Source organism: Homalodisca vitripennis, chromosome 8, assembly GCF_021130785.1.
Source record: "Homalodisca vitripennis isolate AUS2020 chromosome 8, UT_GWSS_2.1, whole genome shotgun sequence".
Classification (NCBI taxonomy): domain Eukaryota; kingdom Metazoa; phylum Arthropoda; class Insecta; order Hemiptera; family Cicadellidae; genus Homalodisca; species Homalodisca vitripennis.
The window spans coordinates 57821375-58109732 of record NC_060214.1 but is presented as its reverse complement, the minus strand read 5'-3'; the positions used below and the strand labels follow the sequence as shown (position 1 = coordinate 58109732).

The 288358-nt window shown below is 33.9% G+C and overlaps 2 protein-coding genes across 4 annotated transcripts; one reads left to right on the top strand and one right to left on the bottom strand.

Annotated features, from left to right (window-relative positions):
• Positions 1-113247: 113247 nt before the first annotated feature.
• LOC124367624 (atrial natriuretic peptide-converting enzyme) lies at positions 113248-254454 on the top strand. Of its 3 annotated transcripts, none has more exons than XM_046824594.1 (13): positions 113248-113407; positions 161645-161671; positions 181243-181429; positions 213366-213579; positions 215512-215874; positions 221886-222130; positions 224332-224538; positions 231063-231264; positions 235464-235612; positions 236152-236323; positions 238970-239211; positions 240287-240405; positions 251598-254454. In XM_046824594.1, exons 1-13 carry the CDS (start codon positions 113366-113368, stop codon positions 251778-251780), a joined length of 2352 nt encoding a protein of 783 aa, XP_046680550.1. In that variant the 5' UTR covers positions 113248-113365; the 3' UTR covers positions 251781-254454. The 3 variants fall into 3 exon arrangements, with proteins under 3 accessions (XP_046680550.1, XP_046680551.1, XP_046680552.1); XM_046824596.1 differs by lacking the exons at positions 113248-113407; positions 161645-161671 and adding exons at positions 174711-174714; positions 174856-174857; XM_046824595.1 differs by lacking the exon at positions 161645-161671 and having other exon boundaries at positions 113249-113407.
• A 13225-nt stretch (positions 254455-267679) lies between these two features.
• Positions 267680-286873, bottom strand: LOC124367623 (pyridoxine/pyridoxamine 5'-phosphate oxidase-like). The gene is made up of 6 exons (XM_046824592.1): positions 286723-286873; positions 280128-280315; positions 278980-279079; positions 277522-277593; positions 273943-274145; positions 267680-268064 (listed from the first exon to the last, which is right to left on the bottom strand). Exons 1-6 carry the CDS (start codon positions 286723-286725, stop codon positions 267932-267934), a joined length of 699 nt encoding a protein of 232 aa, XP_046680548.1. The 5' UTR covers positions 286726-286873; the 3' UTR covers positions 267680-267931.
• Positions 286874-288358: the final 1485 nt, after the last annotated feature.

Genomic DNA, 288358 nt, shown 5'->3' with positions numbered 1-288358 from the left:
GAATGTTATAAAATCAACCTTAGTTGTTTTTTTTTTGACAGAAGTATCAGGAATGTGGTACATACCTTCATAATGCGCCCAAGAAGCTCACGAAGGAACGACTATCAATTATCTCAGCAATGTTTAGAATGTGATAGAAAATGAATAAGTGAATATAGTGTACTGTTTTCAACGGGAAATTGCGTGCGAAGCCGCGGGAAACTTATTGAAATGCGCAGCGAAGCGCGCCGGGTCCGCTAGTCTATATATATAAAAATGAAACTGTTCGTGTGTAACAGCATCACTCACAAACGGCTGGACGGATTCGCCTATTTTTTTTTTTTTAATTTGTTCGTCTTGATCTGTAGAAGGTTATAGGATACTTTTTATCCCTTTCCCGATTCAGGATTCCGCCCCACTGGTTACAGAAATACCCGTAAGAAATGCATTGCAGCAAACATATGTTATTAAGTGAAAGAGTCTTTTCAAATTTTTAATCAGCTGTTCTTTGTAAACATATATTACACTTATAGTTTTAAAGCATAGAGTAAGCTTAAGAGAAACGACAAATTTTGTTTAAACTGTTTCTGCAATCACTGTTAAACATAGACTTTACTATCCAGATAATACAATTCAAATTTGACGTAAAAATTCACCTTTAACTGCAATATTTATTTAATATAAACCATGCTCATGCTTGATCAGAAGAGCAATGCAGATATCATAATTACTATCTTACGTTGGCTACAAATATAAAGAATGTTATAAAATCAACCTTAGTTGTTTTTTTTTTTGACAGAAGTATCAGGAATGTGGTACATACCTTCATAATGCGCCCAAGAAGCTCACGAAGGAACGACTATCAATTATCTCAGCAATGTTTAGAATGTGATAGAAAATGAATAAGTGAATATAGTGTACTGTTTTCAACGGGAAATTGCGTGCGAAGCCGCGGGAAACTTATTGAAATGCGCAGCGAAGCGCGCCGGGTCCCGCTAGTCTATATATATAAAAATGAAACTGTTCGTGTGTAACAGCATCACTCACAAACGGCTGGACGGATTCGCCTATTTTTTTTTTTTTTAATTTGTTCGTCTTGATCTGTAGAAGGTTATAGGATACTTTTTACCCCTTTCCCGATTCAGGATTCCGCCCCACTGGTTACAGAAATACCCGTAAGAAATGCATTGCAGCAAACATATGTTATTAAGTGAAAGAGTCTTTTCAAATTTTTAATCAGCTGTTCTTTTATTTTTACCAAAACGCATTAAAATAAACAAAAAACTTTTATAATAGATTTTATGATATGCTACGATGTATTAGTAGAGCAATAAATTAATTGGAAAAACGTATAATAAAATTAGTATTTCTTTTCGATGCTTGATTGATGTAGCCCTCTCTACTGCCACTCGAGCGGAGCCGCGGGTTTAGGCTAGTTATTTATAACCTTCGGTTACATATACAAAACCCTAACTCTTCAATCAACTTGACACATTCAAAAAATATTTCAACCGTTACACTTTGGTCGAATTTCCAATTAATACTTAGGCTTCTAATAATAATTACTTGAACACTTACATGTGGCCCTCTAAACATGTCTTGAGCGGCGTCGTAGTAAACATCGGATTTTACCTTCATCTCGTCAAAGCACATAACAACGTCTTTGTGAAAATCATCGCTCAAAACTGCCGATTGTCCTTTGAGTAAATTTTAACTTATATCTAAAAATCCAGGAGGAGTAGAGAACTGTGACAACCGTGTTCGTATAGTAGCCTCGCTTGGTAAGGGGTATTTTAAAGTATCTTTAACATACGCAAAGGCTTTTATTGAAATATGCCTAATCGCGACAGCTTGTAACATGTCATTTTACGGGGGGTTTAAATAAGGCATTTTTTTGAGAGGAGAATATTTTTTTTAGTTAATGACATGTTATGATTTTTATTTCTTCCACCTACAATTATACTCCAGTAGCTCAACACCATCGCGGGAGACGTCAGCTGGCGGGGTCCGACTCGACCGGGTAAGACGCGGAGTTTCAGGATACATCCGCCGGAGTTCGCTTCAAGGGCTAAAGCGCCTTACATCGGACAACTCCAGTACTACAGTACGTAAGTACGCTGTGCCTGGCTTCCTCGCTCTCTCGGTCGCTGTCTCTCGGTCGATGTCTCTCGGTCGCTGTCTTTCGGTCGGTGTCTAGCAGTCGGAGTCGTCGAGTCGGAGTCGCCGCCCCCACACACGCCACGATAAGGTGCAAGTAAGTAGGTACTTATTTACCTGCCAAAACACGCTTTTACCTGAACTTGCCTAGTCACTAACGATAGGATAAGTACATGACATTACGTACTTAAGCTGCTAAAAGAATATAATTATAGATATAAAGTTTAGCAAGAAAATAGATCAGTACGAATAGGATTAGATTCTATTACTAGTAAAGAAGAGTCTGAATTTAGTTTTACTTAATTTATCGTTTCTTTTCGAGGCCACTGGGTTGCTTGACGTACGTTGGCACCAGTGTTCCTGAGCTTCGGGCTAGGCGTAATTTAATTTAGTTTTACTTAGTTTATCGTTTCTTTTCGAGGCCGCTGGGTCGCTTGACGTACGTTGGCACCAGCGTTCCTTAGTTTCGAGCTCTAGGCGAGCTAGGCGCGATTTCGAGCGAGCCAGTGTTTACATTTAGTTTTTATTTAGTTTACCGTTTCTTTTCGAGGCCGCTGGGTCGCTTGACGTACGTTGGCATCAGCGTTCCTTAGTTTCGAGCTCGAGTCGAGCTAGGCGTGAATTTGAGTGAATTAGTGTTCGCATTTAGTTTTTATTTAGTTCATCGATTCTTTTCGAGGCCGCTGGGTCGCTTGACGTACGTTGGCACCAGCGTTCCTTAATTTCGAGCACTTGTCGAGCTATGTGTGATTTCGAGCGAACTAGTGTTCGCATTTAGATTTATTTAGCTATCATTTCTTTTTTTTGGCCGCTGGGTCGCTTGACGTAAGTTGGCTCCAGCGTTCATTGTTTTCGAGCTTCAGTTGAAGTAACAACTTTCGTATTAGGGGTCGTTTAGGTGGTGGAACAGTCATCCTAAAGCAAATGCTGACGCCTTCCCTTTATTCCCTTTCGTTTCCGAGTCTGCGATGATGAAAGCATGTTGATCCGTTGATCATCGGTGCTGTATTTGCTTCGGCTTTTGGTTTTACATTAATTCGGTTCTGAGCTGAACTTGGAAACTACCTCTTCCTTTCGAACCCTGGATTTTACCCCTCTCGACTGTTCTATCCGGTGTCTTAGGGTTATATAATTTTATAAACTATCCCTGACCCGATTAAACGTTATAAGCTTTTGCAACATCTTCACTAGACCAATTTGTACATTTTGCTTTTAAAAGTTTTTGTTGTTGACTTTTAGAAAATAGCTGTTCATATTTCATTAAATCATGTTTTAATTTAGTTATAACTTGTTTGGGCACATTTTAGTTGTTCTGTTTAAAAAAATGATTTTTTCTTTTAGTTCTTTGTTTTCGTTTATTAATTGGATGTTCTGCACGTCATTATTACAATAAATGTTGATTTTCAGACTCTACAGTACTGTAGTTCGTCCAAGGCTTCTGTAATTTCGCTGCTTCTTTCTTCTGTCAAATTTTCTATTAACGATTTTACAGTTTTCTTGCAATTACGTTTATCTGCACGAATTTGTCTTTCAATGGATCCCAAAGTTTCGGTTGAAGTTGGAACTGTTCGTATTTCTTGTGTTGGTACAGAGGATTATTTCAGTTTACGTCTGGTTGGTAGGTCTAATAATTCCGATTTCAAATCTCTTTCATAATCACTTTCCAAGAAATGTTCCGAGCAAATTCGGGCTGTTTTACTGTTGAATTCATCTTTTTGTTTGCAAAAATGCTGCTATTGTTTGTGAAGATCTTTGTCCTTTGGAAAACGTGAAATAACATTTTCAGTTTCTTCGCATTATCCGAATGGTTTGTACAACCGGCAATGGCACAACACAGCATTTTAAAGAGAGATAAATACTCAGTCTATCAATAATACTCAGTAAAAACAGTCCGAAACAACAAACACAACCGTCGTGGCGAAAGACCGCACTACAAACAACTAACAACACTAGAGCGTTGTGTCTAGTGCAGGGCGCTCGGTCCGCGTGACGTCATCTGCCCGGCGATCCACTGCGCATCCACCTCGTGAGCGCTATCGTCTTGTTCTAGTTACCGTGGTTATTGATTAGGTAAAAATGTACCAGTACGAATTCAAAAGTTTTAAATTAAGTATTTAAAATTAAGTATAACACATTTTTAGTTTGTTCCATTAGTTAGCTGACACCTTCAGTCCAAAGGAAGAATAAAATACCAAAACCTCATTGAAAAATCTATTTACAGCTCAATCTGACAGCCAGGTATAGTATTAACACTAACCTACCATAAAACTAATTTTAGATTTTCTTCCTTTACTCCGTTTAGATAGAAAACAATACATTTATATTTATATTTTTATATTTTAGTAAAGTATGACTGTGAGGCTATGTTGAGTATAAGCCATCATGAATTAACTCAATTTATTTTAATTACAACATGACGTATCTGATTTATATATCATAGTATTTATATTACTGAGGGAACTGTAATAAGAAAACCGCATTTCCAGAAAATCGTTTGAGTTTTATAATAAACCTCGTATATGACCCTAAAATATATAGACATACATTAACTTAATTGAATTTAAAAACTCAATATGTTTTCATTCAATACATATGCATCTTTGGGTTGTAAAAAGCTTAAATGTGTTAAGAATCTTGCAAACTGCTTTATAATCCACTGAAATGATTTTTAATTAATCATGTATAAGGCAAATCTAACTAACAAAATGACTCAAGCTGCATCATTTTTACAATAATAGAGCAGTCACATAGATTGTTTGAAGGTTATTTTTGACGATTGAAGGATTGTAAAGAAAACAGGATTTTCTTTTTGTATTCTGTAGTTTAGTTTTAATGATTAGTATTGTGTATAGTTTTTTATTAAGTGCATGTTATTAGAGTTAGTGAAGTTGACAAACACCGTGGTTGTGATTCCTGACAGGCGTGCCACAACGATTTGGTATGATTTGTTTATTTTAAACTAGTTTGTAATTATGTATTAGGTTAGTTCTTTACCTGAAGAAGAGTTCAGATTGCAGATCTCGAAACGTAGTGTTACTGATTTCTTGTTTCACTGAACGAAGGCAAATGTCCGGAAAAATCCTGTTATTTTCATTGTGCCTATAAGTCCTTTACTCAATTCCGATTTAATTTTGAGATATTTACACACAGTTATTCTTTCTGTCACCTAAAATAGTTCGAAACCCAAGTTATTTTTAAACTAAATTTTTTCCGTTTTTATTAATTTTGTATCGTAACTAATACATGGTTATTTTGAACATCTGGCATAAATCAGATGCATATTAAAATATATTGAAAACATACTTAGTTTTAATAATTGTAGAAAATGCAAATGATATCTTAGACCATAATTGAAATTTAACATAGACATACTAGACATGCCTTGAGTGTAGCCTCTGCGAAATATAAAGCTTAGTGTGCGATAGCTATTTGAATAGTATCAATACTTGCAATGTTGCCGAGACACATCTGGCAGTGCGAGCACAGTCCATAACATTTTACGAACTTGGCAATGTCAGCTAATACCATTGTCTGCCATAAAGCGGAAATTCGATCTAATTCAGACGTAGTGTTCTAATAAAGAGATCGGGCTAGTTTTTATTGTTCACAAATAAATGTTTGTAATGAAATTGGTCCTAATGGAACAAACTGTTATAACGAGTTTCATATCATATGGTACTAGTATGTAGTTAAACGTTATGGGATTGGGGGGGGGGCGGCTCAAAATAAAATATAAAGATCCATTAAGTAACTTATTAAGTTACAACTTATTTTAGAGTTGTTGATAAAATAAGAATAACAGTAGAAACTAAAGCTTTTTATCTCAACCCAGTACATAATGGGAGTTAATTTCACTTAATGGATCTGTACATTTAAAAATTTTGAGTTGTCCTCCAAAATGCCATTTTTGCGAAACCGGCCAAGTGTAATAGTGCTTGAAAAGTTCACTTCTGTTAAGGTGTCTAGAGCTTCTTTACAACTTATCATTATTTTATGTATTATATTGTTTCAAAACTTCACATTGTATGATTGGCAATAATTTAAATTATTTACCAAGAACCTTGTTGTTTATTTGTGAGTGCAAATATATGAGTGCAAACATGTTTTTTCGTACACTGTGTAATGGACGTTGTTTGTATAAGTCTACATAAGGTGTTATTGTACCAAAAACATTCATTTTAGTATTTAAATAACCAGCGATATAAACTCTATTTAACTATTAACTCAGTAAGAGTGCAGGCCCTGATCAGGTTCCTCCTGCTATACTCCAACACTGCGTACCCATTCTTGCTGCACACTTGTCAATATTCTTCAACGCACTCTTGGCTGCTGGGAATTTCCCTGCTTGTTTGAAAAGTAGATATGTAGTCCCAAATTTTAAAAAAGGGTGACCGTACTGTTATAAGTATTTATAGACCTAGAGTCATTCAGTCTGCATTGTCAAAGATCTTCGAGGCACAGGTTCTCGATCAACTACTCTTTTACCTGAAATCGTTTATAAATGAGAGTCAGCATTATTTTCTCCACGGCCGCTCTACTATCTAAAACCTCCTACTGTTTCTGGAGTTTGTTATGTCTTCTTTCCTTAAATAGTGCCAGGTTGACTTCATATACTTGGAGTATTCTAAGGCATTTCACATAGTAAACCATTACTTGCTGGATAAGGAGTGGATGGCCAGCTTTTAAAATTGTTGGTGAGCTACATTGGCGACCGTAATCTGTCTGTAAAGTGTAATGGATTTGTCTCAGCATCTTTCCCTGTACTGGCTCGAGTCCCTCGGGGCTCCCATTTAGGACCTATATTGTTTATCGCATATATATATCAATGATATTTCTAAAACTATATCAGTGAACTTTCTTCTGTTTGTGGATGATATGAAGATTTATACTAGGGTCCTCTCATCATTTGATCGGGAGAATCTTCAGAGGTCGCTCTCCAACATTGTGGATTGGTGTGAGGCAAATGCCATGATCCTGACATTTCAAAATGCCAAGCAATTTCTTTCTCACGTGCTGTCTTGCATTTCAACTTTAATTATCGTGTTGGAGTTGTGATCCTTGACAGAGTCGATCAGATGAGGGTTATAGGGGTTTGATATGACCAGTAATTTAAGTCATACTGATCATATTGCTTGTATCACTTCCAAGGCATATTCCCTGATGGGCTTTATAGGAAGGTCAACAAGAGGCTTTAGCTCCCCTCAATATTTGCTTGTCCTGTACAATTCATTGGTGCGTCCCTTGCTTGAGTATGGTAGTGTGGTTAGGTCTCCTTACCAATTGGGCAATATAGAAGAATTGAACAGAGTACATGCTCGCTTTGTTAGGATGCTTGGGGTTCGGCTGGGTTTCACCGTCGTGGAAACAACAATACCACAACTGGAGCAGCTCTTTTTTCTTCAACCTCTCCATCAGCGACGTGTCATTTGTGATATGGTTTTTCTGTTCAAACTGATTAGTGGACTGGTGGATTTCCCCGATCTCCTAGCAGAGATAGACTTGAATGTTCCAAGGGGTACGAGATCCCATTCAGTCTTCAGTCGAAGATTCTTTCCAACATCCTATGCCTACAACTGTGGAATGGCAAGACTTCAGAGGCTTGGGAGCGTGGTGTCCGGGAGTGTTGACTCTTTCTTGGGACTGTTCCTTCCTTCAGACGGAATGTGAAGCAGCTTAACTACCTGTTATAAAAAGCCTTTTTTTAATAAATTTTGTTATGGTTTGTGCATTTGCTGTTAGCTCGTAACAATAAATTATTGTTTGTTATTGTTGATCTTTACCATTCTTTAAAGTTTATTGCTGCTATTGTTACCTTTTGCATGGTGGTTTATTGCCATAATTTGTAGTTTTTGTTACTTTATTTTATAGATTTATACGTGCAACTTAGTCATTCATTTAGTTCACGCATTGCACCTAAGTTGTTTTGTTGTTATTTATAAAGTATATTTAAGTATTGTTATTTGTTAGTGTTAATGTTAAATTTAGAGTTTTAGAATTTATATTTATATTTTGTCGTTGTTATACTGTTATTACAGTTTGTTACTTATCTTTGTTGTATTCATATGTATTTTATATGCAACGTAGTCTTTCAAAATTTCATTCAGTTTACCTATATTATTAGTTGTCGTACTATTTAAATTATTTTATTGTAGGTTTTTGGTGCTATGAGACCTAGAGTATTTATTTTCATTTTTCATTAATTGTTGTTGCAGTTGTTACTTTTTTGTTTTTGTTTTGTAAACTGTTACTCTTCAGCTTTAAACATATTTATCAGCTTTGTATGTCCCTATACGCTACTGTTGCCATCTAATTTTCACCTTATTGTAAAATGGTCTGTACCGTTGGAATAAATAAATAAATAACACGCATAAACATCTACCGGAACAAGTGCTGAAATAATAATTCTTCTTGGGAAATTATCCAAATATTTAAATTAAAGTGTAAAACAAACTCCTTGGAAATATTGATTACTGTCAAATGAATGTGCTCTTTTAAATGTCTTTTAAATGCAGTTCTCAGAGCCAGATGTTTGAGACGAATTATAGGGAATTCTTTAGCAACACTCTTCCACAAATAAAGTTTTGTTCCGTATTAGTGCGTGTGTTTCAATACTCTAATTGTAATATCCATAGCCTTTCCATGAAATCGTGTATCATAGTGATTAAGGAAAGAAAGTAGGTGTGTTAAAATAATAAATTCCATAATTCTGCCAAAAGCCTCATAATATTTTTGGAAAATGTCTTGGTGAGCAATTGATGGTCATTTAAAATTCTTGTAATTAAATGGTTCTGGCGTGATTTTACATCCATTATAGCAAGTTAAAAATGGCCCAATTGGAACGTAATCGCTGGGAAAATCCGGTTCTATTCTATATTTTAATTCCCGTCTGCAATTTAACATTAATCACACTAAAATCCCCCTCATTCTCCAAAATTAGTTACAAAAAAATATGAAAGGAATTTTTCAATGGTTTAAACATAATTCTAACCTAAATTCCTAATTTCTTATCATCCCATCAGGCTTATAGCGACAAGATAGGAATAGATGCTGAGAATCATCTCGTAGGCAGTGGAATGGTAATCAATAACAGCTCTTGTAGAGGACACATACAACAAAACTCAATTCAGCACAAATAGGAAGGGGTGATTCTAATCATAACGTAGACACTGGAAGTGTGCTAAATAACAGCTCTTGTGGAGGACACATACTACAAAACTCAATTCAGCACAAATAGGAAGGGGTGATTCCAATCATAACGTAGACACTGGAAGTGTGCTAAATAACAGCTATTGTGGAGGACACATACTACAAAAACTCAATTCAGCACAAATAGTAAGGGGTGCTTCCAATCATAACGTAGACACTGGAAGTGTGCTAAATAACAGCTATTGTGGAGGTCACATACTACAAAACTCAATTCAGCACAAATAGGAAGGGGTGATTACAAAAGCCGCAAAGTCACCATAATTCTTACGAATTCCATATTTGAGTTTGTATCAACTTGTAAAGTTAATAACCATATGTCATTCAGTCAGTGGCATCTCACAGGTTTATAGCTCAAAACGGTTGTTAGTAGCTAGGTTGTATAGGTTTATACGGAGCGGGAATGTTTACAATACAACCGAGAGAGCTGAAACTGGAGTAATATTCCCTGAGGAAGACTAAAGTCCCGTGCTCAGGGCGGTGTTTATCGTCCTGCCCTTAGTTTACGGGCGTGACCCCCGGGGACCTCTCATGGCCTGACTGTACTTCTACCCTCCATCACTCTATTGACTCTCAAGTACCCTGAATAAAATCTAAATATATATATATATATATATATATATATATATATATAAAATTTCATCATAAATATATTTATATATTATCATATGATTTTATTATATGTTAAAAAAAATTATACACTTTTTTATATAGAAGGGAATTAGAGCAAAACACTGCAATCGCAATACAAACATTTACATTAAATTAGTGACTAAATTCATATTTAATATCGACACAATACACTTTTATTTTCCTCATTTTAAAAACATAAACAACCAATGTTTCTAGATTAATAGATTTTTTATAACTTCAAAAAAGAAGATATGAAACAAAAAAATTGTTTCTAGGTTCATTTTTTTATATAATTCAACTGATTTTTTCGTAAACTACTGAGTCGTTAAGTATACTGTCTTAAGTAAAGATGTCTTATTTTACCAAGCGAAATCCTTATCATATCCGTAAAATCCCTCGAGAAAGATGTAGTCTTTAAATCTTGTGTCTAAATAGACAAGAATCTCCATCTTAAGATTTGGGTAAGCAAAGTAAAGGTTATTTTACCAGGCGAGGTTAGGGCTAAGAATTCCTTTATAACACAACCTGGAGACCAACGGCTTAAAGGTGACCTCCGAACCATCACCAATGGCCGGGCAGGCAGGTTGCTTGCAAGGACAGGATCGCTTAGCGGTCTCCTATCCAAGCAGTAGCCACGCTCGAAGTTTCTTGATCTGGTTATCTGGCGATAAACCGTTCTATCCGCTACACCACGACATTCGTACATACTAATCATCAGAGTGACATTCTTATTTGAAGCAATGTGAAGTCTGTTTTAGAACAGTAAGGTAGGAGAGAGTCCAGAAGTAACGCTTTTCAAATAAATATACCTTACCCCACAGACGCTTGAAAAATATTTCTATTTATATCAGGATACCTCCAAGAGGTATTTTAGTCGTGAAAAAGAGTAACGAGACGTATTTTTCTGGTTATTACTATAATTTGCCACATGGACGCCAAGAAATATTGCATATATATTCCGTACAATTTAATAATTGGGATAAGTCAAGGTTTCTAGCTTTGAATTATAATGCCCCATTAAAAATTGACACGTTCACGTATAAAAACAAAACTACTGCATGGATTTACCAGATGTTCCGTTGTAGCCCCTGAACATTTGTATTGATCTTTCTCTCTTCAAAGAATTAGAAGATAGAATATAAACATTTTCCATAAAGTTTAAAAGATAATACAATTTGTAAATGAAAATAAACTACTTGTACTTCAATAGTTAATTTTAAATAGTCAAAACGCAAGTGGTCAAAAGCAGTACCGCACAATTTTTTAAGAATGCGCCAGATTATTTACAAAAAAAAATAGTTATGTAACTGGGTCATGTGCAACAAGAGTTAAAGGGTATAGATTTCTTGGAAACGTGGTCTTATGAACAAATTATTGGTAATATGTATATGAATATTGTTATTGGATTCTTTTGTTGATAAAGAGAATTTAATTCATGTACTTATGTAATGGGAAAGGAAATAAAGGACACGAAACAGCCCCCAGAGGGTCACGACCTGCCAGCTGAGGTTACGATAAACACCACTCATGGCTCCGAACTTTTATCGTCCTTCGGGACCATTTACTCCTGAGTTAGACCACTTGTACAACATTCAGAACATTATTCCTGTCTCACGTATTGTCACAAAAATATGTTCATGTCTTACCTTCTAAATATGTAATTTTTAGATACAATTGATAGAATAATACATTTTCCCCAGTATAATAGTTATTCAGTTGAAATATCCTAGCTCGGTTACTCAGTGTAAACTAAAAATGTGTGTGATATTTAGACTAGCTGAAAACAAAATCCTCTTTCTCACTATTTTTAATACTTATTTTTTTTACATTTTATTTCATTGACTGAGCACTATTAAAACTTATAACTCAGAAGTTTGGAAAAATGTCATGTCCTCCTTTCAGCACTAAAGCTCGAGTACGAACAGAGCTATAGAGTTGAAATTTTGCTGGAAGCGTCATTACTATATACGCAACATCGAGCTTGGTGGTGGTGCAGGTCACTCCATTAAATTTGGTCGACGGTCGGTGAATATGTTTACATTGGTCGTTTGGTTAACCATGATTGCAAAGGGAGAGTCGTATAATAATACATTAAACAAACTGAGTTCAATAATATGACGTTTTAACTTTGTAATGAGGTAACCTTTCTTAGTTCGTCGGTAAGACTTTCATTACGTTTTTTGGATCCTACCTTGTACGAATTACGAGAAGAACTAAAAATAGAAGATAGAGAGACAGTTCAATAATGGTGAACGTTTCTCCTTGGGATTCGGATGAGCGTTATCAAAACACAAGTCAGGGTGATACCTGGAGAAATAATTGAGTTATGAACTTGAAATTTCCTATATATTCCTTAGATATCAGGTCTACATATGTAAACTTCGTTTCTATATACGCAAGCATGAGTTTGATTATTTTCTATTTCTATCCATGAGTTTGGTTTGGCAGAATGAAATAGGAGCCTATCACTTAGAGTTACAAAGTTTCTCTTCTGTCTACCAAAATATTTCTTTTCTGTTGGAGTTTTCTGCCTGTTCGCAGGAACATTCGAGTGCAGAAGCTCTCTCTCTCTCTCTCTCTATATATATATATATATATATATATATATAATATATATATATATATATATATATATATATATATGTAATGTGGTGTAATGGTAGCACATTCACCCGGCAAGTGAGAGATCCGGGTTCGACTCCCGGCGGAGCAAGTACTTTTTTTTATTCAATGTTTATTGAAATTAAATAAGGCTATTGCCATTTATACAATTTAACGTAAATAAAAGTCGTTTGACAGGTGTTTGGTCTTCCGATCATATGTTAGTTTTTGCTTATTTAAACGCATATGTGACTGATACGGCCAAAGTCCTGTGAGGTTGGTAGTCCTGACAATAAACAGTCAACTGTACAATAATTTTGTTCCGTACAAATATATCATTTTGTGACAGTTATAATACGTGAACACAAATTTAAAGTTCGCGGCACTATAATATCAGTGTTCATCATTTCCGGGAAAGCATCCTCAGTGCTACACTTAAGTGAGTTTTCCGCCTAAATAACTCTTAGTCGAGTCAAAGTTTCTATAAATAGACATTGATAACGCTGCCTGAGGTGATCCGTTCGCCGTGGTTGAAGTTGGCGCATGCGCACTAGCCATTACAGGTGTGCCACACGGCAGGGACAGGGTGTGTCCCGCATCTCCCCGCTCCCGCTGCCGCCGCGCCGTCGCCGCTGCACGGCTGAAATGCTGCAATGAATTATTTGTAGCGCCTTCCGTTCTGCTTATGCAATTTAACGCCACTGCGTGTATTGCGTTTGTAGCGGCGGAGAGAATTGAAGGAACACTTACAACGTAAAGTTTAATGTTATTTATTAAATCATTTTATGAGGCCAGTTATTTATTATCATGACGCTATCAATCGAGCAAACAAAACAAAGGCAAACCCTGCTTATTGATTGGAAAGTTTAGTACAGAGAGGCTTATGTTGCAAAGAATGGTGACGTCACTTGGCGGTGCCTTGCTAAACGGTGTGGTGCGTCAGTTAAGACCGATGGTGATAGGGACTCGAGTCATCGGCCGTGACGACGTCCACACTGGCGGCCATCCCTTCACGATGCGAAACTGTCTCGCTTTCTTCAACGCCATCTCGCATCTCCTCGCCATCTGCTTCGCCAACGGAGTCCGGGGACTTCCACTGTCCCCACTGGTTTCGCAAACTAATGTCCAGGAAAGATACTCGTAATGCTTCTACGGAAACTGACGCATTGTTCCTTAACACCAAGGACGAACTTGTAAGTAAGGGTTCAGAAGTTGACTGGAGTGCAGTCATCATTGGTCGACAAGATCCAATCGTTGACACTTTTGCTTAGTCGACTTGGGGGGGGGGGGGGGTGGGGGGGGGGGGGGGTGGGGGGGGGGGGGGGTGGGGGGGGGGGGGGGTGGGGGGGGGGGGGGGTGGGGGGGGGGGGGGGTGGACTTTAATGATTCTACAGTTATACATCACCAGTTTAAGGAGTACTTATAAAACCTTAAGCTAATAAAAATTATCTAACAAAATCACAAATCTTTAATAATACCTGAGGGTTAGAAAATTCACTCTATAAGAGTTCTGAGTCTCACATTCTCCTGTCATTCCTACAATACCAGTTATAATTACGATGCTTGCATATTTATCGGAAATATTTCGCCCGTATCTCGCTCAACTTCATAAATAAAACATTCCGGGCCTTCGTTTTATTTGGCGTAATCGTGTGTGAAACGAATCCATTCGTACAAGGCAATAAGAAGATACGCAAGCTTTTTATATAACGGGTAAAAGTTTTCTATCTTTACTACCAGTGTTTTGTAAGCAATGTTCGATCTCTATACAATACGATGGAAGTTTTTTGTATGTCCTGTATCTGGAAACATTAAGTGTTTCCTTTTTCACTTAGGACAAGAAGTGGGAAAATTACTGTATTTAGTCCTAAAAGGAACTTTGCAATTATTGCCGGCAGTAACAGGATGGTTAAGAAACCCCCCCTGTCAAGATCCCATGATTCCCATACAGGAAATTAATTTGAATCAGTTCGTAATAAGTACAGTTATCCTATTTAATTGTATTGCTGAGTATATAAATTTTATACTTCCTAAACTATACAGGTCCGTAGCTTGAAAATTCACGACAATATGGAAAAAAGTACATTAAAATTTCCTGTTTTTCTCTGAGCAACCATTTTGAAAATGTTAAAGATGATAAAGAAAAGTAGCAATTATAAAAATTGTTTATATTGCTGGAAGTAAAAATAATGGTTTATGTTAACTGTTTTTTTTCAATGGACTTAAATTAGCTGCATGTAAAATTTAAAAAATAATTGCTGTGCTTTAAATTACTTAAATTCGCACCTGTTGGTAAGAAAAAACAGTATATTTTGAGTACAGTTTAATTAACTAATAAAGATCCTATTATAGATCCCTGAGGAACACCACTAGGAAACAGTTCACCAGTCAACCTCACAGTTACAATAATCCACTGGTTTCTAGTAATTCCCAATTATGGAAGTTTAGCTCAAGTATGTTCCGTAAGTTTTAACTCTAAAGACAATTGCAATAGGTTGATTATGTAAATATTAGCTACCAATAAAAGATTTAAAATTATTAAAAAAATTAGAATTTGTTGATGTGGTTAATATAAACTCACGGTAAAATGTAAAAGTGTGAATGTGCATGAGTAATGAAACAATAAAATTTTAATGTTCATCTTCAATGAATACAACTAAACATGAGATGAATCTAGTGACGGTAAACATGATATGTTTTATATACATTATGAACATTACTTTATAGGTGGATAGCAATTTATAAAAAGTATACATAATTATTTAAAAGTATTCTTTTCGGTGATTTTAATATAATCATAAGGTATCACACTATGCGCAGCGTAGGAGGTTGCTCGAAAAATTAAAATCTATGGCTAAGTGTGTTATTTTGGTCACATGGTATAATTTCATATTATTGTACTTAGTATTTCACACATTTATTTGGCCCTGCGATTATATCTTTTCCATCACGTTTACCCATTAAGACCAACTAAAAATGTTCGCTAACGCTCAACCCCCCCCCCATTGACCATAACGCTCAACCGTATCCTATGGAGTGACATGAACTATCACTAAATTCATAAATAAAGCTCTATGCGAAAAATTCAAGTCTTAAGATAAGTTCATACTGGAAAAACTTATATAAATGTTTTACTTAATTTTATGTTACATATTATACACTGACAACGGAACCCATTAACCATACATGTTAGAAAGTAGAGATTATTTTTGTTTTACAATTAAAGTAGAATTTAAGCTCCATGAATAAATTATAGTGTATAGGTCTGTTTGCTTCCCTTCGAACAGGATGTCAGATATATTGCGGAAAAAACATACAGTCAGGAATAAACATTTTTTGTTAGTTTTACTCAAGAACCTCTCAATATCACACCTGAAACCAAAGGTAATGCAGTATTTACTTGATGAGTTGTATTTATTTATCGAACCAACGACATGAATTAAGATCATAAGGCATTTAGTATAAGGAATTAGTCAAGTCAAAGGAGAACAAAGCGAGCTTTACCCTCTAGTAGTCTCAGTACACTGCCTCTGAACATTGTTGATTATCGGTAAAATTAACTCTTACGTATTTCTCTCTATATTTGGTTACCTTTCAAGAGGGAGAAGATCATACTTTCATTATTTTTTTACTCGAATAATATATGTTTTGCTGATCTCTGAGTCCTTAAGTCATTTTAAGTGTTAATTTCAATGAACAGTATTCATTTAATGTAATGTTCTGAGAATTTAATCTTTAGACCTTTAGGAAGCAACCAGGCTTTTTACTTTCTCAAGATAACTCATCTTTTTGAAGTATGTTATTAATGTCTTTGGGTTAAACCCCAAAAATAAAAAAGGACCTTATTAGGTATTACAAAGTTTGACATTTATTCCTCATTTGTTTCACTTATGCACAAAGAAAATAATTTAAAAATAATAAAACCATCACATAATAAATATTTAAGTAAATCGTGGTGTTGTTTAATAATAAAATTTCAAAATCTGTTGGTGAACAAATTAAAAGGACACAAGTTGATATCAACCTATGTTAGTATTAACATGATAAAATAACAATATTTTATCAAAATTATAGAACTCAATTGTTTACTCAGGATCATGTGAACAAAATCCTCAATACTATTCTGCATCTCTGTTTATATGACTAAAGCATTTCCTATAATTATAAGCATTATAATTCTTTTAACATTTGTAATTATATGAAAAATTTTAAAACTAAATTAAATTTGAATGATCAAAAAATAGTAAAATATATCTTCGTTTTAATACAATCTTGTTATAATTTGAGACTTTTTTTCAGATAAATTGGTTTAAGCGTGCTAGGCCAAGAAAAATATGATTTAAAGTACACTGACCTAAACCTCTATGACGTAAATACATCTTTATGAAAAAGGCAGGAAAATAAAGTACACATCTTTAAAAATGGATATAGACAATAAGGTATATGTAAAAGAATACCTTTTCGACAGTTAATTAATTACGATTAAAACCAAAATTATAAACAAAATTTATAAATACTGAATAATTTTATTTTGAACACTTAATACAATAAAATGGCCTTACATGCCTTAAATATATATCGTTTTACATTTTTGAAAGGTGTGTATATATAATAAGATGCATATTTGTTATATATATATACTCGCCTTCGGCTCGCTGCCCCTAAGTGGGATGTTAGCAAATTCGGGGATAAGCGGAAGTCGGGGACAGGTTAAGTCTGATTATTACATTATGGATCTGGTGGTTAAAGTATACATATCTTATTGATTTTTCCAAAGTGCATTTTGTGGCTAAGCCGTTAGAGATGCAAGAAAAAGTGACTGGACCTCTCTTATCGAAAATTTAATTTCGTGTTTAGATTCAACCCTCGGATTTAAGCTATGACCTATTGCATAGGCAGTACAGAGCTTAGGAGAAAAGACTGCACTGGTATATTGTTTAGTGTAAATATAATAAAAACCGACTATAAGTCAGTATTTTTAAGCTTTGTAGGGGATTTAATTTGCTCAGGAATTTATCTAGTCATGCCAGGAAATTCCCTTGGGGGGCTTAACCCTTTAAGGACCAACCGTCTGATTTATCGCTGGCGGCGTACTATGCGAAAAGGACCAGTCGTCTGATTTATCGCCGGCGGCGTACTATGCGAAAAAGGACCAGCCGTCTGATTTATCGCCGGCGGACTTTTCATATTTTTTAAGAGATATTTTAATCTTCTATATGGAATAAATATATACTATTTTTCTATTCCCTGTATGTTTCTTTCTATGATATTCAAATTTTAAACGTCTTTGGAATCATCAGCTTGGTGAAAAAAAATATTTTACAGCCATGTTGCATCTTTAATGTTTGTCAGGGTACTTTGGGATTATACCGGACCACACCCAGACATGAATCGTTATTTGACATTTTTGCTTCTTACTTATTACTAGATTAGCGCAGAACAATATTTCGTCAATAATAAAACAGGAATTGTCTTATTGCAAAACCCCTCCCCATCCTCAGACAGAGGTCAAAGTCGACCGGTCTAGTAGATTAACGTTATTGCAGGGTCTCGCCGCCGCCCGTTCAGCTGTGCGTCGCTCGCTTTGTTGTACTTACGTGTTTTTACCCCTACATTTCTACAAACACAAAAATTCAACAAAAAAAAATTATGGTTGCCTGTAAGGTTTTACGGGCGAAGATTTTACGTGACAACGTCTTTTTTCTCGGTAGAATATTTATTGATATGCATATTATTAAATTGCACAATAGGAACAAGGAATTGAATGAAAATAAGAATTGCACAAATTTTAACTATAGAAATATATTTTGTTTTACTAAAACATTGTACATAATTTGAAATTAAATTAAAATTTGTTATTGTAAAATGGTAAAGTTCAATAAAACATTTACTAAAATTGGAATTTGAAATTCTTGCTAAACAACAGTTAAATTCTAACTCCGCGCGTGGTGATTGGTCGGTTTAGTTCGTTTGTTTTGGTCGCAACTGTTATGACAGGTTAAAGGTTATAATTTGTTATTTTAAATGTTTGACTAGCAATACGCGCTGTTTCTTTTTCAATCGACTGAATTACGAATTGATTGCAGAGTGATTTAAACTAATAATTTACTTAACACTATCAACATTTGTCAAATAGTATGACATAACCTATAAAACTCAGTTTCTCAACTTTTGTGTCAATCTAACAATTCAATCAGTCCAATCATAGTTTACGATAATGAAATATCAGTGTACAATTATTTACCTTTTATTGTTGTAGTTGTTGTAAATGACGAATCTAAGCACTCCACATTTTTCACGAATAAACATAGTTATCTGCTTTATCCCGTGCGGCGGAAAACCACAGTTATCTGCTTTATCCCGTGCGGATACCCGTGCGGCGGACCCACTGGACGGGCATCGTAACGTTACCGGGGCGTTACACTTTTTCATGAGTGACTCCGAGCCGCAACCTAATTTAAGACGTTGTTCACGTCAAAAAACAAACATTACCAAACAAAAACTAAACTCTTTATTGAAAAAAACACAAAAAACTTGTTTTTTATGTACCGTGCAAAAAACTTAAATAATCATGTTATGACGCGGCGGCCTGCCGTAATCGGGATTCTCGAGGAAAGATAAAGATAACAGCGACAACAATACCGATCACAATACCTGGAAATGCTTGTTGAATTGATGGAATGTTTAGTTATGTTACTCAACTACATCGTTTTATAAACGTTTCTAAGTTCATTGAAAAAAGTTTAAGCTTTGGGGGCATATAACGGAATCTGACCCCATTAACAATAATTAATAATAATTATTCGTTGTAAGTTTGTAATTTTTCTAATTAAAGAGTTTGTGTTTTTCGTTCTATAATGTTTGTTTCTATAAAATGTATATTTTTGTGTTCTTCATAATGGTTGTGGTCGGTATAAATCCCAAAGTACCGAATAATATCCTTACTAGCCTGTAAGGTTTTGTATGTCTAGGCTAATGCTGAAAAGTGTGTTTTAAACCAGTGTTACAGAAAAAAATTTAATTCATTTACAAAATTTTTTATTTTTTAATTCCAGGGCTTTCAAATGTTGTACAGTTATAGAGAATTATATGTAAAACTAATAAAATACCATTTCCCACGGATAATTTATTCTTATACTTGGTAGTTATTGAAGATCAAACTCAATTTTTTAAATTTTTTTGCTTTTTGTTTTTTTTTTGCTATATAATGAATTAAATTTATTTTTTAACAATGAACAATTTATTTAAAAATATTTTAAGCCTAAAAACAAATCTGTACAGTAATTAGTTCTCAAGATATGATTTTTCTCTCAAACCCTTGAAATAAAAAATAGCCTATTCACGATAAACATTTTGCCATTGAGAGCGTTTATCGGGATTATGCAAGTAACTATATACGAAAAAAAGTGTTTGACCTATTTTGGAGATCTAATCATTGATTAGTTACAAAACATTTAATTTTTAAGTTACAACCAATGGTTAGACCGATACCGCCTCCAAAAACAGAAAATCTCATGTAAAAATTACAATATATTTGCTTTTAAACGCGTTTTGCAGCCAAACCGTTGACGATACGGCAAAAAGTAACTGAAGCTTTTTTGTAGATCACGTGATTTCCTAATTCTAATCCTGCATCTATTTTGGGCTACGATCAACGGTCGAGCCCGAAAACTAACTTTTCACGTGAAAATTACAAAAATGTTGTACATAATAACATTTTACGACTGAACCAATAGAGATAGGGCCAAAAGGCACTAGAATTTTTTTAGATCACGTAATTTTATAAATTGCACTTTTGTTTTGTTTTGAGCTATGACCTACCGTTAGGCCGTCATAGGGCCCGAAATATAATTTTTCACCTGAAAATTACACAAATTTTGCACAGTATCGTGTATTGCGGTCATACCAATGGACATAGGGCAAAAAGTAACCAGACCTGTCCTGTAGATCGCATAATTTTCTAATTTTATCGGTCAATAAGATTTGAGCTACAACTTTCCTTTCGGCCGCTATCGGGCTCCAAACATTGTTTTCAGCGAAAAATCTCTGGAATGTCAAATATTCCCGCGTTATCGCTTAACCACGAGAGACAGGGCAACAAGTCATTGGACCTTTTTTGTAGTTCACTTCATTCGTGACTAATGATATTCCGTCAGATACGAGCTATCTCCAACGGTTCTCCCGCTATCGAGCTTACAAAAAATGTCTGCAAGGGTAAAAAATGCGTGATTTTATGGGAATTTCTTTTAAAAGGTTTAGAAGTATAAGTTCCCGGTTTTCAGAATTTTCCTGTGGGTCATATTGCGAAAGGTACCTGCATACCAAATTTCAAGTTTCCAGCACTTCTAGAAGTATGTTAGAATTTGTATCTATATATCAGTGAGTGAGTGGTCAGTCAGTTTCACATGCGGGCTGTATATTTATAGGGATATATATATATATATTTTTTTTTTTTACATTTTTGTAAGATATAGGCGACTGCCTTCAATGTATATAACTTACACCGTTATAAAGTTGGTAGGAAATAACTTGTACATCTTAAAAAATATACATATATATATATTTACGATTCGTAGGTCTTACATTAGTGTAACGTGTTTTGCTGGTTGCTTTGGAAAAGAGTTTGTCTTAGTCAGACTTACTATGGTCACGCAAGGCAGTTTAGACTTTATTTAAGCCATCCAGTAAAACCCGCTATCTAAGGTCTGAAAATTTAACAAGATTGGCATTATTGTTATAAAATAGAATAAATTATTGTAGAGGCAAAAATATGAATACAGTTGACTCACACCCCTGAGTTCTGGAGCAACTTAGAATATGTCTACAAAAGACAACGTGTCTTCCTAATTCAAACCATCCAACAATGAAATTATAAGAAAGCACTCTACTACTTTCAAATGAAAGATTTTTAATTTGTGTCTACCCGTTTGGATACCATAAGCTTATTTAATACCAATTTTTCACTTTGGAAATCTCTAACGGTATATCATGACAACTGAACATGATAATTTCACCTTTTTACTTTTACAAGAATCTCTCCTATTTTGTGAAAACTATTAAAAAGTCAAATTAAATACGTGGTTACAGTAAGTAAAAGTTTCTAAATTCGAACAGGAATAATAATTCTAATAGTGCTATATTATTGATTGAGTTATTTGTTTTAATTCAATAAAAACAATAAACAGTTTGAATCCACACTAATCTTTTGGAGTTTATTCATAATAAACAATATTTAAGGGAAGTCGGAAGCTTTTACCATAGCGGTTACGTCATTCCAACAGAACAATCTGGTCACGTTGCCGCTTAGATAATCTTGTTGTGGCGGGAACTAATCAGCTGTTGCGGCGCTTAGGCGGGAATTGTGTTTGAACAGGTGTTAGTACTTCTACCAGAAGCCACATCATGGTAGAAACGTCCCATAGTCATGACAATTATATATTTTCCTAAAATTTGATTGGTTCAAGGCATTGCCAAAAGTGAATAACATAATGCAATTTATTTATAATAATTTATTTATTAATTCAATATGATTAATAGCCAGTCATGGTTGATAAAATAAAGCTTCAATTTAAACAAATTGTATTACAGAAAAGATTATTTTGACTGTAATTTTAAAATCAACGAGTATCGAAAACTTTACTCACTGTAGTATTATAAATATTAAATGAAGAATGTGAATAATTTATAGGAAAAATTAAAGTTTAACTAAGGCCGTTTTTACAGTTACTTTTGCAAAGTGGTACCAACCAAACGGAAATCCTGATGTGTCTCATAATGATTGGGAAAAATACCATTCTCCACTCTCAATCCTGTCCAATTACTGTAGGATAGCTATTTTTTTAACCTCCAACACTGACGTCTCTCGGACAGTTACAATGAAACATGATATGTTCCGTACCACCTGTGAGGTAAGTTTATGGTCATTGGGAGGAAAGAACATTTCAGAATGTCATTTCGTATCGTTAATTAAGTATATAATGTAAAATAATAAAATTAATTTATGCCATGAAGGTATTGACCAAAGGTGTCTCAATGTCACACTAGGGTTGGTAAGTAGAACCATTCATTCATAATATGGTAGTGGCGCAAGATCACGTTAATGGTAAATCCTAGTTCTGGCCGTAGGATTGCGTTGTAAACTGTATTCCAGTGAAACTTTGAGCTATTGTATGGCTGTGGTATTGGCACTTCTAAAAAAAGGATTACCACGAGAAAAAAGGATTGATGGAAAGGCACCGATTTTTGAAGAAACTTATATCAAAGTGAGAGGTACTTATGTTTTTTTGGAGGAGTAGGCTACATATATCGGTAGAAAGGACATTGATGATGGACAATAAGAGTACTTTTATCGAAAGAAAGGGCATCGATATCCAGAGGAGGAGTATCTCTTACAGATTTTTTTATAGGTTTGTTTACAATTAAACAACTGTGTTGCAATAAGAGCTCGAACTTGTGTCTCTGTAAACTGCGCAACTAGATCCCTCGCAGCTCTTATGGTCATTTTGCCATCCAAATACAGAATTTCATATTTGTATACGTCTCAGAGAACCCTCTTATACAAGGAAGACAACTAAGTATACCTTACATTTAGTTTGGTTATATATGTTAGTAAATTGCGCTATTCACAAGTGTAGCTTATCCCGTCGCTGTCATGTTTGTAGGAGACGAGTGTGGGAAAAGTGGCTTTCACTTCTGGAACAACCAATTCTTTAAATGCTTTCATGAATTCATTGATTACGCATTTTAAGTTATAAAAAATTTTATTCGGTATATTTTTTAGCAGTTTCCATTACTAAAGTGTTTCAAATCTTAGGGAGAAATTTATTCAAAATCCTTAGAAACACAATTTTGGTCAAGCTTATAGGTTTATGAAATATGTGTGAGCACGAAATATATTATTTTTGTGTTTTGTTGCTTTATTAAAAAGAAAAAAAATAACTAATTTAGTAAAGTTAAGACTGCCATTGATTATCATATAACACGTTTTTAAAATACATCAACATAATTACCAAAACTTGTTTTAACAAAATACATCTTACATTTTATGTTAAAACAGTACTGGAGATTTACAATGTAAATATTGGGAAACATATTAACTGTCACTAATTTTTATCTATGTAATTCTAAATCTGAAGAACAATACAATATTTGTAATATTATCACAATAAGAAAACTTCACTATGCCTTCATTAAGAATCAAGAAGGCTCTGGTGGAATATGTACATTTCTGAAATACAAGCTCTGATATGGCGGAGGAGCCATTGAAAGCCGTGTAATTACTATAGCTCAGTGTATAATATCTGGTGCGTGTTGTCTGTAACAGTTATTGTTAAGCGAGATAACATTGCGGCTAGGGCACGTTAGCAGTGTTGTGCTGCATACTACAAATAGTTTATTATAGCATTCCACTACAACCACACTAGAACTCTGCTTATCTCTTACACGTTGAAATCCAAGATTGTATTATTGCTTATGCCTCAGTAGTAGAATAAATTTAGAAAGGTCTTACAAGTTATAGATACACTTCAACACTCAACATCGCCTTCTTATAATCGTACCGTAGTCCCTCTATCCTTCCGATAAATCTTGATACGAGTATTTTAAACTTTGTTCATAGATTTCTCGTGGCCCAAGGAAGAATCAAGAAGGTTAAAGGAAAACCCATCCTGCTCGTCCCAAAAAGAGCTCTTCTGATTTTAGGATCAAAAATTAAAATTCCTTTCGTCTTTGTCCTACCTCTTTCGTTAGATTCTGTCGGCTCCTTCAATACTCAGCTGGATCGGTTTGTCGCCGAATTCAATGGTAACGTTTGCATTCGTACTGAGCTATTTTTATCCTTGAAAAAAACAAACGATACATGCCACTATCGAATACTATACGACTAGTATATTGAACATTTTCATCTATATAAAGTAGGAGGAGGCACCTAAATTATTACTAGTTAGAATTTCTTTTATACCCTTAAAATTCAGTTATACGAGTGTGATAATCAATAAAAAAATGCATAAGGTATACACTTGAACTGTAATATTGAAGCTAGGCTAACAAATATTTGTTAAATTTATTTATCCATTTTATTGTTAAGTATACACAATTTATCACGATGGAAGTCTTGCGGGTTGAATAATGGCCTGTCAGCCCAAGACTAATGAGAAAACAACATCACGAGGCTACTGTGGTCAGTTCTATTTTTCATTAAGTAGTCGAGGAAAACAACTGAGGTAATTAATAGTCTTAGCTCTGAACATTTTTAATGACATATCAAATCCTTACATCACTGATGAAAACTGAAAATAGTGCTTTCTTCTTTGTTTAAAGTTTGCTTAGACGATGGATGGATTATGACGATAACAGGATTATTTTATATCGTTCAGTGGTACAAGCAGTTAGTTACACAAATGATCCTACGACATGATTACTTATTTTATTGCTGATATTTGAAATAAATTAAATGATTTCCACCACTTATCTCTTGCTGAGAAACACATACAGTAGGTCAGCTTTGACTTTGACTTGTAAATAACGGAGAAGTAAAATACAGGGATAAAGTTCGTTGTTTAAAGTTTGTCAATAATGGAAGATTTGAAAGGATAACAGGTTTTATGCACACTTGTTATATCTTACAAAAGTTATAACACAACGTTTCGAGGACCTAAGAGTTTCTTAGAGTTCAGTTCCGACGTTGTCACTGCACAGTATTTAAGTCCCGAGCACCAGTCACGAGTACGAGAATTACACTCACCCATCACGATAGCACGGGGCGAAAATTGTATACTACCAAGAAAATTTATGTTGGCTCTTTATTCGGTATCGCTTAGTTATCTGAAACAATTTTACAGCAGGGCTATGGTCAGGGGGGGAGGGGTAAAAGCAAGCCGCTTTCGATCCTATGGTTTGGTCCTGGACCTTAGTGTCATGGTGTGTGTACGCTACAGAAATAGTCTTTGGTTTTTCTTGTTTCTGTAAAAAAATGTTTTCTGTTTTAAGGAAATCGAGTAATTACAGAAAATTGAATATATACATTATTAACATAAATTTACCCTAAATTTAGACCATTTGAGAAACAAAAATGTTATGGAAAGAAAATAAAGGGCACGAAAGAGCCCCCAGAGTGTCACGTCCTGCCAGTTGAGGTTACGACTAAAAACACCACTCATGGCTCCGAACTTTATCGTCCCTCGGGACCATTTACTCCTGAGTTAGACTACTTGTACAACATTCAGAACATTAAATTTGTTTCCTCCCGTTTAACGTATTGGTGCAAAATTATTTTTATTATTAATACTCTAATAACGAAGTTTTTAGATAAATACAATATCTCCCTCTCATGAATATTTATTCACTAGGTTGACCATCGCTTGTTACTCAGCGTAAATTAAAATGTGCCTGATTTTGGACCAGCTGAAAATGAGACCCTCACACTGTTTAATTATTAATCACTTTCATTTAATTATCTGAGCGCACCAGTGAGGCGCTGAACAAATTCAATTCTCTTTGTCTTTCCTTACGTTATCTTGATGTCATGTAGATTTATGATTATTCACCAGGAAGCTTCATTTCTATATAAGAAGCACAGAGTTTTATGAGGGTTCATGTCACTCCAAGGGACAAACCCATGAGACGGTCGGATGACCGTCAGTGGACATTTCTACGGTAACGGGAAATTCGTATTAGAGTAAATAAATTTGCAAACACATTGAGTACAACTATGTGACATTTTAACAAATAACATATCAACATATGTAATGAGGTTACTTTGTTTAATTGGTCTACAAGACTTTCATTACGTGTTGTTTAGGCCTTCAATACCCGTTTGTACGGACTACTGTATGTGAAAGATATATAGACAGTTGAGTGTCATTGCAGCCTATCACTAACTAGACTTAGAACAAAATGTTCTTTTTGTCCACCTGGGGGTTAAAGAATTTTCAGCATGAGAATCGTAATACAAGGCAGGAGTTTGCCAGACTACTTACGTAACAGGGTTAAGTGAAATTGCATTAAAATTAAAGCTTATACCTCATTTCATTCGCAAAATATCCCGCAGACAGACAGACAATCAGATTGAAGACATTTGTTCTTGACCCCAGGCATTCAGAAGAGAAACTAGGCGTCACAATGACGCTAAACTAAATCTCATGGACTACACGCACCATCATCGAAACTGTCTCTGTAAGGTTAAATGGAATTGTAAATCCATACATAAATTTGTTCTTGAGATGTTCGGTGGAAACAAAACACATGAATACAACCTAGTATAAAAGGAGCCAAAAGAGAGAAATGTAAGTCTTACAGACCTGACAAACTAGGTACTTTCATTACCCTATGTCGCATTTAAACACTTTAAATGCTTGAATTCCGTTTTTTGACATATTTGTTACTTTGTTTTTCGTTACTATCATGGTCACTCATAATACAAGTTTTTACTTATTTTTTATAATTCATATATTGTTATCTTATATCTTTGACCTTATATATTTCAAATATAATACGAGTATATAACTCGTGTAAGCTCAGAAGAATCAAAATTATGTGATTATTGGAGAGTTTGAAAACTATTAGTTGTTTTAAAGACTGATCAATCAATTCCTTGCTGTGCCAGAAATCTAATAAGTAATAATGCATTGTGGCTGACTAAAAAAAGAAAGAGTGGTTCACTTGATATAGTGTTATTACATGTATTAGAAATTATAAAATGTATTACTAAATCCTCTCATTCTCTCATGACACATTTTAATCCTGATTTATTCACTTGTAATAAAAAAATTCCTTTAAATTTTTACTTCGTTCTTGCTATCATAAATAGTCAAATAGCGAAATAAAAAGTGTAGTAGAGGCAGATAATTGCAGTATTTATTATTAAATTACTTAAATCTGTTTCTATTCTTTCCCACAAGGAATCACCTGACTACAACGTAACTATATTTCAAGTTGGGATCAACCCCATGACAACAAATGCATAGTTAATAGGAGTATGGCTGTAAATGTATAATGGTAGTTAAACTGTCTCAATATATCTACAATGAAGCAGTAAACCTATACTGCAATGTAAGGCTTATAGAAGTAACTCTTGTCATAATCTAAAATAGTTTAAAAACACAAATAATTTGTAAACTAGATTTTTTTGGTTTTATCAATATTGTATCACAACTAATAAATGGTTATTTTTTAATATTTCGCATAAAATAGACCTATATAAAAATGATGTTGAAAAACATACTTAATTTTAAAATTTTAGAAAATGTAAATAATTTCATAGATCATAATTAAGTTTATTTAACATAGGCATCCGAGACATGTTTTGTGTGTAGCCTCTGCGAAATACAAAACTCAGCGTGTGAAAGGGAAATACCGAAAGCGGGTTGAATCGTGTCGATAGTTACAATGTTGCCGAGACACATCTGGCAGTGCGAGCACAAAAGTAAAAATACCTCAGGTTTTTTCTGTCAGCCAAATCCCACGTACACGTACTGTCATCGAATTCCATGTCAGGTATACAAGCAGAAAATGTTGTTTGTCAGGTATACAAGCAGAAAATGTTGCTTGTCAGGTATACAATCAGAAAATGTTGTTTGTCAGGTATACAAGCAGAAAATGTTGCTTGTCAGGTATACAATCAGAAAATGTTTTTTGTCAGGTATACAAGCATAAAATGTTGTTTGTCAGGTATACAAGCATAAAATGTTGTTTGTCAGGTATACAAGCAGAAAATGTTGCTTGCCAGGTATACAATCAGAAAATGTTGTTTGTCAGGTATACAAGCAGAAAATGGTATGTTTATACGTGTATTCAGTCTCAAGATACCGTTTGGAAATTCAGAAATTCTTTTGTCATCACCTAGATTGAAAAGATTTTGCTAGCGCTCTGAAAAATATATTTATTTCTAATATCAAGTAGAAAGTAATAAATTAAGAACATTCTAACGTTGAAATTATATTATGTAGTGCATATTCAACAAAACACATGGCAAAGAAAATATATTCAAACCACAAAAGCTCTGAGGAATGCTAAGTCAATTTACGGCATCATATTTTCTTAAACGATAACTCGGCGGGAATTTTATGATGTACAGAACTACGGCATTTACTGTATGGTAGTGTTTTAATGTGGACACTGGACACGGCATAACATCTTTCATCTCGCCAGACTCTTATTGCTGGTAATATCTTGGACTTTAAAAAACCAAAAGGTGAAATAAAAATCGTAATAATGAAAATCAAACAAACTTAATTTTAAAATGGTTTATTTTAATGAACTGCTATCTATCACAAAGGTGATGTGCATTGAAAATATCTTTGAGTTATGAACATTACATTAGGTACAGGTGCTACCATTTGATACCAACCTCTAATTTAATTGTAATAGAAATATTTATGGTAATTTAACTTTGGGTTCAGAAAATTTAAAAAAGAAAAACTTTGTATGACTCTAATTCTTATGATCAATTTTAATTTTATCGCAGGACATATGTTGGAATTTTCTTTATTTATTTCTGCCTTGTTGCCACGACTAAGAAAATATACATACATACACAGGTGTGAGGAGCCTACTACTGTCAAAAGATAAGTAAGTTGGGTTTTATGACAGTATTTAAATTTTTAGTAAAAGTTAGACAGTAATTCCATAATACATCTTATTCTGCATTTTAGTACTGACCAAACACTACATACTTGATATATTCCAAGCATAAAGTTAAACGTATGATATTTCTATTTAAATTCAACTTTCAATTTCCTTATCTAGACATTTTCTTACTCTGTGCTCAGCAAGGGTTGCAGAACAGGTTTAATGGAGAAATGTTAATACTATTAAACTAGTCTATTAAACTATAAAACTTGAAGACTATAGTTTATATTCAAGACTATAAGTTTAAACAAATTGGATATAGTGGTTAATTAATTAACCATTTAGTTTTATTGTCCTAAAACTATGTTTACAAAGAACAGTTGATCAAATTTAATACGATTTTCAATTAATAATATTTGCTTAGTGTAATGGAAGTTTTTCCACCAAGATGGGATTTTCAGCAACTTTAAAAAAACCAGTAGTCCGGAAAAAATAAGAATACGCATATAAGTTAAACAGGTACTCTAAGCATGAGCATGTTAAATTTAAGTATGATGGATAGAGTAGTTTTTTACATGATTGAGTAACACACACAAACACACATACAGATAGACGTTTTATAATAGTATACATTTTGGTGTGCCAACATCAAAATACTGAATGTGTTAATATTCGCAATTAATTAACGAAAGTTATGACTAGTATTGGGAAATGTAAATGCAAATACGTAATACAATTTATTTTATTTATATGTCAAGTAAATCGTCCTGTGTATCGTATTGTACTGTAATAAGTGAAGTTATATTGTACATTGGTTACAACTGTGTAAGGAGAATAATGGACAATGAGACAAGGCAAGAATAATGATGCCGCAGCTTCACGAGACGAGATGTGACCAGTTCGATATTTCATTACATAGTTTGGAAAATCAACAAAAGTAATTGATATAAAATATTTATTTTTATTTTTCAACGTAACTGGTTGTTTGCCTATAACCACAAACACATAGTTATATCCAATAAACTGTCAGTCATTCGGATTCTCATTGAAATTTCTCATCTTCTTTGCTACTCTGACAAAAAAAAAGTTCTTTTTTAAAGGTGAACAAGAAAATCTAAGAATATTAGCTTAAATTACGTTTTTAATCTCCAAATTCAATAAAATATTTTCATTCTAAAGTTTTTAAGTAAGTAAATAATATACTTCCTAGCTATAAAAGTGTAGATCGGGAAAGATAACATGAAATAATTTAAGAATATTAAAATCATGGAAATAAAGGAGGGAGCTAGAGACACACATCCTGTAAACTATGGTTATGATAATAAATACTAGATTGGTAACTGTAAAATATATACAGAGGAATAAGCCGTCTAGATTCAGCCTATTCATGACATATTATAATACTGAACAGTAAAATAGAACAGAAAATACAACAGATTAAGAACAAAGAGGTTTTACGAACGTGACGTTCAACCATTGGTGGGAAATTTAATATAGAACAAATGAATATGAAACAACGTGGGTACAATAAATAAACATAAATACATTATATAGTCCTCAAATATGTTGCAATGTACGTAGGAAAAAATTGTGGTCCATCATATTTCAAGAAAAGAAAGAGTTTTTAACACCTAGTCATTACAGTCAAAAGCTTATACGAGATATATTGTAAATGTGAAAGATTGTAAAGATGTTTGGATGTTTGGTACTCATCATAGATTTCATCGACATTTGGCATGTACATTATTTAGATATGTTATTAAAATATAAGCATATTTTATTCTGAAATTTCAATCAAAGAAACCTTTAAAGTAATATAAATAAAATATATATGTACTTTATATATACGGAACGTCACATTTATTTGTAAATGCAGGAATACATATGAAGTGACGTTATGTTATGCTCGTAGTAACAAAACATAGTGCTATCAAACGAGTTTTACCTAGAAAGGCGTGTTTAAAATAGCATAAATTGTGTATAGATGGGTTGTAAACATGAGAAAATAACAATAACAGTAGTCACTACTTGTGTAACACATTCATACAGTTGGTGGTAAACTAGAAATGATAGCATGTCAATAATTTTATAGGCAGAATCGCAAATGGAATAATACCAAAAGTATTACAACATTAATAAGAGTTAACTATTTGTAAATATGAACCATTGGTTTTTAGTTTCTACAAAAAGGGAAAATGGTGGTTTTAATATGTAAATTCGATGTGATGGTAGTACAGTACATGAATAATCTAGAAACTCTAAACCTGTGCAACATTTAACTTTGCGTATCTGTGATATGTTCATTCTCTGTACGTTATGGGAAATGTAAAGTATTTCTCTGTTGGGTATGCTAAACTAGTAATATTTTCAAAATCTAGTAATTTGTCTCTGATTACCACTATGTACCAACGGATTCATAACTGTGATAAATATTTACAAATTATTAAATATTTGTTAAATATATGAAGATAATTTGTTGATTATTAATTAAAATTACAAACCCACAAATTACAACCCCTTTTTTGACAGACCTAAATAAAGTTTGTAAATTAAATTTAACGATAGTATAATTTGACAGTCAAATTGGCTTTAACTAGATTAGAAGACAGGTAGTTATGCTGATTTATAGATAAAATTGACCCATTGAATTGTCCTCATGGTGTGAATTTCGGCAAATTTCTATATAACTTCATTAAACATGGCTCTAGAAGCCTAAACTACTTCCTCATGTATTGTCTCGATTGCGCTCATGAGGAGACAATAAAACACCTCCACATTTAGATTTCACAGAATGGCTAATGGGTAAACCACACTTAGCTTTTTTGCACTGAAGGTGTATCTGATTTCAGCATGATATAAAGAGTTCTTTTGAACGCCTTCGTATTTTTTAATTTTTTTTTTTTTTTTGCAGACAGTCATAGACCCCAGATTTCCAGATTTTTTACAATGTCAAATTTCAAACACTGCACTGAGCGGAAAGTGGAATGGAGCTAAACTCAACTATTTTATTATCATACGTCTTGAGTAAAAATAGCATTGATCCACCATTTACGTTTCTTCTTGCAAAAGACAATAAGCTACGAGTACAGCACACCACGTGTTACGTAACAGGCATCGCAGCTTGAAGTTCATGCAAAATTTAAAGTCATTAGCTCTTATCATTAGGCTATGCCACATGGTTACGTATCATATAATTGTACTCAGTTAAACATTAAGTTAACTGTAAACATTTTCGTTAACGATCAACCAAGTGTGCCATCTTAGTCGCAATTAGTTAAATTAGTTAACTCTAGTGACCAGTAGACACCATTTACAATGATGTAAGGCTGGCCGGGTAAATGGTGGTCTGCCAGACATTACAAGACTAATGATAAAGCGGGACTTGTGGCCGGTCTTGTTCTTGCCTTATTTCTCATTAATAACTGAAAGAAACTAAGTACATATTAGTATTTAGTTCTGTAGCTAATACAATTTACTATTCATTCCTAGTTCAGTTACAAAGATAATTTTAATATGAAATAGTTTGGTAATTGACAAATTTAAAACTAAACAAACAAAAAAACAAGTATGTAAATATTGTAAATTGTTGTCAAACCGTTTGTACCCAAATAAGTAGGCTAATTAAAATACTTTTAAAAATTTTAGTTTAAGTTCACATTAATAATTTGAATGTGATTTCGTCTTCATACATAAAAACTGTTACTCAATACATTTAAAACGTGTAAAAATTTAATTTAGTTCAATTTTATCATACCATCGTCATAACCAAATGAAATCAACGAAATCCGTAAGATTAAGTTATTTACAAAATATGACATAATTTGATTTGATATATACATTTGCTATATAGAAAGACAAATGCTTTGTTTTTGTTTTAAATAATTTAAAAAATGCTTAACACTATTATGTGAATTCATAAATCAAACCAAAGGATAGAAGTAATTTTTTGATTTCAACGTTTTTGAAAATGATTAGTTACCATTATTTTGTCAGCTAATTTCATGAAATAAATTAATATTATACTGAAAAATACGAACAGTACCGGTATATAAGTTGTATGCTAGAAAAGACAATATGGTGTTCAGATGGCTTTAAATGATGATCTACGACTAAATAATTTAGGTTAGCGTTCACCATTTTTCTGTAAAAGAGTCACTGGCAAAACTGAAAACTGGAAAGTATTACACAATGTTATGCATTACATTGTACTGCTTCTTAGGATAATACTCGTAGTTGTAACATTTTCTTATTACATGCATGAACTAAACCTTGCTTGTCTTTAAAAATACTGAAATGAACATTTACGGGTTAGACATCAAATAATAATTCCTGGACTACTTTAAAATAAAATTGTGTAATGTAATTTTAGTGGTTTGTACTATAATACATTCCTAGTATAATAAAACGAAAAACTATATCTATTATATATTTTATTCTAAATAGTAGAGTATATTTTTAATTTTTACGCATTATGTACAGACAGAATGGTATTAATCCATGCATCGATGTCCACACTTCACTATTATTAAAACCTATAAACTGTTTACAATCAGTAATTTTTCTGTTTATTCACAATAAGTACTTTCAATCTTAAATAATGATATGAACATAAAGCTTTATTATATGCTCTTGTGGTTAACATAGTTTGTATTAATGCTGACGACTTTGACTTATATCCAGTACTTACATTTGAACAATGATTAAAAATTGAAGAGGGATGTGTAATAAAAACTACGCGTAAAATATGAAGCATACAAAGACGTCAGATGTTATTGAGGCTACGTGAGAGCCAATAGAGAGATGGAGGGTACAAGTACAGTCAGGGTTATGAGAGGTCCCCGAGGGTTAGGCCCGTAAACTGAGGGCAGGACGATAAACACCGTCCTGAGCACGGGACTTTAGTCTTCCTCAGGGAATATTACTCCAGTGTTAGCCCTCTCGGGTATATTGTAAACATTTACATTCCTACTTCCTATAAACCTCTAGACTCTAGTTACTAAATCCTGATCCTCTACTAGACTCTCGTTCGCCCGATCCTTGAGTATGGTTCAGTGATCTGGTCCCCTCATCTTATAAACCCATATCGACTACTTGGACCGAGTTCAACTTCGTTTTTTGAGGGTGTTGGGCGTTGGAATGAGCTATGGCTAAATGACAACTCCAATTGAAGAATTGGAGCTGAGATTAAACCTGCATCCTCTTCACACTAGACGTCAATTGCAAGATCTTCAGCTTCTTTTACAAGTTGGTTAATGGCAAGTTGGATTGTCCTGACCTCCTTCGTCAAGTAAAATTCTACATTCCTAGAGGAACTAGATCAAAGGCAGTGTTTGGAAGAATATACCGGCCAACTAGTTATGCTAGCAACTGTGGTTTGGCGAGGATGCAGCGTACTGGGGGATTGGTCTGCGATGGGTTTGGATATCTTCCAGGGGTCTTGGTTGTCCTTGGAGGTGCTCCAGGGTGTTGACATTAGTTCGTCAGTGCACGAACTCATGCTTGTTATTATTCTTATGTTGTTTTTCCTTAATTTATAATTTGTTTTACCTCGTAATGTATAATTGTATATTATATCCCTACATATTATAGTTCTGTTTTATATATATATATATATATATATATATATATATATATATAATATATATATATATATATTATCCTCTATATATTATAGTTCTGTTATTATTTTATATTCTATTATCATGTTGATTTTCAAGTGGTTCGTTTTGTCTGATAGTTTATTGCAATGGTTACCTTATATTTGATTGTTATCTTTGTTATTCTTGACCTATTTATTATTGATACTTGTTATTGATTTGTTACATTCCTGCTATAAATGTTAAATCATTTGGCGTCAAACTATTGTTGTTACTGCTTTGCCTTATGATTATCTGTTATGCTGATTGCTGTGTTGTTGTTGTGTGTACAATGTGATATTCTATTTTTCTAGCTTTATTTTAATATTGTCATCTTAGAAGTCTGTAATTTTTTGTAAATATGTTAAATGGCGTTGTACCGTTGGAAGTAATAATAATAATAAATTACAATCTTTTATTACAAAGCTAATCGATGCCACTTACTGAATGACAGATATGTCCATTAACTGTACAAAGTAATATTTAACATTTGAATAATTTAGAACTGTGGTGACTAAGAGGTTATCATAATCATCTCTTCTCATTTGCGATGCACTAATCCTTTTAGTAGGTTGCCTCCAAAAAAGCTGTCATAGAGCACTTTTCACTTCTTACGAGATACTTCTCAGCATTCCTTCATATCTTGCCGCTATGGGCCGAAGGTGATAAGAAAATTATAACCTTTCCTATTTTTACAATCAATTTAGGAAAAAGAGAGCGTTTGTGTAACTAATGGAAAATTGAAGCTATGCATTGAAGATACAAGAAAGAGCTTGCACAGCGGATTGAGTCCCAATTAGATCGTTTCCAAATTCATCAAGTGTCCTATAAAGGCTTCAAAAGCTCACCAGATTCATTCAACAGCCATCATGTCTAACAATTCCAATTCAACGTCAACTAGTTAATCAAAAATATACCAAAGCACATTGTGGAGCCTTTGACAGTTATATTACATTTGTAACTGTACTACTTCTATTAATTTGTAGCAATTGACAAAAAATCTCATGGAAATGCTATGGATGTCACACCCAGAGTGCTGAAACAAATGATCTAACACAGACAAATTATATTTGTGGAAGAGTGTTATGAAATGAACTCGTCATAATTCGCCTAATTTCCTTAGTTATTTAGCATAAAGAATACAAACCTGAACAAACACCTGCAAAGATAACTGAATATGAACAAATATAATTTATTTAGCTGAAATCAAGTTATCTCATGGAGTTCACTTCATTGTGCTTGTTTTATTGCTGTCGTGTTAACATTATCAACCTATATCATGTTATATATTGTTACTTGTTAATATTGAGGTAGTTTATAAATATTCTTTGGTATTTTACTGTTTTCACGGTGGTAATAGACGAAAAGCCTAATGGCCGGAAAAGGAAAACATATAGGGTAGGAATATAATAATCGGAAAGCGGCTAGTACGCATTTTACTGGTCATTTTGCTTTGCTTGGGCAAGTTTGGCCTTGGATGATTGAAAATACCACATGATCCCTAACCTATGGTGATCATCTTGTTTTATCTAGAATAATAAATAAGTAGGGTGGTCGAAAATATCTGACAGTTTTTTAAATGAAATAACACTACAAGCAATAACGCCTAAAATTTATTAAAACAGTCAAAGCATGTGCATAGTTTCCCATTTTAATTTTTGGAATATAACGTAAATGTTACTTACCAACATCCAAAAATTTCTGTAATCTTTTCTGAAAATTTTCTATAACTCGGTGTACAATGGAAATATTGCAGCAACCTCATTTCTTATACAGTTCTTTGAACCGGCGATGGTTTGAGGTTTTGCAATAAAAACCTTGCCCCATAACCAAAAATCACAATCAGTGAGATCCGAAGGACAGACAGGCCATGCGACATTGCCAAAACCTGAAATGAGATGTCCCTGGAACAGGACGTAATATAGTCATTGAGACATCTGACGTGTAAGCAGTTTCTCTATCTTGCTGGTAACTTTATGAGTCCATTTCAATTTACCCATATATCCAAACTTTAATGCAGAAACACAATTTCTGACATTGTTCACCCACCTTTAAAGGTATTCCTACAAGGAACAGCTCAAATTCTCATTATTTAAAAACGAAAGCTTCAATAGCAAAAGCTCGATGTTGAGCTGTCCACTGCTCCATGATTACTGAAATTGCATCATTTGTGTTTTTAATTTTTTTAACAATCAAGACTCTAAACATAAGAATAGCAGAGAACCAGCCGTTTAAAAAGTGTCAGGTTTTTATTGGACTACCCATTACTTACCTGAAAGATACCTGTGTTGATTATTCAAAGATAATTTAGTGGCTATTCCCATGAAATACCGAAACTTGAGCCCCTGCCTCCTATTTTGCTGCACTGGGCTTGGAGTTGGTATTTTGAAAAAACTGTCATTGTGCATCTTCTAAATTACTACAAGATGATTCTAAACATCACTTCCTATTTTGCAGCACTGGGCCTGATAGTTTGTGGTTCTACAACAGCTCCTATTGTGCACTTTCAAACTGTGTACAAAAGGTTTTAAGCTTCCCTTCTGTCGTGCTACATTGGACATAATAGTTTGTGGCCTCTACAATAGCTGCTATTGTGCCCTTTTATACTGACAGATAGACAGTTATAAGCATCAGTTTTAAATCTTGCTGTAATGGAACTAGCAATTAGCGTTTCCTCTAAATAAAAAGCTATAATTGTGCAAATTGACTTCTCGCTATTTCCTAATCCGTGTATTACATGTATCATATGCAGGTTAAACTATAAAATGCATGTTTAACAGTTTAATTCCATTTGGGTTAGTGTCATTAAGCTTTTATTTTAGAAACAATACTGACTAGCTCGACCTCTGTTATGTTCTAATAAACATTACGTCTGAATTAGATCGAATTCCCGCTTTATGGTAGACAATGGTATTAGCTGACATTGCCAAGTTCGTAAAATGTTATGGACTGTGCACGCACTGCCAGATGTGTCTCGGTAACATTGCAACACTATCGATACGATTCAATAGCTTTGGGGATTTCCATTTCATATGCTAAGCTTTGTATTTCACTTAGACTATAAATAAAAACTATCTTTTACAAAATATATTGCGGTTTATGGTTTTTTATTACTTTTTTTTAAAATTAAATATGCTAAGAGATATTTTTATGTAGATCTAGTTTATGAAATTTTGTTCCACGTGTCTATGATAAAAACTCAAGTGAAAATAACACAATTAGATTCTATAAGCATATGTTTTTAAATTATGTAAAGAATTTTAGGAACTATTATTGAAAGATTGACTACTTATTAGGCGTTATGTATTAAAATTAGGGCACCAATTAAGTCGAAATAGAAATACACTCAAGAGATTATAAATTATACCTTAATGCCCTTTTTTCTATATAAAGTGATGTATAACAATTATATTGAGAGCGAAATAACATTTTATCAACGTATTGACTAAAACTAAATCCCTTGCAAATTTTTAAAAAGATATATATTTTTAAGAAAGTTTTGGGAGGGATATTTAATTAATTTTGCTCAGTTTTAATCACAATAATCTGGGCCGTGAGAGACAAGAGACTATATGAATAAATTTTAAAAATTTAATAAATTAGGGTATACAGTGATACGACCAAAAGTTAAATAAATAACTTGTAGAGAGGTAGACTACATAATTTAACTTTTTAAATAACATTTAAAAACTTCGTGGCTAGGAGAGAAAGACATTTACATATGGTGAAAAGGTTGAAATAAAAGAGTGATGCCAAACTCATCGAAGTTTGTCTTAATTCTTCAGACACAACTCGACACAGTCCAGTGTTGTTTTATCCTCCCACTTTATAGATGAGAGCAGAGAGGGAGTACAAGCACAGTTCACTGAGTCTCTTGCTATCGACGGGAATAATGGCTAGGGAATTACCAAATCTAACATTTAAAACTGATCAAGAATGTTTTGGAAAGCATGACACTTTGTGTATGAATAAACTTACATAATCGTAAATAAGGGAAAGGGTAACGGCGATGTGTACTAGGCCCCAAGATGAAGCTACAACGATCGAGATCCATGCCGGAGAAAATCGATGCCATCTGACACCACATTATGTCAGTACCAACGAGATTAATATGACTAAGTGCGCTGACCAATAAAAGGGTAAACACCTGATTGTTACTCAATCAGTTGCGCTTCTATCTGGCTAGTTTCTGTGCAGCATATTAAGTATTATAAAAATAAAAGTGTAAAATAACTTAAGATTGAAGGTTATACCTAATAAAGAGACAGAGGTTTTAAATATAAAATATACATATACACAATTGATTACATTACGAGTAAAATTCTCTTCATGAAGAATTATTAAAACTAAATTTTACTGAGTAGAATAGGCGGACAACGGCAAGGTGTTATTTTTTGGCTCCTACAGTAATATTTATGTTATGATAGTTAATCGATAGTTACTCTAATAAATAAATTTTCATACGAGTTATATTTCTAAGAATAAAATTTATATATATATATATATATATATATATATATATATATATATATATATATAGCAATTAAAATTAAAAGTATAAAAATATTAATTATAGTTTATCCTCAATAAAGACTGCTAGTCTTACTAAAATGGTTACTTCCCAAATCAGAATTGAAATTCATTGTTTTCTGTATTGATCTGAACAAAGTAACGCAGGATCGTTCAACGTCAGTCTTGTGATAGTTCCCTTCAGTGATAACACTATACCTGGCTGTCAGTTTGCGCTGTAAACCAGTTGTTTCAATAAACCTGTATTTTATTTTTCCTGACTGATGGTGGCTTCTAAATAATGTAACAAGGTTTTGAAGAAGAAGCTTATTAAAATAGAAATACAAAGAAAATATCCATTAAGTTATATTGGGAAAGTTCAAGAGTAATAATTAGAATCATATCAACTGTTCATTGCATAAAACAAAGAGTAATAAAATATTAAAATCTATAAATTTATGAAGGCAGATTAGCTACATTGATGTACAGAGCAGTCTAGATTTATTACTACATTCTAGATATGCTGAGGTAGTTTCAGTTAACTACCCTTAAACATTGACGGTCTTACCGTATTAACTAGCATTTGCATGCCATGGGGTTTGACCCAACTTTATAATATGTCTTCTTTGCAGAGAAGTGATTATTGTCTTGTATATAAGCAGTTTTAAGAAATATAGTAAAAATAAAATTAATTGAATTATTTTCAATATACTTATGTTTTATACTGCAAAATATATCCTCCTACTACACTTAATATTATATTATGTGAATATTTAAGATGAAAGGCACAAAAGCGTACATTTTAAAAAATATGTAAAAAAGGAAGATAGGATTTATTACGAGATTGTATAATATATGCAATAACACCAATTCTAGTGAACCGGCCTTTCTCTGTTTAGTCAACTACACATCTATTACTCATTAGTTTTCTTTAGCAACTGTCACAGCAATGAACATTAATTTATAATACATGTAATTACACCATATCAGGTGAACCTACCTTTCTCTGTTTATCAGCCATGATACGTTATTACTACTTAGTTTTATTTAGCAACTGCCACAGCAATGAAAACTGCCAGTCACTAAAACCACTAACCCATTGCTAAATGTTATGAAAATCGTACTTTACTCACATAGTATTTATTATTCTGATATTACATGGGTAATAATTTTACTTATAAAAGATAAAACATAAGAAAATGAAACTATGTCTAAAAATGGAATGTATGTTTCTTTAAAGGACTAGCACCTCAACACAACTCATTGCGATGTAAACGTAAGTTTTGAAAAAATACTTCATAGTTTGCTATTGATAGAGTTTTACATGATTGCAACTATTTCTCTATTAAATTTATTCATGGTAAGATGCCATGTCATCAAAAGAAGAAAAAGCGATACACAATACTATATATAATACACCCTTGACTCATTTACTAAAATAACATTCTAGCCTCACACTCTGGCCTCATTCCTTAACATCATATCCTAGCCTCGTACTCTAACATAAAATCCTATTCTCGCACCCTAGCCATATGCCCTAATATCATATCCTAGCATTACACCCTAGTCCCATATCCTAACACTACAGCATAGCCTCAAACCCTAGACTCCTACCCTAACATCACATCTTAGCCTCCTAATTTAATATCATATCGTAGCCTCACACCCTAGTCTTATACCCTAACATCACATCATAGCCTCATACCCTAACATCACATCCTAGCCTTATATCCTAACATCAAAACTTAGCCTCACTCCCTCTCAACATCAGAATTTTAAGTAGTTGACACTAACAGGTCACAATTTTCAGTGAATTTGCGTGTAATACGTGTTTGTATTTCTAATCTAAAAATCAAATACCGTAAAATTGTATGTGTAAATGAATTGTATTACATCAATAATACAAAATCTCTTTGGGTGAGACGAAAGATGTATGCACGGAGGTGTTTCATTCATAGCCTAAGATCTCTGTTTATATATTTACTTACGACAACAATTTCAAATTATATTTTGTATTATTAATTTGTTTTTTCTTCATTTATTTATTAACTAGTTCCTTGACCTTGCTTAACTAGCTATTGATATAAATAAATAAACATTTGATTTACAATTATTATTCAGTTTATTTGTCACATACAGGGTTTCGTGAATTATACTCCCATGGGCACATAAAAAAACTATATCCAACATAGAAAAGGTTTTGGTGCAGGTTAGGTTTGAATTTTGAAAGATTTGGAATCATAAATTGGGTAAATCTTACTTTAGTCCAAGTCCAGTTTTACTTTGTGTGTTCCATTGACATTTATTCATCTTCCACTTATCCTTGTCGGTTTAGTATGGATTTAGTACTGGCAATGTTGATCCTTGACGTTTTGAGATTTCTGGTTATCATCCAATATTCAACTGGTCATCATCTAGTAAATGTCTATTCTGTTCTTTTACAAAAATATTTTAAGTCATAATTTAAAAGAATAAATTCCATTATTGTAAAGTCACTAGCTGATCTAAATTCACTTTATAACTCCAGGTGTTGTAAACGTAATTTGCAACATTTTAAAATGAATATGAAGTTTTAGGATATTTTTCTCTAACCGAGCGAGCGTTGTTGAGTACATCAATCAATTATTGAGGTATAAAATAGAGGCTGATAAAGATTTAATTTACATATAGTAATAACATATTTAAATTTGAAATCAAGACCTCATTGCTGCAGTTTGTTTCAAACATAGGATGTAAAATACATTGAAATGAAATGAAACGTTTATTCTCTCTTCACAATTAATTAATTGTAACAAAAACAACAACAATATTATACTTCTATACTTAGTGTTTGATCAAATAACGTGTTAACTAATTAGGATGTGTTTTTTCTATTATTGAAAATAAATGTTATAATAGAAATTATTAAACAAAACAGAAATATAAGTTGATGCAGAACTGCTGAGAGAATAAATACACACGCAAGAGAAAGATAAACTCTTCTGATTTTGCGTGGGAGTTACCAGTATTTTATATTTTCAATTTGGAATTTTTACTGTTGTCTCCTGTTAACCAAACACACACACACACACACACACACACACACACACACACACACACACACACACACACACACACAAAACACACATATCCACACATCCAATATGAAAAACATAAGCTATCACATGCAATATCATTACTGTATCTATTATCTGTCTTGAGGCAACTACTGTACATTTGAGGCAAAAATAATTTACCCAAAAGTAAATTTGTTTATAACTTTATTTTTTTAAATAGATTTTTTACTTATTCTTTAGAGGGACATATTATCTTACCTGTTTGGTTTATTATAGTATTGTTTAAGAAAAGTGTAGTTATTAACTAGTTTAATATAGCAAACAATTGTTCCAATTGATTAGTATCATGATTCAAGAGCCAATCCTTGACACGGATTTTTAAGGTATTCATTGTGGGTGAGTTTTTAATATAAACAGGTAAACTGTTGTAAAACTTGGGTCCGAGGTATATAAAAGACTTCTGTAGCAAAGAGCTATTAACTCTCGGTGGCCTGATCATGCCGATCTGCCTGGTAATATAAACCTCCAAGAGTTGTTTGCAGATCAACAGTGACTCCTGGATTACCACTAATTTGGAAAAAATAACCATAGCACTTTAAAAACATATAGATGCCGCAGTGGAAGTATTCTTAGCCTAAAAAACAATGGAAAAGCATGTTCACATCTATTTTTCCGAAAAAATAATTCTAATGAATGATTTTTGAATACTTGTAATTTTTCTTTAAATGTGATTTAAATCTACTGCCCCAGCATGACAGACCATAGTTTAATTTAGAATGAACAAATGCAAAATACATTTTTATTAATACATTGTCATGAGAAAGTTGTCTAATAAAATAAAACTTTCTAAGAAATACAAGTAAATATGTTCTAATTGTTTTTATATGTACTTTCCAAAGAAGGTTTTCATCAATGTGGAGTCCCAAGTACTTCACAGTGTTGCCCTGAGTAAGGGTGACACAATCACATTGATTCTGTTGACAACTCAAATTATGGTACTTCAAAGGTTCATCATAATTGAAAGTTTAAGTTAATGAAAAATTTATATATAGTGATTTCTGAGCATTTAATGCAAGTCCATTGTTACTAAACCATAATCGAAGATAGTATAGATCTTGTTGTATATAATTCCATAGAAGTAGTTCAGTTGGGGCACTATAAGATAAAGCTGTATCATCAGCGAACCCAGTTAGTTTCACCATAAAAGGGGCCTCTATAAAGATCATTAATAAAAATTAAAAATAATATGGGACCCAAAACAGATCCTTGTGGCACACCGCACATAATTGTGCTAGTCGAGCTTTCATAGCCACCAATATAAACAAACTGTTTCCGCTCACGGAGGTATGATCTGAACCACTCATGGGCTACACCACGCACTCCCGCCCTATCCAGCTTTTTTATTAACAGCTCATGGTTGACTGTGTCAAAGGCCTTGCTGATATCCAAAAAACAAACCCGATGCTTTGGAACTTTTTGGATTATTCAAATTTAATTGAATTTGCGATATAAAATTTTGTAGAGCCATTTCCGTGTTCATTCCCTCTCTAAAACCAAATTGTGTTGAAGCTATAAAGTTATAATGGTCTAAAAATGGCATAAGTCTTGATTTAACGATTTTTTCTAATAATTTTGAGAAAAACTGAAAGTAATGAAATTGGCCTATAGTTTTCGATGGACGTACTTTGTCCTTTCTTAAACACAGGCACAATTTTGGCAATTTTTAGTTTTTCAGGAAACACCCCCCTCACTCAAACTCTTATTAAAAATATATGTTAGAACTGGAACTATATGTGATGAGATATTTTTTACTATGAAACTAGAGATAGAATCAGCACCAGGCGCCTTATTTCCAGATATCGAGTTTATCAATTTTACTAATTCATTTTCTGCTACAGGAAGCCAAAAAATGGAATGAGGAGGCGAGTAAGTCCTGAACAACCTCTCATGATCAAGTCTTTGGTGCTCATTTGGTTGCTCAAGTGAGGCAGCTAGATCAATAGGTCCACTAATAAAAAATTTGTTAAATTCATCCACAATTTGTTGCTGATTACTCGTCAATTCATTGCCTATCTCTAGTGTTAATGTTTTGTCAACACATTTCATCGCTGGGACAAGACCACTCAATTTATTAATTATATTCCACTGCTGACGTGGGTTATTTGAACATTTATCAAACAACCCCTCGTAATATCGCTTTTTAGCGTCTTTGATCCACTTTTCAATTTTCCTTCTAACAATGTCAAATTTAATTTTTAATCGCTCATTGGTTGGCTGGCGTTTTAATAATTTAAGCAGTCTATCCCGATTAGCCATAGCTCTGAGAAGACCATTTGTCACCCATGGTTTCAATTTTTTAGATTTATTTACGATGAATTTATTTTTTTATCTCAATTTTTAGAGAGGGCGATCGCCTCGTTTATAATATCAATAAACTTATTAAACGAGCTGTTTACAACACTGCTCATAAATACACTATCCCAAGATTCAAGCTCTAACAGATTGTTTAGCAGTTTTAAGTCAGTGGAATATCTACGCTTATTAAGCAAATTATTTTTTTCAGTATTGTCTACACATACAGACAGGCAGATAGTGCGATGATCCGTAATTAACGAGTCTATGACAGCAGGAATAGCCACGGTAGGCCGCTGAGTTCTAAACAGGACGTGATCTATACAGCTAGTGGTAGTGTCAGTAACTCTAGTATCGACGTCAATTAACTGCTCAAACCCGAAACTACTCACAATCTCTACATAGTTATCAATATGATTGTTATCAAGTTTAGTATTAATGTTCATATCTCCCAGACAAAAAACATTACTTCCGCCTATTTTCATCCAAACATATCTTAAAATGTTCTAAAAAATCAGATATTGACATTTCATGCCACCTATAGATTGCTAAGATAAAAAATGTATAATTATTACTAAGGGTAAAACTTGCCAACAACGAATCAGCTCCTCGCAAACTAACTTCTCGGCGCTGACATCTTATGTTAGATTTATAATAAACTATTATTCCGCCACATCTGTTTGTACTGCCAACAGCTATCATATTGTATCCGTCAAGTGAAAACACTGAGGCGTCATTCTCAGTGGATAGCCATGGCTTCAGTCAATATAATGATATCAGGCTGGACAGTAAACCCATTGGCGACCGCCGCAAACAAATCAAAGTTCTTTCTTACACTTCTAATGTTCTGATGAAGCACGAATAAATTTTGTTGTTGATTAAAGTCGGCATTAAATGATTCAACACTAGAGTAAACTTTTGTTTTTTGAGACATGGCATTGAGGTAAGATTCAACGTTATTCTGATTTAAAAGGTTAATTGCTTGTCAATGTCAATACACTATCCCCTATCAACACTCAATTAATTACCTGCTAGTTAATAAATTTTCTCATCTAATGTTTGCTTATAAATTTAGAACTTAGCGCCTAATTTCTAAAATATCAAAATAATCATGACAAACAGTTAATAAAACACGGCCAATAAGAGATGATCGAGAAAATAACTAATGTGAATAAACTAAACTGAAACATTTACACAGAGCACCCAGACAATCAGACACAAAACATAACAGGAAAAAAAAACAAGAATTCATACACATGAGACAACCAAGATGGTCATATATAATGGATAATTAGTTTGTTTTTGTATCCAATATGTTTTACCTTCTTTTAGCATTGTAAAAAATTTAAATCTGAATATTCCAGCTAATCTATTATTAATATTAAAGAAGTTGTGTTTTAATATCTGCCAACTCACATAATTTAGTCGTTATACAGATTTTATATTTCTCAGCATTTCTCTTACATAAATGAACAGATCCAACACTGTAACAAAAACATGTATATTACAGTAATCTAAATATGTTGACGTACTTCAGTGGGTGATATAAAACTAACAAAAAACAATTATGAGTATAGATTTCTAAACATTACTGATGAAAACTAATATTTACTACTCCCAGAATACTAAAAAAATGTAGTAACAGATCCTTCACACTCAAAAATAACAATAACAAAAGTTTAATCCATTTATCAATATATATTTACAATGGCTGTACATTTATTAAACACATACAGACAGACGCATATCTACACATGCGTATGAATGTGTCATATTCTGCCACACGTACCAGACTAGTATTAATTAAAAGTCTGAGATTAACTATTATAATGTTTTATATAATAATATTTACTATATTTACTAATATTTTACTCTTGTAATAATACCAAATATATGTTAGGCTATTACGATACCCAAAAGTAATAAAACAGTTCCACTGGCATTTAACTTTTGCCTGAATATAAAATAAAACATTCATTCTTCGAAAAAGTTGACAAGGAAAATAAAATTTATAAAATAAACACCAAATTATTCCACCAAGAGTATTATAACTAATCAATCTATCACAATATACCCACGGATATTTTATTGTTTTATGGTTTCCCATTATTAAATAAAACTCTGAGCCGGTTCAATACCTATATCTCCCCGGCTCATGTGTGTTTTATATAGTGTATGTGTGTGTGGTTTATTGGCTGCAGAGCCCCACTGACCTTTTGAAGGCGTTTGGCCTTTCCGGTAGAGTGGTAGAGACTCCGAGCCGTGGTGTACAAGTTAGGAGTAGCTCCAATTTAAAATTTTGTTTAACTAAGTGTTTATTTTGTTTTTGCTGAGCTGTTCTCCTTCTGACATGTGCGGCTAAGTTTACGGCCCCTCACTGATGAGTAAGTTTTGCTTTCTTTTAAATTTTAGTGATTATTTTTATTTTTTCAAACTGTGAAGGTTAAGAGCACATGGTTTTCCAAATTGTAGTTTTGCCTTTTATTAAATTTTAGTACTTCTGGCTGTTAACTAACTTTTAAATTGGCTTTCAAATTAATTCTCTTACACTTTTATTAGTTTTCACCCTTTCTATTCGACTTAAATTATTTTTCTGTCTCTCAGTGAGGACCAGTCCTAGGCTATATGTTACAGTTCTTTTTTATTCTGCAGCCAATATTGTTTGTAATGTGTCACTTGTTATGTAGTTTTTGTAAACAAACCCAGAGAGACTGCTGAAGGTTCATTTTACTAAATTTTTAAGCCTTTCTGAGAGATGTAACGTTCTTCGGGTCTTTTAGCCCATAACTCCCCCCTTATAGCCTACTTGGTTAATTTAAGGCCTTCTGCCATCAAATTTTAAATTTAGATTCCTGTTAATAAGGCTGCTACTTTTGGCCATCAGTTTTTTTTCTAATAATTAATTTTTTTTTTTCACCAAGAGTAAAACGCTTAAATTTTGTTCTGTGACAGAGGGGATTTTTCATACTAACTTTCTTTGGGGTTTTTGTTTTGAGTTGGGAATTTTATTTTAAATGCAGGATGCCCTTCCCCTGCTTTTCACCAATTTTGAGCAAATTCTGTCAATAAATGCCTGTTTTAAAAATGTTTTAACCAAATTGTTACGTATGGTAGGCTACTGCGTATACCTCGAATAAATTTCTTTATAACTTATTGTTTTAGTCTTTTAAATGGAATATCTTGTTTATTTATTGTTTTTCTAATGTTACCAGCTTCTATATTAAGGTTTATTTTAATTTTTATCAGTAATTGATTGGTCTGTGATATTTTGAAATTTTGGTAATTTAACTTAACTTAAAATTCTTGGTAGATAACCTTTTGGCAACTTTACTTTTATTAAAATCTATATTGTTTGGCAACTATTTATTAATTATTATTAACTTTAAAAGGGTACTAGGCTGAAACCTGGTTTCAGGGTCCAAGAGATGAGCTGTTTTTCTCCTGTCATCTCTCCATCATGCGTGGTCGCAGAGAACCTTCTCTTTTGCGCTCTGCTGAAGGACGGCCACCATGATGGACATTACTGCTAGTCAACATCTGTGATACCCTGCTCATATTCTTTATTTATTTGTTATTGTTATTGTTGCCATTTATATAGTTTATATTTTGTTATTTAATTTTAAGTTAGTTTTAGATATTATTTAGTTATTTCTTGGATTTCATTAGGAGCCCGCCCTTAGCCGAAGGATACCGGGTGGAATTGGCATTTCTTGTTTCAAATTATGGCGTTTCCAATTTTTGTATGCAGGTGCACCTGACAAGAATTGTTCGAGGTATATACAACTGCAGGCACTTTTATTTATTTATTTTTTTTTATTTATAGTATAATTATATACCTTTTTATTTTGACTGGATAGGCCTATGTTATGTTGTCTTAGTGAATGAACCTGAGTATACTGACCACGGTGTTCTTATTTTCACCTAGTTAGTTTTGATCCGGCATCCCGTTCGCCACCATGGGCGCGCGCTTCCCTGATGGTTTGCTGTGGGTGTGCGAGCGGCGATGTTAGATTTCAATGGTAGCAGAGCGTGGTTAGCTGCTCTCTCAGCTGTCTCTCAGTTCTGGTTTTGTTTGTTGGTGTAGGTTAGTGTTAGGTAGGGGGAGGTCAGAGTACACAACTTTTTTTTATTAGGAGCTCGCCCTAGCACAGGATACCCGGTGGAATTGGTTTAGTGTCTTGCTTCCTGCAGACTTACCCTTTGCAGGGAGCAAGGGACTCTAAATTGCTTAACCGCTAAATTTATCTAACTGTACTCTACTTCTCCCCTATCAATGTGTTGTTTTGTTATATTTATTGCTTCTGTGTTTGTAGGTTGTGGTTAGTGTATATTTGCAGGGTATCCTTCTATTAGGTGGCAGGTATTAAGTTCTTCACTTGGACCTCGTCAGTGTAAGCCCTTTGTGAGTTGAGTCCACTTAGGTTACTAAGTAATTGTTGCGTACGCTTTGTTGTATTTATTTTGTCTTAATTGTTTGGTATGGCGTTTTCCCTGGTGCCTGAACATCTGCGCAAGCCCGAGTTGGTTTTTGAGGTCCTTGGCGAGAGGACAGAAGCCCGAGGGAGATGTGAGGGCATTAAGAGCTCAAGTACGGGCTTGTATAGCGTTGGACCGCAGCTGGAATGCAGAGTTCCAAATTAATACTGAATTTGAGTTTTGTAAAACCCGAATGGAAGAGTTAGAAGACGACATTAATTTTGAGTCACTTCCCATGTCCGGGTCAGCAAAGGCTAGATTGGCATCTCAGCTTTTTACATTGGCGTGACAGAATAGTTTTACTTATGTCAGCTCCTAGTTTAGACTCTGATATTAAAAGTTGGGGCTTTTTCGGCCAGTAAACAAATTAAAACAAGCCTTAGATGGTTTGAGTGAGGTGCGCTCGGTGAAAGAGAAAGGGGTACTATTTACCGCTGTCACTCCCACGGAGGTTCCCACTACCATTACTTTTGCTAACCATCCACCGGCTCTTTCTTTCGAGCCTCCCAGAGTTACTATGTCTCCGATGGGTAGTGGCCCTCCTGAAGCGGCTGGTGAGGCATCATCTATAGTTGTGCCTTCTTTTTCCAGCTTTGGCAAACTGCCCCATCCTTTGGGGAGTGTTTTACAACACTTCCCCAGAGTTGATGGGCTTGACACTAATTTACTTATCCATTTCCTTCTGGAAGTTTTTAAGCTAAAAGAATTTCCTGGTATGACAGATGCCATGCTTATGCAGATTTTAGCGCAGTTTTCCTTAAGGCCGCTTTTTGATCGCCTTCTAGACTGCCTTAAGAGAGGTGCCACTTTTGACCAGTTCCACGCCGAGATCTTGGAGTTCTTTGTACCTGCTCGGGTTAGGGAGCGCTTGCGGGTGGAAAACGCGTTTTACCGTCCTCAGGCACCAGACGAGACGTTGAGCCATTTTGTCGGGGAGATACGGGATGTAGCCCGGGTGTTGCGCTTTGAGCTTGAGCGAAACAGAGTTGGTGAGCCTTATTTTGGAGGGCATTAAACCTGAAGAACGCTCCCGTTTGATTTTTTGTAGCCGTCCCGCATCTTTTGCGGATTTGGACCGCCTCTCCATCATCTCTAGAGGGGTTCAGGATGCGGATGATCAAAGGGAGGCCATGTCGAGGCATCTTCCTCACTTGCCTCCGGGGCCGGTCCATGCTCCGGTGCAGTCTGAGCCAGCAGCTGCTCCTTCCCGTAGGCAGCCTCCTACCTGTTATGGCTGCAAGCAAGTGGGACATATTAGACCGTTTTGTCCACTTAATAAAAAAAACTAGTAAGCTTGCGGACGAGTAAGCCCGACTCGTGCCGTAAAGGTAATTTTGAGGGCAAAAATGTACCTAATTTTGATGGTAAAAGGGTAGCTGGTTTAATACAGAACAGAAAGAAAACAGAAAGAAATAGACTTGGGGACAGTTATCATCGTTGGCCGAGAGGGGAGGTTGCTGCTCTGGCTGCGCAGGGAGTAAGGGCTGCCCCGCTCAACCTGCCCACAACTGGATGTGCTTGTGGGGAATGTGGTGCAGAAGGCCCTGGTTGATTCTGGGTCAGCACGCAGCCTGATTTCTTTGTCGTTTTTTGAAGATCTAAAATCCTCTGGGCTAATACGGCAGGTTGAGCCTAGTTCACTTATCTGCTGGACTGCTTCACGCACACCTTTACCTATTATCTGTAGTGCCCAGATTCACATCAAAATTAATTATTTCTCTTGGGATTGGAGCTTTTTGGTGGCTAAGGACCTGACTTTTCCTTTCATCTTGGGAGCAGATTTTATCGGAAAAACTGGCATGATTTTGGATTTGGCCTCCAGTCATGTTTTCTTTGCTTTCGCCAAGCGGGTGCTCGTTCCCTTTTCAGATGTTGAGTCTCGTGGGACTGCTGCCTTAGAGATGGAAGATAAGAGCTTGACTCCTCCTGACCAACTAGGACATCTTACGCCGAAGGAGGCTGAGGACATAAGGCAGATTTGTTCCAGTTTTCCTGAAGTCCTAACTGACAAACTGGGCACGACCAATCTCTTGGAATACGAGATTCGTCTTACAGACACCCGTCCTGTACGTTCCCATCCATATAAGCTTGCTCCGCCCAAGATGGAAATTCTGAGAAATATGATTGATGATTTACTTAAGAGTGGGGTAATCGAGCCGTCTTGCTCAAATGTTTCCAGTCCAGCGTTTCTAGTGCCGAAACCTAATGGGAAGTCCAGATTGGTCCTGGATTATCGAAAGCTCAATGCTCAGATAGAAATTGACTCCGTGCCTCTCCCCGATTTGCATTCTGCTTTCGACTGGTTTGGTAAGGCCAAGTATTTCTCCATTTTTGATCTTAATCAGGCATACCATCAGATTCCTCTAAAACACGAGTCTCGACCTCTCACTGCCTTTTGTGTGCCTTGGAATTTGTACCAGTTCACCCGAGTGCCAATGGGCTTGGCTGTGGGGGCCCAAACACTCACCAGACTCCTGGATTCTATCTTTCATGATGTCAAATTTAAGTTCGTGTTCAACTATCTGGATGACCTGCTTGTGTACAGTGAGAGTTATGAGGAGCACTTGACTCATCTAGAGGAAGTTCTAATTAGGCTGCGAGAGTCTGGCCTTACCGTCAATCCTGAAAAGGTGAGTTTTGCTCAGCCTGAAATATCGTTTCTGGGTCATCTTGTCTCTTCTCGAGGTGTTTGTATTGATCCAGAGAGAACCCAGGCAATCAGGGAGTTTCCTCCTCCTAAGGATGCCAAGGGGATTGCCCGTTTTGTAGGAATGATAAATTTTTATCGTCGTTTAATCCCCAATGTTGCTGAAGTGGCGGCCCCTCTGAACTCTCTTAGGAAAAAGGGTGCCAAGTTTGAGTGGGGTGAAGCGCAACAGACTGCTTTTGAGCAGCTGAAAAGAGGCAGTGATGCAGCCTCCAGTCTTGGCTATGCCTGATTTCAGTCGTAAGTTCGTCTTGCAAACTGATGCTTCCTCCTTAGCCGTTGCTGCTGTTTTATCGCAAGAAGTAGATGGTATCCGGCAGCCCATAGCTTATGCTTCATGCACGTTAACCCCTTGTGAGAAGAAGAGTTGTTCTGTTTATGAGCTGGAATGTTTGGCTGTCGTGTTTGGAATTAACAAGTTCAGGCGTTTACCTAGAACATAAAGAATTTTTGTTGGAAACCGACAACCAGGCACTTTCTTGGCTCCTTGCCCACCCCCGTCAGCTCGGAAAGATTGGTCGCTGGGTAGTCCAAATTTCTGCCCTTAAGTTCACAGTGCAGCACGTGCGAGGCACCCAAAATATCATAGCGGACACTCTGTCACGCATGTATCACTTACCCAACGACCACCAGAATTTATCAGAGCCGCCATGTTGTGGCGTGCTCCTAGACTTTCCTGTGGCATTTTCGGACATTGTTTCCACACCAACTTAAGGATCCCGAGCTGACTGCTATCATCAATGAGCTTAAAAACGGAGGTGCCCACCATCCTTATTTTCTGTACCGAGGTGCTCTATGCTGCCGTGACAAGCAGCGGAGAAAACCTAAGTTAGTGCTGCCAAGCTTTCTTGTACCGATGGTCTTTCAGTATTTTCATTCTTCTCCTGTGGGCGGACATCTAGGAATTCATAAGACCATCGCGAAGATTAGGGATCAGTTCATCTGGAAAGGTATGGACCGGGATATTGCAAGCTCGAGTACGTTCTTGTGAACTGTGCTCGCTAAGCAAACCCGCTCAAAATACCAAGTTGGGTCTTTTGTCATCTGAGGTGGCGGAAAAACCTTTGGAGAAGGTTTTCATTGACTATGTTGGGCCTCTCCCGCGTAGCAAGTCCGGAAATAAGTTCCTACTTGTTTGTGTGGATGCCTTCTCCAAGTTTGTTTGGTTGTTCCCATTGCGGAGTGCTACCGCGCAGCTCACGGTGCAAGCACTTCGTAACCATTTTTTTCAACACTTTGGAATCCCCGCCACCTTAGTTTCTGATAATGGTTCACAGTTTGTCTCCAATATCTTTAAAAGAATGTGCTTTGAACACGGAATCCGCCATGTGACTACTTCCCCTTTCTATCCTCAGCCTTCTCACGCCGAACGGTTTAATCGCAATCTTCGATCTGCTCTCATTGCCTTTCATGCGGAAAATCAGACCACCTGGGATCAACAACTACCTTGGATCCAATTTGCCTTTAATACGGCCCAGCATGAAAGTCACAAGGCGGTACCTTTCGAGTTATTATTTGGCTTTCCGCCAAACAACCCTTTGGCGAACCTTTGGAAAATTAGCGATCTTCTGCCACCTCCTGGTACTCCCGATATGAAAGCCACTTGGGAGGCAGCCAGGCGGAATCTCATTCGGGCTAGGGAGTTAGTAAGGAGGAAGTACAACCGAGGTCGTATTGCCAATCCCTTCCAGGTGGGGGATCTAGTTTACTGCAAGGCTCACCCAGTCAGTTCGGCTGTGGATAAAAGAGCTGCTAAACTTTGCTACAGGTGGACTGGTCCCCTCCGCATCTTGAAGTTTCTGACTCCGGTGACTGCCCGACTGGGAGATCCTCAGTCCGAGAAGATTTTCAGGAAGGCGCACATATCCCATCTGAAGCCTTGCCGGAGTCATCCGTGATTTCTCTTTAGTCTGTGCGGGAGGGTTTTAGGTCCAGAGTCCCTGATCACCTCTGCTCTTTCTTCCTGATCAAGGTTCCTGTTTTCTTCTTTGTACCCACGCAACTCTTGGAGTGATTTTCTTGCCTCCAACTGGATTTTCTTGGTTTTCCCTTCTGCAGACTTCAGGGTTTCCGGTTTATATTTCTTCAACCTTTGGGGGGGAGAGGCATTTCGTTTGGTTCTTCATTTTGAAGAAATTAACAGAGGGGAGTTCCTCCTTTTGGGGGGGGAGTCTGAGCCGGTTCAATACCTATATCTCCCCGGCTCATGTGTGTTTTATATAGTGTATGTGTGTGTGGTTTATTGGCTGCAGAGCCCACTGACCTTTTGAAGGCGTTTGGCCTTTCCGGTAGAGTGGTAGAGACTCCGAGCCGTGGTGTACAAGTTAGGAGTAGCTCCAATTTAAAATTTTGTTTAACTAAGTGTTTATTTTGTTTTTGCTGAGCTGTTCTCCTTCTGACATGTGCGGCTAAGTTTACGGCCCCTCACTGATGAGTAAGTTTTGCTTTCTTTTAAATTTTAGTGATTTATTTTTATTTTTCAAACTGTGAAGGGTTAAGAGCACATGGTTTTCCAAATTGTAGTTTTGCCTTTTATTAAATTTTAGTACTTCTGGCTGTTAACTAACTTTTAAATTGGCTTTCAAAATTAATTTCTCTTACACTTTTATTAGTTTTCACCCTTTCTATTCGACTTAAATTATTTTTCTGTCTCTCAGTGAGGACCAGTCCTAGGCTATATGTTACAGTTCTTTTTTATTCTGCAGCCAATATTGTTTGTAATGTGTCACTTTGTTATGTAGTTTTTGTTAAACAAACCCAGAGAGACTGCTGAAGGTTCATTTTACTAAATTTTTAAGCCTTTCTGAGAGATGTAAACGTTCTTCTTCGGGTCTTTTAGCCCATAACTCCCCCTTATAGCCTACTTGGTTAATTTAAGGCCTTCTGCCATCAAATTTTAAATTTAGATTCCTGTTAATAGGCTGCTACTTTTGGCCATCAGTTTTTTTTCTAATAATTAATTTTTTTTTTTTTCACCAAGAGTAAAAACGCTTAAATTTTGTTCTGTGACAGAGGGGATTTTCATACTAACTTTCTTTGGGGTTTTTGTTTTTGAGTTGGGAATTTTATTTTAAATGCAGGATGCCCTTCCCCTGCTTTTCACCAATTTTTGAGCAACATTCTGTCAATAAATGCCTGTTTTTAAAAATGTTTTAACCAAATTGTTACGTTATGGTAGGCTACTGCGTATACCTCGAATAAGTTTCTTTATAACTTATTGTTTTAGTCTTTTAAAATGGAATATCTTGTTTATTTATTGTTTTCTAATGTTACCAGCTTCTATATTAAGGTTTATTTAAATTTTTATCAGTAATTGATTGGTCTGTGATATTTTGAAATTTTGGTAATTTAACTTAACTTAAAATTCTTGGTAGATAACCTTTTGGCAAACTTTACTTTTATTAAAATCTATATTGTTTGGCAACTATTTATTAATTATTATTAACTTTAAAAGGGTTACTAGGCTGAAACCTGGTTTTCAGGGTCCAAGAGATGAGCTGTTTTTCTCCTGTCATCTCTCCATCATGCGTGGTCGCAGAGAACCTTCTCTTTTGCGCTCTGCTGAAGGACGGCCACCATGATGGACATTACTGCTAGTCAACATCTGTGATACCCTGCTCATATTCTTTATTTATTTGTTATTGTTATTGTTGCCATTTATATAGTTTATATTTTGTTATTTAATTTTAAGTTAGTTTTAGATATTATTTAGTTATTTCTTGGATTTCATTAGGAGCCCGCCCTTAGCCGAAGGATACCGGGTGGAATTGGCATTTCTTGTTTCAAATTATGGCGTTTCCAATTTTTTGTATGCAGGTGCACCTGACAAGAATTGTTCGAGGTATATATACAACTGCAGGCACTTTTTATTTATTTATTTTTTTTATTTATAGTATAATTATATACCTTTTTATTTTGACTGGCATAGGCCTATGTTATGTGTTGTCTTAGTGAATGAACCTGAGTATACTGACCACGGTGTTCTTATTTTCACCTAGTTAGTTTTGATCCGGCATCCCGTTCGCCACCATGGGCGCGCGCTTCCCTGGATGGTTTTGCTGTGGGTGTGCGAGCGGCGATGTTAGGTTTCAACTCTCCCACTGATACTTTTACGTTTAACTGATTATAAAAAAAACAAATACAAATTTCTTTAAAACAGTTAATATAGAAAATTAAAGTAAAATACATTAAGCATAACTTACAGTTCATTGTTTAGGGTCATACAGAGGTCCTCAAATCAGCAAAAAAGAGGAAAAAAACTACTTCAGTTCTCAATTTGCGTATGCTGAAGTACAGTTTTGGGGTCTGCTGCTGCTCCTCTTCCTTCGACAGCTGGCTGGGCGGAGACGTTGATCTCTGTCCTTCCGATGTGTTACTGCCAAGTCTATGAAGGTCCTCGTACGATTCGATGTTGAGTACCTGGGCTTTTTCATGCTTCCTGACGAAAATGCGTCCATTTCTTACCCATACAAACTGGTATTGTGTTTATCTGGCAAAACGTTTTGTCTCCCACAAAAGTCCCTTGAAGAAAGGCGAGAGATTTTCAGAGATAAAAATTTTTTGTTTGACATCCTCCCCCACGATGTCCCTTGGACAGGATGGAAGTCCTCTTCTTTCGCGCCGCCTCCAGCAGTGTCATTGCAGTACTCCTGCTCTTGTACTGGACGATTATCATGTTCGGCCGGCCATTACGACCCGTCGGCACACGATGCGCAGCCTCTATATCATTCTGAGAAAAACTTACAACCCAATATGTCCGTCACCTTTCCAAATCAGATCCTCAATGTTCTCCCCTCTTGTTTCTTCAATACCATGAATTTCAATATTTTGTTTCCGTCCGTATTGTTCCAAAGTGTTAAAGCGGCGAGACAGTCCCATCAAATCTTTTCTAGTACCACTTTCATTATTTTTGACACAAACAAGTTCTCTTTTTAGTTCTTTATTTTCCTCGCGCAATTTTATTTACTTCCTTTATCATGTCATCGTAATGTTGAGAATGAAAAATCACGGCCTTTTCCTAATTCATCCACTTGTTTTTTTAAATCATCCAAAACATTCATTTTAGAATTTAACTTCATCCAACACGTTAAGTTTTTTATTTATGGCACGAAACATGTTCTTCCACCGATTCTTCATCATCTACGTTAGAGTCCGTGTCACTACTCTCAATTGTGTTTCCAAGTACTGTACCGGCTTCAACTTTACACGATGCAACAGACCCACTTCCTTTTTCTTTCTAGAGTCATATTATTCCATTTTTTTGCCCGCACGCTACAATCGATATGAAAAGACTTTTTACAACCTATCAGCACGTTGCTGTCAAATTTTCATTGTCAATATTCGCTCTACACACTGCGCAGCAAACCATTTTTCACTCATATATCGACGGAACAAAAAAAAAAATAAATAAAAAATCAGACGAATAATCAATTACAATAAATTAAGTATTCAATTAAAGTACGTTAATTAAAGCGTACATCACTCGCACACAATCAAACACGATGTATCACGCAATCAACAGGCTTACTCGTTATCACAGGGCACAGTCCAAACGTCCTTCTTCTATCCGAGTCTAACTGATAACATTCACAAAGTATTTTTTGTAATAACAAAGACTGCATCACAGACAAGCTCTACGATTCCTCCTAATTCAGCCTCTGGTGTATCTTGTCATTTTACCATGATGATGTCCAGTCTAAAGCTTCTTATTTCGTGCTCTCTCTACTCTTTATATCAACAAATTATTCTAGTTTTTTTCAAAGACGCGTTGTTTAATGATCGGATATGACCTCCTTTTAGCTGATTTAAGAAATTTGTTAAAAAATACTCCAGGAGCTCAAATACATTGCTTTGTTGACTTTTAGAAAATCAATTATTCATTCATCAAATCTATAGCCAAACCAAACTAAGTGTACACAAAATATTTATTTAGATGTAAGCCAGAAGCAAAATTGAGCTATTTACCAAGATGAAACTATATAAATTTTATTATTGGCTGAGCTTTGCGAAACCTTTCCAATAATTGGACTGAAGTATTTCATTTTTGTTTGTTTATCTGAATATATTTCGTGAACGAAACTGATATTTTGAGTTGGAAATGTTATGAGGCCTCATTTCTGTCCTAACCAGGGCAACATAGAGTGTGAATGTGGTGATTGTCATTCCATGGGATTTTTTCTAAGTGTTAGTAATATCAATTTTACATTAGTAATTATTTATAGGTAACCAATGGATGGTGAGAAGAAGATTGCAGGGCAAATAAATTAGTAAACGCACTGTATCCTACCATATGTTATTTATACGTGACTCGACAACACATGTTAGCCTAATGAAATGAAAAATAATTGAAATGTTGCATAAACCTTCGTGAAGCCTGGTACGAAAAAACTAACTATTGGTGTAGTACTGCTTTAATCCTTACATAAACCTGTCTTACGAATATGTAGAGAGGTTCAAGTAAAATATATTCATAATCGAAGTGTATTAAAGATTAAAACATTTTATAATAATAGAAACAATCTACAGCATTTTAATCCTTTATTGAAAAATGAACAGATTTTCACAAGAAAAAAATTTAATGAATTTTTCGATTTAAAAATTTACTGAACTTTTTATTTTGTCGTTTTATATTTTCAGTACTTACTGTTTTGTTTTTTAATGTTGGACTCTTTATCACTCAGTTGTATGTTAGTTCAACGAAGTGAATAGCGTCCAGGTAAAGGGATACGAATTATGAGTATGAAGTAAAACATTATAAACAACCTCGACAGTTATAACTTTTACCTCTATTATGGCTACCAAGTACTCTTATTTAAGAAACAAACCACTTTTGCTATTTACTTTCACAATATTTACTGCTCAGTAAGTGTAATAAATTTACAGTAAAGACACAGTGAATCTTGAACCCCCAAGTATTGGACATCCCAACAAACTAGTGAAAAATCATTAACCAGCGAAAGTTTGCTTGCACCCTCCCTGTGGGCAATATACACTATGGAAATCTTAACACCCTCACGAGCAGTAGATAGATCTGCAAGTTTCACAAAACTCTTTTACATATTCTTTTTGATTAGTTTAACTGCACTTAATTGTCTAGTTTTAATAATTAATTATATTATATTATTTAGGATAGATAGACAAGAGAAAAACTTTCTCAAATGCAAACAAGCAATTCATTAATTTGAACTTAAAGTAACAATCTTATACAACTACTTTTGTTTGTTAAAAGTTTTCTCAAGACTCTTTTTTCTTCCTTCAAATAAAATAAACTAAATTAAAGTTAACTTCTTTGCTTCAGAACTAAAATCGAACTAAGCATTTAACTTTCTTATAACACTGAAATAAAATAAAGATTTTCTCTATTACAAACGAAGCTAAATGAAACCATCTAAAAACTTCCAGAAAATTCTTCGTACCACTTATGTCACAACCTGTTTCTGATGGTACAGACTCAAAGTTCAAACTGTAACTTAGCTATGTTTCACCTCAAAATCTTGGTTTAAATGCTTTACAACTTTATGGATAAAATTTATTTTTGACTATTGAATACTGAATAGCTATTACCCGTAGCCTTGAAGTAATATTAAAATTGAAAAAACTTTACTCTGAACTATACTTGCAACGACATGGACTTTCTTGTAAAACTTCCGTTAATTATAAAGTAAATTGCAATATTCTTATTTCCATTTTGTATAAACAGTGTTATGAATAAGATCAGTCCCAAAAATATGATGGACCAAGTAACGCAGAAATGAAACATGTAGCGTTGTGTAAAACTTCATAATAAAACACGTTGACATAACTTTTATTCACCATGTTTTAAAAAAACAACACAATAACAAATGGTCCGTACGTGATATATGATGTTATATCAGGTACGAATATATCAAAATACTCACATACTTGTATTAAATTAGTTATAATCCACAATGAATGTGTTTACAGCTACAAAGCTACCTCAAAGCTACTTGTTCTTGGTGTTAATTTTAGAGACAGGGTCGAGGAGATGAAGGCCTTCGTAACGATCCACTTATAACTTAGTGTAAATATGCAATGCAGCTCCATCTCTCAAACAATGTTTTGTATGGAGTTTGAGGTTACTGTTGCGTAAAAGTATAATCAGCAAGTACAACAGGACACTTGCTTTTGTAACTTAAACTCAAAACATTGTTTTACACAAAGAAAATGTGTATTTCTATCTTCAATCTTTAGGGCATAATTTTAAGACCTCGGTACTCCCACAAATTTGGAGGCTTTTTTAGTGCCCGACCTCGATAAATTTTTACAGTAAGTAGAAGAGTGATAACATCACGGTCATCTTTTAAAATTATCCTTTGTCCATAATTAATTTCAAACAAAACACGCATTTGTGCTTAATTTATAGATTTTATCTAACGCAGTAAACTAATATACTGAAAAATGTAAATTTTGAAACTATTGATATAATTTACGGTTCTATTAAAATATTTTTCTCAAATGTATATGTGCGGTGTGTGTCCAAAAAGTATCCGACCTTAAAGTCTGGCATGAACTCATATAAACCATATGCTTAGAAGCTTCCCTACTAGAATATTAACTAAATAATTGTTGCTTGAAATCACATGCGGTGTAAGGCCCATCATGGCTTACGTCATTAAAATAGATTGTATAGAAAAATGTCCTAACCCCCCCCCCCCCCCCGTTACAAACGACTCCAAAGACACATATTGAGATATTTACATAGCTTAAAGGAATAAATACATATACATAACCTAAAACTGAAAATCGTGGTTCTTCAGGTTCAAATCTGTTATATTCTAAAAACACTTGATATTTATAATAGATGATCTAATTTGGATTTTCTCTGAAATAATTCTGCTTTGTGTGTATAATACAATGAAATCAATATCACACAGGATATCGTTTAAGGTTTTCGGTTTACACCTCATTGTAAACACAATACAATTCTTGATATATTTACGACCTTGCTACGGAAAGCAAATTTAAACCGAAACTGCCAATAATAAATGTCCGCTTGTGCAATTGATTTCAAAGAGGGCAGAGCTGAATCATCAGTAAAAAACATGATCGAATATTGCCTTCATTTCTCAAGATGCGACGTTCAGTTTCTTGTCTTGAGTCAATAATCTAATTTTTTTGCTATGTGGTATACGAAAATAATTTGCTGTTCGTTGATTAGAGTTATGAACTAATATTCATATCGATATATAAGAGATAAAGTAACGCTTATCACACCACTTCATCACGTGTATGACTACTTATTTTGTAACTGCTATGGCTCGTTGATCTACATTTGCTAACACCAATAATTATGCATAAATTTATTGACCACTGTTTTTTCAATTGGTTAAAAAGCAAAATATTTCATGATTGAAAACTAACACTACTGTTTGTGAACTCACCTTTTCTACAGATAACATTATTCTACACAAGATTTTGAAATTATATCAACAACTAACAAGTCCTTAAATATACGAATACTTTAAAAGGATTTCATCAATCGGAAATGAATTACTCTATAAGGAATTGAGTTGGGTATTCATCAATCCATGAATAATAAAGATTCCAAATGGTCTACACACACGAATATTTTGTATAAGTGGTTGAGGCCCAGTTCTTATTTGAACTCATGAAAAATAAAACTAAAAATATTATATTAGGATAAAACTGTAAAGCATACATATGAAATAGTTCTTTGTTTAATGTTTTATACTGTCAATGATCAGTGGTTTAGTTAAGTTTAAGACACACTTCTGTGATAAACTATAATCTCTAATCTCTGTCCAACAAACTTTCCAGTTTTCGCTAGCATATTGATGTACCCTTTACACATCAGGAGACAGTTTTAAATCAGTTGATTTTACTATCCTTGCTAATAATATTGGATTTTTGTAAGTAACTTTTTTTAGTTGAACTTAATATCATATTTTTAGCCATTCTTGGCTCCAACTGATTTACACATTGTACGTGCCGAATGTTTTCAAACATATACACACACACACATATATTTGTTTTTTGTTTTTCCTAATCCAGAATGAGTAAAAATTAAAAACATTGTATTATTGCTTGTAGTTTGTACGCATTTTTATCAGTAACTTCTTGGAACTTAGAGGAGCTGGCTATATATACTGTATATATATGACTTTTTCATTTATAGTGGATCTAATTTTTAATATGTATTAAATAATTTGTTTCATAAAGGCACTATTACTGTGTGTTATCTTGTGTACCACAACCCTGTAATGTTTTATACGTCACAATGCCCTCTCATCTGTATTCCAGGTAAGGCTAATCTAGTGAACGGCCTGAAAAAATATGTCTAATGTATGTTATTAATCACCCACATTACAGGGTTATCTTTAGCCATTATAATAATGGTTATAGTAGTAGGTTATGTTATATACTTTCTGTCTTAAAACGGCTGTTTATGTATTCTCAATATTTATGTTTACTGTTTTACTTTCTGTAAATCCATTTATCTAAATGATGCTTTGTTTTAAGCTGAATAAAACCATTTCAGATTACCCCAAACTTTAATCCATTTCATAACAAATTTATTCAAAATAATTATACTAATAATATCACAAGGTAATTTTCATATTAATTAAATTGAGTAAGCAATGGAAAGGTTTTTTTACCAGAACGCTTATGCCTAGACTCAAATGAAAAATCATACTGATCACCAATGGAATAACTGGAAAAAAACATTTGAAAACTTTACTGAAGAAATATGCGCTGCTGAGGAAGACAAGTTAAAGCTTCTTATAAACTTTGTCAACGTCAGCATCCATGAAGTGCTATCAGGAGCTGATTCGTATTTTGAAGGCATAATTATCCTCGACAAACTTTTTATAAAACCAACTAATTAGATATACTCTCGTCAACCAGTTGGCTACTAGAAGGCAAGAACCTGGTGAAATTATTGACCAGTATCTGCAGAAACAAAAATATAACTCTGCAAAGTAATGTAAATTTAAGGCAGTCACAGCTGGTGAAAACAAAAAAACTAATATATTCGAGACGCTTTTGTTAGAGAATTAACTTCGAAATCTATCCAGCAAATATTGTTGGAAAACGAAAACATCACACAACCCTAAACCCTCGATGAAGCATATAATCAAGCAGTTACTTTGGAGACGATTGAAAATCAAACTCTTTCTCAAAGCTCAATACGCTGCAGTTTTCTCACTCAATCGTCAACTGAAAAGGTTGGAATCACCGATGATGAATGTGAATCAGTGACTTATTCTTCTTCTCATGAGGTCTCCTCACTCAAGAAGAATTAATGTTATTTCTGTGGACGATCTAGAAAGCCGGCATTTTTCAGCATTTTCAGTGCTGGCTGAATTAAAAAAAGTGGAGGCCTAAAGTCTATAAAAATCCTTCTTTTGAAATAAACTTCTAGGGCATAAGAAAACCCTATGTACCAAATTTATGTCTGTATTTCCATGCTTTTTGCTATAAATCAGTCTCTCAGAAAGAACATCTCCTTTATATATAGATTTAAAATTTTCCATTTAGTTTAGACAGGAACATGTGGGGAACAAGTTATTTGATAATTTTATTGAAAGCAAGTATTAAAACCATCTCTTAAACTGTTCCCAGCACTGGCTTGTGGATGTCTAAAAAAATAATTTATTTCTAGTTTCCGTTTTTTTTTGAACGGTGAGGACAAACTATCTGTACTGTAGTTATTTCATGACTTTCCAAAAAGTATAATTTACAACGAGCAGTATTGTGTATCACATCGAATTTGAAAATAAACGTAAGATATTCTTATGTAGCCCTTTAGAGTTCTTTTATTATTTTACTAAACATTTTTGGATCTGCGATCAGCAGAATTAGGTAAAAAAGACAGCAGGAAAACTATTCCCCTATGATTCTTTCTTTCTTCCTTATTTTTTGGTTTCTGTAAAATATAGCCAAGAGTTGAGTGATCTTCGACTTGTTGAATCATAAGTAAACGGATAGAGTTGCAAGTGAAATATTTAACTATTATCGGAGAAGAGAGATTTACAAGTACCAGAGATAGGGCAGGTGGTGGTGGATTCCATTGAATTTTACATCAGAAGTGATAGGGGGTTTATCATCAGAGGTGGAGTAGGGAAAAATCTATTATTTTCTTTTCTATCCCAACCTTCTTCCAGATGCTATAAAAGTGAAATTTTAATGTATATTAGCCATCTAATATAAGATTTCTAGATTCTGATTTGTACTTTTGTGTTATAATTTTTACTAAATCCTAGCCGCTGTCAAACGTTAATCTCATGGGGGGTGGGGGGGGGGGGGGGTGGGGGGGGGGGGGGGTGGGGGGGGGGGGGGGTGGGGGGGGGGGGGGGTGGGGGGGGGGGGGGGTGGGGGGGGGGGGATAACTTCACCGTACCTTAGGCTGCGGATCTCTAACCGAGAGGTCACTGGTTCGATTCTTGGGAGTTAATAAAAATGTACATGGGTTTTAACCACTAACACTTAAAACACCTTAGTAGACTATAGTCAATTTACAATTACTCTGTTGTATATAAAACCCTCTTTGATTTCCAGGTAATTTTGAGGAGCAGTTTTCGTGACAATTTTCTTATATTTGTTATGATAATAATATTTTTTGAAATTCGAAACAAAAAAGTAAAATACATTCACCTTGAATGATAGGAATCATAATGCTTCAACAGGACTTGTTCTGTAATTTATTATTTATCTTCTATTCAACTTAAAAGTTACTGTGAAGGGGTTCATATTTGGGACCTTCACTTTCATTTTCCATTATTTTCTCTAATGTTTCTCCCCCAGTTTTAACCACCTACTATGGTTGAATATAGGTGTGAGCCATGCAGTACTATCCAAACACACTCAATATAAAATATTAGCCCATTCATAAACATTTTGTATCCCAATTAATCGTGAAGCCTGAATAGAATAGACTTAAGATTAAAACAACATTTCTCTACGTTTGTGCGTAGATGAAGAAATTGTTACACAAGACACTTCATCAAGACCACCTTCAAAGGTCTGTGTTTACCTCCAAAGGGACTTAATTAAAAATAAGAAAGCTTTGAAGAACCGTGCAATCTGTTCCAGCCTTTTGAAGAGAATTCTAAATTAAACCCTAAATTTAAACATGATCGTGTATTTTAAAAACTTATGCAGCATTAAATTCTAAAACCTTAAATTAGTATGAGATTATTACCGTGTAGAAACTTCCATAAACCATTAATGAAGACTCAGTTATCTAAGCGGATAGCCACATAATGCTAATCAACTAGTTAAGGCTATTTATACATTATCAATTTGAGATTTTTATAGAAACAAGTTCTTTAACTTAAAACTTTATAAAATTTACAAACAAATTTCGTCACGTTCCATCCACTAATTACTTGCAATCAGCACAAGATTAACAAATAAACCGTAAAAAGACATAGAACTCAAATGCAGAACTCCAAACACGAGTCGAAGTGAAAATTGCGTCAAAGTGTTGAGAATGCTGTTGACAGTTAATCTAGTGGAAATATTCATGCAACTAAGTTAAGAAGAGCTTTGGGTCGAAACCAAAGTTTCGAATTCAGATGTCTATATTTAAACGTATATATTGTTTGTTTAACTCACGAGTGAGAAAACTTAAACATAATTGAGATGTTAACAATTCTCAGCATAAGTTACGATAAAACAAAACTATAATTTTCTGTGGCTGTAGCAAAGCATATCACTACAGAGGCTGGGAAACTTCTATTTTTGTCTCTGACTGTCTGTCTACACGATATGTCTAAAACGAAATTACCTACATAAGTTAAATTATGAATAAGGCTTGATTCTACGAGTATGCGAGCAAGATTATGTTATATGATGGTGCATGCAACTAAATTGGATTTGGCTGAGCGTTATCATATACATTTACATAGTTCTTATGGGTAACCATGATGGCAACGAGAAATTGGATAATCAATAAATTAGTAAGAAGCAAACTGCGTACAATCATGTGTGTTTTAACTATGTGACATAATTATTCATAAATAAGATATTGAAAAGTCAAACGACAAAATTTAATTTTAGCGCACTCTAGCACACCGAAACATTTATTATTTTATCTTTGCTATGAATCCTAACTTTCTAGATTAAAATTTGAATGTATCATGTGTAAAGATATCTGAAGAAGATTATTTATCCTTACATTTGAAATTTTGAAAGAATCTCTATTCCAACAATACACAAGAAAGTTTTATATGTCCAACTATGAAATTTCGTTCAGGGTTTTTTTTGAGTCAATGTATGGTTTTCTATATGACAGTCCATCTGCGTGCAGGACGTTTCCAGAATTAAATGTGTTATAGATTAGAAATTTTTTACGCATCTCCAGTGAAGCATGTTACAAGATACGATTTGCGGTCGAACGTGATTATATAAACCGATTCCCTAAACAAGAAACACGACTATATATAGTGCTAGTGTATACATTTTAATAAAATCACTATATTAAAATCCCTGCAACCAAAAACAATCTTGTAAAGTGATGTGTGTGAGTGGTGTTGATTGAGTTGTTGACCGGAACTTCATATCTTTTAAATGTCACAGTCTAGACAATTGTGACATGAAGTTTATCCAATAAAAATAAATTAAATTAAATTCATTAATAACAACAAAATTTAATTGGGGGAAATCTATGTATTTAATTAACTTCTATAAACTCTTTAAACTAGTTCAGTAGTCCTTAAACGTGTCTATGCAGCTAACATTGCGCCTTCATTATAGATCTGGCATATTCTATACTTTAAAATAAGACAAAATGCATTGAAATAAGTAAGGCGTTACTGATAACTGACTTATGCGACCAAACCAAAGAAGCGAATACGATAACAGAGCCAAATAGTAATAAATAAATAAAAAATATTAGACTCCTGTCAGGAGATCGTCCCATTATTGACTCCTTAAAATCTGTGTTCTACAGACAAAGCCTGGTCTTCTTTAAGGACCTGTCAAGGCTTTAAAATCGTGTCTTTATCAGTTCATCTGTCCGTCTGTGCTACCATATGGGCGATAGTACAAAGGTACCTCTTGATACAAATGTCATAAAGACAGGAAGAACTTCTCCTCTTAGTAAAAGGAAGAATCATGTTAACTTGGAGGTCAAAAGTCTTTCTATTTGTCTGCCCATCTGTGCCATAACATTTGATGGAACGGTTCACAAATAGGCTTTGCTGAAGTTATAAGCGAAATTTCAAGTCCATATATTATTTCACTCTCAAGATTTCCTGCAGACAAACAGACGATCAGACAGAAAATAAATGTTTTAAACTCTCAGGAAGACACAAGAAGAAATCTACCAGCCTACTGTATGATAAGTCTTCATTAACGCTCTGTCAAATCCTATGGATAGAATTGCATCTTACTCAAAGTAGTTCTTGTCTATGTAGAAAATTAATACATTTTTTTCCAGAACCATTAGTGATAGCTAAGCAAATTATACACACTTTAAATTTCTTCATTCAACCTTAGCTACTATCTTTGCTAACATCGGCCAAATTTCATATAGAGACATGCACCATCGTGAAACTATCTTTATCTATATATAAACATACAAATAAACAGATAGAAGAGAGTATCGAAGGACGCAATTGAATATTCGTCATATTCAAACGACCAATAACCAAATTTCAAAAAATATTATATGCTAAAATTATTTATTTTATAATTTTCTCGTTGCCCTTTTGGTTATCCATACGACTAAAGTAAAAAGGTTTGCCAACGCTCGAAGGAACATGAACCATGATCAAAATCGATGTTTTCATATATAAATAAAGCGTCATGCAAACTATAAAGCCTATAGATCACTTCTTTATTAAGATATCGTGTGAGCAGACAGACAGATACAAAGTTTATCAAGCGCTCCAGTGACCGCCTTCGCTAACGCTCTGCAAATAATATTTATTGTTTTTTTTTCTTATTTTAAAGCTTTCAGCATTTCGCTAATTTTTCTAAAGTGTATCATGTATTGCTATTGCATATAATATAGACAGCACAGTGAAAAAGCTTTTCCTTGAAACTTCAACTGTGGGAGACAAACCAAACCTAGATTTTTATTCCCTTTCCCACTTTTATCCAGAAACGGTTGTCTGTTAAGCCGTTAACACTCCAAACAGAACCTAACACAAATACATCGTCTCTGCTCCGTAAGCCTCTTATCATGAGTAACACATATTTTTCTGAGAAAATATCTGAATTTATTTGTATCAAGTCAGATTTTGTAATAACTTTATTATTAGAGAACCTAATGTTTGAAATGTTCATATATGGGTTTCAAGTACTTGCTCCTTAGCTTTTGAAAACTAGACTAAGGGGATATTTAAATATAAACTTTCCTCAATGAAAGAGTGGGGCGTTCATATTCATTACATCTTCAGAAAATGAAAAATTCTCAATAGAAAGTGACGCTTGACAGCTCATGTAGTACATAAGTCATCAATACCAACACTATTTATATACAACTAGCTGTTTCCCGCGGCTTCACACGCTTTTCTTAAGCTTTACCCGTGTATGATCACTTCTGGGCCCACTGAATTATATTATATTATTTCCAACGTTGATGTAGAATTTACCTTGTTGTCACGATCAAGAAAATCTGTGGAAATTGTATGTTTATAGCCATTGTTCACGTACATGTACATTATTGTAGTGTTCTAGCACTCAAGCTTTAAGTTCAACCATAAATTTATTTTAAAGACAAATATACATCAAAACATTGAGCCTTCAAATGGTGTTTGGTTATTTAATATACGTAACTGTATCGTAATTGCAGTTTATTATGCGCAGGCGCTTTGATAACTTTTATATTTTTGCAGCACCGACAGGTGGTGACTTACATCAATGGGCATAGCACACAAACCTTTTACGTGGAAAAATACATATACATACAAATTTTCAAAATGATTGGTCAAATAGTTTCTGAGTCTATAAAGGACATACACACAAACATTCATTTATATATACATAATGTATATATATATATATATATAATATATATATATATATATATATATATATATATATATAGATTTCAGAAACTATGTTCATAGTGAAATATCATGGGTATGGTCTATTATGTAACTTTATAGCTGTTTATAGCTTTGTTTTAGGTTCATTTTTTCTAAAGAACCTGGAAACCATTATGTATTTTTATTTATTTTATAAAACTAAATAAAATTAGTAATACATTAGATATCTTAGATTCTTATATTTATTATAGTACCACACTTTACCAGTCCTTCCACTTTTTAACAAAATAACTTTTATTTAGTAGTCATACTTTTTTACGGTTTTTACGGTAGTAGTCATAATTCTGATACCATAATTATCTGTACATTCGTTTGAAAAAATTAATGTATTACATATATATTTATAGTAAAAATGTATTATTTACTGTACGTTTAAAGGATGCAAAACGTGAAAGAATAGTCTAACATCTGAGGAAAATCTACCGCCAGTCCCAAGTACCCTCTCACGTGACCCCCTCTAATGAGGGAAATTCTCAAAACCATAAACACAAATACCTTAAGGGCATAATGTAAAACGTTTAAACAGTGGAAAAGTGTGACCTGTCCTTCCTTAGCCTACCATTATTCGACTTATTTTATTTCAGTAATAAATATCAAATTGATATCTGTTACATTTGCGCCACCCCAACATCTAATGTCATAATGTAACTTTTTACATTCGTGTAATAAATTATTATGAGAACATTATAGGACATATACTTCTCAAATAGTAAAATGTTCTTAAAGAAGGCAACACATATTTATTTATGTGTGGTTTATACTCCACCAGCAACAATTTATATCTATATAAATACCAAAACATTTAATGCTGTTTACATGTTCTTTGTATAAAAGTACTATCTAGATATCAAGTGCATTATTTTAAACACAATGTTCAATTCAAAACTTCAACTTCCAATGCGAATTAACAAATTTCCGGAAAATCCAGACATTGTGAGTTAATATGTAGATTGGTGACATCCGGTGTTACGGACTCCGGCAATTTATGCAAAGGTTTTTAACATCCGGGAAACTGAGCGTTAACAGTGAAAGCGATAAAATTTTATCGGAGTTTCTCTCTAAGTACTTTTCAGGTTTTAATTACTGTTTTAAAAGATTTACATTATTTTGTGTTTGCTCTAAAATCCAAATTTTAAGAGATTTCCAGTCTAAAACTTTTTTATCTGATATAAACATTTGATACTTCAAATTTGTTTAATGTGTCTTTTCTTTAACTTAACGGTTCACTAAGCGAGAGGTCACCGGTTTGATTCCTGGAAGGTTATACAGGTATGTAAGAGGGTTTTGATTATTTTGTGGACTATGATAAATAAACAATTCCTCTTGTTTATATAGTACCACCGTAAAATTTTCAATTTCCAAAAGAACATTCGTGAATTTTATTACATTTTTGGAAATTTCGAACAAATACGTAAACCACCTTACCAAGAATATTAAAAAGGATAAAGTTTTAACTGCATTTGTGTAATAATTGATTTGGTTTTGGAAATTCATTTATCTTCTATTTACCTTTAAAGTACCCTGGATAGGCACGTATTTGGGGCCCATTACTTTAGCTTTCGATTATTTTCAATAATTTCCCTGATTTTATTTAAAGTAAAGTTATATGGATAAATATGTTTGTGCAATACACGGTTGCGAATATTTCACATAGTGCAATATGAAGCGATTCATCAACATTTTGTGACCCAAATTAAGGTGGAGTATAAAAAGTATCACCACAACTTTAACACATTTTTACACAAGTTGCTTTAAAGGAACGTATTGATTAAAAATATTAACCCTTTGAAGAATTGTGAGATGTATTTAGCTCTTTTGAGGATAGTTCTAAATTAATCCATAAATATACACATTATCGTATATTATAATCATATCTAGGATTAAACCATAAAATATTAAATGACCTTTAGGTTTCTACTTTATATAAATATCCAATTAATTATCAGTACTAATAAATTCAGGTAACTAAGCTGATAGTAATTCTATACTACTAAATAATATCATTTACAAATTATCAATTTTCAATATTTTAACAAACACTTTGAAGTTTTAATGAAAAACTAAAAGAGTTATTGTAACTAATTTACTAATTATTTTTTGACAGCACAAGATTGATAAATGAAAGTTAATATGACGTAGATATCAAGTACAGAAAGGTCACCACGAGTTAAAGTAAAAAAAATGTCTAAAGTGTTGAGAATGCCGACAGCTAATCTACGGGCAATATTAATGCACCAAAATTCGTAAGAGCTTTGGTTCGAAACCAAAGTTTCAAATTGAAATTTCTCGGTTTAAACGTATTTACTTAGGGGCTAAACAATGTTTTTATTTTATGGTTTATATCTTATTAATTATCAAGTACAAATTATTTAGAACATATATACTAATCACTAACTAACTAACCAACTTTAAGTAACCCAAGTAGCCTCTTTATTATTACAGAACTATTAATAAAAGTTAGGTCAGAGTGGTAAATTCAATTTTAAAATTGCTACCTATTAAGTTATTTAAACTATTATATCTTACAAATCACTAATTTTCCAAGAATTTTATGGAAGTAATTGTAAATTGTTGTTAATTGTAACTATAACAACACATCCAAAGGGGCTTAAACGTTGAAATCGGATAAAATATAATTGACTGCTAGTTTTGTCTGACCATGCACGTTTAAATTTCTTTACGATAAGGTAACAATTTGGCAATGAAACAAAATAACAGATATAATATTATGTTGAACGCAATATATATGTACACTGTGTATGTACATAGTAATTCTTAATAGAAATGACACTTAATACATTTTCCTCTTGTTTAAATGAAGGATCCTACTTATTTTGATGTTAAAGGTTGAAAGAGCAGAATTTCTACCTGTCTGCTCATCTGTGCAATAACATCATCGAACGGTCGTAGAGATATGCAATTTGGTACTTGTGTTCCTCTTCACTAATAATGAATTTTACACCACAATTTCAGTAAGAGGAACAAGAAGAGCTATTGGAGGAACTGCCAATGCTTTCTTCAATCATTATTCAAAACTTGATTGCAAGGCTTTATTCAATGAGGAACAACCGAATGTCAATGGAGCAACATATGAATCAATAATGTGCAATACGTGCATTTCTTTTACCTGACCTATAAAAACTAGTTGTCTACAAAACTTCGTTAAAAAACATGCCAATAATCTAACTCTGTGCGTAATACCTGAGAGAGAGAGGAAAGCTGTTTGATTTTCATTGTATTTTTAAAAAACGACATGATATTTATTGCAGTTGCCTCAGTAAATGATTCAGATGCCATTATCAGTTGTTCCCTACTTTTGAAGTAACTGCTTTCTTTTTGCCGGCTATGGATGTATGTTTAATGGATTAAAAACTAATTGATTAGATCGTTTCTATCAAACAAAGCCGTAATTTAATTTAATCCTCGAAGAAAATTAGTCTTTCTATTGATTATAACTATAACCTATACTCAATTATATTGGGGCCTACCTTACATTCACTTAAATTAAATTAAATTAAATTTAACAATCCCATACGATAAAAAACATAAGAACAACGAGACATGGAACAACAATAGATGATTTTATTCCACAATTCCTATTTCTTATTTCAATTATCTTAAACCCATAATTTTATTTTTACAATGTAGATGAAGTAATAATTTCAGAAATATAACACTGTAGTGAAAACGATACTGACCAAATTATAAAAAATAAAATGTACGAAAAGAATGAAAATGTTCAAATATTTGTTACTCTAATATTTAGAAGTTAGTAATTTATACTGTAATACAAAAAATGTATAACAATAAATATAATTAAAATTAATAGTAAGCTGTTTTATGTCCAATAATTTAGTGTCTCATATTATTTTAAAGTATGCAAAATATCCATTTAATAATTAGGAAACGTACTTTTTTAATATATATATTCACAGCTAGTTATAAGAAGTGGTCACTTTTGTCGGTCAACCTTGCGACTGTCTTCCATTTTTTATGAGATTTATATAGTAGTTCAAGCCTTTTTTATGTAAACGGCTAGTGACTTTACTTCGTGACAAGGTAGGAGTAGGCCATACCACGTGTTATGTAACAGGCCTCGGTGGAGTTGGATGCAAAATGTCATTATATAATTTCACTCTCGAGATGGTCAGCGGAAGAGCAGATGGTCAGGCAGAAAATAAATGTGTACAGCCTCCAGACATACAGAGGATAAAATATATTAACCTTCTGAGTAACAGTCTTCAACGACGGTCAGTTAAATTCCATCCATAATCATGCACCTTCATAAAACTAAATCTTGTTTATATTGAAATGAAGTATCATGAAATCTTTTAAATTTACAGATGAATTGTTCTTGAGATATCTGCGCATGAGATATTTGGTTATGCAAGGACTCAGCCAAATCGCATAACGGGACATCCCCATCATCCCTTCATCAAACACGGCGTTGCCTGTGTCTAAATTATATCACATGCTAAATTTCAAATACATAATTCAATTAATTTTTGAGATATGGATTTGTCAGGAGAAAAAACAAAATGGCAGATATATAGAGACCAAAATTATATTTTATATGAGACATAATTTTAGTTTCTTCCTTTCATTTAATAGTGCCAACTTAAAAAAGTATTTCTAATTTTAATCAACAATAAGAAATTACCTCAACACTCAGAAAGTGACGCATATAGGTAAAAGCTTGACTGTCTATTACAACTAATAAGTACTACTGTACAAAATACAATTGCTTTAAAGTTTTATACATTTCAACCCAATATATTTCATTCATTTAAAATTGTTCATATTTAAGAAAAAGTTTGTTTTCAAATAGAATCTTAATATAGATTTTATGTTCATTGATGAGCATAGTCAAGCCAACGTAAACCTATTCTTAACAATTATAACTCTCATTTCTGACAACTTTGGGTGAAACCTTAAGGAATTAAGGTTATTGTACAAGAAGAGACGTTCAAAGAAAGTTGTTAATTAAGGAAAATTATGGCCTGTGAAAAAACTCGTGAATTAAGTAAGTGTCGTGGGAGGGACATAATTTAAAACTTAGTGCTGATGTTTTATGTAAAGAAGTTTTACCCTTCTGAACCTATGTAAATTTATGACTACATTTTCTTGACATAACTGAACACTATCACTTTAAACAACAGCAAATTCTACACCACTTATTTGGCCTCTGAAAAAAGTCGCTTTTTCCTCAAATACCACTTGGATAATGACCACCTCTAATCTCTGTGAGAAAAGACCACTAATGCCGCAGCAATCACCTTAACCCAATAATTGGATCACCTCTCCTTGAGTTCCACCCAGGGCCGTAGTTAGGTGAATGAGAGCCCTGCGGCTATTACTAGTAAGTAGAATTCACCTTAGAAGGGCTCTATCTCTGAAATGTGCATGCAACAACAATTTGGTTATTATTACCTCAGCACTTGCAAAGTCAAGAATCAAGAATAATTTGTTTTCCTCAAATGTAGGTATAAACAATACATTGCTTATAATAAATCCATTCTAAGCCAAAAATTAACCCACACAAAGGGAAAACAATAGGGCTTCAAAGGTAAGCCTGTTATGAGGTTCCTTCATATTTAATAGCATAACCTGCTGTCATCAGAATTAAATAATGGTACTATACTCTTTAGATATAATCAGTGCAGTCTTAAATAACAATTTGTCTTTGTAAAACTCAAACTAGACACAAATAGATAAATACAATTTACAAAACAATACAATACAGTCTCTCACTAAAGGGGCTGGACAAATTTCGTTTCTGTCTGTCTGTATATCTCTATGTTTATACGCTTAAAGGCTTCCAGGAAGCTTCATCTCCATATAGGGAACCTCTGAGTTCGCCGATGCAGTGTGCTACTACATCGGACTTTATTGAGAGTTAGCAAATATTTTTACATTAATCTTATGTGTATCAATGATGGTAAGAAGTAAATATATATATGTAAAACCATTTAGTAAAATCACATGATATTTTACATGTGATATTTGATAGATTGGTAGATAATATTTTCGTTACATTCTAAGAGGTCTTTTGATACTCCTTTGCATCATTTTATTTGTATAGGTTAGATAGAGTTCGATGATGGCCCATGTTGGGAATTTGCTGAGCGTGCGTTACCAAAGTATATAACTCGATGTGAGAGCTTGAGAATGAGTTGAGCGATCAACTTATTAAATTGTTACGCGACAAGTGGCGAGCGTACACCGAACTTATTTGTAAATAATTAATATTGAGTCATAGGTATTCTATATACAAGCGTGTTTACTCAATACAGCAAATATGTTTTTGCTATTTTGAATACTTTTTTACTGTGTTTAAATATTATATTAAATTGCAAATGAACTTACTAATACTGTTTAAATGTGGAAAACAAATGTTAATTATTATGTAAGAGAAGGCAAATCTGATTTTATAAAGTTGTTGAATATTCATAGGTATCCACTTTAGATAATTATTCTTAAAAGCTGCTAGTGATCTTGTAACTCATGTGAGAAAATCACTTAAATTAATTAATGAAGTGCCATTATCATAGTTTAAAAATAATTTCTGAATTATATTAAATTTGAAAGGATGAATTAGTTTAGAAATATATACAAACGTATTAATATTATTATAAAAAATAGAAACAAATCTCCTTTAAGTCTTATTCTATCCGTCTTAATCTATGGGCCGAAGATTTTATCAATTAGAATAAGGGGGAGAGTCAATGTATTACAAGGTCGGTGGTATTGATACCAACCGTTGGCAATTCAGATCGAAGATCACTAAATTCTCAATCAACTGTAAGTTTTTTCTTTAATGTTCAGTCCAAATTTGACGGATTTCAATTGGTATTGTAGCGAACATTTACAATGGTGTCTCAGAAATAACAGAATCTTAACTTTTAAAACCATAGAATCTGAGCTCTTCGTCGTGTAAGCAGGAGATTATAAATCTATAAAGGTTACGTTTTTTCGTTGGCAAACATCCGTTATCACGTATTGATGTTAAGCACGAAGGTAGATTATGCAGGATTCAATAGATGGTAAAAAAATCTCTAAACCACACATTCAACTGCAAGCAACATGCTGAGTCCTTAAACCACGAAATATATTACAAGTAATTTATTTTTACTAAGACCGTAAACCACAAACAACTAAGTTAATAAGATACTCAGTTTTTAGTTTTTGGAGATACTATGATATAACTTTAAATGTTTTTTTTACTACTTAGAGTATAAAACACACTTCTTTTAATGATAGTCATTAACAATTCTAGATGAATTCTCTTAATTCTTAATATTATAATTGTAATTATACATTTGTAATTATTACATTATTATATTACACATATAATTACATTTATATATATACATAATTATACAATATAATTAATATACTTATATAATATAATTTATGTAATATTTATATATATAATATATATATATATTAAATATATTACATAAATTATATTATATAATACTCGTATATTAATTATATTGTACCGATTGTATTAAATTATAATTCTGGGTTAACTGGATTACCGGTGGAAGGAGTAGGCCCAGAAGAATGATAAGTACTGGACTGTACAAAAGAGGCTGCTATCGGCGAGGCGCGCATCGCAGATGGCAGTGTTTGATAACGAAATTGAGAGGTGGGGTGAGGTAGACGTGCCGTACTCAGTGCTTAGAGTTAATCGTCTGATAGTGCATAGAGTAAATATTTTGCTAATCATCATCGAACCTGCGGGTAAGTGAACTTTTTAACTACAGTCCAGTCAATATACATTCTTAGTTGTTTTGGAATAATTTTTGGGAAAGAAATATTGTAAAAATTAAATTTAATGGGAATTTAAGAACTTGTCCTTTTGATCTGTGCAATATAAAACTTGTTGGTGCAGTGAGCACATGTATATAAAATTTTATGTAAAAATACTAAAATAGTTTTGTGGTTGTTACAGATGCTTTGAGCAATTTTTGATTTTAAATCTCTAACACTGAAGAATAATTTTTAAAGTAAAGTAAAGAAAATTAGTAACAAAATAAAAACTTAATTTTGAAGATAAATTAAAGTGAAGGATTGCCAATCAGATTAGAGTTTGAAATTTTGAAAATTGAATAAAAGACAAGCTGTAAGAACTTTGTACTTTTTTTGGAAGTGAAGAATATATAACAAGTTTGAATTTAAAATTCATCAAGAAGTTTTTATTTTAATTTTAATTCCAATTATTATTTTTAAGAATAAGTTCTATTTTTGTTTGAACTTTATTTATTTCAGAAGATTTACTTTTATTTTTAAACCTTCACAAAAGTTTATTTTAAATTTCAAAGCTATCCCCTCATGTGCCAGTAAAACGGTACAATATTAATTACATATAATATACATTACATTATTATATTATACATATAATTTAATTTTACTATTACAATGAGTTTTAAATGAATATTTATCAATATTCTTAAACCTTTAAATAATTATGATGAAAAGGTACTATGATTCACACAGTTTTCCAAATCCGCTGACTCAGGCTCAGTTACGTACAATAAATAATAATATGTTCCAAAGAACAACAGAGGACATGTCAAAAAATTAAATTGTTTAGAACAACTACACTGGGGAATTTGCTGCAATTTTAAGCAACGCCACGAAGAAATGAAAGAATAATGTAAAAGTTCCTTATATTTTATGTTAAAGTACGAAAGTTAGTGTTAGAAGAGGTTAGGTAAAAAATATTTCTTGTAATAAAATCTAGTGCCCTGATGCACCCTAGGTACACTCTTACACCACTTTTCCAGAACCAAGACACGGCAATGGTTGTAACAATCCATCACGGTCTGTTACGACATTTAGACACTAAACGCCGTGTTTTACACAAACAGTCGCTGCCTTTCCCGACTTTTACTTTTACAGCCTCGAGTCTCAGCGTTGGAATTTGCAGGAAACAGAATTTTTTGCATAGTAAAAATAATCTCTTGCAAATTCTCTCTTGCAAACTATAATGTGAGGAATATTAAAGCAATCTTCTAAATTACTAAATGACTTATAAGTGCTTTTACTGACTGATTTTGAAAATTGCGTTTGAAACTGCGGTAAGAGATAGTATCATTCTAAATTTCTTTATATTTTATAGTCTCAAAGCACATAATAATCTTGATAGCAACAAAACTCCTTATTTAATCTTTTCTGGAATGTTCTCTTTAACACAGAGTTAATCCGGATAGGAAAGTTTTAGAAAAAATAAATACTTTTAACTGTACGTTTTAGTAAATATTTAGCTGATAGCTAGAAGTTTTCCTTAAAATCTAAAGATATTATTGATAACAATTGACATAACATGCCGTATGCCATAATATGCTTCCTTCCGTCTCTAAACTACGTAGAGCCCCATCGTTTATTATATTGTAAGTGTGTTAACTTACAATCCTGAAAAGATTCATTGACACTGGCCTTTAATAGCTCAATTATTACTGAAATCATTTGAGATATTCAATAAAATATTATCGAGTATTGGAAAAAATTTGAGTAATTACTCGGGAACTTATAAATACTGTTTCACTCTCTGAGCTCGGGATTCCAAAACAATCCATTACATTTATATCTAAAATAAATCAGGATATTGGTATATCGCTCATTTCTGGAGTGTTTAGAATGTCATTTAAACAGAATATAAGCTACCGTTGGTGGTGGATGTTTTTAACATAGAATTTTTTACGAAGCCACGTATAAATTCATACGGAATAATTTCAGAAACCTCAGTTAATTCCAAACAACTTTTAAGAATACAGTAATAAGCTACGTTTAGATCACTTAAATAATCAGTTTTATTTGAGAAAAATAAATGGAAAAAAATCGGAATATATGGTATTAATAAAACCCATCTCAGTTGAATTTTGACACATCTCAGGTCTGAGTATGTATATATTTTCTTGATCGTGAACACGGGGCACAATTACTTAAGCTCAAAAATTCTATGAGCAGAATAAATTAAAATGGCAATAAATATAAATGTTTTTCTCATATTTCCTTAATGAGGGAAACAAGGCAAACTCAACAGCTGAGTCGGAAATACAATTTATCCATATACATGCAATGCGTACGATAGTGGGAGTGGGTTCGAGGCGGCGGGAAACTGCTAGTAATAAATAATAACATTTGGTGTCCAGTAAAATTCTGTATATATGAGACTACACAGGTTAACACAATTTTCGCCACATATTATTTGGCTTGTCACCTTTTATAAGGGGTTCTAGAATTTGATGGGTAAAAAACCACAGTATAAACATTCATTCACAGCAAACAAATATCCTGGAATTTCAGTAACAAACTTTCTTTACGGTCACACACTTTCCCAGTAACAACTGGTCAAACCACACAATTTACCAAACAGTCTTGTTTGATCTTTTTGCGACGCACTGAATGAAGAAGGGAAGATGACCTAGTGGTGTGCTGCCTTGCCACACAACGGTAGCCGTTAGTTCCGTCCCTAATATGCCATTACATTTACCCGTTAGCGTGGTAAACCATTAGTTTCTGTTAGTAACAGTAATAACGTGCCAATTACACCTAACTGGAGTAGCTTTCTTGTTAATCCTCTTCGTGATAAGAAAGCCGGTTAGTTAGTCTGACCAAGATTTTCTACAAATATGTCAAAGAATTGTAGATTTTTTTTGTACAACCATTCATTAATATTGGTTTAAATAGTATAATTGTGCCTTGCTTATTTCAAAGAGCATAGACTCGATTGCCGTGAAACCTAAAAATAGAAATGCAACGCTCGAAATATACTACATTGACAGTCTTCTTGCATTCCTCAACCAAAATATAAAATATAATAAAACTATTGATTTTATATCGATTTATTGAGATATTTTATAGCTATAATTCGATGTAACAATATCCATCAGATAACTTGTGGTTTCGCGGGTACTTCAAAACTATGGACATTAATCTATACACACGTTTATAAAATTGTTTTATTTAAAATTTCAAAACCTTTATAGTCTTTTCCAAAATTCAAAATACGTAATCAGCTTATGAAATATTACCTAATTATATTAAGGTTCAGAATAAATCCTCTTTCTGCTAATCTTTTTAATCAAAACCTGTAGTATATCTCTGTAAAACCTATTGCACTTTTTTATACTGTTATTAAGTATCTCGTATTTGCAAAGTGGGTATATCGAGATAAAACGAGATTTTTCAGATATCAACCCACACATTTTGGCTCTTCAGATCAGGAAACACGAAACCCAGTATCCTTTACCAAATAATTATTGCCCACACGAATTATATTGTTTAAACTCGCAAACTATTTATATAAGTTATTATTTTGTATTTATTATATACACGAAATATATTGTTTTTTCAATTATTACTAAGACAACGTGACCATTTATTCTCGAATTCACCAAGACTAGCACCCGAGGGCCAATGTACACTGTATAGCAACACAACTAGGTGTTTTATGAAATAACACCAGCACCTTCTAGCCCATTCCAGAATTTTCTATTCTTATCACAAGCACACACATTTACATGTTCATTATTTATACACTAGTTTTCTAATTAAATTGTTTGCTACTCTCATTACTATATGATTTTACACAGACGTTTTTTATTAATTTTGTCTTTGACTTTGTTAAATTGTGATAGTTTATTCATTTTTTGTTGTTAATTGTAAATTTTGAAAAGTTTATTGGTAATTATTGTAATACTTCGTTTGCATATTGTTACAGTATTCAAGCGTTATTTACTGTTGTTGCTTTCTTATTACAACTCACAGTTCACTTTTCATGTTGTTAAGTATTAACTATTTTATTTGTTATATACATAATAGTGTTTCTTAGTTCTAGTATAGTTAGTTTAAGTTCATTTTCGCATTGCATACAAAGTTTTATAAAAAGGCATTGCCGTTGGTCGAATAAATAAATCAACCAAAGAATTGGTGACGTAAATGAAATTGATATTCAGCCACACTAGTTTTGATGGAGGACGATGTAGGAGGGTATCGAAAGGATTAAAAATATGGGAAGATAATTTTTTTCTACTTGAAACACGATCAGAAAACCAAATAAAGAGACTGAAAATTGGCGCTTCTAGGGCCTGTATATGGTTAGCTGACACTGATTTATTATTCAGTTGGTTTCGAGTGTGGTTTCAAAAAATACATCATTTGAAGAAAAATTATCGTTTTATATTTTAACCCTTTTGATACCCTATCATTTCGACCGCCACAAAAATTAGCGTATCTGACGATTGATATATTTTTTTATAGGGAACATTTCTGTACTTATTTGGTTTTGTACTTATATTACTCAAATTATATATCAGCTGTTGGACTAACTAATTAAATTCAATGTCAGTGGATTGGTTGTAACTTGAATTAGGAGTGAAAATCTGTCAACGATCGTTAGCATGAAAGGGAACAGATTTGCTACATATCACTTATTTATAAACCGGTCCTGGGACGGCCCCCCGGTGCTACCGATACAGGATTCCAGTAGAACTAAGTAATGATCTTAATAAATTGAAGGTAAGCTGTTTGTGACCATATATGTGTAACCCGTAGGAGTGTTTACGATGTAATTTATAATGAATAAAAGTACATTCCTTCTTACAAGTTATGCTTTGAAACTATTTTATATAATTATTATATATATATATATATATATATATATATATATATATATAATATTATGAACTCCACATTATAGGGTTATCTTTATGTTAGAATAATAAAATTTCTTGACATAAGCATTTCTAATCTTAATGGAAACCACTCATTTGAAATTTATAGAAAAACAACCCAAACAGATCTTCTAATACCATCAACCTCTAACCATCCATGGAAACACAAATTAGCAGCATTTCACTCAATGATAAACAGAATGTTAAATATACCAATGAGTGATGAAAATAAAACTAAGGAAATGGAAATCATAAAATATCTAGCTGTAAAAAATGGATATCAACCCCATATTGTAGACAAAATGATTCAGAAAAAAACAAGAAAAATCAATAAAACCAATACAATACGGCCTAATCCTAATAATAATGAAATTCAGAAATATATATGTGTACCTTTCAATACTAAAATAAACAAAGCTGTTCGAAAAACCTTTCAAAATTCAAAATTTTCCATCAGTTACCAAACAAGAAATAATACGTTTAAACTAATTGAAAACAAAATAAGACAAAAAGATGACAAACAAGATTTATACAAACAATGTGGAGTATACAAAATTAACTGTAGTGACTGTGAAAGCTACTATATTGGACAAACTGGCAGAAATTTTAATAAAAGGTTTAAAGAACATATACAAGCTTTGAAAACAAACAACATGTCTACAATAAAATCAAATTTCGCTGAACATTTATTAGAAACTGGACATAACTACAAAAATATTGAAAAGAACATGGAAATTTTGGATATCGAAAGGAAAGGAGAAAAATTAAACACTAAAGAAGAATGACACATTTATCTAAATTATAAAAAAAGATCCTCACAACATATTAAATAGCAATTTAAAAAATAAAACAAATCCTATCTTTGAAAAAATATCAAACACAGAATCTTAATCAAAATTACAACTGTGTCATATAAGTTTAACATCTGTTTAAATGGTCGACAGGTGTATATTTAATTTGTTTTGTTTATAATTTAATTAGAGGTTAATGTTCACACTGAAGATGGTTTATACCGAAACACGTGTCTGAAATAAAAGAATTTAAAAGGGTTTTAGTTATATATAAACTCCTAAACACAAAGCCTCTGCAAAGGGGAGCCACTTTACTATCAGTCTCAATTCGTAAATAAAAGTTTTTTAATAGGTCGTTTACTGTTTAGGCTTGTCGCTTTTGAAACGCTCTCCTTGATGATATTAGAAGTATTCAGGGTCGTGCGTGCTTCGGGGCGAGGGTCAGTGACTTGCTACTGGGGTACTGTGGGGTGACGGGCGGTGGTGCTTTCTGTGTGTAAGGTCAGACAGTGTGTTTGGTGCGGTTGAATGTGTTATTTTTCTTTGTATTTTCTCTTTTACATTGTTAGCTTCTTTATCTTTTGTTAAGAATTCTATTATTAAGTTCATGAGTAGTTGTATGTGAATTAGTCAATGTGGTTCTTTTACATTGTAAGCTTCTGTTCTTTATCTGTTATTAAGAATTATATTATTACATTTAAATATTTTTCTATGCAATTAGTGCAAATTTACTATATATTATATGAGGTTGAGTGGCATTTATATTAAATTTTACAAAAGTAAAAAACCTGTAACTAAAAAAATAAAGTAATAATAATTTTATTAGGTTTTTGAGCAATGACATATACAGTTTTGACAAGATGACAACTTTAATTTAAATACATAAAATTATCACTGTTCATTATGCATTGAACTAAAAGTGAATATAAAGCAATATTTAAACTCAACGAAACCCTGTATAGTACTGAGTTACACAACCATGCAAAATATTATTATTCTGTATTTACACATTTGAAAATGTTGACATTTTAACACTTTTAAAATAAATATTTCAAATCTAAAAGTTCCAAAAAAATTTGTATATTTGTGATATGTATAATATGTATTCCATGCAAATTTAAATCCAAAGGTGTATCATATTTTATCATAGTCAAGGAATACTTGAAAAGTAATAGGCGGTTTGTTCCATTAAGTCACATTTATTAATGGAAAAGACATTTTTTCTACTTCCACATTAAATTTATTTAAATTTAAACAAATATAATATAATATAATATATAATAAATATATATATATATAATATATTTATTTAAATTTAAATAAATTTAATGTGGAAGTAGAAAAAATGTCTTTTCATTAATACCTACACACTTCCACCAAGAATACAAAGCAGAAAATGAAAAAGTCACATTTATATTTATTAAAACAAATAACCGTTTTAAGTTTTCACAATATGCTATTCTTTTATCAAACGGGCTTGCTGAGATTATTGACTAACGCACCCTTCCAATAATTTTTTTTAATGAACAAGGAAGATAACTGTTAGAAACAAATAATTTTATCAATTATCAGGAGGATTTAGAAGCCTAAACAAAACTTCGCTAACACTCAGCCAAAAATTTTAGAAGAGGGAAAATATGTCAGTATAGGGGGGAGTAAATTTCCATACCACCAATGGCTACACCTTGTGTGGTCAACTTCTCTCTTGTTATGAAAAACCGATTATCTATACACACATAATTAGTCTATTAGCCGAAAACGAGTTTTTATAATCCATAATTTCACGTTAGACCCTATAATATAAATGGTTAAGTACTTATTAGTCTGTAATCTTCCAAAACATGGCATTCAGGAAATTAAGATTTCAGGCTCTTGAGGATAAATTTTCTTAAATTGGCTATTTTAAGATATCTTGCTTGTAGGAAATATAAATAGAATTAAACGCAGAATACAGAGAACAATATGGCAGACATTTCCTGTCTCCCGTAGTCTACATACCAGACATTTTAGTTCACGTGTGTAACTCTGCTAAATAGTTCTGGATAGTACACTGTAGTTTAAAACATTGTTTCGGTATCTAATGTTTTAACTGTAAATCAGTATGAAATATTCTTTTAAATTGGAGTTTCAATTAAGTGGGTATTCTACAACTTTATTATAATACGGTTTGGAATAGTTTTAAAAATTTGATTTTCATTCAAAGTCACAACAAAGGTGATTTTGTTGGATTTTAAATATAAATATGAATACGTTTTTGTATAAGCTATAAATATTAGGTATTAAGATCTATTTTGTAGTTATCCTAAAAAGAAGTGACTGATGTCCTTTTAGCTCTTATTCTGCCCTCCTCATGGGTAACTGGCCTGTGCGAGGACTTATCAAACGTCTATCTTATCAAAAAGAAAAAGGAGGGGAGTCGATACAATTCAAGGTCGATGGTACTGATAAAAAGTACAGGATTTGAACCTGCGCTACTGCCAATTTAAATCCAACGTCGACATCTTGGATAGTGTAGTATCTTCCTTTTCATGTTAAATTATGTATATTAAATTTCTTTAAAATCAGTTAAACCTCTTTTGTATTAATTTACTATTGAAACTTACTTAAAATTTTAATTAGAATTTATATAATTAAAATGAGAATTTTTAGAGGGAAATATGCGTTCCACTTTGCTAACCATCTAATGGGCTTCATATATACATAGTGCATTAAAAAAAAACGTTAATCGTTTAATTTTATCCCAAAAAATTAAGGAAACAAATTCATCTAGGTACCTATATGCCACATTTTATCAAAGTCACTATGATTGCTTACTTTAAGACATCTTATCAAAAACATTGCCTGAGACTGCCCCAAGACGAATATTCCCGTCAAACACAAAAATTCTATATTCTTGACCTGCTTAGTTTTGTCTTTCGTATGGTGACATGAAGGAGGAGGTAAAACAATTCCTTGTCACTAAACTTGTGACTCACTGTTTGAAAGAAAGGAGGTGTTTTGTGACCCAAATGAGGACAGTTACGCAGCGGGGTTCCCGGATGACGAAGTTTTCAGCCATAAACATGAGTGTCATTGTTGACCATAGCTTGACCGATGGTTGCGCCCAGTAAGGGGGCCGCACGGTTGTGACCGGATGACCTCACACGAGTCTTCGGACCCGCATCCAATCGTCTTGCGGACCGTACGGATCGGGCAGATCTATCGGGGATCGATTCGTCTTGCACTTCTTGCATTTGCCTGTCTTATACGACTTAGACAGACGTAGTCGCTTTTAAACTTAACTTATTTTAGATAAGAAGGTACCTTTCCTCACGTTTCACTTAACAGGCTTCGCTGAGGTTGCATTCAACATTTCTTATGTTCCTTGTGTTACTATGTTGCATATTAAAATGTTACATGTTCATACTCAGTTTATTTGCAAATTTCTAGTTAATTATGAGTTTTTCTCGTTGCCATCATAGTTACCCAGAAGACCGATGTAAAAAGTCCCATAGAGTGATATTCACTATCATAGAATTCAATTTTGCCTATACAAATGAAGCTTCAATCATTGCAAGTCTATGGTCAGTTCGTTCATATGTAATGGTGCAGACACAAATAAAATAGTTCTAATCTCTTGAGAAATAGGCCTTCAATACGGCATTAATCAATACTGCTTTATAATGTTCTCACAAGATTTAGTTACATTATAAACAGCCTCGAGTGCAATTCTGGTCCAATTGAATTATATATCTGACACCGAGTTTTTCTTGTTGCCATAATCAAGAATATATGTAAAAAGGTTTATATTTATGGCCATTGTAATTTACTCCGGTTTTACTAACTTTTTGGTATCATAATTTATTTTTCCTTCTTTCCCGAACAAGAAAATATAAATGGATGCACAAGTTTGAGAAGGCTACTTCTGTCAAAATAAAACTAAGATGGATTTTATCATAGTCTTTTAATCTATAATAAACGTTAGATAGTATATTTGTCCTATGTATCTCCATTGCAATACCGACTAAGCACTGCGTACTTAATATGTGCTAAAGATGTACAGTTAAAAGTATCTTTTTACAACAAGTTTTCATTGTCTTATCTAATCATTTTGGTACTATGTGCTCAACAGAGGTTGCAGGAAAGGTTGAAATAAGAAGTTCGTTACTATCAAGCATAATGTATGCTTTCACACTTTAATCGAAACCAATTTAAAATGGTAATTAATTTTATTAAAAATATGGCTGTGCTGCCATAAAATAATGCTTGCACAGAACAGTTTATTATGTTTAATAGGCCTTCTTAATTAATAATATTTGTTTGTTGTAATGCAGCTTAAGAGACCCAGATTCAATTTTTCGCAACACTACTGCTTTAACCCTCCAGCTGTTGACTATTTCACTTTAAAATGATAAGGCATTTTCAAGACATTTGCATGGTTTGCTTAAAAAATTATAAAAAAATAGAAAACAGTGAAAAATTATATAAAATTAATTATAAGTTTTGTACATAAAATTATTTGTAAGAATATATTATACAAGCTGGTAACAAAAATAACAACTTACCTTTTTTCCAATTTTTTTTTTCTTTTTTACCCGGGCATAATGATAAAAAAAATTAAAATTTCAACTTTGAGGTAATATATATGTACACTAACTTGTTGTATTCTAAATTCTAAAATAAACTAAATGTTCCAAATTTAATGCTGAGTTGAAAACATATCACATGACTTAATGAAAATAAAAACACTAACACTAAGAACTTAAAAATAAAAAAATGGTACGTAGGTCAATTTTGACTATTGTTGCAATACTTCAAACTTTCATTGTTTTTTTTCTCAATAAACCACTCATAAATTTTGTTATTTTGGTTCAAATACAATCCTAAAAATATCTAATGTATAACAAAATTAAACCATGAGAAAAAAACATATAACTCTTTATATACATATTTATATAACCCAAAATACATTTACATATTCCGATTCAGATCCTGACTCCTCTGCTCTTCTCCTCCTCTCACTAACAATCATCTAAGCGTCACTAATCTCTTCATCTACACAGTGCCTAATCGCACTAGAACGGCTAAGTTCACTCATAATAAAACATAAACTAGTATTGCAAACGATTTACAACGGGCAAGACAGTAAACAAACATGTGCCGAGAACAATAACAGCAAACCAAAGCAAGAGCTGAATGCAACAGTAAAGGCGCGGGCGCGGTGCAAATCAGCTGATTGTTACATCCCACTACATTCCAAAGACCACCAAATATCGATTCCAGTAATACAGGTGGAAAGGGCATTTCTTCCTCTTTCGTACTATATAAATAACCAGCTTATCGCATATCTCGTTATAGTTGTTATATGACGCTAACTAAGGATCGCACTGTGCGACTCTATAGTCTGATTTAAACTGCTTCAGTACTGGGAGGCGTTTGACGTAGGCTACCTGCGAATTGGCTAGGCCCAATTACCGGGGGTAGTCTGCCGCGGTGTTGCCAAATTTAGTGAAAGTTTACAAGGGCTGTTCAGTGTCTCTTGAATAGCCGCGCCGTCAACAACATGCCTACAAGCTCCTGTGTCCGTTTAAACTTTAAGAGTGGTTGAGTTATTTATTTACTAAACTGTGCAATTAAGTTAATAAAAAACTTCAATTTTTAGCAACCAATTCAGTGATGTTTAGCTTTATTAAGTAAAAGTTTAGTGAATTATTTTTAGAACTTATAAGCAGAATTTCATCTTTTATTATTTATTTACTGTAAAGTTTTTGATGGATGTGCAAGAAGAACCGCGGAAAGAAGAGAGGGCGTCCTAGAAATACATGAAAAACACAGTACTCCCTACAAGAAAGTTGGACAAGGAGCTCCTTTAAGAAGCCAAGCTCGTGAGTTAGTCTTTAATGTAAGACAGTACTTTAATTTCTGAAAAAGAAAAAAAGGGTCCCTTACTGCCTCTTAAATAAAGCAGTGGATAGAGCCGCAGCTGCACTGTGCATAAACAAAAACACTGTAGTCAGTATTTGCAAGGAAAAGGCAAGTAAAATCAGCGAAGGAGTATGTGTAAAAATTAGGGACTCCTAATAAAAAAAGAAATATTGCTAGGAGAGTGGCCAGAATTGATACTTTCCAACAAGATGCAATCCGACGGTATATTTATAATTACTATGCCAGAAAAGAACACCCTACTTTAAACAAGCTACATATCTCTCTGAGGGATGCAGACTTTATTTCGTGGCAGCAGATCTTCATTACGAACGCTTCTCAGTGAAATTGGTTTTAAATATGAAGAAATCAATAAAAGAAGAATCTTACTGGAGAGAAATGACATTGTAGCTAAGCGTTGCCAGTTTCCTTCGAAAAATCAAGAAAGAAAATTTTGAAAGTATTGTATGGATTGATGAGACATGGGTAAATGCGGGCCACTGCCCAACAAAAGGCTGGTCTGATGGTTCCACAACGGGAAACGATGTCTGCACCTATAGGCAAGGGAGAAAGGCTGATCCTCCTCCATGCCGGGAGTTGCAAATGTATTTATCCCGGGATGTTGCTTACTATTTAAATCTGGGGGTACTGGAGACTACCACTAAGAAATGGACGGTGTCACTTTTCAAGCCTGGTTCAAGGGACACGCTGCTTCCACAACTCAGTACTCCATCTACAATTTATTGTAATGGACAATGCGTCCTACCACTCGCAACTATTGGATAAAGTCCGAATAAATCATCAAAAAAGGCTGAGATGCAGGAATGGCTTCAGCGACATCACGTTACTTTCGAAGAAGAGATGACAAAGGCGGAGCTTTTAGAGCTAATAATTCAAAATAAACCCCCAAATCCCACTTACATAATTGATGATTTAGCTCGAAAAGCTGGTCCACAAGGTTGTTCGACTGCCACCCTACCACTGTCATTTCAATAGCATTGAATTAATCTGGCTCAGGTTAAGGGTACGTCGCGAGGAACAATAAATTGTTCACCATTACAGAAACAAAAAGGTTAACTATATGGAGGCAATCGAAAATGTTACCTCTGCTGAATGGAAGAAAGTCGTGGAGCACACTAAGAAAGTCATTGATGAATCATGGAACAAAGAAGGCATCATCGAGCAGGATGTAGAACAGATGATAATCTCTATCACCGAAGCCGATGAAGACGACGAGGACAGCGACGAGGAGTCAGAAAACAATGACGGAGCCTGCTTCGTAGACGACATCACCCCCAGGAGTTTGAGTTATTGGAAGAAGGTGATATGGACATATCGTTAGAGCGGAGTTTTTCCGCTTTCTCCTATTGAAGAAAATGTATTGAACTTTTCAGAATATTGAAATTTAAGATTACCGTTTGCAATAAGTGTGATGTAGTGGTATGTTGGTATCCAATAAAGTACACAAGTACATTTATATTTAACAAAAAGTGCGTTTTTTGTTTTCACCTATATTATTATACTTCCACTACTATTTTAAATTGATTGAAAATATTAATTCATTTCCATAAAAACTATTTTCTTATAGAATTCCAACAGTTTTTTAAACTGGGATTTTTACTAAATTACGGAGGCCAAGATTTTAAGTTTAAAGTATTAAGATTAAAGTTATAGTTATAAACCCATTTTCATTCATGTAATTGGTTTTAAATAGTTTTTTATCAGCGATGTACGGCCAAATAAAACCTTGTAATGCCTATGTTAAGTTTTGTACATTTGTAAGACAATTTTCAGTATTAGGCTAAAACAGTATTTCTCAAGAATAATTAATTTTTGTCTCAATTTTCACCAACTTTTGTATTGTTTATATTTTTCGTATCTAAATGCAGAAGACAAGACAGCTGTACATACAATTTCTCATATTTAGCATAGGCCTATATGAGCAAAATGAATACCCAATAAATAATGTGACGATCATTATATATGTTTTAATAAATTCCCATTCATCTTCTTATGCGAAGAAGGAGCGTAAACCATTCATGAGTGGCGAGGGACAAATCAGCTGTTTACTGTTTATAAGTGGCGTGGTAGGTTTTCGTTTCTCGGCGGCAACAATTTGGCAACACTGTCAGCCCCACCATCCCCACTGCCCGACCGTCCCAATACTAAAGCAGTTTTAAACAGACTATATCAGTACGGACGGGTGTAATTGAGTCGCACCATGCGATCTTATCAGATGGAGGGTTAAGGAATTTTCGAAATAAAAATAAAAATTACCATGTTAATTTTCATTATAATCGGTTGAATAGTTTTCGCGCCAAAGCATGAAAAAATTCACTTTTGTACTTATTAGTGAGGATTGAATTGCTCCCAGAATGTAAATAAATAAAGAGTATGTGGTTTTTTTTTCCCCAGTTCCGGAGAAGGCTCTGCGCTAGAGACGGTTGACCCACAGAAAAGTAACGGGACGCGGCTTGTAGCGAGCCTGTGACCCAGTGCCTGGCAGCGACAGGGAGAGTGGTAGAGAGGAGGTTGAGCAGGCACGAGATTCTGGACCTTAACTTTTAATTCTACCGTCTCGTTTGACACATTTTTGGTCGGATTTGAGAGTTAAACGAGATGACTTTTACAGACAACCCAACTGTACCTAACTAGAGGAACACCTAAATATAAAAACAAAATTTCCCACTGATGATTTTGTATTTTGTTCATACAGTACTAAAAAACATATTTCATAAAATAGGACTTAGGGTAGCTAGATGAATAACAATATACAGCATTATATCGTATAATAATAACATATAAATGCATTAATTGCCATTGATAGATTTGTATTTTGTTAATATAATATTCTAAAAAGAGTGCTTTTAAAAATACAACTGTAGCCTACTAGAGGAACACCAAAATAGAAATACAATAGTAGTCACTGATAGTTCAGTATATTATCATGTAATATTCTAAAAAGAGTGCTTTGTCAAAATACAACTGTACCTATCTAGAGGAATATTAAAATAGAAGTACAATAGTTGCCACTGATAGTTTTGTATTTTGTTCTATGTGATATTCAAAAAGAAGTGATTTAACAAAATACAACTGTAGGTACCTGACTGATAAATACCAAAATACCAAATTATAAATACAATAGTTGCCACTGATAGTTTTGTATCCATATGATACCCTAAAAAGAGTGCTTTGACAAAATACAACTGTAGCTAACAAGAGGAATACCAAAATATAAATACAATAGTTGCCACTGATAGTTTTGTATCCATATGATACCCTAAAAAGAGTGCTTTGACAAAATACAACTGTAGCTAACAAGAGGAATACTAAAATATAAATACAATAATTGTAATTGATAGTTTAGTATTTTTCCATGTGATATTCTAAAAAGAGCGCTTTAACGAAATACAACTTGCAATATCGCATTAGTATGCAATACAAAATATCTTTCAACTTGATACCTGCGAGTTTTTAATGGATAATCATGAATGTTTATTTTTTTATTCCTTACAAAAATAGTTTTTCACAAACATTTTTAACAGAACTTTCAGGTCAGTGCATAGCAGATATGCCCGGTGATTCGTTCCATCTACCTAGTATTCCAGGAATACACGCGTAGTAAAAAGTTTATAATAATGATTCTAGAACCAAATACTTATATATTCTTTTCCTGTTTTTAAAATTTTACCTCCACAAATCTAACAGAAACCCTCTTGAACACCCATATTGTAGCGTTTTATATTCACTCAGAATAAAAATCCACAAACATAAATACTCTTTTACGTATATTTAATATTTTTAACAATATATCATTGAAACGTGTTTTGTGGGACTCCATTAGTGGAATTTGGCTCGAAAACATTAAAAGAACTTGCTGATTCGGGTTATTATATAAAAAATCTTGTTTTAAATGTGAATAAAGCATAGACGATTTACAATACTTAATAATAATAATCTCTTTATTGCATTTTGGCAATGTAATATATTGTTCACAAACGTAGACATTTGGTATGAAATATCGCAATACTCTACACGTTCACACATTAGTCAGGTTTACATTTCATACAGTCATTCGCAATCGCAGTCCTTGGAACCGGTTTACTTTTATATCCCAGCGGCTCATATGAAATTATCTACAGAGTAAAAGACACTTGGCACCAAAAGGAGTATGAGGTGAGGGTTGAATTGATATTTACTTTTTTATATTATCAGGGAGTTTATTTATTAGAGAGACGTAGACTTTTTGCTGTAAATTCTGAGATACAGTTAGTCTATGGTTACGACAACTGGACTCGAAAACTGTCTTTAGTCTCATATTAACGAAGGTCGATGCCGCGAACTAGATCGGACTTTGAAAGGCAGCATAGGATCACCTCAAACGCATAGTCAGGTTTGTATAAACAATACAAACTCCCTAAAAAAATCTCTACACGACCCTCTGTAACCTAAACTTGCAATGATTTTAACAATCTGTTAGCAGCCTTTAAAACCATTTTCAATTTTGTGTTGTGTTGTGTACAGGCTCCATCCAATAGACTTAATTCATAAACGAAATTTTGAGTATATGAGGCCAACGTATTTCATCAATCTTAAAAGGATCATAACTTTGCTAGGCTCTACATGGCAAATATGCCAGATAACGTATATACGTTGTCCACATGATCGTCTCAGATCGGACCTCGATCAATTTACATTCTCAGGAACTTAATGGAGTCAGTTTCCTCTTAAGGACAATGTTGAGGAATTCCAAGAAACAATCCAAACTTCTTGAACTTATGTAACAAAGACCTTTAAATTTTTTCTCTCGACCCCAAACTTTTTCATTCGACTTGAACATCATCTCAAGTCTTTCAAAATATTGTTAGGAACTATATGGTATTTTTTAGAAATAAATGCAGAATCCATAGTACCAACTAAAGGAAATTGCAACATAATAATGTTACATTACTAATTTCTACAGGTGTGAATCAATTCTTTTTAAATTTTGACAGTAAAAACAAGCAAAGTTAGTTTTTTTGATCAGTGTCAGCAATGAGATGGAAATGAAAGGCGACATTTTCGTTTTAGATCGGGGCCGAGTAAAACAGAATATTACTAAACGTCCTCTTGTGGACGTTTCGAGGTTTACAGTGGTAAATACCTTAATTTTAATTACGAAAAAGGAGGAATAAACTTCGTAACAAAATAAGTATCATGCAAGTTTGTATTAACATGAATATAAATAAAAATTTACCTGTTCGAACATTGAATAAAAACTTTGTTAAATACATCGTGCTGATTTTGTGTGACTTCGTATCCAGGGATTACATAAATTATTTGACTCTTTAGCAGTAAAAATCTATTTTCTCACAATCCAAAGACAACGTAAAAAAATTAATAAATTGCGTGGGATTCCATTGTTTGTATTATGAGAAAACAAGAGGTTGGAAACGTACCAATTTTGGAACATCCAGATATTATTTGTATAAGAGATTTTATTAAACGTACACAGTGAAGCCTATTCTAAGAGATAAAGCTCCATCATATTTTGACATACATTCCTTCTTTAGCATGAATTGCTTTTTTCTACCTAACGCACAAGAGTAGGTAACAGTAATAACTTATCTTAGTGCAAAATATGTTTAGAAGCCGTTATGACTTGACAAAGATATACACTATGTGCAGAGTTATTAATACTCCAGAAATCAGGCAGAAATCCATAAACATTAGTCCAATCAAGTTTAGTTTATCAGAAATAAAAATACAACAACACGACTTTGATACTAACTTTATTTTCCTTGTAGATAACCTTTGCGAAGTAATATCAGACTATAGGTTTATGAATACTATGATTAAATGGGTGGCGTTTTTCGTCGACAAACATTCTCATAGATACGGCGTCGCGGCCGCACCCAAGGTCAATGCTTCAATGTTATGTACCGCACTCTGTCTATTGTTATAAGTTACAAAAATAATAATACAACGTTTCGAGGATTAGAATCCTCTTTTTTAGGCGGTGGGCAGGGTTATGAATACATAAAAAAATAAAGTATGTATAATGCAAATATTGTAAATACTGGGCTTAGGACTTGCATCTTGTGCAGTGACAAAGCCTGAACTGGACTCCAAGCACCTTTCAGATAGATTTGAACTCTTTTCTTTCCCTTCTTTTCTTCTTTCTTTCCTTTATTTTTGTATGTATTGATACCCTCATTCCACTTACCTAAGAACATACATTCCAATTCTCGAAAAGTAATGTTATCCTTTTTGTAACATATAACGATGGTAAATGTCCGAAATCCGGTCATACTTTCTCGCTTTCCATCTCAATAGCGAACTTTAAACAAAAAAACTTTATGTGTATCATTAAAATAATTCATCGATTTTCGCACGGCGTATTTAGGTATCTGAAACTAAATAAAATGTAGCTATAGCGTAAAGTGCCAATGTTAATCTTTTGAGTTTTTTACATTAGATTACAACAAACTTACATGTGTTGGTCTGGCAGGTAGATTCAATCTATTTACCCATTTAATATCGGCTGACAGTTATCACATCCCCTGACCAAATTAATATCCGCTTATTTCTTTATTATGATTTGTACTCGTCTTCTCTAAAAAGTAATTTTTCTGGTAATATCTACAAGTTTCTCGTTTTAATTTTATTCTGTCCATAACATTCTAAAACATCCTAGTATACTAAGTTATGAAACTTTAAACATTATATTGCATTATAATAGTTTAGAAAATAAACATATATTTTACATATATTTTTATTATTTCATATTTATTATGTATAACTATCTCAGTGCAAGCATTTCCAATTATTCTTTTACTTGCAAAAAAAAATTATAAATCCTACGCTTTTAGGGAGGATTTTCAGCTTGAGTGAAACGCGATTTTGGCCACATGCGGTGAGAGCCGAAAGAGATTAAATACTGTTTCTTCATACGAACACGAATTCAATTTAAACGGATTAATTCTTGGCGGAGTGGTGATGTATCGAGCAGTAGACAGATTTGTCCATGATGCTGCTCAAAATCTTTTTTTATTCCCGCTCCTTATGTTTTATTTCAGGACATAGCTGTTGCTTTTCTGTTTAAATCAGAAAATCTGTCTCACTTCTAAAAGTATTTCTAACACCAATTACAATAGAGGTGATACTTTTGAAACATCTTAACTATTATCTTTATTATTTACTGCATAGGCGTTTTTCACTTAGAATAAGAAAAAGAGGTCTTCTTCTGCTAGAAACGAGTTGAGGCTCAGCCTTTAGCACGTGGGATTCGTCAAGCGGCGTCAAGGCGCCGCCCACCGATCCCCAGAAGAGAAATGTGTCTGGCGATTCTGGGCGGAAATTGCGTGCCCCTGAAGAAACCCCTCATTGCGCTTGGCTCTTTCCTTTCGGAGTGGGAAAATTGGAAATGGGGACTCCTTCTGCCAAGGGTATCTCAGTATGTGGAAAGGGAGAGGTTAGCTCTGTTCAGTCTCTTCCATTAAAAGTATGCTGGAGAAGAGATACTCCCTTGTGCGTAGGCTTTAAAAAATCCAAAAGTCATCTTCCAAAGTAAATTAATCCTATCGAAAAGCTCAATTTAACCAGTATCTCGACATTTGCGGTTAATAATGTTCTGCTCTTGGACATCTATCGGGTTGGCCAAATTTAAGTAACACATCTGTTTTTGCTGTACTTAGAAGGGTTCTACTGGTAATTATAAACCAAACAGGAGGAACCCTTTTTGGGGACCGAGCGTTATCGATGTATTACACTCAGAGGGCTGAAACAATTTATCTTCTCTTAAAGAAGACATAAGGTGTTCGTATGTCTGTCCGTAGGATATCTCAAGAATTAATGAACTCTAGACTTTAAATTTCGCTTGTGAGGATTTTCGCTGTATCTAGATTTTAATATTTAGATAGTTATACAAGATTAAGTTTCATGATCACGCATATTGTTTCATGCGATTTGGCGGAGCGTTGGCGAAGTTTGACACACCAGGTCTATACCTCAAGAATGAATTCCGTCGAAGAACTGTTGTTTGACTTAGTTATCATTCATAATTTTGTAAGCTACGCCCATTTTGTCGTATTTATTTTTTTGTTTTTAATTGAGACTAATATTTAAAACACATCCTATCTACGTAAAGATCTCAGTAATACACATAGAAGTGACGGCTTGCATGTTTATGTATGCTACTCAAAATAATTTTGATTGTGTACCTATCGAGGCAACCCATACAATTTCATACGTATGAAATTTTTTAAATTTCAAAATGTAATTATATAAAAATATAAAATGAGGATGGTAAATAACCTCACCAGTGCACTGATTCAAATAACTAGAGCTAAAATATCTGCTAAATTATAAGATATAGATTTGGCTCTTGCTATTTTTAGTACCAAAATAAGTACTGAAAGAAAATTTCTAATTCTATCCTCAAGGGGGCTTCTCGTAGGCATGATAACATTTAAGGTAACCCTATGCACTTATACAATTTTCTAAAATATATTTTCCTGGCTTTAATAGAACAAAAGGGACAAAATAATTAGTTTTTCTTCACATATCATAAAAAATAACATTACTCCAATATCCAACTCTTTTAGCATACTTTGTTAAAACAAACACGCTTCCTTATACTCCCATGGTTACACTTACTTTAGAATTAAAAGTATGTTGCCAAATTGAAAATTAAAACTTTCTCTTTCCATGTTTCTCATTTATTTAGTCTAAAATAAATAAAACAGGTTTTAAGGTTTTCATCAGAGTTGTTCCATAGCCTGTCTCTGGCCTTAAATTCTGGGTATACCTTTAGAAGGATTAACATTAACCAGAAGTTTATATCCGTATTGTTGAAATGAAATTTTACATCCTATTCGTAATAAGACCAATTTTATCTGCACGATAATAATCCTTCCCTCAGGTTTTCTTCACTTATATAAAAACTACATATTTCTTTTCTTTTATTGAAGAAAATGTACCAAGCTTCATTATGGACTACTTGCGTTTTCCTTATGCACATAATTATCAGCTTGTAGTCCCCTGGCTACCTCTTTTACTGTCGGTTCCTTCTTTGTCTCCGTGGTGATTAACAAAGACTAATAATATTATTACAACACTGGAGCTGGGTCTTTGTTAAGAATGTTAAGCTTGTTAAAATATAGAATAATATTAAATTACTAATATCAAATACGTAACTCGGTAAAAAATATTCTTTAAGGAGCGAGCGAAATAATACAATCATAAATCGTAATCGTACTTAGAGTACCATACATCAATGCCAGGCACGTTTGGCTAATCTTTGTTAGATGCGACAAGGAAAAGTATGTGTCCTGTTTGTGTTTATATGTGTATTCAAATGTAGGTAGTATAATTTGGAATGTGAAATCCAATCTTATTAGTAGAATAAAAAATATATTAAAACAAATTTTAACGTTTCTATTTTAAAGTATAGTTCTAATTTACCGTTCTTTTATATTCCATAACTTGTTTCTTTAGATGAACTGGTTTCTTCACTTCCACATTGTCTGGTTTAACCATTAAAAAAAACTAACTTATATGCGTCTTTAGATTTTTACGTCATTTCATCGTTTATGGAGAAAATAAAGAATAAAATATATATGAAATGGATATGAATAATATAGTAATGAAGATATTAAAAACTATTAAAATTTTCTGATTGGCTAGTGAATCTTGTTAATAGTCGTTTTTCCGTTAGATCAATATAACTATAGATGCTACGCGTAACTCAGCATAAAATTCTGCACGATATACAATATACTTTTTTTTACTTTTGTCTAAGATAATATCAACATAGCTATGAAAGGAGAGATTTCGGATACTTACCATCGGCATATGTTACAAAATGTATAACACAACGTTTCGAGGATTTAAATTTCGCGAATAAAGAAAGAAAGAAAAGATTAAAGAAAGAAAAGGTGCACATACTGTACCCGAACCATGTTTGATCCTTTTTCTTTCTCTTCCCTTTTCTTTCTTTTTTTGTGAACTAAGTATATCCTCACTTGATGAAGAGGATAGATTTCAAACCTTGAAACGTTGCGTTTATACATTCTGTAACATATACCGATAGCAAATGTCCGAAATCCTATTATTTTTCAAATCTACTATCTCAAATAACAAACGTTAAATAAAAAACATAATATATTAGGTACAAGTAGATGTACAGACAGATGGGATAAGGACGCTATGATCAGTATTCTAGAACATGCTGCACACCGCAACGGTTCACAGAAGCGGCCAGTTCAGGTGTCCTTATGTCCACTCACTGTGTCGTCCAGCCCGAGTAACTGTAGCACAATTTTGTAGCACCTTCAAACAGTGCGAGGTAATATTTAAACAACCAAGGTACAAGTAGATGTACAGACTGATGGGATAAGGACGCTATGATCAGTATTCTAGAACATGCTGCACACCGCAACGGTTCACAGAAGCGGCCAGTTCAGGTGTCCTTATGTCCACTCACTGTGTCGTCCAGTCCGAGTAACTGTAGCACAATTTTGTAGCACCTTCAAACAGTACGATGTAATATGTAAAACACCAAGGTACAAGTAGATGTACAGACAGATGGGATAAGGACGCTATGATCAGTATTCTAGAACATGCTGCACACCGCAACGGTTCACAGAAGCGGCCAGTTCAGGTGTCTTTATGTCCACTCACTGTGTCGTCCAGTCCGAGTAACTGTAGCACAATTTTGTAGCACCTTAAAACAGTAAGTGGTAATATGTAAACACCAAGGTACAAGTTGATGTACAGACAGATGGGATAAGGGACGCTATGATCAGTATTCTAGAACATGCTGCACACCGGCAACGGTTCACAGAAGCGGCCAGTTCAGGTGTCCTTATGTCCACTCTCTGTGTCGTCCAGTCCCGAGTAACTGTAGCACAATTTTGTAGCACCTTCAAACAGTGCGATGTAATATTTAAACACCAAGGTACAAGTAGATGTACTGACAGATGGGGTAACGGACGCTTTGATCAGTATTCTAGAACATGCTGCACACCGCAACGGTTCACAGAAACGGTCGGCTCAGAGTCCTCGTCCACATCACAGTGTCTTCCAGCATGAGTATTAATAGTTAGCCTTGGGGAACTTTTTTCAACAAAGAAGTATTTCGCAAGAAATATTATGAAGGAAATAGATAATTAGGGATAACTTACTAACGTATTGATTTTTGTATACTGTAAAGAAAAGTTTTATCATTGCACGATCCAGTAGCAACGTACTTAAGGAGGTACCTGAATACTTGCAAAACCCTCATTAATTTGTTATATATTTTATAATTGTTATTGCTCTCATGCCTTACTTTCACTGTAAATAGTTTTCTTAAATAATACTGTAAACGTTGCTTTTAAAATATCTATATTAGCTTTTTAAAATGTATACGAATTAGTAATAATATTTTAATAACTTACAGTCAAATAACCAGGATATATTTTCTCAGGAAAGTTAAATTCTTGTTGGTTTATACTTTCGAGTTGAACATACAGAAATACCGAAGTGTCACTTACGCTATTGATGCTTTGAAGTAGCACATCCCTAACTGCAGATTTTGAAATACTGGGGTGCAACGTTATATCGTACAACTATAGGCATTCATCTAATTATTCATCATTGGCATTATAGGCATTCATAATTGTATATACTCGTATTTCTTACAAAATTAAGCTAGTTAATATAAATAGTTTTTTTTTATTTTCCGAGAAATACATCCAGTAACAACATTTATTAGCTGAAAAATTAACAACGATGACATAATGGATAAAGGTTAAAAATTCGCTAATTTTTTACTCTCATTGGAGTTCAAAGTAAGCAAACGGGAAAGATTTTGGCTAACAAAGTTTTTATCGTGGAGAAGAGGATTTTCGTTTGAATTCGAGTAAAAGCTACAACACTTTTTATATCCATTTATTCCAAATATTTTTATATTTATTATTGTTTAAATCTAAAAATAAAAATCAATCATCATTTAAACCTATTTTCTTGTTATGTCAGCTATGGATTTAAAGTAAACTTAATCTATACCTAGAATATACGAGTAACTCAGACACGTTTTAAGGACTAACAATTTGTAACAACTCACAAATAATACAAATTTATTCCAACCCAAAATTCTTTCCAAAACTTTGAACTGTGTTTATTTTAAAGGCTTTCTATTTCCTTCGAAATACATGGGATTTAGTAAAAGCTGAAGTGGTATTTTGCCCAAGTTTTAGTGATGACTATTTTAAGTGGTTCTTAATGTGCAGTATTCCCTTTTCTCTCACCAAATCACGTGTATAAATGTGTGGAATTTCATAATGGATATATATGAGTTCACGGTCTTCTCAGAAATATTTTTAGAATTCTTTTACGCAAATATAGATATTCATTCTTTACATGCCCATCACATGAATGCCGTAACACATATTCCTACAGTAAATCATTTTTAAAATTAGTCAAATCAACTTTTATTGTGTTTTGAACATTAATTCCATTTGCTGAGCTTTAGCGGTATCACTATCGTTACATCTATATCACTTGTGAGGCTACAAACATTTTATTTCTGTCTGTCTGTTTTATATGACTGTCTAGATGATGAAAAATAAACTGACCTATAGACATATAATTTTGTAGAAAGTTTCATTTATATATGAGGAATACTAAATTCGATGATGTTGTATGTTACTCCCATGAGATATGGCAAATGTTTACTTTGGTCTTATATGTAATTTTGGAGGAGAAAATTTCTGAAGAAATAAGTTTGAATCCATAGAGTAAAAAGCAAATATAATATACTGGAGCCAATGTTAAAAGTTACTTTTAATTTTACATGAAATTCCATTTCTACATAGAAAAAAATGAGTTCTAAGATGGTGAGTGTTCAACAGTGGAATTAGGATGAGCGTCATTGATGCCTATCTCTCAGTAGGCTAACACAATTTATTTTCTCTCTTTCGGGAGGACATAAACATTTCTTTTATGGATGGTCGTATGTCTTATCTGCCAGGAGGACGGATATATGAAGTGAACTATATAGATTTGAAATTTAGCATACGACCTTAGTAGAGCCAGTTACGTAAAACCTACACCCTCATTATTGGCCTAGTGTTACATTCTTCATCAAGTTATGTTCGTTGGACTATAACTATTACATGGACTATAAAAGTTTTATTGAACCCGATACGGGTTGTACTACGGTGTTCAGTTCGCCTCGAATATCCGGTTTTAGGTTATGTAAAAGTGGACGTCCCCGGGCAATACCATTGTGTAACCACCAGAATGAGGTTTATTAAGAATTCCGGGACGGAAGAGGCTCTAAATCTTGGCGAAGAACCGCGCCACACCCTTGAGCCCAGAGAGAGTGAGACCCGGCAGGCTTGATGGGTATTGAAAAGAGATTTATGCTTTTCACCTTTGGGGTTCAGACCCGAATTTAAACCGCCTATAGACCTACATTACAATTTATGCCTTCTCGGTTGATCTAAAACTCAAACTCAAATAAATTTTATTTTCAAAAACAAAAACAAATTTCCAACACTTGTACATGTTAATGCATGAAAATAATGCATTAACATGTACATGTTGTTTAAAAGCTCAAAAACTGTAAGTAATATGATTATAAATGATACACCTATCTGCGCAGGCATATTAACACAATTGATACAATATTTCTAAAATGTCTTCTAATTACTTTAAAAAAATACATATTATAATAAGGCTCTTACCCAATAATTACAAAAACGCCGCACTCAGTATATCTTGAAGAGAGTAAAAAGTCTTTTCAGCCAAGTAACATTTTAGTATACACTTGAAAGATGTAGTATATTGTAAAAGTTTAGGTTTGCATGAAGGCTATTAAGGTTTTAAAACTGTCTGTTGAAATTTGAAGTGTTTCGTATGTTGATTTTTTAAAACTAAGTTCATAGTGTGATAGACCAGAAATCTGACGAGTATTATTATGCCACTAGACAAAAACCGCTCCTTACAACCATCCCGTTTCACAAAATTTCTTCAAAGTTTTGGAGGAAGAATGAACTAAGGGAATCAGAGGTCACTGTCACGCTGTAAAGATGATTACAAAAAGAACGTAACAGAAATACCAGGCAATTTTAAAACAAGGCAAATTTAGAACAACGTAACATGGAAAGACGATAATGTAGTGAATGTCGTTGGCTATATTCAAAGACAACATGATTATCGTCTTTTTATCGATATTCATCCGGTTCTCATGGACTACTTCTCTGTGCGAGGATCTCATCAAACCGAATGAGGAGCGATGGAAAAAAGATGTTGAGGAGCAGTATTGAGGTGGGGTTGGTCCGATAGGACCGAATCCGCGAAGGTAAAAGATATTTTAGTCCGGTAGCGCCAAAAATTAAATCGTCCGATAGCACCAAACATATTCCACCAGGGTTGAAAATTATATGTTCCGCAAACACCGAATTGTAAATCAAATATTCCTATGATGCAGAATATTTATACGTAGAGTCCACAAGTGTCAAGACAAAAAAACTTTCCATCAGATCGGATGGTATGATTTTCCGTTAGCACTGTATCCTACAGGGTCGAAGGCAGTTAAGATTGGGTAAGGTCAAAAAATCGTCAAATACCACCAAAACTAAATTATTCCTCAGGTTTCGAACTATTGAAGACCAATTTTATAACTTCAGTTTGTTTACATCACATTATACCAATTTTTTTACAGGAGGTTTTTGGGGAAAATTAAAATGTACGGCGTTTGCAAGCCACGTCCAAATCCCACACCTCTGCAGTGTGCCTATCAGTTCGCAATCTGAAACAATTATATAATTGAGGAGTAATTATGACTGCGCTAAGAGAAAGAGAAGGGTGAACTGAAGCTACCCTCAACATTCAAAATGTTGGTTTTTATTTAAATCGATGGATGAGTTTCTCCTGAGAAGGAAGTATATCATCAGCCTCGGTAATTTTGGTGGAGTTGGAAATGGGAGGGTATCAAAAAGATAAAAAAATTCAAATTATATTTTTTAATTCAACTATAACATAGTGTCAAACGATTGGTTTTGAGAATGTCAAGCTTGGAAAAAATATGATCTGAGAAAACATATTGTTTCCTATTTTTAAACCTCTGATCCCTTCCATTATGCTCTTTCGTGAAAATCAGCGTGGATTATAACTTATTTAAATTTCTGGAAACGTTTCTCAGTCGATTGCAAGAAACCCCTAGCCGTGTGCTTATACAATGCAAATCGGCTCTCGGTTTATAAACCGTACGTTTAATAAGGTATCTTAGTCTATGTAGAAAGGCATTGTTTCCTTTTTGAGGGTAAAAAATTAAAAATTCTTGACTAGTAGGATTTCTAAAGAGATTTGAGGACAGCGGATGATAAATCTAAGCCCTTACTCAACATGTTATATTTAATCCGGGTTGATTACGATGACGACATTGCTCCCCCCTTCCACAAACCCAAATTATAAGACATGCCTCATTGATTTTACAATTCAATTTTAACATCTGTTGACCAAATATATCTTCTCACAGCATCGATCCAAAATTGCAACATTAAGGTAGTAATTTTATGCATTGTGTACTAAAATAAAATTTAAAAGAAAAAACTTTAATTTGTATAAACTTTGATAAGCCTTGCTGAAACAGTTTTCATGAAAACATGTGAGACCAGCGGATAAAAATAATAAATTTCTTTCTGTGTTAAACCATTCACGTTTATACCAATTGCTGATTGGTTGAGCTCTAGCTAGTCATAGATGGCTCCACCCCTTCCACACATGTCTATAAGCGGATGTGCATCACTGGTTTGATTGATCAGTTTTACTTTCTTGAATTTCTCTCGATTCAAGCTACCTAGATACAGCATACTTTTCAGGATTGTAATTGTGTTGTTTCACTTCAAATTAATTTTAAACATTTACAGTTTACGGAGGTTGTGTTGGCTACTGTTAACTTAATTACATTTAAAACACATAAACCAATAAATATAATTAAGTTAAATTTACAGTTTTAAGTTCATATTTTGTAATGAAACATTTATAATTCACGTGTTAGTTAACCTAATAATTGATCATTTACATATTGCATAGACACATATATAAAATAAAATTGTAACATTTTTTATATAAAACTGTAGTTTTTTGATAAAAATGGTTAGAAAAAAGAATCCGATTTATATAAACTCTTTGAATTTATAAAGGGCAATACCTGATCCTGAGGTCCCTCCAGAGGTCAAAATTAATCTCTTTAAACATTTTAGTATGAATACCTCCTTCATATCCCTCGTTTAGTTCCGCATTGGTAAACAACTCTTAGCGTTACTCTTTACTAATAGGAAAATTAACAGAATTTTTCAAAACGTAAGCAATTCAGAAAAATGCCTACATTCTACCAAGGTGTAACGTTTTTACTTAGAGATGTGATAATATTACAATACAACTAAGCAGAAAAGAACAAGTGTATTACTAAGTTATACAATTAAAAACATTATGAATTGAATATTCATTTGCATATACAAAACTATGACCTTGAAAGCCATTATTTAGTCTTGTTTCATAACAAATTGTGGACGAGTAAACTGATGAAAATTACACTGAATAAAACATCGAGGGAAGGATTCTCGGAAAATCCCCCCCGGTAATGAACGCCGGCCTAACTCATCCATATGGGAGCTTACAAACTCGTTGCCGCCCAATTAATTAACCCTAATTAGTTCCGGTTCCCATCAACGCACTTTTAAGGTTTATATTCGTTTAATTAGGATTATCCAAGTAATTAAGAGCTTTGTCTTTTGCACATTGAAAGTCAATTAATATTAAACCCCTGGGGTAAGGAGTGCTTCACCTTGAAGTCGTTTTTAATTTTATTTTCAGGTTATTTGTCTGAACCTACCCTAGGTTCTTAATATAACTTGAATCATTGGCCTCTCACAATATAAAATCTTCTTTATTAATTTTTAAGCATTTTTTGTGTATAATTTACATATTTTACATGCTTATGACTCGTTGGAATTTATATGATAAAAAGTGAATCGACTTTAATACTCAATTTTGTAAAAGGTGTTGATACAGTTGGAAACTTTAATTACCTAGGTACAGTATAGGGCTTCTTGATTGTTATTTTCATTTACGCAAAAGATATGCACAAAGCTGTCGATTATAAATCACCGCATTTGGAAAGAAACTATCCTTTAAATTCACTATGGTTATGTGTACAATATATTAAATACGCTATTGGATTCTGTGAAAATTTACGAGTATTTACACTCAAAAAGAGAATGTCTGGAGCTGGTCATCGAGTCTTTATCGGCAACTGAGTTTCCTCGCTCCCCAAATATCTAAGTACTTGAAGATTTAATTTTTTTCATAAATAATCCTATATTTCCGTGGAAAATCAACAACCTTTAATGAACAGTACAGTGTCCGCCACACGGGTGAAACTTTGAAAATCGCATGCACTATAATGCGCTGCCTCGGCACCTGAAAAATATATCCAGCTCTAAACATTTTGTAAAAATTTTAAAACATGTTTATGTAAATTTTGACTTTATCTCCATTTTACCTTCCGCTTATTGCAGCATTTCAAGTCTGGTACTGTTGCATACTTGTCTCCTGCAAATGTAAAACAATTTTGCTTGTAGGATGTCCGTATTCTACAAAACATTTACTGTCAGATCAAACCAATAAGTGACACATACTACGTGACCTTTAGTGGTGTTATTATTTTTTTATAATTATTTTTTTTATTGTGTGGTCTTGCAGGGTTTTATTATCACTGAAAAGAATAAATTCTGTTTCAGATTCTACAATATTACTGCACAATTTTGTAACTATAATTTTGCTCTTTAAAAAAATTTCAACCAGATATATATATTGTTTTCTCTTAGGACTGAAAAATTACGCTTAGTGCTAAAAAGATCGATGAGGCAAGATTTGTGAGCAATATTCTCAGAAATGTATCTTAGGAAAAAGGGACAGCACTTTACCAGCCTATCTAAAGCAGACAGGGGGTGGCACTCCCTTATGTCTAGGCTAGCAACAGGCCTTAACAGTTAGAGATCCCCACCAACTCTAACAGTCATCTGCCATAGTAGTCTAGACCTATCGATCTATTCTTGCACCCCAATATCTTGAAATTTGTTATTAGTAATCTGCCACTCCTGTATATCCATGAGGTTGCCCAGATTTAAGTAACACGTCGATTTTTGCTGTACTCAATGTTATAACAAGAAGATATAAACCAGACAGAAATTAACCTTCTGGGAAATCAAGATTTAATAGTAAAATATTTCTTATTTTTACAGAACACCGTAATCACGAACCAATCTACTCCAGTTTGCCAATCAAATAACAGACCTTTACCAAAGATAAAAATATAAACACTCGGACAACACAAGGGCGTTTCTCGCTGACAGATACGTCAAATGGTACAATCACAAGTTACAAACGTTTATTTTAAATCCAAAGTATAAATTCTCTTTGATGTTCACTCGCTGAATGTTTTATCGCTCATGTTTTCTTGCTCACCTTCGGGCTGTTTTACAAAGTTGGTTTATTCACTTTGCTCTGTTTTAGCTAGCAAATAAAACGTTTCACCAAACTTATTTTTATTCGAGGAATGGAAAATTAGAATAGTTTTGAATTAATACTATAAAAATAGTGTTGGGTGATTTTTTTATAATATCTAAAGTTATATATAATTCAAATGATTTTCCACCTTCCGCCAAGGTAAAAAAACTAAATAAATGATAAAATTACTATACAGATTATTTTTTATGTAACGTATACAAAATTTAAACATGATTTTTCGAAAGTTTATTCTGTTATGTTCTTCAGGTGAAATTTGAACACTTTATAAAGCTAAGCTATAAATAAAAAATGTTTACGTTTCATGAAATATATTTTGTGAAAAGGCCATCTTGTGCAAATGTTTCTGTAATTTTCATAATCGGTGATTAGTCAAATCTCCCTTCTAAGTAGTTTCTTAGAGTAAGTATTTGTTTTGAAAGTGATAAGTTTGGCGAAAGATTCACCAAACCGTTGCCCAGAGTAGGGTTTTCAGAGGTAAGATAGTGAAATCATATTGGATTTATAAAATATTTTAAAATTAAATACATAGCTGTGCTGTTTAAGATAACTTCACTTATTAAATAAAAATGGAAACTTGTTAAATACGGGAAATTACACACATTGAAATTTAAAAATTAGGTATTTTGTAGTGATGTCTCAACCCCAGAATTGATCAAAATTATGTTAAATTTGATATTATTTTATTAACTTAGGATATTGTTACTAAGAAATAAATTTAATAGTTCTAGTGATTACTTTGCTTATTTTATTTTATAATTTAAACATTTATATTTTAAGATGTTTCTTTGTTTTATTTAGTGATGAAAACGTATTAAATTTAATTGGATCTATATTAATAATTTATAATTCACATGGAATATATGTATTTTTTTAATATATTAATTTATTACCGTATTCAAGTTTAAATTTCACGAAAGTCAAAATATTTTAAACACATACGTTGCAATGTTAAACGTAAAATTCCATATATATAAAGGAGTAATGTCATTAGTTTCATCAATTATTCAGATAACCGATATACTAACGGTTTATGTCATCGGAATTTAGATCTCAGTTAGAGATGGCGTAGGTTCAAATCCTCTCTATGACAAAGACACTTTATATGGGTACCTTCGACTTGGTACTGCACGGACTCTCCCCCTCATTCTGTTTGATAAGAAGGTCAGCATCCCATGAGCCTTCATGAGGAATAAGGCTAAAAATAGGGTCAGACTCTTTATGTCTAAAAAAAAATAATCGATTTTTTTATATTTCTTTCATCGAGGGCTAAAGAATACCACCTTGTTCTTATCGATCTATGGCTCTTTGGTGGTATCGAGCCCTTTGATCTTTGGCTCTTAACTACTTAGTACTTACTGTAGTACTTAGTTTTATACGTTAACCCTTAATATTCCCTGTAGTCGGATTAAAAAAAATAGCACTAACGGAGTAGTAATCCATCTATAGTACTGAATAGAGAAACAGGAGCGAGGAGTTCAAATCACATACCGGAAACTCCACTCGTTTGCTGCGCTCGCAACTGGGCTAGCAATCGAACGCTGATTCTCTTATTTCCTGCCGAGAAAGCGCCAAGTGTTCTAGAAATGCAAACTTCGCCCATTACACATCGTGCGAGTTGTTTGTGTTCCTCGGTTATGAGCCTCCGTTACATTTGTGTCTTCTTATTTTCATGCCGATGAATATTCCTTTTTATGATTTTAGAACAGTTTTGACGTGATGCAACGCGATATTCTGTAACGTAAAAGAAGATCTCTAGAAAAATGTATCAGTAATAAATATTTCTCTTTATTAAGGTAATAGGATAATTACTTTCACACTTCTCCAACTATACATGACTTATCTTATCGTATAAACCTTTCAACCTGATAATCTTTCTTCACGTCAACAACCGAAAGGTTCCCAAGGTCGTCAAAATAACGAATTGTGAGAATCCGCTCGGACATAAATCTTCCATTAGTACAAAAAGTGGAAACCCTTCCACTGACACTTTCCACCAAACCTTTCTCCCCAAGCACTTTCGATCCAACACAGTCTCCTACATCGGCACTACATTCACGTGTGACGCCAGGACGATTGTGCTGTGACAAGGACATGGACCGGAGCGGATCCGCAGTGGGAGAGTGGAGTGGCCAAGGTCAGGGCATCTTAGAAAGCGAATTCTGCTATCCGTCCATCTGTTGTTGCAGGAGAAACCCTGAGTAACAAGTCAAGTCCCTGAACAGGGGAAAGTTCAAATCCAGCAGCTTCCTAGTACAACTAGTTCTTGCAGATGACACTCTTACCGAGCTTAACAGCTTTCCATGGACATCAGCGCTCTCTGTAATCACGATGCGAGAGCCATTGATTATCTCGCAAACGATGATCTGTTCCACACCTACAGAGGAAGATGGAAAGCTCCAATGACCGGGTTATAATTAGTGTTAATTATTTTGCAAGCATCTCTCAACCAGGAACCTCTTTGACCGGTGTAAAAAACAAACTCTGGAATTTTAATCGTGCATTACTATTGTTTTATAGCTAAATAGCCAAATTATACTTCATATTAATAACCACAGCAATGGTTTTTATAAATATTAAACATTTCGAAACAGTTATTACAGTATTATTATTATTATAGTTACTTTTATTTTGTTGTTTGTCATTCATAAACAACATTCTATCTATCCGATCATTTCAACTTTATCTCTGATAAGAAGGGGAGCCACATTACTATCAATTCCAATTCATCGTTCAACAATTTTTAATAAGTCCTTTACTGTTCAGGTTTTTCGCCTTTGGAACGCTATCCCCGATGATATCAGATGTATTGAGGACCGCTTCGGGGCGGGGGTTAGGGGCTTGCTGCAGGGGGGCCTGTGGGGGTGACGGTTGGTGCTGCTTGTTGCGGTCATGTGGTCAATCGGTGTGTTAGAGTGATTGAATGTTCCTTGCTCTTCATGTTGTATTTATCATAATATATATAAGGTTGTTCTTTTGTATTTTAAGTATTCATTTAAATATATAGATTTTTACATTAAGATAATGTATTTTTGTACAGGTTAAGCATTTTTGTTTCTTCTATTTAAAGAATAATTTAGTAATTTACCACAATTATATAAACTATTATAAATTTTCTGTATACAAATATGAGGTAGAGTGGTAGAGAGGGCTTAATAGCCTTAACTCCGCCTCTTTAATAAAGGCATTTTTCATTTCATTTCATTCAATTCTTAGTACCTCCCAACCTTCCATTTATATACCACGGAGAAATGTATTTTTTAGTTTTTGCCAAAGTAATTCTTACTTTGCGCTCTTGAATTACCACTTATCTTCGCTAAACTATTCACTTACGAATTACTTCTAGAATAAATTCAACAATTTTAAAACCATGAGCTCTGTAACACTGCCTAGTATTGTTGACGACTGTTATGGAATATTTCAAACATCGAATACTGCGTCTGTCTCCTCGTTAAATTCTTAATCCCAAGATTGTCATTGGGTAGTGGACTTCCTGCTTCCCGTCCCCTACCTCGACTCCAGGGCCCCGTTATCCCGGTACACGGATGGCTGGATACCGTCCGGCGGAAGACGACGCCCAGTGAGTCCCTGGAGTTTTAATTGTACTTTCACAACAAAGTCAATCAAAACGCCTCGTCTTTCAACTTTCCTCCGACAGTAAAAGGTAACGGTCTGTGCCGTCTACCAGTTGGCAGAAACGATTAAATTTAATATAAAACGAGGCGATGCTGCTGGGTTGTAAACATTTTACTACACTTAATACAGTAGCATGATAACAGTTTTGTGAAGAAGAAGAGTTTGAAATCTTTAGTAATATTACTATCTACTATTGATTATTACTTGAAATAACAGATTAAAATCTATTTTACAGTAGTTTCGTTTATACTTTTGCAGCGGTCATACTCATTAACGCTGTGTTATACTATACAGATACAACGATAAAGAATCTAGAACTGTATAAAAGCGTTTTCATTAATTGAAATGCTCTAAATTGTTTTATAATATGCTACTGAAACGATTCCACTACGACTTCATAACCATCATCACTTTTGATTTCCCATAATGGATATAAACTCATTAAGAAGAGAACACATCACAAATCAAGAGGTTTTGAAACTGATCTGGGTTTTCAGAATTATTTATTATTTGATGGAGATAATAAGCTGCTATGAAGACATTTTGTTAAAGGACTTGATGTTTTTAACATTTTTTATAGAAGGTTGTACCTTCTTGGGTTCTGTTAGTGAAGAATGTCCCTGCCGCAACTCACAACGCATCTTGACCAGGTGATATACCTGTACTTCCAAGATAGAGACAGCGCAGAGTCTGCAATCTAACCCGTTAATTTAAAAGATCTCCTTTAGGACAACCATTTATCTTTCAGTTCTGTAATCCACTATCTGAGACAGAAAACAACTTTTATTGATCCAATTTAGTGCCTTATAAAATTACCTTCTAACTGAAACAAAGTTTGTAGATTTAATTAAAACGAAATGGCTAGTTCTTAAATTAGCCAATTTAAAAATAAACCGAATGTCTAGAAATTACACCAAAACAGCATAATTTTCTCCAACGCACGTCTCCAATTGGTTCAGCACGCATTGCATTAGCATTGGAGGACCACACGGTATTATCCTGATGTCTTTCTCGGTGCAGGACTGCCTCCAAGACAGGTGTCAATATCAGATTTAATAGTTCTCATTATTAATGCTTTTGTGTTAAGCCCTCAATTACTTTTTTAAGATAGTTTCCGTTATCTTACCTCCATCTGGCTTGCCTAAATATCTGACTATTTGCTCTTCTAGGCTACAGGATTGCGGTTTAAAAACCCGTCCCTGAGTAAATATATCCCGTTATCAATGAGATAGTTTACACTACAAGAATACTATCTCATGGGATTTTGATCTACCCACACAATGCTCTCCCTGTAAGAAATTTACGCTAAACTAATCGTTTCAGCAGTTCCTAGAATGGACTCTCTAGAATTTCCGTATTACAGTAATGTAGAAGTGATTGTTACAAACAATTCACCTCACTTAACAGTGGTCTTATTCTCTAATCACTCATATAATGATATTTCTACTAGCAATTCTATAATTATACGAATAAAACACTCAAAATTTAAAAAATAAGCTAATTAATTTTCAAATAATATTGATCGATTTCTTAATTTCGTCATTTAATATTACTAGACAATGTTGCCTATCCATTGGCTAATTTTAAATTGCCTGGGAATAATGAGGAAGTTATATTCTTTAATAAGGGTAAAGTACTTTTCTCTCAATTTTAAGAATGAAGTTGAGAAAGTTAAGCTCGGAATGTAGCCTGGACGAGTGTGTAGAGAGTTTCCGGTATTGAAGTCACCCGCCGAGATACTGCGGCTCACTTCAAGTGAGCACCTTGAGGATCATGCCACAGGTTATCCATTAGAAGCAATCAACCATAATCTCTTGTAAGTCAAATCGTATCAAATAAGTCAAACTGCAACGTTTAGGAGCTTCTGAATTCCATCTCTTCAACTCCAAGATACACTTTTGGCAAAATTGGTGGTTAAATTATTTCCTTTTTACGATTACTTTGGATAAGAAGCTGAGAAACCTCACATTGCATAGTCATAAAAGGACCTTTGCACTTGGTTACGAAGTAACAGGATAACAGGATGGGTAAGGTGGGGGAAGGGACGCCCCATATCGAGATCCTATGAGGAGGGACAACAAGTACTATCTGTCATGTCACCTTGGAAGAAGGAGACATGATTCTCTGTTTCAGCATCTTCCAGTTAGGATGGGTAGGGGACAGAATTCCCACATGTCCAGGCTTGTAGCAGTTTTTACCACTCACTAAGAGAGCTCCAACCACTCCAATATTCATCCTCCAGACCTATCGATCCATCCTTGCACCCTAATATAGTATGTCGACATTTGCGGTTAGTGATGTCCCACTCCTGAACATCCATAGGGTTTCCCAGATGTAAAGAACCCATCGGTTTTTGCTGTATCCGGTGTAGTTCAACTTCGTATTAGCGAGACATAAGTGAACCTATCTTCTAGAGAAAGTTTATTTCTTTTGGTACGTAATAAAATATACAGTCGTGAGATGATTAATAGCTCCTAAAGCACAAGGACTCAGATATAAGTGTAAAACAATCCTGAGTATTTGTTACAAAGGAAGGTTTCGTATTTAGTCTTTTTTATTCTAAAATTTTACAATGGTACTAAAAAAGTAATTGTTTCCAAACTACTCGTTTCTTGAAAACCTCTCATCTCGTGGACGGCTCTTTTACACATTTTACATACGCATTTTGGAGTGAAGAGAAAGCTCAACTAACGACCAAGGCATGCCTTTGGATATCACTGGAGCATTCGCGGCTCTGCTACCGCTAGACTCCGCCGAGGAAGAGGGGAGGGGAGACCGCGTGTCGACGGACGGACGGACAGAAGTGGCCGGGATAGCTCGGCGCGCAGTCGTTTGTGTGTGCGCGTGTGTCAGTGAGATGAGCGCTACAACACAACAACATGGATAACAATAACAAACGCAAGGGATCATGGGACTCCAAAGTAAGTAATTGTTTTATATAAAAAAATAGTAATACTGTACTGCTTTTATCGTGTTATACAAATTCCTATTTTTTATATTTTTTTTTATTTTATTACAATATTTTGTAAATTTGTATTGATATGCTTGGTAACAGATTTCTAAAAAAAATTATTCATTATAAAATGTAGTACTTTTTAATTTAGTTTCTATTTGGCGTTTTCCACCAGTGCACAGTTTTACTCTGTGTTACATTTATGCAGGTACGAGTTTTTGAATTTTAAAATTTAATGTATACATTTATTTTACACCATTACTGTTGAATTAATGGATTTAAGTGTTATCAATTTTTATCTTTAATTTTTTAGAGAGTTTGTGTGTCCAGAATACAACAATATTTAGCGTAGCAAAATACAACAGTTTTTATTGAATGCAGAGATAATATGGAAGTGATAAACATTTTTACAATATTGAAAATAACATGTCTATGTATCTCGTAAATTATAGAAAGCCATGACTACTTTTAAGTTCATTTCTAACTAAAGATAATGAGAAATACGTCATAACTAAAAAATGTAAACATTACATTGATTGGTGGAAACTAATTTCCAACAAAAAATATCTTTACTATGAAGTAAAAATTGTTTGAAAGTTATTTATTATTTTTTAGGTTTCATTTAGTTTTAATTAAGTACAAGAATTACTAATTGTAACGAAGGACACGCCAATGGTTCCCATATTTAGGTGTGCATTGTTATTTTTCAGTTAATTTTAGTTTTACACTTCAAATTTTACACGACAATGGAGCTATTACGCTCTAATTGTTAAATTACTAACTGAAGTACACGTTTTACAGAGGCGAATTATTTTTGTTGCTGCATTTAATTTGACACTGCTACATTTTCCAACTATTTTTTTTTTCAAACAATTTTTAAACCAAAATCTAACATTAAATGTGTATTAAACGGCTCTATTACTTAACTTGTAAACCAATACTGGTTTTAGTATACACACAATACCCTGAATTACAGGTATATGAAAGCACAGATTATAAACTGTTGAACTATAAATTATTTTCTTTTTATAAATCTTATAAACCACAATCGTATTAACCATAGACTATTCAGAATCAGTGTACATGAAGTTTTCAATTAAAACGCTTTTAGTGAAACAATTTAGAAACATTGGACATAAGAATTATGAAGATCAAGTTAAGCCTTTAGGTCTTGAATTTCCTAGTAAATGGAAGGTTTCAGAAATCACTTGTGTAAATACCGTTATATTTTGCAAATACGTGTTACTTTGTTGCTCATTAAGAAATGGCCTTTTCTCTATAATCGGACTCCATTTGCCTATCAATTAAAACAATACCACTACTCAATAATGGAATGAAATGGTATTACACTTTAAAAATTATTGATAAATAAATATTTTCGGTTGTTTTTCACTGTACAACACTATTTCACATGACATTGATTTAAATTAATTAAAACTGTCATACTTAACGAGTGGCAAAAGTACATGTGGATTCAAAAAGTGCTCACTTCTGAAAATATTTTTCAAAGCTTTAAGAGACACCATAGAGGCTAAAGCAAGCTTTAAAAGCTTGTTCTAAAAGGTTTTTTTCACTATTAACACAGTCTGATTTAATCAAAATTTCTTATTGAAAAAAATTGGCAAAACTTTTAAATTTCATTGAAGTTATCAAATTTTGATATTGATAATGAATTTCAGAGCTTTACTGTATAGGTCGTGTGAGACTTATTTTCCTGGGTCAATTTGTTCGAAACTTGTTGATAGAATCGTAGGTTGATAATGTTTTGATCTATTACTATTTTGGTATAGAGCTCCAAACTTTATAATTATGTTTGATTTTCCGTACCTTCAAATTTCCATTGGAAGTCAATACATTTATAGTTTCACCTCTATTTTTCTCTTTAACTATTACCTCTAACTTACCTATATCATAACTATTTTGTGAAGTGCAATTTTAATTGGAGTTTTTATTAGACTCTATTAATTTCCTAGAGCAGTGAAATACAACAATTGAAGGGATTCAATGATGCAGCTTCTTATAATAATTACCATCATTAATCACTTGATGCTTAAGGTCATCTTATTATTAATTTAAGAGTAATAGAGGACGTCCTGTTAAAGCCACTGCAAACGGAAAAGCACATATTCTCTATAGGTTGTACAGTGGTTCTTACAAACACAAAATTAATCCACACCTTAATCCAAATCCAACAATGTTATAATATCAACTCGCCTTCGGCTCGCTGGGGGCTACGCCCCCAGGCCCCCATTTGGGTGTTGGCTAAATTCGGGGATAAGCGTAGTTCGGTGATTGGTTAAATTCAGACGTGAAGTTTCCAAATTTTATGTATCCGTTCTCGAGAATCTTACGGGTCGTAATGCTTCGCAAACGCTCAGCCAAAAGATGTGTGGTGTATAATATTAATCAATTGATGTGGTAGAAGAGTTAAGTTATGTGTTCGTGAAATTTGGAGACAAGAAGAATTTGGTTTTAACCAAAGTCAGAGGACGTATGTATACCATAGTTTAATTTTCCGGATTTACCCAAACTTTTGACTTTGAGGGCGTTTTGCGGCTTAACCGTTAGAGATACGACAAAAAGTGACTGAACCTTTCTTGTCGGAAATTTAATTTTGTCTATTGATTGTGCCCTCAGATTTGATCTACGACCTATGGTTTAGTCGGTACAACGCTTGGAATAAATGTCTGCACTGGTGGGGAAAAGAGAGATTTGGTGATTGGTAAAATTCGGACATGAGGTCATGCCAGGAAATTCCCTGGGGGGGTTTAATGTTACCGGGGGGGTTAACATTTCAGGAGGTTTAATGTACTCAGGAGCTTATCTGGTCATACCAGGAAATCCCGGGGGGGGTAATGTTACCGGGGGTTAAGACACCAGGGGGTTTAATTTACTCAGGAGGTTATCTGGTCATACTGGGAAATTCCAGAGGGGGGGTTTATTGTTACTGGGTGTTAACACACACGTGGTTCTCTTTTAGAGGTTGTTGTGTGTGTTAAAATAAATACATTCTCTATGTCACTATCTACTATTGGCGTTTAGCTAACGCTCAGCCAATTCCCTGGGGGGGGGGGTTGTAATCACTCGGTAACGTAGTAATAATTGTTAAATCCGGAACCAGAATGAATTGAACAAATCATAGTAGCAAAAAATCTAAAACAACCAAAATGTGCATTTTGTAAAAAAAACACGATAAATATTTTACCATTGAAAGCGATTTACAGGCTTACTAAAGGATATAAGACAAAAGGCTACTGGACCTTTTTTATAGATCTCATAGTTTTCTAGTTACTGAATGATAAAGATTTAAACTCCAATCAACGGATCGGCTGATACCGACTCCAGAAACAAGATTTATACGTATCAATCACAAAATAATTGCATTTAAACGCGTTTTGCGGTCGAACCATTGTAGATAGGTCAAAAAGTCACTGGACCTCTTTTGTAGATCACTTCATTTGCTAAATCAAACCCTTGTTTTATTTTGACTTCCGACCAACGGTTTTGCCGCTATCGACACCAAAAACAAAATGTTCACGTGAAAATTACATAAATTTTGCACATAATCACGTATTGCGGTCATACCGATAGAGATAGGGCAAAAAGTCACTGGACCTTTTCTGTAGATCACGTAATTTGCTAATTTAATGGGTCAATCAGATTTGAGCTACGACCTACCGTTCGGCCGCTATCGGGCTCGAAACATTATTTTTATCGAAAAAAATCTCTGGAATTTCAAATGTTCGAGCGTTTTGTCGCTTAACCATGGAAGATAGAGCAAAAAGTCATTAGACCTTTTTTGTAGTTCACTTCATTCCTGACCATGAAGTTTCCGTCAGATCCGAGCTAGCTCCAACGGTTCGCCCGCTATCGGGCTTACAAAAAATGCCTGCAGGGGTGAAGAATGCGCGATTTTTTGGGAATTTTTTTGAGGGGTTGAAAATGAAAAATTCTCACTTTTCGGGATTTTCCTGGTGGTTACACGTGGAAAGCTATCTGTGTACCAAATTTCAAGTCTCTAACTCATCTGGAAGTAGGTTAGAATTAGTATACGTGAGTGAGTGAGTGAGTCAGTCAGTCAGTCAGTTACACATGCGGTTGTATATATATTAGATTTCCACCACGGAATGTGAGAGTAACAAGCCGATTTTTGCACGATATGCGTACATTAGGATGTTCCGCGTAGTTACACCGAGAGCATAATCTGAGCCCACCAGGCGAAGAAAGCAGCGAGCGCAGCCAGTCGATTTTAGATAAGCAAATGATGCTGCCGACCTGCACCAGACACTTCTGTTGTTCCTGAGGCCCTTCGCCTTAGATTTTCCTCTACATCTTGAGACTTCCTAATGAAATTTAAATTCGTCGAGTTCATCAAAGTAACGTTTCGAAGATGAAGATATTTTCCAAAAACAATTCATCTTAAAATGCTTGTGGTACAGTTCGAGGACTTTAGCTGTGCGCGTGACCTGGAGTGTGGTGATGGGCGGGAGGGGTGGGTGGCGGGGTAGCATTATGCGCTGCGTCCCGAAAAACATTTCCTGTTGACTCATGGGTAAAACCCTCCTTTCAGGAATCGTATTGGCCCAAATAACTCATCGCACTCGCCATAATCAGTCTGTTTTGTGACAGTGCTGAGTGTAGCTTGTGCTTCGCTTTTTACCGATAATGTCTGTTGAGTTAAAGTCAAAAGCCCATTCATAGTCAGGCTCGCGAAATTGTGAGTAATGTTTATACATTTATGAAGGAAGAGGCAGACCATCAAACTGTTAAAATTCCGTTGTCAAAGGCTCGCCAAAGAACTGCCGCAGCAACTGGAGTGTCAGAGCGAGTTGTGACTAAAACAGTTAACTTAACAAGTTGAAGGTTAGTAACATGTGTGAGGCAAGTTTTACTACACCAAACAAAAAACTGTCAACGACGTAGAATAGTTGACCAATTTCCATGTTGAAGAACATCGAATACCGACTGCAAACTTTTGAGGGAGGCGCTAAGGGACAAAATATATTTCCAGGGTTGTGAGAAACGTTTTAGGTGGGTATTAAAGGACTGGAATTTACTTGGAGAAGGACGAAAAACAATAGGAAATTATTAATTGAAAAGCCAGAAATCCGAGAGAAGAGGATAACATACTTGAGAGCGTTGAAAAATTACAGGGAGTAAGGGTGCCCCATAATTTATTTAGACGAATCTTATATACTATCGTCTCACGTATCTAACCAAACTTGGTCAAATGGCTCAAATGAAGGGTTACACGTGCCGATTTCCAAGGGCGAGAGACTAATAATTATCCATGCGGATGGAGAGAAAGGGTTCTTGCCCAATGCTTTTACATGTTGGAAAGCAAGCAACCATAGTGGAGACTACCACGACAATGTGAATGGGGACATTTTTATGAAGTGGATAAAGGAAAAAGTGTTACCGAATTTAGAACCAAATTCAGTACTGGTAGTCGATAATGCACCCTACCATAACATACAAATTGATAAAGCTCCTACTTCAAAAAGTAGGAAGCAAGATTATGAAGTTGTGGCTTTCAAAAAACGGGGAATACCATTCTGCGACGATATCCTTTTATCCTGAACTCTACAAAACTTGTGCAGCTATATATAAACCAAGGCATGTCCGGTACGCCTTGGACGAAACTGTTCAACTACAGGGTCATGACATCTTACGACTTCCAACCTACCACCCAGACCTCAATCCCATTGAGTTAATTTGGGCCGAAGTCAACATCATGTGGTTATGAGAAATACATCTTTCACTATGTATCAAGCTAAAGGCTCCATGCGTAGACAAGATATCAAGTATGGGCGCAGAAGAGTGGTCAGTAAAGTGCAAGCACGTAGAGAAAATCGAAAGGGACTATGCAGCCGCAGAACCCCAGATTAAACAATATTATAGAATCCCTTATTATATCAGTTGGTTCGGATACAGACAGCAGTGACAGTGGCCCAGAAGAGGAGGGCAACTTGAGTGGAATTGAAGAACTCCAATGAAAAAAACAATCATTGTAAGTTACATTTGTTATTAGAAAATTATATTCTAGCATTTAAACTAATTAAATATTATTGAAGTGATTGTAAATTAAATAATAAGAGAATACCAAATAATAACAATAATAGGACTTATCCTTGTTTTTCAGTTGTTGTATTGTTGTTTGACGTGTTTTTGAAAATAACGTATGTGTGAATAATAATCGGCAAATCGAAATCGTGAGTTTAAAGTCGTTAAGAGATTCTTGCGCCTTCATTCTCAGCGGCTAGCACGTAAACGCAACCCGCCCACACAGGTAGAGTTCGTTTTTTGAAAGGGTAGTATTAGGGCTGCACGAGCACAGCTAAATTCCTCCAACTGTACAGAGTTGAAAAGGGTGTTTTACCCTGCGTGTAATTCCCTAAAAAGTGACATTAAACTATCTGTAAGGCTTCATTCTAAATTGATGCTATCTCTCTCAGACACCAATATACTATTTCTAGATACCATTTTAAGATCCGAAAAATCTCCAAAGCCTATCATTCTTGATATGGTAAAATGGCAAGGCCCCTTGTGCGCACTTTTCTCAAAATATTACTAGTTCATTATTGTACGAAAAAGCCTGTTTCGTTTAGAAGCAGGCTCTTTCAAACTGTAGACATTGAAATTTGAATCAAATAATTTAAAACAATAATCACTTAAATTTCATGATAATAAATTGTAGGTACTTATTCTTTGAAATACTGAATATAAAGCTTTTAATAATTCAAAAGCTTCGAAATAAGGCGCAACCTTGTTTTAATTGGCTTTTATTATATATTTTGTAAATTATGATGTAGCTCTAATGTAGCTCTTTAATTTAATAATTTAAAATTATTTATTTTATTAACTAAAATGTATAAACTCCCATTTTTAACTAACCGCCACTTTCATAGAAACATAATAACAGATTTTTATTATGACGTTGGATTTCTTGCTTGTAGTATTTAACGTGGCGGGGTACAAGATGGAGATTACCATTTGATAAGTTTGAGTTACCATATTGCAATTTTTAGTTCAAATTACCAAAAACAAATATATAAAAATTACGAAAATCTTACAGCCTTATTCACGTTTACATTTTATGAAACAAGAAAGAGTTGTCTTATTGCGTGAATCAGAGAGTGCCCGAATGCAATGTATTCATGTAAAACCTCATCAGTTTCAGTTTGTTTTGGAGTCGAACTTTTACTCCAATGGACACTCTTGCCTTCTATTAGTATGACGTAAATTCTTCTTTTTAAAACTGCACTCCCTTACTAGTTTGTTTATTAGTTGCAATTATATGTGCAAATCTAAATAGCCAAAGTCTGTAGCCTGTACATTTTCTTCTGCTTGGAAAAAATATTAAATATTTTTTTTTTAGTTCTGTAATTTTATTTAGCATGACTTCTGCCCAAAGTAGTATATCCTTTCCCAGAAAAATTCAAGACATTTGCAGATGATAAGTTATGGCGAAGATGAGTTATGTCTCATGAAAGAGGGAAATATGGAAAAAAGAGTGAAGGTAGCGAGATGACTTCATAAAATGTTGCGTAAAGAATATGAAGTGGCTGCCTAGTATACAGATGACTATGGATAGTGGAAGCGACTGCCTTGTTCTTGATCGCAATATTCCTACAAATTTACCGCTACGCCGAAACTCAGTAGCCTACAAAATATGCATTACAAACAAATTTAAGATACGTTCTTTTAACATTCATATTATGACTGTTAAAATAGGCCTATATTTTCACATTGGCTGAGCGTCGGTGAAGCCTATCACTAGGTGGTGATAAAGTTTTAATCCTCTCGGTTCGTCGGAATGGAAGCCATCGAGTGATGGACTTCTCTAACGCTCAGCCAATAGATTTATCGCATGAAATTGAAAAATAGCGACCATGACCATACCTTGGAATTAAGGCCAAGATGTAGTTTCATACACAAAAATACCTTCAGCTAGCATTTGTTAAATGTACTAAAACAATATTTTGGTCTTAGTAAGAAACATTTGTGTGTTATGTAATTTTTTATGCCTCTATCTCTTAAGATTATGTTTTCTAATCGATGTCCACAGTAAAAAGTCATATTTTATAATATGAAATACGATAATACTCTTACGATTCTTCCCGTCACAGCCTGAGTTAACACATAAAACAATAAAATATTATAAAATCTCAAATTATAATACTGCCTAATACCTCTTTATATCTACAAATAAATACTTTAATTCATCGTTGAACCTATATAATTTGTGATTCCAAAACTCTATAGTTTATTATTGAGGGTGGATGGTTCCAATGGATCATTTTCGAACCTTTTCAATCGTTATTTGTTACAACAAAAAAACACTAGGTTTAGTAGATTGTAATCTATCCTTCTTCTCAGGTGTCAATAAACAAACCGTGAGGTTAGCAAGGACAAATCAATAAATATGGCGATGAACCGGTCAAACTCAATTCTGGAAAAGGAACAAATTGTGAGTCAAAAATTCGAAGCACTAGAGAAGTTTTGTTTGGTACCGAAAAAAATGGATTACAATCTTTACTATGCTCGGTATATTTTAGAAAACACAAGATCCCTTGATGAAACTAATGTAAAAAAAACTATATTAATTTATATCATAGACACACAAAATATGATAATAAAGTAAAACTTTATTCTTAACTACCAAAATGAATTCATAATTCATAAAAGTTGATACCTCTAATATCTGCAACAAAACTGAGTTATTGACTACCGGATGGTTTTCATCCTTATTGCGTTCAAATAAATGCATCCAAACTTTAACTGGAAACAAGAAAAGTTTTACCTCAGTCAAACAGATTTAATTAATACGTTTCACCCAGTCTTCATTGTTTTCTTGCAGCGGGGAAATTAAAGTATTATGAATTCTCTAAGGGAGAAACATTTTTCTTTCAAACATAGTAAAATTTCTGGATAAAGCTGGGTTTCGTCGTCAGCGAGGTAGAAAAAGTCTTGTGAAATTGCTACCGAACCTGTTATACCCTGCGACATCTCAATTTTCCAGTCGTTAACCAGCGAGATTTCACGCGATTGTTGCTATTGTAATATTTTATGGAAACTTCCGACACAAGAATCTACTGAGCAAGATTTTAAATATGCAAAGGTCTGCTTGTTTTGACTATTTAACAATATCACTATTTAGTAATATAATTGTTTTAAAATATTTCTCATGTGCGTGAAATGATAGTTTTTAATTCTAATAAAATATATCCGAATAATATCATATATGAAAAAGTGACTTTGTTTTTTATTTTGGTTTCACGCATTGTACTATTCAGCCGATTGTACTGAAATATTACATGGACATTTGGTATGAATAGGTATATTCTTATTTCGAAAATACTTCTGGACCACATACCAGTTGTCTCTAAAACTGTGAAATATTAATTGTAAGAACCTTTAAAACGGTTCTGTGTGAACCTTTCCTTATAATATCTCAACTATATTTTTATTAATTAATGTAACCACTATTTTCTAATTTATAGTCTGAAAGCATAGAGCAACATTGATAATAACAACAATTTTTATTTCAATGTTTTCTACAACCTCTGTAAAGAACAGAGTAAGAAAATATCAAGATAAGCAAATTAAAAGTTTTGGTAAAAATACTTTTAGCAGTAAATGTTTAGCAATTATTAAGTATTAGATATAAAGACAAAGTTAATATCTAAGTTTTGCTATAAATTTAAAAACTGTTACAAAACCATCTTAGTTGTTTTTGACAGAAGTTGGCTTCTCAAATCTTCGTATGTGTATATATTTTCTTGATCTGGAAACAAGGTAAAATCAAAAAGTAATAAAAAAATCCAGAGTAAATTACAATGGCCATAATATACACTTTTTGATAGATTTTCTTAGTCGTGGCACAAGGGAAAGTTAAGATTGACGGGTGAAATATAATTCATTCGAACCACTAGTTCTGGTGCATGTGCGAAGCCTATGAGATTGCAAAAAAAGGCACGGGTCAATAATTACTAATCACATGTCAATAATTCCTTTTTTCCTCAAAAAATGTTAAAATTTTTATTATTTAACGAATTATACAATTGACTTTGACAATGAGGTATTTTTTGCGAGAGATTGAAGTATGTTTTGGTTAGTAACATCATGTCTAACTGGAAGCGTACCATTAGATCCTACCTTCGTTCCCTTACTTTTTTGTGCGTTAAATATATAGACGCCGTATTGACAAACACAGTTAACGTTTATCATGACGATCTCTACGTATTGGTTAAATGTAATGTATAACATTTATTGAACAATCGAAAATGTTATCTGAATCATTCAGATGACAATATATAAAACCGGAAAGATCCGACAAAGCAAAACCTATAATAGTTTCCTATTGTGGTTTTTATAATGTTGATTTAAACCAAGAGCAAGAGTTATTAGTAGTGTATGACTTTTATGTCATATTATTATAGTGCGAGAGCCTTGGGTTTGTCTATTAATATGTTGATCCAAATGATGCATGTAACTGTGAAAAGGTATCTGCATCAGTTAACTTACGATAAAGAAAATGCAATTATTTTTCATCTACCATATGAAACTCGTTATTGTTAAAATCATTCTATTTTCCTCACTTCGTCTACTACTGTTCCATGATTAAAAATACTAATTTCCATGAATAAAATATTGAAATTGTTGTTTACTTTTCTGTTAAATTTAGTACGAAACTATCATGTCGTGTCCTATTTTGTAAAACTGACAATAGATTGATATGAAATGTGACTTTGTTATTTTTATTTGATTTCCAACATTTTTTGGGTGGTTTGTGACTTAATGCTATGGAAGAAAATGGAAAATATGCCGTGAGCATAACAACCTTAATCAATAAATAGTTTTCATATTGGCTCGCAGTATTTTGAATTCCTCTCAGCGTCCACAAAATGAGCAGGGATTGGTTTAAGTTAGTCAATAGAGTTAGAGCTTGAAGCAGATAGCTTCGATCGTGGGACCCGAGAGTGTGCAGGATTGTTAGTAGCAGGAGGAATGTATGCGTGAGCGAATGAATATGGCCGTTCTTCTCGCTTTCGTTCACTTAACTCTTTTATTTATTTATCTGTCGTTTATATTTTGTAACTATAAATATTACAAGCATTTTTTTTTTCAAACAAGCGTGTTTTCTTAGTTCTAATAGAGTCCGATCCCCTTTTAAGCCTCTTTCTGTCTGCCCTCAGGGCCACTGTCCTGTGTGAGGATCCTATCAAGCGGAATAAGGGGGAAAGTCGATGTAGTACAAGGTCGATGGTACTGATAAAAAGTGCTATGGGCACAAACAATATTTGAAACTAAGCTATCTCTAACTAAAATCGGAAGGCCGACGTCAGGATCTCATGGCAATCGGCTCCCATAGAGATGGTGCTATTTAATTATTGTTATAGTATTAAAAGTAAGTAGTATTATAAGTTTTGTTATTGTTATGATGATGTTAGTTATCGAAATCTATTGGCTTATATACATTTTTTGTGTAACCGAAAGGTCCTTAAAAATAAATTTGCTTTTTATGGATTTATTTATAAATATATCCGACTACAGGGGCTTCAGAGTTACAATACTAATCTTAAAAGAGTATTTTTACTTGCTTTGTAACAAATATTTTTAAATCTATTTTTTTCTTATTTCGCAGTATGGTGTACACTTCCGTTTAAAAATAAATAATTTGTTTTAATATACATGCTTAAACATTTTTTCTATAAATAATGCTATTTTATGTGTAACATATTTATAAGGATAAATTCCTGTCATTTTTCAAACTAAGTTCAAGGTAAGTAAGAAAGGGCCTTAATTTCGCATGAAAAGGCTAGATCTTATTCATTTATTCATGAATTCTGTGGTTACAGCTGCCGTTCTCTCTAGACGAACGTATTTCTAGAGACATCTACTTTGAATTACAGCCTCAATAGAGTTTCATAACCAGCAAGTTTGTTAATCATGACATTAGACCTTCACAATAAGATGACGTCAACGAAGGAATTGGAGCAAGAATGAAAATCTTCCAATGTTACCACGATATTGACCGCTTCCGGTTCACACGACTTTTTGCGTGTGTACCACTTCCTCTTTCCAAACACCTACAGCCTCTTCAGTCTTCTGGTACATTCCTAATGATGACCCATGGTTACCGCGGCAACCCTATGGAGATTCCCCTAATCGCTAGAGATGTAAGACATGTTGGGCCTGGCTTGACCCCTACGCTAAGAAATCATACAGGAGTAAAGACAACTTTGATTGACTTCAAATTCTTTTTTTACTCAGAGCAAGGACCCCCCCCCCCCCCAGCTATCATAGTATCTGAGGCCACCCACATGGCTCATAAGATTTTAATTAGCAATTCTATCCCGGTGTTCATTCATATATCTCTTAAGTCTATTCCTCATTTTTTCCATCCAACATTTAAAAATTGACACAAATAAACAGAGACATTGGAGAATCCAAGAACCCTACAGGACGTAACGTAGTCTTATGACACGAAGCTGAGAAACCTCTCTTTACAAACAGACTTAAAAATAAATCAGTTATATAAAGACCTCTGCATTTGCTTCCAGAGTGACAGGATATTCAGGATGGATAAGGTTGGAGTTAGGGCCCGCCTCGTGTTAAGTACCCCAGAAAGGTCACCTAGGAAGAGGGAGGGCTATATCTGCACCAGCTTCTCTAAGCTGGCAGGAGTAGTAATTTTCTTTAAACCTCGCATTCTGGAAAAGGCCTAACATATATCCCGATCACCAATACGGTGACTGCAGAATGCCTTTAAAACTTAGGGAGCACCACAAACTCCAAAAGTGCAAACGTGATACTTTGCAGTAGACTAGACCTATTGATCCATCTTTCAACCCTGAACTTCGACTTTTTCGATTAATGACTAACATTCATAAAGTTCCTCAAATTTCAGTAACACATTATTTTTGCTGTATCCAGAGTAGGCTCAACTAATTGGAAGTTATAAACCAATCAGAAGTGAGTTTATGCCACACACTTTGTTATAAGGCATTGTACAATGTGTTTTCATAAAACACATTGTACAATTCATTGTCAGATTCATATCTGTTGTGAATACAACAGTATTCATTTCGTAAAGAAATTTGATTATTCTGCTATTTTCTTGTTGCCACCTTTCTTTCCTACAAAATTAATGTAGAAATGTTCGAAGTATTTGTACTTTAAATTTTCAAATTTTTATCTCAAAATCAATGGATTTTTCTCTTGGACAGAGGTGGAACCTAAATGTCAAAGTTCATCTGTTCCATCTGAATTACCGGACGGTTGGACAGATAGACAGATGGGCGAAAATTGACATGATTGTCGCATTAAGAATCTGTCCAGCATTTAATAAAAAATACTACATTTTATAATCCAACCATAAGTATTATCAGAATTGCAGCGGATAAAACTGACCATCTTCTATTGATTCATTTAAGTACCAGTTTAAGCTTACTTGTGAGACGAATAAGCGGAACATCTGGTAAGAAAGTCGAAAAGAAGAAAAGTCAGAGAGATCTGAAAAATTATCAGTTTTCCGTTAGTAATTGACTTCGGTTGAACAGTTGAGGTTTAATTTACGGTTGGCTGGACAGTTGCGATCAGAAGTACTTCTTATCAAAACCGATCTCAATGAAAGTTCTGCAGTCCTGCTTTTCTTCAGTGATGAGTAGACAAACGTTCCATGGTAATTAATTGTCAAGGTGAGCGTTACTCCAGTACAGTTCTTCAATTGCTTCTTTACAAGCAACGTTAACTGTGTTTTGTTCAACGTAACGGATTAGTCGCACTTTCCGCTGGTCGGTGAAAGATTCAAATCATCCTTCAGAAGAACAATGGAAAAAATATATATTTATTTCATGTGATTGCTGACTAAATCTAAAACGTTTGATGCATTTTCTAAGTTAAAAATATGAAGTTCATTCTGGTTTATAGAACTTAACATTGCACTGCTTAATTTAACTAAGCATTTATGTTTTTTGGGGGTAACTCAATCTTAATCCACACCCAATATCTGCCAATACCGCAGTCTAATTGGTAAGGCAGTTATCACATGATAACCGAGTCAAGCAACGTCGAGCGTGGCTGCTCTTTGGATGGGTGACTGACTGTCCAGCAGCTCAGGCCTTGTCAGTAGCCCGCCTGGACAGGTGGTTCAATTGGTCTCCAATTTAAATGTTGGTGGATGTTTCTTAGTTCTTAATCGTCTGGTAATATTAAACGTATTTTACCTCTTTTTTACCTTCTCGTGTGGCATAGTACTATACCAGTTGTGTCAAGACCATCTCCATCCGGATAACGATATTATTCCTAGTAATATCTAAGATTATCTCAACATCTCAATCCATCTCTAAGGGTATAAGACGATTGGTCACTATAAGTATTCCTGAAATCTTTACGGCCATTATAGGGATATCCATCCCTCCACTGTACTCCCTGGGGTAGGAAATATTACACACGCCAATTTTATATAACGCTGAACCACAATCAATTTGCACAACAATTTTTTTTTAATATTAACAGTTTAAATGCATTTTCCACATTTACAAGTTTTAAAAAATCAGCTTTGCATATTAAGGTAAATGTTAACAAAAGGCATTAGATTTAACACAATACAAAGTTATTGTCGGCCATTTAATGAACGATTTCCAAAATAATTTTAACTAAATTAAATTTTAGTGTTTCTGTATAAATCTCTAGTAGTTATGTGTAAAACATAGATGTACAGCCAATTTATAAGCAAGAAATCTTGGATAATACTTACTTTAATTTTTTTTTGTAACATTGGAGAGTTTAAAAAAATTTAAATTTTGTATTTAGAATATAATCCTATAAATACCCTCAAGCTTATCTTTTTACCATTCCTTTACACCCATTACGAAAATTCGTGGAAAACTGTGATTGCAATCAACTTATCTCTAAATCTCTGTAAGTATTAGGTACTGAGGTTTGTAACTAGTACCCGAGGCCACAAATGGTGTCTAAGAAGTAGTTTAAAAATTGCGTAATCAAACTGTTGAGCGTTGCGGAAAACTACACAAATCTTCACAACGGAGTTCGTCACATTGACGGGTTTTAGTATTAAAAAAAGAATTACACTGCCTAGTGTGTTTACTACGCCATGAATTTGTAAGATTGATTACAACAATACACGGAATTGTTTTAAGTCTAAGTTTGTCATCTTATAAACTACTGAATGCACTAAACTACTGAACTAATGAAATGTTACCTCACGTGCGGCAATGAAACTGGTTCACTCTCTGCCCTCAAGGTTCTATCCCAGCTGGCCATGAAAGTGTTAATAAGCTAGTAAATGTCAGAATTTACTCAAATAAACACCCTGAACGTTTGCAAGAACATTCATGTTTATTTTATGTTACTAATAACATCCTACAATTTGTACTCAATTCACTACATCCTAAAACTGTTCAAACGTAACCACAGTTTTACAAATTACTAACAATGGTATTTTGTAATATATTTCTGTTTTACAAGTGTTTTGCTCTTCCATATCGTATCTGTCAGTTTTTCCATAGCCTTTAACCCATTTACTGCTAATTTATACTGAGTGAGCCTGAGATGTTACAGTTATTTCGGAAAGTACTAGAAGAAATGCAATAGAATTCGCCAAAAATGTTAATGACTTTCATCGTTAGCACTCTGGCCTTTAAGTTAGAAGGTGTAAAATTTGTGGGACTTCCTAGATGCTCTATAAACAGTTTTACTTTCCGAATTCAGGCCTTAAACAATCAGGACATTAATTTTTTTTAACCGGTGATTTCAAAGATGATGTGTATAAGCATACGTTGTGTATTTTATTAGGATGATTGTGTATTTTATTCATGACATTTACTATTGCCTTAGAATACATTTTGGAAAGGATAATGTTTTATAAAATTAAACATGTTTTTAATAGTGTTTAGTACAAAAACACAAAGTTTTCATTCCCTGCCGACGATTTTTAAATACGAGTATATGTTATTGATATAAGGTATCGTTTGGAAATGATATTTGCCAACTTTTTCAGAATGTTTTATTATTTTTTATATTTAAAATAATTTATTTAGGTGCTCAAATTAATCTTGTTGTAGCATGGTTCTGTTAAGCTCTATAATTTTAAAATGTATGAAAAATTCTCAAAAATATTTATTTACGTAAATAAATGTTTGTTTCTTTAATCTATGTGTTCACCATTAAAATAATATGGAGTATCCAAAATAACAGAGTTTCAAAGGGTCTGACTAAACATAACGAAATTAAAAAGGCTACTTTGCGGTCCTTTCACCTTTTAACCCAAAAATCACTAGAGTTCCTCCTTGGGACAAGAGAAGATTAAAGATACTTTCTCTCAGGATTTATCGCAGAGACGAACAGACACCGACGCGATTTTAAAAAGGTCTGTCGAGTCCCTAATGATTCTTCGATTGATAAACTACAAGAAGTTTCTTGTTGGCTATGGAATAGTTGCAAGGTTCCGCTTTTAATTGGGTTGTTGCTGAGTTCTGACAGTAACTCCGATGACCTTCTCATGAACGCTGGCCTTTCGTCAACCGTGGGATCCTCCATCGGCGAGGTAGAGAGTGCACATTTGTACATGGACTAAATGGCAATTACTAATGGCAGGAGTCGAGCGAGGCTGGCTACTTTCTTTCACCTCGGGTATCATTGTACGGTCTAATGATAAACCAAGGATCATTTACAATGATAAATGGGCTCTTTTTGTCGAGATGAATTGCCGTGTCGTATTCAGTGTTAGATCTTTAGTGCCCAGCGCTGATTTATTTTTCATTTCCTTGCTTTTTATGCGAAGCTTCATAAAGAGTAAATAAGAGCAACAGTAATGAGAGTAATACCAATAAATACACTGATATTATAAATAGTACTGCACGTTTATTAAAGTTTCTAAAGTTAATAGCTAAGTCACTTTATATAGAAATTGATTACGGATTTGTTAATTTACATTACAGATTAAAACAACAAGAAATCCAGTGTTAAGGCTTTGGTAATCTGTTATGAATTATTTTAATCTGACACCATTTGGTTGAATTTTATTTATAAAGATCTGTATTAAAAATTATATCAAACATCATTTTAACCCCGAATGGAATATTTTTCCGAATTAAATATTAAATGAAACTTCACATTTGTGGGCATGGGACTAAAGCAAACACATACCTTTCCCAATGGTTGCCAATTATGGTTTTTTTTTACAATGTAACTTTTATAATAAAACTCAATGAGGAAAGTAATTTTATAAACGCAATTATTGCAGATTAGCATAGATCTTATCCTAGCATTTCTATTTTTAAACGCCTTTTTTATTACCGACGATCTAGTTCCCATTGCATTTTTTAAAGTATAGGGTAATATAATATGGTAAATTGAATAATAAGAAATAAATTATGTAATCACAAATACTGTCCAGAAGGATCATTAAAAACTTAAATTTAGCTTCAAAATACAATGATAAATTGAACTACGCAAGAAAGCAGTCAAAACTACAGAATGTTTTAAGAACGAACACCTTACTCCATAATATTTAAAGTAGACTAGTACTCATACGTTGTGGGCGTAGACATATTGAACCTCTACGCGGAACCGGGGCGAGGAAAGCTTTGCATTCTAATGGTTCAACATTCTGGATCCAAGGCTAACCCAGAAGCCTTGACCTTGAACTGTGACCTTGATCCGCGACCTAAATAATGACCCGAGCAGTCGCCGGTGCAGAGACAACGATTATAGCCAATCCTTCATCCTCCATTGTATTCTGTGACTATAAAGTTCAAGGGGCATAGAAGTAATAGGTCCAGAGATACCTGAGAAAATGTATTGGTGCAACCTAATTCATTATGCGCTTGACGCTCCAGCAATGGAATTCACCGATAAGATGATACCTACTTCGATTCGGATATATAAAAAAACGCGTAGGAAAATCACGTGATCAAAGCTCTTTAATTGATTTATGCTCTTATTCTAAGTATTCGTTTATGCCTCTAATTTTTTTACATCCCATTGTTTGTAGTATATTTTTTTAGCCGTCAATATACAATCAATCAAAGAAACAGAAATTAAAAATTTTCAAACTCTGCTAACGAAACTTTTCTGTTACGAAGAGTACTTAAGCGTATTTGTCACAACATTTAAGTTTGTAAAAATAAAAAATTACATTCGTGTTGCGTACAACTCAGTATTTCAACTAAGTCAAACAGCAAACTCTCAATATGTTGGGTCGCAGAAGGCTGCTTCGCCCTCATTGTAAAATACCCTCAACTGGGCTTGTCGAAACAACAGCACATTTGTTTCCGTCAACTGTTTTTCTACAAAATTCAAAGACGAGAGCATGTGCGCAGGGGGCAGATGCGGTTCCTATTCACTGGTTTGGAACTAGGGGAGTAGAGTTACAGGCGTTACATCCTGCACCGGCTGACATTGCGAGGTCGGAATGTTCCTGCATACTTCGACTGAGTATCAGTATGCACTTGGTTCCATCAGGCACGATTGGTCTAAAACAATGCTCTAGTTTGTATATTATTCAGGAAATACATTTTGATGTTACAGTTCAATGTCAATACTAACACACTGGATGTTTAAACGGGTGGAAATTTTGAGTTAAATTCGATAGTGTATAGTTAGTTTGTATCACTATCAACATGGTATTTTGAAGCTGCCGGGATGATTGGTTCGGCGTTGTTTGTGTTCTCTCTATTATGAAGGTAAGTAGGAGTACACCAGACCACTTATCGTAAAACAGGCTTCACTGAAGTTCTAAGCAAAGTTTTTCAGATCTGCATACTATTTTCTACCCCAAGATATTCTGCGGATAGTCAGACAGACAGAGAGACCAATTTTACCAGATCGATGAGGGATAGGCTTCGCAGATGATCAGTCAAATTCTAGGACGTTTGATGGTTGTCATCATCATCAAACTGTATATTTTCTAAGTATAAATTAAGTTTCATTCGTTGTTTTAAGTCTATAACGCATTTTGTTCTTGAGATATCTTGCGGAAGACATGCAAACAAAGGTGTGAGGAATTTTGCCAACCCTCCTGAGTGATAGCAAAATATGCAAATTTCAAGTCATAGCTCAATCTGTTATGTGGAAGATGTGGCCAAGATCACTAAATATGAATTTGGTTTGCATTGGTATGGTTTAAAGCATGTGTAGCCAAACTCTTGATTACTTAATCATATCGAGTTTTATTACAGTATAAAAACTGGAGAGATCGTATTTTATGAATGAATGAATCTAGTATTTCTAAAAAGAAGTGCACATCACAGTGCACAAAGATTGCCTTGAATGAAAGAATTATTTTGGCATCTCCCTTCTTCCCCTCTTCGGGTGACCGCGAACTTGAGTCCGAGACCAGATGGAACGTGTCGTCTACAGACCGCACCGAGGCGAGTTGCGCCACCTCCTTCTGTACTTCCCGGGAACGGAACCAAGAACCCGAGCTGCCTCTGAATGGTCAGTGAAGCGAGACGAGAGCTGTTGTAACGGAAGCTTGTCCCGCTACAGTCGTCTTGACCTGTCGATGACTCATTTGCAACAAGTGAGTGATCTTGTCTCCGCGACACAGTGCTAAGAGAGCTCGAACATGATCGTGAACGAACTTACCGTCAGTAATGACTTGTTAGCACTATTAGCAGCCAACGCTCTGGTCAGTGCTGTGTAGCAAAACTAAGCTTTACCAGATTTAATCTCATATGATTACAAGTAACCCTAGTATGGCATTCAATATCTAGTCAAAACGCTCAAATCAGTTTGAAAGTTATTTCTTTTTCTATGAACATTAACATTTCATGTTTGATCAAAGTAAAGTTTACTGAAATTAAGAAGCTCACTCAGTATTTTATGAGAAAATTGCAAAAAACCTGTTCAAGCAGTAATTCGTTTCATATTATTTTGCATATATATTCTGTAAATTATACAATTGTTATTTTACAAAATTTCAGTATTTTGTAATTTAGCAAACTTTATCTTATTTACTTTTGTCTGAGACTTTTGCCGAAGCATCACTCGTCAGTTGCTGAAGACAGATTCCAATTTATTTATGTCTGTACGCACGACAGCTGCCGTACGAGTTACCCTGGAGGGTTCCAAATCTAATTCTGCAACCTCTACATCGGAACAGAAAATTATAGATACCAATTCTTGAGATGAGTTGCTCTTCGAGAATTTGTCCGAAGTGACTGGGAACGAATCCCTCCCTCGTTTATCCGACATCTTGAGTGCGTTTAGCCTTGTATTAGTTAGCGTGTCTTGTTTTAGTTATATACCTTTAATGTTTTTATGTTGTAATCTCAATAGATTTTACCTAATTTCCTGGTAACCACAGAATAACAATGTTTGGAGAGCAGACGGGTACGCAGATCATCAGGTTTGGGATAAAATTGTGTGGGTTTGATCCTACCTTCATCAAAATAAACTACACTTCCTTCTCATTTTGCAACGATCCTCACTGTTAAACTCAAAGCATAGCCTACCAATATTTGGCTGACATTAGCAAAGCGCTGGACACATTCATTGCTGTCTGTCAGTACTGTTTATAATAAATGAAAGGAGAAGAAACTTATATTTTACTAGCTGTTTCCCGATGATTCACACGCTTTTTCGTAAGCTTTGCACGTGCATGAGCACTTGTGGTTCCAGTGTATTGCATTTCCAATGCCAATGTAGAGTTTGCCTTGTTGCCACGATCAAGTAAATCTGTCAAAAGTGTATGTTTATAGCATTTTATACGTACATGTACTTTGATGTAAAGTCAAATAGTTTCTGAATCTATTAATGTCATATATACAAACATCCTATGTTATATAAACATCATATTTATACAACAATATTCAGTTCATGGTATTTTCAGAAGGTAATTCAGTTTCAATGACTTAATTACAAACTATGCAATGAAAATTTAACAAATCTTGATTACTTGTCTCAAATTTTATATCTGAATGCTTAAAACTAAAACTTTGCTAACTTTTTAAGCTCCAGGGGAAATCATTAAGTTATTGGACCGAATAAGAGATTTCTGCCAACCTCAAGGTTCAATTTCATTAGTGAAGCTGTTGGTCCGTGAACCTTAATGACCGTTGCTGTGTTGGAGACCTCATTCTATGCTGCAATCTCTCTCTCGTCTCCTAATACATAAAGCCATTACAGTTCGTGTAGTTGCCTAATACACAGTTTCTATTAAGTATGTTATCGCCACCTATAAAAGAAAACGTAATCGAAATATAAACGAGAAAACACCAAAAATAGTCACAGTGTTAAACATAATCCAACACTTCTATAAACAAAATCCCACTCTGTGGTAAAGATAGCGGATCCTGGGAACAGGTGGCCAATATTCGTAGCAGCGCAGCTGTCACATAGTAACACCTGCTAGTAACTTCCTTCACCGACGTGAATTGAATTATGGAATATATTATCCATCATTTTAACGTATAGAACGTGATTTTAATCAGGATACCTCAATTAAACACTCAAAATCATTAAAATATATTCAAATTAAATGATTCAAGAGTCTCTCAGTAGCCTGTAGTCTACATTAGCTAATGCCTTCCTTACTAATCGTATAAAATCATATTTTACTCAAGATGCACAGGTTCATTTTTAATATCAAGAAGAACTTTGAATTGGTAATTCTCAATTAAATCTCAACTTAAACTACCTTCTTACTTCTAATAACACTGTGGATGCACTGCATTGTACGATACTCTACACTGAAACATCCGTATCTCCTCAACTTCCGCAATCCTGGAGACACTTTACCAGCAGGAGACAGGAAGAACCAAGAGGCGGATTCTCCTGGAGTGTCCAGCCTCCAGACTCCGGCGGCCACTTTCTCCAGCTAATCGATGTCGCAGTTTCGCCTGCATTGGTCACGCTGTCCTCACGTCCGGCGAGGCGACGCCGACTGTCGTTTTCTCACACGTCCCAACCGTCTTATTTTTAATACGAATAACTGCTCAACTCTAGTTAAATGGAAATTGGACTTTCCCAACGAAATTGGAACGGCCTAAGGAGGCGTGTAATTCACAGTATGGTCTTATAGATGGGCTTGCTTATTTACTACAGCTTTCTTACTGTTTATTTTGAACATGGAGCAATTTATATAATTCTTGGAACTTTACAGAATACAAGTATGCTTCTCGTCAAATACATTTCTTTTTGCTTTAATAATTCTGCTTTAAAACTCTTGTTCGAAGAAGCTTAGCTTAAGAAGCCTCATTTCACATAATCCTAGCAGAACATTTTACTTTGATCCTGGAGTGACAAGATATTCAGGACAAGTAAGGTTGAAGGTAGGGGCTGCCTCTTATCGAAATTCCCCTTGTCCATTGGTACATCCATTATGAGGAGTTATAGCGGCCACTATATCTCAGTTATGTCACATTTAAAGGAGGGAACGGCAATCCTTTTTAGGCCTCTTCTTGTCAAAGCTGGTAGTAGACAGAATTTCCTCATGTTTGGGCTTATAAGAAACTTTAAAACTAAACGTGACTTCACGTGAATAAACGTGACCTCACGTGAATAAACGTGAGCTTCACCCATCCCAATAGTCATCTTCTACATTTAAACTAGACTTATCGATCAAATTTTTTACTCAAAATTCAATATTTGCGGTTAGTGACGAGTTATTCCTGAACATCTTTTGCTTTACCCTGATGTGACACATCTGTTTTTGTTGTACCCAGCACATGTTCGACTAGAAGGTATTACAAGCTAGAAGTTTATGAAATATGCATTGATATAATAAATTAATAATTATTTTAAATACACAAAGCAGAGTTATATATTATATAACTCACCATATTATATCACCGAATACGTTTTTTACTACGTTTCTTTAATCTATCGTACTATTACTGAGATACTTAAAGCAGCTATGTTAGGAAGTGCTGATTCGATGTGAATTTTAAATTTAGCTCCAGTTAACCGGATGAATAATGAGCTCTTCACCTAGATTGCACTGTTTTTTTGTAGTCTGGGTGTCTCTGATGTCGAAACGATGAAACGTTCGTTTTTAACGCCTTCATTCTTTTTCATCAAATTTCTTTAACTGGTAAATTCGTTTCTTTATCATCTACTATTTTTGGATCCCTTCCGACGAACATGACTCCATATTTCAGGAGTCAAGTCTGCAAAATCATCAGATTTCGGATGCCGCACATAAGAGAAAGGTGAACTGGAAATCAATTCAACATTCATATTACTTACATGTTTTTTCTGTAAAATAAAAATCAAGCTTTCTATAATAAGGAATTTTTCATATAACCTTTTGTCATAGAGATAATACATTATTGTATATTTTTAAATGCTATGATATTATGCAGACTCATATAAGTCTAGTAAGAGTACTAACTATAAATACTGTGTTATTAACACTAACCTCATAGTACTCAGAGCCATTAGGTATAATGTATTAAACCTAGCTTTCACAATTATGGCAACTTCCTGAAATACATTAGTTATATTTTATTAATTTTTATGACTGGGATTAATTATCAAATCCTATTAACTTTAAATATACTGTAAAGTGAATATTTCTCACAAATAAAATACTTTCTAAATCTCAAATGTTGAAGAATCAGGATTGCCAATACTTCGGTAAAATAAAGTGATGAAGAACAGTTTGCGGCAAAGTATCTCGTGCCCTCCTTCATCAGGATGTCATCATCGGCCGTTTGCGTGCCTCAGCCCGGCATATCGTTTGCGATGAACGATTGTATGATTCTTTCTTCCACCTGTCCGCCCAATATACTGTAATCCTTCCTTCTGCCTTGACCATTACAGAGTAATATAACAGTTATAGTGGCAACATATTTTTCCAAAATATCTTTTCGTATAATTTGTATACGTATTAAAGCCAGTTACGAAGGCTCCCGCTCAATCGATCATGACGGGGCCTAACCTAACCTAAAAGTCAATAAACAACTAACTTCAAAAAGATGAAAACTATTACCAGATTATAACTGATTATTATACTTATATTTACAAAAAAAGCATTTACATACCCGCATTAGATGGAACTAACTGTTTCTGCAATATAGTAAATCCGGTAACAAAACACTTACACATTTAAATACAGAGATATATGAGGCGAATTATTGCCGTTTTTCGACGGACCTTTGCGTCGTGTTGTTTCCGCGGCGGAAGTCAAGTCTAATCACCCGTCGTCGGTTGATCCGAGGTTGATTGATCAGAGGTCGGTTAATCCGAAGGCGGTGATCCGTTCGGTGAATCCGAGGGTAGGTGATCCGAGATTGGTTAATCCAAGGGTGGTTAATCGGAAATCGGTTAATCCGAGAGTAGTCGATGCGAGAATCATTAATCGGGGGACGGTGATCCGAGGCCGGTTAATCGAGGGCGGTGATCCGAGTTCGATTAATCCAAAGGTAGTCGATCCGAGGTCCGTTAATCGAGAGCGGTGATCCCAGGTCGGTTAATCGAGGGCGGTGATCCGAGTTCGATTAATCCAAAGGTAGTCGATCCGAGGTTTTAGCGGTGATCGATCCGAGAGTTCGATTAATCCAAAGGTAGTCGATCCGAGGTCCGTTAATCGAGAGCAGTGATCAAGCGGTAGTCCATCCGAGGTCAGAGATCGGTGATCAGGTCGGTTAATCGAGGGCGGTGATCCGAGGTAGTCGATCCGAGTTAATCGAATGGTGATCCGAGTTCGATTAATCCAAAGGTGGTCGATCCGAGGTCCGTTAATCGAGAGCGGTGATCCCAGGTTGGTTAATCGTGGGCGGTGATCCCAGTTCGATTAATCCAAAGGTAGTCGATCCGTGGTCCGTTAATCGAGAGCAGTGATCCCAGGTCGGTTAATCGAGGGCGGTGATCCGAGTTCGATTAATCCAAATGTAGTCCATCCGAGGTCCGTAAATCGAGATCGGTGATCACAGGTCGGTTAATCGAGGGCGGTGATCCGAGTTCGATTAATCCAAAGGTTACTCGATCCGAGGTCCGTTAAGCGAGAGTGGTGATACCAGGTCGGTTAATCGAGGGCGGAGATCCGAGTTCGTATAATCCAAAGGTGGTCGGTCCGAGTTCCATTAATCGAGAGCGGTGATCCGAGAGCGGTTAATACGAGGATGGTTAAGAGGGAGCTAACTGTGTAATGTGTTTTATTTTACACAATACAACATTATATATATATATATATATATATATATATATATATATATATATATATATATATATATATACATACACACAGTTGACAGACATTGGTGTATTACGATAAATAAAGTTGGTTTGCAATGTTTCCGATTATATATCAATTTATATATTGATACAGAGGATTGCAATGTTTGCGGCAGTTTTCTTAAGAGATAGAAATTAATTTCGGCCTTGTCAGTTATTCTGCACAGTAATACCAAAACCTGGATGAATCTGAACCTCACTAAACTCTATAGTTTATGTAAACTACTTTACCATACCTAAATTATCTATCAGATTAAAACCCTCCTATGTACACCTGAAGAACGTCAGAACGTCGCCGATAAAAGGTCTGGATGTTTTAAAAAGAGAACTTGGCTTTATAAAATATTAGAAATTTAAATCAACAATAGTTTAAAATCGTTTGGAACTAAGCAGCTCTAATAAATTAATTATACCACCCTTTCTCTGCTAGAACTCCAAGTCAGCTGATTCTAACGTTTGTGCATTGTTAGCCACCTGATAATTGGCACCATTGAGTAACGGCCACTGCTCCCAGTTGGTCTTGAGCTGTCAGAACAGTGTTACCAACTTCTGAGAGTTGTTGGCAGTTGGTAGACATGGTAGTGGTGGACCCTATAGGTGATAAGGTAAGCAATAAATAAAATGTTCTTCATTTTATTGGAATCAAAAATTTGCAAAAGTTTTTTCAGCATCTTTTCAACACGTATATTGCCATCGGAACAACTTTGCGTACAATTGTGTGCAATATTACAGTATGTAATAACTTAATGCCCAATTATCACCTTAATCAATAAGTTTCGGCATATTTTCATCACGTTTATTTCAATCAGTACAATTTTGCTTACAATTGACGTAGTACCCAATAACTTAATTCAAATTACAACCTTAATCAATAATCTGGTATCACAAACTGTATTAGAAGCGCCCACATGCGAGATGGTCTCATATACAACTTAACTAACAATTTGGCACAATCTTATTAGTATAGCCTAAAATTATATTTTATACATAATATGTGTAATCAATAAAAATAATTTCAAGTTTTGTTTTCTATTCATGCAATGCATATGGGATTATAATTGGTTTTTCTGTTATGCAGACAAAATGCTTTTATAGAACCATTATTAATTTCTCTATTAACTAACATTAATACACGCTTAACCACTACACCAATATTATTTAATTTTAGTTTGGATATTTAAGTTGCTAATAAGTTATGTTTTCACCTTTATTGGTTTATATGTACAACTTCGTTTTATAACAATATCAAAACGTTTTCGAAATGGTAAAACAGGTTTCATTGTTTATTATACGTAATTGACTGTTGTCAATGAAACTACATTTCGTTAAAAATTTGTATTTAATAGTAATAAAGTACTGAATTTGAATTTTATTTGGATAAATGCACAACATATTTAGTGATAACATAATACAGATAGTGTAAGCAATTTAATTTTGTTTGGAGGTTTTTTATCTGGTGGAATTTATAAATGCCCCAAGAAAAAGTTTCATTTAGAATATTTTAAGACCTATCACAAAAACAACAAATAAAAATAAGTGATTTTACCAAAATAATGTTCATATGTCAAATAGCATAATTTATATAATATTCGCACTATGTTTGTTACATTTGAATAATTCCTCATATATTATACGGTTTAAGAATTGGCAACAATATTATGTTAAATGAATTTTAATTCAGTACTCGGTAAAATCGAAATGACGCTTCCAGTCAATCTAGGATTAGCAACGGTAACAAAAACGGCAAAATTCAAAAAGTACTATCTAAATTACGCAACATTATGGCTCCGCTTGTCTATGTTAAGTGTAATGTATCATTGATGGAAATATTTGCGCGAAAACAATTTAAGTGCAAAACTTAGTAAAACTTAACAACAAATGAAGTTTTGTTGAATAATCGTCATAGATTACGACGCATTTAAATTTTCTACTTCGGTGAATTTAGTTATATTATTACAAATTAATTTAATATTTAATACCCTTCATTATACAGTAAAAAATATTATATTAAACTTCGCCATCACTACATACATTATACCTAAGATTTGGAAGTTCTAATGAAATTTTCTAAGGAAATTATGATACGTAGTATTTATTTTCAATACACTTTATTGTAATTTACTTTTGATTATATTAAATGCAATATATAGATATAAGGTTTCATCACAAATTATTGCAAATTGATTCACATGTGTTACTTACTCCACAAGTTTTAATTTGTGTTGCAGCATTATATCAAATGCAAAACTAGTTGCATTTAACTATGCAATTAATTGAATGTCGCTTGCAGCGTGTGGGTCTGTTACTTTTAATTGGTTTTTAAATTATATTGGAAATCCGCTAGTAATATCCAAGTTGTTGATATTACACTCATCTCTCAATAAAGTTCTGTAATTTTCATTAAAACATGTGTTTTGTATTTTTTTAATACTTTTTTTAACTACTTATTGAGAAAAATTAAATATAATTTGCGTCCGGCACTCTTAATTTAGCTTATAATTTCAAACTCGTATTAAAAGTAGTACTATAAACCGCATAGACCAATTATTCCTCCCGTAACAAATTGAGCGTTTTAGGTTTTGGTGACAACAGGAATATTGAGACTTGCGTTATATTTCTATCAAATTTTTTCAATGCCAAAGTAATTTTTAAACAAATTTCAATTATCGTTATATGCCGCATACTTACATTTTCGTTTCTCGAGCTTGTAATTGATGGAGGTCTCATTAATGAGAGCAATACTTTGATAGCGGCATAGTATACGGATGTGTGTATTGTGGTATAGGAATAGGTATAACCGCAAATTTCTATATATTGGTGTGCAAGGGTAGACTGACAGGCCTACTCTACTGCGAAGTTTAAATGTAGGAGTTGGTGGGGCTCCCTGAGTTCAATTCAGTTGCTAGCCTGGATATTAAAGCATGCTACCCCTGCATGCTTTGACTGGAAAGGCTAGTACAGAGCTGGACTCCCCTTCCTCCAACGTGACATGAAAGAAATGTTGAGCCCGTAATCCCTCTTCATTGATCTCGGCAGTCCCTACCATCAACCGCGCCCATCCTGAATCAAGCACAAAGGTCATTTTGGGACTATCTGCAATGAGAGGTCTGTCAGCTTTTTGTTCTAAGAAAGAAAACAAAAATAAAATCCAAAACGCATGTGAATAGGATTATGGATGGGATAAATTGAGTGTTTTCAACATTACAAAGATGGCCAAGAATCTAGAGAACCAGTCATTAAGTCTGGCTTTCTGTCTACAAATATGATATATTGCAAGATTAATTTCTTTTCCTTCTCTTTTTGTAGAGATTATTTGACAACCTAAATAACCAGCAAGTTTGGGGAAAGGTGTAGCGTAGGTTTGGTACGTCAATTAAAAGGAGAGGTCAAACCGGACAAACTTGCGGTAAAAGTTTCTCTTTCTGCGACCCAGACGAGATTGTTAATCTTTGACCCGAACTTTCCGGATACTTTGCCGTACATCCTGTCACTCGTAGAATCTATTCTATACTTTATATTGTACTCTTCTTCTTTATCTGGTTGGATCTAATGAGATATTCTCCCTTACCACCATAAGAAAATAAAATATAATGAACTATTTTGAACACATTTGATTTGAATGATGTGATAAATGTAAATATTTATACTTACCCTCAGTACACTTATACTTCCCCTAACTTGTGTTTAGTAGTTGCTGAGATTTTGGTACGGAATTACAAAAAAATTCATTTATATATATATATATATATATATATATATATATATATATATATATATATATATATATACATTATGAACAAAAATCAGAATAATTATAACTGGTAAATGAGTTGTGACCTTATGATCAGTTACTTTTATTAGGTGCGTAAATAATTGATTTCAATAATTATTGGCTGGCAAAAAGTCTTTGTTTAGTTAGTTTACCAAATTTGTTTAGTTTTAATAACAGACTAGACTAAACTGTTTTAAACTTTAATAATAATCTTAACAAGACTCTAAATCAAACAATCGATCGTTCTGATTGTGAAGTGATTCAAAAAGGATACCAAACATAAAATCCGTCTCTAGTTAAACGACCTCGAGTTTTTCCCCTTAAAAACATTATCATTCTCTTTTACGCGCGTGTTTTTGAACGTAGCATTTCACAATAGCATTTTACATTTACATTATTACAAACGTAGCATTTTAAACGCGTTTAAATTTTTATTGTAGAGTTTATACTTTTTATTAATCATGAAGCACAAAAAAGTTTGAATTTTTTTATGAACAGCGAATAAAAATATCAAAAAAGTACAAAAGTTTTTAATGCGATAATTCTATGACTAAAAACGAGATTGTAAAAATGCAAGATATATATCATTATATTTTTAGTGTTAAATTCAAGATGGTCACCAGTATAGCCAGTTTTTAAACCGCAGATTCTTACAGTACCAGCCTCTAACATCCAGTTCCATCCTAACTTCTCAGTATTGTGTGTCGAGTAAGAAAGTGCAATTGTGTTAGTTTTTGTTCTGGATTGTCCTTTACAGGCTTACTCAGAATGTACTCGTGCGTTAAAACTAATATACCATTCTTAAGAATACGGCTCATATCAAATAAATTATTACTCATCTAAAGTATTATTTGTTTATCAAGTTGTAACACTTTCCATTCGTCTTTACAAACCGTGAGAACTAAGCATTAAATCCGAGCTAAGTCACGATCTATATGAGTCATGAGTCCTATCCATTCATATTTCCTCAACCCATGAAATGACAAGTGTGCGCGTAGCAAGAGAGGGCTGATGGAACTAGCGCGTACCCACGTACTATACAGCGTAGCGCATCTTTTCCCACACGTCCAAGATCATTTACCTACGATAGCCTGTAAATCATCCCTCCAGTTGGAGGAACTTGCAAAACATTTCATCTTTGCCTAACGAGAAAGCTTGTGTTACATGTTGCTATTTTTAGTGTATAATTCTGAGCACTATTTTTTGCTACAGCAGTTCTTCTGTTAATCAAAAGAAAAGTTCATCTGATTTCAAAATGTACAAAATTAATCTTTCAATTCGTAAGTTTTATGTTATTTTATCTATTGGTAAGCGGGAATAGGAGAATTATTCGTGTTAAGAGCGATCTTATTCATTAAAACTGTCCTTCTTTAATTTAAACCTTTCTAGCTACTAGACAGCTTTGATTATAAAAGAACATAAATGTATCACTAAACATTTAAAAGTACCTTAAAACTAATGGGAAATTCCCAAAATTAAGATGCTAGAATATTCAAATGGACGAACTATAAAAAGAAATGTTTTCTCAGTGTTAAACTCCATATTTAATCTAAGCAACTTGAGCTCTTGCATGTCCGTTATTAATGAAAATATAAAAAGTTCTAAGAATGAAACCATATTAAATTTCGTTTTTTATCGATAATAATTAATAAATACAGAATTTTCAATAAAAATCTAAGATGTCCGCCATATTGGAACATGATGACAGGGTTTAAAAGTTTGAAATATGTATGTATAAGTTATAAATGTGTCTAAAAACGTGGGAAAATTCCCAATTGAAAGTTTTCTGTAAAATTTACAGATTCTAAGATCCTAGTAGTGGTGCATTTCAAAACAAGACACTCTGTATTTTTGAATACAGAAATATTTTCTTCAAAAGAATACGTAAAGGTGGATGGAAACATTATGAAGCATATGTTTAATATTTTTTACCGAAATAATATTCCTGAAATAACAAACTTAGGGCTATGTATACTATAAACTAAAAATACTAATTATATATAAAGAATTTTCCTTTTAGATTTTTTTTTTTTTTCAGAATAAAAAACAAAGATGACCACCATATTGGAACATAACGACAGTGTTTTAAAGTTTGACATATGTATTTATAATTATGTCCAAAAACGAGGAAAGATTCCCCGTTTAAAGTTTGCTGTCAAATTTATAGTTTCAAAGATTCAAATGGTCACTCATTTCAAAACAAGACATTCTGCATTGTTGAGTATGCATATTTTCTTCAAAAAGTATGTAAAGATTGACGGAAAACATTATCAAGCATATGTTTAATATTTTTAAATATTTTTATATCCAAAATAATATTTCTTACATATCAAACTTAAAACTTTCTTTTCGTTCTAATGTTTTTATAACATTAAAAAAAAATATTTTAAAATACATCACGACGAGCATTTTAACTTTGTTTTTACGTTTTAAAATTGTCCGTTATTAGTGAAAATATAAAAAAGTTCTAAGAAACCATATTAAATATCGTTTTAATAATACATCACGACGAGCATTTTAACTTTGTTTTTACGTTTTAAAATTGTATGGCCACTTTAAATCGATAGAACCATATTACTTTTTACGACACTAGTTAAATACTTTACCTTATTTATTGACAGATACAAGTACTTGTGTTAGAGAGTGAGCAAGTCTGTGTAAAGCCGGGCAAGGAGCTCCCGGTGTGCAGTATGCTAAGTCGGTGATCTAGTGAAGCTCTCTCCAGTAGCCTATGGTAATGTGACGGACTAACATTAGACGTCCTAACAGCGGCTTGCGCTACTTCCAGAGTCCGCCTCTCTGACCTAGATGACTTCACTTTGGAGAAAACAGGGAAATTCACCTTCAAGATACTTTGTTCTTTACTTTCTTGCTAATGATAGCTCACTGCTCTTACACTGTATCCGTTACCCGTTATACTTTGACTTACCCGGATAACACCTGGACTTACTATACTTTAATAAATAAGATCGCGAGGTCACTTTAGTCATTGATATAAAAATAATTAGGTACATCTAGAAGAATTACTGATATAATTATATACACTTATGCAACTCAGGGTGCATAAATCTGGAAAGATATTTTTTTTTTACCTCCTGGATTTTTCAAGATTCAAGAGAGAGGAAAAACTAAACATAATGGTTATAAAATAATTTATAATAGTGACCAAAATTATTAATAGTGGTTCGTGAAATTAAGATAACTAACCAAAGTGATTTCCTTTACGATTTGGAATTATTAATCCTTTTTTAATCTGCCATCAGATTTAAACAAAGTATGTTATGTTGCTAAATATTATGTAATTTACAATATTGGAGATATTATGATTTATAATTTAACTAAAAAGTGATGTATAATTATTTAAATATGATGTATAAACCATCATTATTTCTGTGAAATATAAAATGTCATTTACAATAGTATCGGTAGTAGTTAAAATAACTCGAGTTCCACGCAGGCTGCTAGCACATGTAGGCTCATTTCCAAATTATGCTTATACTTAAGAACTATTAATTGTACTTTGATTTATTAGTGCGTATTTTTTTTTTTTTTTTTTTTTTTTTTTTTTTTAATAGACATTTTATAATTTTTTTCTTAATAAAACAATATCATTTCATTTCACTTAACAAGCATTATTTAATAGGAACACTATAGTCATTATGTTTTATTAAATTTCAATTATTTTTACCTTCATATTAAATATGGCAGAGATGAGTCATTGAGAGTTGTATGATTCAATGATAGCAATAAACGAAAAAGTTTCAATAATGTTTCCAGCTATCATGAACTATATAAATTTAGGGTGAATAGAGATATTTGGAGTATTACATTGTATTTCAGTAAAGGAGTCACTTAACTTGGACATTTCATGTAAGCTACAAAGACCTCTAAACATTTAAGTTTGGCAGCAGAAATGTAACAAATTTAGGTACTTTTCTGTTCTTATTCTTTGATAACTCCACTAATACCATCTGAGCAAATACTGCAAATGCTGTGAGGTCTCTCGTGGCTCCAATGAACCGAGCATCGAAAATGAAGAGTATCCGCCTTTCCAACAGTGTTCACAGAGTTGCACTCCAGGCAGAAGAACGGATAGGTTTACTCGCCAGCCATGCAGGAAATGGAAAGTGGACTCTTGCCTGCGTGAGTGAGGTGAGGCGAGAAAAAGAGGCAAGTGGTTCAGCGGGTTTGGGCGGTGGCGGATGCGGAGTGCGAACTGTGGAGCCGGGCCAAGTGGAGCGATAGGCGGCCTTCATACCCGGGACTGAGACATGGGACTGTGCACCGTACAGCACGGGGCGGTGCCGGAGTCCAAGGTAGACCAGCGGGTGCCTGGCAATGCGGGATAAAACAAAAACGTTCCATTAGGCTATCACAAGAAAAAAGGACCTACTTTTGAAAAAGCATTTGGAAGAGATTGATGTACCAGTTTCATAGAACGAATCATTTGCAACTCTTATTATCTGATAACTTTTTGATTCTTGATTCTTCTTGATTCTTTCTTTATTCTTTATACTCGATTCTCGATTCTTTATTCTTTGTTCTTTATTCTTTATTCTTCATTCTTTAGTCTTTATACTTAATTCTTTATTTTCTATTCTTTATTCTTTATTTTCTATTCTCTATTCTTTATTATTTACTCTTGATTCTTAATTCTTGATACTCGAGTATTGCATATTTAATCATATTTTTTTAACAAACTTCACATTTTTTTTCAAATAAAATAAAATAAAAGCTCGCCAAGGTTCATTGTGCAAAGTTTTCAATAATGTCCATCATTTTTAAGAACTTACGATAGTAGAAGATTATATAAAGCTTTCTATTTGTGATACGTTCCATCAGGCCATCACAAGAAAAAAGGACCTACTTTTGAAAAAGCATTTGGAAGAGATTGATGTGCCAGTTTCATACGAAGGATGTAGCATTTGCAACATTTATTCCCTGATATCTCTGTATGATGCAAGATCCAGATATTTCGTTTTTGAGTTCATGATAGTATGTTTAATCATACTTTTTAATAAACTTCAACTTTGTTCAAATTCAAATTATAAAAATTGTGAGTAAAAGCTCGCCAAGTTGAGCCCCCTTCGTTTTTAAGAACTTTCGATAATAGAGAATTATATAAAGCTATCTATTTGTGATACGTGATACCAGACACCTTCATCTAAATATTTCTTTATACCTTGCTAGAGCTTTATTTTTGCCAATTCCAGAAAAAATTAATAATAATAATAATAAATCCTTATTGTGTTCACAATTTAAGCAAATTGTATACAATCGTCAATATACATGTATTAAAATTAATTAAACTTTATAAATCAATTTAAAAGCTTGTCATTTCATTCGTTAAAAAGTTTTCAGCTATACTGATTACAATTTAGAACAGAACTAAAGGACTTGACCAATTTATTTCAATTAACTTCAAGTTTAATCCCAGCGACTCATCATAAACTCTTCAACAGAGTAGAACACCCTCGGCACCAATAGGATTCTCAATCGAGTTTTGAATTTTTTAGGATCATTTATATTTTTTATCTCATCAGGGAGCTTATTTATGAACCTTACGGCAACCTCGGATGATAGACGTTCGAACGTGGCAGTTCTGTGATGTTGAATACGGAAGTTGTCCCGTCCTCTAATTCCGTATTGGTGAACGTCACTGCCTTGGACCAACTCACACTTGAATCGGCAGTACAGAGCAACCTCAAGGATATAGAGACAGGGTAAAGTCAACAATTCAAGCTCCCTGAAGGAATTTTTACATGAATCCCTGAATTTCAATTTTGAAATTATTCGGACCGTTTTTTTTTTTTATTCTAAATACTCTTTCAAATTTGTATTAAGAACAGCTGCCCCACAGTCTCAGCCCATATGTTATATGAGGATATACAAGGACCAAAACTTGGAGAGATTTTGTAAAGCATAAATGCCCGAAGAAACCTTTGAACAGATGCTTTGTATTTGATCGTCCCATGTCAGGCCTCGATCAAGGCACATCCCTAGAAACTTGGTAGAATCATTTTTCTCAAGGAGGACATCATCCACCATCACAAAAACGCAATCCTCGGGCTCATATTGCCGAAGGCAAAAATTTAACATATTTGATTTGGAACTGTTCGCTCTCAGGTTCAATGTTGAGAAATACTGAATGCATGAATTCAGTTCCAAAAAAGTATTGATTTCTAGTTGGTTCTTTGTTTTAGCTTTGAAACAGAGCGTTGTATCATCAGCGTATTGAACCTTTTTTTTTTTTTTTTTTTTTTTTTTTTTTTTTTTAAATTGGCGTGACTTTCGCTGTTTTCAGGGTGGAAGGAAAAATGCCTTGAGCGAAAGAAATGCTGATCACATTTTTCAGTGGAGTCAAAATGTGCTTAACGTTTGAGCACATAGACATGCCTTTAATGTCACATGAATGTTTTGGTTTGCATCTCTGTATCAGACGGGACACCCCCTCCTCACACACTGGAGACAGTGCCATGGAAGAGACCGATCCCATCAATGACACTTGGTTGGAGCATTTGAAAGATGGATTGGATAACGCAACCGACGAAAAAAAGCGTTGAGTTCACCTGCTACTTTTAATGGATCTGTAATTAATTCATTCTCTATTATGAGTTTTGGAATTTTAAAAAATTGAAATGAATTGAAAATTGATTCATTGGGCTGTGTCGTTAAATTTTTTATGATGCTCCAAGCAGTTTTGGAAAAATTTTCAAAACTTGATAGCTTCTTTTCGATTTTACGTGCTTTTGCTGTTTTTATTGCTTTTCGATAATTGGTCTCAAAATTTCTATAAAAAGCTTTGAATTGTTCGTTCTTTGTTTGCACGTAGATGGAATTGTAAAATTTCAAACGTTCACGTAATTTCAAGATATCTTGAGTCATCCACGAATTCTATTGTTTCTTTTTTAGCTCTCTAAGGTGTTTAAACGTGCAAGCTATGTTCAAAAGAAAAACAAAACGTTCGTGGAACGCGGTAAAAGCTTTATCAACATTTTCAATTTTATCTAAAAACGCCCATGATTCATTTTTTTTAAATGAATTCATAAGAGCGATGTTTTCCGAACTCAAGTCCCTTTTCATTTTAGATGAATGAGTTATAATTTTGGGCCTGAAATTACGAACATTACGAAGTGAGTAAAATTATGGAAATTTATTATTTATGGATTAGTACTATAAAACTGCAATCATTGATCTCATAAGCCGTTAGTAGGCTCTGAAATATAGGTGTGCAAATGTATCTTGTATTTGTTTGTGGACTTGTGTTTTAATATCATAACCAATTCATGGTTCTAGAAATGGGCCATTTTCAGTTTGATTTTAAATTATTGTAATGGTCGACTAAAACAGTCCATGCCTAAACAATCAAGATACAGTTTTTATATTTTAGGTTGAGTAAAAATTCAAAAAGGGGACTTATTATTATTTATTTATTTATATATACGACAAAGAGATACTGTCTCTAATGCTATTTTATTTGTAGTGTCAAAACTAAATATTTATTCAACCGGTTATCATATTTTAAAATAGTTTTATAATTTAGAAAAAGATCAATTTACTTTGCAGACCTTTTGTCTACTGAAGAACAAAATTAATATATTTACCTTGTAGAGAAATATAGTTCGGTCCATATGTTTAATAATTCGATTAATTATTACATATATGTGTTAACAAGGTGAAAATTAGTACTTATTCCTGTATTACGACCCAAGAATGTATTGCAATTTATGAAGAATATAAAGTTATTCCAATCCGGCAACATGTCTCGATTCAATCTCCGGTTTTCGTTTCTCTAGAATTGAGTAAAGTTGCACGCTGAACTGATTATTCTGACATTAAACTTCTGGCGTTAAAGCGGCTTTTTGTGTAATTTGAAAACGGATAATTCAAAAATTAATTAAAAGTATTTCAATTAAAAAAAGATTCGTCTGTGACAGAACTGTTATGTTATTATTTCTCCAGATAGTGTTTGAAAATCACACCACGATATTTTATTAGGTTACCTCCTAAAATCATAATGAAAGCAAATAACTTGCGAATGGTGAGAGGAAATTGAAAATTAGTTGAGCATTTATGAAGCCTATAACTCAAAATGCTGGACATATTTCAAGTCACTCTGTCTGTCATTTTGCATGAAATCTCGAGAACAAAGTTATCTATAGACTTCAAATTTTGTTGACCATGAAGTTTAATTATTTATATAGGTGACACCGAGTGTTGATGTTGTGAGTCACTCTAGGATTTGGCTGAACATTTTTAAATTTGTGATATTGGTAACCCTGAAAGCAACTTGAAATTTGTAAACAAAATGGGCCCATATGGCATGTAACATAGTAAAACATGTAGTCTAATGAAAAGAGCTACACGCTTCCTCAGCACAGCCTGTTATACGTGGTGTAGCGTATTCCTACCTGTTATAAAAGTGAAGATGTGCGATAAAAAATGTGCAACGTCGTAAAAATTGCATTGCGCGCAACCAACCCCTGAACATTACGATTAGGATAGAAACAAAGCAGTCGATTAATCAGTCAGCTGGTTGCGACAGAAGACCGAGCCAGGAGAATGTAGCAGGTGTGTCATGTGAGTGAGAGAGCGGTAGACGGTACGCTGGAGAACGGTACGCTAAGGGACGTCGTAAATATATAGCATTGTGCGCAACCAAACCCTGGACACTACGAACAGGATAGGAACAAAGCAGACGGTTAGTCAGTCAGCTGGTTGCGACAGAAGACAGAGCCAGGAGAATGTAGCAGGTGTGTCATGTGAGTGAGAGAGCGGTAGACGGTACGCTGGAGGACGGCTGACCCACTTCCAAGTCCTTGTCACGAAATTGCGTCTCTCAGCTATGCGCTACCTGCTTATAATGGAGTGGGCCAGGTTGAGTGGGCATGGCCTTGAGGTAGGAGACGGTGTTTTAGAATAGATCTCCATACGCTGAGGCCTGCACCAACTACTGGTGGACTTTAAACTTCCTCGAACTAGTTAGGCTGGCAGTGAAGGGTAAGAGGATATCGATTGGAAATAAAATACCAAATCCTCGCAAACAAAGCCCACCTAAAGTTCCTATTTCCAATTTGGTTTGTTCGAAAATTGTCAAACGTAAGGTGTCAAAAAATAAAATTAATTGACGTTTTCCATTTCATAAAAAAATTACTTTTTTCACCAGAACAGCTATTTTATATAGTAAAACTACAGTTAAAGATAAATAAAGTCATGTATAGATAATTAATACATGAAATTTGTCTCACAAAATTTAAGTTTGAACATTTCAACACAATGTTTTGTTGAATATATTTGAATTTATCTAGTCTCTTGAATGTTATACATTGATTGGATAATTAGAATTTTTAAAGAAGTAATAGACTTTTTAGCGTAATCCCTCCATCCATAATCTCTACTGTTCCTTAAGAACCGTAAAAATGTATAACAGTATAGTATAGCAGAAAAATTAAAACTATGGGTTGTTTGTAAAGCCCAGTGATTTTTAAAAGACAAGTTGGTAATAAAAAAAGAAATACTGTTAGTACCCCTTACTTAAAATACCAATCAGTTCGGAAATTTTGTTTCAAAAATGGTTGATTTACTCAATTTGTAACATGCCAAGCCAGAAACCACAACTTTCTATTTTAGAGCAGTGTGTAACTAAATTTTAAATACTCATTTAATTTCAATGAAATTGTCCTTGGTGCATCGTACCACAAAAGAATTAGCTTTTTGAATAGCTAACGATTTAACCCAGTAATCGTAGAAAACAATTCTAAAGAAAAGTGAACTCTCCTACGAATATATTTTTAAAATAATATAAAATTATATCTATTGAGAGAACATACAAACAAACTGTTACATCGAGTAAAAGAGATATCATTTGCGGTTTGGTTTAGTAGCACGGCTGTTGGAAGAACAAGTGGTACTATTATGGACAATATGTCTTCCAGAAACCGTGAAAGTTCGCGAAAGATTATCACAAAACATAAATTAGGTGGGTCGTGTCGGAATCCCTGCTGGGAGGTCAAGCAAAAATTACCCACCACTTTCGGAGTAAGAAATTATATTTATTTAACATAACATATTCTGGACTAGGACAGAACGTGCTGTCAATCTGACTTGCTCAGCGCATTGTCCTGGAGCCGAGAACCAAATGCATTGTACAAGTACACGACCTGGCTTTTCTTTAAATATATTAAAAAAAACCCCTAGGTATATTTTCTAATTTTTTAAAGGGAGAAATTTAACCTTAAAAATAAATCGATTTTCATTCGTCCTAATTTCAGTGATATCGAAAGGGTAAATTATATGAAAAAATTTTTTTGACTAGTTATATAACTAGTATCTCTAGTATAATATAACATTATTATTATGTATGTAACTAGTATACTTTATTATACTACTCTCAAATGCTTTGTTGTAAAAGTATGTTTGTTCGTTTTCAAGATCAATTACAAACATACATTCTCTGTGCTTGCTTGAAAGTAGTGGTGTAACTAGAACTAGGATTTGGGGGGATGAATATTATTGAAGAACATACCACAAGGGGTATGGAATAAATCTGAATTTGAATAGAGACCTTATTCAAATCAAAACATTTTCTCTCTCTCTCTCTCTCTCTCTCTCTCTCTCTCTCTCTCTCTCTCTCTCTCTCTCTCTCTCTCTCTCTCCCTCTCTCCCCTCCCTATATCCACCTCTCTCTCCCTCCTCCCTCTCTCTCGCTCATTCTCTATCTCCCTCTCTCCATCTCTCTCTCTCAATTTACAATCGAGTATTCATGGTCCATTGCACTAGGTTCGTGCTAGTTTGTCGTCCTTGACACTCTAAGCTGTTACTTTGACTTATTTATGTAACAATACTGATTTACAATTTGGAGATAGTTCAACTATCAAAAGTACTATTTTTGCTGCAAATACAAAGTTTTAACCATGAAACGCATCGTACGTAAATTTAACAGCGTTTGTTGGCGATGTTTTATTGTGATGGATTGTAAGTTATTTTACTTTACTAACTATGACGTAATGGGTTAGATTGTAAAACCTAGAGATAACTTTTATGTTCTTAACCCGTGGATATTTCCGTTATATATTTCTTCATTTCTTAAATATTTTCACCATTTTTGACGAATAGCCCTGAATTAATATAGATGGTTCGGTGACTAGGTACATTCTGGCCTTAAATCATAATTTATAAAATAACCACATTGATAAGAATAAAAAATAATATAATAACAGTAGAATAATTTACAGCGCAAAGTACAATGCATTTAACATTAACAACATAACGTAACAATTAAATAACGACTAACAAATAATTTTTGATGTATTACTTTATTTACTCTGTTTCAATTTTATACTGTATCTTATTTGGGGGGGAAAACCTGACGAAACTTGCTGTTAAGTCGTGTATTTGTTATCCGACTTAAACACGCAAATAATTTGTCTTTTTGATCAATTATATACAATAGGTTACTTTTTGTTACTTCTTTGTAGTGATATTACTTATTAATTTATTTTAGTTTAAATTGTCTCCATTTTAAAATTTAAGATTCAAATTTGAATAAACTTTTTTATTAACAGATTCGTTCTAGGTAAAACATTTGCTAAAGTTTGTTAAAAGTTTGCTAATTAATTATTTTTTTAAGAAAAACACGCAGACATACCTGTACAGATGTTAAACGAAAGGACCATTCAATGCGTTTAGTTTATTTGTCCTCCTTATCCATGGAACAATATCTAAGTTTTGGTAGTGTCGATCGCCAAGAGGTCTGAGACGTCGGACTTTGGATCTGAGATAGCGCAGGATCAAACAAACCATATCTGTACCTTAACACTGCTATCAGTGCCATCGTCCTTCTAATGTACCGAGTCTGTCTCTTATTCTGCTTGATAAGAACCTCGCACATGGCAGCAGGCCCATGGAGATTGGTAAAATAAGGCTTAAAAGAAATCGCCCTTTGTTTAAAATAAATTATTAAAACACTGTAGTAAACGAAATGGCATGGACAACATTAAAACATTATTTACCAATTAAGGGCTTGAACTGTTTTGTCTGTTTGTTGCAGAAGCAAAGCTTATTCTCAGGAACTACACTTTTTCAGTATTTGGTGATCTCTACCATCAGCTACATGTAAACCTGAGGCTGTAACCTGCCAGTCTCAATTCCACAATCGTGCTTGTGGTGCGCTGAGCACGGTGCCGCAGCCTCACTGAGGCCGTATCCTTGGAGTCACGACAATGTGCTGTATTTACCGTTAATGTGGTGCGCATGAGTGGGCTGAGTGGTAATGTCACTGGGCCACCTTCACACCGACGAAAGGAATTCAGCAGACACCAGGAAGATCAGATCTTGGCGTTTGTTGCAACTCATTGACTGTCCAATCAGGAAAAACCTTGCCCTTGGCGATCGACAAGTTCTCCGAGTGTAATAATAATAGGCTAGTTTGTTCACAATAGAAATGCCTTTTCTTGTGTCTCCTTTAAATATAGCTCACACTAAATATCGAGAGAGTCTGGCATCAATTCGATGTATTAGTGAATATTTAGGAGCCACAGCAACTTCTTCTGAAACCTTATACACGCTTGGGTATTTCCAAGCAACCAATACAACATGGTAAACCTCATAATAAATGTCATGTTAAGGTCCTCGAAAATGTAATATATTTTAGTATACGTAAGGCGTATAGGGACGATTAGAATACGATAAAAAATAAGACCGGAATCACGATTTAACTAAGGTAAACATTTATCTTGCAAGAGATTTTCATGCTGAAGAGTGGAAATCATCGCAGACCGCACTGAAAGTTCTAATGCTACAAAGAATATCGCTAACAACGAAATTTTGAACATTTGCTTCGATGTGTGCTACGATAAAAGAACATTACTTTTCGAGAATTGGAATAAGCCCTCTTCTTTAGGTGCCAACAAATCTTTAAGCGTAAGACTAAACAAGCAAAATATTTAAAAATAATCAACTGACTAAAATATAACTTACAACAAAACAGATTGCACAACAATCATGTATATATTATATAACTGTATATCCAGAGCAGTCAGCATAATCATTCCAATGCGATTACACAACACTCGTGCACTGACACTCACTATCGCACGCACCAGAGTAGTTGAGAGCCTGATATACTTTAAGTACAACTTATTATGTTATCAGTAAAGTTGGAATTTGTCAATTTCATCGCTATACTTGTCTGCTTTACCATTATTTCTTAAGGACTTAGAAACATAAATTAGAGAATAGATTCCAATAGTTAAAACGTAGTTTTATAATTTTGTACTACAACACACACTATTGGAAAAATTTCCAATATCTTGATATGCTTTGAAAACATCCATCGTTAATAATAAAATGTGATCACAGTATTAATTACGGGTTTCATGCAGTAACATCTCGATTGAGAAGGACGGCTTGTATGTAAAACTTTAGTTCAAATACAATAGTGGAGTGTTTGTAGTATACAGAAGTAAAATAAAAACACGGATATGTCATGCTCTAATTAGAGGAATTAAGGCTATCGTGGAAATATGCATGTAATGAATAAATAAGGCTTAATAACTTTACTAGTTAAATCGTTTGAATCTTAACACTCAATTATAAAATGGCAAGCAATGCTTTAATGCTTTCAAGTTGAGTCCGAAAACGGTGAGTGAGTTCTCTAGTGTCCTCATAAATTGTAGTGTTCTAGAATTCAATTTACAATGCAGTTCTCTCGCATCACTACTCATGGAAATCGTTACACGCATCATGAACTAAAGATAATATATAAACAGAGACAGCTGATTGATACTAGTTCCAAAACTAATCGGAACCTTGGGCATTCGCAATTAACACCGTAAAAATAAAGGAAGTGACCATACTAATTTACTGATATAATTTTTTTTTTTTTTAACTCTGTTAAAATTGATTTTTACAAAAAAAAAAACAGTTAAAAAACAAAAAACTATTTAAAAATCAATTTGTGATTTTGTATCATTCATACTGAACCAAAGTCTTCTAGTTTAATTATGGGAAAACGATTAATTTTGTTTATTTTGTTACTCGTTTTAACATTATTTTTTTTAAGATGATGTCATGCCAAACCCCTTTTTAGAAATGTTCTTATTTCATGAGCTTATGGGCTGTGGACAGCTCGGGGATCTATTAAACAGAACAAGGAGGAGAGTCGGTTCAGTAGAAAGGTCGATTGTACTGGTAAAAGCGCAATGACACAGATAGTATTTGAATTTGCGCACTATTAATGACGCAGATCAAAGTCCGACGCCTGCGTAGTGCGTCATTGTTAGAAAATATCGTAGTGCGTTTGTACGATATTTTCTAAGGCACTCTCCCTTTTGGTGATGAGCAGTTTCCACCAGCTTAAATATTCATGGTCACTTCTGTTAGAATCATCAAAGATCAGATAAAAGTTTTAAGAAAATACAACTTTTTATATCAACACTGTTATCTTAGAAATGACCATTTCCTTTCTTCCACCATAAATAGTGTTCTCGGATAAACCTGTTAATGAACTATAAGTGCAGATGACCGACTCAAATCAGTAGAGATACCGACGAGCTACTGTTACCAGGAACTAGAATCGTACCATTTCTTTCGACTTCCTCGACCATTACCAGAAGAACTTCCCGTTACTGTAAAAGCGGCGACATAACGCGCGTTAGGCAACTATCTCCATGTTCCATAGTCCAGTGGTTCCTGGAGCTCCGTGACCGGTGCCGCTCCAGTAGTCTTGGCCCGCGATTGTTCCAGCTCCAGCGATCTTCACTGGATAACTGTGATTTACTTTGCTCACTTCACGCCTCGTGCTGGGCTCAGACGTGACAGAGTTGTGACACTCCGCTCCTTTCAGTAATAAGTCAAAACAAGATCTAATCATCTCCAAAGCCTTTTCTTCTGGAGAAGCTATTATCCGTTTTTCTTAGAACTCGTCTCCTTTTTATTTGCCCAAGCCACAACCCTATTGATAATTTAGGTATTCGAGTTGTTTTCAATGTATAGACCTCCCTCCATTCATCAAAGCTTGCGCTGAGCTGTTGTCATTGGTTCAAAATTCACGGATCACAATTTTTAGAGCATTCATTGGCAATGGTTTATTAGCACTTAAAAGTGGATGCCATGTTTATTTTTTTTAAGCAATATAAATAGTTTTACTGTCATAAAATCATGGATTCGAGAAGATTTTTTTTCCCACCACTGGTGAATTATATTTCCATCTCGTAACTCCACTTCCTATCATGTTCACCGACCATTACAGCTGCTCATGGTGGACTACCGTTTTATATGACCACCTGAGAACAATTCATTGCTGCGATACCTTGTGTTGTGATCAGTTATTTGTCTTCAGCGTGTCCTTTTTTATTTAATAGTTATTATTATTCATTGGTTTTAAGTTATTTTTTAACTAAATGCAAGCTCCGTTCCTTTTTCAAAACATGCTGTGCTGTAGGTTTTAGAGTGTTCTTTAGCATTTATATTCCAAATTTAAACAAATCCAGATTCAAAGTATTATTTTTAAATCTTTTATGATAGGTCAGCCAACCATCGAGGTTTATACCAGTGTCAAAAATAGGATTGGAATTTCTGAGGATATTCTTTTCCAAAATACTACTATTAAAATGGTTTGTTGTAGGTCATAATTTAATTGCGTAAGGGTAGTCTTACTTATCAAAAGAAAAGTAAAGTAAAGAAGTCTTATTTACCAGGCGAAGTTAGAGCTAAGAAGCCCTCTCTAACACTTAACCTGGGGATCAAGGATATAAAGGGGACTCCCGAACCACCACCAACAGCCGGGCAGGCGGGCTGCTTAAAAGGACCGGATCGCTCAGCGGTCACCCATCCAAGCCACAGCCACGCTCGACGTTGCTTGATCCGGTTATCTTGCAACGGATCTGGTGAAATGATGATTGAATAGTATGTTATTTTACACAAATAATTTGACTTTTTCTCGTCAGTCATGGACTAAACATTTACAAAATACTTCGATTTCTTGGCCAAAGTAAGTGCCTACAACTGCAATTTAGGAATGATAAACATGTATTTACGCTCTTTTAATACATGTCTTGAACATGTAAGATTTACAAGATATAGAAGAGTAGTTAATTTGAGTATAAATATATTCATTATTCGAAAAGTATCGTCCATTCAAATATTCGGATTTTTGAACAATCATTCAAATACTTTATTAAATTGTGTTTTTATTCCAAATAATAATAGAGATGTTAAACAAATTATTTTATTCAAAATCTAATTGTGACATGCGGGTTACCTTAAGAAGAAAGAAAATGTACAATTATCTCTTGTTGGTTTAGTTTAATAAATCTAGTTAATACATTCCTAATGTACTTCACGAATCATACATCATTGTATCATTGTAATTTATATTGAATGGTTATTTGTAACTCCAAGACAAATATTTGAATTAACTATGGATGAGCTGTAATCGTTCGAATGATTTTTCGGTTGAGGCAGTTTTGTGGTAAGTTCAATTTAATTAATGAAACTTACAAGCACCACTTTTTAGTTCGTAAATTAAATGTATGCCTTGCCACGTTGCTGTCAATTAGAGTACAAGAACTAAAAAATATATATCTGATGGTTGGGCCTAAAATATCCAATGTTCTATGGAATGAGGCCTACGATATTTTTACTTTATAAAACTTTAAGATTTTACTTCCCTTCGCAATATGTAGACTCACAAACCCGGGCGTCGGCGTCTTGGCACGAGACATTGAAGCTGTAGTCTAAGAAGGGTTATTTCTAGTCGGTAATTACTAGAAGAGGAGTAGAAGTTATGAAAGTGGTAGCCATCTACTCAAATAATACGTGAGCTCGCCTAAAACAAATTCGCGACGGTATTAGCCATTTAATGAGACAAACAACTTATCAGAAGGACGAACGCCACAACTTGTATCCATCTCAATCAAGCAAATGAAAGATCTTCAAGGGTAAGTTCCTTTACTATTTACAACTTTACTTTACGTTACATTCATTTTTATATGTTTGGCATCAAAGGGATAATTTAATAATACGAAAATATAAATTTTACTTACGGACATAGCGCGCGAGGTGAAATCGGTCACGTAGTTGGGCTGCTACGAAGGGTTACAATAAAAATATTCATACGCGTGCCAATTAGGTAGTTTAGTCCGTCGATAATTTAGTTCCGGAACATTGGATAAAAAAAAAAAATTATTAAGTTGTGCTGGCTAACTAGGATGTGAAATGTTGCATTTTAATGAAATTATTCGAATGCGATAAACACTCGTTATTTGAATTATACAATATATTTCATTATCTCAGCACTATCGCGCTGTTGTTTTGGGTGTCGGTCCGTATTGGTTACCACGTAGTGATCTTTGTGTTGAACTATGTCCTAAACACGAGGTACAGAAATACCGTCGCCTCAATAATCTCGTATGGCATAATCCGACCATGCTCTGCCAATCCAACCAGAAGACTGAAGATCAATGCTCCACTAGAATTATGCTTGAATGGTTGCTTTAAATTATCATATATAAGTAATTCAATATTCATTCCTATTGTGGCTATTTATCTAGGAGCCCAGTGCCTGCTTTTTTTTCTATATGTGTATTTTTTCAGCTATATGGAATCGATTGTCAGCGGCACTAGTTTTTGGGGTAGGTTCAAATGGGAGGGTAAAGTAAAAAATCTCAAAACATATTTTTATTAGCTTTTAAAAACCAACTATTCAACTCACCAATAACAGTTATATCCACTTTCGGGTAATTCGATAACGAAAACAGAAAGTCTCCACTTTAAGGGTCTGTGTATGGTTAGCTGAGGCTGATGTAACATTCATTTACATGTTTAACGATTTTAAGAGTGTGTTTAAGAGTAATAAAAATATATTCTAATAATAAATTTATCGTTTTTTTATTTTTAACCCTTTTAATGCCACCCCTTTTTGACCTCCTCCAAAATTAGTGCGGTTGACTATCGATTTTGTTTTCTAGCAAATTCACTATAGATTTCATGTATAACCAGGTTGTGTTGTTATAATAATGTATAAATTAATTATGAATTCACATGTTTCTTTTTTATCTTTGACGGTCAAGTCATCGTGCGAACAAAAACAAAGTATGATATTTCAACCCTTGTAGATTATTTTGCATGTGTTTCAGGGGGATTAAAGACCAACACTAATCTAGTTGCTCTGTAAGCTATTAAATGCCGAGAATAATTTTAAATACTTTCCTTTGAATTAATAAAAGCCTAGATGAGTACTAGTGAAATTTTCGATTATCATTCAATCTGGTTTATGTATTTAAAATCCTGAAATACTTGCCGCCTTTCATGTGCTTGAATATTTCTTGTATAGTGTAATTTCTATAAACCTCGTCTGTAGGATATTGATGCTGCAAAATCAAAAAATTATTATAATAATATTAGTAATTGGTGAAAATTAAAAACATCAGGAATGAGTTAGTGAAAAACAGAGTAATCTGGCTTTTGTGTCAACTGTATCTTGATATTTTCAATTTTTTCTGCTTTCTGACATCGCTTAGAAAATAGTTAACGACACTATTTAAAGATTTTTGTTTCTAATTTGTGATTCGTGGCGTACAATCCAAAGTCTGATAGTCAATGTTTCATATACGTGACCACTTTTTGTGAAATTCACAGTGAAATTTCTCCTAAGAAGGGAAATCGACTCGTCAGCCGTATTAATTTTATTGTGGGTTGAAATGGAAGGGTAATGAAAGATTGAATAAACAAAACAAATTTTTCAGATCACATTTTTAGCTTGCTGTACTTAAAAACAAACGTTCGTACATGTAAATAAATGTTCACGTATATCATAGTAATTCAATGACATAAAGAGACTTGTTGAATGTTGAAAAAGAGGGTCACCGTTTTTAATCAAATTTTCATATAATTGTCAATGTGATTTTAATTTTTATTTCATTTTCTGACGGTTGTTTTGAGAGCGTCATCTAAAATATAAAATTTATCGTTTGAAATTTTATCCCTTTCAATACCCTATAACTTTGAAACCCTCATAAAAACTACCGCGGCTGACGATTAAGTTTATCCTTCAAGAAATCCTTCCATCGATTTACCAATTATCTAAATTGTGTGTATAAAAATGTAAAATCGGCTCTAGGTTCCCGCACTAAAAATTTGTATTATGGTTATATTGTAAAAAATATATAATTTAACTTAGTATGTTTAGTGTATATTCTTAATAGTTGCTCCATTTTGTTACAGACATCAAAACTAACCGAGTGCTTCCGGGTATGTGTATATATTGATTATTTTTTTAACGCTTTGGTAACACTGTTTAACTATGTATTGCATAACTATGAAAACAAGTATATAAAGCCATAAAAAATAACTTTATAAACCCTAATTTTATCACTGTTATAGATTTAACATAAATTAAAAAGTTTATTATAATTATTAATATTTCAAACTAAATAACTTAAACTCAAAGACTTTTCCTTAACTAACACAACCTTGCTTATACAATTGCTTTTGAAAGAATTAATTGCTTACTAATGTGTTGAAATGGAACTAACACTAACAATTTTACGCTTTTAATTAATCATAAAAAGCTATGAAAGGTATAGAGATTTAATAATTTTGTTGCTCAGAATAAACATTCTTAAACAACTAAAATAAATTTAAAACATTACCATATTCTCTTTGATTACTATACTGTTTTATAATTACACTTACAAATGAGCAACGTTTAATTAACACAATTTTAACATAGTAAGTTTAATGTGAATCCTGTTAATGTTCTGATATTAAAGTTTGAATACTTTAAACAAAACTAAAAATATGACTTTTGCTTGAAAAGTTTATTTTACGAATACAGGGAAAAAGACTAAAATATCTGTAAAATATTCTTTTAAACGGGCTTCCAATATTTTAATAGGCCCATTGCCCGAAAACAAATTAATAACATGAGTTTTTGTAACATTTGGCTGTTATTATGTAAAGTCCCACACTTTCGTTCTTCGTGCTTCTTTTTGGAAAAGTAAAAAACAAGATAGGAGTACGCCATGCATATCGGGTAGCGTGCTTCGCTTTTTTCATTCTCGAGTGGTCCTGGGAGCAGAAGAAATGTTTACTGCTCTTCCTCGGCAGACAAAAAAGAAATTGTGTCAACCTACTCTGTGATAGTTTTCGATTGGGATCAGGCATTTGCATATTTTCCTTGACTGGACATAGATCATAATAGAACTCATTCTTGTCTAAGAAGAAGTGAAGTTTCAGGCAAAATGTAAGGCCTAAAGATGAAATATTTCACGAGATATATTGTGGATAGTTAGTTTGACGAAACATCATAAATCTTTATCGCCATGGTCACCCGTAGGCCTAATGTAAATATTTTTGCTAATGCTCAGCCAAATCCCATTAAATAGCATACACCATCATCTAACTTGATGTTGCCCATATAGAAATAAAAATTTGTCTAACATTTCAAACCTGTAATCCAATTTTTTCTCGAGATATCGTGCGGACAGACAGACAGGTATAAAGACAGACAAACAAATTTTCCAATCCAAGTTCGCTAACGCTCAGGCTACATAAATACAACCACTTTTTAAAATATCATCGTTCAAACAAGGCTTCGACTACTAAGAGAACATTATACAATTTATAGTTTTTGCTGAAATTTAGATAACGATGAAAGTCGGTTATTACGGCATGTTAAAACGCATCCAATCTATTATAATCCCTCATACGATTACGGGATGAAAACCACTCAACAGCATTAATGCCGCGGGACCAAATAGCCGCATATGAATTGCCACATTCTCCCCTATCCACCGCAAATTGAGTGCTCAATGCCTCATTGAATTCTTAATGCCTCACTGATCACAATCGATTATCGATATTTGCTCCACATCTCGCGGCTGACATACGGACCACATTGTTCCTGTTATTGACCAACCGACCAGCTGCCACTCAACCAACCGGTTGCAGAGAAAGTCGCAGTTCAGCTGCACCGTACAGGTCTGGTCGCGAGCGGCTAAGATAGTATCAGGTCTCGCGGTATCGCGGCTCCGCCTTATATAACCCTTGTATACGACTTCCTACCTTAGAATCGTGCTGAAAGTGTATCACATGTGAACACTTCGTACAGAGTGGTGGAGGTGAGCTGCACTGTACAAGTCTGGTCGCGAGCGGCTAAGATATTATCAAGTTTCGCGGTATCACGGCCCCGCCTTATATAACCCTTGTATACGACTTCCTACCTTAGAATCGTGCTGAAAGTGTATCACATGTGAACACTTCGTACAGAGATGGTGGAGGTGAGCTGCACTGTACAAGTCTGGTCGCGAGCGGCTAAGATATTATCAAGTTTCGCGGTATCACGGCCCCGCCTTATATAACCCTTGTATACGACTTCCTACCTTAGAATCGTGCTGAAAGTGTATCACATGTGAACACTTCGTACAGAGATTGGTGGAGGTGAGCTGCACTGTACAAGTCTGGTCGCGAGCGGCTAAGATAGTATCAAGGTCTCGCGGTATCACGGCCCCGCCTTATATAACCCTTGTATACGACTTCCTACCTTAGAATCGTGCTGAAAGTGTATCACATGTGAACACTTCGTATAGAATTGGCACATGTGAGCTGCACTGTACAGTTCTAGTCATGAGCGATTCAGATAATATCAGGTCTCGCGGTATCACGGCCCCGCCTTATATAACCCTTGTATACGACTTCCTACCTTAGAATCGTGCTGAAAGTGTATCACATGTGAACACTTCGTACAGAGTTGGTGGAGGTGAGCTGCACTGTACAAGTCTGGTCGCGAGCGGCTAAGATAGTATCAAGTCTCGCGGTATCACGGCCCCGCCTTATATAACCCTTGTATACGACTTCCTACCTTAGAATCGTGCTGAAAGTGTATCACATGTGAACACTTCGTACAGAGATGGTGGAGGTGAGCTGCACTGTACAAGTCTGGTCGCGAGCGGCTAAGATAATATCAGCAAGTTCGTGCTGACACATGTGAACACTTCGTACAGAATTGGCACATGTGAGCTGCACTGTACAGCCCGATTCAGATAATATCAGGTCTCGCGGTATCATTATATAACCCTTGTATACGACTTCCTACCTTAGAATAGTGCTGACACATGTGAACACTTCGTACAGAGTTGGTGGAGGTGAGCTGCACTGTACAAGTCAGCGGCTAAGATAGTAGCGGTATCACGTATTGTATACGACTTCCTACCTTAGAATCGTGCTGAAAGTGTATCACATGTGAACACTTCGTACAGAATTGGCACATGTGAGCTGCACTGTACAGTTCTAGTCATGAGCGATTCAGATAATATCAGGTCTCGCGGTATCACGGCCCCGCCTTATATAACCCTTGTATACGACTTCCTACCTTAGAATAGTGCTGAAAGTGTATCACATGTGAACACTTCGTACAGAGTTGGTGGAGGTGAGCTGCACTGTACAAGTCTGGTCGCGAGCGGCTAAGATAGTATCAGGTCTCGCGGTATCATGGCCCCGCCTTATATAACCCTTGTATACGACTTCCTACCTTAGAATCGTGCTGAAAGTGTATCACATGTGAACACTTCGTACAGAGTTGGTGGCACATGTGAGCTGCACTGTACAGTCTGGTCGCGAGCGGCTATTCAGATAGTATCAGGTCTCGCGGTATCACGGCCCCGCCTTATATAACCCTTGTATACGACTTCCTACCTTAGAATCGTGCTGAAAGTGTATCACATGTGAACACTTCGTACAGAGTTGGTGGAGGTGAGCTGCACTGTACAAGTCTGGTCGCGAGCGGCTAAGATAGTATCAGGTCTCGCGGTATCACGGCCCCGCCTTATATAACCCTTGTGTACGACTACGACTTCCTACCTTAGTCTCGTGCAGAAAGTGTATCACATGTGAACACTTCGTACAAAGATGGTGCATGTGAGCTGCAGCGTACAGTTCTAGTTATGAGCAGCTCTCAGGTATTATCAGGTCTCGTGTATCACGGCCCCACCTTATATAACTCAGATATACGACTTCTCACCTACCTCAGAGTCGAGGTGGAACTGTATCGAATGTGAAGGGGTAATCCTTAACACATATTGTTGGTAGCGTATCATTAGCGTATTCTTACGTTTTGGAATGAACACCTGTGATTATTTAAAAATCAATATTGTATTATATCACTACCTTAAACAATTCCCGATTTAGAGTACTATTCATACATCCATTCAACACTAAAATAATTACTTATTTTAAGATTTTCTATTCATAGATATTACACAAAGCAGTAAATGTTAGTCATGATCGTAAAATTTCGTATTTTTATACCGCATTTTACGGCGTGGGATCCAAACTTATAAATTACGTATAATTGCCTAACCAGCACTTTAGGGCTTAGTGATGAACTATGATTTAAATCTTACTGTAACTAAAGAATTAAGTGGTATTAAAGTCTCAACACAAAAAGCAGTGTGTGTTTAAGTGGTGCTTTATATTTCAAAACTGATCAACACAACGGCTACCATATTATAAATCTAATGCATTATAGATAAAAGCTCTTGTTATCTTCGTCTGATTTACATACATTTAATCCACGGAATTTATATAATATCTTATTGATGACATAAAATGAAATATATAATCTTAGATCTTTTAATAAATATCGTATACATACTATAGCACCCACTCATATATATACTACATTATTCGATGGCTGACCAGATCAAAATTATTATCGTTAATCAACAACCACTAAAAGTAGTAACAATCTAATCATTCCAGAAGCAGAATTTGAGTAGAAGGTCCAAGTATATCTCTTGAGGTTCAATGGCTCTCAGATTCATTGAATACTCTGAAGAACAATAGAAGAAGCCATTAAAGGAAACATATTCCAAGTGCCGGTCCTGAACAATGAACGATCACAACAAGAGGCACTTCTCGACCAGTTCCCACATTATACACTCCTTCTATGGCCACTCAGACTGGGGATGATCCACTAGAAACGTTGCTAATTGTCCCAAGTTATCTCTAGATATAGAGAGAGCTGAACTAGTGAGTGTAATTGTTCCGCAACTCTTCAACCGGAACCGACTCACCTGTTGACCTTCTTTACTTGCCCCATTACCTAGACGGCGTCTGTATATGTGTCAGATGCTCCAAAGGCTTATATTAAGGATACCGATCTCGCGATTTCTATATGGGTCAAGTGGTGTAAAATTCAGTCCTCTAAGGATTCTAACGTAACATATGTTTGTTTTACCTTAAACTGTTCTTAGGATATCTTGACGAGATGCCAATATTCGGTTTCAATAAAGGTTAGAAAAACAGTGCCAAGGAATTAAGAAGAACGTGAGTTAATAAGATCCGGTCTCACCCTTAATTCACTTCCATGTCTTCCAAGATCGTTTGGCGTTCCCTATACGGCTTCCCATATTGGCTTAGTTGACTGAAATCTCAGTTGGATCAGAAGTCCAACATGAGGAGGGTTTCACTTCCATTTTTTCCAAGATTCCTTTTATAAGAATGGTTGATTTTTTTAACTTAAAGACAAGCATCAAAACGACTCTTGTTTTCATTGTAATTTCGGTTGTAATTTCCTTGATAGTACGGGATGACTTTTTCTTTCATTCTATGTTAATTCATGTACGTTATTTATCCTTATTTTCATACAATACCTGCCAAAATTCTATTTTGAGACTTACCCAATTAAAAGGGGGTTATTTTGGGATCTTATCCAAAATAGATATATTATGTAACAAGTGACTGCCCTGTGTTGTTTATGGCATTTATATTGTTGTTTGGTAGAAAAATGATACTTTACTTGGTCATATGTGGACACTCATGGTTTTAGGTCTTTAACATATAATGTAATTTTCCATTTTTACGTTCCATAAACGTTATTTAACTACATTACAGGTGTTTTACTATATTACGATTTTATCTCCTGTATCATTCTAGATCAGTCTACTATCATTTTTCATTTAGTGTTTACTTAATCGGCCCAACCCTCACTCTTCTATTTCATTTTAGAGTGGATATCCAGAGTGAGGGACCGAAGCATAAATATGTAGGTATCAGCACAATCCGTCTAGTTTAGCCAACTTCATTCAGTCTTTTGGGGTAGGACAGACTAAGTTTCAAAAACGTTCACTTCTTCTTTTTAAAGTACTCAAACAAATTATATGTTCGATACTTTGATATTTACATATTAATTAACTCAATAGTGGTATTATCTGAACTACAGTGCAAAACTATACGTAATACTCAATACTTTCTATAGTAAGTCTTATAGTATTGATGTTTTTGCATCAAACAGAAAGGCGCTACGTACGTCGCATATTACTGCCAGTTCATTTGTTAAGGTCGTATAATTGTATCGTCTGTCAGTAGACAGGAGTAGTCCCTCTTTGCGATAACTCTTAATAAAATACTTTTGATTGTACGTGGATACTTTTTAATCCAAGGAAGAACTCTATTGACTATGGAGTTAGAGGGTCAAATGGAAGCAAGATACAGTAAATTTAGGTTTTTACTCACTTAGGACAAGAAAATGAAGACAATCCTTATTGAAATTAGTCCTAAAAGGAACTAAGCCCTTCTTCCAGAGTGACCGGATATTCAGGACGGGTAAGATTTGGATTTGGGCCGCCTCCTCTCAAGATCCCATTAGGAGAGATAGCGTGCACTATCTCAATCATGTCTTTAACATGAAGGGAGCTCCACCAACCCCAACAGTCTCCTCCACATTACAATAGACCTATTGACCAGTTCTTTTTAGCCAGCGTGTACATCGACTTTACAATCGGTTTTAGTTCTTTCCAGTATAGGTTCTACCTGCAGGTATAAACTAACCAAATGTGTACTCTCTTGGTGTACAGAAGTTAGGTTGGTCAGGGCATATAACCACAACAACCTCATAAGTTCTTATGTTCCTTTCATGAATACAACCTAATACGTTCCACAAATTATAACCACAGGTAAAAATCACAGGTAATCTTTTAAAATATTATCTGATATTTCATACTCTGGTAATTATTCTTCCATAAGGAAACGTAACATTATTTTATAATTCATTTTGGTGTCAAAATCAGCTATTTGAACATAGAAGTATCAAAAAAGTAATGGGATCGCACTGATGTGTTCAAATTACTTATACAGGAAAATACATATTTACGTAGGGAAATATTTGTTTGCATAGGGAAATTTATTTCTGGAGAGGAAAAATCAGCTGACTAACCTACAAGTCAAACGATGACTTTCGCAGACCTCAGCTATAGAAAAGGAAATTGAGGTTGTCATCATCAATTTTCGCTAATCCAAGAAAAAATTACAGTTCGGTAAAGACTTTCATTGCATTCAGTCGGTTCCTTCGATACCCATTGTATCGTTATTTATACTGCGTTGATACATTTATTGTGATTGAGAATGCCTTCAAATTTGGACGATTACAACTTTTTCTTCTAGCTTAGGTCATCGGTTACAAAGAATTCACACTAGGGGGTTGGAAAGTTAAGTGAACACCCAAAAAAGGAAGAGTTAGTGGTCTCTAACGCTATGATACCCCGTTGTATCGTTATTAGTTCTGCGTTGATACATTTATTGTGATTGAGAATGCCTTCAAATTTAACGATTCCAACTTTTTCTTCTAGCTTAGGTCATCGGTTGCAAAGAATTCACACTAGGTGGTTGAAAAGTTAAGTGAACACCCAAAAAAGGAAGAGTTAGTGGTCTCTAACGCTATGATACCCCGTTGTATCGTTATTAGTTCTGCGTTGATACATTTATTGTGATTCTGTATGCCTTTCAAATTTGACGATTCCAACTTTTGCTTCTAGTTTAGGTCATCTGTTACAAAGAATTCACACTAGGTGGTTGGAAAGTTAAGTGAACGCCCAAATAAAAGGAAGAGTTAGGGGTCTCGAACGCTTTGATGTCTCGTTAGCCTGTTTGCCCACCGGAGCCGAGTTCTGACGGTGGCTTTAATTAAACTTGACACTAGTGAGAACCTTGAACCCAGACCTCACGGACTGCCGGTAGACCATGACCGAGGCCGGCCACTGGTCTCTGGAGCCAGCGGGGCTTATCGCGAACCAGAAGATTACCGGGAGCTCTCGAGTAAACATCTTATTTACCTTAATACTGTTAAATTTGCTCATTACTCGTGGAGCGGAACAAACTCACTTTTGTCTGCACGATGTCTATTGACTTTTTTTAAATTTTTATTTCTATGCAGATAACACAGAGTCAACAATGGTAAATGCCACTAAACTGGGATTTGTCTGAGCGTTTGCGAAAACATTTAGATTGGTCGTATGGCTCCCGATTATGGCTAAGAGATAGTTGCAGAATAAATTAATTTGTAAACATGACATTTTAAAATGTGACATAGTGTAATTACATGTTGCATAGCTATCCGCAAAAGATATCATGATAATTTCTTGAGACTTTAAACTGTGCATGATTTTACTTTAAACTTCATTAGTATATATGGAAGAACGAGATTTGTCTGAGCGGTTGCGAAAATATTTAGATTGCTCGTGTGATTACCGATGATGGCTAAGAGATAGTTGCAGAATAAATTAATTTGTAAACATGACAATTTTAACATATGACATGATGCAGTGACGTACGTTGCGTAACTGCCCGCAAAATATTTTACGAATAATTTTTGGAGCCTTTAAACTGGCCATAAGACTTCATTTGTATATAGGCAAGAACTAATTCTGTTTTGGACGCTGTCTTTCCATAGAATTTGCAAATCGTTATTGAAGCCAATGTCTCAGTAAGCTGCTACAGCTTCTCTTTCGTCTACCGGAGGGATTTAAAAATGCCTTTTCTGAATTATCTGTCTGTACAATGATACATAAAAGAGTACACCGATATCTAAACGTACCTTTCACTTGTTTTAAGCTATAACAGTTGTATTCAATAAATTTAATTACCAGGGTAATCTATGTTTTTGTGAATTTGGCAAATTAAATATTAGTGTGCTTATTAGTCTTAATTCATATTCTTTAGCAAACGTAGCAAACTTGACTATTATTAGAGAATAAATATCAGAATTGTTTAATATTTATCAAAATCTTAATCCTTATTACAATGTGTGTTTGTGTAATATGTGTTCATGTATTTCCTTAAGGTAGGTTTTGACACAATTTACGTCTCTCTTTGACTTAATGCCCTACTTATTGTTTGAATTATGTGCAGTGATCGATCTTATGACGAACTAGTTGTACTAAAGGGCTGAAATCTAACTATGTGTACACCCTCCATAATATATAGTCCATTAATCATTATCCTCCCAAAATTTGTTCTCTTAATGCCAACGTTAATTTAGTTGAATAATTATTGTTTCAACATTTCTCAGAAGTCTTTGGAGGCTTTCAAACAACTCCCAGTGAACAAACGTGGAATCTACGATAGCTGAAAAGTGGTTTAAAAATACATCGTAAAAATGTATCATAATGTAGATGTTAGTATTGTTCAAAGAACACAATTTTATCGCCGTCCGTTCTTACTCTTGCAGCAAATGATAATCTTCCAGTTTTTGGGGCCTTCATTAAAATCCCGTTGCTGTGTAATTCAGTCTCAGGCGGGCGGCGGCGTCAACGGTCGTGTGCCGCAGATGTGCCGTGACGTCTTGATTGTCCGTCTGTCTGACTGTCTGTCAATTTCATTGTCTCGCTTCTTACCTTGGAGCAATCTCTCAATTTTCCACGCCGGGTGCTCTTTGAATGTGACTACTCTTCACTCAGCGAGCAATGCTACGTGCTACTGGTATACAGAAGAAATAGAGCCCCAGAACCAGAATGGTGTTGATGACTGAGAGATTGGAAAGTCGATGGCCGCATTGTCCACTAAGTTTATTTTGAATTTTAGATAGCTAAAATAAATAAACCATAGTTATTATTCGAGTATTTTTTCACTTTTTGCTTTGCTTGCTCCGTGGAGGTACACAGTTCTTGGAAGAGTACATCTTACGAAACTTTTTGGCTGCGTCTTAAAAGGTATGCATTCTTTTTCCATCTTTTATAATTTTGCTCTTTCCTCTTTCCCTCTATCTTATATCTCTCCATTAGATCTTCCTCACCTAAATCTTCTTCCCCTGCTTCCCTTAAATTTTCGTTTTATCACATATCCATTTTATAATTGGGAGAAGTTGGTGAACTGGATTGGGTGGTAAAAAGGTGAATATTCTTCACTGATTGAACTTACAACTTTATATATTTCTATCGACATTTTAATTTTTAGATATTTACTGTTAATATAAGAAACCTAAAAAACGTAGTGTTTTAGTTTATCTTGACATTTTTATGTGGTTTGAACTCATAATAATTGTTGCTAAAATCTTGCTAACAAATATTTGTCACATGTTAAAATTGTGATTACAATTATTCACAGCATGTGAGTTCCCTTAAGTCTGATGTTCTTTCTACATTTAGCTTTCTTATCATTGCCAACGTCGTAGCAATAAACCCAGTGTTCCCTTTTTCTGATTTATTATTACTAAAAGTATGATTCTTGAGTTAAAGGATCATTTCAGTCGATTCCTAAGATAAAATTCTAACATTGTTAGCAAACACCTCCCATATCGCTATACTGTATTTTTTTATTTATCTGGTTTTCAAGTTTATTTTCTTAATGTAAATTGTACGCATTTGTGCATTTAAAAATTCATCCAAATACTAGTTTTTCTCTAAATCTGAAATATGCTCATTTTATCAATAATGTATTGTTAAAACAACAACCTAGTCTGTTCACGTATTGAATCCCATGCTGTTTGATTAAGAAGAACTTATTTTAAATACTCCTCCCCGTGTTTTAATTTGAAATACTACAATTTTTTTTAATGGAAGGGATGCTGAAGGGAGTGACGAATAAAGCCCTTAGGTTAGTTCAGAATAGATATTGTGATTAAAACAAAGTACGTTTTAAGTTTGTTAAGGAAACGGAGTGGTTCCCTATAGTTTTCAACAATAATAATAATACCTTGTATATCAGTTTTTGTAATAAAAAAACTGTATGGCACAACTTGATAGTAATATAGTTATAATTGATATGCAAATAAACTATATTTACTCAGTGATGTTGATCTCCCTCATATCATATCAACGCTTTGTAGAAATAAACTGTTTAGCATATCGGTGCACCGCAGTGTTTATAGTAACATCATTTACATAAACAGTGTTTATTTGCCGGTACTGATATGCAGATTGGTTTGTGAACTACAGAAACAATATAAAGAGCTAATGGTATATAATGATTGTATGGTTTACCCCTATTAATGGTTAATCCAACATTATATCGACTTATCAATCTACATTGTACAGGTATTGTATGGTTTGTATATTCGATGCATTAATGTAGCCGGTATTACTAGAAAATTGGATAACTTCCATAGACTGATTTCGATAATGAAATGATGATGTGGTTCTCTTGTGATTGGTTTGGTCTCTACCACAAATTCTATCTCTGTATCGCTTTATTATGTCTCTCTTCTCGCTCTCTCAGCCTCTACGTCCCTTCCCCCTCTATTTTTGCACATTCTTCCTCAAGTTTATTTATTAATTATTGTTTTTTCAGCATTATGAATACTTATTTTATGATCATGATCTGGAAAAATAAGTTCTTCAATAATTTTGCCCTTTTACTCTCATCCTCACTAGTTTATTTCCCTCTCTACTTCTATTTCTTCCTATCTTCTCACTTCCACTCTCCTTCTAAATTATTAATTAAGGATGGAAACGTGTAACAATATGTTCTTCCATGCGTTGTGTACTTTTAACCCTTTTACTCTCATGCTCTCTATTTATTTTTCTCTCCCTCCTATTTTCCTGTTAGGGGTATCCCACAAGTACCCTATCATCACAGAGTCGTTTAAAGATAGTCCACAAGTAACTCGTCTTGACAGAAGTACTACACAAGTACTTCGCCCTCACAAATTCAGATGGAGGTAACCCACAAGTACCTTGTACTTGCTAGGTCAGTTATAGGTAGTCCACAAGTACCTTGTACTTACTAGGTCTTATATATTTAATCCACACGTCCTTAAAAGGACTGTTAGAGGTAACCCAAAAATACCTCGCACTTACTAAGTCAGTTATAGTTAGTCCACAAGTACCTTCTACTTACTAGGTCTTATATAGTTAATCCACACGTCCTTAAAAGAACTGTTAGAGGTAACTCAAAAGTACCTCGCACTTACTAAGTCAGTTATAGGTATTCCACAAGTACCTCGTACTTACTAAGTCAGTTATAGTTAGTCCACAAGTACCTTCTACTTACTAGGTCTTATATAGTTAATCCACACGTCCTTAAAAGGACTGTTAGAGGCAACCCAAAAGTACCTCGCACTTACTAAGTCAGTTATAGTTAGTCCACAAGTACCTTCTACTTACTAGGTCTTATATATTTAATCCACACGTCCTTAAAAGGACTGTTAGAGGCAACCCAAAAGTACCTCGCACTTACTAAGTCAGTTATAGTTAGTCCACAAGTACCTTCTACTTACTAGGTCTTATATAGTTAATCCACACGTCCTTAAAAGAACTGTTAGAGGTAACTCAAAAGTACCTCGCACTTACTAAGTCAGTTATAGGTATTCCACAAGTACCTCGTACTTACTAAGTCAGTTATAGTTAGTCCACAAGTACCTTCTACTTACTAGGTCTTATATAGTTAATCCACACGTCCTTAAAAGGACTGTTAGAGGCAACCCAAAAGTACCTCGCACTTACTAAGTCAGTTATAGTTAGTCCACAAGACCTTCTACTTACTAGGTCTTATATAGTTAATCCACACGTCCTTAAAAGGACTGTTAGAGGTAACTCAAAAGTACCTCGCACTTACTAAGTCAGTTATAGGTATTCCACAAGTACCTCGTACTTACTAAGTGAGTTATAGGTAATCCACAAGTACCTATTCCTTACCAAATCTGTTATATGTGGTCCACAAGTACCTCGTACTTATTAAGTCAGTTAGAGGTGGTCTACAAGAACCGCATACTGACTATGTGAGTTGTGGAGGTAGCCCACAAGGAAGAATTTAGTACTGTACCATTACAGTGTCTGGAAGGCTCCATTAACCTTTCCAGCCCCATGTGGAGCGCCGGGCACTGGAGCGATCCAAAACCCCGTCACTTTCTCCAGTCAAATATCACACCACGCCCGGCGACCCGTGAGCAACGTGACGAAACGGTCGGAAGGCGCCAGCGGCGTGGCGGCCAGTTTTACCGACAATGCGCGGTCCACGGCACGGCGGATTTGTTAATCGTATGGGAACAGTTTGTGACAATGGTTACGCCGCGTGGGACTCCAGTAACCGGTGTTCCGCGGTTCTCACCACTCCACATACTCCATGTAATTATTCAGATCGTGTAGGCTGCTGCAATGTGTAATCAGACGAGGTGAATTAAGTCTACACTAATACGTCTACCAATTAGGTAATCTGTTTGGGAGAAGTGGTCACGATTGTTTACCTCCGCTACCATTGTTGACGAACAAAGAGAATAATCTATTACTCTTTGGTGGTGTCCCATTTAGCTGTGTTTGTTTGTTGACATTTTTGTTGTATTGGAATTAATGTCGCCTTATTATAAAAGTGTTTAAGGCAGCTTCAATTTTTTTTTTTTAGACAAGCTTTTTGCTACTTTCTATTGTTATTACGTTCAACGTAATAATCGTTTAATTCTCAAATATGAATTGAAATGACCAATTTGTACATTTCACACTTTCAAATGTGTAAAGGGGAATGTTATTGGCTGAGGGTTCGCGAAATCGACAATTCGAATTTTTGAGGGTAGCACCATTAAATAATTTAAATTGCGTTGGAAATAAGGATAAAGAACATTCAAAATACAGGAAGTGGAAGAAAATTAAAAAAATCAGATTCAGTGGCGTAGCAAAAGGGGGCGGCGGGGCGGGCCGCACCGGGTGTCACCTTTTTTGGGGTGACACCCACCCGGTCTCTCAACTTTAAGAACAATGTACAACAACAACAAAATAAATCGCTAGCACAAAAATTTCTTTTTCAGGAATTCCTCTACTAGCACTAGCTCAGCTCTATGTATAATTCGGGGATTCCCGTAAAAGAGCCTGACTCTGTCGTAGGGGATACCCCGCCCCATACTCGCGATCTTTGACGTTTCAGTTGCAACATTTCTCATTTGTTTCGTGAATTGTGTTGTGTTTAGTTGGCTTGATTTGTTAAACGTGTATTATTCTATGGTGATAGGTAATAAAAAGAAAAAATATATTATATCCATAACCTTTATCATATAAAATGTATTGCTTTTTACTTTCAATGGGGTGACACCATCAACTTCCGCACCGGGTGCCACGCAAGGTAGCTACGCCACTGATCAGATTCATTAGTAATTTTTAAAAAGAATTATTTTTCCAGTGGTATTTTAATGTATTACATTTAAAATATTTAAGAACAATAAACCCAAATCATGTGTAACTTTTTATAACTTTCCGGGCATAGAACCTGTGACCCATACGCTACGGTGAATGCTTCTCAAAATACCGTAACCTGTTACTAACAAGTATTTGTCTTGTATATTTGCCATTTTGCAGTTAATATTTTATGGTGTATAGGAAAATAGTACGTTAGCGTTCTATTAATATGAACTTTAATATTTTAATACAATATTATTTCCAATAAGGAACAATTTGTAGTCGAAACATGTAAAACGTAGTAAGAGAGAGAAATCAGAATTTAGATGTCAAGCGCGTTTCGGTGGCACGGTACAACATTACTGTGAAACCCGGGTAATTCAAAGTTCGGAGAACAAAAATACTCGAATAATCCAAGATTTCGAACAGTGCAGACTTTATTAGCGATGTATCGAATCTGAAGGAAACAGGAGAAACTTTCCAATTGTGCAATATTTAGAATTAGAAATAACTGAACTATCCAAGTTCTATTGGGAATATGATAAATTGATTTAAAATGTTATTTTACGGTATGAAACGTTTATTTGGCCAACTAACGTGTAATATACAATTTGTGCAAACATCACTAATATTACATTAATTATAACAAATACACAGTACTCAGTAAACTACCTCCCGCTCTTTCTCTCCTCCAACTGATATAAGAGTACTGTGTTGAGAGCCTGCTGTAATGAAACTATCTTTTAATGAGTTTTTCACCATAAAAACAATCCCTTTAAGGCCACATTTTTCATTGCAGTGTTAAGGGAGATGTATCATTTCAAAATATAATTAATACCCTAATATAATCCGAGCGCTTTTGAAAATTGCACCTTTTTATTTTGTAAAGTGCATACTTTTTTTATTCAATCTATGAAGATAACATTTCTTGAGATATCTTTCTGAATTAAATATAAAAATATCCAAAAAACTAAAAAGTTATTGGATGCATATTAAATACGAGTGTACCTTTAAAATGAGACATGTCATAATTCGACGAATAAAAATAAGATCGTAAACGTGCGTATAGTTCTTATGGGGCAACAGTCAAGATGATAGTCAGTCATCAACAGTCCTATTATAGCCGATTCTTAAGTGTTGGAATACATTTTACGGTAGTTAGATTTAATTGATGTTTTTAAAAGCACCGCTTTAACCCTTTGCACTCTCCTGGCCTGCATTGCAGAATGTCCAATCACTCTTGTAGCCTGCAATGCATCCAGCAGATCCAGCACCATAACTCTGATTTTAAATGGTTTGGTTTGTCCATAAGCTCTCGTGTCCTGCATTGCAGGCAAAATCTATTTTTCTCTTCCACTCTCCTATCCAGCATTGCAGTCAACGCATGACTCATTATATTTAATTTTGTGTAATTAGTTGTAGTGTATCTACGTATTTCAAGTCATGTTAAACTGAAATAAAACTAACCAATTAACAAAATTTAGCTGTTTTCAATAGCCAAAAATATTTTTAAATTGAAATATTAACAATTTATTTGACAGTTTCTTTCTTGCTAGATACATATTGTCAAGTTTACTTAATTTACTTGTGTTTATAGACCTATTTTGTCATAACTCAGCATACAATAGTAACAAGGGACAGTATTGATAACTATTAATGGCCGGTCAGATGTTGGGGTTCAAAACAATGTAAGGAAACAATGACGCAACACTTGCAACACAGCTGGCTTATCAGTGAACTTTAATTTTACGTGATATCTATAATAAGCCTTTTCTTTTAATTATATATATTATAAGTATAATTTTTTACTTTTATATGTTCATTTTATTGTCAAAACTGCCATTTAACTATTTCTGCACATCTGTTCATTTTATATGTTATCTATAAGTCTTTTATTTTAATATAAATGTGTTTTTATATGTTTTTTTTTTCTGTTATTTATAGATTTGTAATTAAGTTTTAAAACCATATATATCAATTTACTAAACAAAATATACATTTAAACAAATGTAAACACTGTTTTTCCTTATAACCTAACATATTTGTTTATGGTAGTTTAAAATTATTTCACGGTAAAATATAATACAACCAAGATACACAAGGAAAATTGATTACATTACAAATATAATACAAAAAAAAAAACAATATTGATTGAATTTTTGTAACCTTTGTGTATTTAAACTTTAAATAAGCCTACCCTTAAATGTCAGGCTGTGGAATGACTGGCAAAAATAAATAATAGTTGTAATAGCGTCACTGGAGCATCTAGATCCCAGCTGTGGAGGAAACCATGGCCGCCTGCAATGCTGGATAGGAGAGTGCAGAGGACAGCAAGCAATAAAATAATTCAGAGCTCTTGGGAATCCGCCATTGACTGCAATGCAGGCAAGGAGAGTGCAAAGGGTTAATGGTTGTATATGATCTTTCGCCACCATTGTGAAGGTTGCATCAGTGCACAAAATTCTTGGCAAGATCGCTTCTCATTCACGGCTTCCCCGAGGACCAATGCAGCAATTCATCCAAAGTTATCAACTTTTTTTTGGCCACAAGGAACGTGTCGTGTGTTGGTAACACTGTTATCCAATCAATCCAGAAGTGTCTCACCGCAGTGTCCACAAACTGTAACCCAGTCCTTCAGGGTGACTCAGTCTGTAACTAGAGAACTGTAGCGGTTGTTGTCTTACAGTTACGTTGTCTGGTTACCTATAATGGATTTTGGATCAACGTTAAACATGTGACCATGGCTTCTAGGTGGTTAACCATTGGAGTTTTTGGTTAGCTTACGTCAAAATCCTAAAATAAAAAGTTCCAAATTACATGTAGCATGAGGGTACTGAGGGATTTTGTGAAGTTAAGAACTTATGGTTGTTTCTTATTTTTCATGATACTCCTCAACCATTACGTTTCTTGTAGTTTTAAATGAAAATGTTAATAGAAATTAATAGATCTATATACTTAACACGAAACCTACCGTTGCTTCCAAAAAATCTTTGACTCTTCATTAACTTAAAAGTCAAACCATCCAAAAATTAGATTTTACTTTCGTGAAACCGGTAACATATTCCTAATTCGAAAATCCCTTCGGAATACAGCCTACTTGTCTCTAAAGTTCTCTAAAATGTTATTAAATTAAAGAGTCTGATATAATCAACTTTTCCGTGTAAACATTGTTTTATGACAGCACTACTATCTGCTTAATTCATTTTTTGAACTATTTAACGTCAAATTTGTTTACATTTATAGCATTGAAAGCAAAAACAGTAAGCTTGGTAGTACCAAAACTTCTTAATTCCATATTTTCTGGAATCGCTGTTAAGCACATGGTTTTTCCAGATAAGAAAATTAAAATTTTTAAGAAAATACACTTTTAACTGTACTGTACCGTTTTAGCAAATATTTAAGTATTCAGTGCTTGGTAGTACTGCAATGCAGATATCACAGACTAAGATACTATCTAAAGTTTGCTACAATTTTAAAGGCTGCTGTTATAAAACCCGACTTAATGTCTTTTGACAGTAGTAGGCTTCTCAGACCTGTGTGTATATATACATTTTCTTGATCCGATCCTGGTAAAAAGGTAAACTCGTTTTAGCGTACCGTAGCGTAACTGTAAGACTGCTGCTCTCTAACCGGGTTCTATTTTTATTTAATTAATATTTAAAGAGATAGGACGCAGTAATTGTAAATGTTTGTTTCCTTGAAAGCGAACGATCAGATGGTTTTATTTTAAAATGAGTGAAGAATATTAAATCCAGTAAGCTTCTACAATGTATTATTTTTTAACTTTTCTGGGAACAGCGTTTTCCCAATTTCCCTACAGTGTAAGTACGGAGTACAGGCGAAAGTCACTGTGACAGGAAATTAAACATCTGAAAGACAACTTTCAATTTCCATCCTTGAATTTTGTGGGTCACCTCAGTGAAATAATTATTGGCGGATATAGTTTACGAGCGAGCGGATGGTGACCCAAACTCCGACAAAGGTAGGCGAGGGATAGTAGGAGAGTGGCAGGATTGGCAAGGAGTGGAGGAGATGTCGAGAAAGTCTTAAAGTTCAAGGATACAACTGTGTCTTCACTTGCCTCTGGCTGCCATATACAGTATTGTGCTAGAATTTACGTTTCAACAATTCGTGAATGTCAAAACCGAGGTCATTATAAATATCGGCCGTTTGGTGAGAGGAAGTCATTTTAAATTTGATTGTACAGAATCGAATTTACAAAATAGTCCCTTGATATTTTGCAAATACTAATTGAAGTTAGTACTATTGCTACTCCTAATGTGCGTGATATTCAATACTCGACTTCCAGGATCCATTATGACATTTACAAAACTTCAATTATATCCTTTATCATGAGGATAGTGAGCTCTACCAACTTATCATATATCCAATGACATTGCACTCTTGTTACAGTGGTTGTGGCCCCTATCAGCAATATACCAATTTTTTAGACTCTTTACTCTCAAATTTATTCTAACATATGTTCGACTACACACTCTTTTTGCAGATGTCAGTAACTCTTATCAGGAAGACACCGAACGGTATCAAGCCCTCCACTCGCAAAGTTTTGTATTTTATAATCTTGTTACAAATGTCAGTGACCCCTATCAGGAAGATAAGGAACTGTATCAAGCCCTCCACTCGCAAAGTTTTGTATTTTATAATCTTGTTACAAATGTCAGTTTTTTCTTGTTACAAATGTCAGTGACCCCTATCAGGAAGATAAGGAACGGTATCAAGCCCTCCACTCGCAAAGTTTTGTATTTTATAATCTTGTTACAAATGTCAGTGACCCCTATCAGAAAGATACCACACTTTATCATGCCCTCAACTCACAAAATGTTTTACTTTACAGTTTTTTTTTCAGATGTCAGTGACCCCTTATAAGGAAGGTACCGAATTTTATCAAGCCTTCTCCTTGCAATATGATGTACTTTTTACTCGATTTGGAGATATCAGTATCTCTATCAGGAAGATACCGAAATTTATCAAGCTCGCCCCTCGCAAAATATACTTTACAATCTTTTTGGAGATGCCAATGGCTCTTATCAGGAAGATATCTAACTGTATTAAGCCCACTCGCAAAATGTTGTACTTTATAATATTTTTTGGAGATTTCAATGGCCTTTATCCGGAAAATATCGAACTGTATCAATCTCTCCATTCGCAATATTTTGCACTTTCAATTTTTTTCCAGGTGTCAGTGACCCTTATCAGGATAGTGAACTGTATTAAGCCCTCTACTCGCAAAATGTGCTTTATATCCTTGTTTCAGATTTCGGAGATCTCTACCAGTCCCTCTACCAGTCCGACATCCATATTCACAAGATCCTTGCTGTCCAGTTACTAAATCCAAATTTAGTAGTTGGCGGCACCTACCAGTACGAAGCCATCCACAAGCCAAATCTGTCCTACCATATAATTCATATCATATAATACACGTTTCAGATGTCGGTGAGCTCTGTGAGCACGAGGCCCTACTTCACGAGGTCCTCGACGCCCAGCTCAATCCTCTCCTCCGACAGCGACATCAGGTTTACTCGGAAGCTCGGCGACCACTACCGCTGTGGCTGCTGCATACTCGCCGCATTCCTCGTCTTCATCCTAGTCGGCACCCTTGCCCTTTACGCCGGATGTAAGTAACCAGATTTTTAAATTTCTTTACTGGAAACACCACAAAGGAGGTAAGGGTAATAAATTAGTAAAAAGGGTATGAATGGTAGTATTACGGACGCTCGTACCTTCAAAAATGACCTCACTTGACTCATACACGTGATAGGGATGAACGTAATATCTGACTCCACGCAAACCCTCTAGCTCTGTTGGCCTAGTACTGCGAAACTCAGTTAATCCATTAAAACGTTCTTCACTTACTAAAGTTCCATGACTGACTCAATGAACCTAATCGTGATTCTAAATCTCGGCCGTTTGAAGGTTTATAGTCTGATCTCCAGAATAGAGTTTTCAATTTAGTTCAGAAACTTAAAAGTCAACCATCCTACATTGAACTCAAACAAGTCTGTTACCATGCGATTCTTTACTTCAAATAAAAGACCTGGAATTGTTTCCTTATAGAATTTTTAAATTAAAGGGATTTCATTAGTACAATTTTTCACTGTTGTTGAATTTTAAAGATATACAACAAGAAACGGTAGTGACTTATAATAACCTAGGACCTTTAAGGAAAAAACTTAGAGCCCTCTTGGCTGAAAAAGTGTTTTACGGTGTTCATAAATTCTTGACTATAATTAAGGATTAGATCGAAAGAGGTTGACCGTTGTCTATTGAGTTAAAAGTAGTACTTGAATTGATTATGGATTAACAACTGAGATGATATGCATCATATATAAAAATATATCATTCTGGAATTAAAATTTCTATATATGTTCATCCAAGTAATCATGAAGTTAGGCTCCATTTCCAGGAGAATTTCACTCGGATCAAATGTCCAATATTATTTTATTGCCACGAACGTTCGTAGCCCTGGTCTCTCGGTACTTTGAACCGTCTCACCGCTTAATATAAGCTGTTACGTCTTTCACAGGCCATATCAGATAGTGTCGAACAATTGTGTCTAATAAAGTAACAGCAGCGTTTCGCATTCAGCATCATGACTTTTGACGTAACTACCTTGAGTTGCTAATCAATTACGTAACACGTTTCGTAATAAACAGATTGGAACTGAGCATCCAAATTCATTTTGTGAACTAATTAATCCAAACGTGAATACATATATCGTAATCCAAACCAAGAGTCCAAACAGCGTCCACCCATGCAGTTGTTGCAGTGACATTTCGCCCCTCTGTTAATTAGAAACTATCAGTCGATCTGTGAACTTCACTTATTCTGTATTATATACTACTAGCTGTTTCCCGCGGCTTCGCACGCGTCTCTTAAGCTTTGCCCGTATATTTCTTTGCCTTCAAATAGTGTTTGGATATTTAAATATACGTAACTACTGTGTTGTAATTGCAGTTTATAATGTGCAGGCGCTTTGATAACTTTTATATCTTGCAGTACAGCCTGGTGGTTAGTTACATCAATGGGCATTGCGTATAAACCTTCTACATAGAAAAATACAAATTTTCATAGTGATCGGTCCAATAGTTTCTGAGTCTATAAAGGACAAAACACACAAACATTCATTTTTATATATTATGATTGCAGAAACAGTTTAAACAAAATTTGTCGTTTCTCTTAAGCTTACTCTATGCTTTAAAACTATAAGTGTAAAGAAATTTATATATAAATATATTTTTTGTCGCATTATATATGTTTACAAAGAACAGCTGATTAAAAATTGAAAAGACTCTTTCACTTAATAACATATGTTTGCTGCAATGCATTTCTTACGGGTATTTCTGTAACCAGTGGGGCGGAATCCTGAATCGGGAAAGGGATAAAAAAGTATCCTATAACCTTCTACAGATCAAGACGAACAAATTAAAAAAAAATTAGGCGAATCCGTCCAGCCGTTTGTGAGTGATGCTGTTACACACGAACAGTTTCATTTTTATATATATAGATTTGGAAAGCTGCTCTAATATTACCATGAGCAAAAGGTATTTTCCACCCACGAAGAATGTGATAATGTTACACACTGCTGGGAATTATGACTTGTAGAAATCCTGAAATCCTGAATAATCATTCCCTCTGTCAAAACAATCAAAATCGTCAGATCATATCATACCTTGACCCCTGGGATTGTTGACAGGACCAATTAGGATGCCCAAATCACAACAAAAGCCGGAGAACGAATCATATCAGACCGTGCAGGACAAGGCCGTGGCTTGCCATTGTAGTCTATCAGAGCTACCGACTTTCACCGCAGCGCCAGGACACGCGCTCCTTACATCATCCTACTTCATCTTCTCGACTGACTACGCTCTGATTGAATGGTTTCTATTTGTTACACTTCGTGATAGAAAATATGATTTATCATCATCTGATTGCTACTTTATGGTTGGCTTGATACTAAAACCGCCTTGTTCGGTGGAAATATGTAATATAATTATCTTTCTTGCAATCTATAAACCTCTGATTTTATGATTATACTTAATAATATAGTAAATACTTGATCTTCAATGGAAATAGGTACGAAGTATGATTATTCTTCTTGGCGCCTTTAATCCCCTGATTTGATGGTTACACTTGATAATAATCTGTCTTGCTCAATATAAATAAGTAATATCATATTTCTTGACATATTTGATCCCCTGATTTGATAATTAGACTTGATAAACTACCTTCTTCAATGGAAATACTTAATATGATTGTCTTTCTGGTATCTTTGATTCCTTAATTTGATGATTAGACTTGATAAACTGCCTTCATCAATGAAAATATGTACAATGATTATCATTTTTGGCATCTCTAAACCTCTTGTTTGATGATTAGACTTGATAATAAACTACCTTTTTCAATGGAAATGTGTAACATAATTATCTTTAATCCACTAATTTGATGATTAGGCTTGATAATAAACTGCATTCTTCAAATTAAAATTTCTTCAATTAATGTTTATTATCTTCATGATATCTCCAAACATCTGACTTGATGATTAGACTTGAAATAACTAACTAGCTGCCTTTTCCGTAGTTCCGAAAACGAGCTTATGATCGAAATTAAATTTACTAATTTTTTTAATAACTTCTTGACTTGATAATAAACTATCTTCGTCAATGGAAATATGTAATGACATTATCCCTTTGGCATCTCCAAAACTCTGATTTAATTATTAGACTTATTAACTAACCGTCTTTTTTGCTGTGCCGACGAAATGCGAAATCTATCTATGGAAATTTTGATTGTCAGAAGCTAAACAACTTATAGTATTATTGCAAAATTAATTTGATTTATTTACGGCGTTTAGAAATACTTTAATTTAAAACCAAATGTACGACGTAAACTTCACTTGTAATCTTCTCCTGGATAGTAAAAAATTATTAATTCTTTCAATGTAGTTCCAGAAACGAGCTTATGATTGCAAGTGGATCTACTATTTTCATTGTGTCCAATACATCCACTCAGTGTTATCGTTTCGTTCAAATATACTCATTATATTAAACTGAATTAACAGACATCCTAAATTTATAAATACATTAACTACCGTACATAAAGCTTTATTGCATTGTTTGCAAATTACGAGTTCATTTTAGTAAAATGGCATTAAAGGTCCTTCAGCCATCAACACCTTTTTTCACAGTGCATATTGTGAAATGTAAATCATCATTTAATTAATACTGAAATTGCATTTTCCTGAGAATAACTCCTGTTCAATCACTTCAACGTATTGTGTATTATTCACCACGTGCCAATATCATTCACAGTGCTGTAATAAAGACAACACTGTCAGTTAATAAAAGATAATTGACTAGAAATGTTTGCAACATGTATTTTAAATAGATTGGAGAATTTCATTGTATTTTTTAATGAGTATGACAAGTAACTTGTCAATAATACTCGTATTTTATCAATATTAGACATCGATTGCCAGTACTAATCACAGTGTCAATATTGCTTCTCATGCGTTAATACGTTCAGTGAGGTATTACTCACAGTGAACTAATAATAATACCAAGCAATTTTTCACTTACTAATTATTATCAATATTACTCAGTGAGTGCCATTAATACTCAGTGAACCAATACTACTTCCCGAGTTTTAATGATACTCCCGGGTTTTAATATTACTCTCCTCCGAATGCAAATATCATTCACAGAGCTGTGTATAAAATGAATGGTGTATAAATATTACTCAACTGCTGTCAATACTGCTTCTCGTGGGTCAATATTATTCACTAAGAATCAGTAATTAATAACGTTTGTATTTTACTTTTCATCCAAGTTTATTAATAACAATAATAAACAAGTGTGTCAGTATTTCAATCCATGTATTAATATTACTCATATTGTATATTAAAGGATTCTTTCTCTAACAGTGAATCGGTATTATTTATTTTATTTGTATTAGAGCAGAATATAGATAGGTATATGGATATTGCTTCTACAGTAATCTGAAAACTAGGAAATCAATTGGTTCGTGTTTATCTAAATTATAGGTTCCTGGAAATTCACTGAATTCCATATGTGATTTTTCAATGTAAATTTGAAATATGCACGTTCAAAAACAATGGAGATATAATAAACTACAGTTGTAATCAATATTAGAGGTCATAATAAAACTTTATTGGATTTTTAGCTAACTGGACTTATATTTGATCCTGTGTGATATGACTAGATTTGGAGAATATGGTAATGTTTTTATATATAAACACACGTTTATTGTAGGTAGTTATATTATAATAACCAAACCATTTTGAAAACATACGATAGTACTGTAAGGGTTAAAGAGTTTCCATTTCATTTCTTTTAAAATTTTTAATATACTTTCCCACACCTACATACAAATAATTAATGTTTTAAGTGTTGGCATTTATCCTGTTTGTAAAGTTTCAACTTCAAGGTATATGGTTAAGCATGTTGAAAAATCTAAAGTCTAGTAGTCATTGTATGCACGAAAATATAAAAAGATCGAGCAAAGGTTTTGTTTCATATAACGATGTAAAGTTCCAAAATCTTATTATCCTTTAAAATTATTTGTCATCAATAGTAAATTTTAAACAGAGAGTAGGTCTACTATGAAGTTATTACATTACAGGATCTGAAAGTTAATTTTCACTATATAAACACTCAAGCTTGTTTTTCTTGAAAATAATAGAGGAATTTGTCTTAGGAAGGAAATCCACCACTAATCAATGAAATTGATTAAAATTTGGATGAAAATTTTTTTAATTTTGAGGTCGAAACAGGAGCGTATCATAAGGTTTAAAAATATGAAACTATATTCATTTTCTTACATTATATTTCTTTAGGTTCATACACTTAAACCGACAATTATATCACCTACAACTACACAACTACACTGTAAATTACCATTGTAAGGCTGTATATGGTTAGATGATTCTAATTTAACATTTATTTACTTGTTTTGCTGCTTATTTTCCGTGAGTCAAACTAAAACTTATACGATGTAAGGACAAAATTATCATTTAATATTTTTTACTATTTTGATTCTCTCCCAGTTCAATCTTCGCTAAAACTAACGCCGCTGACGATTCATTTTTTGTCTTAAGGGAAATTTCTCTATTGATTTTAAGAGAATTCAATTTGTGTGCTTATACAATGAAAATTTTCTCTCGATTCCTCGATTATTATGAAACAAACAACACACAAATATTAATTTATATGTTTTAAGTTGATACACTCATACAATTTTCAATTGCTGATATCAATGGCATACAATAACATCTTAAACTAAACTGCTTGGTTTCTATTAATTCATTTTTATTGACCTCGATATTGAAAAGGACAAAGGTTTAAGGATTCACTCCATGATCTCCTTTATTGATACGAATGGGTGTAAACGGTTTATTCTTCATTTGCTGAAACTCTTTGTCTTCATTTGAATGAACGGTGTTTCTGTAGATACATGTGTTTTAAAAATATTATTCTCCACCACACATAGAACAACTTTGATCTGCATTCTTGAATATAACGAATGGAATATTAAATATTCGTTCAGAAATGACTGAATATGTTATTTAAATATTTTAAAAGGATTAATATTAAATACTTAGTAACTGTTGTTAGAAAACTAAGATTTAAATTGTAAATATCAGAGTATATCCACATATGGTTTACAGGAACCAACTCTTATTCAATTAATAACAACAATAAACTATACTAACAGATTAAACCATAAAAACTTTCCTTACGCGTAATTTTCGCAACACCACATCTTAAAAACCAACTACTTTAGAATCGCTTGGCAGAGAATCAGTAAAAAAATACATCATTTAACATGTAAATTTCAGAATACATCGTAATAGGTTCACGATGCGGTATTGCATAGGCAGTGCACAATGGTCATCGCGGTTCTACACATTTCGGAACTGGTGATTCAGTTGTAATTGTCCTATACCATAATATGAAGCTAGACAGTTCAACACGTAAATGCTGTTTAATTTCCCCAGAGACCTAATACACTCTCCGGTATTGGCTAGGGTGCACAGTGGTCATCGCGGTTCTACACATCTCGGAACTGGTGATTCAGTTGTAATTGTCCTATACCATAATATGAAGCTGGACAGTTCAACGCGTAAATGCTGTTTAATTTCCCCCGAGACCTAATACACTCTGCGGTACCGCCTAGAGTGCAAAGTGGTCATCGCGGTTGTACACATGCCGGAAGTGATGTTTCGGTTGTAATTATCCCTTACATAACATGAGGCTCGACAGTTCAAATGCTGTTAACGCAAACGTTGTTTAATTTTCCCTAAGGACTAATTTCAAAGTTGGCTGGCCGTTTAACTAGCTCCCTGATTTAAAATACTGTTTACTTCTCATTAAACTAGAAATACATTGACACATATTTGAGCCTTTATCAAATTTTGTATATTTCAATACATCATGGAAACATGGAAAACTAAGAAACTTTGTTTGAGCTTAATTAAGAACGTTTCAAAGAAAAGTTGATAAATTCTTAAATAGCCTGAACTCGACATCCGGATATACTTTATATAAGGGTACTGAATTAAAAATTATGAAAACCAAATCTCCTGTGAAAATTGAAAGTTTCCGCTAGAAAAAAGAGGAGTACAAAATTCATCTGTTTTTGTATTATTTTAAATTTACCATCCTTTGGAAAGAATGTAAATATTTTTTACTATAACTTCAAAATAGATTATACCTCAGTATCTTTCCAAAATAAGCAGTTTTAGACAACATTTAAATTGTATATGAAATTAAAAATTATTTTATGGTTCCTTAATTTAAATACCATCATTTTAAAATAAATATAAACTGCAGTGATAATAATGCGTTGTAAATGCCTTAAAAATTAAACACTTTTGTGAAAAATAAAAGTGCTCTGCGGAATAAGTTGAGACTGACAAGTAATATTTTAAGATTACGTGGTAACATTATGAGCCAGAAATATGTGAAGTTGCCTCTGTATATCTCTGTTGCCATCGTCGCCTCTCTCAGTAGTAAGTTTCACCTGACAGGCACGATCTTCGGCGGAAAGCTCAGAAGAAGTCACGTCTTCCATTAAATCTCACTCCACCGTAGTGATGTATTAGTTGTTCTTACAGTGCCGTACCCTGACTCAGGTAATGAGGGGAAGGGCGAAATTTATTATTTTATAACTTTGGTTGATTTGCCTATTTTGTAATTATACATTGACACATTTATTTATTTTTAAGCAAATCGACTAGTGCACTGGAATAAATTATTTAATTAATAGACATGATTCTATCACTTCTTAATTTATGAAAGGGAAAGTTCTGACTGAAAGACTGATAAATCCCATGCAAAACTACAAAAGACAGACATGAAATGAAATTCATAACTTTATCTTCAACACTATATACACACTAATATAGGATTTTCATCTACGGTCTCAGGACCCTGCACCAATAGCCTGTAAAGTTTCAAAATTTCCAACGTAATATCCATTACTGCAAGTACATGTTACAAAAATACATGTGTAAGGGGGTTTTAATATAACAATTCTGTAAGACGTAATCAGCTGTTCATTCGAAATATTGATTTTAAGGATGGATCGATTTCGAAACTCGATACCTCAATATAATGATACGTAGTGGTATTGAGGTGTCAACAATTTTCGATACTTCGATACTGCGATTTTTCACTTGAATCCAATACCAACATCAAAGTATTTTATTACAAAATAATCAATAAATGAACATAACTGCTTAAATCACGATTATAAAGAAACGATTTTTTATTCATATATTCTCATTCTACAATAAATTAAGTATTCAAATCGCCTAGAATACCCTGTAGAAAAAAGAGAAACAATTGTAAGAAGCCACAATTCCAGTTAAGCACCATATCACCATTCCATTGACGTAGCTGCCTCTGCCATATTCGTAGAGAATCGATATTTCTCTTATATAAGAGAAAACCAAAATGTACGGTTTAAAACTTTCCTGGTATAAATCCAAGTTTAGTAAAGCAATTTCAGAAGATATTGGATAATATAAATGCCCACTTCTAAGATTTAAGAAGTACGTTAGAAATAATGGGAAATGAATTGTGAATTAAATATTACAATTTTCTCAGGCGAAGCATAAATTGACAAAATCATATTAGAAAAATAAATTAAAATAGCTAATTATTAATAATACATAAATCCCCAAATTTGAAACTGAACGGGATACCTTTTAACGAGTTAGACTATGTTATACATACTGTTCTTGTTATGTAATTTTTCTTTTGCTAAGAATGTTATAAAGCTATCAATGTTACTTTTACATTGCCCAACGAAATCATGAACATGGTTAAAACTGAAGAAGTATATAAAGACTGTGATCCTATTACAGTATCATTTGTGAAGAATAATGGGCAAATTAGGAAACGCAGTACTTTAGTACTATAAAGTTTCAAATTTAAATGCCTATCAAACTATACATTCATACTAAAACAATACCAAAAAGTAGGTTGGTAAACGTACAACAATGGAAAATTGTGTAAATTGCTTGTGTTGTTTTTTTCTAACGTATTTTCTAAGAAGTTTACTAAAATAAATTCAAAATCTGACAGTTATGGATATGTGAAATAATTAATTGCTTCCCATACACCATAAGCACGGACCTATCTTAAAAGAATTGGTAAACTAATCATAATTAAACCTTGAAAGATTCATAATTTTTTAACCTCCCTTAACTCAAACGTGTTATATGGGGTAATACACCTAATAAAGATGATGATTTAGTGCTCTTCAAATGAAAAAGTTGTTGAGGTAACGACATTTTAGTATTAACGTCCCCTTTCGTGATGCATATACAAGGTGGGAGTAAAGTAGTCTCTCTCTCTTCACCTTTTTACGAAGAAATTAATTCAAAATGTTTTATTACACTACTTGAAAGTTGTTTCTTAATTATACCTTTTATGTTGTCTTTTTCCTTATCTTAATATTGGGGGATGCCAGCTGAATCGTTAAAATGTGCCTTCATAAATTCTGCATCAAGAAAGATAAATACTAAATTCAATATGGTTTAAAATAATAAAACAGTGCCCAAACAAAATATCCATAATATCAGAAGTCCATGAATTCTTACACATACACTCCTTCGTTAACGTTTGAGGGATTGAAGATAAATACTTATATTACATGAACCTTTATAGAAGCCAAAGTAATGTTTTGTGGTGGGTGTGTTAATTTTGACTCCCTACCAAATTAGGGGAGTAGGAACTAGACATTTTTAAATTTAAATCAAAAAAATTGTGGACATTATTTTTAATATCATAAGAAAAGTATTATTATGATTCCAAAATAATTGTTGGTTGACTACTAACAAAACTAATTGTTATATTCAGGTTAATAGCAATGAAAACACCTTCTTGGGGTCTTGAAATATCTGAGATTTTCACCACTTTAAGTTTTCTAAGAACTAGATTTTGGTATATAATTATATAACTTAAATTGCATCCTAACTTTAAATCATTTTAGGAGTACAGCTAAATTGGTTACCCCTACAAAAATTACTATCTAGATATCACTGAAGTAGGAGTTTTTTGTCTTTTGTCTATTAAAATATTCAAGTCATTTGAGAAAAATAATAAAACGATTTAATCACATTAATCTCTTCATCGTATATTGCACTTTTTACAACAATATATCATGAAAGGTAAGTTATATCGATTATTATACTTTTTAATTGGAATAAACTGAAATAGGGTTTTTCCTTTCACTCACTTTTTCGATCTTCAATACAAATACAAATAAATCATTCACATATTTCTGTTTTCTGGTTACACAATAGTCAGAAATGGGAAGTTTCTGGTGCAGAAAGAGAAACTAATTTGATATTTATTTACATTTATTGAATTAGTTGCATATATAACAGCACATCCGAAAAGATGAAATGTTATATAAAATATTATTGAAAGTTAAATTATTAAATTTATATTAAAGAAATTTTATCTAAATAAGGTGGTAATTTAGAATGTTTATTTACATAATAAATGAAAAATAATCATAATTTTTTAGTTAATAGACATTTATTTTTGTAACTGTTGCCCAGGGCTCCAAATCTGCTAGCTACGCTCCTGATCGGACCGCGCCACTTTGATCTCAGGTGACAAATCGTGATGAGCATTCCTTTTCTTTTTATCAACTCGGGAGTAAATAATTTTATCTTGACGACGTCGTTCCTTCTCTGTCGGCAATTTCTTCCTTCTCGAGAAGTTTTGGAATTTCTTTTATGCATTCATTTTACCTAATGTATTTGTGATGACTCTTGGACTACTAATGACGTACGACCCATCGTGGTATTATTGCGTCTAAAATCATTAACCCATTTCTCACCAAGTTTTTTTTAATTCTCAAGTTCTCTTAAGAAGGTTAGCATAAAGGCTTCCTATTATTTTCTTTTTCAACTTTAAATTCTATCACCACCTTAACATCGCGGATAAATTGAATGTCAAAATCCTATGACCATTGTAGTTGTAAGTTAGAGTTTTGGATGATTTTAACCAGAATGTCCAGTATTAGAGTTTTCTATGTCACCTTACGCAGACCCCACTCTTTCTTGGACATTAATCTTGTCCCTCTTGAGTGTCTATATCACCTTTTATTGTGAAAAGATGGAGTTCAGAAGCCCCCAGTAAACAAAACCAGTATTTTCTGAGTTAAACTTTCACATACAATTATTAAATACTTAGCTTAAAATACATTACTGGATATGCCTTAAAGGATATTCCTAATGAGTAAATTAATATTAACAGTTGAAAGGATGAGTCAATCCACTAATTATTTATCCTTCATTCAGACATGGCTTAAAATACATAAATTAATGATTGGATATACTTGCAACTCAGTTTCATAATAGCAATTAATGTAAAGGATTAATTTCTTCACATTTGGCTTAAAATACATAATTTCATGATTGGATTTACTGGTATTTATTATTCCTAATTAGTAATTAACATAAACATAACAATTCTATTTCTCATTTACTAACAATTAAATTATCATTCATCATTCATAATTGGCTTAGATTATATACACACATGATTGGATATAGTGGCATCTCAAGTATTCATAATTGATAATTAACACGAAGTAATAATATTCTATTCCTCATTTAATCGCATTCTTTTCCACGTGGCTCATAAATCATAAATATAGTTACCACAAAGTAATAATTATAATTTATCTCTGATACTTGATCTAAATTCTAACTTGGCTTAAAATACATGGATATTTAATTGAATACACTAGCGTCTCGAGTTCATATTCCTTAATTAATAAAAATTAACAAATCTAATTCATATTTACTCGTTATAGTTACAGTACTACCCTTCATGCATATTTTTAAATACATGATTGTATATACAAGCGTGTTTAGTTAATAGCTATTAAATGATAAAAAAAGTTAATTAATTACCAGGTAAGATCAGACAACTTCAAATTGGAATCCAGGATTAATAAGTTTGCAATAATATTGCACCTTTCACTATTCTAAGAACTTTCGTAACTAAATGGATTGTATAGTTCTTTCTGAGTTTTCTTTTGAACCCGCGGTTTTAATCTAACTTCTTTCGGTCAGTATCCACCCGGCTTCGTTCAGAACCGTGAATGATTCAAAGTTAATTACCTATTACCGGCAACAATAATTCACTATCCGTTCGCTTTCCACGAATTTCACATTTCAATTCACTCGGTTCCACTCTTACAACTTAATTACGTCCAGTGATTGGACCTCACGGTCTGTTTAGAAACTAATTATCTCTGGCTCTATTTTTCGCTCAGGATAAAGTGTTTCAATAGAACATTATATTTTTTGATACAAAGTAGTACTGAGTTGTAACTTGTTTTAATTTCAAATACTGAACAGCATCGTATTTCGGGTAACTTGTTTCTTGAAATACAGGTTTTTTCTAGGTAAGCAATTTGTATTGTAAACGTTGTATGAGAAGGCATTAATTTATCCAAGAATAAACTAATTGCTTTTCTGAGACTGTCACTATGATTATCAGAAACAAAGGGTAAAGATGAGATACAGAAAAAAAGAAACTACGGCCGCTTATATATTCACTCTTAATCGTTTCACTGGAATTCCATAGGAAAAGTGTTGCCTACCCACGCAACTTAGACAGCTCAGGTGCTGACTTTACTCAGAACCAATGGCAATGAACATACTCCTGGACAAGCGAGCCTCTGCTTGGTGTATTGATTTTAACAATGTTTACGAATCAGTAAACACTTGTAATATTATTTATTTACGCAAATTTCCTTTTATTGAAAATTTAATGAGGCCTCCCAAACTTGAATTGGTTGATGTATTAATGATGTTCCAAGTGATAACCAACCACAGATTCGAAGAGCGCTAATTGATAACGTCCTCACAAATAATTATTGGTTGAGGTATAAATGATTTCCCTAGTCATAACCAACCGAAGATTCCATTACTGCTAACGATTCCAGTTGATAATGACACCTCTCAAATGTCTATTGGTAGAGATATATGTTATATTTCTAGTCCTTAGTAAGCGGAGATTTGAATACCACTAATTGATTATGCCTCTCAAATATTTATTCCTTAATATATTAATGATGTCCCTAGTGATACCAAATCCGAGATTCGTATACCGTTAATCTCTAATGATGCTTCTCTATTAGTTGTGATATGAATGGTGTCCCTACTCATAACAAACCGGAAATTCAACTACTGCTGATATTTCTATTCAACTAATAATGAGCTTTCTCAAAGTATTTATTGTTTGACGTATTAATGATGTCTCTACTCATAACAAACCGGAAATTCAACTACTGCTGATATTTCTATTCAACTAATAATGAGCTTTCTCAAAGTATTTATTGTTTGACGTATTAATGATGTCTCTAATTATAACAAACCGGAAATTCAACTACTGCTGATATTTCTATTCAACTAATAATGAGCTTTCTCAAAGTATTTATTGTTTGACGTATTAATGATGTCTCTAGTCATAACAAACTGGAAATTCAACTACTGCTAATTAAAAATCGAGGCTTCTCAATGTTTATTCATTGAGGTATGAATGATGTCCCTAGAAATAAATCAGAGATTCTAATACCGCTAATTGATAATGTGACATGAATTGTGTACCTAGTGATAACAGAACGGAAATTCAACTACTGCTAATTAATAATTAGACTTCTAAAATGTTTATTATTTGAGGTAGGAATGATGCATCCCAAATTGTATACTATTGATATATTAATAAAATTATGTCCCTAGTGATAACAGAACGGAGATTCGATTACTGCTAGATAATTAATAATTAGGCTTCTCAAATGTTTATTAGTTGAGGTACAAATTATGTCCATAGTTATAAAAAAAAAACCCGAGATTCGTATAACGCTATTGATAATGATGTCTCTGTATTGGTTGTGACATGAATTATGTCCCTAGTCATAACAAACCGGAAATTCAACTACTGTTAATTAATAATGATGCTTCTAAAGTGCTTTTTTGGTTCAACTTTAATGATGACCCTAGTCATAAGAAACCATAGAGACAGAACATAGACGCTCATTCCTCATGAATTAGCATTCTCTCATACTCTACCATGACTTGGTAGAGTCAAAGTTCCTTTGACAATATGTTTTGTATCTTGTCTGTTACAGTTATTATGGTAGTGTTTTCCTACGCATCATTTGTCAAGTGATAACCTACAATTAAGAATATATTTAATGGTTTCAAAACGGTATTATTTTAAAAATTATTTTTAAAACACCAATTCAAAATATAAAAAGGTAAAAAAATCACTTTGAAATGTATTTTATATTTTAAAATACCAAATAATAATAATGAAAGTTTATTTCTGAATTATTCATAGCCGTGTAATAATAAAGTTACATACTGGTTGAATTCTTTTATTTTATTTTTCTTGGCATCGTTTTTAGTCTCTTTTAGTATAATTCGATATCACAAATTTTGAATAGTTGCAACTCTAATCGAAAATAAAACCATATTTTTCTGTAGTGGATAGTTAGGTCTAAGACATACTTGGAATGATTATTAGCTAAATCTTTCAAGATGAAAAAAAGTTATAAATGTTGAACGAAGTGAATCAGAATATATGGTCAAAGTTAAAATTTTTGTTGATCTCTGTTTTATTAGCGTATTTAGCTGTTTACTCAGGTGTTTTTTCAACATTTTTCAACACTGTATCATTACAAAAAGTTTAAAATTAGGAATGCTTTACCTTACTTTTCATTTTTGAATTATTTTTACAGTTCGTCATTTATGCGATTTTATTGTTGGATATGCTTAATTGCTATTGGCAAATTAAGATAAGGCAAGAAAGGCTTCTCTTTCAAAGACTCCCGATACAATTCCCTTGTAGCTTTAATATTCAGATCTTCATTCAAGTATTCACGGTAGTGTATCTGATTGGTCTCTTGCACTTCTACAGCTGAAATGCGATTTAGAACCAATCAGTTGTGGCAGATGATTGACAAGAACGCCTTAAGATGGTCGCAGTGATCGGCGGCGATTCGCAGCATCCAATCTAGCGGGTGAAAGTAGCTAGCCGAGGGTTGTGCCCTGGAGAAAGTCCAGCCAGAAGACAGACGGACATTGTAGTAAATACTCTGTTGTTTTAGCCTTTCACGCCAGCCGCCTTGACGAGCTATAGTCTTCTTTGAAAGGACCGCTGATTTTTCGAGAGCCTTCTTCTGTGAGAGTTTTGTCTTCAGTTTTCTTCTATCACCATAGCTTTCTGGGTTGTTGTTTTAAATAACTGAATTTTCTTTTATGTCTCATCTTTTTGAGTTTATCGATAGTTTGTTTATTCCTTCTTTATCATCCAACGTGTTTGTTTATATACAACATACTGATTTCAGTCTCATACCCCACACTTAGGAGCTACATAATATGACAGTATTATCTTATTTTATGTTGGGAAGGATTCCAAATATCTATTTTACAAATTTCAAAGTCTGGTTCTCATGTAGGAGCAGACATTAACTTAGTATAAAGAAGGGTATACCTCGTGTCATTGTCTGTATGCCCATCTGTTTGTTTGTTTCCACAAGGAAATTCACGATTTATAAACGGTTTAAATCCCAGACTTGTATCTTTTTATCATTTAATGTTTTTAATAATTATATCTATTGCAGAATATTAAAACATCCTCATGTTTTGAAATTGTCAACCAACGCTTTCCTCAAAAATACAATTTCTCAACAAACCCAAAAGTGTTACAAATTGCGAAACATGAAAGAAAATGCAAACTTGTCTATCAAAACCTACAATGTAACTTCACTAAAATAAGGTCACATAATACGTTCGTCATTGTCTTAGTTATTCTCATTCAGTTCGTATAACCGAGGAAGTAAAAGTGTTTTCTTAATTTGATCATATTTGTCTTGTTAAAATATCAGTTGCTATTATAATGGCTAACATTTTAAAAATAAACATGTATTATATTCAATAATTTTGCACAACGCTTTTGTACTAACACAAATATCATGCCAAAATACAATTACAAGTAACATCTGTGATCTATCGATATTACTTTAGAAACAGAGTCAGAAATACTGACAAGTTAACGAAATAGATCACTGAATATTTAATTTTTTTCTGATGTTAGGAGAATACATAATCATATGTACAAACGAAGTTTTCAAGTCAACTCACTTCCTCAATCTGCTCTTTCATAACTGATGGGTAAATATGGTTAAACTAGGCAAGAAGTACAGGGTGCACTAATTAGTGTTACAATATGTACAAGTTCAACGTAAGTATGTTCTGAAAATATCGTGCAAATTTGTATAACAGAACTTTCAAATCAACAAATCCTTGTTGGTATAGCTGAAATTACATTTCTTCCATCTTCCTATTTCAAATTCTACTATTGATGATGGATATTCGATACGGATATGTTGACGATGATTGGATGTGTTGTTTAGTGCTCAAGTTTTGTGTAATAACAGGGTTATTACTAGCTCTTATTACTTTGGATTTTGTGGTTTCTTAAAGTTTTTGGCACCTGATTAAGTAGATTGATTCCAATCCTCGAAACGTAGCCATGAACAAAAATGACTGAAGCCTTGTCATGCTTTCTCCAATCTGTTATTATTATTTGTATTTTAATTAAATTATCTTTAAGTAGTTTCCTTAAAGAGCCTCCTCCGAGAGCATAACCTCCTGACCCTAGTGGCGAAAGTGGCAGAATCATCATCTTCTGGTATGAGAGAAACCATAAGCTTTCGCCGTGGAGGAAGGACAACGATGTGGGGACAACCGGTCATAATCGCGAGGTGGTCACGATTTCTCTCCGACATTGCTGGACAGAGCCAGGATCAAATATCACCTTGAGTGAAGGCAATAACCGCTTGATGGCAGGGACACTGATAAGTGAGTGATAACGTCATCATGGGGCGTCAGGAGTAGCTGACGTGAACTGACAGCACTTCAAGGTTGTCTGATATAGTCTGCTCGGATAAAACTGTGCCTCTTGAAAAATATTTAGTTGCCCTTGTAGTGATAGTTAAACATCACTCTAGGAATGTTTTATTCAACAAAATATCATTTGAATCGAAAATACTACAATATATATATATATATATATATATATATATATATAATATATATATATATATTGTTTGAAATAGAATGAATTATGAATATACGATAGGCCAGGTGTTTACTATGAACGAAACAATCAAAATTACAGGAATAAGCTCCAAACTATTCCGCTTATAATTCAGAAGTGTGTAGGAATAATGGAATTCGAGATGTGGTTCATAATTGCTTTATACGTTATTCGATCCCCGTCGCTGTATCATTATTATTTTTGCATTGATGTATACCCTCAGTTCAATATATTGGCAATATTCATCACATATATTACGCTGATTGAACATTTTTATTAAAATTCTGTATTATAATAAAATTTGACCTATTATTAGTTTAAAAACTTAATTACATCTTTTTTGTACAGTAATATCTTTTAATTTATTTAAATGTTATATTTATTGTAGAAAGGGTTTAGTATGATATTGGTCCTCTCATATAACATGAGAAGAAAAATGTTATAAAAAAGTTTTTTTTTAAATGTACATTACTGTTTTTTTTTTCATTTTTTTTACTACTTGGTTCATTTGGGATTATTTTATAATTTCAAAATTTAAGGAATTTTATAACATTATCAATAGAACATATGTAGAACTTGACTGTGGTGAAACCAAGATCTTTCTATTTAGTATTTGCACTCACTATTGGCAGAGAGTCAGCGAGGGGCTGGAAAATCTTAAATCCGTATGTCTGTCTATCTGTCTGTCTTTCCACACGACATCTCGTGAACGAACTGACCTATAGACGTGTTGTATGTATGAATCTTCATTTCCATATAGGCAACATCGTGTTCGATAATTGTACATGTAGCCATAAGTAATTTGGCTAAGCGTTAGTAAACATTTTTATAATAGTCTCATGAGTAAACATAACTAAAAACTAGCAGGATTAATAAATTAGTAAAAAATAAGGTTCCTAAAGTCATATGACATTTTAACATGTGACATAGTAACTCGTGTAGACTAACTATTCGCAAGATATCTTGGGAAATATTTCATCCTTAGAATTAAAACTTTCCATGAAACTTCATGTCTACATATACAATAAAAAGTTCTACGATGGTTCGTGTCCATCGAAAACATTTGGCTGAACGTTAGGGATTAGGCTTGAAGCCTATCACAATTTCTCTTTTGTCTGCCAGGGGATGTACATATTTCTTCTCCGAATATTCCTAGGATTTCTCAAGAATAAAATTATCCATAGACTTAAATTTTACTTGCTATCTTAACGAAGCCTATGAGGTGATACGAGTAATTTTATAATTAAATCTCCGGATTACAAGTAGAGAAGAAAGAGGCGATCTACATACGTCCATCTGGAGATGTAACAATTGATAACCATAAATTAAGCTGACTCTCGGAAGAAAGCTTGCTCTCAGAGGACTGTGGGTGTGCCCGTCCTCTAATCTATGTGATGTCCGAGCGGAAGAGCATTCACATGTCAGACACAAATCCTGATGTCTGATAAGTAACAATGCCAGGGAGTTCCACCCATTGTTAAAAAATGAGACGGTTGGACAGGACTGCTGTGGTTATAGAGGGAGTAAGATTAATCTCAGGCATGTCCAGCCTTATTATGAGATAGTAGCTTATAACAGTGTAATAACCGTTATACGTAATAGGCTGCTAAGAGATCACCGTTAAAACATTCAAGGTGAACCAGTACGCGCATACTTCATCTAAATGCGTTGATCTCGGTAAAAAGTATCCACCTATCAGAGACAGGGACTGGTATATAATGTGTGTAAAATATCTGGAAACACCTTAATAATTTTTAAACCATAGCAGATAAAACTTACAAATTGCTAACGTTATACGGGGACCTTGACTATTTTTTATGTAGCCTATAACCATCACATGTGGAGTTGGGAGTGTCGTGAAAATGTTAAATGCAGTCCTACATTAATGATCATATCGTTTTAAATGTATTCATCATTAGAACATAATACCATAAACTGCACATCAAAAGGTTTATTTATTGCAAAATGGCGGCTGTTCAAATGTTGAAACTCATACGCCGCCATTTAGTATGTGACAAATTTCATGTTTTAGGGTTCACTCGGTCAAAAAAAAGAGCCCTTTGTGTACGTACCTAAATTCCCCTATTCTATTCCTAAAACATAATAAATACATTTAAAATTATTTACATATTGCTTGCATTTAAGATTTCCATGGCACTTTCCCCCAGGCCTTCCCCCAATGTATTTAGGTGATTCTAGACGCGTTACACTCCTTTTATATGGAAGTCTACCACTTCTACGTATATGGTTTTTCGCAATAAAACACGTGTTTGGCAAGGGAGTAAATTTTATATTTGTATGTAGAAGAGTGTAATATTTATACGATAACTTTGCGGGATGAAAATGAACATAATACCGTGATTTATAACTAATTCGAACTAAACTTCCTTCGTATATGATATTACTTTCACATATCTTGGTAAGCTTATTGGCCAGTCTTAACCAATACAAATTTTGTATATAACGACCACGTAACTTTTTCATCATGATTTTGAAACATGCTTTGAATACGACACATTTTAGATTACTTTTAAGCATAATTTTATGCTTGCTGGTTTTTTTTATGTCTTAATGTTTCAAGGTATCAAACGCTCAAAGTTTGGAAAATGAATGGCTATACCCGTACAGAAAAACGTCAGGAAGTGTTTTAAAAGTTTCAGGTGATTTACAGTGTTTGTTCTTACGCGTGTTATGATAGATATCTCGTAAGGTTTCAAGATAGCGACCGTGCAAAGTTTCGAGAAGTAGCATTATCAGATCATACAATTGGATATTTTAAAAATTAATTGGAACCAAAGGCCAATTTTTTTATACTTAAAACGCTCATAAGGATTTTAGTTTTGTAACGTTTAAAAATAATGGAATTCTCTTCCATGGAGATGTAATGTTTTTGTGCCCAAAAGAAGGATTAATGTATAAGTTCTTAAAATAAACGCTCGTTGTATGGATAATAATATATCTGTTTTAATAAATAACATTTGTGACAGTTAACTCCTTTATTTATTTTATGTAAATATCCTAGAACCAGAAAAAAGTGTTTATTATTATATTTTTGTTACGGTTTTATTCAAAATTAAAGTACTCTCACACCCAGTTGCTTTTCTTACCTAGTTTTCGAGTTTTCGTTAATTTCTAGTTTTTAAGTAGTTTATTTTTATGCTGTTTATTCGAAATACAATATCACATGGTCAACTTTGTGTATTAACTGTCTTACTTCAGTTATTTGTACAATACAATATGTATTTGATTTAATACAAAATCTTGTTGGCTTTAATTTGTGAAAATTATTTAATTAACTAATATGAATTGTTTGTGTGTGTGTGTGTGTGTGTGTGTGTGTGTGTGTGTGTGTGTGTGTGTGTGTGTGTGTGTGTGTGTGTGTGTGTGTGTGTGTGTGTGTGTGTGTGTGTGATTTTTGTTATGCTTTTACGATGCAACATACGCAATTACAAAGGCTAAGTGGAAAAGAGAGCTATTTCTCCCTAAGTATTCTCCATAAAATTACAATTCATCATGGTAGTACTTTTTTTAATCCTTCGACACTTAAAACTAAAAATTTATCTTCACCAGTAAATTTAGAATTATGTACTGTTTAAGAGGCCTAATTTCCTTATGGTTAGGCCTCTTCCCAATGGACACAACCCATCTGCTATCTCGCCGGGTCAGATCTCGTCTAGGCAGAGACGGCGCGGAGCGGCGCGTGGGACCCTCTTCAGGGAAAGGTCCGCCAGTATGTCAGTGTGTCTAACGGTAAAGCTGGCCTTGAACTCCTCGACACGCCTTCTGACATAACCCTGGCCACGCTTGTCCCGCTTGTACCCGCGGCTACCACCGCCTCCAGCTTCCTGCCTCCTGCTGTGGACCGGTCATTGTGAGTCACTCCTCTCCTTCCTTCCTCTTCCTTTCCGTGTCCTGCACACCAGTGCAGTCTTTCATTCTTCTCATTGCTCTGCAAGTTTTGTGATCAACTTCTACTGCTATAACCTACCCACCGTGTGGCCGACCAGGATTTATAAAAGGTAACCTGAATTATGTATGGAAAGTCAACTGTGGGATCTCCGTCACTGAAAACACAACAGGATCTACTCGATTTGAGATTGGTTCTACACTGTGAAAGGTTATTTCGGGATAACAGCCGCTGTTCACACAATAGTAACCACGTCATAAGTGACTGGTTTCACACTATGAAATGGTATTGTAATATCACAGTCGGTGAATACGCAATAGTTTCCACTTGATATATGACTGGTTCTCCACTGTGACATTACTGTCGGATCACAGTGACTGAACACACAGCAGTATCCACTACATATGAGATTGGTTCTACACTGCTAAAGGTCCATTATCTTTGAGGCTACATCGGTATGGGTGGCTAAGTAACAGTTCAGTATATCGCCCTTTGTCCCTCCGACATGGTCACAGATACCGATGTTATTACATGAACACGCTCTAATTCATCTTGGAGTATTATTAGATGGTTGTGCAGTGAATGCGACATTCGAATGGTCCCTTTGCGTTCTATAGATATACTAAGCCTAACCTCTAAGTGAAATGAAAATACAATCTAACAAATATTAAATACAATTAATTATACTATAATACATTTTGTGATGAGAATGTAAACACATTTGTAAGTTATATTAGCTTTTAATATACTTTGAGCTAGATTAATATATATCCTTAGAGTCTTATTGCAGATATGAACTTTTGGTGTTTACCTTCTTAATTCCATATACATTTCGGAGTGACAGTTTGTTCTTTTTAATTACAACACTGAAATGGCATTAAAAGGGTTTGCAGATATAGGGAAATAAAATTATGGACACTAAACTGCATGGATTGGCTTTGTTTATTGATTTTTCAAAAGCTTTTGATACTGTAGAGCATAATAAGATTGTTGCACGCCCTATTCAAAATGGGTGTGAGGGGTCCCTATTTAGAATGGTTTAAGAGCTATTTAAAAGACAGGAAATTTGTGGTAAAAGTATTGAACACACTAAGCGATGAGAGAAATATAAAGTACGGAGTACCGCAAGGAAGCCAAATTCGGTCCAGCTCTTTTTATAATTTAATTAGATGAGATTTTAAGAAAGATTGAGGATTGTCACATTTTTGCTTTTGCAGATGACATACTACTCCTGTCACAGCATAAAGATATAAGAATTGCAGAAGAAATACTACAGAATAATTTTAACACGTTAAACAAATGGACTCATGACAATGGCTTGATAATAAACAACCAAAAGACATGCTTAATGCATATTTGCCAAAAGAATATGAAAATTGATAGAGTAGTAAATATTAAATAGCCTACCATGATTGTGAATGTTTGCATGGTCATAAACAATGTCAATGTGAGAGTATTAAATTGGTTGAAACTGTGAGATACCTGGGCATAACTGTTGACAATAGGCTAACATGGAAACCTCATGTAACTTTACTACAGAGAAAACTCGGCCCCTGTATTGCCATAATGCATAAACTGCAAAATAAACTTACTGAACCAGCAAAGATAGCAGTTTATAAGGCACTATTTCAATCAATAATCACATATGGAATAACTACCTGGGGAACAACAGCGAATAGCCATTTAAACCAAATACTAAAATTTACAAAAAAGATGTTTAAGGGCACTCTACGGATATGAATTGGACATAAATGACAATCAAGTTGGACCAGCACTATAGTTTAAAGGGACAACTAACACCTAAAGGATTGTATATATTTAAAAATTTTACAGATATATTATGAAAACAAACAATTTAAGGAAAACCCTGGACAGAAGCTATTAATACTAGGCATTTGGCTAAGTACAAAATACACACCCCAAGGACAGACTATGGGCGCAGGCTACCAGAATATATATACCGAATCTATTTAATCAACTGCCTAGTGAAATAGAAAATTTACCAAATCTAAAGAAGTTTAAAATCGGCAGCCTACATTTGGTTAAATACAGCTAGACCTCTATATCAAGTATAAAGACAAAACTTGCCATTTTGTAGATGTCTTAGAAATAGGCCTAGCCTGGCCCAATCCCCACTAGCCTGCACTGACATTCCACTACACTGCACACAACACTCAAAACTATTTTCATTACTCAGATTCACTCTCACTGTACTAGACTGTTGTTTATTCACACTACTTTATTCACCGACTACGAAAAGGCCACTAAACCCACTTTACTCAGTGAGCAAACATAACATAAACATAACCCAAAAACAAAACATAACCTAACCACGATTAGCAGAAACTGTTTCGACCAGACGACACTACTGCACACAACTGGAGACAGACAAAGAGGAACAAATTCAGACAGGTATGCACATATTACACACCACTGAACTCCTAGAAGAATATATTGTTATTATTATTAGAAAAATCGTTTTCAGATATCTAACCATGTTATTGTAATTTATATTGTTTTTCGTTATGTAATCGTTATATTATTTTATTGTTATTGTTATTGTTATTTGTTATTGTTATATTAAGTTCAAACCATATTCATACAATTGCCAAATATAAATAGAAACATGATGCCTGCCCTAAACCGCAAATAAAATCGTCATTAGTAGTTTTAATTTATTAAATTGATTTAAGCGATACAACTTATTAAAGACATTATTGCCAGTAGAAGTGGAGCAGTAGAAGTAAGGAAATATCGCTGGACCTCGCCGACAAGTTTTTTATGTAACTTGGCGAGGCCAAACTGTGTAAAAACAATGTAATTGAATAAATAAAATAAATAAAATAACTAAATACATAGATATTTTAATTGAATAATATCTTATAAATGAAAATGAATGTGTTGCTAAGCACTAATCTCAATAAATGATGATCGATTCGGCTAATTTTTATTAAAATATATCCGTTGAAGACGAGGAAGGTTTTAATGAAGAGAAGCGTTGTTTACATAAAATTAAAAAACATATGTTTAAATTCTATAAAATATTAAATAATTATTCAGTGCTTGATCAGTAGTGTAATGCATTTTGCAGACGAAGTTACTGTCTAATTTTTACTTTAGATTGTGTCCAAATCATCTAATGCGTTGTAAATACTATTTAAATGCTGTTATAAAACCAACATTAGATTAACACAGCTGTGAATTCTTGCACATAAGGTAATCGAAACTGGTTGGCGCCTTTGACATTGTGTGGCATGTTTACTATAGTTAAAGGAAAGCAAAGGGATGGTACTCTCTTCTAATACCAGAAGCAGAATACAAGCGACGGAAGAAGATGCTTTTTAACCAAAGTCGTCTTATTAAGGTCATGTATGCACACATCTTCTTGATCGGGATACAATACAAAACTCACTTATATCATCAGAAAAATCATAGACCGGAAATAGACGCTTTTTAATCCACGTCGGAAATACGTAATAAGTGTCTATTTTATTAATAAGTAAAACAATATAAACACAAATAATTTAGATCGGAAATGAATTTAAACGGCCGTAACTGACTCAGTTTGACCTCAGTAACTTTTTGGTCCAACGTTATAGTTTCTCCACTGAGATAAAACTGCAAACTATAAGTATAGCATTAAAATCTCAGGCAGAAAGTAAATTAAAAGAGCTGAAGTAGATTTTTTTAACGTATTTGGTTTTCGTTGGTATATATTTTCTTGATCGAGGCACAAGGCAAACCCAACTATGGCGCTGGAAATACCTTAGACAGAAAGTGAATCATAACAGACGGAAATTGAAACTTGTTGACCAAATTAGGTTTTCGAGACTTATATGTATGTATTTTTGATGAATACTGATAGAATCAGTCAACACTTTATTTATATTTTGAATCTCTCAAACATGGAACCGAAATAATATGTACCTCATATGTCTATTTCTGTTTGAAAATACCATAGAGCTCCAACATATTACGTCATAAATGCTGTCACTAAGAAGGCTACAAACTTCGATTTTTAAAATTGCGTGTGAAGCAATAGTATTGAAATATTATGTTACTTTCAGGCATGAAATTGATGACTATATCAATTTTGGAACCGGTAAGAAATCTGACAATAATTCAGTTTGTAAGCTTACGTTAAATTATTTAAGCTCGTATAATACGGACAGGAATGGTTTATGGTTGTAGAAATCATGATTGGCGAAGATGTGTAAAATTTTACTACAAAATTGACTTGAATATGGTTACAATAGTTAGATTCCTATACAATTACTCTCAAACATGGATGATTTAAAGGTGCCTGAAGTTACTTCAAATATTAATAATTTTTAGTATATTATGTTTTATTATTAACTAGCAGTTACAAATTTAAAATATAATAAAATGACAAAAGATCAAAAAGCCCTTTACCGGCCAATGACAAAACTGCAAGTGCAATGCATTAAATTGGATTATTTTAAATTGGTGAATTAAATTACCGTATAGATTAGGCTGTGATAACTTACACCGTGTTTTCCCAATATTATTCTGCAAGAAATTGGACCATAATTCCTGACTTCGGCCTAAATCAAGCAGAGGTTTTGGCGGAGATACAGGGTGGAGTTGAGGAACTCGCTTATTTATAAATTAAATTTAAAAGAGAGTAATAAAGATACATATTTAAATCTTTGTATATCATCCAATATAACATTTAAATTTTATTTTTACTTAGTTTTAAATTTGACACAGAGCAGATGGCGTCCATTGTTGTCAATACACTTCAATAGATGGACTCTAAATTTCCGTTCATCGTTTTTCCAGCATATCGACCGGTATGTTCTAGACACCTTGAGGAGTGTTGTTCTTCAGTTGAGGCAGGATCCTTGGGCGGTCGCTATAAACCAGTCATTCGCGATGGACTAAATCAGACAACCGCACTAACCAATGCTGATCAACTCTTGTGGATATAATGTGGACTGGCAAGTGCTACCGCTAAACTGCCATTGACACTGTCGTTGTGTGTGCTGTAGTACTGTCCTACTGGAACCACATATCTCCATATATATCTCGTTGATTATTGGCGAGAAAAACTTTTTAATCATACGAATTTAACGGTCAGAAATCACAGAAACCGCCAATTCCCCTTTTTTAAAACAACCATGGATCAATTATCTATTCTTCAAATTTTGTTTTTTACGTGTGAAGCCGGACAGGACCACGACCACAGGCCGGGAATAAACTGTACGTGCCGATGATTAAGCGTACCTTTGAAAAGAACGCTTCAACGGCGTAAGCACGCTCTACTTTCGTTTACTCCACAATACAGACTAGGTTTACACAGTTTGCATTCGTTCAAATAAGCAAGTTTCTCTGCCCCATCCGGTATAATCTATGTCTTCGATAATGGAGACACTATGTCTAATGAATGTTAAGCACATATTAATAGTATTTCTCCATTCATTTCACTATCTTTAGCGGTGAATTTCAATCTATACGTTTCGTTTTAGATGTATATCTAATTTGTACCGATATCCGTGATATCATTTTAGAGAGGAAAACACAGGCGGCAGCTAAAACTAAAAATTATTAAAACTTTTCATCACACAACAAACAACCATCAACGAAAAGGTGTATCTGATATTTGAAGAACAAAGAGCTTTTGTTACGTAATGGTAGAATATAGCATTCTACTTACAAAGTTTAATTTAATCTTGGACCAACTTTATAGCACCAATCAGTTAAAAAGAGAAGACTTTCCACTGAGACAGGATATGGAAAATGCGCGTTCGTATAATTTCCTCATATGCCGGTACTATCGGAAAGATGAACACGATTATTAGAAAAAAATAACAAATTAGTATGATACAAATTAAATTAAATGAAAATTTCATGTTTCAAAATAAAGCTCACTGAAGTGTATCTTTAACTTGTACAACGAATTCTAAACCAAATGTCAGATGAAATACGATCCTTATTTATATTAATATACAATAAATAAAATAATAACGAACTCTAAGAATGAAATAGAATACAGATTCCAAGAAACAGAACCGCAAGATATTTCTATAGTTTTCAAAATTATATTTGGATCTATTTTGTTACCCTACACCAAACACCATTCGAATCCATAACATTATAATCTTTATTGAGGAGGATTTATATTCTTCGGAAGTATAATTTACCTTGTTTTATAAGCATATGAGTCGGACACTTTCCTGTGTTATCTTATTCTAATGCCTCCGACCATCAGCGTGCCCGAAGTGATAACAACGGAAGAAAAACATCTCTCGAGATTGTGTTTATCACATAACAGGATAAAATTCTAGCATTCCCGACCCCAAATGACTGAGAGAGAGCAATGAAATATTAGCATGTATACAAACATAAATAGAAAAGATTGAGTAGATTTTTATAGTCTATCTAAAATTATAATTATATTTTATAATTTACAATTTTTCTCAAAAATATAGTAATACTTCAGTTTCTACTGTTTTCATTTTGAATAGAATAGAATTTAGACTCAGCATAACGTGTTACGTTTACGACAACGCTCCCTTACCATAGCACTTTTTATCCACAAAATCCTACATTTTACGCGTGAAGCTTTACGAAACCTTCATCCGATCACCACCTCCTAGTCCTGACTATCCTTCCTTCAGCCAGGTGTGCCTTGCGTAACACTATTTATCCGTCTATCCGTCTGTTTGTCTGTTTGTCAGTCGCTGTTTCACCACTGGCAGCAAGAACGTGTAATTTGGTTCGTCAGGCGACCGCCGCGCCGCGCCACTCCGCCTTGCCTTTCCCGACCCCGGTCATTACGTGACGCAACGAGGGCAAACAACCACCGAAAAGGAAATGTCAAATAAGTGTTGATCAACTGTTACACCTGCCAGTAAAAACTGCTCTTTGGCGTCGGTCAACCAAAATTGCTTCACACATCTGTATGGTAACGGTGGTTAATTTTTCTGTATTTCTTTATTCTAAATTGATCTAAAATGCACTCGTATAACATATTATGATCGTTCAGATTTCTGTTCCATACCATCGGTTTTGTCACCAATGCCTTTAACGTGATGCAGAAATTATGTACGGTAGCGCATTATTGTGAGCGCGGATGGTCGAGCGGTCTACGAAGTCGGACTTTGAATTCAAGAGATAGCTCAGGTTCAGATCACTTCTATGGCCGTAGATCTTTATCGGTACCGTTGATTTTGTACTCTGTAGACTCTTCCCCACATTCTGTTTGATAAGATACTCAAACGGCCCAGTCACCTTTTAGAAAGGACAGATTTAAACTTAAAAGGGGATGGCCTTTCCTTAAAAAAAATAACTGATGATGTTGAATAATCAAACGACATCATTATTTTGTTGTTGTTCCTTAGAAAAATGTGTCGTATTTTTACATTTTTAAATGTTGCAAAGTGTGAATAAAATTTAAAACCAGAAATTGTCATTACAGTAATGTTGCCAGATTTCTCTAGAGTTGAAAGGGTTGTGTTCCTTCGTGCAGTAAAGTGTTTTAAGCATTTGTTAAAAACGTTGATATCTTTATACATACGCAAGGTTTTATTTTGAAATTGAATATCTTACGGGTGAATAAATTCCAGATTGAAGATAGAAGAAATGTAGTTTATGGCAGAATGAAGTTCCTTCTCCTAGATCAAGCTGTAAATTCTTTTTACATTGCGAAGAACGTAAACGAAATCTTAAATGGAAGGAGCATATAGGAAGGTATTCTATGAAAGAAGAATTGAATGGCCGAGCGTTAATGTCACAATTTAAATTTTTAAGGGGCATTTTTTAGCCTATAGGATTGTTACTAAAGTCGTCCGTTATTGTGTCTTCTGTGTATATTAGTTCTACGTAGAACTCAAATAATAAAATAAAACTCCTACTTAATTAATTTTTTTTATATTTTCAATTAATTAAAATGTAAATAGATAAGGTTTCTCAGTAATTTCACCCAAAGCGAAATTCGATTGATCAAGACAAAGTGATCCCGTGCATAAAATCATGTTTAACTACACTGCAGGAATCAAAATACATGTTTAAAGGGACTCAAAATACAAATTAAAGTATCCATCACAGTAAATTTACACTTATGATGTAAAAATATTCCAATTTTTAAATACACCAGTTTTCAGTTTTGGCTTTTACTAGATAATATGATGTATCTGGAAATTTTATCACGTAACAAGGGTTGCTTTAAACAAATATTGCTATCATTAAAATGTAATTGGTCGGAAATCTGGATGGATTCTTCATAAGCCATAATATGATGTAGCTTTTGCAGAGACAAATTGTTCTATTGAACGTAATTTTATTTGATAAATTGGCCAATAGGAATTCCAAAATCTTTTGCCCATCTGGAATAGTATTGTAAAAATATGTGTCACCTCTTCAATAATTAAGTGTTCTAAAGTAAGTGTCTTTAATTTATTCATTACATTAGTGAAATAAAATTAAAATTAAAGATGTTTGGGATGTTACTGTTTTTCCACAGAAGCTGTAAAAAATGAACAAGCCTTTTCTGATCACAACCATTCTGTTACCACTGCCCCACAGAACCAGCGCGGCGGCAAGCATTGTTATCAGTGTTGTAAACAAGTTATAGCGCTATAAATCAAACCACATACCGTAGAATATTAACTCGCCGTGCCACCGCCAGTCAAGGCCGTTTGCGGATTTAATTTCCAGAACGATCTAATTCTTAGGCTCCAGTGCACAAGAGGTCAGAATCATTAGCGAGTCTGCTGTCAGTCATTGGGTAATCAGTGTCAGACCGAACTCGAGGGTTTTCGATTCTTCCTTCCTTGTTCATTGAAAAGGTATTTTGTGAATATTAGATTCCAATTAATAAAATCTTCTATGTATTTAACTCTTTAGGGGATTCCAAACAACTTCAAACTTTCAAATGTGTAATAGAACAATTGATAATGAAACTAAATTAATTCCTCCTTTGTGATAATGCTAAAAAAAGTGACAAAATGTTACACTAGTTTTGCCACAAATCGAAGGAAATAACACATCTACGTTCAAGTTCACAAGTAAATTGGTAACTTTATAATGATTAAGTGGTGATAAATTATTAAGATTACACAAATTATGGATTAAGTATTTTCCATTTTATTTTATCTATTTCATAGTCTTAATTCTTAGTTTCAAGAATTAAAACTTTCATCTTAGTTTTCTTGTTCAATATGCGTCATACTTTTTAAAATGTGTTTTTATTGTTTAATTGTTTCCAAAATTAGCATTTTAGTGAAAAACGATTCGACTATAGCTACGTTATGTGCAGTGAGTGAACATTATAATACAGTATAATACACTATTGATTGCTTATTTAATACCTTCGAAGCTCGATCAGTAATGCTGATTGTTCTCCAGAATTCCATAGTTTACGCTGCAGGACGTTGTCCACTGTTGTACATGACCTCTTTCTTCACTGGAGCATTTAATGACATCAAGCTTAGATGTCAAAATTCTACCTTTTGAAATACCTTAACAGTTTTACATGTTAGAATTTAAATTCTAAATATTGACTACCTCCAAGTCTAAACCACAATAAGATTAGTATTTAGAATCTTCAATATTCAAGTAAAATTATTATGCTAAAGTGAATTGTTTTCCAACATTAAACCCAGTATAATTAAGTAGCTTGTTTGTTTTTTTTTTTTTTTATTTGTAAAAAACGGTCCGGAATCAATGAAGATTACAAAAATGTGGGTGATTCCAACACATATTAGCAAACCCCAAATCATATTCTCTCACCAAAAATACTAGGAGTAAGAAAGCAAGAACAGCACGAAACTAAATCACTGTAAAGAAATATAATACAGTATAAAAAGTAAGAAAGGAAAATATCGTAGAAGTTATTAACAAGACTATTAATACCGTATATCAGACCGTAAATAATGTGTCTACAAAGGCGTTCTACTTCTGTAAATTGCCATAACGAGTATTTATGTTCATAGACTGGATATTGAAACTTCAGAGCATTGTAACTTGCACTAAACAAGCTCTAACAAACTTGTCAATTAAGTATATATTTGTATACCCATATTACTAGGAATACTGTTAATGATAATATTCCTCGAATTTGCAACGTAATTTAATTACTTACTTACTTCTTCCTAGAATATACTACATGTATATACCTAATATTCATCAGCTGTCGAATTGTTGTTTATCCTTCATCCCGCAAACTTTTCTATAATAACTTGGTCAATAATAAACTTCAAGTAATTATTTGTAGTAGTAAACCCTTAATCTGATAATATTACCTTAATTACTTATTTCATTATTACTGTACTTGCTACTCAATATATTTATGATATTATCTTACTTCTTATTAAGATGGTGTAGTGCAAGCGATGTTCAAGTATGATTGATACAATCAATATAACTAATAGACATATGAAATTCGTAGTAAACCAATTACATCATTAACAGCCATACTCATTGTATATTTCATAATCCTGATTTGTCATTACAAAGAAATATAAAACTTATTGTTTTCTGTATAAAGGTACATAACAAACAACATTCGGGTCTCGTATACAATCTGGTCCAACAATAACGTAGCCAACAAAACATTTGGGGGTAGGAGGGCAGCCAACTGATATTTTCACGTAGTGGACAGAGAGTAAGGCCCCATTTTGTTCCTTAAAAAGTTCTTGGCCCGTTTCTTTGTTGAGCAGTACATGTTAGTAATACTGAACTATTTAAATAATAATAATAGTTTATTAAAAAAGTAAATGGAAAAATTGAAAATGTGGGGGATCCGGACCCCTTGGACCCCCTCGCTGGCTACGTCCTTGTCGTGCATCAAGTTGGTAATACATGATTTATCACATATATATATATATATATATATATATATATATATATATATATATATATATATATGAATAGTTACTACTATTGCTAAAGCTCATGACAAAAAAAATTATCATTCAAGTTCAAAGATAACCAAAGCCATGACTTTAATGAATTGTTTGTTTCAGACACATATCTCTCACTCGAACCTGGAGGGGAGCAGGTGTTCCGGGGTGTGTTCCGAGTAGTGCAGGGAGACAAGTACTCTTCTGGTCTCTCAGACCCGTCCACTGAGCTCTTCAAGAGAGTGTCCAGAGACTACAGAGAGGGCCTCAACCTCATCTATAGGAGGAGTTCCTTCAGATACCCTTTCCTCAAGTCGGAGGTACTCGCTTTCGACGGGTAGGTCAACATCATTGTTTGTTTGAGCAACTAAGATTGTAATTGTATTTAGGAACCATGGGAAATCCGGAGATGATCGTGAGTGATTAGAGAGTTTTCTTTCACTTACTTATTTAAAAGTTACTATTTATCTGTTTTGTCAAAAACATAGTATTTGGAAATATTTATAGACAATTGGAAATCTTTTTTTTACAGACTTAGATCGGTATTTCGGGAGTGCCGATGTCCGAGCGGTCTAAGACGTTGGACTTTAGGTCTGAGTTAGAGACAGCATAGGTTCAAATCCAGTCGTGACCTTTGCACTTTTTATCAGTACCATCGAACTTGTACTGTGTCGACTCTCCTCCTTATTCTGTTTGATAATATCCTCTCACAGGCCAGCGATCCATATGGGGCAAAGTAAGGCTTTAAAGGGAATTGGCCTCTCCTTTAAAAGGTTTATTTAAAAGTGTTTAAAATGCTGAATGCTAAATTTATCGTAATGAAATCGCAACCATTTTTGTTTAAAAAAAATACTTATAAGGTGTCACAGTTTATGAGATTAATTCGTATTCCATATTTTTAATTATTAGCGGAAACGCTCACAATAGAATCTTAGAGCCGTTTCCTGTGATAAGAACAGTTACAAATCACATGATTGTTGTGTATTGTATTCTCTTATATCAGGTTTATTTTAACTGTTACCTATATATAATTATTTTTCTCAGAGAAGAAAACAGAACTGACATGAATTAAACTACAGAGAATTAGAACTAGAAAAATTAAAATATTAGTAAAACATAACATAATTACATTTCGATTGGTATAAGATAAAACAGAAGTTTGCCGGTGATAAAACCGGTAAAGGTACTTTGAGTGACGTTTTTTTATGATTGAGATACTTATAAACGACTACGTTGTCATAATGGGAGACAACAGACACTTCCAAGGTCCATTGTTTCCGATGGCTGAGAACTTACAATACTAATTAGTATACATAGGGATCGAATTAAACAATCAACCTAGCTCTATATATTAAACATATGAAATTTAATACAGTACTTTATTGATTCACTTGCAATAGTTAAAATAAACTAAACTACACCACTTTCGTGGAACACTTTTTGTTTTACACAAATTTAATTTTATATCTCGTTATGAGTGGTTTTGGTGCTTTTAAAAAGAGAAAAACTTTACTACATACAGTAGTATCATATTATGTAGTAAAGGTATGAAAGATACTCGAAAATCTCTAAAATGTATGAAGCTACAACCTTCGTCATAAAATCAGCCAAAATTCTGAAAGCTATTCTCTAACTAGAAGAGAACCTCCCTATGTGTCGTGTGTGATACGATCATGAAGTACTGACAACACATTAAGAGTGCCCCTAAAATTAATCTTTGGAAGCGTTGTCTCACATTACATTCAAAGGGAATACAGAGTAGACAGGATTTTTTCAAAAGAAGTTTTACTTTATCACTGGGGAAATTTATTTACTATTTCCTTCACAATGCCAACATAAAATGACGACTATAAAATAAAAATGTTCATATCATTTGTCTCTAAACAAATATCAATTAATTCAAGACATAGCGTACCAGCTCAGCGGTGGTAAAATACTACTGTATTCGCAAAAACGGCTGTAGTATATTTAAATCAATTACCTATTAATACGGCACGCAATTGTCATTAAATAAAGTCACACGTTTCTCCCTTAAATCACTCTCGACCAAGATTTATTTTTCTACCCATTAACCTATTTTGAAGAAATTCACATTTTTTGGGGGATGGGATTTGACACATCTGTGGAGTAGGTACGTGAGGAGTCAATTAAAAAGACTACTGTTTGACGAAGCTGTATTTCGAAGAAATGTGCGTGAATCTGTGTGCAACACCTAATGAATACCACCTTCTCAATTGCTGCTTGAGTGTTATTCACTTTAATTTTCCAGAGATGAAAACTCCGACCTGACGGTCCATTTTAACCTCTTCTTTGACCCGCGGCGGTACGAGATCCCTGCGGAAGAGTTAAGGAACATACTGGCGCGACAGAGCCAGAGCGTATACCTCGCCAACCGCACCATCGACGTTGAGAGCATCCTGATATATGAAGTCTCTCCCAGTGGCCCGTCAAGCCAGAGTCCGTCAACGCACTCCACTACTCTTGCAACTCCCACGACAACGCCTACTCCCCGTACCTGCTCACCCCTCCAGCTCTCCTATTGCTCCGGAGTGCAACACAACACCACCAGCTACCCCAACATCGTCGGCCACCGCAGCCTTCAGGAGGTCATAGATGACGTAATTGCATTCAGGTAAGTAAAACAAATAAATTTGTTATTGCATTATTAACTTGCACATACAAGTCAATGTTTGAGCTAGAAGTTTGTACTATGACAAGAAATTGTGCAAACAATCTCAGAATGACATATTGCTTGGCTGAAGTAGTGTCTCTTAAGTGTGTTCAAACTTTGCTAATAGATCCTTATTGGAACATCTTCTTTGAGAGTACATGTTTGGAATAGTTTGTTACTAGTACGTTCAAAGTTAAACATCTAGTTATTTTTGCTATACTTGAATATTGAGAATGCCTTCATCAAAAAAGAATATGATATCAATTAATTTGCCTTTTTTCATGAAAAATGTATGCCATACTCTTAGTGTACGTAGGTCAAGAATTTTTTGCTGATGTAGCCTATTTAAAAGGTTCTATAAATCACTCTAATGCCTAGTATTAAATTTTCAATAGTTATTATTACAACACTATAAATGTACTCTGTAAAATTGTGCATTTATATTTGTAAGGAATATTTATAAATTCAAACTTTTTGGAAATCATCTAAACTTGTAACTCGAGAAGGCCTGTCTTAAGTTAAGCATATCTGTAATATGCTATTAGTTATTTTATTTTTTTCCTTTAAAACATTTATATATGTGTGTGTGTGTGTGTGTGTGTGTGTGTGTGTTTGCAAATTAGATATTTGTTCGATTTTAATATTATTGAACATTTAAAGATGCTTTTAAACTGTAACTTTCAAGAAAAAATACATAAATTATTTTTTATCTTTCAAATAAAAGAATTAAAATATAAAAATGATTTTCAGATCTTATTGGGGGTTCTGTATTTTTAAAAGTTTGTTTTTAGTTATAAGTACATTTAAAAAATATTGTTTGGTTTGTTATATTTTTACCCAAATTCAGTAAATATTTTATTACATTTTCAATCAGTTTTTGGCAATGCCGAACCATGAATAAGCAGGAAAAGAGGAATGTCCATGTTAATATTTTATTCATAAATGTGCAAGAGAGAAATATTTATAAGAAACAGAGTTGCTTTGACGTCCTTTCCAGTTCATCAGAAGCCCACGATCCAGCACCTAAACAAAACTATTAAATGTATTATTAGTTACAGTACAGTTATTTCACCATAAATTATTCATAAGAGCTTATTATTTTGCTAAGCCTCAAAACAACAAAAATCAGTAGTAGTGCAATCTGACGGACATGTGTCAACTCCATGCCCACTACTTCTAAAACGTTCAATTAATACATATTATGTGTTTGATAAGTTATACAGTTGGAGAAGAGATTAGATAGCAGATATCTGAACGAAGTATTAATTATTATTAATATCACTGAACAATGTCAAATATCCGAAACATCCTCTCCAAACAGTAGCCTAAACTTTCTTAATTTATTCATTTGTATTAATTGTATTTTCTTTTCTTATATTTGCAATTTCAAACATTACTCGAATGGTTCTTGTTACAATACATTAATTAGTAGTGTTATATATAGACTTATTACAATAAACATAATTGCACAATTTATGTCACAAACATAGTTCTCAATATATTAGGCTAAATATAAATATAGACCTGTAAATCACGCCATTATTAGTATAATAAAAACAATATAAAGATCGTAAAATCGATCTATATAAGAGCGTAATAATTAATAATAATGGCAAGGGTGTATAAATATTTATACCTTAAAATTAATTTAATAAATAGTTATCCAACGAAAAACGTTAAATTGTGATCAACGTTCATTTTGGTGTAGTTAACGACTAGAGTCCATAGATGGATAATACATTTGCACAGTCATGCCAATTAGTTAAATTAGTCTTGCAATCACTTAAATTAAAAGGACACAGGTTTCGCACATTATTAAAACCCATATTTAAATGAAATTAATTCATTTAGTTTGTTCTTAAATATTGTGTTTAAGGTTCAAATACATTTACAATTATGTGCATTGACGCCTAAATTAAACCATATATTTTTGGTGTAGAAAACAAATCTAGCTAGCATTGTTAAACTGACAACCGACAATTCGAATTCAGCGCCAAACAACCAGTGAACCATAAATCACGATAATGAAACCACAACAATAGAGAAAGCGTGCATAACATAATTACCCTAGTCATCTCGCCGAGGCTTACGATAATACAAACATCATTTTGTTGGAAACGCTCGGTTGCGGTTGAACAGACAATTACCGCTGCAGACAAATCGCGCTCAAATGTTTAACCTACTTTGAGAGCTGAGGCCAGTCCAATTCCACTGTCCCAAACACATTTCGAGCACCTGTTCTTAGATAAGAGTGAGTCCACTGGACCTCTGTGTTTTAAAAGTAGAATGTAAAATTATAGCCCTCTGTTTTTAACTTAGCTGTTAAGCCAAGACTAGTTCAGTTCCACTGTTCCAGTGGTGTTTCTGGATATCTACTCTTTAGAGGATTGTATAATCAATGAATATCATCGATCTTTTGTTGGTTGAAGACTGAACTGCCGGCTTCTGGCTTAGTTTCCTGCGCTATCCACAGTTCTTGCATTCTAAGCAAACTTTATTCGATGAGAATGAGAATGTCGGATATGACCAACTTAGTTGCTATTGAATATACAAGTTACGTCAATAATATACAAATTAAATCTTAGTAGTCTGTTTTCTAAAGATTCCCAATTTCCTTGTTCCAGTAGACGTTCTAAACGCATTTTCTTCGGCAAGAAATAGTCATCGTTGGACGTTTAATCGCTTAGGCCACAGCTCTTTAAAGAGCCGGCTATACTTTCAGCTATATCTCGATTTGAGCCCTATACGGTAATGCAAAACCTCAAACACTGTTATCCTTTTATTTGTTGTCGTATAATTTTAAAAATATAATTAATATGCTTTCAAAGGCTTCTAGTTATTTCCGATATTTTTACTGATTACTTAGAAAGAATGTCTTAATCTAGTGTTTATTTCATCATTGAAAATTCAAAAGTTAACATTCTACAAGAAAACTCATTATTAATATTAATCGCATCTTTAACTAAAAATATCTTAAAATTCTATAACCTAAATGTTTCAAAGTGTTTAAAACTAAACATTGTTCTTATGGAGTAGAGATATTTTACGAATACTCGTCTCGTAACAGTGGATAGGATGTATTTTTACTAATTACATGCAAGAGACGAGGGCACGAGAATTTCGCATGTCGGCGGACTGTATTATCGCCTCAACTGTTTAGATGAACTTACTCCGATTCCATTGAAATGCCAGGTCAGAACTATATCTAGAAATCCACTTAGAATTTACTTTTTTTCCGAATATGAATACGTAAAACGATGATATATGTGTTAATGACACTCAGTCGACGAATTTACACGCCAAATGATGCAAAGTATTGAGATAACCTGCCAAGGCTGTCGTTGTCCTGAAGTAAGTAGCATTGCCTGATATTCTCATCTGTTCACCATGCACTGACAGTGCTGAATCAGTTCTTGTCAAAACGCAGATATCTACTTTTAACTTTGAAATTGTGGTCGATTAAAAATCCATGTATAGGTTTCTTTAGTGCAGTATCTCGTATGAATATATTTTGGTGAAAGAAGTTTATTGTCAGAACTGTGGGAAAAGAGATGCTCCATCCACCCATCATCCCACGTATGGAAGTTGGGTGAATTGTCCAACTATTCGGGTGTGATGAATAGTTTCCTTCCTATTATTCCTTTCCTCATATTTTCATCCGGTCCCCTTTTTATGTCCGCTTACGTTTCTGTTAATGTTCCAAGAACAAACTCTAACTGCTCAGTTTAGACCAGTACCACTACTCTAGAATGAGCTTTTAGCACCTGTTCCTCGAGGAGAGGCAGTCGTTAATGGATATCAACTGTCGAATGCTGCTAAATAGACAATTATAGTATTGTGTCTCGGTATTTAACCTACTTGCTGAGAAGACGCCATTCAATTTCCTTTGTTCTAGTAGCACTGCTGAGCACTTATTCTTCAAGAGTGAATCATCCTCGGACCTCAACGACCACCGATCGAATACGAAACGGGCAATCTTTTCCTCAAGGAGAAGTCGTTCATTAATGGATATCAACTCTTGGATGCAACTGAATAGGCAATTACTTACAGTACTGTGTCTCGGTATTTAACCTACTTGCTGAGAAGAGACCAGTGCATTTCCTTTGCTCTTCAGTGCATTTCCTTTGCTCTAGTAGCACTGCTGAGCACTTGTTCTTCAATAGTGAATCATCCTTGGACCTCTACGACCACGATCGAATACGACATAGTCAATCTTTTCCTCAAGGAGAGTCAGTCATTAATGGATATCAACTCCTGGATGAATAGGCAATTAATTACAGTACTGTGCCTCGGTATTTAACCTACTTGCTGAGAAGAGATCAGTGAATATCCTTTGTTCTAGTAACAAAGCTGAGCACTTGTTCCTCAAGAGTGAATCATCCTCGGACCTCAACGACCGCCGATCGAGTACGACACGGGCAATCCTCGCGGTCACGATTGCCTTTCACCTATCTCAGCTCGGCGCCACGCCACGCCGCATTCTCTTGTTTTGCCTTGGCTCACGTGAAATGCCACCTACATCACTTTACAATTTGCACGCCGACTGCCTAAATATCACGTTGTATGTTCCCGGTGCTCCTTCTGCATTACAAAATCGTATTGCCTCACTTTGCAAACGTTTCTTGCAGATGTATTAGGTGAAGATTTCTGACGTTGAAGGCTCATCCAGACTCTAAGATTCAATAAAGAAAACTGAATAAGAACATTTATGGCCTATTCATGATTAGTTCAAATTTATATTTCATCAAGGTTTTTAATAGATTTGGACATAACATAATTATACAAAAATTATATACGGTACGTTATGACTTCTAAAGAACAACTGAGACGTTACTATTTAAAATACTGTAATAAATTTATGATATAATATAAAAATTAATTTTCAATACCAAAATTAATACCATTGTCTATAAACACAGATACATTCTTTAAGAATATAAGTAAAACCAACGCTACTCGTATTTTCTTCATACTACTTAACATCAAGAATACAGTTGAGGGAACCCTCATAATAGAGATATAAAATTTAAATATTTGAAGTTACAGACTTACATAAGATCTATACGAACTAGTACTGTGTCACTCGAGGGACTTGATATTAAATAAACAAAAACTTGCCAAATTTCTTATTTTATAAGAAAACAAGAAATATTAGTCTTTCAATTAAGAGAAAAGAACAATGTTTAGGCATTGTACTTTAGTCTTTTATGGACTAAATAATTAATACCCTTTGAAGTTAGTTACATACAGCCGTTGTTAAGTAACAAATCAATAAAATCCACACATATACTACCTATCAACTACTAATACAGCATAATATAACTCCTGCACAAAAAGAATTTGTTATTGAAAATAATTACATTAATGACCATTTATCTCGGGAAAGTCGAATTATATACCGATGAGGAACCACTACTAAAAATGCAAAATAATTCACAAATCCAAAAAACAATATTTTTTGAACTGCTGTCTACTAACATAAATAAGAACGCATAAATTTCATCATGATTATCTAGTAAAGTAGGACTTCAAAACCAATCTCATATATGTGTAATGCACTTACCTGATAACAATAGTTAATCGTTTGATAAGACAAAGAATGGTGTCTTAGTCTTAAACTACTACATTCTTATAAACATGGCGAGAAGAAACGAAAGCACGAGTTCCCAACTTAATAATTAAATGAAGTAACCCATTAAAGTTGTTTCTCGCAGTTAGTAACTTTTCTTTCGTCAGTAGTTGCTCGATCAAGCCGAAGTTAAAATAAACTTTGTTATTTCCTACTTAGGCATACAGTATTCCTTATATATCTCTAAGTGTAGTTTATAATGTGTTTGTGCCGGTTTACATAATTTCTCTGAGGTGCAGTAAACGTATAAACCTATGGTCTGTTTTAGTTCTATCTCAAGAAATGAAAATGTATTCATCTATTTTTTCTCAAACTTCTATATCAGAAAAATGTATGATTGCAGGGAGCTAGTAGACGCTGAGTGTTACAGGCTAGCTTATCAGTTCGTCTGTCACGTGCTGCAGCCCCCCTGTGAGCCTCCTTCTGTCTCAGGGCGACCTGCCACGGTGGTCCGCCCCTGCCGAGATTTCTGCCTGGACTTCTGGTCTGGCTGCGGTGCTCGTCTTCCCCTCAGGTTTCAAGATGCTCTGGACTGTTCTCGGTTCTTAGAGTACAGCACCATCGGAGAAGCATGCATTCCAAAACCAGGTATGAACGATAAAATTTGAAAATAATCTTAAAATTATTTTTAAAATTAAAATAGCAAAAGTTACTAACACTTTTATTTTTATTTACACATTTAGTATGGTTTCGAATTTTGTAAGACAATTTGCAAAACACTTTGTCTGTGTTGGATTAAATAACAAGACGTTAATGAGCGCTTTAGAAATGTAATGACAGCGTAAAAATTAAGCGTTTGATTGCTTTACATCAAATCTCCTCTTTTCGATTCGGGCATTAGCCAAAGTATTTGATCATATATGATCAACATTATCCTCACAAAAAAATTAAGAATAATACAATACAAATTGTGTAGTGTATAACTATCAAACGTATTCATTTGCAGCTGGACTAGTAAACCCGTGCGGTTTCATTTCTGACTAGACTAGTATACACTAAGTGTACACCTTCCAGTTGGATCTGCACTTACTAAAATAAAAACCTATGTGTCTCTGAGCAACCCTATGGATTTCTTGGAGCGGGACATCACTACCCGAAAGTACTGCCATGTAGGAGTAAAAGGGTTGATTGATAAATCTAGTTTACTGTGGAGGATAACTACTTCTATATTAACGCTGTTGTTAGTCTAAAAGTGAGTGAGTACCGCCACCTGCCTGGAAGAGAAGAGGCTAGAATAAAGTTGGCTTCACCTTCTTCCAAGGTGACATAACTGTGACATAGTGCCCACTATCCTTCCTCATGGGATCTCGACAGGAGGCGGCCCTTACTCCCCAAAACTATATCTCTTGAATATCCTGTCACTAAAGAAGCAAACGCTGATTCCCTTTTAGGACTAAGTCGAATGAGGGATTTCCTCAGCTTCTTGTCCTAAGAGAATAAAAAGATGTGTGGTAGAAACTAATCTGGGTACAAACACTGTTGTGGTCACTTATATTTGGGCGATGCATGAGTGTCTCTATATTTAATTGATTCTTTAAATGCCAAATGTTATGTCTAGAGAACTGAGGGACTTGTTCCACCCAATTTATTTTGACTAATAGAATATGACAGAACTTTAGACTCTAATTTTTACATTAGTGGTGAAACGTACACCTTGATCGGAGGGTAAAGAATATTTTATTCGAAAACATTTTACCATAGAAAAATTTTTCCGCTTGTTTTGTTATAAATCACTTAGGTAAAACTCCTTCTAAAATGTAGAATAGTTTTGCAACATTCATAACTTAAGTATCGTCTCAAAATAGTTTTTATTTCTACACATCTTCAAGTGTTTCGAGAGTTAGTTGAACAAATTTTGCCTCCTGTTGGCTAGTTTCCTTTAAAAGAAAATTGACCTATGCATAGAGAAAGCATATTTTTTGGATGTTTTGGTATCATAGCTGTTATTGTCACCATGCAGTCGGGGTTCTGGACAATTTTGTGAAGCATATTTAGTAGATGTTGATCGAGACACTTGGTAACACAGACTGCAGGTAGCAGTGAAGTAAATGTCTAAGAATTTTACACTAATGCTACATTCTTCATATAAATAATTTCGAATCTTATGTTATTTTGTCATCAGGCCTTTTTTTAAGTTTTCAAATGTTTTGATGGCGTTTGAATACGTTTTCGTGTTTTTAGGTCTCAATTAATTATAAGAGTTCAATTATTGTCTGGCAGAGTTGTGGTGGTACAGTCAAGTTCAATGTTTGGTCAGCATCTGTGGGTTATCGCTCTCATTCTGTCTGAGGGCGAGAATATGGGTTATTGTTCTGGCTCAGAATCATGATTTTTTCATGGAATCTTAATATGAGAGGAACTCAATACTTTCTTGGCTGTTTCAAATTCCGTCATTTCAGGAGCCTAACTGAAGATATTTTTGTTTTAATTTCTTAACAGTCTCCTGCCTTCTATGCCTCACTTTTTTTTAAGTAGACAGTAATGTATAGCCGAGTGCTGGTTTTTAAAGCGAGAATACCAGATAACGGTGTAAATACTGTGCATACTACAGTGTCCATATTGCTATGCTCGACTGATATGGGTTAAGGATTTGATATACCGGTACTAGCTAGTTTAACCCTTGAGAGTACCACATTACGGTGTAAATACTGTGCATACTGCTGTGTCTATACACTATAGTCTGTTACGGATTAGTCTCTATATCTAAAGTCTCCGTCTAATAATAACCACCCTTGGTAACAATTCTCACCAATATATCTCTTTATTATATAACTCCTTGTGTGTCATAGGATGCAAGGAAAGTCTGAAGTTAAGAGATCTGACGTCCCGGCTGTGTGATGGCGTGCCCGACTGTGCTGATCTGTCAGACGAGCTGACCTGTCGCTACTGTCGCCCTGGACACATTCTCTGTGCTAACAGCCCGACATGTATTCCAGCTCACAAGCGCTGTAACGGTCACTTCGACTGTCCTGATCACAGCGACGAGAAGGCCTGCTGTAGGTATCGTTCTCGGCGATCTTAAATTAAGATCTATATTTTAATGTATTACAGTTTCTTTTTACTAAGCTATGACAACGGAACAAAATAAGCAAACTCATTTCTATTACTTACAGCTCCATATAACAATTTCATACGAACAGGAATTAGTTTGGAAAATTGAAATTTGTATGTCCAAGTTTAGCCACCAAAGTCAGAACATCAAGCTTTTATGTGCAATGGTAATGTGCTTAAAGATACTTTGTTCACCAAATACTTCTTCTAAAAGTTATTTTGGATAAACATCAAAATTAAATGAAAACTGAGAAAGATAGATAAGAGACATTCACTTATGACACGGTGCAAAGTGTCCCATACCTATTTGGACAAAGATATACGACGTTATTGCTCAGGTCAAGACAAACATACGAGTATGTCACCATACACAGCTGTCGTTTATTCGGTTTTTGTATTGTTGGCTATTCACTGAGAACCTCAATGTGGGTCATGTTTGTTCACAGTAAATCTGCTCTAAATCCTTTATTTATTATTCGATGAAAATAACTTTGGTGTCATTAGATTTTTGATAAATCCTCTGAAAACTGTTATTCTTGTAATTTTTAATAAAAATTGCAGGTTCTTAATATATTTAAAGTTAAAAGTTTTAATAGCCACTATTTTGAAAATGCTAAATAATTTAATTATATTTTTTTTAGTAACTGGCCTTGTCATCATAAACATTTTAGCCAAATATGGTATTATTTAACTTGTTGGCTTGTAAAATATTAACTCCTTTACATAAAAGAACACACATACAGACTAAACTAAGCATCGGAGAACCATGTTCATATTATGGTAAAATATGTTTGTATTGACCTGAGCAATAACGTGTTATAACTTTGTCCAGAAAGTTACGGGATGTCCTGCATAAGCTCTTTTGAAGCTAAGAAAAATATCGATTTATTTGTGTGTGTATATATAATTAAACGGGTTTATAATTAAAGAGTAGAAAAATATCCTATCAAAAGACATTATACATAAATATTCTGATTTTAATGATTATGACTCTAAACGATTTTATCTTTCATTGATATAATAAGGAAAGTGTTTGAGATACGTAAAATAAATTCAATGTACCGTAGTCATTGTAAGGTTTTTATGTGTGATATTTGAAATAGTTATCGAACATTACATTCATATTTTTTATTCAGTATTGTATATTGGGATAGAATTTTTTTCTTATTGGCTAACCTGTTATATGTCACAACTGATCTGTTGCTACGCAACGTGTAAACATAAACTAGAATCACAACAGAAAGGGTTGACACATAAGTAGGTTATGTTTTGTTGTGTTACTGAAATCCTTTCATACACTAGCCCTAATTTGAGTTTTGGTTATGTGATTAAGTTTCATGCCTTTCTATTTTATTTTGTGGTTGTAAATATTAGTAGTGTTAGTAGTTACGTGCTTAGCTATTGTGTGTAGTAGTTACAATGACTGACAATTTGCGATCTCACGGGAGTGATATTGTAAGTAGCATATATGTAAGTAGAAAAAGTGTAAATAAATTTCAAATAAAATTGTGTAAATATTTCTTGGTAAATTTAACTATATTGAAATTTTTTATCGATCCTACAATCATTTGTTTACCGGTACATCCATAATGTGAATATTTATTTTAAGTTTCTTGCAGTGTAAGAGTCAGTTGCTTTATCACTTGTTGTGAAGTACAATAATTATGCGTATTTATACAAAATGTGTCGTAAAAAATTTATTTATGAGAGAAATAACACAAAATTTTGTATGGTTGTTCCTTTCCAAATTTACAATATAATAAAATAGCTTCCCACGGTAAAATTATTTTTCCTTTTTTAGTTACCGTATTTACAAAAAAATAAAAAAAATGTTATGTATATTAAAACATTTTTTTTTTTTTTTATTTTAAATTTCTTAAAACTACATCTATGTATATATTTTTTGTTGATAGTATATTTCTATACGAGTAATTTGGTGCAACTTTTAGGTCATTGTCTAATTTTTATGAAAAGTTATAAATTTTAATCTAAGAGACTGCAAAATCGCCAATTTTAGCCTGGCACTTTTGACTAGTCACAAGCGGATATGATAATATGTGAAAAAATTTTGCAACATCTCATATTTGGTCCTGGCCCTGAAAGGGTTAAACGGGTTTATAAATTAAAGAGTAGAAAAATATCCTATCAAAAGACATTATACATAAATATTCGGATTTTAATGATTATGACTCTAAAGGATTTTATCTTTCATTGATATATAAGGAAAGTGTTTGAGATACGTAAAATAAATTCAATGTACCGTAGTCATTGCACCGTTACCGAAGGTTTTTATGTGTGATATTTGAAATAGTTATCGAACATTACATTCATATTTTTTATTCAGTATTGTATATTGGGATAGAATTTTTTTTCTTATTGGCTAACCTGTTATATGTCACAACTGATCTGTTGCTACGCAACGTGTAAACAAACTATAATCACAACAGAAAGGGTTGACACATAAGTAGGTTATGTTTTGTTGTGTTATTGAAATCCTTTCATACACTAGCCCTAATTTGAGGTTTGGTTATGTGATTAAGTTTCATGCCTTTCTTTTTTAAATTCGCTTTAGTAGCGTTTATAAGATTCTGTGTGTAGGAAAGCTAAGGAATAATGGCAATTGTAATGTACAATCAGCATGTGGACGAAGTAGGTTTAGAACTTTAAGTTCAAACCAGAAGGTAAGAGTAAACTGATATATACAGTCACAATACTACTGGGTATGTCATTATTTGTAATATACTAAATATAAGAGTGCAGTATAGTAAGCGGTCACTAACACAATAATTGAATCAGAGAACCAAATTATCCATTAGACATAACTAAACTATCAAATTTTAAACATATTCTAACAATAGTTATTTACAATTGATTATTGACAGTTCTTTTTATTAATATTGGATTAACAATATTGTTAAAAAAATTAAAATAACTACATGATGAACTGCTATGTTTGTTACATTTAATATATGCTTAGGCTATAGCATCTGGAAATAGTTTTATTCATCATTATTACTTTTTTATACATAGGCCCTAAAAACAACTAAACAATACTGTAATATGAAATACCTGTAATGTAATTCAGTTCGACATTTTGGTTCCTGCAGTTTCGGTAATAAATAACAATCAAGTATTCAATTGTGGTGCTGATTGGGCAGAGTACGATAAGCAGACCTGGTGTATTATATCGACTAGTATAATTATTGATATAATATTCATATATTATTAAATAGTCAATACCAACATACCTATAGTCATAGTAACAATCATGTTTGGAATTTTTTTTTTTATAATTTTATTTACAATCTGTTCAGATATTCTAGAACAATAAGTAAATTAGATAAAATAATAAATTAACACGAGTTAGACTATCCAGCGATAGAGCTAACACAAATTTAAATAATTAATTTAATATTACATAGTGACAATCTCATGAATAATAAATGAATCATAATGATCAAACAAGCAATTTGAAACACTGATAAATAATAACAATATGATAGTATCATTTTTTGTAACAGAAAATAGGAAAGTTGCAGAACAATGTGGCAACTTTCCTATTTTTTTTTTTTTTAATGGTTTTTTTTTAAGCAATTTCATGAAATTTTCTAAAATTAACTCATTTTGAATTCAACAAAATTTATATAAAAAAGTAAAATGTCACTATTACTATCTAAAAAAGTGTTATATAAATTAATTATTTTTCAAATCAATTAATCAGTATTGTTTGGTTACATCAATGGTTTAATTTAGTTAACCTGTGTTAGAATGCAAAAAATTACGGCGATCGGAGCGGTAGTCGCTGTTCTTAAGATTTGCCTATCATTTGTCAATATCAATTTAAAAAACTGGATCCACTTATCGTACTCTACTCCAAAATTCTGTTCGACATTTTGGTTTCTGTATTTTAGATAATAATAAATATTGATTTCAATTGTGATGGCGGCCGCTTATTAAACTTCAGCCAAATATAGTGCTACTTGAGTTAGTTGCATGTAGATTTTGTAGCCAGAAGCCTGATATAGATTACCTAAGAAAAATGAGTTATCCCCAGGTTTCTATGCACAATAGTAAATATACAACATATATTTTGCTCTTTGACTCCTTCCCATTAGAGGTACCATAACTCCCCTTTTTTAAATGTGTTTTTTTTAATGTTTATAGGCCTTATTTAGTAAACCAACCAAATATTTTTCAATCCCCAAACTGTGGGAGAGTGAAAAACCCCCACCAAACAACATGAAAAATGGAGTGAGGGTGCAAGTAAAGTCCTTTCTGTTTACATATCCATCACCATGGATTTAAGGCTTCATAATTTCCACGTGTGTACATTTTAACCCTCCTAATACAGTAGGTATACTAAAAAGTTTCCGAAGAACTTGTTCCTCAATTACTTCCTACACCGTTGATGGAAAATGTATCTAGTTATGAGCCCTGCCAATTATTTTATTCGGTACGTTTCACATTTTTGCATGCAGTACCATGCATTTGCAGACATCAACGTATTCCGTAATACATGATTGGATTCCAGGATCCCCAAAAAATTTTAGGAAGATTTCCATTTGCTTCCTCGGTAAAAGAGCACCACTATGTGTATCTGTTTCATTTAAGAACATTGTGACTAAAACTTCAATGCTTTCACTGTTAAACATTAATAACTTTGAACTTTGTTATTTCCTGATCAACAGAATACTGTTTCTGCTGACATAAATGTAAAAATGCAGCCATGTTGGAAGGTTATCATTGAACAAATAAACAGCTAGCATGCCCTAGACCAGACTTAACAATTTCATTACAGTTGCATACCTCAAATGTTAGAAATTTCATTTTATCAACTTCTTTTCCAAGCACTAACTAAGGCGCCTGGAACAGTTTAGATACAATTATACGGTACATAATTAAAGCTAGCCCATTTTAATCAACAAATCTTATAAAACCTTAGTCCAAGCAAGTGCAAGATTTTATTCACTTACCCAATATACAGGGTGTACATAAAGTCCTGCACTGGTATAATATTTTCTGAACGATAACAGATAAATAAACAAGATTTGGTACATCAATACTACACCTAAAAAATCTACTTTTTGAGGGAAATATCAGTTTTCTGTAATATCATGGGGACGTCCCGCAAGGAGTCAGAAGGAAATCTTAAATAGGAGCATAGGTCAATATGGACATCATTTTAAAGGGCTTATCTAGCAGAGTTTAATGCCGCAAACCGCACTCAAAAAGATTGATCCAGTACAAAATGGCGGCTGTTCAAAGATTTTACATGGTTACATTTTATTAGTAGCCATAACCCCAGTAAAGCAAAACTGCAACCAAACAAATACTGTAGCTAACTACTACATTATGCTTGTCAATTGTACAGAAGTGAATTATGACATTAGTTATCCTCAAGGGTTACAAATTTGGTCCTAATATATTGATAACGGGGAAAACCTGATAACAGTAACAATTAGAAATCTCAGCGACCTATGACGATCGGAAACACTTCCTGTTTTCATAAAGTGTTGAACGGTTCTTCCTACAGTTGTTCTAGAAATTGGCTGCCTCTCGTGAAAGTAGTCATTAAATAAATGGCATGCTTCCTCGTGCGATCGTCTGTTATTTCCCCAACCAACCATCATAAGAAATGTAATACGTTCACGTTCGTCAAGCGACATAGTGTAGTTGAAGAACTACAAGCAATACGACAAACTCTTTTGTACTAAAGCGCACTGATAAAATGGATGGACAGCACTACTAAAACAAGAAAACTAGAATAGCCTACTATGAATAGACTGGCTAATAGGAAAGTCCTAACTGCGACCCAAAGATAAGAGATTTCTAATTGTTACTGTTATCAGGTTTTCCCCGTTATCAATATATTAGGACCAAATTTGTAACCCTTGAGGATAACTAATGTTATAATTCACTTCTGTACAATTGACAAGCATAATGTAGTAGTTAGCTACAGTATTTGTTTGGTTGCAGTTTTGCTTTACTGGGGTTATGGCTACTAATAAAATGTAACCATGTAAAATCTTTGAACAGCCGCCATTTTGTACTGGATCAATCTTTTTGAGTGCGGTTTGCGGCATTAAACTCTGCTAGATAAGCCCTTTAAAATGATGTCCATATTGACCTATGCTCCTATTTAAGATTTCCTTCTGACTCCTTGCGGGACGTCCCCATGATATTACAGAAAACTGATATTTCCCTCAAAAAGTAGATTTTTAGGTGTAGTATTGATGTACCAAATCTTGTTTATTTATCTGTTATCGTTCAGAAAATATTATACCCGTGCAGGACTTTATGTACACCCTGTATGTAAAAGTTACGCTGTACTTTTTCTTACTTATGTCTATTATGTACCGTGTAGATCAGTTTTAATGTTATTGACCAGTTTATAAAGCCAAAAACAAACAGTTATGTGTTAAGAAATTGAATTTTCCTGATGGTTTTAAGACATATATGCTTTGTACAGTGGCATTGTCGCCCAGTGTTGCCGGATTGCCAGCTCTACCCAGTGCACACCCAGGCCACACCCGCACGTCAGGACATGTTGTCTTCAATGAGAAAGGCTCTCTTGGCAAGCTGTGCGTGGACAATCTCAACACTTCAGGGGTCAACAACTCTGCCGTGCTCCGCAATGTTGCCACCTCCCTCTGCCGAACTCTGCTATTCCAGTAGGTATCAAAAATCCATCTTTTAGAAGGTCTCAATATCATGATCACATTAGCAAAGAATTTTCTTTCCACATAAATATGTTTTGAGAAATCATCCCCATGCGATAGATACCCGTGCAGAGTTGGTTTTAATAATAAGCAGTATATTTAAGGTAACTGCTATAATTAGGGTAGAAGTATGCAACATCTTGTGTCATGTAACATACTTTGCTGAGGTTGCATGTAACAAAATTTCAAGTACCTATATCGCTTATCTCATTCTTGAGATGTTCTGCAGACAGGCAAACAAATAGACAATCATGCATAAAAGAAATTTCTACATCCCCCAGGCAGGCAAAGAAATTTTGCCAGCCTACTGAGTAATAAGCTTCAATGACGCAAAAATAAATTCCATGGATGAACATAAATCATCATAGTACTTATTTCCGTCTATGAAGAAATAAATTTACAAGAAACTTTAAAGTCTATTGAATAAATCTTTTTTGAGATATCTTACATATAAATAGACTACATGCTCCATTTTAATGAATGGATACCGAATGTACATACCTTAACCAACAAGAACTACACCGACTACTGGAGACTCAGTCCTGATGCCATATTTGTGTAGAGCAAGATATTAATAAGTGCTGTGATGCAGTTATTATGTTTTTGAAAACTTAAAACACCATTCTCAAAAATCTAAAAGACAGATTAACCGCAACCAAAAACTTAAACCTATGGATTACAGCAGACCTAATTAGTGCGATTCGAAAGCAAGTCAAATTAAGTAAGACATTAAAAAAGCAATCCTTTAATACTATATCAAAAAATTATTATAACTATTCCAGTAACAATCTTTCTAGTGAACTCAAATTAATGATAAACCATTATTACAGAGAGCAAGTTTTAAAAGCATTGAACAATTCTAAACTGTTCCGGGAGATGATTAGCGAAACATGTGTTGCATTAGAAGTAAAGCTGCTTTTCCTGTTCAAAATTTTGCCTCAGTGGCAGACACTGTGGGTGGGTAACGGGTTAGGAGGACCGTTTTTGTCGCTTTTTCAATAATTTCTTTTCACAAGTAGGGCTGAGTTTGATGAATAAGTCACTACAGCCTGTCGGCCCGCCCCTTGTATTGAAATGAAATGATTTTATTAGCCCAATAGAACATTACAATGTTATAAGGCTCGTCAAGAAATAATAACACTAAATACTAAATAACAATAAAAAAAAAAAAAAATACTAACTACAACACAAGTAACATATAGCTAATACTAGGTGGTATGATATTTCACATCTTAATTATTTTCTGGTGAATTCGGACGAAAATCGTCAAAAGTATAAATTTCAGTTTGAAGCATGTATTCTTTAATAGTTTTTTTGAAAGCCTTTAATGTAGGAATCTCTCTCCATGCTAAAGGTAATTTGTTAAAAAAATGCTGACTATTGTAAGAGAAAGATGTTTTAAAATGGGTTGTTCTGTGTATAGGAACAGGTAGAGAATAACTATTACGTGTTGTGTAGTTATGATGGGAGATAAAGGGATTGGACTGTATTCTTTTATATGTTTGAGTTAAAACTTCCATTATGTAAATACTTCTTACTGTTAAAATTTGAAGATTAAAAAAATGTCCTCTACATGATTGATTGAATTTCAAATTTCCTAGAATTCGGATTGCTCTCTTTTGAGTTTTGAAAACCTGTTCAATAAATGGTGAACTTCCCCAGGAAACAATTCCATATCTCAACACAGATTCGAAATAGCCAAAATAAATAGTTTTTGCTGTTCTTAAGTCAGTCAAGTCTCTAATTTTTACGAATAGCATAACATGCTGAATTTAGTTTCCCATTTAACTGACTGATGTGATTTTCCCATCTAAGATTGTCATCTAAAGTAACACCAAGAAATTTACAGTTTTTTGTAGAAGTAAGTTTACTTTGGTAAAAAGTTATTTGAAGTTGTTCTCTAAAGTTTCTAATAAAGTGAAAATTAAGTATGGATGTTTTGGAAATATTTAAGGATAGTTTGTTAGCTTTAAGCCAGTTAAAAATCAAACTAATGTTATCATATAATTTTTGAGATAGTTCAGTTTTATTGTCAGATTTAATCAAACTAGTGGTGTCATCAGCAAAGAGAATTAATTTGTCACATAAATTGAACTGCTTGGGTAAGTCGTTTATAAAAATTAAAAATAATATTGGACCTAAAACTGACCCTTGGGGTACGCCTGCCTCCAAATAGCGTGTCTCTGCTCGTAGTTGTGACAGTTTTCCTTTAAATATTCTAAACAATATAAATTTTCTTCCTCCTCACAAATATTTAATTAATCTTACCCTAACTGGCATTTTTCCCAAAAGATTTTAACTGGCTAATGTTATTGTGTTATACATGGGAAACAGCAAATCGGGAGAGTGCTTGAGAAATGTGTCAATAACCAATTTCAAAATTATTTAGAATCTAATAACAATATAGGAATTACAATTTGGTTTCAGATAGGAAAAAAATACTTCAGGCGCATTAAAAAAAAAAACAAAAACAAAACAAACAAATAATGAATTTACTAAATTAAAATGTTAAAACTGTCTTATTTTTTGTGGATTTAGCTAAAGCTTTACAATTGACAGAAATTTGTTAGTTAAGAAATTGCAATTTATTGATATAAGAGCAGTTGCATAAAATGGTTCGGAAGTTATTTAACTGGTCAGGAGCAATTTGTAATTATAAATAATCAAAATAGTGCTCTAATGGGAGTAAATTACGGTGTTGTTCAAGGGAGTACACTTGGTTATTTTTCTTGTTTATATAAACAACATAGCAAAGCTAAATATAATTAGAACATTACAACTGTTTGCAGATGATGCAGTAATTCTGTTGAAGGGAAGAATCTGGCAAGAAGTTCTAACCTAACCTAACCTATCAGGTGGTTTTGAACAAGCTAAATGCTAATTCAAAATTCATTTCATACTAACATTTTAACAATGAACGCCATTAAAACAAAATGTTTGTCAATCGCAATGAGCCACCTGTGTTGCTGCATTTGGTGCTACATTCGTCCGACAACTTGGCTAACAATATGAAAAAAACGAGTTCAAGAGTTGTTACGGACGGTTTGCCATGTGGGATTGGGCATTGTCAATGCAAAAAAAGTTTGGATGACAATTATTTTCCTCTGCTCTTATTCTGGACAGCTCTCCAAACGTTTTGCAATGTTTGTCAGTAGTGCTCAGAGTTTATTGTTGCACCACACTCAAGAAAATCAATAAGAAACCTTGCCTGTCTCAGAACACTGTTGCCTTGATCTTCTTTGCCAACAAAGTTTGCAAACATTTCCTTGATCTTTTAGGGGAACTTGTATGCCCCCACTTCACGGACTGTAATTTAGTTTGACAATTCACATATTTTAATCCTGTAGTGCATCACCACGACAAAACGTGAAAACTACTCCCATTCGTTGTTCTTTGTGGTGATATGTAACTATTTTTGGCACCTATCTTGCACAAAATTTGTGGTATCCTAGCTTCTGTGAAATAATTTCAAACAATAAAGTCCATGAAACTTATAGGAAACATAGAAAAAGCTCAGTTAATGTGAAATTGCAGTTTTCATGAATCTTTTCATCAATTTTGGTGATCAAATGTCCACTCTTCCCTTGATCATGGACGTTTGGTCTGCCATTTTTAAACTGAATGCATGCCACTTCCTAATATACTTGCACTCAATACTTTGTTCCAGTACACTTCCCATAGTTCCTGATGGATTTCTATTGGTTTTAAGTTGCTGAGCATGAGCACACCAATATATTTCTTCAGAACCAAATTCCATTCCTGAATTTTATCAACCCAATTTATCTGATGTGTGCCAATAGTTGATGATGTAAAGAAGTTTCTAATTGCTGATTTAGAATATCATCATTTATTGCCCTATCAACAGGCTTTAACGCCTTAAACAGCTTGCAGAAATCTCATCTCTGCCCAACACTCATTTCCATAAATCTTGTTGGAATGCCCATTATAAACTTTAAACAATGAGTACTTCCAGGCACTATTTTCAGGTTTATTGTTATATTACCCACAGTTGGGCAACATGGTCAGGAAAAACAACCTCTAAAATCCAGTACATGGACTTTTCTTTGGAACCTCCAAATTTTCTCACTGGGCATTTATTCACTATCCAGAACTATTTCTCTCTTTACAACTGATCATTGTCAATTATGTAGGAGTGTGGAAGAGTTCCGAGTGGAGACAGACAAAGAGGAAGACGTGTCCAATTATGTCCAGATGGAGGATCCCACTGCAGACCAGATCAGTTTCGTACAGGTCCCTTGCCCAGAGAAGTCTGTGCTGCACGTCACATGCAAAGATGCTGGTAAGTCTCAAAAATATTTAAATTAATTATAAAAAGACACTGTCTTGTGTTATGCTTTATTATTATTTTTTGTGGATTTTATCTTCTTGAGATTTGATGAAATTTTATGGACTTACATACTACATACAAATGTTTCACTTTGTTACATACCTGTTACACTCAATGTTACATACTACATTCCTGTTACAAATGTTTCACATGATTAAGACATAGAAGTTTTTTAGAACGGATTGCTAAGATTATTTTGTCATCTAAAATTATTTTTTTTAATTTTCTTGTTCCAGTTGCATTTTTGTAAAGCTTTCGGAATTTATCTTTACTCTTTTCATACATCATAAATTAGGATATCCTACAGTAACAGAAGGTATAGATTTGCCCTTTACAGAGAAGGTTTAGCGAAGACTTATAGTCAATCTTTCAGGTCAAATAATACAATGTAACCATATCCTAAAACCTTTAGTCTTCTCTTATAGGATAACACTGTCTCCGTTATTGATGATTATAATCTATTTGATTGATTATCGTATGTTGCTGTACAGAGTGTGGAATCCAGCCAGCGCGTGTCACCTCTGGTGTGGAAGGACTAGCCAAGATGGCTGCCCTGGGGGATTGGCCGTGGCATGCAGCTTTGCTCAAGGATGGAGTCCATGTGTGTGATGCAACTGTTGTCCATCCCCAATGGCTTCTCACTAGCGCTTCCTGTTTTCAAGGGTAATTATGTTTACTCCAACCACCCCAAGTTTGTCTAACTAACCAGTAATCATTGTATTTACTTAAGTTCGGACATTCTCACTTTTTTAGGGTGCAAGGAATTTAAGGTGCTCAAGTCAGGGTTGTATTAGAACACACACAATTCATAACTTGACCTATGATTTTCAGAAACCCCTTGTATATTGTGTTCAGTGATAAGGAAAGTATTTTTAGCAACTAAATCTAATTTAGAAACTTTTCTGGTTTAAATCAACAGTATTTTAAGTAAGTTTTGATTATTGAGTTATTCCAAATATTTTTACTTAGGGTTCCTGAACTTCTTCTAGTTAATACAGTTATTAAAGATTTGACACTAACTAATATTAAACATTAAAGTACCAAAAACTAATGTTTTGGAATTACTGTCACTATGTGTGTTAGTAGCATCATTATTATATTGATGAAATTCAGTTAAGGTAGTGTAGGCATTCACAGCTGCTTATCTATTATTATTTTGGATTGTGAACATGTAATTCAATGTAATCTTACTTTTACAGTTCTGAAATATTGCAAGATAGGAGTTCATCACACCAAATTTCGCGTAACATATGTTACGCTTTACTGATGTTATGTACAAAATTTCAAATCTATAGCTAATTTCATTCTTCTTGAGATATGTTGTGGACAGAGGCCAAGTCAGAGAGGCACCTCCCTGGCAGCAAGGGAGCAATGTGGTAGGCATGACGAAATCTCCAGTGAAGGCAGCACTGTAGTCCTCTAGTAGTTGATAGTTTTAGTGTAAGTAAGGTTTTTAAAGTAAAGTTTATGAGAAGGTCTTTCTTCAGAGACTGGTGTGTTTTTTGGAACATCTGGATATTCTCGACCCGGAACAATTTGGATTTAGGAAAAACAGGTTGACTATAGATGCAATTACATATCTTATAGAATCGGTTGTCGATGGCCTGGACAGGCGGGAACATGTGCTAAGCATATTTCTTGACCTGTCAAAAGCTTTTGACTGCATGCATCATGGACACTGCTGCTCCAGTTAGAATCACATGGCATTCGTGGTCTACCGCTTGCATGGCTCTCGTCTTATCTCAAAGAAAGGGATCAGAGCGTTCAGATTGGGAATGTCATATCAGAAAAGGTTGATATGCCTTATGTGTCCCTCAGGGATCAATCCAGTTTTGTTTTTGATATATGTAAACAATTTTAAATCGACAATCCTAAATGGACGAATGGTTAAGTACTGCGATGATACGACTCTCTGTACTTCATCTAAAACTTTTCAAGATTTGGAAATTGATTCTGTTATAGAACTGAATTCTTGCTTTCAAAATCTTTCCGAAATTAATCTGAAGACAAACGAATCTAAATCAAAAGCTCACTCTAAACCGTCAGGAAAATTCAACATGTTAATGTCAATAAGAAATAAATTATTTTGATTTGATTTGATTTTGACTTGATTTGATCAACAAAACCTTGTGTGTTTGTGGAAGATGTTGTCCTCGAAGTTATAGACTCCACAACATTTCTAGGAATGTACCTTGACCAAGGTGTGACTTGGAATGATCACGTTGACAAAGTTTGTGCTAAGGTAACGTCAGGTATTCATGCATTGCGCATCTTGTTAAAAACATATTCTCCGGAAGTCTTACGAATGGCCTATTTTGGCCTTGTTTATTCTCACCTCTCATACGGAATTCGACTTTGGGGACGCTGTTCCCAACAATGTTTGAGAGTATTCAGACTTCAGAAGAAAGCGGTCAGAATTCTTTCTGGGTTAAACTACAGAGAGTCGTGTAGAGATGTTTTCACAGAGCTTGGGTTGCTGACATTACCCTGCCTCTATATTCTTGAAGTGGTATTATATCATTGGGGAATTATTCATTGAAATTATGGAAATGTACTGATATGTTATTTTTTTGCGTATGTGAATAAAACATTTTTGAATTTTGATTTCACAGTGCACTTTAGTGCAGGGCAGGGAGGTCCACAATTATGGGACTAGAGGCAGGGATATCTTATGTCTTCAGCAACACAGAACTGTTTCTTTTGTGAACCTTCCCAAACAAGTTGGTGTTAAACTAATTAATGGGCTTCCCTAAGAGCTAAAACGCACTCAAAATTTTAATCATTACAAAGCTCAGTTGAAACACCTTTTGGTGTCAAATGCGTTTTAATCTGTCGATGAGTTCCTGACATGCCGCTGGGATAATTAATCTCTAATTTCTGTGCAGATATTATGACGGTCCTAATAGTACTGAATGAGAGAATGAATAATTACTTATGTATGTTTGAATGTATGTGAGAATGCTTTAGCTATAGGAGTTAAAACAAATGACGCTTGCAATACAATGTACATATTGTCAAACCGCAATAAAAATTATAAGGCATGACCAAATCTCCAGTGAAGGCAGCACTGTAGTCCTCTAGTAGTTGATAGTTTTAGTGGTATCTGACAGTTGACACTCTAATGTTGTAGCCAGCAGAAGGCAGAATGGGTTGCTCGGCTGGGCAGTGTCCGCCTGACCTCAACCACTCCCTGGCAGCAAGAGAGGCATGTAGTAGGCATGACCAAATCTCCAGTGGAGGGCAGCACTGTAGTCCTCTGGTATTTGATAGTTTTAGTGGTATTTGACAGTTGACACTCTAATGTTGTAGCCAGCAGAAGGCAGAATGGGTTGCTCGGCTTGGCAGTGTCCGCCTAACCTCAACCACTCCCTGGCAGCAAGAGAGGCATGTAGTAGGCATGACCAAATCTCCAGTGGAGGGCAGCACTGTAGTCCTGGTGAAGCTTGACTCACCTTTGCTCGTCTCAGACTTTGTGCGACCCATCTGCCTACCTCATCACTCCACCCAACCTGTGTACACCAACTGCCACACTCTCGGCTGGACAAGAAATCGTGAGTTTACTATCTTCAAAGACGATTTTGTATCATTATCACAGCCATACTTGTTGGTCTTAGATATTTGCATCCATTTTATAAGATTATAGTTCAAGCACCTTACAAAGATCATCCTTGGAAGTTTACGTCTGAATCAAACTCTTACAATGTTCTCTTCTATAATTGTTTTTGTAACCTTTCATAAAAAAGGACATATGGATCATTGTTTAAAAATTTTGGAAACAACACCATAACCCCCGATTCGATAGATGCAGATTTCTTGCAGTACCATACCGAAATATTTCTTAATTACCAACTAAAATCATTCTCTACATAGTTCTTATAAAATTGGCATAAATATTCTGTGGTACAAATGTTGACCAAAGAATGTGTTTAAGAATCTTTCGAAAACAGTGAGATCAGTTCTGTGGTAAAAATTGCTTCACACAACTGTCATGAACACCTCTTACATTCATGAATTTAAACTGAACTTGCATTTATATTTTCTGTAACAAGTATTATTGAAAGACATTTAATTTATGACTTGAGTGACAAAGGAGGGAATCTCTAGGTGTATACAATTTTACATCACAGCTGATGTCGATATCAATAGCTCGAAGCTTCTAGTACTTAATTTTTCCATATGCTAGAAGCTTCCTGAGAACTCGTTCTTAGTCCCAGAAACCTACTAGGGATCAGGAACTCTGAATTTGAAATCTTTCAGAGGCCATGATTTTCTTTAGAAATGAAAAGTTTTCTTTGCCAAGGAAGTCCCATTCACCTAACAGAGTTCAGGAGCTTATATGCTTAGAGAATTTTCTAGAGTTAAGGAACTTCTAGAGGCTGGTGCCTTTCAGATGCAAGGAGCTTTCAGCCCCCAAGCCTGTGTATAATTTTTGTATGCAAGATTCAAAAGCTTGTAAATTATGCATAATTATACAAATTATGTTATTTATAATGGTTTTAGTTTTATTTATTATCTGAATCTGGATAATGTAAGCCACAAGGAATAAGGGTAAATGAGATCTGTAAATAAAACACTGATGGGAATTTTATCTTTCAACCTGATGTAATCCAATTACGTGTTGTGTAGGAGAGGTGCTACAGAGGGTAGAACTCCTGGAGAGCAGGATGGACCAGTGCGCCAATGTCAGTATCATGTCAGTCAACTCACTGTGTGCTGACAGTGTGTACTCTATGGAGGACTGCAGTGTAAGTTTGTACTTGTGTTCTTAAACTTCATTATCATGACAGTTGTTAAATCTATCTAGTTTATTTTAATGAACCAGTGTGAGAAATAGAAATATTTCAGATTTTGCCATCAACAGATTTTTATATCTGTATTTTGGACAAATTTAATTCATTAGGGATTTTATTATGTATGAAAAAGTTATTGTTTTCTCACCATGAAGTTGTTTTTAAACATTAAGAAAGTTATATATAAATTTAAAAACAAACACTCCAATAATATACTTTTTATTTCTGTGAGGCCTTTCATGCTTAAGGAACACATCATCAGACTCCCATCACTGAATAAAAGTGGTTATAATAATATAAACAATTTTGTACTTAAATAAAAACATTTATGTCATTAAAAATACAAGGAGATAGTATTTTATCACAGGAAAGCATGTCTATGTATATATAAAAAATAAAGTAGATATTGAATTAGATCAAATAAAGTAACAGTGAATTTGGCCAGGTTCATTATTTACTAGATTATTTTGGATCTTCTTTATAAAAATTGTTCCATATGCGTCAAGGAATTTTTTATTTTGGATTTTTTTTTAAAAATAATTTTGTATTTTAAAAAGAGTGTCCAGTTTAAAATGCATGTTTTGTCATGGCTGATCTTTCTTCTTGTTTGTATTTTAAATATGCTCTATGTTCCTTATCTCTCTTTTTTAACTTTCTTTTGTTTAGCAAATGTATTTTAAATCATAATTGTTACAATTAATTTGATAGATATAAGATTTTTCTTCTTCATTTAGTTTATTTTCTTGGGATTCCTAATATATTCTTTAATTTAATTTTGGAATTTGTAGAAATTATAGAAATTCATTTGAGTTTGGTACTTTCATAGATGATTAATATGTTATCCACTACCATCAGGTAGCAGGTGAATGTAAAGTTGACATTAATATACATTCCATTTTTTTAAATACTATATTGGAATACATTTCCCATGTTTTATACTTCATTTATTAAATTACTGTTGTACTGTTGTTTTTATTTTCAGTGTTTCTTATTTATATAACAGAGTTGGTAACCAACAAATTGAATGTTTATAAATAAACTACTACTCGAATTAGAAAGTAAACATGTAACACATTTTTAAATACTAATAGCATATAAATGGGTTAAGAATAATTTAATTATATGTTTTCCCCAGTATAATAACATATCTGCATTCTTAGTGTGTTGTGTTTTGTGTTCCAAACTTAATATCTACAAGCCTCTGAGAAAAAATTAGACTATATACATAATGAAGATCATACTAGTTGTGAGAGTCCATTTTTTCTATGTACATAATATATTTCTTACACTACTAATTATAGACAATCTAATTTAATTTCAGCTAGTGCATCTAGAGCACTGGTTTAGTTATTCTTAAAAATTGTTATTTCATACAACCTGAGTACAGAATTTGGAAATTAATAACTGTTTGTGTACTAAGAATTTTGACAACATAGATTGATTCTTTCAGGTATTTCATACTGAAACCTCGGATTATAGAGTTCTACAGTAAAAAGTCTTAAGAAAGTACAAGTGGGAGTGAGATAAACTAGGAAAGGGTAAATTAACTTAAACATATTTTTGCCTTAACTATATGATGATAATTAAATCCTTTTGTTTATCCTTCATAGACCTTTTACCATAGGAATCTATCCTGTATGTTCCTGTATGCTGTTTACTAACAATAGAATATGTTGGGACAGACTAACTCATGAGTGTTGCGGTGCATTTTGGAGCTTTATGGAGCATTCCCAAAACTTATATGTAATATATAAAATTCAAGTAATAAAATATTATGGCAAGGATATACCTACTAGTAAGCCTAATAAACATTTACATCCTGTTTACAAACAGTTTCGATACTTGAATAAATTACTCATAAAATTGCACTTTACATACTTTTCACCCAACTCTAGGATGAGAACTAAAAACCTATAGTGTGTTTTTTTTTTTCGTGATATTTGTATTGAAGATATGCTGTAGTCTTTTTAATTCTATAATCAGCACCTCTTATCTTGTTATGGTGAACATTACTCTGTAGGAATACAGTTTGTGTTCAAATAAGACTTTTTCCATCCAGTACTTACTTAGCTTTGATTTTCTGTTCACTTACAACAAGAAGATGAGAAACCTCTTAATTCAATCTAGTAACAGTCTTTAATACTAAGACCTTTAATATCCACTCCAACAATCATACTCTGCAGTAGACTAGACATATTGATCTACACTTTTACCAGTATATCTCAACATTTGCATTTAGTCATCTTTCGCTCCTGGGCATCCTTAGCATTTCCAGGATATAAGTCGCTCATCAGTTACTGCACCCTGTGTAGGTTCAACTAGAAGTGAACCCAGCCAGAGAAGTGAACTCTTCTGGGGAGGCTTATATCATTGATTGTCCCTGCAAAATAACTTCCACACCAACTACCCATGAATTTGATTTTAAATACTCCATTTAAAACCAGCTATACTTTTAAATTAAAAATGTTTGCAGAGAAAATGTTTTCAAAAAATGATACCTTTCAAATCACAATTCATGTGGTGTTTAAATGAAATAGTGTATTTCAAAATCAGACTTGTGGTTGGCTAGGTCTCCTAACCCGCTTCAGTCTATAATCAAGAATCAAGAAGCCTTATTGTCATTAAATACAGAATTAGTGTACAATAGACATTGTCATAAACATAATAAACATCTATTATAAATAAAAACTATATTACAATTCAATTATTTTCGTTTAGGTGGTTGATGTATTTGTGATCTGAAAATAAATATTATTCCAGTGTTAAAAATTAAAAAGTGATCAACTAAAATACACATTTTATCAAATAGAAATACAAAAAAACAGGAAAAAACAATTAAGTACCAACAGAATACAAAAGACTTTCAACACTAACGCTTAAAATTCAAACAATTAAAATGACCATTTAAACACATTTATAAATAAATAACAAAGTTAAAAGCAGATACAGTTTTTTTATAATAAAGTTTACAGTTTACATAATGAACAATATCACAGTTAGACAATAGTCAATTAATAAAAAAGTGTAACAATGGTTAAAAAAATAAAATAAAATTTAGCTAAGCTACATCATGCTTAATTTAAAAAGTCTTCGACATTGTAAATACAATAGTCAATAGTCAAACGTCTTTATTCGTGAATCATGTACATTGGTGGTACAGTGAATAGTGTCAAAATAAAATATAAACCTAAAACAAAAAAATAATACTACATACAGAAATGTTGTGTAACTACAGCTAACTATGGGAGGTGGAAAACTCATCTAATGAATAAACTGCTAAATTTATTATATATTCTTTGAGCATTTTCTTAAATTTTGACCAATCATTCTCTTTTTTAATATTTTTAGGAACACATTTTAAAAATGTGTTACCTGCATATGAGGGCTTTTTCTCGAAAAATTTTAACCTGTGAGGCTGAACTATCTCATTTCTCCTCCTAAAATTATAAGAGTGGGATAATGGTATTGATTTTGAATCTAGTTCTTGTTTTTTGGCAATAAGAATTGTTTCAAATATATATTGACCAAAAACTGTAAAAATTTTAAATTTTTTAAAATGTTCTCTGGCTGAATCATCACGTTTCAGCTTAAGCATAATTCTAATGGTCCTTTTTTGTTGCTTCTAAATGTTATCCATATTTAATTTTTTTGTTGATCCATATAACGCTATACCGAATAAAAGGTGGGAGTGAACATGGGCAAAATATATACTTTTTAAGGTTTCCAAATTACAATAAAAGGACATTTTTGATAATGCAAAGATTCCGGAATTAATTTTAATTAAAATTGTCTGTACATGTTCATCCCAATTTAAATTCTCATCAACTGTTAAACCTAAAAAGTTAATTTGATTTTCCTTTTCAATGTTAAATGAGTTATAAGTTATTATTGGTTCTGTTGTGATTTTGTTCCGTGCTGTTTTAAAATTTATAAATTTGGTTTTCTGTGAATTTAACAATAAGTTGTGATTGTGAAAATAGTTTCCAATATTATTCAATTCCACAAATGTTAGGATTTCTGTTTCTTCTGGAAAATTAGATGACATGATCAAATTAGAATCATCAGCATAAAGACATAGTTTTGAATTTTGCCTATAGGTTAAGGTATCTTCTATACCCCTAAGATAACACAAAAAAAGCAGAGGCCCTAAGATTGAACCTTGGGGCACCCCAAACTTAATTGGCTGATGAGCTGATGATGATTTGATAATTCTCTTATGATTTGTCAAATGGGTAATTTCCAAAGATTGAGATCTATTTGTCAAATAAGAAGAAAACCAATTAAGAGCCCTTTTAGATATTCCAATGACATGAAGTTTTTCTAATAATTTACTATGTTTTACACTGTCGAACGCTTTGGAAAGGTCCATACATATACCAGCTGTATATTTTCCTTTGTCAACGGACTCAATAACAGATTCAATAAAAGAAACAACGGCGCTCACAACCGATCTTCCATTCCGGAATCCATGCTGATTATCATCTAAAATATTAAATTTTTCCAAAAATTCAGCTAATTGTAAATGGACTGATTTTTCATATACTTTAGAAATTGAAGGGAGAACAGATACTGGGCGATAGTTTGATATATTTGCATGGTCATTTTTTTATGTAAAGGGATTATTTTTGCCTGTTTTAATTTGTTTGGAAAAATGCCTTATACAAATGAAGAATTTATTAGGTGACACAAAATTTTACTGATGCTGGTTTTCACAGCTTTTATTACCGTCACAGGAATTTCATCATGCCCACTGGAGTGTTTATTTTTTAAAGATTGTATGATTTTTTCCACCTCCTTTTCATTAATCAGTTTCAGTTCAAACTTTGGTTTTACAAACACTGCATCAATAAAATCAGTTTCTACATCAATCTCCCCATTTTGATTATTACTATTTACATTCAAATCTGTAACAATTGTACTAAAATAATCATTAAACATATTTGCAATTTTTTTAGGGTCTACAACTAACTATTTCTGAATCTTGTTTTAAAATTATATTTTTAAATGGTTTCCCTTCATTTTCCCCAACTTCAGAGTTAATTATACTCCAGACAGTTTTTTGAAGGTTGTCGGAGTTGTGAATTTTTTTTGGAAACATTTGTTTTTAGCTTTATTTAATTCTTTTTTGTAAATAGTCTTTTCCTGATCTAAATATATTTTTAAACTATTACTTCTTTTATTTCGATATTCCTTTGTTAATTGGATAATATGTTTTTGTTTATCTTTTAAAACTTTAGGAATCCATGTACATTTTTTATTTCTTTTTGTAACCAATATTTTGGGAAAAGCCTGATCAAAATAGAAAACGAAAATTTTGAAAAAATGTCATATTTTGTTTCTACTCTAGAGTTGTAGACATCGGACCACGATTCTTTAGAAAGTAATTGTGAAAAAAGATTAATGTTTTCGGGTGAGAATTTGTGTACTACTTTTTTTATTGGCAAATTTACAGTTTTCACTGCATGTTTACACTTTAAATTTAGTAGCTGACCATCATGATCAGATAAAAAAGTAATTAGGCCTTCTACATCTAAGTTAGATAATTTTATATTTTTAATCAAAGAGTTATCTATTGCTGTCTCTGAGTTTTCTGTAACTCTTGTTGGGAAGTTGACAAGGTACCTCATATTATGACTTTTTAACATCTGTTTCAATAATCTATGTTTGCTATCTAACACTAAAACATCAATATTCAGATCACCTGCTACGATAATTTTATCATATTTTTTACAGAAATAAACAATTAAAATACTTAACCTATCCAAAAAACTATTTACATCTGATTTAGGTGACCTGTAAATACCAATAATAAGATATTTTTCCTTATTTATACTCCAAGTACAGGCACAAAATTCAAATTGTAACTCCTCAAGCAAAACATTACATAATCCATCTGGCACAGTGACCCCTCTCAACTCAAAACCCTTCTCTGCCAGAATAATAACTCCACCTTTAGTTTTCAATTTTCTAGAGAAACAAGATTTTGTTAAATAAGAATCTATATTAAGCCGTTTTATTTCTTCTGCTTTCATGCAATGTTCTGTCAATACAACTATTTGGGGATTTGTTTTGTCTAAAATTGCCTGTAATGAATTTAATCTAGAAGGGAGATGTTGAATGTTTTGGTGGAAAATTTTGACTAAATTATGTTGTGTTTTTATTTTATTGGTGTAGTGGTTTGGAGAATTAAGTTTAAAGTTGAGAAGGATTACCGGGCCGCACCACAGCTGGATATCATTGTTTCCAACCCAGCACTGACTCCACCACACTCACCATTACTCTGCTTTACCACTTCACTGTATGAGAGGTCACCAGGTGCCACAGTAACTTGCTCACTTTGTCTTGATGTCTGCGCTGTGAGTTGACCAGCCGCTCTCGCCGCCACCATGGCTGATGGAGTTAAGTGATCCGCAGCTGGAGCAGCCGGACTCTGACTTGACTTCTTTGATGTTTCCTGGATATCTGCCGGAGACTGAGACTCCTCAACAGTTGCTGTAGGGAAGTGTCACATTTGAGCGTCTAATTGGTATGGTTCAGGATCAATGTCATCCGCTTCAAGATCGTCATTTACTTTGGCTGGTTTTGCAAACATTCCCTTATTATCGTGTTGATATTGCTCTATAACGTCTGCCATATGAGCTTCAGTTCTTTGTATTGGTGCAGTTTTGTTTTTTGTCTTCAAATCTGGGAATTTTGCCTCCTTCTTCATTAATGAATCTTCATTTAATGGAAATATTTTTGCCAAAGTGTCTCTTATACAATACCCTAGTTTTTTTTTACCTGTTCGATTTAAGTGCAGTCCACGTTTGCTAAAGTGGAAATATTTAAACTTGTAAACATCCAAATCAATAAAATGCATGTTTTTAATCCTATTTGTCAATTCTCCTATATAACTGTTAACTTGATCGATTTCAAGATGCACTGGGTCCATGATATCGGCGTCAAACCTCCTTGGAACAGAAGTAATGAGCACAGTTTTATTTTCACTCAGCTCTACTACATTTTTTTTCCAGCGATGTGAATTTAAAGCCACTGCAAAACGAATCATTTGTCCCTCCCATTATAACGATAAACTCATCAGATGCTTGCTTAGCTGAATCAACTACATTTAATAAGCGGGCATTAGGGTAAACAAACCCAACTGCTTCGATTTCCCCCACTTTACAACTCTCTTCAATGAACTTCTGTACATATCTTCCTTGACTGTCTGCGAACAATGAAAGCTTAACCTTTTTACTTAAACATGGTTCTGTTTCTTTCTTCTTCTTATTAGCTTTGTTTCCTGCTTTAGATATTTTATTATCATATCTGATTCCTTTTGTTTTGCACTGTACCTCGTTTTCCTCCAAAACTTGAAATCTGTTTGAAGTGGTGACAGTTTCTTCTTTTTCCCTTATGCTTTCCGGTGTTGACTTTGCTTTTCTATTTGGTTGCTGTACCTTCTATACAGATACATTATCATCATTAAGTTGAACTTCCCTAACATAATGGTCATCATCAGGTGATGGAGGTATTTTTATCATCATTTGAGAAACAGTATAGGAATCCACATCAAGAGTAGGGTTAAAGTACATCAGGGCCAATTGTGCCCGTTTTCCGATCAAAGTGTTTTTTTTTAATATCTGTAAATGATAGTTGTAAAGAGTCAAAGGATTCTTTTTCCTTTTTGATTTTTTGTACAATTATTTTGGTAAACAGGAGCAAGTAGATCCCGCAGTCAAAACCATTACTTTGCTGAGGAACGTTTACCGGAGTGATTTTACATTTTACATTTTTGTTTAGGAATGTTTGTAAAGCAGAGCTTATCTTTACTGCGTGATCAAAGTTTTTAAGACCCAATGAGTCATAGTACAAAAATTCTTCCATTTCAGCCACGTAAAGTAAAAGACTCCAGTGTGAGCCGGAACCTCCAGGCTTATCCACCGCAGGAGAATCATTCACTGGAATGACTATATGAGTTTTACCCTGCAACTCTACCTTATCTAACACATGTTCAAAATCTGATAAACATTTAATCGCTTGAGAAATTATTGGGTTCATTAGTAGAATTTTTGTGTTGTCAATTACTTTTGCAGCTAATACTTGGTAATAAAACTGTATGGATTCATCAGTTAGCCACTCATTTCCCAATATTTCCAGACTAATTTGAGTTCTTTCAGGTAACTTGTACTGCTGTTGTGTATCATGTGTTGTAAAAACATCTTTTTTATCCAAGTTATTAGGGGCTGTTTTGTCAGCAACCATCGACTCATTCATGCTCAAGGATTGAGAAACTTCTCGACAAACCTTTTTGTGTTTAGTGGAGTGCTTGTAGTATGAGTAAATTCCTGTAGACTTTTAGAACTATCTGTCAATGAATTAACCTCTGTTTTTAATATATTACTGTTGGTTGTGTCGTTAAAACTTATATTCATATTTTTTTCTGCCTCCTTCATTGCTTCATTGAATTTAAGATTTCTCGCCCTACGTTTTCCATAAAGTGATTTGTTATCTTGAAATGAAGAAATATCCACTTCCTTAACTACACCAACTTCATTTGTAGGCTTTTAGAACTATCTGTCAATGAATTAACCTCTGTTTTTAATATATTACTGTTGGTTGTGTCGTTAAAACTTATATTCATATTTTTTTCTGCCTCCTTCATTGCTTCATTGAATTTAAGATTTCTCGCCCTACGTTTTCCATAAAGTGATTTGTTATCTTGAAATGAAGAAATATCCACTTCCTTAACTACACCAACTTCATTTGTAGACTTTTAGAACTATCTGTCAATGAATTAACCTCTGTTTTTAATATATTACTGTTGGTTGTGTCGTTAAAACTTATATTCATATTTTTTTCTGCCTCCTTCATTGCTTCATTGAATTTAAGATTTCTCGCCCTACGTTTTCCATAAAGTGATTTGTTATCTTGAAATGAAGAAATATCCACTTCCTTAACTACACCAACTTCATTTGTGCCATAGAAATTTACAGTATATTTTTTTATATTTTTTGAACAATCTACACCAATAATTGCCGCTGGCCAGTGTGGATACCCTTTAAATTTTGCAAAAACGGTGTCACCATGATTGAATTTGTTTTTTATTTGGCTCATAATTAATAATAAAACTCAAATACACAATATCCAGTCAATTATATACAAATAAAGGTTAGTAGGGATTACAGCAATGCAATATAAAAAATAGCAGTAAGCTGAAGTCTAGATAATAAAATAAATATTTACAATTTAAAAACAACTTGGAAAGAATAGTAGAGTAAAATAAAGTATTTTATTTTATTTCTTTCTTCCAGTCAGGTGTATTAGTTCATTAATTGAGTGCAGAAAGATAAGCAAACCAGACCAGATCAGGTGAATGGATGACTCATCCATTAAGGCTCTGATGTTATCAGCTGTGACCTTGCTCCAAACTTCCTGGTTATCTTGTCAGCCAGTCTTATCTTGTGGGACTTTCCAATAATCACGATCTTGATTTAAATAGTTAAAGTACTCAGATCTTGATTTAAATAGTTAAAGTACTCAGCGTTGTAACTCACACATCCTTTCATCACTAATTCGTTTCTGTATGTAAAACTTTTCTCTCTGACAATTCATTATCCATTTAACATTATTTAACCACTTGAATTTTAACTTTTCTTTAGAGCCATTTCACTAGTAATGTACACTATCTGCCATTTTGTACACCTCATTTTTATCAACATTATCAAAAACCTACAGCTCTTTATCAAAATTTGCTTTATGCGTTTCTTGAACAAATTGACTGGCATAGTTTGAATGAAATTAGGTTGTATATCTTAAAATTTAATCTCTTGGTATTGGAAACTTTTTTGAGTTAGACAAAGGTACACTTGCTATTAAGCAGCCTATGCTTGTTTCTCGTGTCATAATTGTGAACTGCAGCTAATTCCTTAAACCTATCTAAATTCCTTCTGAAAAACATTAAAACGGATAAAACATACATGGACACCAAGTTTCTTAAAAAAAAGGTTTACAATGCTTTTGACTAGAAATGTTACTTATAATTCTAATGGCCTGTTTTTGTAAAACAAAGAGTCTTTTAGCAGATGGAGAATTACCCCATATAGAGATTTCATAGTTTAGGTGACTAAAAATATGGGCAAAGTAAACACTTAACAATGCATCAGAAAAGTCTTAACAGCAACAAACCCTTAGTGCTCTTTCACACGATCCGGCGCGCGCCGTGCGGCGCGAGCCTGATGAGGCGTTGGGCTATGGGAGTAGATGAGTCTTTCCACACGACATCAGGCGCTCGCCGCACGGCGCAGACGCCGCGCGGCGCACAAATTCCCGCCGGACTCCCCTACGCCGGACACGCGGCGTCCACGCCGGACTACTCTGCGAAGGGCTATTGTATCATATTGGGGGTTTCACACGGTCCGGCGCGCGCGCCGCACGGCCCAACCTCTAGTCTTGGGTTTGCCACTGGAGAGTGAAGACGTACGTATACTTCGGTATTGTTTTTGTTCAAGTGTTTTGTTTTGTTTTGTTTTTTTTTTTTAAGTAAAAATGAGTGAAACACAAGAGTTAGTGGCAGTCGAGCCAGTGGAACCAGCCAGGTCCCTACTTCGCAATACCAGCAAGTCCACTACCCATATCCCGGGAGTCAGCCTCAAAACGTGTATTGTCCTCAACAACAAATTGCAGTTTGCTCCGTAATTTTCAAACCAGACCTACATCAACCCATACATTCGTCCGATTCTCCCACATACCTCAACCAGCAGTGAACAGTACTATCCAATGAACCAACAAACCAGTCAAGAAGCAAGCAACCAGCAGCCAACGCCACCATCACGGACACCAACCCCGCATCGTGCTACAGTTACTCCAGCATCAAGTGTCGTCCTTGGATTTCAAAGAGATTCAATTGATTTTAATATTTGATAAAAGTAAATTAACATTTCAATAGTTGAGCATGTACTGAACAGTCAAAACATGGGAGCGCCGCACGGCACGCGCCGGACGAAACCGACCTCGTGTGAAAACATTCAGCTTCCCAGGCGAGCGCCGCGCGGCGGGCGCCGCACGGCGTGCGCCGGATCGTGTGAAAGAGCTCTTAGCTACAGGGGTTAATCCGAACATATACATCAATCTTGTCATATTATCATGATCAGAGTGGATTGTTACAGGAGGAGGAGTTGGCCGGCAGTCCCATGATCTGCGTGAATGGACTGGACCACCGCTGGACCCTTGTGGGAGTGACCAACTGGAGGATAGCGTGCGCTGCAGCCGGTAGTCAACGACCTCGTGTCTACGACAAGACTGCCCCCAACGTTGACTGGATCCTGACCAGTATCAAAGAGGACCACTGACCGCACAAACAACGAGACCACCTTCTTTCTCATTTTTTTTTTTAATCAGCAGGAATACACACAGACAGAGGGTGAACCCTCTTTGCTTTTGAAATGGTTAGAACTGGAGGGAATTTTGAAGACTGAACATTATACAAAATTTTCAAAAGATCCCCCAACAGTTTAATAAAACAGCTCCTTCCTGAAAATAAATTTTAGGATTTTAATTTATGTTAATTAGGTTTAAATTTCTATCAATCGTTATGAAGCTAAAAACCAATTAGATAAAAACATTTAGAATGCCTACTTCATTGTAAAGTGAATTTTGTTTCACCCATCAGGATTTATTGAGCAAAGGAGACAGTAAGTATAGCAAGAGATGGTACAGTTTTAGTCATGAGGGAGGGATTAGGTAATATCCAAATTAGTTACCGGAAAAGAGGGAGAACTCCCCTTGGGTTCGAGCTTAAAATACATGGTTAAAGCCTGTAAGAGAGCTACCTACAGGTAAGCAAATGTTCGATATGATACATTCATTAAGTGATTGAAAGAAAGTATATTTGGTATTCTTAATGACAGCGAACTTTTGAGAGATATTTCAATGCTAGTGCATACCTAAATCAGATATTAAAGAGACAAAACAAATCTGAGAGTGAAATTATGTTCAATGATAATTTATTAAATGATTCACCTTAATTAGTGCAGAAATTTTTTAGTTATATTGTAACCCTTTTAGTGGTAATGTCCTGTGCTGTTGCGGCCCTACAGACGGTTATAACAATCTACTACTATAATTATAGTATCTCATTAGCTGTACTATATCATGTTAACTCTTTGAGTTCTAAAGACCTGTTCTGCTCTGTGCAGTGAGACAGTTACAACAATCTGCCACTACTGGATTTGGTACTGAAAGGGTTATATGACACTTCATTAGATGTACAGTATTATTTTAACTCTTGAATTCAAATGACCTATTCTGCTCTGTGTAATAGGCCGTTATAACAATCTACTACTATCGGATGTAGTACTGAAAGTGTCAAAAGATGTGGTGCAGTGTACACTCCCGTATAGTCTAGGAGCCAAGAGACAATTTGCAAGCATTACAAGTTCACAATCTAGTTTTTCTTTAAATCAATAGAGAGATTTCCACTAACAAAGAAATTTATTGTGAACTGCACTAGTTTTGGAGAAGGTCAAAGTAGAAGGGTATCAAAAGGGTTAAACATAAAAAACGAAAATATTTACTCAGATAATTTAATTTTCTCAATTAAATCACTTACTAAAAACCAAACCTCAGGCATATACTAATGAGTAAATAGTTAAGACACTACATGTTGCTTTATTACATATATGAATATATTTAGCCAATGCATTTAATATTTATAAACATGTTTAATGGTTGGTTTTAAGCGTGGCAAGCTAAGAAAGGTACAATCTGAGAAAAACGTAATGTTTCATACTTTTAACCCTTTCGATGCTTTCCCACTTCGACCTCAACCAAATCTATTATTTCGTTACACTATTAATTTTTTCTTCATGGAAAATTTTTTGTCAATTCTAAAAAAACCAGGTTTCTGAAACACAAATTGAATCTTGTCTCCTGAACTAGTAAATTTGAATTTATTTTGTACATAACTACATTAATTTGGTTCAAAATTGTCTCTATAAATATTGTAATTACCTTATAATCATTATAATTTTAAAATTTTGTGTTTTTATACAAAGTTGAAAATTATGAATTTTTACCGGTGAATAGCACCTTAATTTTAATAATTAAGCAATATGTTTCCATTTGAATGTATAGCCATAATAATATCAGCAAATGTTACATTGATTAGGTACTAGGCAGCTTGCTTTTAGTAAGTTTTAAATGAGGAAGGAAGTGTGTTCCTACCATCTAAAAACATTGCAGAACGTTTTTAGCCGAAAATTCATTTTCTGTTGTAAAATAAGTAATACCCCTTTTATTTTGTATAGAAATCAAATGTATCACCACCTCTTACAACTAAAACCAAAGTTCAAGAAAACCATGTTTTTAGTGAAGTATGAAATACTTTACATTTTAAAAGTTGATACTATTAAACTTTTTTTAATTGATGAGAAAAGTAAAAAAAGTTTCACATTGGGTTTGTGTGAGTTACAAACCCAAAAAAAATTTGTATTAAAAATATTATTTTTAGTTACGTAATAAATATTAAATATTTTTGTAAGTCTTCTTGTTCATGGACAATTTTCTTCATAATTATTTGAAGTATTTTTTTGTAAACTCTTAAAAAGACTAGATACGATTTTTTATTGATAAAGACAGTTTACAATGAATTTAATATAAAAATATTATGGCGTTATTTATTTGTATGATTGTGTTAGTGTAATTATGATAAATATAGGTAATCTTTTTTTATCTAATAGAATAGATTAATAAGTTTGATCTCGAGATTTGAAATTAAGTATCAACTTAATTTAGCAGACTAATTTCGTTAGAATACCTATTTAAATAAAATTTTGTATTATGCTATCATTTATAAAATTTAAAATTCTAAAATTAACTTATTTTCAATTATGCAAAAATAAACCTAAACTGTCATTTGTAAATATATCCTTACTTTTTTTAAGGAGACGCTGTATTAAACTAATATTGTGTTCAATGATTGTTATGTATGAAATTAGTTTATTGTATTATACTATTTTTATTAAATGTTTTGTATCAATTATTCCTTTGTTCCCTACAATTCTTATGATTTAATTGCTTTTACTTGATAGTAATTAAAATTATTTACCATCACAATTTCCACAAATTTCCTCCTTTGGCATCGTATTGATTAATATTGACATACTTAAATCATAAGAAATTTACCCTTCTAGTACCAACAATTGCTGTAAAAGTATATACTAATATATTAGGTAGTTCAGGAGTTGTGGATGTATATTTTTAGCGAAAATATATAAATTATTTATGAAAGGTTTTAAAAGCAAATTAAAAATACAACAATCAGAAATTTTTTATCAACTTTCATGAATGTTTATTCTTATTATAACGAATGTTTCTACTATTTTACATGGATCAAATATATTTCAATAGTTTCTTTAAATTAAAAACCCTTTGTTCCTCTGTATTTTGTTTGTGTCTTATATTTTATAATCTCATCACATCAAATTCAAGCAACCATGTATCTTACTGAGACCTGGCAGTAGCAGAAGCTGCTATATTATCCGTAAATACCACACGGAAGCTCCATTAGGACATTTCTGTCTGGATTATTCCAAGGTCCGGCACAAGGATCGAACCCTGAGCTGCACCTGCCAAAATTTCCTTCCAATGAAGCTTGTTAACCATCACACAAGGCAGCCATCTACCACTGAGGTAGCTGTGAAGCAATCTAAAGAGCTAGATTGATAACAATTGGTGTAGATTATACCTCTTTGAATCAATAACCAATTAATATGTAGTTCTCATCATTTAATAGAAGAAAACATGCAAAAATTCTCAAATAAAATTAAAATTGTTACCAGTGTAGCACCATTAAAAATCTTTATGCTGGATTACACAATCTTATGTCATCTGTAATAATTTTGCTTCTTAAAATGAGCACAATGTAGCACATATCTTGTTCCATAATCCATTCAATTACCATGGTGCTTAATTAATCCATTATATTTTTCATAATTAGTCATGTATTTGAATGATAAAACATTGCACTTTTCTGCCCAACAAGCTTAATATAGTAGGATTTTGGCCATTTTGGCATCGTTATATATATTCAAAATGTATAACACTGCCTATCGAGGATTTAAATCTACCCTCTTTATCAGGTGTAAGAAATGTAATGCATAAAAGTACTTAAAATCTAGTACTTGCGGCAATGAACCACTAAAACATCATATCGGTAATTCAATTTTATTGCATTAAATGTAACTATTTCGAATTAGATGAGGGAATGACGTTGGTATCTTCTCTATCGCACATTTTGCTAATATATTTATGGAAGAAATTGAGCAAAAAAACCCTGGCTTCAACTCAGTTCAAACCGAGGGATCTGGTGGAAATACACGGATGTCACTCTATTGTGTTTCGCACATGGAGACACTGAACCTGAACAATTTTTTGCCCTCCTATAAAAAAAAATTTCTCCTTTCATTCACCTAGCCATGTAGGTAGAAGTCCAAATCAAACTCGCCTTTCTGGATATGTGTAGTAAGATATAGGAAAGTCTTTAAGACAACAGTTTACTGTAAGAAATCACACTCTGGCCAATATCTAAAATTTTGCAATCGAACGATCAAAAATCTGTCAAGGAATTGCATACTCTGTTTGACAGAGCAAAGACCTTGTGCTCATCCCCAGGCAAAGATGGGTTAAAAGAATATATAAGAAACATTGAATCGGATCTTGTGAAAATTGGATACCCTCCGTCTGTCATATTGCAAAAGGATCAATTAAAATCCAAAGAAATTCATGATGTGTCACATAACCGGGCAACCCAATGAATGTCCACGAGAAACATTAATATCCACAAATCTTGAGGTATATGATAAAAATGGCTGGTCAATAGGTTTAGTGTACAGCAGAGGATAACTGTTGGAGTGGATAAGACACTGTTAAGATAGTTATTTCAAGCCAAAGAGGGAGTATTGTTCCTCTGATCTTCCTGCCCACTTTGACTGAAAGATGCAGGAATAGAGAGCCCTCCTCTTGTTACAAAAGTAAAGTGACAGAAAGCGTCTGTTATCCCTCCTCATGGGATCTCAAGAGGAGGCGGGTCACTACTCCTAACCTTATCCATCCTGTCACTGGAAACAGTGTGAAGGTGATTTTAAGACAAAGTGCAATGGGGTTTCCTCATCTTTCTTTTTGTCCCCAACAATTTTACTGTTTAAAACACAGTATGTTTGAAATTAATGCAAGGCAACCTTTATCGAAGTTGAGCTTGATAACTATAGGCACTCAAAACATGTCTTTCAATTCCGTAACTTTTATTTCCCTATCCTCAAGCTCAAATGAAGGATTGGGCTTTAAAATTAACATTTCCAAGCCCATTGATCTTCAGTTATATTTAAAATCTTACAGTGCTCTGATGGTTTCAATTCACTGCAATATTCTGTTATTTCCTCTTAAGTTTTCATGTCATTCCTAAATCTTTCACTGCCACATACAATTTAATTTTCTAACTACATCTAAAAATTAAATGAAACAGAATTTTCACTTTACATCCAATAACATTTCCTCGCCTTACACACATAAATTTTTTAGTAGTAACATATTTCATTATAATTTTAGTATTAGGAATTAACTAAAATTGAAATAAAACATTTTTAATGTAGTTTGCTGTTGCAAATTTTCTTATGTTTGCAATAGAACCAGTTAATCCTAAATATAATTTTCTTAAACCATATATGCAGAACATTTTACTTGTTCTCAAAAATATTAACTTGTAGGCTTGTTTATATTTGATCTACTCTAACATTTTTTTACTCGTAAATCTACATTTTAACTTAAAACATATTTTTTCTTTGAGTTAAGTGTTGGTGTTTCACTTTTCATATGACACCTTTTCTGTGTCTGCTTTCAGCAACATACTTTAAATATATGGCCTACACTACCACACAGTTCAACCACTCTCTGAGTTCAGTATACCATATTAATCTGTTTCTACATTGAAACTTAAAGTTCTTTCTCTTTTTTACAATATCAAAATATCCTACTTCTATTTATCTAATCTCATTATAATAGGCTGCATTTTGTGAAAGATATTGTTCTCTTCCTTTGTAAATTGATTGGGATCAGTAGTACCCAGAAATCTTCTCTGGGGGGGATATTTCCCCCCAGGAAATTTTTGAAATACAAGATCCTAAAATCGTTAAATATAGTACTTCTGAACTAATTAAAGGAGGGCAAAGATCAGGTCATAGTATGTAAAGTTTACATACAAGTATATCTCTCCTACTACCAATTACCAAGGTAAGCTTATACAGCGATAATTAAAAACCTGTAACAAATACAGTTTATGTGAAGTCTGTTTAAATCACAAATCAAGACTAAAGTTAAATCTTTATATCTACTCTCGAATCAAAAAATTAAATATTTGAGATTGAATGTTGACCCCAATACTAATAGAGCTAACAATAACGGGAGGTGTATTAAAAACTTTGTTTGTTTATGTCTTCGTTTTTAGATATCAAAACTGTTGACTAACAATAACTTTCAGTTTTTTATATGTTAATATAACTGTGGCATGGAGAGATAGCTACAAATTAAATTAAAATATGGAGACATCTGTAGATGGAAGGAAGAATGAGACATGAGGTATAAAGAGTACATTTGAGGATAGATGCCCAACTCACCGATGTTGATCTTGATTCCTGCCTCGATTTCCGAGGGGGGAGAGTACTTCCAGCTCGGCCAGGGCCTTCAGTGATCCACGGGAGAACAAGTCATTTTTACTAAGAATCTTCACTTATCCGGGTAGGAACAAGTTTAGAGATAACCATCACGAGGAATAAGCTACCGCAATCGGACCATGTCACCTCCGACGGGAGCAACGAGACACTATCCAATGAATACGCTTCCACTACCGCGAGAACAAAGAGGTGAGCGACCGCAACCGGACCTTGTCTTCAACTCCCTGAATATTGAAACTAATCCCTACTCTACTGGATATATTGTAAATATTACACATAACAACGAAAAATAACGGTTTTTGTTGATTTTCAACCAAGCTCCAATTTTGAAAACACATAACTCGGAACTTCTGATCCAAAAAAGACTAAATTTTAATACAAGATCAAATTACACGTGTATTGTAACAGTAAATTCTTCCACAACATTCGGTCTTGGTCACATTAATAGAGCTTAGTCATTATATTATTGTAAATCACTAAGTAAAGAGTTTGATTTTTAAACACATATTAAATTGAGCAAGTTTTGTGGACCGTAACTGGTATCTGTTCGTTTTAACTAACAATCGCCAGACTGCCCAGGGCTTATTCCTCGTAGTGACAACGAATGACAATAAACTAAAACAGTACAGAATAGCTCAGAGCACGGCACTCACTCTCTATTGTGACAACTGATCACGTCGGGACTATTGCAAAAGATACTTTTTGTACCGGTTCCTTCGTCTGTACAGAGAGTTCAAGTTACCGCAAACCCAAAGTACCCGGTACAGGTTACTGTTACAGATACTTTCACTATACAAATCCTTTACACGCTAACCGCCGTTCCTGGTACAAAAGTAAATCGGACTATATATTTAGCAGTAAATGGAAACATGTACCTGTACCATTTTAGGAGCACTCTGTAACGTATGAGTCTAAATCAGTACGAGTTATTTTTGTACTCGGTTACTCAAGTACAAGTAGAAGAAGGCAGTAGAAATAACAAGAACTAAGCTCACTTTTGTGGTTGCTGCGTGACGGTGAAATTCAAATGTTTAGGGTTTTGAATAAATTATATATGTACACTATCGTGTATTTCATAAATTAAAATAGTTATATGGTTGAAATTATATATTTTATTGTGATTTATTTCAAAGTTCCAACATAAATGTTATTTTTAGTCGAATATGGGACTATTAGGTGATCGATTATTTTGAAATAAAATGCTCTTGGGAGGGGCAGGTCCCGTTCATCCCCCCTCTCCGTCGGTCACCCCCTGATTGGGATACATCACACTTAATTTGTATTCACCTCACTTAAACTCAATTTCAGAGGACACATCATTTACTTAAGATCGTAAGTTTTGTATGACCTAGAAGTAAAGGGTATGAATAACAGCATTTTATATAAAGTCATATTTATTATTTAAATGTAATAAGATAACAATACCTAAAATTAAAAACTATCCTTTAATTTAACAACGCATGTATTGAGTTACATAATATTTAGAACTTACAGAAAGCACTACTCGACATCAACTGAAGTACCTAGTTCAAACAACTCCAATTTGATTGGCAGCTTTTCTATTGTTAAAATTTAACCAAAACTCAATCGATATGTTTTTAAACCACTTTAAATGGGATTATATTATACAACTCGACCTGTTTCTATGTTTTCTTTAGTCCAAAGTTTTCCAGAACTACTGAACCAATATTGATAATTTGTAATGAAAGAGGGTAGCCCCACAGTGGTCTGTGGTCTCACCTACATTTTTTAAGGATCGGACAAGTACCTGACCAGGAAGTTACTTCGGAATTTGATATATAAAACCATATAGAGAAGCCAGACAAAGCGAATTGCGGAGATGTCGTTTTCTCATAATTATTAAAACTTACCTCAGAAATACCAAGAAAAATTACTTTTAGTGCTTGGCTTCAGAACTACATCCTTATTGGAGGAAACATTAAACGGGACAGGATTAAGTGTGGAAGTTGAAATTTTCCAAATCACCATAAAATACATCAAAGATTCTGTGGGAAGTTTCCTAGCCTGGCCATAATTTTCTGCCAATGGCCATAAATTACCTCACAAACTAGAGAATGATAGTGGCCCGAGTAACGTCTGTATTGGAGGCAATCTTAAAATTCGTCTTGGAGCAACGTCACAAGATTAAGTGCGTAGATTGAAATTTTCGAAAATACTATATGAGTTACATGAGACACTGTGGGTCTATGACAGAGTTCCAGGAAACACTCGTGTATAAGTCCTTTGAAACAACGAGACGGAATAATAGATATGTACTTATCTTCCAATGGCCATAACGTACTTCACCTAGAGCTGTAGAATAGGAGAGAAGCCGGAAAGTAACTTTTTAAAACTAAACGTAGCTTACTACTTGGGAAATGGTTTTACTTGTATCAAGATTATTCTAGGAGGCATTTGAAACATGACAAGGAGCAAATAGATGGAATATGCTGCCAAGATGGATTTCTCTAGCGGGGCCGTTCAAGTATTACGTAAGCACTATGGGGGGGGCGGCGGGGGGGGGTCTTTGCCTTGCTTATTTTTGGATGACATGGGGGTAGAGGAGTCTAGATGATGATTACGTCATCGGTAGTTATTTTCTTTTTTTACACGAATGGCAACCCACACATTGTCTTTGCTTGAAAACGAAACGCATTTCGGGGATTCCCGCAAGTAATACATATGTTTAGTGAACAGTGCGCGGTAATTCCCCTACTCGCGTTAGAACCGAGTAAGGAAATTACCGCGCGCTGTTCACTTGTCTAAATTTCCTCTATCAGTGTATTGTTTCGTTTGAATGCTATAGCGAGTAGACATATTGTAAGCATAGTAAAGCAAGTTAACATTTGTGTTACCATTCATTCCATTAGCCAAAGTTTAATGTTTAAATAAGATGTCGTTTCAAATAGACAAATCCAAGTTATACCAAAAATTGTTTGAAAGTTTTAAAAAAATCTCATACAAGTACGAAAGTTACAAAATGTACAAAAGTTAGTTAACGAAGTGTGGCGAAATTACAAATTACAAGCAAAATCCGACAAGGAACTAGATATTATTGTATCTAAGAGAATCGAAGAAGAATTGCAAGCGGCGAACTAAGAATAAATCCAATCTACTACATTTTTTTTTCTAAGGTGAGTGACGAAATCATTTTAGGTACCTATGAATACCTACTAGAAATGTTAGAATCGCAAAAAAGTTTCTCTTTGCTAATTAGAAAATATTATGGCCTATCTTAAAGTATAGACGGAATATTCATTATATAGATTTATTTCTTATAATTGATTCCGTCAATTGGTCACAAAATACAGGATGTTAGTTTTATACATATATATATATATATATATACCTACAGAAAACTATACTCTATTCAAATAGGTATTTAACAGAATGTAAACAATCTTTATATGTCTTTTTTATTGAAATATGTGGTTTAAAATTGTAAACTGTGTAAAATCTGTTGTAATTCATTTAAAAACTCAACAAATATTAAAAATTGCTTTTCTGTAAGAACATAAAGGTGCGTACAGACATCGCGAGGCGTGCGCCGCGAATGGTTCGCACGTATACATGTACCGATCATTAAGTTGCGCGAGGAAATAAAAACAGCAAAACAGTCTTTAAACAGGAAGGTTCAAAACGCAGTTGCCCAGAAGAAACACAGGGATGGTATGAAAAGAAAGTTAGAAGATATTTGTCATGAAAATCCAGAAATGAAAAAAAAGACCATCTCTGAGGGATTCAGTGGGACGTCCTAATCTTGAAAGCAATCAACCTTTACTATTGAAAACAATCGCTGGATATAGCTTTATTTGGGAGTGCAGCAGATGATAGAAGACGAACGGAATCAATTCGCAGCGTAAAAACTCTTGATGAACTCACACACAAGAATTACGTAAAATGGGATTTGACATTAGTCGCAGTGGGACATATCTTCGTTTGATTCCCAGAAAATCTAATTCTGCAGAGGGACGAAGACATGTCTCGACAGTCCCTGTTAAGCTCATTCGGGCTCAAACTGATCACCACAAGAGCCACTTAGATAGCAAGTTCGCTGAAACATCAATCCATTATTTAGAGAACATGGGCATCCATACTAGAACCAATCAAGTATTTTTCATATCTCAAGATGATAAAGCTCGAGTCCCTATTGGCGTAACTGTGGCAAATAAGCAAGCACCTCTTCTAATGCACATGGAATATAGAATCAAATTGCCTGATCACGATTGGGTAATCGCTGAGCGTAATAAATTAATACCATCCGTTTATGCTGGTATCAAAATCACTTCCAATATGCTAGGACAACCGCAAGCCGTTTGGATATTCTGGGCCAACATACATCGCTATTCGAAGTGGAAAGCATAGTTCATCTACTGCTAATACTCATGCTCAGGATTTCGAGACACTTCTCGAACTTGAAGAGTTTCGACCATTAGCTAAAACTGACCATGGACTAGTAAAACCAGTGGTAATCATGACGGTTGATGGAGGGCCAGATGAAAATCCGCGTTATCAAAAAGTCATAGGGTTTGCTATACAACACTTTAAGCGACATGATCTCGATGCATTGTTTTTAGCTACCAATGCTCCCGGAAGAAGTGCGTATAACAGAGTTGAGCGCAGAATGGCTCCTCTTAGTCGGGAACTGGCTGGTTTAATATTGGTTTAATGACCATTTTGGGTCTCATTTGGATGAACGTGGCGTTACAATTGATGAAAATTTAGAAAGATCTAATTTCGAATTGCAGGAAATGTATTAGCTGAAGTATGGAGTTCAATGGAAATTGATGGCTATAATGTTAATGCAAAATATGTTGGGGCAGGTGAACAAGATCTTCCTGATTTTTCCAGACATTAAATGGTATTATTCAGAACATGCGTGAAAGCCAATACTTGCTCCAAATTGTAAAATGTAGAAATACAGAATGCTGTCGTCCAAGAAGTGGCATATTTAGATTACTAGACAACAGGTTTCTTCCACCACCTGTAAAAGTAAAACAAACAGTTGATGACTTAGGTTTTAGATGAAGGAGGGCAATTTCTTAATCTTCCAGTCAATTTAGCTCTACGCTTAAGTGCTTCACTCAAAGATTTCCTGCAAATGCCATATGATTATTTTTGTCCGACGGTACAATTGAGGCTATCAAGTCGAACATGCAAAACGTGGTGGTCTTTATCATGCTTCCGTCAAGTCACTATATCGTCACATCGAAAAGATCCATAAGAAAGTAAACACGCACACTGATAGGAAAGTTAGACCTGTAAGAGTCGCTGCTCGTCGTGCTAATGAACTGATGTGCATTATTCAAAATTTAGAGCACCATGATGTTGAATGCTCGATGAGAATGACGTAGACATTCCAAAATCGGATGAAAGCGAGCAGACTCACAACACTGAGCAGCAATCGAAGCAATCCAATGTCATCGAAAACTTAGAATCATGGATTCGGGTTTCATGGACTGAAGACTGTTAATTTGAATTTAATATATGTACCAAAAATTTAAAATAAAGTTTGTTGTGTTAGTAAGATATAATATTTTTTTTGTCCTTTACTCTATGTTGAATACCGTTTCAGTAAAATATAATCTCTATCCTAAATGTATTTTCCTTATTTTTTCAAATTATAATTATAACGTTATAAAATTAAAAAAACAATACATTACTTGACAAATGTTTACGTAAGCATGGGGGGAGGGGTAAGAGCTTTGCTTACTTTTGCTGACAAGGGGGATGGGGGGGGATGGTAAATAATTGCAATAAATCTGCTTACGTAATACTTGAACGGCCCCAGCTAACTTATTAACATTGGGAGTGCCGATGGCCGAGTGGTCTAAGACGTTGGACTTTGAGTCTGAGTTAGAGATAGCGAAGGTTCAAATCCTGTCTGTGACCGTTGCACTTTTTATCAGTACCATCGACGTTGTACTGCATCGACTCTCCCCCTTATTCTGTTTGATAAGATCCTCGCACAGGCCAGTGGCCCACGAGGACGGGCAGAATAAGGCATAAAAGGAGATCGGCTTCCTTACAAAAAAATAATAATTATTATTATTATATATCATTTATCCCAGGGTTGCCAAGAAATAGTTCAGTTGGACCGGTATTGAGTATAAGGTGATATTTTATCTAGTGTTACTCAGAGGAACATTTTTTAGTCTAGAATAGCGAGAACTTGTATATGTACATAATATTTTGAAATGGCACTTCAGTTGTCGTGTGTATGGAATATATTCCATGGAATCCGTCCGTCTGGAAACAATATAGCAATGGGAAGTTGTTCAGTTTTTCAGAGTATTAAGTGTCAATCTATTAGATTGTTTGACATACCATGGAACAGTACGAAATAGTTCAAGCTTTATTGCTCCATTAAGAGTTGACACGTTCTCCTACAAAATAACATATCTACAAATAGATTCACTAAATTTTAGGCTTTAGTCCCTGAATGTCTTAATCTGTATCACTAATTGGAGAGAACATCCAAGATTAGTCACTAACAAGTAAAAAAAACAATACAATGTTTTTTTTTAATAAACCTAGTTCAAAGCGCTAAAATAAAATCAAGGAACTAAAAAGTTATTTTTTTGGAAAACAAAAAAACTACAATTCTATACCACACAATTTTTGAAGGAGGAATCAAAATTAGAATCCTGCTAACAATAAATCAGAAACAATAGTTTAAAATACAAAGCATACAATACACAATAACAACGAGGAGAACCATACAAGGATTTTAATTTAATATTATTTGACTCGTGTATCAATTACTAGCGGGCCCGGCGCGCTTTGCTGCGCATTTCAATAATTTTTTTGCAAAAGTTGCCCGCGGCTTCGCACGCAATTTCCCGTTGAAAACAATACACTATATTCACTTATTCTTTTTCTATCACATTCTAAACATTGCTGAGATAATTGATAGTCGTTCCATCGTGAGCCTCTTGGGCGTATTATGAAGGTATGTACCATATTCCTGCCTCTATCTAGCTGTTACCCACGGCTTCGCACGCAAATCTTACGAACCGAAGTCCTTATATTACTTAGTAAATTTTTTTTTTTACTATAATAAATTTTAGATTAAATTAGTTATATCTCCGATGCCACGATTGAGCTTGCTTTGTTGTCTCGATCGAGAGAATATGTACACACGGAGTTTTGAGAACCATACTTCTGTCAAAAAAAACAACTAAGGTTGATTTTATAACATTCTTTATATTTGTAGCCAACGTAAGATAGTAATTATGATATCTGCATTACTCTTCTGATCAAGCATGAGCATGGTTTATATTAAATAAATATTGCAGTTAAAGGTGAATTTTTACGTCAAATTTGAATTGTATTATCTGGATAGTAAAGTCTATGTTTAACAGTGATTGCAAAAACAGTTTAAACAAAATTTGTCGTTTCTCTTAAGCTTACTCTATGCTTTAAAACTATAAGTGTAATATATGTTTACAAAGAACAGCTGATTAAAAATTTGAAAAGACGTTAACATATGTTTGCTGCAATGCATTTCTTATGGGTATTTTCTGTAACCAGTGGGGCGGAATCCTGAATCGGGAAAGGGATGAGCATAGCTTATAAACCTTCTCCGTGGAAAAATACATATACGTACAAATTTTCATCATGATCGGTCCAATAGTTCACGATTCCATAAAGGACAAACATACAAACATTCATTTTTATATATATAGATTAGCAGGAATTCAATTTTAATCCCACTAACAACAAATCAGAATATACAGTTCAAAATAAAACACACAACTTATAGAACACATTTATTTATCCATGACAAAACAATAGATTAGAAGACATTGACAAAGGTTTAATGTACTATAAGTATAAAATTCCATTGTTCTTATCACCGGGTTTTCTCTGAACAGAATCACAATCGTACATTTTTTCTGTATCCACTTTTAAGTTATTAATCAAAATACTAATAATAATACAGAATGGGATTTTAGTCACTTGACACTAGCTTTTACTCAGGATCAATTTGACTACAGTTGTAGCTACTCGGCTGTCTATTACAACACTGTTTTGAGGTTATGTTAAAGTTAGTAAATCATAAATGTTAAAAGTAATTTTATATGAGAACTAAACAACGAAACAATTTATTAATAATTACTGTCGTGTTGTATTTTTGTTAAGTAACTTACGGCTCACATTGCATATTATCATAAGCTGAGTCTAGAATAAGTCACTGTCAAAGATCGCATGTAATAAGCCCTTTGGAAGCCAAAGTTGTTTTGGAAAAAACTGGTATCAATTTACAATAACGTGACCATGGAAAGGTATGTTCATTTTTTTTCCTGAAAACAATAGTGAAGAAAAAATTCGTCGGCAACGAAAATCAGAGTTACGATTTTTTGAAATCCTCTGAAAACTCTGTTTTTGACAGTACCTCTGGCTGAAATGATGCTTACTAGTACGTTAATCCTGTCAACGATGCCTACCCGCTGCGCAGTGCTGCGCACTGCTTGCTCTTTTGGAAAAAAAATTAACTCGAGCTTGCAAAAGTCGAATCCCAGATCACGTGATGCCGTTGCTCCTTAACCCTCCAAGTGTTGTTCGACAAAATTTTGTCGGTTATTTTCCATCCTGAACGCAATAATGCCCGAAAGGCATCAATATAATACAATAATATACTTTCCCCCCCAGTTTATATGCACCTGTGATAATAATGCTTGGCTATAAATGCCCAACCCCAGGAAAAAAAAGTCCATTTTCCATGGTCACGCTATTGTAAATCAATACCAAAAAACTGTTAAATGCATATGCTATTGCAGTGCGTCTAATTTATCAGAGCAAATACTTCAAAATAGTGAACTAATAAAAGGATAGTTAACTAAAGAACTCTACAGATAGTTAACAAGTCAGTTGACGAGCTGAAAGAGCAGTTTGGAACTATTTACTTGCAACTTCTACAACGGCTCTGGAAACATATCCTCAAAACCACAACGAAAGGCGTTCCCTTTGATTAACCTAGTGTATATCTGTGTATTGTTTGTAGACAAATGTGGCAAACTTAGGATAGTTCGGGTCCTAGGATCTGCAAAGCATTTGGCAAAAGTCACTGTAAAAATCTAACGATCCATATAAGACGATTCACTTCTTTTCAGATTTCAAAACAGCATTCCTTACGCAAGCAAACAAGGTCACTTTGTAAAGTATAACACCAAGAGTCTGCTTTATCTTAATCGTATTGTCCCAAATCTCATAAAAGGAACAATACGTTTAAGATTAAACAATACCTTTCATTGTATTAGTTACTAAGAATAATATAGACATGGTGTGCTGAAGTCCGGCGGATTATTTTAGTTGAAACTGTGGTCAGATACTAGAGCTGTACCACATAACTTATCGTTCAAATGTTTGCTATCTTATCTTTTAACTCCAAAGATGCCAGTTCGAACTGCCACTTTGACCGTAGCTCAATTTATAGCATTGGACGAGTAATCTCTTGAGTAACTAATACAATCAAAGATAATACCTAATAATCAATGTTGTTATTATGAATCAATAGTGAAGCATGTTCAAATATTTTATTAACAACTTAAAATGAGAACAAGTAATACTACTTTTAATGTAAGACTCTCAAGGAAATTCCTTGACCATTAATACTTCCCACTTGTTGTAGTTAGTAAACTGCATCAAAAACAAACCAAATCTTTAAACTTAATCAAATCGAGCTTATATCCTACACCCTGAGCCTTCAGTGTATTCTTCTTCGACTCCTTAACACTGTTCTTACAACCACCAGAAGTCCCCTCAATTGAGGATCAAGCCGCGATCCTCCCCATTTTCCAGACCTTTGCATCTTTATCCGTGCAGTGGAATGCCAAACGGTCCCCGATAAAATTGTCATGTGCGAGGTAGAACTCCATAAAGGTGGGGATCACCTTGTAGTAAACTCTGAAATGAAAATATTTATTTTATTATATACACAATACAGTTTCAATTCAGATCAATACAGTAATTACGAAAATGTAAGTGATCAATAAACCATTTAATGCTAACGTGTTTCATTTACAGAAATATATTTTGCACTTTATACTAGATATTATATATATCTAGTGGACCGTGAACAATGACCGAAGTCAGTGCTGGATGTGAGTGACAAGTGCAGAGATTACAGAATGCAAGTCTGCAGCGTGCGTCCTTGACCTTCTCGCATCCATTGTCTCTATATCACCACTATAACTCTTATTTGTAGCGCAAGGCGATATGTACATTATTATCGACTATTTCAACTAACATTTATAATCCAGAAACATAGAGCCTATTTGCTCTTTATAGGCAGACACACTACCTGAGTTTTCTTGAAATCGATAGAGGAGTTTCTTAAAGAAAGAAATCGGTCGTAAGTCATTTTAGTTTCGTGAAGTCGGAATGGGAGAGGTACCAAACGGTTTAAAAGTATGAGATGATAATTAATTGTTTTCTATGATCATATTATTACTACCTTCACACATTTAAACCCAACCGTCAGACCCGTAAATATCTATTAAACAGCGTTAGTTAACCCAACCAGACCAGTAAAATGACAACTTTCAGCCTCTTAATCTGACAGTGATAACTATAATTTATATTTCGGCGTCTGTTTTTAATGTATCAAACTAGAGAAATATAATATGTGTAAAAAAGTTATCGATTTGAATTTCTAATTCTTTTGGTAACTCCTATTTCGAATTTCACGAAAACTAGCGTAACCGATGATGTACTCCTTGCTTACGAAAACTCCTCTATAGATTTCAAGAAAAATGTTTGTAGATACAGTGTAGAATTCTGAAATGAATATTCCGTTCATAGTCAGGAATGTACCTAGGGAAAACATATTCATTACAACATCTCTTCGGCTCTTTTGCATTTTTAGTAAATTAAACCTTTTGGACATATGAAGCGGATGTTTTACATACATTATATCTGTTGTTGTAATGTATTCATCTGATCATATAACATTGGCAACCTAGATCACTGTCAGCTCCAGTGTCCTGTGTTCTGATATTTGCGCTCAACTTACTCGTATACAACAGTTCCAGCGGTAGCGGTCCGATCTTCCTTCCGCAATACGTAATTTACGGTCTTTTATATGTGTATATATATAAAATTGTATAAATGGCAATAGCCTTATTTAATTTCAATAAACATTGAATCACAAAAAGTACTTGCTCCGCCGGGATTCGAACCCGGATCTCTGACTTGCCGGGTGAATGTGCTACCATTACACCACAGAGCGCTTACTTTTTCCGATTCAATAATTTTGTATTTGGCCGTATCTTGTCACATATGCGTTGAAATAAGCAAACTAACATATGATCGGTAGACCAAATACCTGTCAAACGACTTTTATTTACATTAAATTGTATAAATGGCAATAGCCTTATTTAATTTCAATTTAAATAAGGCTATTGCCATTTATACTGTTAGTTTGCTTATTTAAACTCATATGTGACAGATACGGCCAAATACAAAATAATTGAATCGAAAAAAGTAAGCGCTCTGTGGTGTAATGGTAGCACATTCACCCGGCAAGTGACAGATCCGGGTTCGACTCCCGGCGGAGAGGGTACTTTTTGTGATTCAATGTTTATTGAAATTATATATATAAGATCTCAAATTATATGCTTTTAATATGCTTATTTTGAAATGTTAATTAATCTGTACGAGCTTAATTAATGTTCAATTACATACATATTTTTTGGGAATAACAGACATGGAAAGCGCTCATTCATAAATTAGCCTAATCTATCAATATTGAGCATTTTTTTTATTTATGTTCATTACAAACAACATATATTGAAATAGGAACCTAAATATATCAAATAAATAACTCCAAGTCATTTTAAAACAAATAACCTAACTCGATAACAACACACATAAAATAGAGCGTACCTAGAAATGTATGTGGTGGTGTAAAACTAGTGAAGAATTTAGGATTAGAATACAGAATATGACATTAGAAAGCTATTTTCCAATAAATCTTTACTTTTTATTTTAAGTATGTGTATTTAATAGTTTTACGACCTGTAACCGGTACCTATTTACTATTCAGCAACCGGTTTACCTTACCTACGGAATTGAAGGTATTTTGGGAGAGTAACCCGCGCAGATGGTGACGAACGAAAAAACCCTCAGAAACAGTGACCATCACTAATCAGAATAGAGGGTCTAATCAGAGAGCCTCCTTTTCTGAGAGGACGTCAGACTTTGGATCTGAGTTAAAGATAACGCCTGATCGAATCTTGTCTGTGGGCTTAGCACTGTTTATCGGTGTTACAAACCTTGTTCTGCATCGAGTATCCTCTTCGATTAAAAATATCAACACAATGACGTAGGTGGATATGAATATAAAAAGTTGTAATAGGATACGCTCAGACAATTAATTGTCTCTCTTCCTCCACATTCAAAAATGTGTGGTAATCAATCATAATACATGCTAACATAGAGTTCTTCTTCTATGGGGCGGCTTACTGCCATGCACTTAAGCCTCAAGGGCCTTTTGGTACCCCTGAAGCACACCATGAGGCCTACCAGTCTATGATTTCAGCAGTTCCACAAACCGCCGAAAACAACCTATCAGGTCCTCCTGAAGAAATTCACCACCCTTGTCCAAACTATAAAGATGGCATACCGCTCCCTTGCTATTGCAGGACAATCAAAGAGCAAGTGTTCGGCAGTTTCATCCTGCTCATAACACATTCTACAGAGCGGATCCTCCTGAAGGATACCGACTCTGTGAAGATGCCCTTTAGGATTGTGATATCTCCTAGGGACGATTGGGCAGAGGGAAGAAAACATAGGAGTTACTTATATTTCCCTTTTAAACATTGTTTGTAATGTAGTTTCTCGATTCATTGAATTAATTAAATTAGGGTTCTGTAGGTGCTTGTGTCCATTTATATTTATTTGGATAACTGGTGTATTTCTCGGCTAAAATCTTCTTCTAACAGTGCTGTGATGGAAGGCTTCTGTTATTTCTTTCTGTTGTTTGCTTGGCCCAGTTCACGAACTTATTGTGGACAAGTGAAGACGGTACACGACCATAACAGAGTGCGGACATTAACCACAAAAACAAACACGAGACACCAATGCAATGTGGTTATGACGTAGCAATAGCGGCAATGACCGTGAGCGCATCAGCTGATCAGATAACACTACCGACCTAGGTCACTGTCAGTTCCAGTTTCCTGTGTTCTGATATTAGCACTCGACTTATACAACAGTTCCAGCGGTACGGGTTCGGTGTTTTCCGCATCGCGTACCTTACAGTCTTTTCAAAATAAATAACACTCCTCAAAATACATGCTAATTATATTTTGAGAAATTTATTAGTGCTATAATCAGTATAATTGATTAATAATTGATTACGTGTTATTTGGAGGAAGAAAATTACGAACATTTTTTTGGATGAGTAGATAAAGGAAATCACTCATAACAGGTAATCATAACTAATATTGAGCATTGTTTTATTTACTTTCATTACAAACAACCTATATTTATGTAGGAAATAAGAAATAACAATTCTGGAATAAATCTCGCTAAATACCTTGTAAACACAGCATCTATTGTTGTTCCATATCTAGCTGATCTTGATTTGTTGTTTGACACTGTTAAATGTAATTTATCTTTTAAAAATTTAATTAGTGGTTTTGACGTTTCTTCAGCAAAATTTCTATTAAAACCTGTTTTTGCTTAATTTATTTTGTAAGCGAATGTATGAATAAAGGTTATAATTATTATAATCAACAGAAGGGTTAATTTTCTTCAAGGATTAAATTACACTACAGCTTGGTAGCTAGGAAAGATTTAATCACTTTATTTTTAATTCTTTAAATATACATACATTGGCCGACAAAAGAAGTAATCACTTTAACAAGGAGCGATAATTATAACCTCTCACTAGCATGGCTGGATAGCCACTAAAAGTAACGGCGAAACACCTCAAAATGGCGAACAAGCGTGATGCGTGACGTGGCGCCAACGAAAGTTTTTACCCCGTGCAAAACATAGCCTGCCAAAAGAAGTAGTCACTTTAAAAAATTTGGAGCTCAAAGCCCGGCTGACCAAGTTATCTTTACGGTGATAAGGCTTTAGATAGTTTCACTGATAACGCTAAAACTATTTTTAATAGCTAGTTAACAATGTAAATAAATGTTTATAACGGTTATAAAGTGCATTAGCCTAGCAGTACAGAAAAGTGATTTGGTGGCAGTTAATAGAATATGGCTTTAGAAATAATATAATTTTAAATTTAACACTGCACATTATTTAGCACATTAAAAAACACCATGCCAAATATTTGGAAATTTAAAAAATTACATTTTGAATTCTTCGAGATAATATTGATATTTTGTATTGGGCGCACAAAATGAGAATCCTTACCCAAATATGGAATCACTTAAACCTGTATAAACAATGACACAACAAACATCACATATTTAATAATTTATTCCACAGGCTCATCTGTTTGAACACAGATATATGCAAAAATAAAAGTCTGTAAGTATAATTTAAATGTAAATCAATGCGAAGATGCCCAGGCAAAATTCATAACAGGCAAATATAGAATGACCTCTCTAAGTATCGTCTTTCCTTATGAGAGTAGGTACCTTGTACACCTTGATCCATAAAGATTTAACCCACGTTTCCTCTTAACTACTCCCTCAACCAAACCAGTTTCCACCTTAATGGACCCAAGCTTTCGTTGATATAAATAGGATGTAATTTATACGATAGCGGCAACTTTTCAATGCATATTAGTTAATTGTTTATCAAAACACCTGATAAATGTCGTGATAATCCCAGGTGAACTGGATCGATAGGATTTCAATGAAGTGATGACGACTACCTATTTATTATCTGCAGAGGTACCGAGCCTCCACCACATGAATTATTTACATCCAAGGGTATACTGAACCTCCAGGATATTCTAGCTGAGTTATTGCTCATGTTCTATGAGGTTTTAAGCAAAATCCTTAACCTCGTTATGTAGGATAATATTTTTATTTGTTAGCATCTCAGTTATTATTACATATTTCCCAAGTTACTGATGCATTCTATAATTTTATTATAATCATAACTCTAAGTCAGTGTGCAGTCTTCATCGGTTTTTAGAGGTTTCACTGTCTTCCTTAATCTCATTCAGCCTAAATATAAGTGGTAGTTGGCTTCCCCTTATCAGCTTTTGACAAAGTAGTCTTATCTTTCTTGTGATTATAGATGCTAAGCCACTGAGGAGAGATAATGAGCGATTGCCTCAATATCCTCTTTCGTAAAACGGTTCATGAGAAGATAAAATCTGTTGTTTCTTGAAAAGTTGTAGTGGTTCGCAAAAGAAATAGTGTTCATAAATACATTAAAAATGTTATTTAGAGTAAACTCTAACAATAATAAAAAACAAACAAACATGTAGATTTCCCAATTGGTACGAAAACATTCCCAATTGATAGGTCTAGTCTATTGCGGGATATGACTGTTGGAGTTAGTGGGGTTCGTTCCCTAAGATCAGAGGTTCTTGCTGGCCTGAACAAGGGTGTGCCGTGCCACCCCTTGCCTGCTCTGACTGGAGAGGCTGGTTCAGAGCTGGCCTCCCCTTCTTCCGAGGGTACATGACTTTGAGATTAGTACCCTAATCCTTCCCCATGAATCTCGATAGGAGGCGGCCCCTAGCCCCTAACCTTGCCCATCCTGAATATCGTGTCACTCCGGAAGCAGCGCTAAGGTCCTTATAGGACTAAGTGCAATTTATAAGCTTCTTGTCCTAAGAGAACAAAAGAAAATCATCACTTACACATGGTCGGGGATGGTGGGCACTGTATTTTCCCTGAGGCACTCCTCGTACCAGCTGTCGTGAATCCTCTTGTGATCCTCCCAATCCACGGGTCTACCCTGGTCGCAGATATTGGCCCGGATCTTGCAGTACAGCGGTTCTCGCTCCCATATTTCCTGACAGGAACTCTGTGGCAAATCTTCCACCCGGCCGTCTATTCTTACCTGCACAGAAGGTTTTCGTTTTTGAGTTGAACATGAATGTCACTATATCAACTGAAAGAATGGATATTTGGCAGATTCTGTTTGTTTTCATATGGTGTTTTTTTTTTTCTAGTCCATATACTATGTACCGTATGACGATAACACATGGGGGGTGGTGACTTCTGAGGTCTTACTATTAAATACTCGAATTGCAAAGTTTACTTATAAGTTCAGTTTAATTATTAAAACTTACAAGCACCACTTTTGGATGGTAAACTAAATGTATGTAATGCCACGTTGCTGCCAATTAGAATATAATAACTAAAAATTGCATATCTGCTAGGTGGGCCTAAAATATACAATGTTCTATGGAATTATGCCTACGATGTTTTACTTTATAAAACATAAAGATTTTACTTCCCTTCGCAACGTGTAGACTCACAACCCGGGTGTCGGCGTCTTGGCACGAGACAATGGCGCTGTAGTCTAAGAAGGGTTATGTCTAGTCGGTGGTTACTAGACGATGAGTAGAAGTTAATAAACTGGTAGCCATCTACTCAAATAATATATGCCCTGTGAGCCGTGAGACACGTGGGACACGTAAACTCGCGGACAAAGCGCGCGAGGTCTGCTCGGTCACATAGTTGGGCTGCTACGAAGGGTTAGAAGAAAATATTCATACGCGTGCCAATTAGGTAGTTACTCCGCCCAATAATTTAGTTCCGGAACATTGGATGTAAAATAATATTATATTATACTGGCTGACTAGGTTGCGAAATTTACATTATATGAAATTTAATTAACTAATTTACGGTACAACTACATGTTCTATTTATTCGTTATACTAAACCTTTTTAAAGAGAAAGTCTCCAAACCTAATTTTAATTAAATGTAACATTTTTATATTTCCCAGAGAATTATATCTCAGATAGAGAAATCGGATAGAGAAAGCTGCGGCACTTCTCAGTTACAGTGAAGGTGCTGCTTAAGAAATGTATTTTGGTACTAGCTGGTACATGTGGCTTTGCATACTTTTCCCTGTAATAACAAGGATATCATACGTACATAATCACTTTTTAAAGATGCACCCTTTATTAATAATTTTCATTGGAAGCTCCCGAAGATTTACCAATGAAAATTTAATGTCAGTGGAAAGCCTAAGGTGCACAATGTTGTGGCGAGGAATCCTATGTATTAGGAAAATGGCCAACTGTAAAATACAAAAATTGATTTTGGTGCATACAAAAATCGATAATCTCTATTATCAAAATGGGATTCATCCAATCACTTGTAAAATATGCATGTTAAACAAGGCACGTTTTAATTACAGACATTGGTGGTCGTTGGATATAGCTAGCTTTAATTAGGGGTTGAATGTAAAATGAAATTATTAAATATTAAACCGACATAAAATTATTGTCTATAGCGTATGTTAATGTATCTTCAACATCGGTCTCAAGAAGACGAGATTTTACGAGGCACACCTGAGTTAGTGTTGATAAGGCAGTAGAAAATCCTTATTCCGACTCACCTTGTCTCATAACACCTAATATTCGAGTAGAAGTCTATGGTACCTGGCCGAAGCATCACGGACAATCCACCTATGAGGCTAGTTGTTCATGAAATAAATAATAGTTGCAGTATTTAGAGTTTTTGTTTATGAAAGATTCCCATAAGGTCCTGAACTACGTGCTGCTAGCAGGACGGATACAGGAATGAAGAATTTTCTTCTCTAATCAACACTAACTCAAGGGTACTTAGGGTTTTTTGCCATGGTAAGAGATTCCAATATCCCTTCTGTTAAAAGATCTTTTTAAATGTATGCTGTGTACCGTAAAGAGTATAAAAATCTTCTTCATTATCTTATTTTTTCCTTCATATTATGTGTTTTAGAAAATATTTGTATATTATCATTAAATCATTTTTAACCACATTTTTAAAACTCATTTTGACGTGACAACGTCTTAAATTAGGTTGCGGCTCGGAGTCACTCATGAAAAAGTGTAACGCCCGGTAACGTTACGATGCCCGTCCAGTGGGTCCGCCGCACGGGATCCACACGGGATAAAGCAGATAACTGTGGGTCCGCCGCACGGGATAAAGCAGATAACTATGTTTATTCGTGAAAATGTGGAGTGCTTAGATTCGTCATTTACAACAACTACAACAATAAAGGTAAATAATTGTACACTGATATTTCATTATCGTAAACTATGATTGATTGATTAATTGTTAGATTGACACAAAAGTTGAGAAACTGAGTTTATAGGTTATGTCATACTATTGACAAATGTTGATAGTGTTAAGTAAATTATTAGTTTAAATCACTCTGCAATCAATCGTAATTCAGTCGATTGAGAAGAAACAGCGCGTATTGTTAGTCAAACATTTAAAATAACAAATTATAACCTCTAACCTGTCATAACAGTGCGACCAAACAAACGAACTAAACCGACCAATCACCACGCGCGGAGTTAGAATTTAACTGTGTTTAGCAAGAATTTCAAATTCCAATTTTAGTAAATGTTTTATTCAACTTTACCATTTACAATAACAAATTTTAATTAATTTCAAATTATGTACAATGTTTTAGTAAACAAAATATATTTCTATAGTTAAAATTTGTGCAATTCTTATTTTCATTCAATTCCTTGTTCCTATTGTGCAATTTAATATTCATATCAATAAATATTCTACCGAGAAAAAGACGTTGTCACGTAAAATCTTCGCCCGTAAAACCGACTTTACAGGCAACCATAATGTTTTTTTTTTAATATAGAATGTTAGGTCAAATATCTTTAATGTAATTTTAAAACTCAGAAATATTTTAGCAAATGAAAGGTTTTAATTACCATAGATCTGAGTAACATGATCATAAAAGTCTGATAATTTGTATGGTTTATTTTCTCCTTTATTATCAATTGCTTTCCACTAAAAACAAACTTGAATTGTAATGTTTAAGAGCATGGATTTTGTAATAAAGAAGCTATACCGATCATTGCTGGTCATATTGGTTTGTCAACTTACATGTAGGCATACAGGTGAAGTGTAGAGGGGCAGTTATGTTTTAATTTGTATTGACTGAGATTTCCACAAATTTATTTATTCTGCATTTTGATGTTGCCATCATGGTTAAGACCAATGAAAAAATATTCACTAACGCTCAGCCAAATCCCCATGCATTGTTATGCGTCATTATCGATTTTAGTGTTCCTCATAAAGAAATAAAGCTTTATGAACAAGTATATATCTAGTTTTTCAGATATCATGCAGGTAGACAGGTAGACAGACAGATCAAATTATGGGGTTCCATATCGCTTAGCCAATTCAAGATTAAAACTATTTAACAATTACCTTTCACAGTTTTGAATAATTACTTAAAACAAAGTTTACTTACTTGTCTATTTATAATACTGCCATCTTTTCTAAATGACCAAAGGAATGCCAAAGAACCAAGAGGATTTTCTGCCTGGAAAGAGTATAAAATCATGAATTATAAAATGTAATAAAATGAATTAAGTAAAAAGCACTATATTATATTAATTAACTGTAATTTTCACAACACTCCAATGCCTAGAATATTATAAGCTCATGTTTTATAAATGTGTGTTACAATTGCAATGCTGTCGACAACATATTGAGACTGCTATAAAATATTTCTGCGTAAAAAACATATGCACATATGAAGAAAATATGTATATCCATTACACATGCGGCTGCATAATACTTAGGCCAATGAATTATCTTTGCTTGTTACACTACAATTAGAATTTCCATTTATTTGTATTTATATATTTCAATTAAAATATTTTTAAGGGATCGTAATACATGTTTTCTATACGTTTTAGGTTATAAATTGATTCAGTTGTAAACTTTCTTATCAGTCATTGGATAAAAAATATCAGAATTATTGCATATTAATTCTATACGTGTACACTTTTAGCATGCAATATTAGTTGCTTAAGTCGTTACGAACCGGGCGCTGCGCTGTTCGTTATTTATATTGTTTATTCGTATATTTACTGTTTATTCATGAGATTTTAATGCAACAATATTTACTTTTATTTATTCTATAAATTATGCCACTGAAATGTTTATCAAATTGGGACCTAAATTGAATTATTTCTTAATTAGAATTCTAATTCTACGGCAGCATTAGTTCCCTGCTATCCTCTTGATCATCCTCACCTTGAGGATTTGTACACTACACGCTCACTATTTATTCTACCTTTAAACCTCAATAATTTGAGGCAATAATGTTGTGGTTGATAATATAAGAGAATAGCAATATAGTCTGCGGTCGATACTTTAAGAGAAAACGTGTAGCCTATTTCCTTTTTATGTTCAGTTTGACAAATAGTATTGACTCTAACATAAAATTAGTCACTTAAAAGTGATTTGTCTAAATCCTGTTTTAATGTCTCAAATAGTAAATTAATGACCAAAATAGATTTCACCATTAATAAACATATGGAGACAGGAGAGCTTTAGTTCCGAAAGATGGAGTTTTTGAAAATTGTCCAAACCATAAAATTTACCTCTAGAATATACCCTAGAATCTCCTTACATTGGTTCTAATACATCTAGAATAGTAACCAAATCGCTCATGTGTTTAATAGTTAGGACTAGGGCACTTAGTTTAGACTTCTTAAACTATTTCTACCTTTCATAGAGATCAGTAAAGCCAGTTAATTGTGCTTTCTCAGAATTTGGAGCAGAAAACTTGTGAAAACACAGTTCATATAAAATATTCTCTTTAAAATTATACCATTATATGGCATGAACTCTAAATGTAACCCATTCAACTATTACTAATAATATAGATACACATATTTGAAATATTCTTTTTACTTACAATTTCATTTGATTTTCTGCTACGTCCGTCTGTCATTAGGACAAACCCATCATCATCTAACCTTCTTAGCAGCATATGCCTCGAGCTGGGGACTCCATCTCTGAAATTATTTAATTGCTTATTTCAAAAATTGCAACTATAATCTTAAAATGCAAAGCATATTTTTACATATGGTTACAGATAGAATCAAATAGGTGGATAGAACTAAAAGAATACTTCCGGATATGAAGTTATTGTGGAATAATAGTTTTGTGAATATCCAGATATTTAACTCTCTTACTGGCCAGCAACCCATTATGAGTAGTTGCTTCATCATTTAAGTTTAGCAATTTATTTGTTAAGTATTTGCATTGATAAATATAGGCTCAGACTGCCTATATTTTTCAATATCTCATTTCAATTCTCATTTTGTATTATTACAGCAACGAAAATTTTAGATACTGCACTATTAGAAAAATGATTAAATTTAAAAAATTATTTTTACAAAACAGTTTTAAAGTTAATATAATCAAACCCTTTTTTCAAATTTCAACATTTTTTATTTTTATTGCTATGAGTGACTTGTACATTTGCGATTACCTAATACAATTCAAATTTTGGATTACTGTAATGTACTATCTTTTTCTTTTTGCTTTTTCATGTAAAGTAATATTTTTAGTTGATCTATTAAAAAAACGTTTCCAAAAAGTCTATTTGCTACATTTTTGTATGTGCTAGAATAATATGTATGTATTTTATATTTTTATTCAGTGTTTCATACTTTATCATTCGATGATACATTCTGTGTCTTTAGGCCATTTTGGTTTTTTTCCAAAAAAACTTTTGGCACAGGACCAGGGAACTGATGTTTGTGGGTTTGCGCTAAAATAGTTCAGCAAGTATTGGTTTTTGCAGGGAATTACTTTTGTACAAGTCCTAATATATTGTTCCAGTTCAAAATGGTATGTTGCTAAAGTCAGTATTCTATTCAATAACCCCCTCCCCAAACATCGTGGAATGTATCCACGGTGAGGTATTGTTAATGGCTTCATTGACATACCATCTGTTATGGTGGCCCATTTTGTCAGAATTGATGTGGCCCATTTTGCCAGCATTTAAGTGGTCCACTTTGTCATCATCGCTACAAACTATTGCCAACTTCTACTCACTTGGAACAGGTGGAGAAGCAGAGGGCGTCAGGACTGACTAGATTTACTTCTCGCGCCTCCCCATGCCATTCCCGGAAAAGCTGGAAAGGGTTGGAGCCTGAAAACTCGATGCGAGCGAGTCCCGACTCTGTTTCTGCTTTATCTGAGCCATTCTGTGCGTTTTTGTCGTTCAAACCATTTTCTTGGCCCTAAAAGATAAATGTTCATATTAGTAGGGATTTGCACAGTAGTAAATGCAGTCAGATAACCTCGAAAACCATTAATATACCAGGCTGGGTGTCGTGTATCATGCTATAATCGAACAATATTTTATATATTGCCAACATCATAGATTTAAAAACTGCACAATAGTATAATAAAATATCCTAAAGAATATACTTTTCGAACATTTTTCATTAAATAAATGGTCTCAAAAACATGATCAATTTCAAAATACAGTAAACAATCAATTTCTTATTAGTATTTAGACCACAAGTTATACATTGCGTAACAAAATGTAATGATATGTAATTAGTAGAAAAACATAAGGTGAGAAACATTTCTTCAAAACATACATAAACATAATGGTTGCATCAAAACGTTTATGTTTAAGGTACAACGTTATACATTTAAAGTTTTACCTTACCGTATCTACTACGGAGTTCCACCCAGTAAACGTAAAGTTGGAGAGCGCACAACATTTTGTTTGGTGTATGTTTATCTTAGATTAATTAGTTAGTATAAACCACGCCTAGCAATCCTTCCTCAACTTCCAGCCTGAGTTACCTTAAACGAATGAAACACCAACAAATTGTGTACTTTATATTTGAGAACATATTTTAATTTCATATTTGTCATAATTATTTTTTGAATCGATGTTGAAGTTTTTATTAATACGGTATGAAACCCTGTGTGTACTTCAGCTGTAAAATTTCAACGTAATCAATTACACATTTTGTGAAATTGTTTAGTTCCTAGTTTTGAATATTACCTTAACCCTCAGAAATAACAGCTCGACACTAAGATATATACATAGTGTTACTTAATTCACTTAAATGTTGTTACTAAAATCTTCCTCAAGAGTAAACCACCTACAAAATACCAGAACAATAATATTTTGGTACTTCTAGTCTCAAGTGTGGAGTTTACCCTGAAAAACCGAAAATAACAGCTCCAGATGAAGATGATTTTGAGAGGTGTAAGTGTTTTGAAAGTGAAAGTTTACTAAAAGACCTTTTCGGAGAGCAAATCATGCAAAATATCAGAACGATAGCAAAATGTATTGTAACAGTATCATTAACCTCAAATTTTGTGTTGGCAGTAACAACTCCAAAATAGTTTTGACTGTTACTGAAGGCTTTCCCGTTTTATTATCCTCAAAGAGAGTACCTACTTCACTCATAAGACATCTTTCTTGAGCTGTAATGATAAGAATAATTATAATTAATTATAGTCTGTTACTGGAATGTGCATCTTAATGCAACGTTGCGTTAAAATTTAATTAGGTTGTTCCATTATTTTTATATGATGATATTTAGTTATTATAAAATATGATACAACTTGAGAAACTAAACAATCTATTGTGTTAATCAGTTACTAACATTTCAATATCAGTAATCTTTAGACTGACCTTGTCGTATAATTTATGTTTCACTGAAAAGCTGATTCCAATACGATGTGCTGTGAAATATCAATCAGGTTTACCAACCATCCAATTAATATTACACAAATTCCTTTCAAACAGCCACACAAAAACAGGGTTTTATGAATTTCTTGATGAAACTCATTAGAAAAAAATAGGATTTTTTTCATCGATCAGTGATAAAAAAATCAGGGACACTACGGTTCGAGATCTGCAATCTGATCTAGAAAATCGCGAAAATGAACTAACCAAATAGACGTTTGCTATGATGCTTCATTTATGCAAGGTGTAACAAGTCCCACACGGGCTTGATAATTCCCGAACGATTACAGGTAAAGCACTGAACATTGGTACATCATTACTGCATCTATAAATCTACTTTTTGAACTCACTACAAGTTTTGTCATGTCAGGGGGATAGCCCGCAAGGAGTGAGAAGGAAATCTTAAATTAGAGCATAGGTCGATTAGTACACCAAATTAAAGGCTTATATTAGTGGAGTAAAATGCCGCAAATCCGACATGAAAAAGGTTTACCCTTTAAAAAATTATGCTGGTTTGAAGTTTGAAACAGTTACAATGTAGGTCCTGTTCTAAGTGGTTTAATATTGTTGTCTTGGCTCAAGTTGTGAAAGTTAAACTTAGTAAATGAACATTGGACTTAAGAAACAATTTTTAAGGTAGTTAGCAACTCTTCACATCCACTAGAGGATGGTCTACAAGGAGTTCGGAAAAAATTAAAGTAATCATAGCTCAAAATCTACATCGTTTTAAAGCGTAATGTAAGATGCACATTATGTTAAGTCCAAAGCCGAACCTCAACACTTTTTATTACAATAACAAATACCAGGTTTTTTCCTCTATAATTCATCTCTGCTAAACAACCCCTTAAAATTAATGTATATCTAAATTGGGCTATGCTGGCGTTAAAATGTTTTGAAGTGTTTTAAGCCCTTTGTATTAGCCGCATTGAATACCATGAAAATCAAGTATATTACAATACTTCTGTACTGATATTACTCATATTCCGGAATACCTGTCATAGACAAACCGGTTTCATGACTGACCTTCAATCGCTAGTTGTGTAAGCTATGAATATGTAAATTATACGTTCACACGCCCCTTTGTTCCCCAATGTAGGCTGAGCAACAAAAAAAAACATGGAATTTAATATACTTTATACGAACACCATGGAATCTTATCTTTTATTAGTCTCATATAGTTCTGAATTATCTTAACAGCTTTGAATACTGTTGTGATAGACATCGCTGAGTAATGCACAATACAAGTTTATAGCTTATTTCATTACACTACAAGTGTTTACTATGCCACTTGTTAACATTTCATATGGCTGTACGCAATTTGCTTACGTTATCATAACCCAAAGACCTGCGTAACAATTTTCACTAGCGCTCAGCCAAATCCCATTGAACTCGATGTTGCCCAAATAGAAATGAAGCTTCATATAAAATTTCAAAAATCAATAGGTCAGGTTGTGCTCGAGATATCTCTGTTTGTAAAACAGGAGAAGCCGATCTCCTTTTAAGCCTTATTTTGCCTGTCCTAACGGGCTACTGGCCTGTGGGATGATCTTATCAAACAGAATAAGGGGGAGTCAGTACAAGGTCGATGGTACTGATTAAAAGTACAGCGGTCACGTACAGGATTCTAGCCTGCGCTATCTCTAACTCAGAATCAAAGTCCAACGTCTTAGACCGCTCGGCCATAAGCACTCCCAAAAATATCGAGTGGACAGATTGGCGGAAATGAAAAATTCCCAGCCCCTCGAGTAATAGGTTTCGCCATTGCTCGCCCAATTAGTTTTTCTTGGTTGTAAGAAGTTTTGGACGGTCCTCACTTTTGAATTTGTATACAATTACAGCACACTCCGACACCGAACTTTCATAACTGGTTTCTTCAAGGCTTTATTGATCTCTGTTTTAGTATCGATTCCAGTGAAATGTCTTGTGAAAGTCCCTTTTAACTAACATGTTTAATCACATGGCTTTATTGGCAATTTCGCTTGAACCTTTGTTGATCAAAGATGGCTCCCGAAATGGGGCTGAAATATTTTAACAATGTTTAGATGCGGGTGAACCGGAAACTTTAGTCGTAGCACCGTTCACGGAATAACTATAAGATCGTCCGCAATGTTCAAGTGTACACCTGTGTACCAATAAAGACTTGTTTCTAACACAAACATATAAAATAAAACAACACAAACTAAATAAATGCTGCATTTTCGTTCTGTCAAGAACTTGGGCGGCTGACAATCGATGTCTTTCCTCTATCAATGTCAAGAAAACCGATTGTGTGCTTATATAAGTATAGAGAAGCTCTCGGCTCCTCGACAATTAATGTGTGTCGAAAATTTTCGATTTTTAAAATCGAAAAAGAGGTGTGGTCAAACACAAGTACGTACTTAAGGTAAAAAACATTTAACGGTTTTAGTGTAAGGGTATAAGGAAAGTCTGCGATTAGTGACCTTGTTACTAGCTATCATCTTGCAAGTGGCATTTCTAAGTAGTTTAATTAGTTTCAAATGCAACCAAGGTGACCTGGTAGAAGTTAAATTATAGTTTATGCAATGGCGTAACTAAGGTAGAGAATGAGGGGTATGCGACCCTCCCCAAGAAAAATTATTTAAAAATCGAATAATAGCAATCCAACTTGTTATAAAACGACAAATAAATGTTTATTGTGAATTAGGTCTGTCTAAATTATTCAAATTTAGATTTATTCATATTTATTCCACACCCTCCGGAGTGATGTGCTAGTCCTAGTTATGCCCCTGTGTCTATGCACTTGATTGTTCATAACAGTAATTAACTTGATTTAAATTACGTTTAGAATTGTTTAAAACAAATGTTTAAAAAAACTTGTGTCAAAAGTAAAATAAATTACTTTAATAAGCAAACCATTTATTTTATTACAAATAGTAATAAAAACCTCGTGCACGTAAGTGGTTTTGATTTTAGGCTAAACAAATATTTTTCATGCATTAATTATAACATTTTTAAATAATAATAATAATAATAATAATAATTTAAGAACTTTTATTCAAGTTTATATTTATTCATATTAGTGCTAGTTCTAGTTATGCCCTTGTGTGTATGCACTGATACATATTCTTGTTCAGTACAATAATTAGAATGATTTTAATTGTTTTATACTCGTTAAAACAAATATTGAAACATTCTGAATTATATTGTAATAGTTTTCGCATAATCTACGTATCATAAGTAAAATAAATTATTGTAATAGTTAATTCATTTATTAATAGAAATATTTCACCCAAATACGTGGATTTAATTTTAAAGCAAACAAATATTTTTCATGCATTAATAAATAATTTTAATAAATACATTTTAAAATAATTATAATTAAAGAACTTTTGGAATAAAACTATTACAAGGCAGCGAATTAGTACGATGGATAAGTTTAGTATTTAATAAGATATTGTATAGTATAGGCAACACATCAATTGCTTATTGTATATATAACAAATACGAGTGTGCCTTTAACTACACTGAGCAATAACTATTTTTAGGCTTTTAAAATAACAATGTTTAAATTTGAGATCACAAAAGCACAGAACGCGTGTGGAATCCCAATTAATTACCGATCTAATAAATATTGAACAATTGCTATATTGAATTCGTATCTCATGGTGAAGTTTGAAAATCAACGCTCGGATATAAAGAAAATTCAAAAATTTTAAATTTCAATTATATAGTGCTTATCTGAAATTGAGAACTTAATTATACCGATCGTTATTATTCCCCTAGTTCGCACTTGTTTAGTTTTAAAAATAGGAACAAAGAGGATTATTAAGAGTTTTGTATTACATAATGCAGCCTACACTCGAGTAAAAAAAAAAGAAATGTTTCAGACGATTGCCGTCCTGAACCGGTTTCACATTTCCGAATCTACCACCTGTGATAAGTCTTTCTCTTCAAAGTATGTCCTTCAAATTAGTTTTAATGATACTTTTCTACAGCTCCTTAAGTACATTATGAAGCTCCATTTATATTGATTTAACCATCTGTATAAATAGTCAGATTTTGTCCACAATAAACACTGCCCGAATTACGATGGCGTTACGTAATCAACGAAAACTGGATGTCAATTAGTGAAGCAACTTTTTACTGTCTCTGTGAGTTTTTTGTTTTACTTCTCTTTGCATTATTGACTCGAAAACCGGGCTTTATTTAACCGGTTACGGGGTTTGATGTGTTTAAACAGTGACTCTAAGAAAATATTTTAATCGAATTTACGATTACTTGACCTTTCTCTTCTTTTTGCTTGATAATTATGGGTTGTAGATTCAACAATAAACTAAACAGCTATTCTACTAAAAATGAATCCCTAATCACACAAATGCTTTAAGTTGGAATTAAATAACCAACTGTTAAGTTATAAATTTTATAAATAAATATTATTGTTACCAGTAAAAAAAGGCATTTAACACTTTTACTACTTTTAATGTTTACTATCTACATTTTATATTCAGAGAATCCATAATCAGATACATATTAGGTTAAGGTTAATATAAAGAAAATTAAAAACAAATAATTGCACTTTTTTAGTTGTAGCAAATGTTAATACAGTTCGATTATTTGTATTTATGTTATATTTATATTAACCTTAACCTATTCTGTACTGGATAATGGATTCACTAAAACTTAAATGTGCATTAAATTGAAATAATATCAATACTAAAAGGTCTTTTTTTTCAAGTTCTTTCTTAAATCCACGTTGAGAGATTTCAAAATAATATTATTAAGGTCATAAACATATATATTTTAATAATTTTATGTTTTTAAAAACGAATTTAAATTAAATAAAATTAAGTGATACGACTAGTTTAAAATATATGATACATACAGAAAGTAAGCGACATTTCCCTTGAACTTTGCCGCCAAACTCAATTGTTTATATAACACACATACACATCGCAGAGGGGTTCAACTCACCATTGTGGCGAGCGGGACTCTGGCCTTGACCGTGGAATGTTACGCCTGAAGTGCGGGAGAGACGCAGAGGTAGAACACTCGGAGACGCAATGGGCTGGGAAGCTGTGAGTCCGAGCTTTTAACACTTTTGCGGTTACGTAACCTGGATCACCACTCCGCCATGAGCGGCGGGCGACTACCTATAGCCTACTAGTAATACGGTGATCTGCACTACTCCCTGCATCGTTCACTGATCAGAAGTCAATGAACTGTTCTATGTCCTGGAACTCTTCAAAGGAACTACTAAAAGCATATGTCATAAATATGGTCATATTTTTCGTGTTCATTGCTTTCATTTATCGAATAGAGATGTACACCAAGAGATATCGCTTAAAAAAAACTAAAAGTAATCTACTGTACCTGAAATTGCATTGGAGCACTTTAGTCAATTTTGTGACAAAGCCACTCAAAAATGCTATGCAAAAGTTATCAAAATTCAACGGAAACTCAAAAATTATTTTCGAACTATAGCTCGTATAAGGTGTTAAAGTTCCTTAGTACATATTATACATTTTTGTAAATTTTGTTTTTTCCCGTATTCTTACATATATAGCACATACACTGAATTAAAATTAAAAAAATAATAGTAAAGTTAGTTTTTTATAAACTAAAACACCTAGTATCTTCAAATAAATACATTATAAAGTCCCATTATCTTTTTAACCAAAATAATACAGTTTTTTGTATAAACGCTGCTTTGTTCTTAAAAATAAAGTTTAGTCACTCAATAAATTAAATAAAATTAACTGGTTCTCTTAAAACGTTCACCAGTTTGAAAATAACACAGAAAATATTCATTTGTCCGTAGAGACGTAAAATTGAACAATCCTCTTCATAAAACAAAAATTGAATTTGAATACGGAAATATTTTGTTTAAAAATTAAATCGTTATTAATTTTTCGAAGTCTAATAAATATTTAAAATCTTATTACTTTTTTCTCAAAATCAATCATTTTTATTAAAATCAATAAATACAAGTTCTTATGTTGTTATGCTACGTATATATTTCAATTTACATTTAATTATTGAAATCACTTTCATGACAACGCTATCTCTGAAAACATGACCACATATGTTATGGCTTCCATTTCCTGAAATGATAACCATTATAATAAAGTATTAAGACCAAAATATGTTCACTTTAGATAATATTATTAAAAACTAGCAGGTACCCACGGCTTCGCGCACAAATTTAAAAATCGAAGTACTTACACTACTTAGTAAAAGCGTTTACGATGTAATATGATTGAATCCTCTGTACTATTTCGAACGTAAGTAGGCCTACATAAGGTACATATTATTTTAGGAATTATGATTAAGAGTATCAGAGTTTAACCTGACTCCTACATCATATTTTGCTAGTGTATGAACATTTCTGGTTTGAATTAATTATATTTTAGTCAGCATAGCTGAGTCTACCTTGTCCCGATCAAAAAGTACAAAAATACAGGTCTCGGAAAATTGCTGCTCTCAAAAAACGTTTTCTTGTAGCTCCTGTCATATATTTTCGGTCTAAGCTATTTCTAGTTAGTGCCTTAATTGAGTGCGTTACTATCCCGATGAAGAAAATATGCATAAATACGTAGGACTGGGAAGC

Bases quoted from the DNA above. Each gene is read 5' to 3' on its own strand.
- LOC124367624 (XM_046824594.1), top strand. From the start codon at position 113,366: ATGGATAACAATAACAAACGCAAGGGATCATGGGACTCCAAA. The intron at 224,539-231,062 runs GTAGGTATCGTT...TGCTTTGTACAG, and splicing joins CAGCGACGAGAAGGCCTGCT to TGGCATTGTCGCCCAGTGTT. The intron at 236,324-238,969 runs GTAATTATGTTT...CTAATGTTGTAG, and splicing joins AGCGCTTCCTGTTTTCAAGG to CCAGCAGAAGGCAGAATGGG.
- LOC124367623 (XM_046824592.1), bottom strand. The intron at 277,594-278,979 runs GTAAGTAAAAAG...TACTCTTTCCAG, and splicing joins GCAGAAAATCAAATGAAATT to GCAGAAAATCCTCTTGGTTC. The intron at 268,065-273,942 runs GTAAGTGATGAT...TTTTCATTTCAG, and splicing joins CCCACCATCCCCGACCATGT to AGTTTACTACAAGGTGATCC.